At 43.3% G+C, this 243,793-nt stretch overlaps 1 protein-coding gene across 2 annotated transcripts; it reads left to right on the top strand.

Annotated features, from left to right (window-relative positions):
* Positions 1-53,565: 53,565 nt before the first annotated feature.
* wdr36 (WD repeat domain 36) lies at positions 53,566-242,634 on the top strand. Of its 2 annotated transcripts, none has more exons than XM_068029813.1 (23): positions 53,566-53,833; positions 70,639-70,666; positions 75,955-76,055; positions 90,523-90,640; positions 97,513-97,645; positions 102,957-103,011; positions 105,173-105,305; positions 105,753-105,928; positions 141,152-141,272; positions 161,359-161,424; positions 167,315-167,404; positions 171,501-171,655; positions 186,923-187,037; positions 190,103-190,268; positions 198,053-198,161; positions 201,067-201,146; positions 205,489-205,596; positions 209,278-209,372; positions 209,648-209,793; positions 210,626-210,745; positions 211,365-211,446; positions 229,009-229,196; positions 241,854-242,634. In XM_068029813.1, exons 1-23 carry the CDS (start codon positions 53,684-53,686, stop codon positions 242,001-242,003), a joined length of 2,685 nt encoding a protein of 894 aa, XP_067885914.1. In that variant the 5' UTR covers positions 53,566-53,683; the 3' UTR covers positions 242,004-242,634. The 2 variants fall into 2 exon arrangements, with proteins under 2 accessions (XP_067885914.1, XP_067885915.1); XM_068029814.1 differs by having other exon boundaries at positions 167,315-167,398.
* Positions 242,635-243,793: the final 1,159 nt, after the last annotated feature.

Genomic DNA, 243,793 nt, shown 5'->3' on the forward strand with positions numbered 1-243,793 from the left:
TGTCCTGTCTACAAAAAGCAGGACAAATGCAATCCAACCAATTACCACCCCATCAGTCTACACTCAATCATCAACAAAGTGATGGAGGGTGTCATTGACAGTGCTGTCAAGCAGTACTTACTCACCAATAAGCTGCTCACCAATGCTCAGTTTGGGTTGTGCCAGGACCACTCAGCTCCAGACCTCATTACAGCTTTGGTCCAGACATAGACAAAAGAGCTGAATTCAAGAGGTGAGATGAAAGTGACTGCCCTTGACATCAAGGCAGCAATTGAGTATGGCGTCAAGGTTCCCTTGCAAAATTGAAATCAATGGAAATCAGAGGAAAAACTCTTCACTTGTTGGATTCGTACCTAGCACAAAGGATGCTGGTTTTGGCTGTTGGAGGCCAATCATCTCAGCCCCAGGACATCACAGCAGGACTTCCTCAGGGCAGGGTCCTACGCCCAACTTCAGCCATTTCATCAATGACCTTCCCTCCATCATAGACGTAGAGAGGATGTTTCCTCTGGTGGGGCAATCTAGAACGAGAGGTCATAGTTTTAGGGTAAGGGGTAGCAGAATTAAAACAGAGATGAGGAGAAATTACTTCTCAGATAGGATCGTGAGTCTGTGGAATTCACTACCCCAGAGTGCGGTGGATGCCGGGGCATTGAGTAAATTTAAGGAGGAGATAAACAGATTTTAATTAGTAATGGGTTGGAGGGTTATGGAGAACGGGCAGGAAAGCAGAGTAGAGGCCGAGATGAGATCATCCATGATCGTATTGAATGGCGGAGGAGGCTCAAGGGGCTGAATTGCCTACTCCTGGTTCTAGTTCTTATGTTCTTATGAGGTGGGAATATTCATTGATGATTGCACAATGTTCAGTTCCAATTGTAATTCCTCAGATACTGAAGCAGTTCATGCCCATACGCAGCAAGACCTGAACAGCATTCAGGCTTTGGTTGGTAAGTTGCAAGTAACATTCACACCACACAAGTGCCAAGCAATGACCATCTCCAACAAGAGAATATCTAACCACCTGCCCTTGACATATAATGACAATACCACCTCCCCTTAATGTGTAACAGCATTATCATCGCTGAATCCCCCACCATCAACTTCATTGACCAGAAACATAACTGGACCAGCCACATAAATGCTGTGGCTACAAGAGGAGGCCAGAGGCTGTATATTCTGAGGCAAGTAACTCACCTCCTGACTCCCCAATGCTTGTCCACCATCTACAAGGCGCAAGTCAGGAGTGTGATGGAATACTCTGCACTTGCCTGGATGAGCGCAGCTCCAAAAACACTCAAAACGCTCAAAATCATCCAGGACAAAGCAGCCCTCTTGATTGGCATCCCATCCAGCAGCTCAAATATTCACTCTGTCCACCATCGACGCATCACTGCAGCAGTGTGTACCATCTCCAAGATGCATTGCAGCAACTCACCAAGGTTTCTTAGATAGCACCTGCCAAACCTGTGACCTCTACCACCTAAAATGAAAAGCGAAGCAGACACATGCGAACACCACCACCTGCAAGTTCACCTCTAAGTCACACTCCATCCTGACTTGGAACTGTATCACCTTTCCCTTACTGTCACTGGGTCAAAATCCTGGAACATCACTATAGGTATACCCACACCAGATGAACTGAAGCAGTTCAAGAGAAAGGTAAATTAGGAATGGGTAATAAATGCTGGCCTTGCCAGTGATGCCCACATCCCATGAATGAATAACAAAATGCATGCGGAAACACCAGCCCCTGCTGGTTTCCCACCAAGTCATGTACCATCCTGACTTGAAAAGATATTGCTGCCATTTTTTCATCATTGTTTAGTTTAGAGATACAGCACTGAAACAGGCCCTTCGGCCCACCGAGTCAGTGCCAATCATCAACCACCCACTTATACTAATCCTACACTAATCCCTCTGACCACCTCCAGGCGCGTATCCATTGTCTCTCGAGATAAGGAGGCCCAAAAGAAAGAAAAGAATGAACACTAATCCCATATTCCTACCACATCCCCACCTGTCCCTATATTTCCCTACCACCTACCTATACTAGGGGCAATTTTTAATGGCCAATTTACCTACCAACCTGCAAGTCTTTTGGCTTGTGGGAGGAAACCAGAGCACCCGGAGGAAACCCACGCAGACACAGGGAGAACTTGCAAACTCCACACAGGTAGTACCCAGAATTGAACCCGGGTCGCTGGAGCTGTGAGGCTGCAGTGCTAACCACTGCGCCTCTGTGCCGCATTGTGTATATGTACCTCATTGTTCAATGGGGCATGTAGGATCTCACAGCAGTTCAGCAATCTGTGCTCCAGTAGATTATGAGGTTTGCTGTGGTGCCACACTGGGGGGAGTGGCAGTGGCTCTGTGGAGCACAGTCCTATTGCCCTCACTCAGGATTGTTGGAGTGGACCCTCTTAAGAAGCTGTAAGTGAAGATCACCAGAGGAAGTAATGTCATGTCACATATGACCAGGGAGTTGTGGGGTGTAGCCCGACAGAGTGAAATGTTTTTCTATATGTTCTAGTTTATAGTATAATAAAAGCCCATGTTTTCTTTGGATATTACTTGTAGTCCTGTGAGTCTTACAATAGTTCATATATCAAAGGAACAAGTAATAATATATGGTGGCAGTGGTGGGATATATTTTTTCTGAAGACCAGCAAAAATTACATCATGGCAATGTTTGATTTTTTTCTGACGAACACACTAAGAAAGAACAAAGAATAGCAGGTTTCTCACTTGGAATGGCTGAAGATCCTGGAGAACAGCTGACAGGAGACCCCACAACAGGGCAGCGAGCTAAGATCACAGACAGAACCCCAGGAGGTGATGAAACTCTGAGTACAGTAGGCAATTTGCCAGGAGATCAGAGCTTTCAACTAATTTGTCAGTGGGTTTAAAAATTTGAAAAGCAGTAGCTGATGCCATTATTGTTTTAGCTTTCCTTTTTATCTTCATGGGTGGGGCCTAACCTGAAAAGAAAGGGAAGAACTCAACAGTGTCACTGGAGATCCACAGCACAGGGAGAATGTCTAGTTGTGGCAGCTGCCGGTACTGCAAGCTTCAACCCTCTTAAAAAAATTTCACAGTTTTAAAAAAAAGCTGAGTTTTTAAAAATGAACCAGCCTGTATCAACAATTGCCCTCTCTGTTTTTAAAAAAAATCTAGTCCCAGTCTTCAAGGGGCAGGCCTGCAGAAAACGAATCATAAGATCATAAGAACTAGGAGCAGGAGTAGGCCGTCCGGCCCCTCGAGCATGCTCCGCCATTCAATAAGATCATGGCTGATCTTTTCCTGGACTCAGATCCACTTACCCGCGCTCTCACCGTATCCCTTAATTCCTTTATTGTTCAAAACGTTTACTGAAGAAGCGTCAACTACTTCACTGGGCAAGGAATTCCATAGATTAACAACCCTCTGGGTGAAGAAGTTCCTTCTTAATTCTGTCCTAAATCTGCTCCCTCTAATCTTGAGGCTATGCCCTCTTGTCCTAGCTTCACCTGCCAGTGGAAACATCCTCTCTACTTGTATCTTATCTATTCCCTTCATAATTTTATATGTTTCTATAAGATCCCCCCTCATTCTTCTGAATTCCAATGAATATAATCCCAATCTACTCAGTCTCTCCTTATAAGCCAACCCCCTCAACTCCGGAATCAACCTAGTGAACCTCCTCTGCACCCTCCCCAGTGCCAGTACATCCTTTCTCAAGTAAGGAGACCAAAACTGCACACAGTACTCCAGGTGTGGCCTCACCAGTACCTTATACAGCTGCAACATGACCTCTCTGCTTTTAAACTCAATCCCTTTAAGCAATGAAGGACAAAATTCCATTTGCCTTCCTAATTACTTGCTGTACCTGCAGACCAACCTTCTGCGATTCATGCACAAGGACACCCAGGTCCCTCTGCATAGCAGCATGCTGCAACTTTTTACCATTCAAATCCTTTTTACTGTTACTCCTACCGAAATGAATGACTTCACATTTATTAACATTGTATTCCATCTGCCAGACCTTTGCCCACTCACTCAATGTATCTATGTTCCTCTGCAAAGTTTCACAGTCATCAGCACATTTTGCTCTGCCACTCATCTTAGCGTCATCTGCAAACTTTGACACCCTACACGTGGTCCCCAACTCCAAATCATCTATATAAATTGTAAATAATTGCGGTCCCAACACCGATCCCTGAGGCACACCACTAATGACTGATTGCCAACCAGAATAGCACTCATTTATCCACACTCTCTGCTTCCTGTTAGTCAACCAATCCTCTATCCATGTTAATACTTTACCTCTAACGCCATGTATAAACAAGAGAAAAAGAAGTGTGCCTGTGAAAATAAAAACCTGTAGAAAGTCCTATATTTATTTTAAAAAGCAGGATCATTAAGACAATGGCTTTCAGTTATCCAGTTATAGGTTGGAAGGCGTTGGACATAGCATTTGAATTAAAACTGTTCTAACATCAAATGGAACTGTGTTTCCTGGATCAAGAATTGAGCGAACCAGAGAAACAAACTATCAAGTTAAGATCTCACTGGGCAACGAGGGCCTGCAATGGATCAATACATCAGGATTGTCAGCTGAGGATCAGAAGGACCCTAGCATGCTATGGACATTCCTGCAGCATCAATTCAAGGTGAAATTAAATTTCCCATTACATAAGCTTGAGCTTGTGACCTACCAACAACAGCAAGATGAGTCCATTGGCCAGTTTGTTGCAATGTGCCAAGACAAAACCCAAGATTACGACTTTGCAGATATCAAATTGTCAGAATGGATTATAGAGCTAATAATCGCATCAACCCCATTCAAAAAGACCTGCTCGTAAAGAAGAAAGTCACACCATAGATGCACTACTCAATGATGGAAGGAAATTTGAAGTCATCATGGCTGGGCGCCAACAGTTACTTCAGTTAGTGGAGGCTACAACAATTGGTATGGTAATAAAGGCTCAGAGGTCTGCTAAGCCTTGTGGCAAATGTGACCTGGCTCACCTAATTTGCAGTTGTCCAGCATACCGGAACTTGTGCAAAGCTTGTGGCATGCGAGGACGTTGGGCAAGGCAGTGCTGAAGACCGAGCTCAGATAGTGCACATAGGAATGCTGGCAGATCACATGCAGAGAGAATGTCTGCAAGGCAGGATGGCAAATGCAACAAAAGGTATGTCAACACACAACAAAAGCCCAAGCAGGTACATCAGGTCAGCAGAGAAACAGATTGTCAGGAGGACATGGATGAAGATGCACTCAGGTGAACAGCAAGAAGGCATTTTGCATAATTAATTTGGATCAGCAATGCTATTATGCAATCTGAGGCATTCCCCTTGATTGGGATTGTTTGTCCGCAGTAGAGTGGCAGGCATAAGCTCAGAGTAAAAATTAATCCTGGAGTAAGTGCAAATATTCTGCCCATCTTTATACTGAAGGATATGTACTTGAAGAAATGGGAATCTATGGTGCAACCAACCACTGACTGTCTACAGAGGTTTTTCAATCAAGTGCATTGAAATGATAACCTTACAGTTCAGCTATGGGAGCTCCAAATGGCAACCACAAATGTTTTATATTGTAGATACAACTGGACCAGCTGTCGCAGGACTTCCAGTATGCCAAACTTTATGAACCGTCACCATACATGAGGTCAGCACCACACCAAAGATGGTAGGAAATCTCCAGGTCGAGTGGATCGGGTTGGTCCATGTAAAGGACATCACAAAGGCTGGTAGTCTTGACACGAAGAGGCGATATACCCGGGAGTCTCTCCTCAGGCTTCAGTTCATTGCGGCAAGTATCTGGAGGCCAGAGGGATTGCTGCTAATTGGTGATGTTGCCAGTCATCATTTTTCTAAGCTTTCAAAACAAGGAAAGGTGAAGTCATCACCTTGACAGGCAAACAGGACCAGTATTAGCTCAATTGCGAGTAGGACAGAAGGTCAGAATCCTGAATCATGCATCAGGAACTTGGTATCCTGCAGAGGTTGCAAGAATATGTATCCAGCCCAGATTGTTCAAGGTCCAGACACCCAATGGTGCGATTCTCAGACAAAACTGAAGTCAACTTAGAACTTTATGCAACACTACGTGTGACAACCCTGTGGCATTGTGGGCACGTTCAAAGACAAAGTCTGAAGATGAATGTACAGAGGCTATTAGCACAGACGAAGTACATGCCAACCAGAGTTCCGAGTCACCAGTGTCCGAAAGGAGCTGTCAAGACGAGTTCAGCTCTGAGAAGATGTTTACGATAACAAGACCGGGATGAATAAATCGGGATGAATAGCCTCATAATTGGAAAGTGGTGAACGAGGATTCACCAAGAGGGAGCTCAAAACACAGTGTGTTTAAAACTAAACCCTGTTACCCTATGTTGTAGAGAGTGCTAAACTTATTCACTTGTAAATATGCTTTGTTTTATTCATCGATAGTTACTCTGAACTGCAACATCATTGTTTATTGTACATATGTTATTATCTTCGGGAAAAAGGGCATCTAAAGAGTGGACCACCTTCAGAAGTTGTAAGTGAAGATCACCAGAGAAAGGGATGTCTCTTCACACATGATGAGAGAGTTGTGGATGTAGCCCGACAGAGTGAGATGTGTTTAGATGTGGCTTGTGCAGTAACTGTTTGTATATTGTCATGCAGGCCCCCACCTGCCAAGAATGAGGCACACATTATTTTGCCACATGAACATTAAAAACTTTAAAATGTTGCTGGGAAGAAAAGAGGGCCTATCACAAGGAATTGCCAAGCCCGCAACCGCCCCCCCACCACCCCCCCCCCCCCCCCCACCGGAAAGAACTTTTTTGCATACTAACAGACAGTGTTGGAACAAAGGACCCAGTCCCTGCTTCTCCCATACACAGAAGACCTGGTCAGACCAGTTTAGTCACGTGACTAACTGGCTGTTTGAATTTGAACTTGCCACAGAATGTTTGAAACTCAGAAAGCTCTTTGCTCTTGAATTGAAATTACTTCTCTCCTGTTTGCTCTCATCTCGCTCTCTCCAGCTTCGGAAACCATTGAAGACACATGAACCCAAGCGAGAAAAGTCTCCTACAGTGAACAGTAAGAAGAATACTGGACCCCAACGAAAAGAAAGACTACTTACAAAAGGGCTACAGTGAGACTGAAGCACAGTAAACAAGAAGCTCTTCTGATATTGCCTCAAACTTCTCCATTTTATTTTTCTTCTCGTTTCTGTAATCTATTTGCATGTGTGTATCGCATATGCATGCTAGCATGGTGCATGGCGTGTATCCATAGACGTTAAGCGAATTAGAGTTTATGTTTTAAGAAATTTCACTTTTCTTCTTTAAACCTAAGAAAGCCTGTTTATGCTCATTTCTTTGTCTTATAATTGGAAAGTGGTGAACAAGGATTCACCAAGACGGAGCTCAAAACACAGTGTGTTTAAAACTAAACCCTGTTACAATAAGACTAGGTGAAGACAGTAAAGGCCCCTAGACACCTTTCTCATCTGATCGTAACAGAAATTTGGTGTTAGCATCCGAAATTTTACCCACAGAGGAACGAGAGAAATTGGAAGTGGGAAACCAAATTGTTCCCAATCAAAAAAGAGCAAGATTAATACAGGTTTTCTTGTGGTTGTGTGTGATTGAATACTAACATGTCTGCAACTGAAACTAGCAGCCTTCCAAACCAGGCTGAAGTAACTCGGGATAAGTTAAATACACTGTCTACGGAGAAGTTGAGGAAAATGGCTGAGCAGTGCGGGATCACTGTAAGTGGCAAGGTGAGGAAGTCTGAACTCCTAAGGCTAGTGGCCAACTATTTTTCCCTTGAATCTGAAGCAGAAGAAGGGTTAGATGCAGTCCCAGAGAGGGCACTGCTAGCAAAGTTACAATTGGAACAAAGGAAACTTGAATTCGAGGAAAAAGAGAGACAGGAAAAAGAGAGACAGAGGCAGGATAGAGAGAAAAAATATTCCAGAAAGAATCCAAAGAGAGAGAGCTGAAGCGCTTGAGTTAACTAGGGGACAACAGAGTAACTCTAGTGGCAGCATGGCCAATATGGAGGAACACAACTCAGGGCTGGGTACAAGATTGCTAAAACGTATTCAATTAATTCCAAAATTCAATGAGGAAGATGTGGAAGCATTTTTCATGTTTTTTGAGAAACTAGCAAGGCAGCTAAAATAGCCCCTGAGACCTGGTCTCTCTTATTACAAAGCAAACTAATCAGAAAAGCCCATGAGGGTTATTCCTGGTTGCCAGATGAGAGTTCATCAAATTTTGAACTGACAAAAAATGCTATCCTCGGGGCATATGAATTAGTACCTGCAGCCTACCACCAAAAGTTTAGAACCCTCAAAAAGCAAGCTAATCAAACTTATCTGGAGTTTGAAAGAAGTAAGCAGCTGGCTTTTGACCAGTGGCTGAAGGCTTTTAAAATACAGCTCAGTTATGAGACTCTCAGAGAAGTAATTCTGTTAGAGGAATTTTAAAACTCTCTCCTACTCTCAATAAAGACCCATGTAGAGGAGCAGTGGGTTCAGGGAGCCCAGCAAGTGGCCGTTCTGGCCGATGAGTTTGCTTTAATTTCTAAGTCGGTTTCCCAGCAGAGAACCTTTCCTAATCACCCCTACAAACCCAAAAATGACAAAGGGTGGGAAGGTGATAGGAGACCAGGCAGTCCTGGGAGAGAAAGGAAAGCTGGAGGGGGGACCCCCAATGCAATCTCCTCTGGTGGAGTTGATTTGATCATTTTGTTCTTCAGTGTATTGTGGTAGCTCATAGAGCATAGTCCTTCAGTATATTGCAGAAGCTCTGAGAACATAGTCTTTCAGTATACTGCAGTAGCTTGGAGAGTGCAGAATTTTAGTACTTTGCAGTACCTCATTGAGCACAATCCTTCAGTATATCGTAGCTGATAGTGCATAGTCCTTCAGTATATTGCAGAAACTTGGAGAGTATTAAACTTCAGTATATTGGAGCAGCTCATTCAGCACAATCCTTCAGTATATCGTAGTAACTGATAAGAGTATAGACCAATAAAAATTCCAGGATCAACACAGGGGGGCCTCCTCCAGCCAAAAAGGAAGGTGCTGTGAGCAAGAGTGAGAGCCGGAGACCAGTATGCTTTAACTGCAGTAAGAGTGCAACCCAGGAAGCTTACTACGGCCAATGCAGGAAAAGTTAATAGGATTCCTGAAGGTTATCAGGGTTTTGTATTTGAAGGGAAAGTAAACCCATATCCCTAGAGTGGGGCAAGCAAGCCCATAGTAATTCTCAGGGATACAGGGGCCACTAGATCACTTTTACTGGGAAAAGGCCTGACCTTTCCCCCAGAGAGTGCAGTGAACACCAGAATGGTATTGGAGGTCAGTGTATGCCTATACCTGTACACCGGGTGCACCTGGAGTGCGACCTAGTTTCGGGACCAGTGACTGTAGGGATTGTCCCTATTTGCCTGTGGACGGGGTTGACCAGCTCCTGGTCAATGATAGGTAATGATCTGGCAGGGGTGAAGGTGGTAACATCCCCAGCAGTGAAAGAAAGACCACAGGAGGTCAGAGAGACAGGGCGGTGGCAGGAGATGGACCCCTGTAGTTTCCCTGAATGTGTAGTGGATCAGGCCATGATCAAACCAGCTCCCCCAGAGGAGACTGCATTGGCACTGCAGGCAAAAGACCATGAGGTCTGCCTATCCGAGACATTCTTTGGAAAGTTAGGAGACCCAGGGAATGAATGAAATAAATTTTCCTTAGCTGAGGCTCAGTGAGCTGACCCAGTATTGCAAGAGTTAGCACACGCTGCCCAGTCTAAAAGTGAAGCAGAGGGAATCCCTGATTGCTACTATTTAAAGAATGAGGTACTGATGAGGAAATGGAGTTCTCCTCACAGACCTGAGACCAAGGAGTGGGCAGTAGTTCACCATTTAGTGGTGCCACAGAGGTACCGGGGAGAAATATTAAGAAGGGCCCACGAGACTACAGTGGCTGTACATGCCAGTATACGAAAGACCAAAGCCCGCATAAGACACCAGTTTGACTGGCCAAAACTCCATAAAGATGTGGTGGAGAACTGCAGGAGTTGCCACATGTGCCAGGTTGTGGAAACCCCAACCTACAGTGAAACCTGCACCCCTAAGTCCTGTACCGGTGTTAGGAGGACCCTCCAGCAGAGGGCTGGTGAACTGTAAGGGATTCTGCTGAGAACAAAAGGGGACAGGCAGACACACGGATGGCAAAGGTTTGGAAAGAGAAGGGGAAAAAATGACCAAGAGGGCAGGTTAAAGGAAGTCCAGGAGGAATTCCGGATGAAAACCCCTACCACCCAGTCAGCCAACCCCGAAAAATTTGAAAAGTTAGACTCCACATCCTCCAATGTAAATGCAGACTCTAGAAGCACCCCACCAGAGTTGCTAACAGACAAAAAAGAAACCTCTAAGGGGCAGAGAAACCGTGTCCAAACCTGTCCAATCTCTCTCACAATTCAGTATTAGCTAACCGGATAGTAGGAAGTTCAATTTGAGAATTGTCTAGGCCTCCTTCTGCCTCATCCTCACTATCTCTTTCATTCTTCACTGTCCCTACAACCTGACATACCTGTGCTTGCTTATCCTCCTTTGGGCGATAATATTGTTTTAACACATTGGTATGACACAGTCGATTTTTGTTCTGGTGATCTGAGGTGTCAGTCAAATAATTTACTTTACTAATTTTCTTGCCCACTTTATATGGACCACTGAAGCGTGTTTTCAACGGTTCACCAGGTAAAGGCAGTAAGACTAACATTTCATCCCCTAGTTGAAATGTTTGAGTCTTAGCATGCTTGTCTGCCCATTTTTTCATAGTTGTTTGGCAAGCTTTAAGGTGTTCCTACGACACTTTGCAATCTCTCATGAGCTGTTCCCGGAACATCGATACATAATCTCGTACAGAAGATTCGTCCTGCTGTTCTAAAAACATTTCTTTAATTAGTTTTAGAGGACCTCTTATCTCATGTCCAGAAACTAATTCGAAAGGACTAAAACCTGTAGACTCATTAGGTAAATCCCTAGTGGCAAGCAAAAGAAATTCTAGCCCTTTGTCCCAATCATGGGGATATTCATGACAGTATGCCCTGATCATCGTTTTGAGGGTCTGATGGTACCTTTCTAAAGCTCCCTGTTTCTTTGGGTGGTATGCTGAAGACTTTAACTGTGTTCTACCCAAATTACCCCTAACTTCCTGAAAATTTTTAGACATAATTTTGGAACCTTGATCCAACTGAATCTCAATCAGTAATCCATATCTAGTGCAGAACTGGGTTAACTTCTCCACCATTACCTTAGCAGAAATTGTTCTCAAGGGAATGGCCCCTGGGAATCGAGTTGCCATATCCATGACAGTGAGTATATATTGGTGTTCCACATTTGTTTTCGGGAAAGGTCCTACACAGTCTACCAACACCCTACTTACTGGTATGGGAATTGGAGGATCCGGTTTTATGGCAGGTTGCGGTTTTCCCGCAATCTGGCATGTATGGCACGCTTTACAAAACTACACCATGTCCTTGCCAAGACCTGGCCTGTAAAAATGTCGACTTATACATGATTGGGTCTTCTGGATCACCACATGTCCCGCTGTAGGAATTTCATGCGCTAACCTTATTAGTTCCCGGCAATACTTGTGCGGTTTCACTATCTGGTGAACTACCATCCATTCTACATCTACAGGTCTGTGAGGAGGTCTCCACTTCCTCATCAGAATCCCATTTTTAATATAATAGCCTTCTGGAACTCCTTTTGCCTCAACTTCTGTCAGAGCTGATTGTGCCACATTATTTAACTCTGGATCAGCTTGCTGAGCTGTGATTAGAGAAGACTTACTGAATATTTCCTTCAGATTATCCAAATCCCCAAAGAATGTTTCAGATTGTCGGCTATCTGTCTGTGGTGCCAATTTTACCTTAGACAGTGGAACTTGTTTAGCCATTGCTCAGGTTACTACACAGGAAAGAAAAATTCCTGGAAACATTTCCTGTAACTGTTCTGTCTCTTTAACTTCACTTGGTTTTTCCTGGAGAAGCTACTACTTTTGTTCCGGCTAAATCATTCCCCAGGAGTAGGTCAACTCCATCTACTGGCAAACTACTGGCAACTCCTACAGTTACCGTTCCAGACATTAGGTCATACTCTAGTTGCACCCGATACAAAGTGTATACTCCGTGCCAATACCATTCACTAAAACTTTATCATCCATTGCACTCTCTGGTGGAAATGTTAGGCCTTTCCCCAGCAAAAGAGTTTGGGTGGCTCTTGTATCCCTAAGTATAACTAAAGTTTGCCTGCCTCACTTGAGGGATAAGGAAATACTTTTCCTTTCGACAAGAATTCCCTATAACTCTCAGGTATCTTATTCACAACCCCTGCACTTACATTAGTTTTTGTATTTGGCCTTACAGCTGCAGTCAGTGTTAGAGCCTGATCTGCTGTACTCTCGGTCAGGGCCCGTTTCTCAGCATTGGTGTTGTGCACCCCAATAAGTCCTATAGGTTTACCCCGCAACTTCCAGCATTCTGCACGAAGATGTCTCACCTTGTGACAATGGTAACATTTAGGCTTGCAGACCTCACTTCCACCCTCAGCATCTCCCTTTCCGGCCTGAGTAGGAGATCCTGGGACGTTCCCTGCTGTCCCTTCTTGTCCCTAGCTACTTGACTTCCTTTCACCCTCCAACCTTCTATCCTTCTCGGGTTTGTGGTGGTGATGGACAAAAGGTTTGAGCTTATGCACAGCTCATAATCATCAGCAATTTCTGCTGCCTGTCTGACCATTGAAACCGTTTGGTACTCTGCATGGGTTCTTACCAATGGAGGGAGCGAATTTTTAAATTCTTCCAGGAGAATGAGTTCCCTAATGTTTTCATACGTGGCTTCCATCTTTGGTGCCCACATCCAATGATCAAAATTAATTTGCTTTACCCTCTCAACTTCTATGTAAGTCTGCCCAGACAATCTCCGGAGGTTCCGAGATTTCTGTCAGTAAGCTTCGGGGACTAACTCATATGCAGCGAGAATAGCCTTTTTTGTCATCTCATAATCTGCAGAAGTCTCCTCTGAAAGCATGGCATAAACTTCATGAGCTCTTCCCAGCAACCTGCTTTGCCTAAGCACTGTCCAGCTTTCCTTTGGCCACTTCATTTGTTTGGCTATCTTTTCAAAATAAATGAAAAATGCCTCTACACCCCTTTCCTCAAACTTAGGGAGCGTTTGCACAAATTTAAACAGCTTTCTGATGGGTCCTGGGCTGCAGTCAGATCTTTCCTCACCAGACTCTTCACTGGAGTCAAGATCATCCTGTTGTCTTAGTTCCAGCTTTTTAGCTTCGAGTTTCCTTCCTTCTCTTTCCCTTTGAAAGTCTAGTTCAAGTTTGTTTATTGTCGATTTTTGCTCAAGCTCAAGTATTTTCAATTCTTTTTCCTGTTGAAGCTTAAGTTTTTCAATTTATATTGCTTTTTTTTTTCCTTGTCAAGCTTAAGTTTTTCCATTTCCTGTTCCTGCTTCATCTGTCACCAAATTTTAGCTAATTCAACTACACTACTCTCTGGTTTGCTTTCTTCTTCCAGTTCCAAATGTTGTGCTATTACTTCAATTATGTCTTCTTTCTTAGCTCCTGGTTTTAACTCTAACTGCAATTTTGCTGTCAAACCGATCAAGGCACTGGAACTGCATCTTCAAAAGCCTGCTCGATGGTGGTCCTAGTGAGCAGATGGCTTCAGTTGAAGTACATCTGTGGCTCTTTTGCAGGGGCACACAAAGGTGTCATTAGCCATCTCTTCAATACATATCCCTAACCCCTAAAAGCCATCCAAGTAGTTTTGCTGGTGCCATGAAGAGCAGTGGTGCCTTTGATTGCCAAAGGATGAAGATGGCATACACACACAAGCATAAAGCATTTGGTGTGGTCACAGAGCAGCTGAACATTTAGGGAGTGGAATCCCTGCCTGTTGAGGAATCTCACTGGCTGCTCACTTGGTGCCTTGATGGCCACATGGGTGCAATCAATGATGTCCTGCACCTGTAGGAATCTAGCTAGAGAAGTGAATCCCACTGCCCCTGTTCCTTTGAGGCCCCATCTGTTTGAAAGTCAATGTACTCTCCTGCTCTCACAAACAGGGCATCAGTGACCTGCCTCATGCAATGGTGTGCTGCCACTTGACAGACACCACCAAGGTCCACTACTGACCTTTGGAACGATCCAGAGGTGAAGAAGTTCAAAACCACAGTGACTTTCCTGGCTCCTGGAAGGGCCACCAGTGCTGCGAGCTCTGAAGTCGTTCCCAATGAGGGCACAAATGTCAGAGACTATCTGCCTGGATAGGCACAGTAGCTTATTCTTCAAGGTACACTCTATACTGAGGGTATCATTTTTGTTACCTTTCTACCCCTCGTTCCGCTCCTCTGCTCTCCTCATGCCAGGGGTCTGCATCACTGCTGAGGATGGTGATCCTCAGCACTGTTGGACCCTATCTCCAAGTAGCTTAATCCCATGTCCAGTAGTTGCCTTGCTTGTGGTCAGCTGCACTACCAATGCTTCCTAAATCCTCCTCTTATGGCCCAATGATCCCCACAGGCTCATGACACACCCAAAACAGTGCTTACAGACAACTTGCTCAGAGAACTCAGCTCACGTGATGGCAACTGTGTGCCAATGGATGAGTGCCTCTCTGAGACTTCCATACTTTTATGAGCCCATATCATTGAATGCTGCAGCTATGACTGGCTTCCAGCTGTGTTGCTGTCTCCTTCAAAGACATACTTGAGGTCCAGCATGGTTCCTGTGTCCCACTTCAAACATTGCAGACTAGCTTGTTTACATCCTCAAATGATCAATTGCCATAATCGGGGAGGTTGCCCAGTCCTGCTTCCCAACTTCAGTTTTAAAATTGCTGTGTCAAAACCACATCAGAAAGCTGTCACAACTCTGGGCAGCATAAAATTGCGGCCCCGTCTGCCTCTGTTCCCACCCCTATCTCACGACGAAAATCCTGCCATAGAGTTCAAAAGCAAAGAAGTTAAGCTTGTCTTGCTTGTTACGATCAGGTGAGGAGGCGTCAAAGAGCTCCCCTCTTTTCCCTCTCCTTGTATGACCAGAACAGGTTTATTGCTTTTTGAAGTGGACTTACTTGCCAATTCAGAGAGTATTTAATTGTTCACATGCCATGATCATTAAAAGAACCAATCAGACTGGTTCTCAAGTTTAACAAAGAAAGAGGTTAACTTTATTTTATTAAACTGATCTAAGTAAAAATAATGAAATACGCTTCAACTTTCTCTCTCTCACTCACACACACACAGACACACACACAGACACACACAGTTATAGAGTAAGGAAGGATAGATTGGTCGAATTAGAGTCCAGAGAAATAAAAGGAGTATGCAGTCTGTGGAGGTTGGTGACTTGTCTGGCTACAGGCTGAATCTGATGGTCACGTGACTTTTCTTTGGTGGTTCTGATGCTTCCAGTTTGAAGATGTTGTTACAAGAGTTTTGTTTTTGTATTGAAAATTTAGAATTCTGTGTGTTTTTAAAAACGGAGGGAAGTCTTTTTTCTGTGTACATTGAGTGCTGAAACTTGGTGAGTTTGAACTGAGTGAAATACACAGACTGCAAGGCACCTGTTTCCAAACAACTCAGCAGGGGAATGACAGGTCAAGATTTATGATTGTCCTGTAACTTGATTTTTGAAGTTGTTTCACTTTTGGATTGTAAAAGGACCAGTGAGTTGGACAAGGAGCAGGCTGTGACCTGCCTGGAGACCAGAGAAAAGACCTCTCTGTGTAAAGGAAACCTGCATCTGTTGAAAGGAAATCCTGCATTTGAAAGGTGGCAGAGTCCTATTGCCTCCTGTCTCTGAGGAATTCCTGCATCCTGTGTGGTTCTTGTTGCCTCCTGTGTTTTGGGAAACCCTGGAACCTTCAGAAAGCTTCTACTGCTGTGTTGCTGCTGTGAGTCCTGAGCCGACCGGTTGCTGCACCCCTGCTGAAAGACCTGTGTGATGCCTGCTGCAGACAAATTGCCTTGAATGCCTACCCATCACAGACTTTTCATCAACCTTGCCTGAAGAGACGTGGAGTGGCATCCAACTATTCAACTCTGGGGTACTTCACTGTACCAAAAACATCCTACCATAATGTGATAAACTCAATCATTTTATGTTTTCATTTTTACTCCTAAGAAACAATTGTAAACCAAATAATACATTTCCCCGGTTAACTTTTTTGAGTATGTGCATGAGGGCTAAGGAACTCAAAAGCTTTTCATATATACAGATTTAACTCATTAGTAGTTAAGATTTATTATTTATTTTCTAATAAATAGTTAATGTTGTTGCTTGAGGAAACCTGGTTTGGTGTGCTTTATTCTGTGGGTAAAATAAAGTGTCTAATTTATCTATTCTTCGGTAGATGGGAAACTTTCTTGATAGGCTGTGACCTGTGGAGTAGTGGGACTGAATTAACAATGCATTACTCCTGTCTTGGTTGTAACAATGTGGACAGCTGATTTGGTGTTTCTCCAGGAGGCAGAAATGTGGCTGATTTCCTTCGAAGGGTCTCTGTTTTTTCCAGAAACTTCTCTACCCACACTAGCTCCCCCCTCAGGCTTAAATAATTAAGCACAGTAAGCATCACTGAGTGAACAGACTAACACAATCAAACACAGATAAATTAAACCACTGACCACTACAGGCTGCAGCAGGGAATATGCCTTGGTGCTCACCACCAGCAGACAGAGTTCGAAGCTTACAAGGTTTGAGTGGTTCGTCTGAACTGCTGCCAATGCAAGTATATCCCTCCTTAAATAAGGAGACTAAAACTGTAAGCAGTACTCTAGGCATAGTCTGACCAATGCCCTGTCCAGTTGTAACAAAACTTCCCTACTTTTATACTCCATCCCCCTTGCAATAAGGCCAACATTCCACGTGCCTACTTGCTGCACCTGTATGCTAACGTTTTGTTAATCAGGTACAAAGACACTAAGATCCCTCTGTTCCGCAGCACTCTGCAGTCTCTTCATTTAAATAATATTCTGCTTTTCAATTCTTCCCACCAAAGTGCACAACTTCACATTTTCCCACATTATACTCCATCTGCCAGATTTTTGTCCACTCACTTAATCTATCTGTATCCCTTTTCAGAATCTTTGGGCTGGATTTTGTGGAGGAGGCAGTGCTCCCAGCGCCAGGCCTAAAAGCCGGGGGCAACCTCGCCTTGGCCTATTTATGTCCTCCCCACCCCCAGAGCGATCATCTGGTGTTTTGAATTTTTTAACTGCCCCACGCCGGGATACCTGTGGCTTTAAAGACAGGGATCCCACCTCACAGAGCTGCCGGCCAATCGCAGGGCTGGCAGCTCAGCAGTATCAGCAGCGCCACCACGAACCATGGCCACTGCCAGTATTGCCCCCACCCCCACCCTGTGCGCTGATTAGATTCCAGCAGCTGCAGGAAGAGGCCCTTAAGTGCCTGTTAATAGGCCACTCAAGGACATCAACTGGCCTCTGGGCGGGAAGGCTGCCGTTGGCCTATCCCCTCCCTAGAAAGATCTATTGGCCCTCCGTCCCTGCCACCCGTCACAATTCTATGGGTGCCCCGCCTCCGACCTCACCTCAGGGGGCGACATAAAATCCAGCCCTTTGTGGCCTCTTCACAACTTGCTTTCTCACCTATCTTTGTATCGTCAGCAAATTTAGCTACAATACACTCGGTCCCTTCATCCAAGTTATTAATATAGATTGTAAATAGTTGAGACCCCAGAACTGATCCCTGTGGCATTCCACTCGTTACAGTTTGCCAGCCTGAAAATGCCCATTTATCCTGACTCTGTGTTTCCTTTATTTAGCCAATCCTCTATCCATACTAATATATTGCCCCCAACACTATAAGCTCTTTTCTTGTCCAGTAACCTTATCGAACACCTTTTGGAAATTCAAATACACTACATCAACTGGTTCTCCTATATCCACCCTGCTTGTTACATTTGTCAAACACGATTTTCCTTTCACAATACCATATTGATTGTCATGATTTTCTAAATGTCCTGCTACTACTTCTTAAATAATGGATTTCCAGCATTTTCCCAAAGGCAGATGTTAGCCTAACTGGCCGATAGTTTCCTGCTTTCTGTCTCCCTCCTTTAAATAGAGGTGTTTCATTTGCGCTTTTTCAATCCGCTGGGAACTTGCCAGAATCCAGGGAATTTTGCTAGATTACAACCAATGCATCCATTACCTCCGCAGCCACTTCTTTTCAGACCCTAGGATGCAAGCCATCAGGTCCAGGGGACCTGTCAGCCTTTAGTCCCATTAGTTTTCCTAGTACTTTATCTCTCGTAATAGTGATTGTTTTAAGTTCCTTCCTCCCTTATGCCTCTCGATTTTCTATTATACTTGGGATTTTTTTGTGTCTGCTTCTATGAAGAGAGATACAAAATATTTGTTCAATGTCTCTGCCATTTCTTTGTTTCCCAGTATTAATTCCTCAGTCTCATCTTCTAAGGGACCAACATTTACTTTAGTTATCTCTTCTTTTTTATATACCTGTAGAAGCTCTTACTGTCTGTTTTCATATTTCTTGCTAATTTACTCTCAAATACTAATTTCCCTCTCTTGTCACACGCATGTGAGGAGAAATTATGAACTATAAAATGAACTGATGAATTGAACTCAAAACAGACACCTTTTGCTGCAAAACAAGATGGAGTAAGAGATCAGGTGATCTCTCCTATACTGCAAACACACTTGGTAAGTGCTGGAACCCTGAACCAATCGTCACGTCTGGTCAAGTGTTGAAGAAAGTATTTGAAATGTAAATGGACCATTCAGTGTTGTAGCTACCTCTCTTCAACAAGCTGGGATAACAATGACTTTGTAGACATGGAGACTCCAGACTCAAACTCAGAATAATGGATGTGAAAACACCATTTTATCAAGATGGCATAATGATGAGCAACATCCAAACCTATTGTCTAACAATGGCCACACCAAACACCATTTATGAAAACAAAAAGGAAGAAAAACTTGGGTCACCTCTGAGAAACCAAGTCTCTGATAAGGAGATTTTGATAAGAGACATTTTCATTGCCATTTGTCTGTTTATTGACCATTAAAATGTTCAAGGGTTAAAACACAATTCTAATAAATCACACTGTCTTTGGTCAGTTGAGTGGTGAAAAGTGGAAATTGTCCCTATCATTTCCCATCCCTCCATAACATTCATAATTTTTTTTAGTCATCCTCTGCTGGTTTCTAAAAATGTTCCCAATCTTCTGGCCTACCACTAACCTTTGCAGCATTGTATGGCTTTTCTTTCAATTTGATACCATCCTTAACTTCCTTGGTTAGTCACAGATGGTTCATCCTTCACATAGAGTCTTTCTTTCTTAATGGTATATATCTTTGTTGCGAGTTATGAAATATCGTCTAAAATGTTTGCCACTGCTTATCTATCATGTTACCCTTTAATCTATTTTCCCATTCCACTGCAGCCAATTCTGTCTTCATATCTTTGAAAGTGCCTTTATTTAAGTTTAAGAAGCTAGTTTCAGAGCCAAGTTTCTCCCCTCAAACTGAATGTGAAATTCTATCAGTCTTGCCTAGAGGATCCTTTGCTATGAAATCATGAAAACTGGGCATCCATGAGGCACTGTGGGCCATCAGCAGCAGAATTGTATTCAACCACAATCTGTAACCTCATGGCCCGTCATATCCCCCTCTCTACCATAACAATCAAGCCGATGGACCAACCCTGGGTTCAATGAAGAGTGCAGGCAGGCATGACAGGAGCAGCACCAGGCATACCTCAAAATGATGTGTCAGTCTGGTAAAGCTACAACACAGGACTATTTGCGTGCCAAACAGCAGAAGCAGCATGCGATAGACAGAGCTAAGCGATCCCATAACCAACAGATCAGATCTAAGCTCTGCAGTCCTGCCACATCCAGTCATGAATGGTGGTGGACAATTAAACAACTAACAGGAGGAGGAGGCTCCACAAATACCCCCATCTTCAACGATGGAGGAGCCAAGCATATCAATGCAAAAGATAAGGCTGAAGCATTTACATCCATCTTCAGCCAGAAGTGCCAAGTGGATGATCCATCTCAGCCTCCTCCTGAGGTCCTCAGCATCACAAATGCCAGTCTTCAGCCAATCTGATTCACTCCACGTGTTATCAAGAAACAGCTGAAGGCACTGAATGCTGCAAAGGCTATGGGCCCTGACAACATTCCGACAATAGTTCTGCGGACTTGTGCTCCAGAACGAGCTGCGCCCCTAGCCAAGCTGTTCCAGGACAGCTACAACACTGGCATCTTACCGGTAATGTGGAAAATTGCCCAAGTATGTCCTGTATACAAAGAACTGAACAAATCCAACCCAGCCAATTACTGCCCTATCAGTCTACTCTCAATCACCAGCAAAGTGATGGAAGGGGCCGCGACAGTGCTATCAAGCAGCACTTGCTCAGCAATAACCTGCTCAGTGATGCTCAGTTTGGGTTCCGCCAGGGCCAATCAGCTCCTGACCTCATTACAGCTTTGGTCCAAATATGGACAAAAGAGCTGAACTAAAGAGGTGAGGTGAGAGTGACAGCCCTTGACATCAAGACAGCATTTGACTAAGAATGGCATCAAGGAGCCCTAGAAAAACTGAAGTCAATGGGAATCGTGGGAAAACTCTCCATTGGTTGGAGTCATACCTAGCACAAAGGAAGATGGTTGTGGTTATTGGAGGTCAATCATCTCAGCCTCCAGACATCAGGATAGTGTCCTCGGCCCAACCATCTTCAGCTGCTTTATCAATGACCTTCCATCCATCATAAGGTCAAATGTAGGGATGTTCGCTGATGATTGCACAATGTTCAGTACCATTCACGACTCCTCAGATACAGAAGCGGCCTGTGTCCAGATGCAGCAAGACCTAGACAACATTCAGGCTGGGGCTGATAAGTGGCAAGTAACATTCACACCACACAAGTGCCAGGTAATGACCGTCTCAAACAAATCTAACCATCTCCCCTTGATGTTCAATGGCATTACCATTCCTGAATCCCCCACTATCAACATCCTGGGGGTTACCATTGGCCAGAAACTGAATTGGACCAACCACATAAATACTGTGACTACAAGAGCAGGTCAGAGGCTGGGAATTCTGCAGCAAGTAACTCACCTCCTTACTTCCCACTGCCTGTCCACCATCTACAAGGCACAAGTCAGGAGTGTGATGGAATACTCTCCACTTGCCTGGATGGGTACAGCTTCAACAACAGTCAAGAAGCTCGGCACCATCCAGGATAAAACAGCCCATCCACCACCTTCAACATTCACTCCCTTCACCACTAACGCACGGTGGCAGTAGTATGCACTGCAGCTACTCACCAAGGTTCCTTTGACAGTACCTTCCAACTCTGCGACCTCTACCAACTAGAAGACAAGGGCAGCAGATGTATGGGAACACCACCACATGCAAGTTCCCCTCCAAGCCACACATCATCTTGACTTGCCATTCCTTCACTGTTGCTGGGTCAGAATCCTTGAACTCTCTTCCTAACAGCACTGTTGGTGCACCTACACCCCAAGGACTGCAGTGGTTCAAGAAGGCAGCTCACCACCACCTTCTCAAGGGCAATTAGGGATGGGCAATAAATGCTGGCCTAGCCAGTGATGCCCACGTCCCATGAATGAATGAAAAAATCAGTTAATCCTTCCTCATTACACATCACCAGGTCCAAAATAGTTCATTCCCTGGTTGATTCCAGAAAGTATTGTTCTAAGAAACTGTCCTAAATACACTCTATGAACTCATCCTCAAGGCTGCCTTTACTAATTTGATTTGTCCAATCGATATGAAGATTAAAACTGCCCATGATTATTGCAGTAAAGTTCCTACAAGCTCCCATTAGTTCTTGATTCATACTCTGCCCTACAGTGTGGCCACTGTTCAATGGCCTATAAACTACTCCCACCAGTGACTTCTTTCCCTTGCTATTCTACATCTTGATATTCTGAGCCAAGATCATTTCTAACTACTGTACTGATCTCATCCTTTATTAACATAGCTACCCCACCTCCTGTTAATTTCTTCCTATCCTTCCAAAATGTCATATTCAGTTCCTAGCCTTGGTCACTTTGCAACCACGTCTCTGTAATGGCTTTCATATCATACCCATTTATTTCTATTTGTGCTATCAATTCATCCATAATGTTACAAATGCTGCATGCATTCAGATAAAGACCCTGTAATTCTGTCTTTTTACCATTTTCCCTAGTCCGAATCTGTTTTCCGATGCACTGTTATGTTTGTACGCTCTGTCCCTTCCTCTCACACTCTGTATTAAGTATCCCGGCTACCATGTTTTGTGCAGGTGTGGTTTAGGATTGCCCATGAGCTTGGCAGAAGATCGAAGTCAGGATTCTTCTGCTTCAGGTCTTTCATGAGGCATTTGTAACTTCTTGTGAACTCTATTTGGCTTTCTAAGTTTCATCACGGTTGAAGTTGTATTTTCCAAAAGGGCTTGCATGACTTTAAGTGGTGTTGAGGCACGGTGTTAGGGTCCTGGTGGATGGGGAAACCTTTGCTTTCCTCGATTTGTTGGACTTCCCAGAGGGTTACAGCATCACAGAAAATGGATGGAGGAACAATGTACAACAGCACAAGCAGTCAAGATGTTGGGGTCAATTTGAGTCTGTCCAAAGCATTGACAGAGTCATATATGGTATAGAAGGAGGCCATTCGGCCCATCGAGCCCATACCAACTCTTTGTGGAGCATTCCAGTCAGTCAGTCTCCTGTTCGATTCCTATAGCCCTGCAAGTTTCTTTCCTACAAGTGGCCATCCAACTTTCTTTTGAAATCATTGATTGTCTCCACTTCCACCAGCCTTGTGGGCAGCGAGTTCCAGGCCATTACCACTTGCTGTATAAAAAAGTTCTTCCTCATATTCCCCCTGTATCGCTTGCCCAAAACCTTCAATCTGTGTCCCCGAGTCCTTCTCCCATCACTTAATGGAAACAGGTTTTCCTTGTCTAACTTATCTAAGCCTTTCATAATCTTGTACATTTCTGTCAAATCTCCCTTCAATTTCCTTTGCTCCAGGGAGAACATCCCCAGCTTTTCCAACCTAACTTTGTAACTGAAATCCCCCATCCCTGGAACCATTCTGGTAAATCTCCTCTGCACCTTCTCAAGGACCCTCACATCCATCCTGAAGTGTGGTGGCCAGAACTGGATGCAATGCTCTAGTTGGGCCCTAACCAGAACTTTATGAAGGTTCAGCATAACTTCCCTGCTTTTGTACTCTATGCCTCTATTTATGAAACCCAAGATCCCATATGCTTTATTATGTCCTACCACTTTCAAAGACCGATGCACATGCACCCCCAGATCCCTCTGTTCCTGCACACTCTTTAGGACTGCGCTATTAAGCCTATATAGCCTCACCCTATGCTTTCTGCAAAATTCCTCAACTCACACTTGTCTGTATTAAATTTCAAACTTGTCTGCCCATTCTGCTAGCCTATCTATGTCCTGTTGCAGACAGTTTAGTTTAGTTTTTAGTTTTAGTTTAGAGATACAGCACTGAGACATTGCCGCGGAACGCTCCATGCAGTTGGGCGGTGCCGTACCACCTATCCTTCGTGGAGCAGTTTCTGCGGGAAAACACCTTTGACCACCGGTTCATCAGGCAGTGGTCTGCACGGAATGTCCTCAAGGCCCTACGGGAAAAGGAAACGGTGGATCCTGTCGGATGGTTCCCCGAGCAGATCGTCAAAGTCATTTGGCGGAATGCCTCATCACCAGAACTTTCAAACAAGCACCAAGACGTAGCTTGGCTGGTGGTGAGAAGGGCCCTCCCCGTCAGATCCTTCATGCACACCCGAAGTCTCGCCCCCTCCGCACAGTGCCCCCGCGTTGGCTGTGGTGGGGAAGAGACGGTCGCCCACCTCCTCCTGGAATGTACCTTTGCAAAGCAGGTGTGGAAAGAGATGCAGTGGTTTTTGTCGAGGTTCATCCTCTGTAACACAGGAGTCTGTGCTCTACGGGCTGTTCCCAGGGACGCACACCGAGACAAACATCAACTGCTGCTGGAGGACTATCAATTCGGTGAAAGACGCCCTTTGGTCTGCCCGAAACATGCTGGTCTTCCAGCGCAAAGAGTTGTCCACCACCGAATGTTGCAGACTGGCACATTCCAAGGTCCAGGACTACGTGCTGAGGGACGCACTAAAGCTTGGGGCAGCCGCAGCAAAGGCTCAATGGGGAAAGACCACAGTGTAAGGTTCCCCCACCAAGCTGGACTGAGGGGCTGGATCCATGGGAAACCCCTCGAACTGTATCGTTAATATTCTCAATTGCTGTAAATGTAAAACTGTAATTGACATGACAATTGTGAAACGGAAGGGTTGGGAAGAAACTCATGACAGTATTGAAGGAAACTGATCTCCCTTGCAATGTTTGTATTTTTTGGTGCTGTTTGGAAATTGTTTGGCAATGTAATTTTTACAGATTTTTATGAATAAAGTATATTTTGGAAATAAAAAAAAAACTAAGTAAACTGTTTGTGGCCAACGCATCTCAGCTCCGGGACACCGGGAGCAAAGACACGTCTGGCGCACCTGAGCTCTGTGAGACCGGGAGCTGTGATGTTTTCGAGGAGGAACAGATGGAAGCAGCTGAGGACAACCCAATCCCCTCTGCCTACAAGACCCCCCCGATGTCACCCGAGCGGAACAAACCCTGCATGAAAAATCAGGAGGGGTTTCTGAGCCCAACCAACGTGAAACTGCTTGCGCACACGATGGGTATGCAGGAACATCCCGAAGGACTGGGACTAGCGAGGACAAATGGTATGGGAAGCAACAACTAATTTTTAGTAAAAAATGGGTGTAAGAGTTGCTTCCATTAATGTGCGTAGCATTAAATCTACTACACGATGTGTTTCAACCTTGGATTACCTTGCCAAGGTCAAAGCTGACCTACTGTTTCTGCAGGAGTGTGGAATACCACACCTCAGCACCTACAGGCAGTGGTCACGATGGTGGTCCCACGGGCCATCGATCTGGTCGGGGGGTAATGACTGCCGTTCCTCCGGCCTGGGTATTCTGCTGCAGGGAGGTAACTTCACCATCTCCGAAGTTAAGGAGGTGGTGGGCGGCCGCCTCCTCGTAGCAGACGTGATGTACAACAACGCTCCACTCCGGTTGATCAACGCGTACGCCCCAGTACAACGCAGCGAGCGGCTGACCGTCTTCCAGCAGCTCCCACTGCTGCTGGCGACGTCCAGGCCGGTCATCCTAGGCGGTGACTTCAACTGCATCATCGATGCGGCTGGACGATCCGGCAGTGACGACAGCAAACTGGACGCTACGTCCAGATTCCTAATAGAAACAGTTAAAGATGCCAAACTGCACGACGTCTTCAGCAAACCTGCAGACGGAGCGCAGCACAGATACACCTGGTCAAGATCGGACGGGTCTGCCCGTTCCAGGATTGACTTCCTGTTTGTGTCCCGTGCTGTCACGGTCGGATCCACCGACGTCAAGCCGGTGTTGTTCTCCGACCACTGCCTCTTACTGGCCGACTGTCACTTACAGGACGACAAGCGGGTTGGCAGAGGGACGTGGAAGCTCAATGCGACACTGCTGACCCCAGAGAACGTTGAGGAACTCAAAAGGGATTATAAAGGTTGGAGGACCGTGAACCCCCTCTTTGAGTCTCCAGTTCACTGGTGGGAAGCGATTAAGGAGAACATCAAGAGGTTCTTCATCCACAAAGGTGTTCAGAAGGTGAGAGAGAGACAGAGGGAACTGTCCCGACTCCAGAAAATTATGCAAAATCTACTCCGGTTGCAGTCAATGGGGGTCGAGGTCAAGGAGGACCTCCAAGAGGTGAAGAGCCAGCAGGCCTCGCTCTTTGCCAAGGAGGCCTCCAAGATCATCTTCCGGTCCAGAGTCCGCTCCATCGAGCAGGATGAGACGTGCTCGCGTTACTTCTTCCAAAAGGTACACAGAGAGAGCTCTGTTATCAGCAGCCTGAAGGAAGAAGATGGCTCGGTAACGTCTTCGCAGTCCGACATACTAAGGATCAGCAAATCCTTTTATGCTGGGCTGTATGACGCGAAGCCCACAGACGGCAGAGCCTCCCAGTCCTTCCTGTCATCTATCACAGAGGTCTTAGATGACAGCAGGAGGGAGAGACTGGACAAGCCGCTAACTCTGGACGAGCTGACAAAGGCCGTCGAGTCTTTTGAGACGAGTAAAACTCCCGGGAGCGACGGCTTACCGGTCGAGTTGTACTCGGCCCTGTGGGACTGGGTCGGCCCGGACCTGCTGGAAGTATACGAGAGTATGCTCCTGGCCGGCAGCATGTCAGAATCCATGAGAAAAGGCATCATCACCCTCATTTACAAGCAGAAGGGGGAGAGGGCAGAAATCAGAAATTGGCGGCCCATCTCACTGCTTAATGTTGATTACAAGATTCTGTCCAAAGTCATAGCCAGTCGAGTCAAGTCTGCTCTGGAGTTGGTGATTCACCCCGATCAGAGCTGTATTGTACCCGGCAGGAAGATCTCTGATAGTCTCGCGCTACTCAGGGATACGATCGCCTACGTACGGGACAGGAGGGTGGATGCCTGCCTCATCAGCCTGGACCAGGAGAAGGCTTTTGACAGGATATCGCACACCTACATGATGGACGTGCTTTCCAAAATGGGGTTTGGGGAGGGAATCTGCAATTGGATCCAACTGCTCTACACAAACATCAGTAGCGCAGTCTCAATCAACGGGTGGGAATCTGAAAGTTTCCCGATCAAATCTGGAGTCAGACAGGGCTGTCCTCTCTCCCTGGTCTTGTTTGTTTGCTGTATTGAACCCTTTGCTGAGTCTATTAGGAAGGATGCGAGCATAAGAGGGGTGACAATCCCAGGCAGCGGAGGCACTCAGGTCAAAACCTCCCTGTACATGGATGACGTCGTCGTTTTCTGCTCGGATCCGCTGTCCGTGCGCAGACTGATGAGCATCTGCGACCAGTTCGAACGGGCCTCGGGAGCCAAAGTTAACCACGGCAAGAGTGAGGCCATGTTCTTTGGCAACTGGGCTGACCGATCCTTTGTCCCCTTCACCGTCAGGTCAGATTACCTGAAGGTGCTGGGGATATGGTTCGGAAGGGCCGGGGCGTGCACCAAAACATGGGAGGAGCGAGTAGCCAAGGTACGACAAAAGTTGGGCATGTGGGGGCAGCGATCTCTCTCCATTGTGGGTAAGAACCTGGTCATCAGGTGCGAGGCGCTCATGTTGTTGTTCTACGCGGCGTAGGTCTGGCCCATACCCCACTCCTGCGCCGTGGCAGTCACCCAAGCCATTTTCTGCTTCGTCTGGGGATCTAAAATGGACCGCGTCCGGAGGGACACGATGTTCAAATCTCTGGACAAGGGCGGGAAAAATGTACCCAACGTGGCCCTCATCCTGATGACCACCTTCGTGTGCGGCTGCATCAAGCTGTGTGTAGATCCCCAGTACGCAAACTCCAAGTGTCACTACGTGCTGAGGTTCTATCTGTCCCCGGTGTTGCGAAGGATGGGCCTGGTCACATTGCCGCGAACGCTCCATGCAGTTGGGCGGTGCCGTACCACCTATCCTTCGTGGAGCAGTTTCTGCGGGAAAACACCTTTGACCACCGGTCCATCAGGCAGTGGTCTGCACGGAATGTCCTCAAGGCCCTACGGGAAAAGGAAACGGTGGATCCTGTCGGATGGTTCCCCGAGCAGACCGTCAAAGTCATTTGGCGGAATGCCTCATCACCAGAACTTTCAAACAAGCACCAAGACGTAGCTTGGCTGGTGGTGAGAAGGGCCCTCCCCGTCAGATCCTTCATGCACACCCGAAGTCTCACCCCCCCCGCACAGTGCCCCCGCGTTGGCTGTGGTGGGGAAGAGACGGTCGCCCACCTCCTCCTGGAATGTGTCTTTGCAAAGCAGGTGTGGAAAGAGATGCAGTGGTTTTTGTCGAGGTTCATCCCAAGCAGCTCTGTAACACAGGAGTCTGTGCTCTACGGGCTGTTCCCAGGGACGCACACCGAGACAAACATCAACTGCTGCTGGAGGACTATCAATTCGGTGAAAGACGCCCTTTGGTCTGCCCGAAACTTGCTGGTCTTCCAGCGCAAAGAGTTGTCCACCACCGAATGTCGCAGACTGGCACATTCCAAGGTCCAGGACTACGTGCTGAGGGACGCACTAAAGCTTGGGGCAGCCGCAGCAAAGGCTCAATGGGGAAAGACCACAGTGTAAGGTCCCCCCACCAAGCTGAACTGAGGGGCTGGATCCATGGGAAACCCCTCGAACTGTATCGTTAATATTTTCATTTGCTGTAAATGTAAAACTGTAATTGGCACGACAATTGTGAAATGGAAGGGTTGTGAAGAAACTCATGTTAGTATTGAAGGAAACTGATCTCCCTTGCAATGTTTGTATTTTTTGGTGCTGTTTGAAACTGTTTGGCAATGTAATTTTTGCAGATTTTTATGAATAAAGTATATTTTGGAAATAAAAAAAACTAAGTAAATTGGGCCTGTATTTTCTGGTGTTTAGAAGAATGAGAGGTTATCTCATTGAAATATAAAGGTGCTGGATAGGGCAGACACTGAGAAATAATTTCTGCTGGTCGGGGAATCTAAAACACGGGGACACAATCTCTGGATAAGGGGCCGATCATTTAGGACTGAGATGAGGAGAAATTACTTCACTCAGAGGGTTGTGAATCTTTGGAATTCTCTACCCCAGAGGATTGTGAATTCTCCATTGTTGAATACATTTAAGGCCGGGATAGACAGATTTTTGGTCTCTCAGGGTGTATAGCAAGCAGGCGGGAAAGTAGAGTTGAATCCTCAGATCAGCCATGATCATTTTGTATGGCTGAACAGGCTCGATGGGCCATATGGTCTACTCCTGCTCCTATTTCTTGTGTTCTTGTGATGCAACTGATGACATTATGAGATATAGACGTGAAGGAGAAACTATTTTGAGAGACACACTCAACATGTGGCTTGCAAAGAGCATTCACACACCCGAGAGGAAAAGTTCTAGACCTGAGATCATACAATGTAGATAAGTAAGACTATATATAGTGTTATTGTTCAATCTGAATATAAAGCCTGCAGATATCATTAAAGAAAACTTAAAAACACAGCACAACACTAGGAACATAGGTTCATAGGAAATAGGCGCAGGAGTAGGCCATTCGACCCACAGAGTCTGTTCTGCCATTCAACAAGATCATGGCTGATCTTCTACCTCAATGCCATTTTCCCACAGTATCCCCTATCCCTTGATATCTTTAATATCTAGAAATCTATTGATCTCTGTCTTGAACATATTCAATGACTTAGCCTCTATAGCCCTCTGGAGTGGACAATTCCACAGATTCACCATCCTTTGAGTGAAGGAATTCCTCCTCATCCCAGTCCTAAATGGCCAACCTCTTATTCTGAGACAATGTCCCCTGGTTCTAGGCACCTCCCCACACCCCCCCCCCCCAAAACCCCAACCCCCAGTCAGGGGAAACATCCTTCCTGTATCAACCTTACTGAGCCCTGTAAGAATTTTGTCTGCTTCAATAAGATCACCTCTCATTTTTCCTAAACTCTAGAGAATATCGGCCCAGTCTCCTCAATCTCTCCTCATAGGACAATCCCACCATCCCAGGAATCAGCCAGGTGAACCTTTGTTACATTCCCTCTATGGGAAGTCATAGAGTAATACAGCACTGAAACAGGCCCTTCAGCCCACTGAGTCTGTGCCAACCATCAACCACCCAATTATACTAATCCTACATTCATCCCATATTCCCTACCACATTCCCACCTTCCCGTATCACTTACCTACACTGGGGCAATTTACAAAGGTCAATTTACCTATCAACCCGCAAGTCTTTGGCTGTGGGAGGAAACCAGAGGACCCAGCGGAAACCCCACACGGTCACAGGGAGAACTTACAAACTTCACACAGGCAGTACCCAGAACTGAATCCAGGACGCTGGAGCTGTGAGGCTGCAGTGCTAACCACTACGCCACTCTTAGGTAAGGAGACCAAAACTGTATATAATATTCCAGGGGCGGTCTCACAAAGGTTTTATAATATTGCAGCAAGACTACATTTTTTGGTGATGAAGAGAGAAAAAAAGAAAAAAATGGAAAAGACGAGGCTCAGAAGGATCTAAGGACAGAAAGCAAACACAGAAAATAAAGTTGAGAGAAAACCAGGACTAGATCAGAGAGAAAATGTGGACTGGAATCCAGAGAAAACTTGGGCTAGAACAGAAAAAAAACATTTTGTTCCAGATTTAAGCAAAAGTAGTCACCATGTGTGTGCAACAACTGCCAGTCTTTACAACCTTTGCAGAGACAGACAGCAACTCAGGGCCACACTGGAGCACAAAGTTGGCAAGATTCAAACGCTTAATGGCAGCACTCCATATCAACACATCCCAATGAAAGACAGCATTACTCCTACATTATGCTGGACCAAAAATTGACAATATTTTCAATACACCCATGGACACTCGAACCACTGATGATTATGATGCAGCGAAGAATGCTCTAATAAGATATTTTCAACCAAGGGCAAATCCTCACTATGAAATTTATGTCCTCAGGCAAGCAAAACAACATAAATGCAAGATCACTGTGTAACGAGACTCAGAAGTCTGAGCCAGAATTGTAACTTCACAGACGTGGATAAAGAAATCATCTCCCAGAACATTATGACGTACCAATCGCCAAGACTAAGAAAGCAAACTCTTAGAGAGGGAAAATCGTTAAACTTGTAAAGGTTACTCTATATTGGCAGAACACTGGAAGCCAGTGAAAGACAAGCCGAAGTCTTAGAAGGGAAAGAGGCAAATAAGATAAGACAAGGTCAGGATTGTCAACAGAATCCGTGAACGCCACAATAGGAAGTTTTCACCAGAGAAACATACTAAACACAAGGGCACAGAGGAAACCCAGAGAAAGGTCTAAGGCACGTCAAGGAAAACCAGGACAGGGATCACGATCCCCTCACGTTAGAACGTGCAATCATTGCGATGGTGCATATCCTCACTACAAAACTTGTCATGCAAGAGGAAAGAAATGTAATGCCTGTGGAAAAATGGTTCATTTCACAAGAGTATGCCATTCGAAGCCTGCACAAGACATTAATAGAGTTGAATGCCAGAAGGAAGATTACATATTCACAGCACAAGAGATTTTTGTTGCTCACATCCACGAGCACTGATGTCTGCCCATGTGTGACATGTTCATAAGCAATTCAACAATCTCTGCAATAATTGACTCAGGAGCAACATAATGGATGCCCCAACATTCCACGAGTTACAGAGAAAACAAAAACTACAATTCAACAAGCCAATATCTAAAATCTTATCTTATGGATCAGATACCCTCTACCGGTCCTAGGGATAGTCCAAGTTACGCACAAATCCTCCCATGGGTGCACATGTCAGACTACGTTCCATGTTATAGACTCAAGCAAAGGTCATCTGCTAAGTTTTGAAACTGCCGCAACATTGTTAGAGGATTGAACTACCTGGCGAAAGAAGACATCTGAAGAAGTAGCCACAACTCACGCCTACTCAACGCCACACGCCACAACTGAAAGCTTGAGAAATAGAGACAAAAGTCAAAAACAGAGGATAAAGACACGTGCAGACCGGCAGATGCACACAAAAGATAATGAAATAAAGGGAGACAAAGTCCAGTTCGGCAAGAGAAAACATCGAAAATTAGTTCACCATTTGACCCAAGAGTGCTTACAGAAGTTCAGAGAAAAGGAAGCATGATCATAGCAAAGAGAGGAAACTACATTGTGAAAAGAAATGTAACCTTCTTCAAAAAAGTCAGTGCTAAAACAATTCCAGAAGAAAGTGACAAAGATGACCTCGATGTCTTCATGTCTGCAACAACTTGAGAAGCAGCTCAGCCAAATCTAGCACAGCCAAAATCAATACTGCAAGGTCCACAGGGAAGATCATCGAGACCTCATCGGATTTAAAGACTATGTCATGCATCGATGATGAAGAGAGCCAGGTGGAAAAAAAAATCTAGGATTGAGGATGTTATGCTTGAAACCTATCTCCTCCAAGTTTTCAACTTCAGTTCAACTGAGTTTTGTTCAATGTAATTTTGCATTATTAAGAAGCTAGACAGTAATAGCTAATTTTTAAAGAAAAGGGGGATTCCAGGTGTGGCCTCACCAAGGCCCTGTATAATTGCAGCAAGACATCCCTGCTCCTGTATTCGAATCCTCTCGCTATGAAGGCCAACATATCATTATACCATTATATCAAGGGACAGATTGCTGGTGATTATTAATTCAAGGTATGTGAAGCTGTCAACGACCTCCAGAGTGAGGTTATAGACATTGATGGAAGGTGTGGTCTCTACGTCCTGGACCATAACTTTGGTCTTCATGACTCTGATTGTCAGTCCAAACTCCTTGCAGGCCCGGGAGAACTGATCTACAAGCTGCTGCAAGTGAATTTCATTATGGGATGTCAGCACACCATCATCAGCAACTCATGGACTAGTTCTTTATGTACTTTGGTCTTGGCGCGCAGGCTTGCCAAGTTGAACAGCTTGCTGTCAGCTCTGGTATGCAGGTGGACACCCCCATTTGAGTTGCCAAAATGAATAATAACAGCAAGGAGAAGAATATGCCAAGACACCATTTTAAGAGACACACTCAACACGTGGCTTGCAAAGTGCACACACACACCAGCGAGGAAAAGACCGGGACCTGAGATCATGCAATATAGGACAATAAAAAGTGTTTGTGTTGAATCATAATATAAAGCCTGTGGTTATTATTTAAAAAGACAAAAACACAGCACAACACTACACTCATGTAGACATTGAAGACCAGTAGTGCGAGTACAGAGACTTATGGCAGTCTGTTGTTGTGGAGCTGGGCTGAGCTCATTTTGTTTCCCAAACCAACACGCAGCTGCCTATTGTCCATAGCAGGCATAGTGTTTTGAGATAGGGGATGATGCTTGCGAGCTTCAGTAATCCATCCTTTAATTCAGACCACGTTGCAGGCTGATGACAGGTCTACAAAGGCTGTGCCAATCTTTGATCTTTTTTCTGGAATCTGGCCTTGATGTATGTCACAGGGGACAAAATTTGGTTGCAGCAACTGCGATTAGGCTGGAATCCCACTTTTTCTTCGGGGATCATGACTGGTTCGATGAGAGGGCTGATTCTCCAGAAGATGGTACGTTTCAGCAGTTTACAGGTTTTACACAGAAGTGATATATGTCCATCGTTTCCAGGGTTGTTGGTTGGCTTGCCTGGTTTGAATATGTCAATGACCGTCATCTCCCACCGTGTTTTTGGGATGCATCCGGATTCCATGGTATTGATGTGCAGTTTTGCCAGTCATTGCAGTCCCTTGGGGCTTAGTTGATGAAGAAATTCTCGGGTGGATTAGCTGCTCCAATACGTTATAGTAGGACCCAGGCATTGCAACTAGAGGGTGTGAAGTCCAGAACTTCAACACACTCAATCCACCGCTGGCATCTGGCTGAGTCTAGAGACTCTGGAAGGGCTTCCCAATCTGAAAGCTACCCTACTGGTTGTACTGCCAGAGCAGGTCCTGGGTCTCTTTTGTCCGGTAGTCGGTGTACTCTTCCTGGAAGCCCCAGGGATGCCCTGCTTGGTGACTGTGGTAAGGAGGCCAATAAAGCAATGAAGTTATGCTAAACCTTTAGAAAACACTGGTTAGGCCCCAACCCGAGTATTGTGGCTAGTTCTGGGCACCCATTTTAGAAAGAGTGTCAAGGCCTTGGAGAGGGTGCAGAGGAGATTTGCTGCAATGTTAACCAGGCATGAAAGATTTCATTTATGTGCAGAAAGTAGAGAAACTGGGTTTGTTTTAAGGGGAGATTTGATAGAGGATTTCAAATTCTCAAAAGCTTTCAATAACGTAAATAAAATGAAACTGTTTCAGTGGCAGAAGAGTCAGTAACCAGAGGTCACATATTTGAAGTGACAAAAGAACCAGAGGCAACATGCAGAAGCATTTTTTAACAGTGCGTTGTTATAGGAAATAAGAGCAGGAGTAGTCCATTTGACCCCTCGAGCCTGCTCCACCATTCAAATAGATCATGGCTGATCTTCTATCGCAACGCCATTTTTCCACACTATCCCCATAGCCCTTGATATTTTTAACAGAGTGTCTGCTGACAATGCAGAGCATGCGCAGAGCGATCGCCAATGGAATGCTTTACCTGAAAGGCCAGTGGAAGCAAATTTTATATCAATTTTGAAAACGTAATTGGATAAATACCTGAAAAGGAAAATTTGCTGGGCTATGGGGAAAGAACGGGGGCATGGGACTATTTGGATAGCTCTTTCAAAGAGCCAGAACAGACATGTTGGGCTGAATGATCTCCTGCTGTACTGTATCATGCTATAATTCTATGATTATGGCTCCACTCCCAATGAGTCACAAACTTCATGAACCGAATAGGCATCCACTCGCTTCATGTTCAACTGGTGATTTATCACCACCTGTGTCAGTCATTCAGATTTGTGTCAGCTTTCCTGCTAGACATCAATCTTGGCTCACCCTCTCCTCTGAATCAAAAGGTTCTGGTTTCAAGTCCCACTCCAGTGACCTGAGCACAAAATCTAGCCTGACATTCCAGTGTGTTACTGAGGGAGTACTGCACTGTGAGAGGCACCATCATTCGAAGGAGACATTAAACCAAGACCTTATCTGTGCTCTCAGATGAATCGAAAAGATCCCATGCCATTATTTTGAAGAAGAATAGAGGGGTTCTCCCCAGTATTCTGACCAATATTTATCCCTTAACTTGCCTTAACTAAAACAGATTATCTGGTTATTACCTCACTGCTCTTTGGGAGGCCTTGCTGTGCACAAATTGGCTGCTGTGTTTCCTACATTACAACAGTGACTACACTTTAAAAGTACTTAATTGGCTGAAGAACACTTTGGGACATCTTCAGGTCACAAAAGGTGCTATATAAATGCAAGGCTTTATACTACAACAGTTCAGAACAAGGGCTATGCTCTTTAAACCTGAATCATAACAAACCCATGCTCTCACCTTGAACCAAGATACAACCTGAACCATGGGACCACTAGATCCATCACTGAGCAGACCATTGGACTACTCAACTGAATGGTTTCACTGCCTTTGACAAGTCTGGGAGCTTTCTGCAGTCCGTTGAATTCTGCATAACTTTGCTCTGTGACCGGCAGCACAACAAGAAGCATCAAAGGCTCTCACAAGAATGATTTAAAATGATTAATAAAATATTCAAATTAGGGTCCTATGCATGTTGTAGGATGCTATTCTGATACTAGACTGCTACAGAGTCAGATTCCCCCAGCAACTCGTGGTGCTAACAGTCAGGAAGGACCCTTCAACAGCATTATTTAAAGAGCTCATCCACTAGTCACAGGTTTGTAGTTGTCCGGGGCAAAGACAGGTAATGTAACAGAAGTGGAAGTAGGCGGTCTTGGTGATATGAGGTTTGAAACCCAACTAGAGCTCAAATAAACACCGAGGTAGCAAAAAGGTCTGGTTCAGCCTCATTCAATTGCCACAGGAAGGAAAGGAGTTGATGGCTAGGAAACAGAGTTTGTGGTGGGCACTGAAGGCAATGGCTTTGGTCTTTCCAACATTTAGCTGAAGGAAATATTTCCTCATTTAGTACCAGTTGTCAGCTAAGTCGTGTGATAAATCAAGGATAATGAAGGAGTCAAGAAAGATGGTGGTCATGTAGAGCTGGGTGGTGTTAGAGTAGAGGTGGAACCTGTCGTGTTTTTGGATGATGTCGCTGAGGGGCAGCTCTTCCTGGTAATCTCATCTGTTTGGTTGTCAATATCAATCTCACACAAATTGCACTATTCAGAATTGGTTGTTTCTACAAATACCTTATAAAGCCAAGCAAAAACAAAGCACTGACTCAACACTTTTATCATTCCATGAAATTTTCTTGGTCACACACATAACCAATATGTAGGCTTAATTTTTGGTAAATATTTCATAATATACCTGAATGATAACGATAAATCATGATTAGAAAGGCGCTGTATGTAACAGTAATCTGATCATTACAAATTTGCACTCTATTTTGTTCCTCTAATGAGGTCAGAAATATTTTTATTGCAGCTCTTAACACTTAGCATGACAAAGTCCATTTAGCATCTTTGCACATCTTGGCCTCGAAACTAGTTCAGCCCCAACTTCAGGCCCAAATCCAGTGGCAAACAACAATGCCAAAGCTGGTCCTCTGGCATCATCAGGATGCAATGGTCTGTTGCTGGGAACGACAGTCAGGCCTCATGCGGTAGTGTGTTGGTTGTTCATAAAATGAAGATTGGCCAGCGGGGGGCGCCAGCACCAGAGCAATGGTGAAACCTGGGGATGGAGGGTAGTTGATTGGGAGAGTACAAGTAGTGATCAGCAGCAGCCCCCAGTTTTAATGTTCAGCCAGGAGAAGCACTCCTCCACCTTCTGTTTTCCCCCAGATTCCCGCTGACTTCAATTTTGTTAGACTCCTTGATACCACACACAGTCAAATGCTGCCTTGATGTGAAGGGCAGTCACTCTCACCTCACTTCTTGGATTCAGCTCTTTCGTCCATGTTAGGATTAAGACTATAATGAGGTCTGTAGCTGAGTGGCCCTGGCAAAACCCAAACTGAGCACTGCTGAGCAAGTTACTGCTGAGTAAGTGACACTTGATAACATTGTCAACGACACCTTTTGTCACTTTGCTGAAGTGATTCCATTTCCTCAGTGTCCAGCTGGTTTGTGACCACAGGCAGTGCATCATGCAGGTCTATGCCCAGTATCTTGGCAACCGTCATGACTCTTTCAACCTATGCCAGTGCTCTGTGCCACCTTTATTACCAGCCAGACCTTCAAAATATTCGCTGGATATTGGGCAACAAGGGCTATCACCTCCAGACATGGTTCATGACTTTTGTTAGGAACTTGGGCACAGCTGCAGAACTGGCCTCCAATGAGAACCGTGTCACTGCAAAATACATCATTGAACAAATAATTGGTGTGCTCAAGCAATGCTTCCACTGCCTGGGTCATTCCAGAGGAGGCCTCAAAACAGGCAGTCCAATGCAGCATCGGAGAACCTGAGACCACGATCATTCCTCTCCAAACCAGTGTTTCTCTGGTGCCTGCAGCTTTTCCCCTTTAAGAGGTTCTGACTGCCTTTAAGTGTTGTCACTGTCACTTGATTTTTGGCCCCCTCAAACAGATGTGTAGCCAATGAGCAGCACATCCTACTCATGATAATGAGCATGCTGTGGGAATATTATGTGTTGTCTGGGATAACACAAGCAGACACCAATAAACATTTTGACTCATAAATGTGATGAATCATTTCTTTGCTTTGGGTTAACCCACCTATTGTTCAATAAAAATTAAAAAGTAACTCCCAAGGAATATCCCAGACTCATGATTTATTCTGCTTCCTTCTTCAACTTATGTCATGCTGCTGTGGGATACACTGAGCAGAATTGCAATCATTGGTTGCATGTATTGCTAGAAATCAGCTGACTAATCCCACCAAAATGCTGAAGTATCAACAGCATTCAAATTGCCTGGATCAGACTATTTGCATAATAATTCACCAAATCATCTGTAGACATGGACGGAAGTAGGGAGCACACTAGTGGTAGGAGCAGAAAACTGCATGCAAATTAAATGTAAGGGATTTGGGATGATAAATAGGGAGTGTTAGAGTCAAGTGATGAAAATTCTTTGGCATAGAAATTCAGGCATGCCTATTTTGGTCATGTGGGGGGCACAGGATGCAATCCCTGTGCCTGAATGGGATGCTGAATGGGTGCTCATGATTTTGGGCTTCGGGCCTCATTTCAATTGAACTGGCGTGGTGCATAAGGTAAAGTTATCCACAGAAATAATAGCAGAAACAAAGTGACTCCTGACAACACAGCGGCCCGCTGACATCATCAGAGTGCACCAAGCTGCACACATGCGCAGTTACATCTTGCCAGGACTAAGTGGCGCATGTGCGGGTGTTTTGTCTTTATGTTGTTTCTGGTTCCCAGATGTTGGAAAGAATCACACTTTAATCTTGGAAAATGCTGGAGTCAGCACGATGCATTGTACTGTAGAATCTGATTATTGTGTTATAGATAACATGACTCCCCAGTGCAGCCGTGAATGAGGGCCCCCACTGGAACACTTAAACATAACAACTAGTTCCTAGCTAATTAGTTCCTAACACTTTACAGATAGTATAACAATATATACATATATAACATCCCTCTTTTTTCAAACATAATACCCCTATATCAATATAACTGTCAATATAAATAAAGATTATCATCTGACTTGTGGAAATAATCTGAACCCCTTTTTAAGAGTCTTTTATAGCATGTATTTAAAAAATATATATTATTCACGGTATCGTTTGGGTGGTAAGATGTTGTGCCTCCATCTTGTAGATTTGGCATTTGTTGCTCTTAGTGGTGAGTTGTCACACTGTACAGGTGATGTCGTGTCACTTGCTGGTGATGTTGTTAATGTTGTCTCGCTGGCTAGTGATGTTACCGGTGTTGTTGATGGTCTTTTATGTTGTTTCAGCTCAGGTGTAGGTCAAAAATGGATTCTGTTCCTTCTCATTTGGTTATCAGTTTTGGTCTCAATGCTATATGACATTGGAGTCTCAGCTTCACTAACAACTTTTGCTGGGCTTCATGATTGGATCCTGTACATGTACAGTTTGTCCTTTCAACAGCTCGGGTAGGGATTTAGCATATTTGTTGAAGTGTTGCTCGCCTCTTACCTGTGCTTCAGTGAGTTGTTGTCTCACTTCCTCCTGGTCACTTGAAGGATGTATTTTGCTTGGCAGAGTTGTCTTATATTTTCTTCCATTTAACAGCTCTGCTGGTGATTTCATGTCAGCTTTGTGAGGTGTGGATTGGAGTGACAATAAGGCCAGGTCTGGGTCTTCCTTCGTCTCTGAGCATTTCACAAGTGTTCTTTTAACGGTATGGACGCGTCTTTCTATAAATCCATGTCCCCATGGGTAGTGTGGTGATGAGGTGATGGTGTTGAACCCATACTGGTCAGCGAATTCCTTAAATTCTCTGGATGTAAGTTGAGTGCCATTGTCACATATTAACCTTTCAGGAATCCCTTGCTCAGCGAACAGAACTCATACTGCTGAGATTATTGTTGTGGTTCTCAAGTCTTTCATCTGCTCGATAAAATGGAATTTTGAGTAGTAGTCTGCAAATATGAGATACCATTCTTGATTATATGTGACTAATCGACTCCTACAGTATGCCATGGTCTGGGTGGTACTTCAGTAGCTATCATCTCTTTCTGTTGGGAGTTTCTGTACTCCTGGCATACATTGCATGTAGACACCATATTTTCAATATCTTTGTATATGCCTATCCAGTACACAGCTGATTTGGCTCTGAGCTTACACTTCTTCATTCCCATGTGGCCTTCTTGTATCTTTTGGAGAAGTTCTTCCTGCATTGTTTTGGGTATGATTATTCTGGATCCGGCCAGTAGAACACCATCTTCGAGTGAGATGTCATCTCTGATAGACCAGTACTGCTGTATTGCTGGCTGTGTGTGCTGTATCCTATCAGGCCATCTCTGGATCACTTGCTGAGATAGCTTCTGTAACTCCTCATCTTTGCTGGTCTCATCTCTAACTTGACTCAGTTTTGGAGGTGTTACGTTCACTAGGTGATGAATCTTTATGCCTAGATCTTCTATCTCATTTTTCTCCTGTGGTGACAACCGAGATAGGGTGTCTGCCAGCACCATTTCTCTTCTTGGCTTATATTTCAGAGTCAAATCATAACTCTGAAGCCTCAAGAGTAACCTCTGCAGTCTTGCTGGTGCTTTACATAGATTTTTCTTGTAGATCTGCTCCAGTGGACGATGATCACTCTCCACTGTGAACTTCCTCTGTAGATATGTGTGGAACTTCTCACATCTACATGACTCCAAAAGCTCTCTCTCTATGTTGGCATATCTTGTCTCAGCTGATGTCAGAGCTTTGGATGCAAGTGCTATTGGCTTTCCTTCTTGTACCAGGGCTGCTCCCTGTCCTTATGTGGGAGCATCTACTTGCAGAGTGACGGGTTTCTTTTTGTCGTAGTATGACAGACTTGTCTTCTTGCATACTACCTTTTTGAGTTTGTTGAAACTCCTGTCATTTGACTCTGACCACTGGTACTCTACATCTTCTTTCCTCAGCTCCCGCAAGTTTGCTGTGTGTTCCGACATGTGCGGAATAAAGGAGCTCATGTATTGTATCAAACCAAGGAAACTTCTCAACTCTCTCTTATCTCTTGGGGCTTCCATCCCCAAGATGGCTGAGATTCTTTCAGGGCTTGGCTTAACTCCGTCAGGTGTGTACACCATTCCGAAGAACTGGCATTCAGTCACTTTCACAATGCATTTGTCAGCGTTTAGCTTAATCCCAGCTTTCCTGGTTCTCGCCATGGCTTCATGTAGATAGTTGTCATGATCTTTTCCATCTACACCATATATCTGTATATCATCAGCTCTGCTGACTGCTCCTTTGCATCCCCTCTATTTCTTGTCTACTTTCTGTTGGAACACATCTTGGCTCACTTTGAGGCCTAAGAGTAGACGCAGGAATTTGTACCGTCCAAAGGGTGTGTTGAACATTGCCAACAATGAAGATTCTGCTTCGAGCTTCACATTCCAGTAGCCATTTCTGGCAAAAGCTTGTTGAAAACTTTTGCCCCTGCCCGTGCTAGTGTGATTTCTTCCAATGTTGGAATAGGGTAGTGATCCCTCTTTATTGCTTGGTTAAGATCTTTGAGATCTTGGCTAATTCTTAGCCGTCCATTTGGATTCTCTCTCACCATGGAATTTACCCAATCTGTAGGTTATGTGACTCTGGCAATCATCTTCTTTTCTTCCATTTCTTGGCGCTCTCTTTCAAGCTTTCCTTTTAGTTCTACTGGTACTTTACGTGAGGGATGAATCACTGGTTTCATTGCTGGGCCAATAGTGAAGTGATACTCAAAATCTTCGAAGCATCCAACCGTCTCATCAAAACACTCAGTGCATTTGTACCAGATCTTCTTTGCTTCTTATTGGAGGGCGCTTTTCAATGGGTGTACTATCTTCAACCCTCAATGTCGCCTCCTTCACCTCATGGTTTACTGAGATAATCTGCAGCTCTTCACAACTGGGCGGCACAGTGGCGCAGTGGTTAGCACCGCAGCCTCACAGCTCCAGCAACCCAGGTTCGATTCTGGGTACTGCCTGTGCGGAGTTTGCAAGTTCTCCCTGTGACCGCGTGGGTTTTCGCTGGGTGCTCCGGTTTCCTCCCACAGCCAAAGACTTGCAAGTGATAGGTAAATTGGCCGTTGTAAATTGCCCCTAGTGTAGGTAGGTGGTAAGGAATATGGGATTACTGTAGGGTTAGCATAAATGGGTGGTTCTTGGTCGGCACAGACTCGATGGGCCGAAGGGCGATGGGCCGAAGGGCCTGTTTCAGTGCTGTATCTCTGAAAAAAAACTGCTCAACCCCAGGATAGCTGAACCGTCTGTTTCTGTGACGTAGAACATACAGTTAACATCTTTTCTTTTGTGTGTCCCTCTGATTTGGGTTGTTCCGAGCTGTCGAAACTCTGTTCCCCCCTATGCTGTTAGCGTGACATTGTTTGGTTTCAGAGCAGCTTCCCTTGGATAACCATTTTTCTCCAAATTTTCAGGAAAGATCTGCTGGTATAGTCTAAGCAGGGTGATGTTACTCTGCGCTCCAGTATCAATCTTCACCTTCAGATTTATCGTTGTGAGCTTATTCCTCAGCCTCTTGCTGATTTGAATGGTTGTGTGAATTTCTTTTCTCCAGAAACTGTCACATCCAGACATTATATGCAATTGTATGGTTTCTATGTCTACCATGTTCTCAAACCCATCGCCATCTTCCAGGGTATGGATGTTTTGGTTTCTTTCACTATTCCTTCGCCCTGTCACTCTGGCTCTGATGGCTCATCTACCACCTTCTTGCCTTGTTCTGCACATCTTTTCCCAGTGATTGGTCTTTCTGCAAGCTCTGCAGATTGATCCATATGCGAGACATTTCCTTCTATCTGTCAATTCATGTAGTCATCCACAGCTCCTGCACGTCTTACTCTCTGTTTGGTGTACATTCTTTAGCTGTTATTTCACTGCATTGACCCTGCTACCTGTCTCTTGACTTAACTGAAGGCTAGCCATTGGGAGGTCAGAGTTTTCATCTGTCTGCTCGTGGCTTCATGTGCTCGGCAGTGTTTACAGCCTGCGATATTGTGAGCTGGTCCTGTCTGATTAGAGCTTTCTGTACTTCAGGATGTGCAGAACCCCAAATGAGCTGATCCATCATCTGTGTCCTTAAATTTACATTATCTGGCTGCATTTTTCAATCTTGCTAAAAATTGCCAATAGGCTCACCTAGTTCCTGTCTGAGACCTTGAAATTCATATCGGTATATCCGATGATTTGATTTTGGCTGGAGATGGGTGCTGAATCTTTCAAAAATTTTGCCTGGGTTTCTGCTGTCCTCTTTGCTTAGGTCCCAGCTGTTAAATAAATTTAGTCCTCTATCTCCAGCCCACAGGAGGATATAGCTGACCCTCTCCTCTTCACTAGTGCCTTTTAGGAAACTGTTGAATGCCAAATTGCACATTTGTTTAAACTTCTCAAATGCCTCTATGACATCATCTGCTCCACAAGTCATGATGGGCTGTAGCAGTGCATTCACTCCTGTCCCGGCTGACATTTCGATCTTTTTGTTAATTTCGAGTTTTCACATGAGTCACTCAGTTTTTCTATCTTTTTCTCTGGCACTAATTTGGGTCACTTTTCTCAATCTGATGCTTTTAAAAATGTCGTAGGTTTACTCACACTCGCTGCCACCATGTTTCGTCTTTATGTTGTTTCTGGTTCCCAGATGTTGGAAATAATCACACCTTAATCTTGGAAAAGGCTAGAGTCAGTCTGGTTTATTGCAGCACAGTGGCGCAGTGGTTAGCACTGCAGCCTCACAGCTCCAGCGACCCGGGTTCAATTCTGGGTACTGCCTGTGTGGAGTTTGCAAGTTCTCCCTGTGTCTGCGTGGGTTTCCTCCGGGTGCTCTGGTTTCCTCCCACATGCCAAAGACTTGCTGGTTGATAGGTTAATTGGACATTATAAATTGCCCCTAGTATAGGTAGGTGGTAGGGAAATATATAGAGACAGGTGGGGATGTGGTAGGAATGTGGAATTAGTGTAGGATTAGTATAAATGGGTGGTTGATGGTCGGCACAGACTCGGTGGGCCGAAGGGCCTGTTTCAGTGCTGTATCTCTAAAAAAAAAATGCTTTATACTATAGAGCTTGATTATTGTGTTACATATAACATGATTCCCCAGTGCAGCCGTGAATGAGGTCCCCCACTGGAAGACTTAAACATAACTAGTTCCTAGGTAATTAGTTCCTAACACTTTACAGATAGTATAACAATATATACATATATAACAGTGGGATGATGTCATCGTGCAGCGCCAACGTCATCGCGTATCTGCGCCTGGTCATTAAGGCCAGGCGCAAACTAGTGACTGATTGTATCTGCTTACATTGTTTGCAAGTATTGCTATAAATCAGCTGACTAATCACACCAAAATGTTGCTGATGATGTTGTTTATCAGCAATGGCACCCAGGTGTAAAATGAGCACCAAAAGGATCAAATAAAAACAGAAAATGCTGGTAATTCTTAGCAGGTCTGGCAGCATTCATGGAGAAAGAAACAGTGTGAATTTTTCAGATCGATGACTTTTCATCAGAACAGCAAAAATACCAATTTGGGGTCGCACCGTCCTGCACACCAAGGACATCTGAAAGATTTCTGACCCAAAGTTGGTTTCCTAAAATTGACATTAGGCCCCTTGCATATGCTACTAAGGGGAACTAACACATGTTTAAAGACCCTTACATCTTGGATGGCATTACCACTCTACAGTCTACTCTGCAAAGCTTGGTCACCTAAGGGTCTCTGAAGCCAGGTCCTCAATAGGACTCCGACTTTGCAAACTTCTCAGCTTCGACAGAAGTTTAAATGGCTTCCACGCAGACGCTGGACTCCAGGGTCAAGAGATAAGTGTCCACGTTGTACAGGGAGCATACCTATGGACAGCTTAGTGATCTGAATAGACAGGGGCTTTGAAGAATTGGCTCATCTTCTGCGGTCTGCTTCCCTGCAGTTGAAGTTATGAGCCCCAGTCCCAGGGGAGTAGAAGTGACGTGATAGGAATGGCATGAATCATCATGTCTGCTCCTTCCCCATCCACTCAACCAGTATCCATCATGGTAACAGTAAGTTAGTTGTGCCAGCAGACTGCCCCAGCAGCAGCCAAGGAGCAGCAGGGCCTTCAAAAACTTGAACACCCAGAAATCACTGGCCATGAGCATCGAACATGTCTAAACATGACGAATAGCAGCTTGTTACCAGCTTTGCTGAGGCCACTAGGGATACACCCCATAGCGGTAAAAGACTTAGAAAAGCATTGAGTGTGAGTGAAAAATGAATTCATAGCAAATGAATTACTGTGCTTGCTTTTAAATCGAGCACCTTTATGAAATTTGGCGCTATGGTTTACAGTGTGGTTTCATAGTAGCTTCTGATTCTAAATTCTCTGTTGGGGTTGTTGGAGCAGATCACCAAAATGACTGAGAAATTACCTTATCCCTCACAACTGTTGCTGCAAGGCACTGAGATAGTCCTCCTTCTCCTGCTGCTTCCTCTCCTTTCCCCAGTCTTCCACATACAATGAGATCTGTTGTTGCTCATCTGGTTCCTCCAAAGTCAGACCTCTCTAATGCAAGATTGTGAAATATGAAGCACACATTAAATAGGAGGACCAAGGGATTGATTAAGAAGGGGAAAATAGAGTACGAGAGCAAGCTTGCGGGGAACATAAAAACTGACTGTAAACGTTTCTATAGCTATGTGAAGAGAAAAAGATTGGTGAAGACAAATGTAGGTTCCTTACAGTCAGAAACAGGGGAATTCATTATGGAAAACAAAGAAATGGCTGAACAACTAAATGCATACTTTGGTTCTGTCTTCACAAAGGAGAACACGAATATCACATCAGAAATGTTGGGGAACACAGGGCTTAGTGAGAGAGAGGAACTGAAAGAAATCAGTATTAGTAAAGAAATGGTGCTCGGGAAATTGGTGGGATTGAAGGCCGATAAATCCCCAAGGCCTGATGGTATGCATCCCAGAGTACTTAAGGAAGTGGCCCTAGAAATAGTGGATGCATTGGTGGTCATCTTCCAAGATTCTATAGACTCTGGAACAGTTCCTACAGATTGGAGGGTAGCTAATGTAACCCCACTATTTAAAAAGGGAGGTAGAGAGAAAGCAGGGAATTATAGACCAGTCAGCCTGACGTCGGTAGTGGGGAAAATTCTAGAGTCCATTATCAAAGATTTTATAGCAGAGCACTTGGAGAACAGTGGCAGAATCAGACAGAGTCAGCATGGATTTACGAAAGGGAAATCATGCTTGACAAATCTACGAGGATGTAACTATCTCCGGGTGCTCCGGTTTCCTCCCACAAGCCAAAAGACTTGCAGGTTGATAGGTAAATTGGCCGTTATAAATTGTCACTAGTATAGGTAGGTGGTAGGGAAATATAGGGACAGGTGGGGATGTTTGGTAGGAATATGGGATTAGTGTCGGATTAGTATAAATGGGTGGTTGATGTTCGGCACAGACTCGGTGGGCCGAAGGGTCTGTTTCAGTGCTGTATCTCTAATCTAATCTAACTAGTAGAGTTGATGAGGGGGAGCCAGTGGATGTGGTTTATTTGGACTTTCAGAAGGCTTTCGACAAAGTCTCAAATAAGAGATTAGCATGTAAAATTAAAGTGCACAGGATTGGGGGTAGTGTATTGTGATGGATAGAAAATTGGTTGGCGGACAGGAAACAAAGAGTAGGGATTAATGGGTCTTCTTCCGAATGGCAGGCAGTGATTCGTGGGGTACCGCAGGGATCGGTGCTAGGACCCCAGCTATTCACAGTGTACATTCATGATTTAGATGAGGGAACTAAATGTAATATCTCCAAATTTGCAGATGACACAAAACTGGGTGGGAGGGTGAGTTGTGAGGAGGATGCAGAGAGGCTTCAGGGTGATTCAGACAAGTTGAGTGCGTGGGCTAATGCAATGCACATGCAGTATAATGTGGATAAATGTGAGGTTATCCACTTTGGTAGCAAAAACAGGAAGGCAGATTATTATCTGAACGGCTATAAACTGAGAGAGGGGAATATGCAGTGAGACCTGGGTATTCTTGTACTCCATTCGCTGTAGGTAAGCATGCAGGTGCAACAGGCAGTAAAAATGGCAAATGGTATGTTGGCCTTCATAGCGAGAGGATTCGAGTACAGGAACAGGGATGTTTTGCTGCAATTATACAGGGCCTTGGTGAGGCCACACCTGGAATATTGTGTGCAGTTTTTGTCTCCTTATCTGAGTAAGGATGTTCTTGCTATAGAAGGAGTGCAGCGAAGGTTTACCAGACTGATTCCTGGGATGGTGGGACTGACGTATGAGGAGAGATTGAGTCGATGAGGATTCTATTCGCTGGAGTTCAGAAGAGTGAGGGGGGAATCTCATAGAAACCTATAAAATTCTAACAGGACTTACAGGGTAGATGCAGGAAGAATGTTCCCGATGGTGGGGGAGTCCAGAACCAGGGGTCATAGTCTAAGGATACGGGGTAAATCTTTCAGGACTGAGATGAGGAGAAATTTCTTCACCCAGAGTGGTGAGCCAGTGGAATTCGCTACCACAGAAAGCAGTTGAGGCCAAAACATTGTATGTTTTCAAGAAGGAGTTAGATATAGCTCTTAGGTCTAAAGGGATCAAAGGGTATGGGGCGAAAGCAGGAACAGGCTACTGAGTTGGATGATCAGCCATGATCATAATGAATGGTGGAGCAGGCTCGAAGGACCGAATGGCCTACTCCTGCTCCTTTTTCTATGTTTCTATGTGGATGCTTATTTGTGGGGCAAATTATAGAGAACTTCCAAGACCTGTTGAGACACGGAATCTCATTGTTAACATCCCTATAGTGTGCTCAATTATGATTATGGTGGTCCCATACCTTCTATTACAACTGTGTTGCTCGGGAACTATGGGCTTATGGAGGGATGTCTTGAGTCACATCTCTAGGGGGCACCCCTTGTGCCCCAGGAGCCATTCTGTCACATTCCTGGAGGATGGTAGAGTGTCTCAATTCTATTTCTTCCTATGTTGTTGGTTCCAAATGAGCCACAACTTCTAGATGCTCTGTTTCCTCACCAGAATCTTTTGCACTCCCTATGTGATATTTCTTATCCCAGCACCTGGGAGGCAACATATCATTTGAGACCCTGGGCAGGATTGACACAGGAGGAGAGATTGGGTCGACTAGGCCTATATTCACTAGAGTTTAGAAGAACGAGAGGGGATCTCATAGAAATTATAACAGGACTAGACAGGCTAGGTACAGGGAGGATGTTCCCGATGGCTGGGGAGTCCAGAACCAGGGGTCACAGTCTCAGGATACGGGGTATGCCATTTAGAACCGAGAGGAGGAAAAATTTCTACACTCAAAGGGTGGAGAGCCTATGGAATTCTCTACCGCAGAAGGCAGTGGGGGCCAAGTTATTAAATATATTCAAGAAGGAGATGGATATATTTCTTGATGCCGAAGGGATCAATGGATATGGGGAGAAAGCAGGAACAGGGTACTGAATTGGACGATCAGCCAAGATCTTTTCTGAATGGCGGAGCAGGCCCGAAGGGCTGAATGGCCTACTGCTGCTCCTATTTTCTACGTTTCTATGTTGCAAGTGCAAAGTGCAAATCTATTCCCCTGCCTATGGAATCCCCCATTACTATTGTGTTTTTCTACTCCAAATCCTCACTGGCTAATAGTTCCTCCATTATGCTGTACTTTTGCTTGTGATTTTTTTTTAAATGTTCATGGGATGTGGGCAAGGCCACCATTTATTGCCCATCCCTAATTTTCGTTCAGAAGGTGGTGGTGAGTAGCCTTCTTAAAGCGCAGCAGTCTTTGTGGTGTAGTTACACTCACAGTGCTGTTAGGGAGGGAATTCCAGAATGTTGACCCAGCCACAGTGAAGGAACAGCAAACTAGTTCCAAGTCAGGATGGTAAGGATGGAGGGGAACATACAGGTGGTGTGTTCCCATGTGTCTGCTGCCCTTATTCTTTTAGGTGATAGAGATAGCAGGTTTGGAAGGTTTTGTTGAAGCAGCTTTGGCGAGTTGCTGCAGTACATCTTGTGTATGGTACACACTGCTGCCATTGTGGTGGAGGGAATGATTTTTAAGATGTTGGATGGGGTGCTAATCAAATGAGGTACTTTATCCTGGATGGTTTCGTGGTTCTTGAGTGTTGTTGGAGCTGTGCTCATCCAGGCAAGTGGAGAGTGTTCCATTACAGTCCTGACTTGTGCCTTGTAGATGGTGGACCGGCTTTGGGGAGTAAGGAGGTAAGTTACCTGCTACAGAATTCCCAGCCTCTGATCTGCTCTTTTTATTTATAGATACAGCACTGAAACAGGCCCTTCAGCCCACCGAGTCTGTGCCGACCAAGAACCACCCATTTATACTAACCCTACAGTAAACCCATATTCCCTACCGCCTACCTACACAAGGGGCAATTTACAATGGCCAACCTATCACCTGTAAGTCTTTGGCGGTGGGAGGAAACCGGAGCACCCGACGAAAACCCATGCGGTTACAGGGAGAACTTGCAAACTCCGCACAGGCAGTACCCAGAATTGAACCCGGGTCCCTGGAGCTGTGAGGCTGCGGTGCTAACCACTGCGCCACTGTGCTGCCCTAATTGTAGCCACAATATTTATATGGCTGGTCCAGTTAACTTTCTGATCAATAGTAACACCCGGGATGTTGATGTCGGGGGATTCTGAAATGGTAATGCCATTGAATGTCAAGGGGAGATGGTTAGATTCTCTCATGTTTCAAATAGTCATTGCCTGGCACTTGTGTGATGTGAATGTTACTTGCCACTTATCATTCAAACCTAATTGTTGTCCAGGTCTTGCTGCATGCAAGTATGGATTGCTTCATTATCTGAGGAGTTGGAATAGGGCTGAACCCTGTGCAATCATCAGCGAACATCTCCACTTCTGAACTTATGATAGAGGAAAGGTTAGTGATGAGGAAGCTAAAGACGGTTAGGCCTAAGAATTGGGTATACTTTTGATTAAAATAAGTAATACAGTTTCGTCATTTCTGTCTGTGAGTAGCATTGTCACACAAACATACGAATTAGGAGCAGGAGCAGGCCACTCAACCCCTTGAGCCTGCTCCGCCATTCAATAAGATCATGGTTGATCTGATTGTCACATCAATTCCACGTTCCCGCCTACCCCAGAGAACCTTTCACCCCCATGCTTATCAAGAATCCATCTACCTCTGCCTTAAAAATATTCAAAGACTCTGCTTCCACTGCTTTTCAAGGAAGACAGTTCCAAAGACTCATGACCCTCAGAGAAAATAATTTCTCCTCATCTCAGTCTTAAATGGGTGACCCCTTATTTTTAAAAAGTGACCCCTAGTTCTAGATTCTCCCATAAGGGAAAACATCCTTTCCACATCCACCCTGTCAAGACTCCTCAGGATCTTATATGTTTCAATCAAGTCGCCTCTTACTCTTCTAAATTCCAGCGGATACAAGCCCAGCCTGTCCAACCTTTCCTCAGAAGACAACCTGCCCATTCCAGGTATTAGTCTGGTAAACCTTTTCTTAACTGTTTCTAATGCACTTACATCCTTCCTTGAATAAAGAGACCAATACTGTACACAATACTCCTGAAGACTCCTAAACCTGTTTCGAGATCTTCAATCACCTGGACTCCACGCATCTCATATATGTTGCATCAGACAACATAAAAAAAGCTTCTCATTACATGGTGGCAGCTGTGGTGAGAAGACAGAATCTAGATTTGAAGACCACAGGGGAGCAGCTCTGAAATGACTTTCCTCCAGCCACTGGAAGGAGAAAGTTCAAAAAATACTGGCCCTAGCAGGGAGAGAAAAAAAAGGATTCACCTCCAGCTGTAGAAGACAGAGAGCTGAACGACAGGCTGCAAATCAATCACTGTGATTTGGTGAGTGGGGAATCCCTGCTAAAAAGATTTTTTGAGGTGCTTGCAAAGCTCATTTTTTTTAAAGGCTCAGTAAAAGAAAAGAACAGGGAAAAGGAAAACCCAATCCTTATTTCAGGCTGATCAATTGTTTTGAAAGGCTCCCCCATGCTGATCGAGGTCCACGCCATTACAGGAGGCATCCGACAGCAAAAAGCGCAGGAATCCTCCATTCACGCAGCTCGCTGCAAAAGCTATAAAAAAAAACATTAAATCATTCGAACACTGCAGCGCCTTCACTCACTCAGCCAGAGTTTTAAAAAACTCATAAAACCACTCAACCGTGAAGAATTGTCTACTGAATGGCTGTATAAACAAACTAGAAAAAAGGTACTTGAAATGCCTATTGCACAGCAGTATAAACAAACAGACTAGAGTGCTGGAAGCTAGATAAACAGACAAGCCTCTCCTGTCAATCAAACCAGCTAGTCTAAAGAAGATTTTTTTAAAGGGGAATCAGTGCAGAGTCACAGAACCAGGTCTTAAAGCAAGTTCTTAAACAAGCGTTAAAGCACAAGAACATGGATACCAATTTTCCCAGCATGAACTGGAAAGTCTTCAATATTCTATCTGAGTTCAAATTGTTCCAACAGAGAATGCAGTTATGCTTTCCAGACCAAGTAATTGCAGAACCAGAAAAACAAGCTGTAAAATTCTAATTGCAATTGGAAATGAGGGATTACACAGAATCAATACCTGAGGCATATCTGAACAGGACCAGAAAGATCTCACAAAGATATGCAAAATACTGGAAGATCAGCTCAGATTAAGAGTGAATTTTTGAATTCACCACCTGGAATTGATGTCCTACAGGCAACAGCCACAGGAATCAATAGACCAGTTTGTCAGTAGATGCCGAAGTAAGGGCAACAAATGTGACCTCTCAGAAGTTGAGCTGTCAGATTGAATTAGGGAGTTGGTGATTATATCAACACCCATTGAAGGATTTCAGAAAGTCCTCTTGGGGGAAAAATGTCACAGTACCGATGCACGGCTGGGAGATGGCAGGAAATACGAAGCCATTATACAGGAAAACAGCACCTGCAAGCACTAGATGCAACCAACAGTATCGGCATGATAACCAGGTCGAAAAGAGCAAGTAAGCTGTGTGGTAAGTGCGGTCTGTCCCACACTTGACGAAATTGCCCTGCATTTCGAGACCTGTGCAAGGTGCGCGGTGTAAAAGGACACACGGCCCGCCAATGCAGGAACCCTGGCTCCAAAGACGCAGTCAGAAGTCATGGCAGGACACAGGCAAACAGAAAACAGGGCAACAGCAGCAAGGAACATGCCAGAGACCTATGTAAACGCAAGCCGATACACGAGGTCCACAGCGAAGCAGACCTGAGACAAGACTCAGAGCTAAATATTTCTCAGACAGAAGATGAACAGGTATTCCACATTGTGAACCTGACACATCATGTTGATGAAGTCCAACAAATGGAAGCTTTCGCCACTATCAACATCACATGCCCAAAGAAAGCTGGCAAACATTCATTCAAGGTCAAGATTGACACTGGCACTAGTGCAAATATCCTACTAGTACGAATACTCAAAGATATTTACCGGAGTCGTTGGAAGTCTATGATACAATCAACAACTGCCAAGTTATCTGCATACATTGGGTCTCCCATCCCTTGCAGTGGCACATTAACAATGCAATGCAATGCAGATACGGCAAGTTGGCATGGAAACCACAAACATTCTACCTAGTAGACATGAGCAGACTAGCAGTGGCAAAACTACCAGCGTGTAAGGACCTCAACCTCATAACTATCCATGAAAGGATGACCAAAGGGAAATCTCCACGTACCAGAAATTGCTCGCAGATTCTGACCAGCATCAAACAGTGCAGTCTGGAAATCCAGCAACAGCACAACTATGCCGTGCCATCACTTCGGCTCTCTAGAGAACCGCCAGCACTACAACAAGCCAGGACAGGTACCACCACAAGGCCAAGCACTCCTTCCCCATCAAGTCCTCGACCCTGAGCCCCAAGCCTTCAGAAGCGGAGGATCAGGAGAGGCGAAGGACATGCAATATCCTGGAGAGGCAGAGGAGGAATGGGTTGAAGCATTGCCTGTTAATTCTTCGAGATGAGGTGCCGGAACCTTCCAAGAATATAAGGCCTTAAAAGAGGTAATCTTGAGAAAAGCAACAGAGTATGTTAGCAGGCTGAAGGCAGAGCAACAGAAACTGAATGCGGAGAGGGAGAAACTTCAGAAAAAAACAGCAACAGATGAAATTCCTCGAGCAAGAGTTGTCAAACCACTGAGGGACTTTTGAGCCTCTAGATTTGTAAAGTTCATAATCTTTATAAGTGTGTAAATAATTGTTATCTAATTTCATATGTTTGTGCTTTTAGCATAGGAGATTTATCTTTGGAAAGAAGGGGGAAGTTCTGCGATTGTCTTTTAAGAGTAATGTACCTTTACGATCTTAGTATGCTAATGACTAAGTGCCAAGATGTAGTCATGTGATGACATGCCAACCTCACTCTGTAACTGGTCTTGTAAATAATAGCTCTCTACTGCACATAGTTGTTAGCTGTCTAATAAACCTGTCTGAGATCTTCAATCACCTGGACTCCACACATCTCATTTATGTTAAGCTTCTCTTTACAGAAACCAGTCCAGGAGATTACATGGAGCAATTATTATCTATAAAGATACATATATTTAAATATTGTGATCTTTGCCCCAGTCAGGAACTGCTCCATCTTGAAGACATGTAGAGAGTCATCACTCACCACAACAGTTGGCAATGTAATGAAGCTCACTCCTGTCTTGGAGAATAACTGTCTAGCGTCCGGTCTACTTCTACTCTTGCATATTATTTAATTGGATTTCTTTTTGTTATTGTATTAATGGGGCCCCAAGGTAGTTGCCATATTGATTTCATGTTCCCGAACTCGTCCCAATCTGTTAAACCGCAATAATAAAAAATACAGCTGAATTGAGTATATCTGCTGCTTGACTTACAAAGCCCATGTAACTTTGTTTACGCAGGTCATAAGGGTCATTCTTGAGTTGTTAGCTTTTTGGAGTTGAGATACTGTTTTTGTTTTAGCTTGCGCTAATGCAAACGCATAGGACCCAAAATTTCTTGTAAATGAGGTGTATTCTGCGATTACATTTTCAGTAGCTCCGGGAACTAAACCCCCAAACTGCTTGACATAAAGGCAAGCGACGAGAAAAATGTAACTCTCTCAGTCAGTGAGCGGAACTGTGCTGCGGCACCGGAGCGCTGGCGGAAGGTTTCCTGTGTTGCACTTTTAGCGTCGCTAACGGCGGAGAAGGGACGTTTGCAGGCGAAGTGAGGGAGGTTCTGAGGCCGTTTACTTGCCGAAATAACTCTTTTTCATCTTTCGAGAGGAGGATGTCGCGGGGTAAAGGCAGCAACATTTTCAGCGGATACCGGGCGCTCGCAATTTATTGTAACCAGGTCCCGCACGTGGTCCGGTTCCACCAGCGGCACCGGGAGTTTTACCTGGTAACGGCCGTAGGGGCAGCTTTCCACACCTATAATGTGAGTAACATCATTCCGAGCATTAATGACTGCTTTCCACACCTACAATGTGAGTAATATCACTCCCTCAGTGTTAACGACAGCTTTCCACTCCTACAATGTGCGTAACATCACTCCCTCAGTGTTAAAGACAGCTTTCCACACCTATAATGTGAGTAACATCACTCCCTCAGTGTTAACGACAGCTTTCCACTCCTACAATGTGCGTAACATCACTCCCTCAGTGTTAAAGACAGCTTTCCACTCCTACAATGTGCGTAACATCACTCCCTCAGTGTTAAAGACAGCTTTCCACACCTATAATGTGAGTAACATCACTCCCTCAGTGTTAACGACAGCTTTCCACACCTACAATGTGAGTAACATCATTCCGAGCATTAATGACAGTTTTCCACACCTACAATGTGAGTAACCTCATTCTGAGCGTTAATGACAGCTTTCCACACCTACAATGTGAGTAACATCACTTCCTCAGTGTTTATAACAGCATTCTTCACCTACAACGTGAGTAACATAACTCCCTCTGTATTTAATTACAGTTTTCAACACCTATAATGAGTAACATTACTCCTTGTGTATTAATAACAGCTTCCACACTGTTACGACCGATGTGGGAGGAGTGCATTGTTAATTCAGTCCCACTTCTCCACGGGTCACAGCAAATCAATACATTTTTCCCCACCGACCGAAAAACAGTCAATTACGCTCTCTATTTGTCCCCCAGAATAAAGTACACTAACCAGGTTTCTTTAAGCAATAACAAAGTTAACTATTTATTATAGAAACAAGTCTTAACCAATAATGAGATAACTCTATATATGAAAAGCTCTTTATATCCCTAGCCCTCATGCACACACACATTCAAAAAAAAATTTACTGGGGAAGAGGATTTTTGGTTTACAGCCATTTCATAGGAATGAAAGAAATATTAAAATAACTTGGGAAGTTCTTCGGTTTGGTGAGGTGACCCAGAGTCGAATAGTCAGATGCCACTCAAAGTCTGTCCAGGCGAAGTTGATGAACAGTCTATGATGGATAGGCGTTCACAGCAATTTAATTGCAGTAGGCGTCACATAGGCTTTGCATCAGGGGTGTAGCAACAGGTCTGCTTAGGTCCGAAGCAGTCTAGCAGTAGAAGAATTCTTTAGATTTCAGGATTTCTTAGCACACAGGAGGCAGCAGGAACCACTTTGGATGTAGGAATTCTTCAGAGATAGGAGGCAGTAGGAATTGGCCACCTTTCAAATCATGGTTTCTTCTCAAGAGATGTCTGATTCCTTTACAGAGAGCGGTAAAACTTTTTCAGGGTCTTCTGCTCTTGCTCGAGGCAGGTCAAAGCAAAGATTTCAAATGCCTGCTCTTTGTCCAACTCACTGGCTTTTTAAAGGGTCCAAAGTGGGAAGAAAACTTTCCTCAACATGGACACATGTCCAGACATAGAATCTCCCTTGTCGTTCAAAATGTTGATCTGAGGAAGGTCAAACCCCTGTGCTTGCTTTCCTATCCTTATACAAGTTCAACTTCCTTTCAAAGTACCCTTAAAATTCAATTTTTGGTCTGAACTTCCTTTCAAAACATTGCAAAAATTTCAACTATTTGCAGGTGTCTTAAGTGTCCACTAAACATACTTTTTCAGTTTTTTGTTTTGAACACACAGAATTCTAAGTTTTTAATACAAAAACAAAAATCTTCTAATAAGACCTCCAATTGGAATTTTCAGGACAGGTACAACACTGGCATCTACCCAGGAATGCGGAAAATTGCCCAGGTATGTCTGTGCATAAGAAGCAGGACAAGTCCAACCTGGTCAATTACCGCCCCATCAGTCTACTCTCAATTATCAGTAAAATGATGGAAGGTGTCATCAACAGTGCCATCAAGCGGCACTTGCTTAGCAATAACCTGCTTACTGAAGCTCAGTTTGGATTCTGCCAAAGCCAGTCAGCTCCTGACCTCATTACAGCCTTGGTTCAAACATGGACAAAAGAACTGAACTCAAGAGGTGAGGTGAGAGTGACTGCCCTTGACATCAAGGCAGTGTTTGACTGAGTATGGTGTCAAGGAGTCCTAGCAAAATTGAAGTCAATGGGAATCGGGGAAAACTCTCCACTGGTTGGAGTCATACAGCGTAAAGGAAGATAGTTTTGGTTGTTGGAGGTCAATCAAATCAGCTCCAGGTCATTACTGCAGGAGTTCCTCAGGGTAGTGTCCTAGGCCTAACCATCTTCAGCTGCTTCATCAATGACCTTCCTTCAATCATAAGGTCAGAAGTGGGGATTTTCGCTAATGATTGTGCAATGCTCAGTGCCATTTGCAACTCCTCAGATACTGAAGCAGTCTCTGTAGAAATGCAGCAAGACCTGGACAATATCCAGGCTTGGGCTGAATGTTACGAATGTTACTTGCCACTTAAGTGCCAGGCAATGACCATCTCCAACAAGAGAGAATCTAACCATCTCCTCATGACATTCAATGGCATTACGATTGCTGAATCCCCCACTGTCAACATCCTAGGGGCTACCATTGACCAGAAACTGAACTGGATTAGCCAAATAAATACTGTAGCTATAAGAGCAGGTCAGAGGCTAGGAATCCTGCAGCGAATAATTCACCTCCTGACTCTCCAAAGCCTGTCCACCATCTACAAGGCACAAGTCAGGAATATGATGGAATACTCTCCATTTGCCTGGATGGGTGCAGCTCCGACAACACTCAAGAAGCTCGACACCATCCAGGACAAAGCAGCCCGCTTGATTGGCACCCCATGCGTAAACATTCAGTCCCTCCACCGCCAACGCACAGTGGCAGCAGTGTGTACCATCTACAAGATGCAATGCAGCAACGTACCAAGGCTCTTTAGACAGCACCTTCCAAACACGTGACCTCTACCAACTCGAAGGACAAGGGCAGCAAATGCATGGGAACACTGCCACCTGCAAGTTCCCCTCCAAATCACAAACCATCCTGACTGGGAACTATACCACCGTTCCTTCACTGTCGCTGGATCAAAATCCTGGAACTCCCTTCCTAACAGCACTGTGGATGTAACTACCTCACATGGACTGCAGCGGTTCAAGAAGGCAGCTCACTACCACCTTCTCGAGGGCAATTAGAGATGGGCAATAAATGCTGGCCTGGCCAGCGAAACCCACATCCCATGAATGAAAAAAAAAGGTAGATTTTCATTTAGGTAAGGGTATCTGGGGATATGGAGCAAAGGCAGGTAATTGGAGTTGAAGTGCATATCAACCATGATCGTAGTTGAATGGTGGAGCAAGCCTACTCCTGTTCCCACATTTCCTAGGATGCATGTGATATGCTGCTTGTTTAAAATTCCATGTCATTTTAAAACTGATATTGAAGAAATAAATGCAAGTTCATTTTATAGCACCTTTGATAACCTCAGGACATCCCAAAGCACTTTACAGGCAGTACTGTTGAAATGTCACAGTTGTAGGGACTGTGGCAGGAAGTTTGCTCACCACAATTAAATAAATGACCAGAATATCATTTTAAGTGCCATTTGAGAGACAAATGTTCTACAAAGCACAAGATGAACTTCCCTGCTGTTCGAATGGTACCTTAGGAACTTTTTCAATTGAGGGTAGATGGGGCGTTGGTTTAACATCTCAATCAAAAGTTGAAATGGATTGGTTGTTGAAGCACAGTGCCCTGGAGAACATTCCAGAGCTGAAGTTATGTGTAACTGTGCAAACTGGATACAGTTAAACTGCAGGAGATTAATAGTCAAGCAAATTTAACTGGAAGAGTCTCATGCGATCATGCATGTTAGAATTAAGCAGGCCACCATCAGTCTGAGAATTATGAGATACAGATAAGCATTAATTTTTGATGCTCTTTAAGAGTAAATATAAGCTACTAAAGGATTTCAAAAAGATCTTGAGGCATGAGTGGTACAGAGATAGACATTCATAAGCAACAGCATGTGCTTTGGCTTTAGTTTGGATATCTCGTAATTTGATAAACCTGTGCCGTTGGATTGTAGTGAGAACCTGCTGGACTACCTGAAAAAGATCTTGCCCAAGTTCTCTTACAAACTGACTGAGAACGAAGATGCAATGTCTTCTGATATATGCCTTAATCATATGCATTTCATGAATCCCTTGGGACCTGAGGAGGTGCCAAATGTGGGAAAGCCTCATATTGATAATTGTAACCCTGAGGTTGAACTGTAAGCAACTTTGACAGTTCATTGTGGTGCTGAGAAAGTATAGATTTGAGTTTGTGTGAGAGTAGTCTTAATGACTGAGTAACAGCTTGTATTTATATAGGGCCTAAATTAGTAAAATGTCCTAATGTGCTTCACAGGAGTATTAAACAAAATTTGACACTGAGTTACATAAGGAGATATTAGGGCAGGCCCAAAAGCTTGGTCAAATAGGTAGGTTTTAAGGAGGATCTTAAAGGAGAAAAGAGAGGTGGAGCGGTTTAGGGAGGGAATTCCAGAGCTTGGGGCCTTGGCAGCTGAAGGCACAGTCACCAATGGTGGAGTGATTGAAATTGGGGATGCTGAAGAGGCCAGAATTAGAGGAGTGTAGATATCGCTGTTGTGGGGCCGGAGGAGATGACCGAGATAGGGAGGGTGAGGCCATGGAGGGATTTGAAAACAAGGATGAGAATTTTAAAATCAAGGCATTGATTGGCAAGTGGAGCATGAAGTTAAACCTCGTGATGCTGTTGGCGTAAAATTATACTTGAGTTAAACTACTAAACTGTTGTGTTTGATTTTCTTAATTTTTGTGAGGTTTATTATGGGATGGGGTTGAACAGATGGCTGAAACTTGGATTCCTGCATGACTCAGGAGATCCGAAATCTTGTGTGCCATGATGCCCACAAATTTGGTAGGTTTCCTGACTGCTGCAGTTTGAAGTAACAAAGGATGTTCTATCGCATATGAGACATTGGAGAATTACTGTAATGCGTATACCAGTAAATGGTCACTCTGTGACAGTTAAAGAAAAAGAAAGTTATTCTTCACAACCATTGAATTGCTGTTATGTAGACAAATGCAGCAGTCAATTTGAACACAGCAAAATTCCACAAACAATCATACAAGTAATTGATTCCTTTTGTTGTTGATGGTTGAAGGGTAAATGTTGGCCAGGGCACGACTCAACTTTGAATTGTTCCATAGGACTTTCTGTTAAACAGGTAGATGGGGTCTTGATTTAATATTTCATCCAAAAAAAGGCACCAATGCCAATGCAGCACTCCATCGGTACTGTATTGAGGTATCAGGTTAGATTCTATGCTCAAATTAGGGAGGCGGGAATTGGTTAACCATCGGGTTTGGACAAAAAGAGATGGGAAGCAGTGCTGGGAATCCTGAGAACATTGATAGGCAAACACATATTCCATGGACCGCAATTGTTGACAACGCGATCGGTAGGTGGCGCTGTTTTGGCACATGCGCAAATACAGCATGTGCCACGAAAACGTCACAGCTTGCGACTGTAGCAGCTGCCAGGACTAAAGATGGCGCTGCTCAAAGAATCAGAGATGAAACCTGACAAACACGTGGCAGAATACAATGGCCGGAGTGAGAGATCAGCGCGGGGGCCGGGGAGATCAGCGCGGGGGCCGGGGAGATCAGCGCGGGGAGACCAGCGGTAGCGGTGCCGGGGGGCGAGGTGGGGGAGGCAGAGGGAGGGGGGAGGAGAAAGAGGGAGGGGGGAGGAGAAAGAGGGAGGGGGGAGGAGAAAGAGGGAGGGGTAAGGAAGGGGGGAGAGGGAGGAAGGGGAGAGAGTGGGGGGGGAGCAGCGGAACGGAAGAGGAGCGCCTTTTTCTGTGCATGCGCCATAAACACAACAGCAAAAGACTTACTGGCCAGTCCCTGGACCCGGTGACACCAAGGTCTTCGCACGCTCGCTCCCCGCGGCTCTCTACGGCCTCTCGCTTCCGGCCCTCTCCATTCAGCCGTTCCCTCCAGCTGCGGATGCCCAATCCAGTTGCTTTCTCTACTTCGCCACAGTACTTCAGGCATTGCAACTGTTTGGTCCCTGCATTTTGCATGCTCCCTCTCCCCACCTCTCCCCACCCCTCCCCGCACTCTTCACCCACCCCTCCCTCTACCCCCCCACCATAGTTGAATATCTGAAGTGCAGTTGCAAAGTCGGGGAAATAACATGCAAAACAAAACCTCAACAATTCTGGGTTTAATTATTGAAAAGTTTTATTAAGTTCATTAAGTATCCGAGGAACTGCTGTGCATGGATACATGAGTGTTGTGTCCAGCATTCCCGTTAGACAGACAGGCCGAGTCTCTGCTATGCACAGCTAAAGAGATTATTCCTGGAGAGCCTTGTGGTGAATAAACGCTTGACTCTCTATTCCACTACTGTATTGTCCATGTGAAGAAGGCAAAGTCACAAGAGTCTGAGCTCAGTCTATTCTTGGTGAATGTTCCCCAAGCGCATCCCAATGTGCATTCCCACTTCATCCATAAATACAATGTTCCTTTCCACATCGTGATGAGCTCCGCAGCATGATCTAGTTGCCTTCGTTGCTTGAATGCTGACCTTAAGTCTCAAGGATTGTTTTCTCGACGGCATGTTTTACATGAAAAGAAATAAAGCAAATCAGAGTCAGAGCTTGCCTCCCTCCATCCACTGAAATTACTGTTGTGCACACCTTTTTAAGTTCTGCAGTGAAGGCACCAATTGATAACGTCGCCAATGAAGCACTTATTACCCACCTCAGATGCAGGAATCAGCACATCCTTGCGTCCTCTCCTGCACTGCCTCCTTTGCTTGAATGCCATCCTTAAGTGTCAAGGATTGTTTTCTCAAGGGCACGTTTTACATGAAAGAAAATAAGGAAAGAACATCAGTGTCAGAGCTTCCCTCCCTCCAATGAAATTACTGTTGAGAATGCTTTGTGTTCTGCGGTAAAGGCATGTACTGATAACACCGCCAATGAATCACTTAGTACCCACCTCAGCTGTAGGAGGCAGGATGATGTTACTGCCCCTATCTCGTGATGGTTCAATGCTGCTCTCAGGGAAAACATGAATGATGTGAGGGTGCTGGAAAAGAAGCACATTTCTTTTGGGCTATGAACATAAAGCTGGCCATTTAGCCCAGCAGTTCCCTGCCAGTGGTTATGTTACTCGTGCGTCTTTCCATCCATTCCCATTTAATCCTGCCTACTACTATCCCCAGTTGTGTTCACAGCAAGAGCATTCACATTTCTGCTACCACTGGACACGGCATGCTTGTTTCTTTTAGTGCTTAGTCTCTTCTTGCTGAATGTTCCCCAAGTGCTTGACCCCTTTGGACGCCCTCTCTGCTTGACAGGCAGCAACTGGCAATTGCGGAGTCTCACAAGGCTCTGCATGGTTGTTTCAACGTCGGATGGGGAAACAGGTGGCTGTGTGTCCGTGAGCACTGCCCTGATGGGTGTAGGAGCAGGTGACTGTGTAACTGAGCAGCAAGGAGAGGGTACCGCAGGTAGGGGAAGTGGAGATTTGAACAGGCAGGCATATGTATGGTCCATCAGATCATTAGGTCAGGGGGTGAGACGCTCAGGATCCAGGGTTTGTGACACGTGACTGATGTCCAGCGTGCGGCCACCTCCATCCGAAGGCGCTTCCGGGCAATTGTTGGGCATAGTAAATGGCTCCATCTCATCAGCCAGTCCTTGCTGCCAGCGGAGAGTCTGTTGCCGCAGCCAGTCCAGTCTCCTCATGAATGCTGCCGTTCCACTCTGCAGAACGGCCTGTTGTAGCTGGTACAATTGATCTGAAAGCAAGCGGTATTTTTCATTGTGGCTGAGGGGCCTTGGCTGTTCCTCTGTAATCACAATGGCAGCAGCCATGCCTGTCGTCGTTGGTGTCTGAGATGCACGCCAGCGACAATTGGGGGCGAGCCTGTCCAAAGGCAGACCCAGATGCCTCTGCACAACAACAGCATGTTTGCAGGGCAACAAAGTCTGAATGGAGAAGATGCAGCTGCAGGTAGCCTGGCCATCATGTATCTGCAGTGTGTACTGTTTGGCGCCAGAAATCACAGTCACTGTGCCTTCATCCTGCTACATGCGGTGGCCCAGACAATGGAAATGTTTTCAGAGCAACTCACAACAGGGACTGGAGAACATGCGGTGGCCCAGCCAATGGAAATGTTTTCAGAGCAACTTACAACAGGGGCTGGAGAACATGCGGTGGCCCAGCCAATGGAAATGTTTTCAGAGCAACTTACAACAGGGGCTGGAGAACATGCGGTGGCCCAGCCAATGGAAATGTTTTCAGAGCAACTTGCAAAGGCAGAGCAACTTACCTTGGAACAATCGCCTGTGTCAAATAAAAATGAAGCAAGTCTCCTAAACGAATAAATAATTCAGATAAAATGCCCGACGAAACCTCCCCTCCTTCCACTTTCAAAAAGTCGCGCCGAAGCTTTGACGCATGCGCAGAGGCCAAACTGGCGCGTCGGCGAGGAAGACGAAATAACGCGATGACGTCATCTGCGCATGCGCACAGCGGTACCGGCAGAACGGACCGCAGCGCATGCGCAGAGATGAGGAGACTGCATGCGCGTACCGCGTCGTCTGCGTATGCGCAAAGCGGTCCTGGTAAGCCGGACCGCAGCGCATGCGCAGGGGGCATGAGACCGTCTGCGCATGTGCGCACCGCGGCGCATCCTGATGACGTGCCCGATGAAGTAGCGTTGTCATGAATTACTTTGTATTCCATAATGCCTCTAACACTGACGGCAACTAAGAAAGGCAACCATGAACAATGTCGCTGTATTGGGGATTTCATAGTTGGGAATAGACAATAAGTTAAATTATTATAGCACTACTAGAAAAATTGGAGGAGTGCAGAATTTGGTGAGAATTATAGAGCTGTAAGATTTTGGAGAGATTGCATAGGGAAAGGCTGTGAAGGGATTTATAGGCAAGGATTTTAAATGTGCATGCATTCGAGGGAATGGGAACAGTTCGAGATTGAGGGGAATGATAGTATGAGCAGCAAGAATTTTTTAATTTTGTTTTTGGAATGTGGATGATGTTGGCAGGGTTGCATTTATTGCCTATCCAAAGTTGTTAGGCTGCTGCCTTGAACCACTGCAGTTGTTGTGCTGATGGTGCTTCGTAGGGAATCTAGGACCCCCAACAATGAAAAAGGGGACAATGAGGTGTCCAAGTCAGATAAAAGCAAAATACTGCAGATGCTGGAAAACTGAAATAAAAACAGGAAGTGCTGGAAATACACAGCAGGTCTGGCAGCATCTGTGGAGAGAGAAGCAGAGTTAACGTTTCGGGTCAGTGACCCTTCATCAGAACTGACAAATAATAGAAATGTAAAAGGTTTTAAGCAAGTAAAGTGGGGGTGGGGCAAGAGATAACAAAAGAGGTGTTGATAGGACAAGGTCACAGAGAATAACTGATCAGAAGGTCGTGAAACAAAGGCAAATGGTATGGTGAAAGACAAAGCATTAGTACAGAGAGGGTGTCAATTGACTGTAAAATGAACAGCCCTGGCTCCAAGCACAAACATTTAAAAAAAACAGTGGGTAGGCACAGTAGAAACAAACTAAACAAACTGAAATAAAATAAACAAATAGAAAAGAAAAAGTAACTAAAAATAAAAAGGGGGGACCCGTTATGCTCTGAAATGATTGAACTCCATGCTCAGTCCGGCAGGCTGTAGCATGCCCAATCGGTAAATGAGGTGCTCTTCCTCGACCTTGCATTGATGTTTGCTGGAACACTGCAGCAATCCCAAGTCAGGTAGTATGTTACTTGTGATATGTGTCACAACACCACTGGTGGGCCAGATCAGTACAATTACTGTGTGATAAATGTTGACACGTGTTTGCAGTTGTAAAATGTTGAACGTTCCAGTGGGTTATTTGCATGAGAAGTGTTGTCATAAAAGGGTGATAAAATGATTTCAGCTAATGAGATTTGTGATCAAAAAATGTGTACAGCATACACAGTCGGGCAGCGGCTATGTTGCAGGACTACGGATGCAGAGAATGTGAGTTCACATCTCTGGCTGTTTCAGAATTTGAATTCAGTTTAAAAGAACCAGGCAATTAAAAAGTTGGTAGCAGTACCATCATCAAATAAGAGTAGAGGTTGTGAACTAACAGATTGGGGGGAGGGTTCGGGAGAGGTGGGATTAGAAATCCAAAGAGAAAGACCAAGGCATCGGAACAATATAGCGTTATGGGTAAAGACAAGTAGAATGGGACAGGAAGGGGCAGAGAGTTTAGCAGAAATTGTACGTCGGCAAATGAGGTCATTGAAGGGAATAGAAGCAAAAAAATGAAATTGAAGGTTCTATATCCAAATGCACGAAGCATCTGCAATAAGATAGATGACTAATGGCATAAATAGAGGCACATGATTTCGATCTAATTGCCATTACAGAGACATGGTTACGTGGTGATCAAGGTTGGGAAATAAATATTTCAGAAAGACAGAATAGCAAAGGAGGAGGGGTAGCACTGATGGTAAAGGATGACATAAGGGCATTAGTGAGACAGGATCTGGTCTCAAGATCATTAAGTAAAATCAGTATTGGTGGAAATAAAGAATAGCAAGAATCAGAAAACACTGTTGGGAATAGTTTATAGGCCTCCTAACAGTAGTTATACCGTTGGATAGAGCATTAAGCAAGAAATTATTGGAGCTTATAACAAAGGCAATGTAAAAATTGTGGGGTCTTTATTCTTTGTATAAGCTGGGACAATGAAATTGGCAAGAGTGGTCTAGAAGATGAGCTTGTAGAATGTTTTTGGGACAGTTTCTTAACATCTTAGCTTAACATCTGTCTTTAGGGAAAATGTTAGCTATTATTAAAGACGTTATAGCAGGGCATTTCGAAAAATTCAAGGTAATCAGGCAGGGTCAACATGGTTTTGTGAAGGGGAAATCCTGTTTAACCAATTTATTGGAGTTCTTTGAGGGAGTTATATGTGCTGTGGATGAAAGGGAACCGGTGGATCTATTGTAGTTAGATTTCCAGAAGGCATTTGATAAGGTGCCACATCAAAGGTTATTGCAGAAAATAAAACCTCATGGTGTAGGGGGTTAACATAATGGCATGGATAGAAGATCGGCTAGCTAACAGGAAACAGAGAGTAGGCATAAATGGGTCATTTTCTGGTTGTCGAGATGTAACGAGTGGTGTGCCACAGGAATCTGGGGCCTCAACTTTTTACAATTTATATAAATGGCTTGGATGAAGGGACTGAAGGTATGGTTGCTAAATTTGCTGATGATAGAAAGATAGTTAAGAAAGTAACTTGTGAAGAGGACATAAGGGGGCTACAAAGGGATATAGATAGGTTAAGTGAGTGGGCAAAGACCTGGCAAATGGAGTATAATGTAGGTGAGTGTGAAATTGTCCACTTTGACAGGAAGAATAAAAAAGCATATTATCTAAATGGTGAGAGATTGTGGAACTCTGAGATGCAGAGGGATCTGGGTGTCCTAGTGCATGAATTGTAAAATGTTAGTATATAGGTACAGCAAGTAATTAGGAAAGCTGATAGAATGTTATTGTTTATCGCAAGGGGAATTGAATGCAAAAGTAGGTTATGCTTTAACTATACAGGGCATTGGTGAGACCACATCTGGAGTACTGTGTACAGTACTGGTCTCCTTATTTAAGGAAGGATGTAAATGTGTTGGAAGCAGTACAGAGAAGGATTACTGGACGAATACGTGGAATGGGCAGGCTGTCTTACGAAAAAAGATTGAACAGGCTCGGCTTGTAGCCGCTGGAATTTAGAAGAGTAAGAGGCGACTTGATTGAAACATACAAGATCCTGAGGGGTCTTGATGGGGTGGATGTGGAAAGGATGTTTCCAGTTGTGGGAGAATCGAGAACTAGGGGTCAGTGTTTATAAATAAGTGGTTGCCCATTTAAGACCGAGATGAGGAGAAATTTTTTCTGAGGGTTGTGAGTCTTTGGAATTCTCTTCCTCAAAAGGTGGTGGAAGCAGAGTCTTTGAATATTTTTAAGGCAAAAGTAGATAGATTCTTGATAAGCAAGGGCGTGGAAGGTTATCGGAGGTAGGTGGAAATGTGGAGTAATCAATTCAGCCATGAACTTATTGAATGGCGGAGCAGGCTCAAGGGGCCCAGTGGCCTACTCCTACTCCTAAATCGTATGTTCTTGGAGTAATATGTGGTGGAACCAACTTGGGATAAAGCCATCTTAGATCTAGTATTATGTAATGAAGCAGGATTCATTAGTAAAGTCATAGCAAAAGATCTACTGGGCAACAGTGATCATAATAAGGGTTACTGACCTGAAACATTAACTCTGCTTCTCTCTCCACAGATGCTGCCAGACCTGCTGAGTGTTTCCAGCATTTCTTGTTTTTATTTCAGATTTCCAGCATCTGCAGTATTTTGCTTTTAATTTAGTGATCATATTACCATTGAATTCCATGTTAAGTTTGAAAGTGGCATGCTCCAATCACAAACAAGAATCTTAAGCTTAAACAAAGCCAATTACGTAGGTGTGAGGGGAGAATTAGCCAAGGTAAATTGGGTAAATAGACTAAAAGGTATGGCGGTAAATGAACAGTGGGAAACCTTTAAAGAATCAGTTCAAAATGTTCAACAAAAATGCATTCATTTGGAAAAACAAAAATTCAGCCAGAAAGACCCATCCATGGCTCACTCAGGAAATTAAAGATAGTGTTAGATTTAAAGAAAAAGCTTACAATGTTGCAAAAAAGAGTAGCAAGTCTGAGGACGGAGTATTTTAGAAACCAGCAAAGGGCCACCAAAAGTTGATGAGGAAAAAATAGAATGAGAGTAAACTAGTCAGTAACATAAAACAGGTTGTAAGACCTTTTATAGTATAACAAAAAGAGTAGCTAAAGTAAACAGTCCCTTGGAAGCAGAGACAGGAGAAATTATCATGTGGAATGAGGAAATGGCAGAGGCATTGAACAAATATTTTGTGTCTGTCTTCACAGAAGACATAAGTTCCATGCCAGAAATAGACAGTAACCTCGGAGCTAAAAAGTGAGGAAATTAAGAAATTCATAGCAGAGAAAAAGTATTGTAGAAACTTAAGGGACTAAAATCTGACAATGCTCCATGACCTGATAGCCTACATCCTAGGGTTCTAAAAGAGATAGCTGCAGATATAATGGATGCGCTAATTATGATTTACCAAAATTTCTTAGATTTGGGAACGATTGGAAGTTGGCAAATGTTACACTGCTTTTCAAGAAAGGAGGGAGAGAAAAACAGAGATCTACAGACCAGTTAGCCTAACATCAGTCGTTGGGAAAATGCTGGAATCTATTATTAAGGAAGTCAAAACAATGCACTTAGAAAAGCACGGTGTGATTAGAACAAATCAACATGGGAAATCCTGTTTGACAAATTTATTACAGTTTCTTGAGGATGTAACTAGTAGGGTAGATAAAAGGGGAACCAGTCGATGTAATATCCCTGGATTTCCAAAAGGTATTCGATAAGGTGCCACACAAAAGGTTAACTGACAAGATAAGGGTTCATGGAGTTGGGGGTAATATATTAGCATGGATAGATGATTGGTTAACAGACAGGAAGCAAAGAGTGGGCATAAACAGGGCATTTTCATGTTGGCAGACATTAAATAATGGAATGCCTCAAGGATCAGTGCTGGGCGTCAGCTGTTTACAATCTATATTAATGACTTTGATGAGACAGAGTAATGTATCTGTTTGCTGATGATACAAAGGGAGGTGGAAAGATAAGCTGTGGGGAGGACACAGAGAGGCTGCAAAGAGATAGAGAAAGGTTAAGTGAGTAGGCAACAAGAGTATAATGTAGGGAAGTGTGAAGTTATTCTCCTTGGTCGTAAGAAAGGAAAAGCAGAATATTTTTTAAAACGTGTGAAACTTGTAAGTTTTGATATTCAAAGAGACTTGGTTGTGCTTGTACAAGGAATGCAGGTACAACCAGCACTTAGGAAGGCAAATAGCGTGTTGGCCTTTATTGCAAGAGGATTGGAGTAAGGGAATATGCAGTGACTCCTGACAACGCAGAGCATGCGCAGAGTGATCGTGGACGTCACCAGTGCGTGCGAACATTTGCCAGTGAGATTGCACGTGCTGATATCAGCATGCAATGACGTCCTAATCCCACAATCACCGCCTCCATTCCCCATGAACAGTACCCTGCTCCCTTCTGCCGTCCCTGCTTCAATCGCCACTTTCAATTTCCCGCTTCCCTCGGCTCCACCCACCACCAATGCCGCTTGTTCTTGGCTTCGTCGCTTCGGGTGCTCACTCTTTGCTTCCCCCTCCCCGGCCGTTCACTCCAGGCCTCGCCGCTGCCACTTCCCCCTCCCCGGCTGCTTGCTTAGGCCTCGTCGCTTCCCCCTCCCCAGCCGCTTGCACCCCGCCGCCCAAAGAAGTGGTGGGGGTTGTGGGGCGGGTGGGGAACAAGCCTCTGAAGCGGCAAGGTGGGGAACGAGCGGCCGAGGGGTGACTGGGCAACACAGGAGCAAGTGGCTGAGAGAGGGGGTAGAGGTGAGACCTGGAGCAAGCGGCCAGGGGTAGGGGGGAAAGTGGGGAGTGAGTGGCTGAAGCGGCAGGGCGGGGATGAAGCAATGAGGGCAGGAGCGAGTGGCTGAGGGAAGGCAGCAGCGAATGGGAGCGAGTGGTGAGCAGACAGGCGTGGGAGGGAGTGGCGAAGAGAAACGTGAAGGTAGGAGGGAGCGAGGTACAGGTGGGGTGGAGGTGGTGATCGCAACCATTGAGGGATTTTGGTTTAATTTGTTTTTTTGTGATAAATCGAGCAGCGCCATCTTTATTACTGGCAGCTGCCTGAGATGTCGCAGACAGTGACGCTTCAGTGGATGAGGTTGCGTTTGCCAATGCTGCACCGCTAAGTGGTTGTGTTGTCAGCAACCCCACAGCTGCAGGAATAAGGAAGTATTGCTACAGATGTACAGGGTTCTGGTGAGACCACATCTGGAATACTGTGTGCAGTTTTGGTGTCCACATTTAAGAAAGGATATACTTGTATTGGAGGCGTTGCAGTGAATGTTCACTAGATTAGCCCCTGGCATGAGGAGGCTGCCCTATGCGGAGAGACTAAGTAAATTGGCCTGTATTCTCTGGAGTTTAGAAGAATGAGAGGTGATCTGATTGAAACATAAAAGATTCTGAAGGGGCTGGATAGGGTAGACACTGCGAAATTATTTTCCCTGGTCGGGGAATCTAAAACACAGGGCACAGTTTAAGAATAAGGGGCTATCGTATAGGATTGCGATGAGGAGAAATTACTTCACTCAAATCGTTGTGAATCTTTGGAATTCTGTACCCTAGAGAGTTGTGGATGCTTCATTGCTGAATACATTTAAGGCTGGGATCGACAGACAGTCTCTCGGAATTAAGGGGCATGGCGAGCGGGCGGGCAAGTGGAGTTGAATCCTATGATCAGCCATGATCGTTTTGAATGGCAGAGCAGGCTCGATGGGCCAAATCGTCTACTCCTCCTATCGTGTCCTTGTGCTACCATTAACATCCTGGGAGTCACCATTTCCCAAAAACAGAGCTGGGCTCACCATATAAACGCCGTAGCTAGTAGAGCAAATCAGAATGGGTATTGAGTGATGAGTGGTTCACCTCGTGACTTAACAAAGCTTCTGCACCACCTGCAAGGCACAAGTCAGGAGAGTGGTGGACTACCCTTCACTTGACTTGGGTGCAACTCCAACAACACTGGAAGATCAACAGCATCCCGGACAAAGCACTCTGCTTGATTGGCAGTCCATCATATTCACGTGATGCACTTCAGTAACTTGGCAAGGCTTCTTCGGCAAAGGCGCAAAAGCGCAACCTCCACTACCTTGAAAGACAAAAACAGCAGATGCATGGGAACACCATCACTGCCAAATTCCTCTTCATGTCACTGTATTTGGACTTGTATTACTGTTCGTTCACCGTTGCTAGGTCAAAATTCTGGAACACCCTACCCGACAGCATTGTGGGAGCACCTTCACCAAAGGGACTGCAGCAGTTCAAGAAGGCAGCTCACCATCAGCAGCTTAAGGGCAACTAAGTGGCCAATAAATGCCAGCCTTGCCAGTGACACCCATATTCTGAAAATGAATAAAAAATGTCCTTTTGTTTCTATTTATATTAACAGATTTATTTATGCAGCTAGCTGTGGTTGCTTACCTCTCTTTGAACAGCAGTCTTAGAAACATCTTTCAAATTCTTACACTTTGTACCAAGTTAGAACAGCATAACCTGTATTTGAGTCTTACACTGCTTTAAATTACTCATGTAATCATTGAGACACCTGTAACCACCCATATGTCACCACATTTTCTCTAGATTTAACCCAAGTTTGGAAGGACAAAATTTGTTATTGTGCTAATGGCTTTCACTATTCAAGTCAGTTAACTATTACACGTCCTTCTTCACCACAGTTTCTCCAGACTTAATTCAAGTTTGGAAAGTCTTTGGTGAAAGAATAACCAGACATGCTGTATGTAAAGAAGTTCTGTTGTAATAAAGACCTAATTTCACTGCAAATGTTTTGTGGATCTCTGCTAGTATAAATATTATAAATCGTGCAGTTTTTGTAATTCCTCTATTTTGAGGAGAAAACTGTATATGAAGTAGTTACAATTGAATTTCCTTAAGTAATTTTGTTATGCACATCTAGCCCCTTGGTTTTTGTACTGCATAAGTTAGTTTTCCATTTTGAAATCTTTCGACAAGTGTCAGCATGTATCATATAACTTGTCAATTACTATGTGAACAGTGATATACAATACGCTAATCATAATGTAAATATTTGTATTTAACAGGTGAAAAGACTTGGAATAGTTGCAGTTAGTAAGTATGCCAATTTCTATCTATTCGTATTAGAGTCAGAGAGATACAGCACTGAAACAGGTCCTTCGGCTCACTGAGTCCGTGTCGACCGTCAACCACCCATTTATACTAACCCTACATTAATCCCATTTTTCCCTCTCTCATTACCACCTACCTACACGAAGGGCAATTTTTTACAATACCCAATTTACCTATCAACCCACAAGTCTTTGGCATGTGGGAGGAAACCAAAGCACCCGGAGGAAACCCACGTGGTCACAGGGAAAACTTGCAAACTCCGCACGGGCTGTACCCAGAACCAAACCCGGGTCGCTGGAGCTGTGAGGCTGCGGTTAGTTAAATTAAAGTTTAAATTTTATTTGCACTCTTTTTACAAAAGACAGCTCTCCTGATTCATTTTGATGATTAGTGCAATCTATGGTAAATTACAAAGCAAGCTCATTTTGCACCATAATTGAGAATGTAAGTAATTTGTTGCACTTGTAAGGTGAGAGTTATCCCTGGACGCCTAGGAGCAGTTAGTAATATAAAATTGAAGAATATTTAAAAGAAATGCATAATCTAAAACAGATTTTACTGGTTATTCATCTCATTTATTGTTTGTTGGAACTAGCTTTGTGCAAATTGTCTGCTTTGTTTGCTCTTCAAAATAATTAATTACTTGTGAAGCACTTGGATGTCAAGAGTTTGTGCTGACAGTTTATAACTGCAAATATGAATTAGGAGATTTGTATGTTACTAATATATTGAGGAACTGGTGCGGAATGCGCTTATCAATAGTTGTCATCCTACCACCATTAGTCAGGGGAATTCCACAGGGATTGTTTGTTTGGACTGTTGCTCTTCGTTAATTGAATGAAGGCATCAGTGAAAGTGTCAGCAAGTTTGCAGTTGGTGCAGCCGGAGGGTGAGGTGTCGACTGATCGTAGTTTCCTGGAACTTGTTTGCCTTTGGTGGGTTTCACCATGTTACTGAGAACCTCTGTTTTGTTTCATGAGCTTGTCCAGTTTTTGTGGTTGATTGTATTTTGCATATATTAGCTTAGATTTACAGAACCTTCTTACTCATGACTTTTTCTTCTTGACGGTTTAATATCTGAATCACTTCATCGTGTATACCTTCTGTGCGCTTAAACAGGGCAGTGAAAATCATAAGGATGATTCTGTAAGGGTTCACTTGCTGGAAAGAAGTATGAGGAAAAAGAACTACTTGTGCTTATAGTGCCTTTCCTGACCTCCTAGACATCCCATTCCATTTTATGCCAAATATGTGTTATTGAAGTGTAGTCACTATTGTAGGGAAATGTGGCCAGCAAAGATCCATAAACAGCAATGAGATAAATAAGTAGATGATCTGTTTTGGTGGTGTTTGACAGATTAAATATTATCTTGGGCACCGAGAGAACTCCCTTGCTCTGAATAGTGCCATGGGATCTTCTGCGTTCACCTGAGAGCAAAAACAGGGCCTCTGCTTAAAGCCTCATTTGAAAGGTGGCACCTCTAAAAGTGCATCACTCCCTCATTACTAGACCGAACTCTCAAGCGCTGGAGTAAGGCTTAAACAACCTTCTGACTCTGAGGTAGGAGTGCTACTGCTGAGTCAAGGGTGACACCTAAAGTGTTGGTTGAGGCTTTGGCGCAGATGTGAAATAAAACTTTTAAACAAATTGAAGCTATACAGCAAACTGTTGAAAGCCTCAATCTTCTTGACAAATGCATATAAATCAGTCCCATGCCAAATCTTTTAATGGAAGCTTCCTGTCTGATAGAATTGTTCACACACGTTAAGTGAAGATGACTGGATTTCCTAATCTTTTAGGAGCTGGCTTCTTAAAGGTGTATATTTTTAGTGTTGGTTGTAAAATTAGCCTTTTTGTTCTATCAACTTTATCTGCATTTTTTATTTCTGCATATGTGCATGGTGTGCATTACATTTACCATGCATTTTCATGTAGGAATCTTTCAGCTGTTTTTTTCACTTTTATCAATCCAAGTGCCCAGGGTGGGAATCCCTTTGGTGCTCTCAAAGATTTGTAGGAAGAAAATCAAGGGGCGGCGCAGTGGTTAGCACCGCAGCCTCACAGCTCCAGCAACCCGGGTTCAATTCTGGGTATTGCCTGTGTGGAGTTTGCAAGTTCTCCCTGTGTCTGCGTGGGTTTCCTCCGGGTGCTCCGGTTTCCTCCCACAGCCCAAAAGACTTGCAGGTTGTTAGGTAAATTGGCCATTATAAATTGCCCCTAGTATAGGTAGGTGGTAGGGGAATATAGGGACAGGTGAGGATGTGGTAGGAATATGGGATTAGTGTAGGATTAGTATATATGGGTGGTTAATGGTCGGCACAGACTCGGTGGGCCGAAGGGCCTGTTCCAGTGCTGTGTATCTAAATCTAAAAAAATCTAAATATAACTCATGATGTGATACAAACATATGATTTAGGAGCAGGTGTAGGCCACTCGAGCCTGCTCCGTCATTCAATATGTTCATGGCTGAACTGATTTCTCCACATTACCAACTACTCCCGATAACCTTTTACCCCCTTGCTTATCAAGAATCTATCGATCTCTGCCTTAAACACATTCAAAGACTCTGCTTCCACTGCCTTTTGAGGAAGAGAGTTCCAAAGACTCACGACCCTCAGAGAGACACAATTTCTCCTCATCTCTGTCTTAAATGGGCGACCCCTTATTTTTGAACATTGACCCCTGGTTCTCGATTCTCCCACAAGGGGAGACATCCTTTCCACATCCAGCCTGCCAAGACCCCTCAGGATCTTGTATGTTTCAATCAAGTCGCCTCTTACTCTTCTAAATTTCAGTGGATGCAAGCCGAGCCTGTCCAATCTTTTCTCATAAGATAGCCTGCCCATTCCAGGTATCAGTCTAGTAAACCTCCTTTGAACTGCTTCCAATGCATTTACATCCATCCTTAAATAAGGAGACCGATACTGTACACAGTACTGCAGATGTGGTCTCACCAATGCCCTATATAACTGAAGCATAACCTCCCTACCTTTGTATTCAATTCCCCTCACGATAAATGATAACATTCTATTACCTCTCCTAATTACTTGCTGTACCTGCATGCTAACCTTTTGCAATTCATGCACTAGGACACCCAGATCCCTCTGCATCTCAGAGCTCTGCAATCTCTCACCATTTAGATAATATGCTTCTTTGTTATTCTTCCTGTCAAAATGGACAAGTTCACATTTTCCCACATTATACTCCATTTGCCAGATTTTTGCCCACTCACTTAACCTATCTATATCCCTTTGTAGCCTCCTTATGTCCTCTTCATAACCTACTTTCCTACCTATCTTTGTGTCATCAGCAAATTTAGCAATCATACCTTCGGTCCCTTCATCTAAGTCATTTATATAAATTGTAAAAAGTTGAGGCCCTGTGGCACACCTCTTGTTACATCTTGCCAACCAGTAAGATAGGTGCAGTTACTACTGGTTGTTATGTACCAGTCCATACTACTTTAGAAACTACATGCAGATGGATCCTTCCAAGGCATTTCAGAAGAGTTAGCTATGCTGCCTCCTTATCTCAAGGAAGGGTGTCACAAAACTGTCATCACATGGCAAACTTATAATTATCATAGGGATGGCTGTTTTGTGGTTGTACGTGCGTCAGCAGAACCTTCCAATTCACCATTTGTCTCCATCACCGACTTTCATTACATTCCCTGTGGAAATGAGGAGGTGCTTGTTGGATAGGGTATAGAACTTTTACGAGGTGGTGGGGTTCCCAAGAGTGCAGAGCGTTGCAGATGACACCTATTTGGTCATCCAGATCACAAACACGTACACCATACTATAAGGAATTAAAGGGCTTCCAATCCATTGATGTCTAGTTTCTATCAAATGCTACAAACCTCATACAAGTCTAGGACTGATTTTAAAAAAAAATAGAAGATTCTGGAAACACTGAGCAGGTCAGGCAGCATCGGTGGAGGGAGCAGATTAAGATGTTCTGGTAAAGTGGGTGTGGGGCAAGAGATAACAAAGGAGGTGTAGATAGGACAAGGTCACAGAGAATAGCCGACCAGAAGGTCATGGAGCAAAGGCAAACAATATGTTAATAGTGTGTTGAAAGACAAAGCATTAGAACAGATAGGGTGTTAACAGACTGAAAATTGAACAGTCGCAAGTACAATCATGAAAAAAAAAGTGGGTAAGATAAAGTAAACACAAAAAAAAAGAAAAAATAACTAAAAATAAAAGTAAAACGGAAAACCCATCATGCTCTGAAATTATTGAACTCAATGTTCAGTCTGGCAGGCTGTAGTGTGCCTAAGTGGTAAATGAGATGTTGTTCCTCGAGCTTGCGTTGATGTTCACTGGAACACTGCAGCAATTCCAGGACAGAGATGTGAGAATGAGAGCGGGGTTGCGGAGAGTGTTGAAATGGCCAGCAACCGGAAGCTCCGGGTCATGCTTTCGGACTGAGCGGAGGTGTTCCGCAAAACGGTCACCCACTCTGCGTTTGGTCTCCCCAATGTGAGCGGTGAATACAGTATACTACATTGAAAGAAATACAAGTAACTTGCAGCTGTTCAGTTTTTAGTCCGTTAACACCCTATCTGTTCTAATGCTTTGTCTTTCAACACACCATTAACATATTGTTTGCCTTTGCTCCGTGACCTTCTGGTTGGTTATTCTCTGTGACCTTGTCCTATCTACACCTTCTCGTTCGTTATCTCTTGCCGCACCCCCGCTTTACTTGCTTAAAACCTTTCGCATTTCTAATATTTGCCAGTTCTGAAGAAGGGTCACTGACTTGAAACGTTAACTCTACTTCTCCCTCCACAGATGCTGCCAGACCTGCTGAGTATTTCCAGCATTTCTTGTTTTTATTTCAGATTTCCAGCATCCGCAGTATTTTGCTTTTAAGATGTTCTAGGCCTAGATCCTTCAGCAAAATTGGAAGATATTTCAGATGAGTAGCATGTAAAAAGGAACAACCGAAGGAAAGGGTGGTGTTTGGTTTTTTTTCCTGCTCTGTGTTCTTATGCAATTCACCACCCTGTAAAGCATTCTGAAAGCTTTCATTTTACACGATGAGCACTGCATAAATACAAACTATTGTTTTGATGGTGTTTGTTTTTCTCAGTCGTTTTTTGTATTTGGGAAATATAATTTGTACAAATTTAAACTAATATTGTTGAACTATTTTATCATAAGGAAGTTTGGCCTTTGCATGTGCAACAAAGTAAATCTGACCTAATTTTAAACAATTATCAATTCTGATGAAGTTCCAGTTTTAATGTAACCTATCCTCTTAGGTAATGCACTTTCTGAAGACATCACTTGTCTGGCAGCAGACCGAATGCTTGTGTTTGCAGCTCATGGCAACTCTGTAAAAGCATTTGCCAGGAACAAAGAGGTGAGTTTAAATTTTGTTCAGTAAATTGAACTATATCTTTTAAGAAGTTACAAAGCTCCAGAGCCTCATTTGTGACTCTTGAACTTTGAAATTAAAATTAACTTGCATTGCTTTTTTCCTGATTATATATTTGCAGAGGGTATTAATCGTGCATAAAACAATTAAAATATCTTCAATGATAAAGGATAAAAATAGATAGAAAGGAGGTAGTAAAATAGGTTGGCAACCCTCAAAGTTTAAAAAGTCACCTGGTTCAGATGGGATACAGTCTAGGTTGCTGATGGAAGTTGGGTGGAGATAGTAGAAGCTCAGACCACAATATTTCAATCCTCCTTGGATGTGGGAGTGGTGCCAGAGGACTAGGGGAATTGCAGATGTTATACCCTGTTCAAAAAGGAGAAATATAGCTACAGGCCAACAGTCTAATGTCACTAGTGGGAAACCTGCTGAATACCACTGTCCAGGACAAAATTAATTCTCACTTGGAGAAACATGAGTTAATACTGGACAACCAGCTCTGATTTGCTAGAAGCAAATCGTGTCTGATTAACCTAATTGAGTTCTTTGATGAAGTAATGAGAGGGCTGATAAAAGCTGTTTTATATATGAACTTTCAAAAGGCATTTGATAAAGTACCAAACGACGGACTTACTTGGAAAACCAAAGTGCATGGTATTAAAGGGAGAGCAAAGATAATTGGCTAAGGGATAGGAGGCAAAGAGTAGTGGTGAATGGATGTTTTTCTGACTGGTGAGAAGTATATTTAGGTATAAAAGTAAAGAAGTCTTACTACAGTTATATAGGGCCTTGGTGAGACCACATTTGAGTACTGTGTACAGTTTTGGTCTCCTTACCTAAGGAAGGAGATACTTGCCTTGAATGCAATGAAGATTTATTATATCTGGGATGGGGAGATTGTCCTATATGGAAAGATATAGTAGACCTGGCCTATAGTCCCTCAAGTTTAGAAGAATGAGGGATGATCTCAATGAAACATAAAATTCTTAAGGAGTTTGACAGGGTAGTTGCCAGGAGGAAGTTTTCTCCGGCTGTGGAGTCTAGAACTAAGGGTCACAGTCTCCGAATGAAAGGTCGACCATTTAGGACTGAGATAAGAAATCTCTTCACTCAAAAGGTGGTGAATCTTTGGAATTACCCGTCCTCAGTTATTGAGTAGAGTCAAGACAGGTCAATAGATTTTTGGATATCTATGGAATAATGTGGGAAGGTGGAGTTGAGGTAGAAGACCAGCCATGATCTTGTTGAATGGCTCTTATGTTAAGTGTTCAGTGGGATTCCCAGGGGTCGCTGTTAGGACCTTTTTTTTTGTTATCTGATTTAATTGAATGGTGGCGTAGGTGCAAGGGACTAAACAGTCTGCTGCTGTTCATTTATTTAATTGTGAAAACAGCTGACTGCAGTTTCTTCATGAGGTGGTGATCTTGCAAATGAAGGTTCTATTTGATAGCTTATGTCTATTGGTAATGCAGAATCACAGAATTGTTACAGCATAGAAGGAGGCCATTCAGCCTATCGTGTCTGTGCCGATTCTCCGAATGAGCAATTCACTTAGTGCCATTCCCACGCCTTCTCCCCGTAACCCTGCATATTCTTCCATTTCAGATAACTATCTAATTCCTTTTTGAATGCCTCAATTGAACTTGCATCCACCACACACACTGGCAGTGCATTTCAGCTCTTAACCACTTGCTGCGTGAAAGAGTTTTACCTCATGTCGCTATTGATTCTTTTGCCAATTATCTTAAATCTGTGCCCTCTCGTTCTTGATCCATTCACAAGTGGGAACAGTTTTTTCCTATCTACTCTGTCCAGACCCCTCATGATTTTGAACACCTCTATCAAATCTCCTTTCAGTCTTCTCCTCCAAGGAAAACAATCCCAACTTCTCCAATGTATCTTCATAACTGAAGTTCCTCATCCCTCGTACCATTCTCGTGAATCTTTTCTGCACTCTCTCCAATGCCCTCATGTCTTTCCTAAAGTGCAGCACCCACAACTGGACGCTGTATTCCAGCTGAGGCCGAACTAGTGTCTTATACAGGTTCAACATAGCTTCCTTGCTCTTGTACAGTATGCCCCTATTAACAAAGCCTAAGGTACTGAATGCTTTATTAACCACTCTCTCAATCTGTCCTGTCACCTTCAATGACGTAGGCACATGTACACTCAGATCCTTCTGAACCTGCACCCGCTTTAGAATTGTATCCTTTATTCTATATTGTCTCTCCATGTTCTTCTTACCAAAATGAAGCACTTCACATTTCTCTGCATTGAACTTCATCTGCCACCTGTCTGCCCATTCCACCAACTTGTCTATGTCCTTTTGGAGTTCTACACTATCCTCCTCACAGTTCACAATGCTTCCAAGTTTTGTATTATCTGCCAACTTTGAAATTGTGCCTTATACACCAAGGTCTAGGTCATTAATATATATAAAGAAAAGCAAGGGTCCCAACACTGATCCCTTGGGAACTCCACTACAAACCTTCCTCTAGCCTGGAAAACATCCATTAACCTTGTCGTTTCCTGTTACTCAGCCAATTCCGTATCCATGTTGCAACCGTCCTTTTTATTCCATGAGCTATAACTTTGCTTTCAAGTCTGTTGTGTGGCACTGTACCAAACGCTTTTTGAAAGTGCATGTACTCCACATCAATAGCATTGCCGTCACCAACTCTCTCTGTTACCTCCTCAAAAAAACTCCAGCAATGGGGGAGGCCTTTGCTAGGGTCATACTTAAAAGATTCCATTTACTTGCAGACCATGTGTACCCGGAAGCACAGTGTGGTTTCTGTGCCAGCAGAGCTATTGTGGACATAATCATCTTCATATGCCAGCTACAGGAGAAGTGTAGGGAACAGACTATACCCCTTTACCTTACTTTCGTAGATCTCAGTAAGGCATTTGACACTGTCAGCAGAGCAGGGCTCTACAAGATTTTGGAAAACAATTGGCTGTACATCAAAGGTCTTCAGTCTCATCTGCTCTTTCCATGACAACATGCACTGTACAGTTTGATGGCTGTACTTCTGACAATTTTGGAGTGAAGAATGGAGTCAGACAAGGTTGTGTCCTAGCCCCCACTCTATTTGGCATCTTCTCTGTGCTCCTAACCTTCGTTTTCTCTGCAGATATGGCAGGGGTGACTAAAACTAAAGGGCATAGATTTAAGGTGAGAGGGAGGAGGTTTAAAGGAGATCAAAGGGGAAAATTTTTCCTGTGGGTATCTGGAATGAGCCGCCTGCGGAGGTGGTGAAGGCAGGAACAGTAGCAACATTTAAGAGGCATCTGGACAGGTACTTGAATGAACAATGCTTAGAGGGGTATGGAATTAATGCAGGCAGGTGGGATTAGTATAGATAGGCATTATGGTCAGTATAGACACGATGTGCCGAAGGGCCTGTTTCTATGCTGTACGACTTTGACTCTATATGGGAAGAGTCTACTTGCGCACTAGGTCAGATGGCAAGCTCTACAATCTATCAAGGCTGAAAGCGCAGACAAAAACATATCACGTCCTGAACAGAGAGCTCCTCCTATGCTGAAGCTGCGCTAGTCACTCACACAGAATCTCAGCTACAAAGACTCATGGAGTGTCTCTCCCATGCCTGTAACTTGTTCTTCTTGACTATAAGCGTCAAGAAAACTGTGGTCATGGGACAAGGTGTTGCATCTCCGCTCCTCATCACACTAAATAACACCCCACTGCAATTGGTTAGCAAAATCTGCTACCTTGGGTCCACGGTGACAGACAACCTGTCTCTTGATGCAGAGCTCGGCACGCATAGGGAACGCAGCTACCACCTTTGGCCGACTCGCAAAACGCGCATAGAATAAAACCAAGCTGACTCTTAAGACCAAGTTGATGATTTATAAGGCCTGTGTTCTCAGCACCTTGCTGTATGACTGTGAAACATGGGTGACTTACAGCTATCAGGGAAAGAAGCAATAATTTCCATATTTGCTGTCTGCTGCACATTATGGGTATATCCTGACAGGGCAAAATCACAAATATGGCAGTCCTCTCAAAGGCAGTACTCCCAAGTGTGTTGGCACTAATCAAACAGAGGTGGCTTTGGTGGATCGGACATGTCTGCAGGATGGAAGACAGTCGCGTACCCAAGGACCTTCTGTATGTTGAGGTAGCCGGGACCAGATGACCAGTGGAATGCCCAAAGCTCAGCATCAAGGATGTTTGCAAGTGTGACATGAAGGCCCTAGATGTCAACTATTGCACTTGGGTGTCACTAGCTGGCAAAAGAGGGAAATGACAACACATCCTGTGTACTGGTGTGCACCATCACGATGACCAGTGGCTACAGCAGCTTGGCAGCAAGCGCCAACTCACAGCGTCATTTGGCAGTTTCACGTGTGGCACTTGTGGCGCAACCTGCCTCTCAAGGATTGGCCTTCACAGCCATCAGCAAAGGTGTACCAAGAGAAGACACCCCACCTAAATGGATTTGTTTGCTGTGTGTCCATAATCTTTCATAGATGGCAGGATATCAACCAAGATGAGCAGAGTCTCCCCCTCCCGCTCCCGCTGTCTCCCCCCGCTCTTTCGCCTCCCCCCGCTCAACTGCAGGACCAGAAAATGGACTTGTGATAATAAAAACCTATAAAATTGTATATGATAATATACAGCATGAGTTGGTACTGGTAAAATTAAATATCTCAGATATCCAGCTACCTGGCTGGTGCCCTGAGAAGACCCAAGAGTTGTACAAGGTACTACTGCAACAACACACCCATGTCTTTTAGGTAGTACACTTGTGCAATTACAAATTTCATTTTCAAAGCAAAAGTATAAGCAGTGTAATGTTAAAGAAAGCACAATTTAAACATCGCTATTACATAATCAATTGTGCAAACATAATACAGCCGCAATTTCATTCTTAGAGTACGTTGATCCTTCATTAATTCATTTTCAGTATGTACAAATAGGTTGTACAATTACCTTCGTGATACATAACTAATTGTCTATCTTTTATAGAGTGAGATCGAATACTGATTGCCTTTAAGGTAGCTGTCCAACCTGCATTCATACATCCTCTCACATTACCTAATTAATTTCTTAAGTTTCCAAATTAAGTATGTCACATATATCACCATGATACCCAAAACCACTATCAGGACATGGGAGATAATTCTAAACCAGGGGTATATCTGCACGTTTGACCCCCAGTTCCATCAGTCCTCCCACCAGGAAGAATCGTTTATCTCATCAATCTCATCTTGTAGTTCTTCGACTGTTGTTCCAGATTGTAGTACACTACAGCAATGGCTTCTAGCTACTGTCTCTCTTTACCCAAGCGCATGGGCAATGGCTGAATAGTATATTCATATTCCCAGAGGTAATTTGTCAAATCCTCCTTTAATTTTTTCTGCCACAGTTATCGTTTCTGTCTTTCGTTTATGTATGTCTACCAACTCCATCTTCCCTACTCTGGTTGGTATTTGTGGGTTGAAACAAAATGTACTGTTTCTCACCAGAGAAGTCTGGTTATGTCCATACTGGTACTCTGCTGAGGTGGTTAAACAATATCTCCCCTTTCCCATATAGGCCACAGGGTTAGCTCTGACAATGCTTTCCTCGTTTCCATGGTGCAATTTACAGTGACATTAAATCCACATATTGATTCTGCTGTTTTATATATAGGATGAGGACATATGACCACCTGGTTTTCCAGACTATACTCAGACAATGTTGTTCCAACTACCTCTTTTCCAATTTCCACAACATAGGGTAAAATATCATGGTATTTTATGTAATCTTTTCCCCTTTATCACCCCGATTTTTTTGACTTTGTATAATTGCATCCCTAACTTATCTCTCGGAATTACAGGTATTCCCAATACTACTCCAATACTCATAGATCTTGTACTTACACACTCCTGACCCTTCCATACCTTAACAGGTTTTCTGAGTTCTAACCTGGTCCACATTTTCCAAACCTATTGTACTAACAATTGAAGTTCTTGTATTATAGACTGTGGCTATGTCATTCACTAAACTACGTTTGCGTCTCTTTCCCTTTATTATTCCCTCATCACCAAATTCTTGTCTCAGCAATTGTTGCAGTAGTACCTTGTACAACTTGTAAGGGCGGCACAGTGGCGCAGTGGTTAGCACTGCAGCCTCACAGCTCCAGGGACCCGGGTTCAATTCCGGGTACTGCCTGTGTGGAGTTTGCAAGTTCTCCCTGTGTCTGCGTGGGTTTTCTCCGGGTGCTCCGGTTTCCTCCCACAAGCCAAAAGACTTGCAGGTTGATGGGTAAATTGGCCATTATAAATTGTCACTAGTATAGGTAGGTGGTAGGGAAATACAGGGACAGGTGGGGATGTTTGGTAGGAAAATGGGATTAGTGTAGGATTAGTATAAGTGGGTGGTTGATGTTCGGCACAGACTCGGTGGGCCGAAGGGCCTGTTTCAGTGCTGTATCTCTAATCTAATCTAAGTCTTGGGTCTTCTCAGGGCACCGGTCAGGTAGCTGGATATCTGAGATATTTAATATTACTGGTACCAACTCATGCTGTATATTATCATATACAATTTTGTAAGTTTTTATTATCGCAAGTCCACTTTCTGGTCCTGCAGTTAAGGCAGGGCAAGGGAGGTCAGTCACTTGTGGCTGCTGGATTGTAACCCTACTCGTTAGTAATTCGGATATGTGGTTAACCGTGGTGTTTGACGCTTCTAGTCCGATTACACTCACGACCTGGAGTGAGAACTGTCCTTTTTTATTTTTCCCAACACTTTTGAGCCAATAGACCCTATCACTGTGTGGCTTCACACACACTGATCAGTTCTTACAGTCTTTATCATCGCATTCCCATACAGGAAATTTGGGGCCCCCTGGTGGGTCCTGTAAGGTGGTTCCCTTTGGGCATTCGACACATACCCACTGTCAGATAGTAACATTTACAAAAGAAGCCCACTGCTCCCACCGTTAGTCCCCAGTTGCAACTTTCCATAGCCCCTGGTAGTTGCCATGTACTTCTGCTGGTCGGACGATGTCATCTGAATGTCCTCCCCGAACCAGTTCCCGTTATAGCACTTGATGTTATACGGTCTGTCATCCTCCTTCAACGCATTGATGGCTACAGCCGCAGCAATCATCACGAGCGATAGATGCCAAGCCTTCATTCTGTTAATTGTAAGATCAAGATAACACCTGCTCTTGTTTACAGTTCTTATAGTGTACCCCAGCTGGGTCAAACTCATCACTTATGCAGATTAATCGACCCCGTACCCCTTGTTCTGACGGACCACTACCCTCTGTTTTCCCCATTTGCCTCCACTCTGTCTGAAGGTGTGGTTTAAGCTGCTTCCTTTTTGAACGGATAGCTGGTTCCACATTTAATTTCTCTTTTGATGCTACCTTTCTCAACTTCTGTGGCTCCAGAGGAAGTGGCTTCTCCTGGGTCCTCTAGAAACATTCTCTGGAATGCAAAACTTAAGTTTTCCATAATCATCCTCTAAGAACTGAGGACTCTGATCCTGTCTGTTTTCTCCACGGGCGGGAGCGTTTCCCACTTGCCCCATCTCTACCGCTCCTAGTGCGTCTAACTGTACATGGTGTTGATGCCTATTCTGTTTTCCGAATAGTTTTAAGTTGGTTTGCATGGTACTGGCGTGCCCTATACTTCTCCATCATTACCTTGTACACCGACGGGCTGGCTTTAGCCATGATACGGTATGGCCCAACGTATTTTGGGGATAAGAAAGTTCCTGTCTGTTGGATTCAGACCATAACTTGTTGCCCCACATATAGTTCTACCATCTTTATCTTTCCATCAAAATATGCCTTACTCTGTTTTCGTTTCCGTCCCATTTGTACCATTGCTATCTTCTAAGTTGCCCGTAAGTGCTCCAATAACTGGTCCATAAATTTCTCACGGGTTAAGGCAGTTATCTCAGGTTCAGAAAGATCTAACCCTAACAGTGTTTCTATCCCTCGCATTTGTCGTCCCATCATTAGGGCATGGGGGGGTAAATCAAGTCGAGCTGGATACCGTGTTTCTGATTACCATCAGGACGTAGGGTAGGACCTTCTACCAGGTTGAATTATTCTGCTGCACTGTCTTTCTCAACATTCCCTTTAATGTCCTGTTCATTCTTTCTACTATCCCACTTGACTGAGGGCGATAGGCTATATGGAATTCCTGATCAATCCCCAACATAGTCATCACACTCTGCATCATCTCAGCATTGAAGTGAGGCCCTTGATCTGATTCTGTGCTTCGAGGCAACCCCCATCTAGTAAAAACATGCTGCACTAAAATATCAGCAGTTACCCGTGTTATGTTTGTCTTTGTGGGGAAAGCCTCTACCCATTTAGTAAAAGTATCAATATTCACCAATACATATTCAAATCCTCCCCTGCATGGAGGCAATGGCCCCACATAATCAATCTGCAGATTCCTCCACGGCCCTTCTACCGGACGTGTGTCGTAATTCTCCTTTCTGTGCATACTGGTCTGGATTATTTTGAGCACAAATCAAACTGTTTTCCACATAATGCTTTACATCTCCACCCACCCCCCCCCATTCCTGGCCACCAACACAATTCCTTTATTCGACCTTCTGTAACTTCCATCCCTTGGTGTCCTTGTACATCATGACACTGATAAATTATTTGGTTTCTATCCTGCATCGGCACTACATATTTTCCTTTCTTCAGTACCACTCCTGTCTCTGTCTATATCTTTGACTTCCATCTAGAATACTCTTCTGGCCATTTCTCTCCCTTCTGTATCTGTTTTAGTATGGGATGTTGGCTTTGTGCCTCTACCAGATCTTCAATCTTAAGCTGGGAGACTATCACTGCATTTAAGGGGTTCGTGTCATCTCCCCTCAGATTCCAATATTTCCCTGCTTTCGCTCCCGTCTTTGCTAACTCATCGGCCCTCTTTATTTCCTTCAGGACTCTCTTTGCTATGAGCCTTTACTTTAATGATCTCGTACTGACCTTCCACTTTTCTTGCTGCATTTACTATCCTCTGCAGTAAGAGGGCAGACGGCAAAGGTTTTCCATCTGCCGACACAAAACCTCGCGCTTCCCACAGAGGTAGGTACTCGGTTAAACTGTTACACACATACATACTATCAGAATAAAGGTCAACTGGTGGGGGAAACATGTGTGGTTGTGTCACCACAAAAGCGACCGCAGCTAGTTCTGCACCCTGCATGCTTAGACTCGCGGGTAACTGTAAGGCAATATCTTTAATAGGTGTTCCATTATGATCCTGTACATGTAATCCACATCCTGTCTGCCTAATCCCATCCTCCACTGTAGAGGAACTGTCAACAAAAATTTTTAGTGCTGGCTTGATTTCTGGTTCTTTCCCATGTACACCCCCCAATGATTTTGACACAAAAGGTCCCTTGAGGGCCTTTGCTGTCAAAACCCGACACTCATGGGGTTCACCCTGGTAGATTAAATTATCCGCCAGGCACGTAGTAGTTCTTGCCTTTTTTACTGAAATGTCTCTGCCTTGTAAGAGTAAGGCCCACCGAGCAATATGATTCTGACTAACATTACCGTCCTTCAGCCGTCCATCCAGTAACAACTGGATAGGCGTGTGTTCAGTTAGACTAGTTATGGGGCTGAGGCCGACAATATAAGTAAAATGTTGAACTGCCCAGAAGACGGCCAGCAAATGCTTTTCACACACTGTGAAAGCTTGTTCTACTGACGTTAACAAATGAGACGCGTACGCCACTGGACAAAATCGGCCATGTTTTTCCTGAAGCAATGCTGCTGATAAGGTAGTATCTGTGGTAGCAACCTCGAGAGCAAAGGGTAGGGATGGGTCCGGCACCTGTAGCGCTGGGGCTGTGGCTAGTGCCTGTTTTAATTCTGCAACTGCTGACGTACACTCTGGTGTCCATACCCACTCGGAGTTCTTTTTCAGGAGATCATATAAAGGGGCTGCCTTTAAGGCAAATCCATCAATATGGTTCCTGCAATACCCAACAAGGCCCAAAAATGATCTCGGAGCTTAAATATCTTGCGGTCGAGGCAGTTCGAGGATTGTCTGTACACGCATTTGCTCTATCTCATGCTTTCCCTGTGTTACCACTATTCCCAAATAAGAAACCTTTTCTATCAATATCTGTGCCTTTTTCGGGTTAACTTTCACTCCGACCTTCCAAAAGAGTTGAAGGAGTTCCTCCAGTAGCTCTAATTGCTCTTCCTTACTCTCTGTTTGGAGTAATAGGTCATCCACATATTGGATCAAACATTCTGATTGGGAGAAAGGACTTAACCCTCTTGCCAACTGCTGGTGGAATATTGACGGACTATTATGAAATCCCTGGGGGAGACATGTCCAGGTGTACTGTTGTCCCTGGAATGTAAATGCAAATTTATATTGACACTCTTGCGCCAGTGGTATGGACCAGAACCCGTTACTAATATCCAACACGGTAAACCACTTAGACTGTGGGAACTGCTTCATTATCGTTGCAGGGCTTGTAGCTGTCAAGGGTGTGACCTTATTTAATTCTGAATAGTCAATAGTCAATCGCCACGATCCATCTCGTTTATGGACGGGCCAAAAAGGAGAGTTATTGGTGGATGCCACTGGTCTTAATACCCCCTGTTGTAGGAGACGGACAATGACCTTCCTTACCTCTATCTCTGCCTGTTTGGGGAACCCATACTGTTTTTAGGGTCGATGATTTGGCCCCTCAACTAGGATGTCCCCGGTCATCCGTCCGCAATCATGCTTGTGAGTTGCAAACACCGAACGGTGTTTGTCAATAATTTGCTGCACTGCCGCGTCAGCAGTCACGTCCTCTGGGTTTAACCACAATTCTGCCATCGCGCAGATTCTGTCTGTGTATTGACCCGTTTGGATCATACCAGAGAAACCCTGCACGTTTGGCATCTTCCAGATGCAACAATTCATCGGATCAAAAGACAAACCTTGTTTCCTCATTATGTCTGATCCCAAAATGTTCTCCATCGATCGTCCCAACTTGACGATCACACATGTATGGTTAAAACAATAGTTTCCAAATCTGAATAGTAATGGTTTAGTTTCAATCCCTGTTTGAACATGGCCTGTAAAGCCACTTAACATCACTTTATTCTGGGTATGCCGAGAGGGGTCCGTTCCTTTAGATTGGCTCAGGACCGTCTAGGGGCCACCGGTATCCCACAAAAACATAGTGAGGCAGCCTTCTACCTCACTGTTGACCACTGGTCGCCCAAACGGATCCCACCTCCCTTTGCAAACCCACTTCACCGAGGCCTGACACCATCAATCTTCCCAGCTGGTATCTAGATCAGAATTCCAGATAACCAACTTGGTTGACCCTTCCTTATTTTTATTTAGAGATACAGCACTGAAACAGGCTCTTCGGCCCACCGAGTCTGTGCCGACCATCAACCACCCATTTTTATACTAATCCCATATTCCTACCACATACCCACCTTCCCTCAATTCCCCTACCACCTACCTATATTAGGGGCAATTTACAATGGCCAATTTACCTATCAACCTGCAAGTCTTTGGCTGTGGGAGGAAACTGGAGCACCTGGCAGAAACCCACGCGGTCACAGGGAGAACTTGCAAACTCCGCACAGGCAGTACCCAGAATCGAACCCGGGTCGCTGGAGCTGTGAGGCTGTGGTGCTAACCACTGCGCCTTCTCTTGGTTTCACTAACAGGAGCCATATACGAAGGTATCAACCACCCTCGCGCTCCTGCTGCTGAGCCACTGGTCTCCTGGCCCCTTCCAAAGGCAATGGAGGCTACAGGGACAGTACTCCTGGTTTTCCTTCCCTTATATGTTACCGGGGTGCATTACAATCACGAACGAAATGTCCTTGTTTCCCGCAATTAAAACCTCTGCCGATAATTGGCAGGGAGGAATTGTTTCTGACTGTCGCTCTACCTTGCTCTACTTGTTCTTCATCAGGGGGTGGTGGTGGTACCCTAGCTGTGCTACCTCGACCTTTCCCGGGCCCCTCATTTCTGCATACTGTTCCAGGGCCCCCCGGGTGAAAGGTGCTGATTTTGCCCTTTCCCTTGCCTTTATCTTTTTCCCGTTTTCCCAGGCCTCTTTCCCATTCACAGATCATATGTCAGAGAGCCCACTGTTCAGTGTGGGTTTGGTCCTCCGGATCATAACTCTCACATGCATTCTGACTACTCTCATTAGAATGAGCTATCAACGTGTGCACCCATCTAGATGTGTTATTCCCAAGATTAGTTCTGTCTAGTCCAGACCCATAAACTCCATTGAAATTATTCCATAATCGATTGGCAAACGCCATCGGATGTTCATTCGACCCCTGCCGGCACTTATGCAAGCCTTCTGTGGGATCTCCTTTATTACACCCTGATGCTGCTAATATTGCTGCCTTCATTTCATCTGGGGTACTCTCGCCCCCTTGCTGTGCTCGTGGCAATGCAGAGAAGAGTATGGGATCTAAACACATTCCCAATAGTTTAACCTCTTCCCTATTGTCCAATCTCTGTAGAGCCCGTAAATGGGCTATAGCTGCACAGGTAACATACGGTCCCCTTCTCCGTTATACTTAGGGACCTCCTTCTGCATTTCCGCCAATTGAGTGATCGTATATGGAGTAGTATATGTTAGTGTCTGCCCCCCTTGGATCCAGTCTGTTCGCCTAGTTATCAGTGGTGCCATAGGTGAGGCCAGGGTTGGGGCCGACGGCTCAATTGGGGGTTCAAGCGGTTCGGGAGGTGGCTCATCCCATGAACCGTTTTCATTGTTATGGTACCTACTGGCCTGGTCTGCTAAGTCTGTCCACTTAATGCCGTCATTATCCGCAAAGTTGCATATTATACCCCTTTTCGCTGAGAGTTGAGACTGTAGTTTACTTATCTCCTGCTGACATTTGGTATGATCCGCTGACTGGTACGCCCGCTCCATCTGGGAGCGGTGCATAACTGTCATTGTGGTCTGTAAGTCAGAGCATTTCTGATACGCTCTTGTGAGCTGTTCCTTTGCCTTGGTCGCTTCCCTCTCAGCCTTACTGCGACTGTACTCATCCTTTTCAGCCTGAGACTGCAATTGACTTAAATGCACCACCTGTGCTTCACTCTGCCTTCAGGGCCCTATCACGCCACTCATTCCTTTCTTTTTCTGACTTTTGCAACTCCTGCTTCAATCTTTCAACTTCACTCTCTCTTTTTCATCTAATTCCCTCGTACAAGATGCTATAGCAGTGGCTTTCACTAACTTAGGTGCCCTTTTGGCTCAGTGGGTACGCGCATCTTCCCAATGCTGCACCCCAACGGACCCCTGGCCCGTGTACTGTTTAACTGCAAACTCTATCCACGAGGGCCACTTGCCCTTCAAATATTTCCGGAGCTCCAACTCCCACTCTGGCCTGGCCAGGGCCATAATTACTCAAAGGTTCACCAATCCAATCCTTTAGACTCGTAACTTTGTTTATAATTTAGTTCAAACTCAGCGAGACTATTAAAATTAACTTGAAATAGCACTACAATCTAGTCCCTGTTCGGGCGCCAATTATGTTGTGCCTAATATGCATTTACTCTTAAAGAATCCGCGGAATCCAATTGGTGAAAGGTATATAACTTTTATTCACACACTAAATCATCAAATACAAGCTGTTACTACTTGTACAGTATACTACCCGTCAAGGCACGAGGTGATCAGTCTCAGACTTACGGCTGCTCTTCTGTTCTCTGAGCCCCTGGCTCGGTATCTTCTCGAGTGTTCTTCCCCGTGGTTCTTGTACCTCCCTCAGTTTCCGTCAGGGGTTAAATCTTGTTTCCAAGACCCTCCCCTCTTACTCATAGGGGTCTGGTATAATGACATAATGATAATTCTTTATTTGGCTTAGTGAGAACCTGTTCAAAACTTCACAGTTTCCTGTTATCTACTATGAGTCATATCTTATCTGGTATCCATGACGACTCCCTTCATCTGCTACATGCAAAGACAGGGTCTGGTATCATCAATATGTCTTATCTATATTGTTTACAATTCCTCTGCCATCTGTGTGCTGTGGCCCCTTTGTTTTAACTAAGTTTTTATATGTTTTTGTTTTGTGTGTTTTTACTGGGTCCACAACACAAAGGGTGGTATAAGTTTGGAACTCTCTTCTGCAAATGGTAACTGATGCTAGATCAGTTGTTGATGCCACTGTCATTGATAGATTTTTGATAACCAAAGGTATTCAGGGATATGAGGCAAAGGCAGTTATGTGGAGTTGGGTCACAGACCAGTCGTCATCTCGTTGAATGGTGGAATAGGCTCGAGGGGCTAAATGGCCTACTCCTGTACCTGTGTATAGATACTAAATTTCCCCATTGATTATCCAGGGTAATCTTTTCAGTGTAATTCATTAATTTAATGCAACACTTGATTATTTTCAGTTCAGCAACAAATGCTTGTTTTCTCTAATAATCTGACCAATTTTCGTATTCATTTTAGATTGTGCATACATATAAAGGACATAATGCAGAGGTCCACCTTCTGTTGCCCTTTGGTGATCATGTGATCTCAGTGGATCGAGATAATAGACTTATCATTTGGGATGTGCAATCAGAGGGTGAGTTGATAAAATTATGTAATGTACTCAAAGAACAGTACAGCACAGGAACAGGCCATTCGGCCCTCCAAGCCTGCGCTGATCTTGATGCCTGCCTAAACTAAAACCTTCTGCATTTCCGGGGACCGTCTCCCTCTATTCCCATCCTATTCATGTATTTGTCAAGATGCCTGTTAAACATCATTATCTTACCTACTTCCACCACCTCCCCCGGCAGCAAGTTCCAGGCACTCACCACCCTCTGTGTAAAGAACTTGCCTCGCACATCCCCTCTAAACATTGCCCCTCTCACCTTAAACCTATGTCCCCTAGTAACTGACTCTTCCACCCTGGGAAAAAGCTTCTGACTATCCACTCTGTCCATGCCGCTCATAACTTTGTAAACCTCTATCATGTCACCCCTCCACCTCCGTCGTTCCAGTGAAAACAATCCGAGTTTATCCAACCTCTCCTCATAGCTAATGCCCTCCAGACCAGGCAACATCCTGGTAAACCTCTTCTGTACCCTCTCCAAAGCCTCCACGTCCTTCTGGTAGTGTGGCGACCAGAGTTGCATGCAATATTCTAAGTGTGGCCTAACTAAAGTTCTGTACAGCTGCAGCATGACTTTCCAATTTTTATACTCTATGCCCCGACCGATGAAGGCAAGCATGCCGTATGCCTTCTTGACTACCTTATCCACCTGTGTTGCCACTTTCAGTGACCTGTGGACCTGTACGCCCAGATCTTTCTGCCTGTCAATACTCCGAAGGGTTCTGCCATTTACTGTATACTTCCCACCTGTAATTAGATCTTCCAAAATGCATTACCTCACATTTGTCCGGATTAAACTCCATCTGCCATTTCTCCGCCCAAGTCTCCAACCGATCTATATCCTGCTGTATCCTCTGACAGTCCTCATCACAATCCGCAACTCCGCCAACCTTTGTGTCGTCCGCAAACTTACTAATCAGACCAGCTACATTTTCCTCCAAATCATTTATATATACTACAAACAGCAAAGGTCCCAGCACTGATCCCTGCGGAACACCACTAGTCACAGCCCTCCATTCAGAAAAGCACTTAACCTATCTCTTTGCAATGGTATGCTTCCATCTACACTGCTTACAATACCACATATTTTATGTCATGGGCAAATTTGGATATGTGGCTTTCTTTCCCATCATCTAAGTCATTAATGAATACAGTGAATAGTTGAGGCCTCAACACAGATCCTAGTCACATTCTGCCAATTAGAGTATCTGCCATTATTTCTACTCTCTGTCTTCTGCCACTCAGCTAATTTCCTGAACAGGTCAATAATTTTCCTTTAATTCCATGAGCTTCAACTTTAGCTAACAATCTTATATGCAGGACTTTATCGAATGCCTTCTGGAAGTCTATATAAATTTAATCCATAGACGTTCCCCTATCCACTACTTTTCTCATCTTTTCAAACAAAAATCAATCAGATTTGTCAACCATGACCTCTTTCCAAATCCATGCTGGGACCCGTTGCAGTACTACTACTAGAATTCTTTAAATCTTCCTTTCCTACATTTTCAGGAATGTCATATGGAAGTATTGAGATTAACAATTTAATCTTAACATAAGGTAACACTATCAGGTGCATCATACCATGTATCATGATGTACAGCACCTATTAGTTTGTATTTTCAATGCTTTTTGCTTCTTTAATTTTAACCCCTGTCTGAAATTGGTGCCACATTCTGGGTTCCATGTTAACTAACCTTCAGAAACCTGATTCAAATGACCATTCTTTGTTTGTACCAAGACATTAGGTGCACTATTCTACTATGGGATATTGTGACCAAGTCTGATCTTAGTTATTTACGACATAGAAGGAGGCCATTTGACCCATCAGTTCTGACTCTCTGTGGAGCAATCCAGTCAGTCCTACTCCCTCGCTCGATCCCCATAGCCCTGCAAGTTTATTTCCCTCAAATACCCATCCCATTTCCTTTTGAAATAATTGATTGTCTCCCCTTCCACCATCCTCGTGGGCAGCAAGTTCCAGGTCATTACCACTCACTGCGTAAAAAGATTCTTCACATTCCCCCTGCATCTCTTGCTTAAACTCTTCAATCTGTGTTCCGTAGTCCTTGTACCATCAATTAATTGGAACAGTTTTTCCTTGTCTAATTTATCTCATCCTATCATAATCTTGTACACCTCCATCAAATCTCCCCTCAATCTCCTTTGTCCCAGGGGAAACAATCCCAGCTTTTTCAACCTAACCTTGTAACTAAAATCCCCCATCCCTGGAACCATTCTGATAAATCTCCTCTGGATCCTCTCGAGGACCCTCACATCCTTCCTTAAGTGTGGCAGCCAGAACTGGGCGCAGTACCCTCATTGGGCCTAACTAGAACTTTATAAAGGTTCAGCACAACTTCCCTGATTTTGGACTCTATGCCTCTATTTATGAAGCCCAAGATCTCATATGCTTTGCTAAGTACTCTCTCAATATGTCCTGCCACCTTTGAAGGTCCCTCTGTTCCTGCACATTCTTTAGAACTGTATCATTAAGTCTATATTGCCTCACCCTATCCCTTTTGCCAAAATGCATCACCTCTCTATTAAATTCCATCTGCACCCCTTTGCCCATTCTGCTAACTTATACTGTTGCGGGCGGTTCGTATCATCCCACTGTTTGCCACTCCTTTCAAGTTTGGTATCACAGGAAAAAAGCAGTGGTCCTAGCACTGACCTTTGGAGAACGCTACTGCCTACCATCCTCCACTCTGGAAAAACAACGTTTGCCACGACTTGCTGTTTTCTGTCCTTAGCCAGTTTTTTTTTTTAATCCTCTGACCCTCCTATTCCATGAGCATCAATTTTGTTAACCAGCCTTTTATATGGTACTTTGTCAAATTCTTTCTTAAAATCCATATAGACAACATCCACAGCATTCCCTTCAACCTTTCCTGTTACTTCACAAAAAAATTCAATTAGGTTAATCGAGCACAAATCTGCCTTTTACAAATCCGTGCTGGCTATCCTTAATTTACTCAGACCTCTCCAAGTGCCTGTTGATTTTTCGACCCCTGATTATTGTTTCTAAAACCTTATCCCCACTGATATTAAACTAACAGGCCTATAGTTGTTTGGACTGTCCTTACACCCTATCTTGAATAAGGGTGTCACATTTGCCACTCTCCAATCCTCTTGCACCTTCTCCGTATCTCGGGAAGATTGAAAGATTATGGTAAGTCCTTCTGCTATCTCCACCCCTACTTCCTTTAGTAACCTGGGATGCAAGCCATCTGGACCAGGTGACTGTATCTACCCTAAGCATAGATGCTTTTCCAGTACCACCTCCCTCTCCATTTTTTACCTATCCATTGCCTCTACTCTGTCCACTTCTACCAATTATTTTGTCAGATTCCTCTTCCTTAATAAACACTGATACAAAGTACTCATTATTCTAGCCTTGCCCTGTACCATAAAGTCTATATTACTCTCTTTGTCCCTAATAGGCCCCACTCCACCTCTTACTACTTGCTTACTATTTACATGCCGGTAGAAGATTTTTGGGTTCCCTTTTATGTTGGCTGCCACTCTATTCTCATATTCTCTCTTTGCCAGTCTGGTTTTCTTCTTCATATTCCCCCTCAATTTATTGTTTTTGGCCTGGTTCTCACTTGAAGAATTCACCTGACATGCATCATACCCCTCTTTTTTTTGGTTTCATCATAATCTCTATCTCCCTTGTCATCCAAGGAGCTCTGTTGTTAGTTCCCCTACTCTTTTGCCCTTGTTTGAATGTACCTAGCCTATACCACAAGCATCTTGTCCTTAAAGATAACCTATTGTTCCATTACAGTTTTCACTGTTTGTCTTTGGTTCCATTTTATCCTGCCTAGAGCCCTTCTCATCGCATTAAAATTGGTCCTCTTCCATTGGAGCCATTTTACCTTATATAATTCCTTGCTTTTCTGCATTACTCATCTAAACCTTATGATCACTCTTACCCAGGTACTTCCTTGCAGACACTTGGTCCACTGGCCCACCTTATTTCCCAGCACCAGAACCAACAATGCCGCTTTCCTAGTTGGTCAAGAACGTACTGATCAAGGAAGTTCTCTTGAACACAATCTAGAAATTCCTCCCCGTTTACTCCTAAAGTTATCTCAGTCGATATTTGGGTAATTAAAATCCCCCAGTATCACCACTGTATCGTTGCACATCTCTGTGATTTCCCTGCAAGTTTGCTGTGTGCCCTCGCGCCCCCTCTCAGGAGGGCTATAGAATACCCCAAACAGTAGCATGATCATATCATAGGAACATAGGACTTAGAAGCAAGAGTATCCATTTTCCTGTCTGCCCCCCATAACCCTTGATTCCCTTGTCCATCAAAAATCTAACTAACTTGAATAAATTTAATGATCCAGCTTCCACTGTCTTCTGGGAAGAGAATGCCAGAGGCTAATGACCCTCAGAGAATTTTTTTTTCCTTATCTTGGTCTTAAAAGGGACACCACCTTATTTTTAAACTGTGTCTCCTAGTTCTAGTCTCCCCCACAAGAGGAAACATCCTCCCGGTATCCAATCTATCAAGTGCCCTCAGGATCTTGTATGTTTCAATAAGATCATCTCTCATTCTTCTTAATGCCAGTGGGTATAGGCTCAACCTGTTCAACCTTTCTTCATAAGATAAGCCTTTCATCCCCATACCCTTTTTGCTTCTCAACTCTAACCCAATAGATTCTGTCCTTGCCCCCTCAAGGACATCCCCTCTTTCCAACGCTACAGTGTTTCCCCTAATCAGTGCTGCCACCCCACCTCCCTTTACCATTCTCTAATTTTTCTGAACGCTTTATATCCTTGTATATTAAGCAGCCAGTCCTCATCATTTTTAAGCCACGCTTCTGTTATTGCCACTATATCGTATTTCCATACTGCTATTTGTGCTTGTAGTTCACTGACCTTATTCACTACACTTTGTGCATTTACATACATGCATTGTAATTCTGTCGCATTCCTCGTAGCCCTTCACAGTCTGCTCCTATCTAATATGGAGCTACTGCCTTCTCGAGTACTGTCAAAAACTCTCATGATACACCTTATTCCTCTTTTCTGCTTCTATATGCTGGTGCCCATCTCCCTACCAATTTAGTTTAAACCCTTCCGAACCACACTAGTGAACCTCCCCGCAAGGACATTAGTCCCAGTTCTGTTGAGGGGCAATGCATCCATTTTGAATTGGTATCTTCTATCCTAGAACTGGTCCCAATGCCCCAAGAATCTGAAGCCCTCCTTCCAGCATCATGCTTCACACCATGCATTGATCTTCCCTATCTTCCTACTTCTACTCTTGCTAGTGCATGGCACTGGGAATAATCCAGAGATTGCTGCCTTCGAGGTCTAATTCTTTAACCTCCTCCCTAGCTTCTGAAAATCTGACCATAGGACCTCAATACCTGCCTTTACTATTTCGTTGGTACCAATGTGTGCCACAAATTCTGGCTCACTCCCTTCCCCCTGCAGAATATCATGCACCCTCTTTGTGATATTCTTACCCTGGCACCAGGGAGGCAACACACCATGCAGGACTCACTATGGTGGTTACAGAAATGTCTGTCTATCCTGCTGACGATGGGTTCTCTGCTGACAACTGCATTTCTACACTTTGCTGCTCCCTCCTGTAGTGTCCCTTGCCCATTGGTGCCATGGTCTGGACTGCATTCCTTCAGGGTATCATCACCCCTAGCAGCCTCCAATGCTGAGTACCTGTTTGAGAGGTACACACCCCAAAGACTCCTTCACCTCCAGCCTCTTCCTAGTCTTCCAGTTGGCCACCCACCTAGTATCCTGAACTCTCTCTGCCTGTGGGGTGACACCTCCTGGAAAGTCTGATCCCACAAACTCTCCTGCTCGCTGAAGCTCCACAGTGACTTCAGCTGTTCCTTAAACTCAAATCCTGAGCTCAAGCTGAAGCAGCTGGAAATGCTTCATACGCATGGTCACTCTAGACAAGTGAAGTGTCCTGGAGTTCCCATGTGGTGCAGGAATTGCAAGCAACAAGTCGCAGCTGCCCATCCATGATCTTGTCCTACATATACATACTGGATAAAAATTGGAAGTGGGAATACTGGTTGATTTTTTTTTTCTCTCTATCTCCACCCATAGCCCAAGAACACTGACATCAATTGTAGTGCCCTACTGCTGCATCAGATGTGATAATTGGATTTATCCCAATGAATGTTTGAACCTTGAACTAAAGGTGTGCAAAGGAAATCCGATTAGAGCCCGAATGCCGGACCCGGAAGTCTGATCCAACCCAACCCGAACCTGACACATGTCTTCGGGACCCATCGGGGTCGGGTCGGGTGGCAGGCCTTTACATCAGTACATGGGTAAAGGCCTGCCACCCGACCCAACCCCGACGGGTCCCGATGACATGTCGGGGTCGGGCTTCTGAGTCCGTTATTCAGGTTGGGTTTCCTTCGCACACCTTTTACCTTGAACCTTCTCGCTCTGTTAGGTTCAGTACTATTTCATGTGGTGCTTTTAAGCTCTGAGTCACCTGGCATTCAGTATTTAAAGTGTCACCTCCTTAAAGGTTCTGTACATTGTAACATTTTACCACACGCTAGTGCGATGTGTATCACTGCTGGAATGCACAACAGGCATAAAACAATCCTAGAATATATTGAAAAAAATAAACTTGACAGTTTTATGATATAATGGTAACTTCAGTTCTGGATTTGATATGATAGACTTGGCAAGAAAATGTAACTACCTCTGTAGTCTTTAAAATATATTTTGTTACAAAGTAATTTGCCATTGTAAAAATGCCAGTAATTAACAATCTGAAATATTCATTTAATTTATTTGTTATTACCTAACGCTTGATTATTTATTTGCAGAAGAGTATCTACAGCTGAACTTTGATAAAATCGTGTTTTCAGTTTCTGCCCTTTTGCACCCAAGTACCTATATCAACAAAATTCTTCTTGGCAGCCAGCAAGGGAGTCTTCAGCTATGGAATATCAAGTCCAAGTCAGTTCAACTTCTTTCATAGCTTTTTATAAAATGGTTAAGTATTAAGGTTACTACTTAAAGTTGTTGCTCCCATTATTATTTTTATGTAATTCAGTTAAAGCTTAAACCCATTTAAAACCAGAAAGAGAAATTTCATCCAACCTTATTACCTTCTTTATTGATGATGGCCAGTGAAAATTGGGATCTCACTGTCTAAAGAATCATGCTATAGCTCCAGTATACTCCATTATATCCTGTTTTATTTGTCATAGTGCAGGATTTGCATTTTATTGTACTGACTTCTCTTTGCTCCTGTTCCCTGCTGGTTACTAAGAAAATTGTGGCGCTCTGCAACTTTAATGTACTTGATAGTTTGTTATTTGTAAAAGTACCACCAAATCTCATGGGATTATGTACTAGGTTATTTATGAATGACTGTATTGTAGGTGTATGTAGTTTTTATTTTAAATAGGAGGGAAATCTTGAGCTATGAATCTCATTTTGCTTTTGTTAACTTTTTGTCCCATTGTGATAGGACTCGAGTTAGAAGTTGAAGGTATGCCGAGTCATTTGCTTAGGTGCAAATGTCAGTCTCTTCCTCCAGAGGGATTGAAAGTTAGAGGTGAAGAGTTGCTTGTGAGCAACACCTACCCATCGTTGCCCCAAATGAGCTACCTTTACTTCCTTCCCATTTCTTAATCTGCATTTCTAATTTGTTCTCGGGACATGAATGACATTGTCACCATTTCCAGTTTGCCCTGCTTAAGTGCTGGGCTTTCTGTTTAAACCGCTTCATTTTTTAGGGTGATAGTGCTCCTACAATGCCTGCTTGGCAACGTTATCCACAGGCATTTTGCTGATTTTTACATGAACAGTGATACCTCGATCTGTCCACTGCCTCTATGCTTTTAGATGTGTCCCAAGTTCCTCTAGCTCAACAAAAGAAAGACCAAAGCTGTCATTTTTCAGCCCCGACCACCAGTTTGACTTCTTTACCACTGACTCCATGTCCCACTCCCTCCTATTTGCAGTCCTGGTGTCCTGTTTGACCTGCAGCTGAGCTTTAAGTCCAGCACGTGTGGTTGGAAGGATGGTGTAGCAGAGATGGTTTCAGAGTACTGAGACACTGTGACCATTTTTTGGGTCACGGAAGGCTATACAGATAGGCTGGTCTTCACCTAAAGTGGAGCAACTTAATGGATTTTAATACTAGTAAGGGAAAAAATGATAATGGAGAAAATGCAGTCATTCTTTATGTTAGAGATTTTATAAATCGCAGTTGTTTGTTTCACTTCTCTTTTGTAAAGTGGCATTACATAGATGTGTGCCAGAAAAGACCTGTTGGTTCAATTGGAAAAAGTAGAGATTGGCAGTAGCAAATTAATTTGCTTGATATTCCAAATGTTCTGGATTTAAAACTGTCACTTTTTCACAAGTCTTGTTATACAGTTTGTTTGGCTACACAGGTTTCATAAGTTTTTTTTAAAATAACGTATAAAATCAACTGAGAAAACATTACATCATGACAGTAAAGTTTACAGTGAATTTGATGACCAGTTTATCTTGTATAAAAAGTATATGTTCCCCGGGTGCTTGTACCAGTGCCACTGCTTTTTTGATATGTCAATGACTTGGACTTGGTGTACAGGGCACAGTTTCAGAATTTGCAGGTGACACAAAACTTAGAAGTGTAGTGAACTGTGAGGAGGATAGTGATAAACTCCATGAGGACATCGACAGGCTGATGGGACGGGCAGACATGCAGCAGATGAAATATAATGCAGAGAAGTGTGAAGTGATACATTTTAGTAGGAAAAATAAGCGGGGGGGGGGGGGGAGGGAACAGAGTGGGAGTGTGAGGGAAGGACAGCACGGGAGGGAGGGGTTGGAGGAGGGGATGGCGGGGGGGCAGGGGTGGGGACGGCGTGAGGGAATGGAGTGGGAGATGGGATGGGTATAACAGAACGGTCAAGAGTCAGAGGACATGGTTTTAATGTTATTGGCAAAAGAACACATGGCAACATGATGAATCTTTTTACGCAGCAAGTAGTTACAACCTGAAATGCATTGCCTGAAAGGGTGGTGGAGTAGGAAGTGCACTTGTGGCTTTCAAAAGGGAATTGGATAAGCACCTGAAGGGGGAATGTATTGCAGGGCTATGGGGAAAGGGCAGGTAGTGGAACTAGCCAACTTGTTTTTGCAGAGAACTGGTGTGGGCTCAATGGGCCGAATAGCCTCCTGTGCTGTAACCATTTAATGATTCTACGTAACAGTTTTGAGGGTAACCTTTTCTAAGAAAAGTAAGCTGTTCGGCCAGAAATATGTGGCAACAAATGTTATATCTGACTGAACTTTACACTGTTAACCCTTATTTTTACAAGTGGGCGGCGCAGTGGTTAGCACCGCAGCTTCACAGCTCCAGGGACCCGGGTTCAATTCTGGGTACTGCCTGTGCGGAGTTTGCAAGTTCTCCCTGTGACCGCGTGGGTTTTCACCGGGTGCTTCGGTTTCCTCCCACTGCCAAAGACTTGCAGGTGATAGGTAAATTGGCCATTGTAAATTGCCCCTAATGTAGGTAGGTGGTAGGGAATATGGGATTACTGTAGGGTTAGCATAAATGGGTGGTTCTTGGTCGGCACAGACTTGGTGGGCCGAAGAGCCTGTTTCAGTGCTGTATCTATAAATAAATAAAATAAATAAATTTGAGTATTGTTGAAAACAGACATTTTGCCGATGCTTTTTGTCTTGCACTCATCAGGACAACTCACAAGAATACCAATGTAAGGGAAAGCAACAAATTTATAAGTGTATGAGAAGAGCGTGCTGTTTGGCTGGCAAGTGGACTCTGGTAGAGGCATTGCCATGGAGAACGCACCAGTTTATGGTGACTGACCAGTTAACTGCCAAGCTTTGTTTGAAATTTGAACCAGGCAGCTTGACTCTGGTCAAGGCATTGTCCTGAGGAATGAACCACTTATTTTGTTTAGCTGAAACAGGGGCAATGTGTGTACATGTTCTTTCTGTCTGTAAAGAACAGGGCCCTGAGTATTAATATATGTAGCTTCCAGTAGGTACAAATGCGCCACACTGCCAGCCCGGCTGGCAATCTTAAATTGGTTGTTAGCGTAATTCTTAGCACACTGAGGTTTGTTTAGCAAATGTTGTCCAATCGCGGAATCGCAACTAATGTTGCGTTTTGCAAGCACGGACTGGTTGAGTACGGCCTGTAACTTACCCGTTGAGAAAAGCGGAAGAGACGTGTTTGATATGATCCGCCAGTCTTTGGGATGTACAGCCTATGTACCTAGTAGGACACTGGCATTGAAATTCATATATCACATTACTCATTTGTGTGATGGGCAGAACGTCTTTTTGGCTTGACATCACCATCCTGTTCGCCACTAACAGGAGCCAGCTAAACAACATTAGTGACAGCCATTTGCTGGTTCGTTTCTCAGGGCAATGCCTTGACCAATCAGAGTCAAGCTGCCTGGTTTAAATTTCAAACAAAACTTGGCAGTTAACTGTCAGTCACCATAAACTGGTGCATTCTCCATGGCAACGCCTCTACCAATCAGAGTCTACTTGCCAACCAATCAACACTCTTATACAGTATAAATTTGTTGCTTTCCCTTACATTGGTATTCTTGCGATTGTCCTGATGAGTACAAGATGAAAAGCTTTGACAAAATATCTCTATTTTCAGCAACACTTAACTTTTATTGGACTTGACAAATAGCTACTTCAAATATTCTGTTGAAGCTAGCAGAGATCCACAAAGCATTTGCAGTGAAATTAGTATATTGAATGGTTCGCCAATTCTTTAAATCATCATCCCATACTACTCCATCCTTCCCATTGCCATCCCTCTCATGACATTCCATTTCTTTCAGCCCTCTCATGTTGTCCCCATCTCATTGCACATTTCACCCATTCTTTACCGTGGCATCAAAAGCTGTTGGTGGGAGGCTGGGGCCCAGTAGTCCAGGCCAGGAGTAAAGAGCACCGGAGGTGGGAGTCCAACAACCAAAGCTGGGAGCAGCGAGACCCGGAGCCCTGTAACCGAGGCGCATGCGCCAGGCTCCGCCACTAAACCAACCCACCAACCATTTAGAAAATATGGACAGATTAAAACTGTAATATTATAATAGATGGATGTGGTTTCCAGAAATGTTTTTGATTTACTTTCCTCCATTGTGGTAAATGTTAATTTGGAACTGTTTTGTCATACTTAGTGTATAAGAGATAGAAATGATTCATGTGGGAGCTATTTGTCAGGCAAGCCCCCCACCTGCCAAGGATGAGGAAAATTAATTTTGCCACATGAACATTGATTTCAAGCTGTTGTTGGTGGTGAAAGAACTTGCTTTAAAAACAATTGGAGACTTTGGCTGGAGACATTAGCATGCCAAGTACAGACAGTACTTCAATTCCCTGTTCCAATTTAATCCACAATGGAATTTTGATTACCAGATATTGAAGCATTCCAGGTAAACTGCTAAGATGGCCAAATACACAAATCGACTTGGTCAGACCAGTTTAGTCACACGATTGGCTGACTGTTGGAGTTTTTTGAATTTGAACTGGCCGCAGGTTTAAAACTCAGAAGGCTGTTTGCTCCTGGACTGGAAAAGACCTCTCTCCTGTCTGCTCTCATCTCTCTGTCACCAGCTTCGGAAACCATTGAAGACATATGAACCCCGAGGGAGAAAAGTCTCCTGGAGTGAACAGGGTTTAAAAATAATACTGGGCCCCAACGAAAAACAAGACGACCTACAATCGAGGACCTGACAGCGATCTCGAAGCACAGTTTTTTAAAAAAAAAACTTCTTCAGAGATTGCCTCAAACCTCCTCCATTTTCTTTTTTCTTCTGTCTCTATTTGCATGTGCATATCGCGTGGCATGCTAGCGTGGGGGCGTCGTATATCCGTAGGCCTTAAACTCTAATACGGTTATGTTTAAGGTTTAATAGGTTTAAAGCAGCAAAGTGAAATTTAAGAAAATCTGGTGTGCTCATTTCTTTGACTTTATAACTGGAAAGCTGTGAACAAGGATTCACCAAAAGGGGGAGCTCAGAATACAGTGCGTTTAAAATTAAACCCTGTTACAACAAGACCAGGTGAAGACAGTAAAAGTCCCCCAGACACCTTTCTCTCCTGGTCATAACATATTGTTAATTATTAGCACGCTTGATAGTGGCAGTTAATCATGTCTGAAAAATGTAGCTGAGTCATTTCCTTATCTGAACAACAGTGAGAATTCAACTGTTAAAATTGACAACTTTTTATCTCTCCAATGTGATTGATTTTTCTTTTGTTCTTATTCTAGCAAACTTTTATATACGTTTCAAGGTTGGGGCTCAGGAGTATCTGTGCTTCAGCAGGTCAGTGCCATGTTTTGTTGTAATGTGCTGCTGGTCAGTTTAAATATTATAGTTTAATTATCTATTTGAAAGTCTTATGGTCTTACTTTCCCAGGGAAAATATGTTGGACTTCTGTATAAACAGTAATTAGCATTTAAATGACTCACTACAATCTTTTCAAAAATGCTATGAAAGCATTGGCACTGTAAATTTCAAAATCCTTGATATATACAGCACAGGAAGAGACCATTTAGCCAATTATGCTTGTCCTGGTTCTTTGAATAGCTGTTTCAATCAGTCCCAATCATTCCCCTACATTTTTCCATTGGCCTGCATATTTTCCTTTTTCAATTATTCATCCAATTTCCTTTTGAAGTGCTATTGAATTAGCTTTCATCACCCTTTCAGATAGTGCATTACAGGTCATATAACAACTCCCTGCCTTTTAAAAAAGAGTCCTCATCTCTCTGCTTGTTCTTTTACCAATTATCTTAAATTTGTGTCTTCTGGTTACTGATCACTCTGCGAGTGGAAACTATATTTCTCCTTATTTGCTCTATCAAAACCCTTCAGAATGTTGAACACCTCTATTAGATCTCCCCTTAATCGCCTCTGCTGTAAGGAGAACAGTTCCAGCTTCTCTCGTCTCCCCACCTAACTGAAATCCCTCATCCCTGGTATCATTCTGGTAAATCTCCTTTGCACCCTCTCCAAGGTATTGATATCCTTCCTAAATATGATACCTATAATTGGGCTTAATACTCCAACTGACATCTAACCAGTGAGTTATAAAGGTTTTGCATACCTTCTTTGGTTTTGTATTCTATGACATTATGTATAAGCCAAGTATCCCATTTTTTTAAATAGCTATATCAACTTGTTGTGATTTGTGTATGTGAATCCCACCCCACTACCCCACTCTCTTCTCTTTTCCCCCCCCCCCCCCCCCCTTTTCTGGCCAGGTTCCTGTTCCTTCACTCCTTTTAAAATTGTACCATTTAGTTTTTATTGCTGCTCTTCTTTCTTCCAAAATTGCATCACTCTTTCTCTCCATGCTCTTTTTTATATATAAATGTTCAATGCATGGCCGTTTTTGAATTATTTAACTTTTATGGGAGTGATCATATTATTCAACACTGAATTGCTGCTGGCATGATGATCTAAACCATCTTTTAGGGTGCTATAAGTCTGCCATTCCCCTTCTGAAACTCTGTTTAATCTAATGCAGAGCTGGCAGATCAAAGATTTGTCAGAGCTGTACTCACTTCTGTCTAAATATTATTTACATTTTAAAGTTGGGATTGAGGCAGTCACTGTATGATTGCCCTATCATGAATTCTACATCTACCTCACACACCTGTCTATTTCATTTATGGAGCACGACATTCCTCCTCCTCCTTGCCTGAAAAATATCAAGTTGTGTTAATATCACAATAACCCACAATGTGAATGTAATGCAAATGCAGTGTTGTAGCTTGGAGGTAATTGCACAATGGAATGAAGGTGTAGCTACTATATGCTATTTAAATAGAATCTGACCCAGTTTCACAGCACTTTCATTTTACATTATTAAAGGCATTTCACACATCCTTTAAAATGCTAAGTTCTTGATCAATACTGTTTATAGTAATGGAAAAGCAGTGAATTTCCTCATTCCTTTTTCCCCACATTTTGCAAGGTAAACTTCTTGCGTATTCAACCAAGTTTGTAGCTACAGTGAGTCCAAATTAACTTCTTGGTGTGAGCATACAGGAAATTAGTCAATGATTTAATGGTTTTTGATCTGCATTTTACAGCAACATATGTGGTTCCTTAATTTAATGTATAATTTAAAAGAAAACACCATTAGTTTGGGAAAGTGAGCTTAAAAGCAAAGTACTGCCTACTAAAACACTGGCACTTCATCTGTTACTGTGTTAGTACTTGTGAAATAGAATTCTATAATCAAGGCCACTGATTTGCAGCTTTCAAGAGAAACACAGAATTGTGGAGTATGATCCTCAAAACACAAATTAAAAATTTCATGTAATAAAGGAATTTTATTTACTCGATTACTGTAAATCAGTAGTCATGTTTATAATCCTGTTAAAAGATTTCAAATATTTTAGTGGTAAAGATATGATGGTTGTTGCACAAAGGTTTTGATTTCCATGTTTTTATTGGGTTTTATTCAACTGTTAGGCCCCAGCTGTGGATGTAGTTGCTGTAGGCCTCGCATCTGGTCAGATAATTATTCATAATCTGAAATATGATGAAATGTTGATGAAATTTCAGCAAGACTGGGGACCAATCACAGCAATATCATTTCGCACAGGTAATTGATTGATTATATCAATGTCTGTTATTTAAAAGGAATTTGAGATGGGTATGAGAGTTTTAATCATATTCTGTATTAAGATTTAGGAATCTTTAAAATCTTTGAACTGTAGCTGTTGTATCATTGTTTAAATATAAGATTTTATGATTTTGGTACCACAACAACCAATCCTATACCACCTTATTGACTGGTTTGAGTAGTTTCGTTGCATGAAGTAAAAGTTTGGTCATTATACAAGCTGCTGTTGACAGTTTAAAAAATCTAAGCCTATTATGTTCATACAATTGTTGAGGTATTGCAAAACAGGATTTTTGCAATAGTTTTAGAACACTCGGATTATAATGTTTTATTTATCAAACTACACTCCTTTATAAATTACTTTGCACATAGTTGTTAGAACAGTCCTTGTACGAATACAACATTGTTTCACATTTACTTTCTAAGATGGTTTTCCAGTGATGGCTGCTGGGAGTCCTGTGGGTCATGTTGGACTATGGGATTTGGAGGCGAAGAAGCTGATTGGTCAAATGAGGGAAACTCATACAACAGCGGTTTCAGGACTAACATTTGTTCATGGAGAACCACTTCTCATTACCACTGGTGAAGACAATGCAATCCGGGTATGATCCATGTGCTGTGAATGGCATCAGATTAGTGCATGTTTAGAAAATATTGTTTCATAAGGAAACTGGATTAAAAATCTGTAAATAGCTAATACTGTGGTGATTATAATATGTATGTTATTAGTGTGCTGTGCAGTAATTACTCATGTTGTTTATATTTGTGCTGCAGTGTTACTTTCTGTTAGTAAGCCTAAGAATTGGGAGCATTTTAGAATTCTGCAAAGGAGGACCAAGAAAAAGATTAATAAGGGAAAATAGAGTGAGTAAACTAGGGGGAAACATAAAAACGGACTGTAAAAGCTTCCATAGGTATTTAAAAAGGAAAAGATTAGCAAAAACAAATGTGGGTCCATTATAAGCGGAGGCAGGAAAATTTATAGTGGGGAATAAGGAAATGGCAGAGAAACTAAAAAAATTCTTTGTCTGTCTTCATGGAGGGAAATACGAAAAGCCTGCTAGAAATAATGGAGAATCAAGGGACTAGTGTAAACAAGGAACTGCAAGATATTACTTTTTTTTTTAAAAAGTACTGGAGAGATTAATGGGACTTATAAAGTAGATAAATTCCCTGGACCTGATCTACATCCCAGAGCATTGAAAGCGGTGGCTGTAGAGATAGTAGATGCATTGGTGGTCATCTTTCAAAATTGTATAGACTCGAGTGGTTCCTGCAAATTGGAAGGTGGCAATTGTAACCCCACTATTTAAGAAAGGAGAGAGAGGAAGAAAACGGGGAACTACAGACCTGCTAGACTAACATCGGTCGTAGGAAGAATGCTAGAATCTATGTGATACCAGGACATTTGGAAAATAATGGTAGGATTGGGGAGATTAATGAAAGGGAAATCCTATTTAACATACCTGTTGGAGTGTTTTTGAGGATGTAACTAGCAGAATAGATAAGGGGGTACTGGTGAGTGTTGTATATTTAGATTTTCAGAAAGCTCTTGATAAAGTCCCTCACAAGAGGTTAGTAAACAAAATTAGAGCACACAGGATTGGGGGGGATATACTGGCATGGATTGAAAACTGGGTAACGGACAGAAAACGGAGAGTAGGAATAAATGGATTATTTTCAGGTTGGCAGGCTGTGACTGGTGGGATACCGCAAGGATCAGTGCTTGGACCCCAGCTATTCACAATCTATATCAATGATGTGGATGTGGGGATTAAATGTAATATTTTCAGATTTGCAGATGACACAAAACTAGGTGGAAGTGTGAATTGTGAGGAGGATGCAAAGGTGCTTCAAGGGGATTTGGAGAGGCTAAGCGAATGGGCAAAGATTTGACAGATGGAAGACAATGTGGAGAAATGTGAGATTATCCACTTTGGTAGGAAAAACAGAAAGAGTATTAAATGGTGAGAGGCTGGGAAGTGTTGAACTTCAATGGTGCTTGGGTGTCCTTGTTCATGAGTCACTGAAAGTTAACATGCAGGTACAGCAAGCAATTAAGAAGACAAATGGTATGTTAGCCTTTATTACTACAGGATTTGAGCATAGGAGTAAAAATGTTTTGCTGCAATTATATAAAACCTTGGTGAGACCGTACCTGGAGTATTGTGTGCAGTTTTGGTCTCCTTACCTAAGGAAAGATATACTTGCCATCGAGGGAGCGCAATGAAAGTTCACCAGACTAATTCCTGGGCTGGAGGGATTGTCCTATGAGGAAAGATTAAATAGACTGGGCCTTTATTCTCTGGAGTTTAGAAGAATGAGAGGTGATCACATTCAAACGTACAAAATTCTAACAGGGTTCGACAGAGTAGGTGCAGGAAGGATGTATTCCCTGGCTGGGGAGTCTAGAACCAGGGGGTGTAGTCTCAGAATAAGGGGCAGGCCATTTAGGACAGAGATGTGGAGGAATTTCTTCATTCAGAGGGTGGTGAATCTTTGGAATTCTCTGCCCCAGAGGGCTGTGGAGGCTAGGTCGTTGAGTATGTTTATGATTGAGATCGATAAATTTCTACATATTAAAAACATGAATGGATATGGGGATAGTGCAGGACAATGGTGTTGAAGTAGAAGATCAGCCATGATCTCATTCAGTGGCGGAGCAGGCTCGAAGGGCTGAATGGCCTATTCCTGCTCCTATTTATGTTAATCATGTTCGTTGTTTGCAGGATCTGTCTGTTATGGATTCCCTTCAAAGGAAAAAAAATTAAAATTCCAATAAGTAAATAACATTATGATTGTAGTACAAAGAAAATTTGGTCAGGGCAGTAAAACTTTAGAGTTAAGATGACACTTCATTGTTGTGTCTCAACCTTTTGGCGTTACGATCTTGTACTGCCTACTGAAAGTTTTTGAAATGTGATTCTGCAGACAGTCTTTCTGCTCCTGACTCTAAGGCCTTCCTAAAAGCCAACCGAACTGACTCGTGCCAAGCTAAGTGAGGACTGCATTTTTAGATTGTCAGTTTTGCGTTATTAGTGGTATGTTTGTGCAGTGTATAACTGTAATCGGACTAATAAGTTCTCAATGCAGTGAGCCTCTGGTTTCAACCATGCTATTTCAACCACACTGCATGGTGTCCAGATAGTTTCTAAGAGGGCATAATGCACACGTCTAATGCATATTGTCTACTACCTACCTGTTGGCTATTAATTTAACGAGTCCACTTGGGTATGAAAGGTCAATCATGGTAAGACAATCTGACCCCAAGTAAAATTTAAGGTATTATACTTTGAATAAATGAACAAGGTAAAGTATTTACAACCAAGCAAGCTCAGTCAGGGCAATAATAAATCCAAGGTTGTTCCAGTGTTCTGCCTGATACACCCTAGTTACTTACAAATTTCTAAAATGTCCATTTTTTGAATGCCTAGCATGACATGATTGTCTTGTTTGCATGCAACCTGATGTACACTTCTTAGCTAGTCCATTGATATGGGTGAAGCTGCCCTTCAATCATCCTGTGGTCCACTCTCCTTGCTAAAGTAAGTATGTTCCTCTTTTTCAAGGTCTTCAGGCCATTAATTAAGTTCTCACAAGGTTTGTAACGGGCAGTACCATGTATGGCTATTTTCAGGGCTCAGAAAATGATGAGAATGGCAGCAAACTCTCACAAACAGCAATGTCATAATGACCAGATAATCTGTTTTTGTGATGTTGATTGAAGATAAATATTGATCAGGACACCGGTAATAACTTCCCTGCTCTTCTTTGAAATGGTGCCGTGGGATATTCTCCATCCACCAGAGCAGGCAGATGGGGCCTTAGTTAAATGTCTCATCTGAAAGACAGCACACTCCCTCAGTACTGCATTGGAGAGTCAGTCTTGATTTTTGTGCTTAAGTCCTGGAGTGTGACTTGAACCGAGAACCTTTATGACTCCGAGGAGAGTGCTACCAACTGAGCCACAGCTTACACACTAAACCCCCTCTTTCCTCCCCCCACCCCTCCAATTCTAGCATCACTTCCAAAAACAATTGTGAAGAGCTCGTGGGCTTCTTTGCCATTAAGATTGAAACCGTAGTTCAGCTGCCTCTGCTGTTTCTCCTTTCCCCTTCACCAAGACGAATTTACTTTTCTTGCTAGTTTCTCTCCCATCTTGTCCCTGAGACCTACCTCCTGCTCTGTCAGCCCTCATTCCTACTAAACTGACTGCCCAACTTCCCTATATGGCCCCCATGATAATTGACATTGTAAATGGCTCTTTCTCCAGTAGTATTCAATTTCCTTTCAAAACTGCTATTATTGTGCTTCCTCAAAAAATCCTCCAACTCCTGCTTTATCTCCAAGCGTCCTTTTCCTTTTGTTGAATATGCTTATTTCACACCCCACCAAATTTTGCTACTCTATCCTTGTTTGTCTTTCTCCTGTTTTCCACCCTACCACAGCATTGAAATAGCCTTAAACAAAATCACGAATTGCATCTTCTGCGATTGTTACCATGCTGCATTGTCCCTCCTCATCACCTTTGCAGACTTTGACTTGGTGGACAACAACATCCTCATCTAACCCCTTTCTCCATTGCCCAGCTTGGGACTGCCCTTGCTTGGTTCCAGTCTTGCCTATCTGATTGTAGCCAGAGCATCTCCAAAACGTGCCCTCTTTTCCCACTCCTGTAGCTCTGGAATCCTCTGGGTGGGGAAGTGGGAGTTTCATGCTACTCTTTTATGACATTATCCATGTCATGCAGTCAGCATCCACATAATGCTGATGACATCCAGCTCTCTTGGCTTTCCACTACTTCTGTTTTGTCAGACTTTTTGTCTGATGTAAGTCTCCGTTTTCTCCAGTTAAACATTCTGAAGACTGATTTAAAAAAAAAGACATTGTCTTTGCCATTAATTCAAAATCCCGTCCATGGATAATGTCCAAGGCTGAACCAGACAGTAAATGGAAAAGTCCTGGGGAAAATTGATGTACAGAGAGATTTGTGTGTTCAGGTCCATTGTTCCCTGAAGGTGGCAACGCAGGTCAATAGAGTGGTCAAGAAGGCATATGGCATGCTTTCCTTCATCGGACGGGGTATTGAGTACAAGAGTTGGCAGGTCATGTTACAGTTGTATAGGACTTTGGTTCGGCCACATTTGGAATACTGCGTGCAGTTCTGGTCGCCACATTACCAAAAGGATGTGGATGCTTTGGAGAGGGTGCAGAGGAGGTTCACCAGGATGTTGCCTGGTATGGAGGGCGCTAGCTATGAAGAGAGGTTGAGCAGATTAGGATTATTTTCATTAGAAAGACGGAGGTTGAGGGGGGACCTGATTGAGGTGTACAAAATCATGAGAGGTATAGACAGGGTGGATAGCAAGAAGCTTTTTCCCAGAGTGTGGGATTCAATTACAAGGGGACACGAGTTCAAAGTGAAAGGGGAAAAGTTTAGGAGGGATATGCGTGGAAAGTTCTTTACGCAGAGGGTGGTGGGTGCCTGGAACGCATTGCCAGCGGAGGTGGTAGACGCGGGCATGATAGCGTCTTTTAAGATGTATCTAGACAGATACATGAATGGGCAGGAAGTAAAGAGATACAGACCCTTAGAAAATAGGCGACAGGTTTAGATTGAGGATTTGGATCGGCGTAGGCTTGGAGGGCCGAAGGGCCTGTTCCTGTGCTGTAATTTTCTTTGTTCTTTCTTTGTTAGCAACTTTTGTGTTCTATTCAACTGAGCTTAACTTCTGACCCCATATCCTGTTGATCTTTAAAAAAAAACTGCCTACTTCCACCTCCATAGCATCACCCTCCTCTATCTCTGCCTCAGTGCATCTGCTGCTGAAATATTTAACATTTCTCTCACCTCCATCCTTACGAATTCAAAATTCCCTGGTCGGCCACCTGTTTCCCACGCTCCGCATACACTAGCTCATCTGGTACTATGTTGCCTGTATTCTGTCTCATTCACCCTTCACCCATGCCCTTGTTAGCCTACATCAGATCAAATTTAAAATTCTCATTCTTGTATATGGCCTCCGCTCTTATCTCTGTAACCGATCCCGAGCCTCCATTCCTCCCCTTTGAACTCTCTGCTCCTCGGATGTTTCTTGTGCAATCCTACTCCTTTTGCCCCACCATTGGTCTTCAGTTTCCAATGCCGCATACTATGGAATTGCCTCTTCCCCTCTTTTTGAAACCCTCCTTAAAACTCACTCTTTTATCAAGCTTCTGGCCACGCATCCTAAGTTCTCATTCTTTAGCTTGCCATCCAACTTTATTGATTACGCCTCTGTGAAGCATCTGGGACTATCCTTCGTGTTAAATACACTATATTAATACAAGTAGTCTTGGTGAAAGGCAATCTGTTCTTTGATGCAGAGCTTGATACATGCATAGGGATACCAGCCACCACCTTTGGTGACTTGTAAAATGCACATGGGGTAACACCAAGCTGACCCTTAGGACCAAGCTGATGGTTTATAAGGCCTGTGCTCTGAGGACCTTGCTGTATGGCTGTGAAACATGGGTGATTTACAGCTACCAGGAAAAGAAGCTCAATAATTTCCATCTTCGCTGTCTGTGGATGATTATTGGTATATCCTGACAGGACAAAATCACAAATGTGGCAGTCCTCTCAAAGGCAGAGCTCCCAAGTGCGTTGGCACTAATCAAACAGAGACAACTTTGGTGGATCGGACACATCCGCAGGATGGAAGATGGTCACATACCCAAGGACATTCTGTGTGGTGAGGTTGCTGGGGCCAGACGACCAGTGGAGCGCCCAAAGCAGCACTTCAAGGATGCTTACAAGCGTGACATGAAGGCCCTAATTGTCGGCTATCGCACATGGGTGTCACTAGCTGGTGAAAGAGGGAAATAGCGATATATCCCATGGACTGGTGTGCACTACCACGACGACCAGTTGCAACAGCAGCTTGACAACCAGTGCCAACGTTAAAAACAACAACATACATCGTCACTTGGCCTTCACAGCCATCAGCAAAGGTGCACCAAGAGAAGACATCCCACCTAAATTGTTTGCTGTGGTGTCCATCTTTCGTAGCTGGTAGGATGTCAACCAACCAGTCTTTGTTTTAGCAGGATCGTTTAAGGTTGCATTGAGGAAGTCCTGAGAAGAGGTCATCTGTCTCGTCCTTGCCCAGAATATGAGGGTATCTAAAGTAGGGGAAATTGTAAAAACAATTTTGAAAAATATAATTAAATAATTTGATCTGGACACACTTTTACCACCATCATATTGACGTGACAGATGGCAGATACATTGATAACTCATTCACTGTTGTGCCGATGACAACTTGTGCAGCATGGAGGGATTCACTGACATCAATTTTAAAATTAAAGCTAAACTCTACCCAACTGTTTCACTTCCTTCAGTTACCACTGCTTCTTTGGCAAATATCCACAAGTACTGTCATAAGGCACAATAATTGCACTGTTTTGAAAAAAAGAATCTGATAAATAGATGCCAACATTTACATTGGGCTGACTAATAGCTTTATTTAAATTTTAGTATGATTTAGTAAATCTAGTGGAGTGATTCATGAATTCAGTAGGCAGTCATATCATATATTCAGATTTTAAATGATTCATTACCAAATACCAAAATTAAAGAGTAATTATCTGGAATCCTGTCACATTAGTCAGTCTTATGTGGGGGTGCACGTAGGAAGCATAAATATCAGTCTTCAAGTGAAGCCTGGTCGAATAATTTGACCAAGGCATACAGACGTAAGATTTTTAATAAGATAAGAATCACTTGGCTGTGGTATGTGCACACGATAAGTCAGACTGTTCTTTGTCTCTCATGTCTTGGTCCCTTGGGCCTGCCATTAGTAAGAGTATGGCAGATTTTCAATCTCAACTCCACTTTCCTGCCTAATCCTCATATCCCTTGATTCCTTTGGAATGGAGAAATCTTATCGATCGCAGTCTTGAATATAGTGAACAACTGAGCACCCACAGCCCTCTGGGGTAGAGAATTCCCAAGGATAATAACCCTCTGTGTGAAGAGATTTCTCCATGTCTCAGTCCTAAATGACCGACCTTTTATCCTAAGGCTGTACTTCCTCGTTTAAGACTCTCCAGTTAGGGGAAACAAATTGTAAGCATTCTACCCTGTCAAACCCGCTCAGAACCTTGTACTTCAATGAGGTCTACAACTGCTATTTTTATAGCACAATAAAATGTCCCAAGGTGCTTCATAGGAGCATTATAAACCACGTGATATTGGGGCAATTAGCCAAAAGCTTGGTCAAAGAGGTAGGTTCTAAGGAGCATCTTGAAGGAGGAAAGAGGCTTAGGGAGGGAATTTTTTTTTGTTCATTCATGGGATGTGGGCATCACTGGCTAGGCCAGCATTTATTGCCCATCCCTAATTGCCCTTGGGAAGGTGGTGGTGAACTGCCCTCTTGAACTGCTGTAGACCATGTGAGGTAGGTACACACACAGTGCTGTTAGGAAGGGAATTCCAGAGCTTAGGGCTGAAGCAGCTGAAGGCATAGCCGCCAGTGGTGGAGCAATTAAAATCTGGTATGTTCAAGAAGCCAGAATTAGATGAGTGCTGTTATGTCAGGATTGTGGGCCCAGAGGAGATTACAGCGATGGGGAGGGAGGGGCGAAGCCATGGATGGATTTGTAGACAAGGATGAAAATTTTAAAATTGATGCATTGCTAGACTGGGAACCATTGTAGTTCAGGGAGCACAGGGGTGATGGGTAAATGGGACTTGGTGTGAGTGAGGTGATGAGCAGCAAAGTTTTGGATGGCCTCAAGTTTCCAGAGGGAAGAATGTGAGAGGCCACCCAGGAGTGCATTGGAGTAGCCAAGTCTAGAGGTAACAAAGGCATGGTTGAGGTAGATGAGTAGATAAGTTGAGGCATGGGCAGAGTTGAGCAGTATTACAGAGGTGAAAATAGGCAGTCATCACCTCTAATTCTGCTTAAATCCCAAGTTTATAGGGCCGTTCTGCTCAATTTCTCCTCATAGGCCAACCCTCTCATCCCAGGAATTCTAGTCAGCCCTCACTGCACTGCCTCTAAGGCAAGTGTATACTTCCTGAGGTACGGAGACCAAAGCTGTATACAGTACTTCAGGTGTGGTCTCACCAAAACTCTGTACGATTGCAGTAAAATTCCTTATTCCTGCAGTCCAACCTTGCAATAAAGGCTAACGTTCCATTTGCGTTCCTAACTGCTTGTTGTAAATGTACGGTAACTTGGTATTACCTGCAAAAGGACACTAAAATCCCTCTGAACATCATTTCATAGTTTCTCAACATTTTTTTAAAAATTGTTTTTTTTCCCTACCGAAATGAATATCCTCATGTTTCCCCGCTATATGCTTGACCTGTGGCCTTTCCCGCTCACTTAATCCGTCCACATTCCTTTTCAGATTCTGTCGGCCTTGCGGCTTGCTATGGCACCTAGCTTTGTATCGTTAGCAAACTTGGATTCATTCCACTCGGTCCTGTCGTCTGAGTCATTTGATACAAGATTGTAAATGGCTGTGACCCCAGCACAGATCTTTGCGGACTCTCCCGAGCAATAGCCTGCCAACCTGAAAATGACCTGTTTGTTCCTACTGTCTGTTTTTAATCCTTTAACCAATCCTCTATTCATGCTAATATGTTGCCCCCAACCCTGTGAGGCCCTAGTTGTATAACAACCTTACATGTGGCATCTTGCTGAATTTGCAAATCCAAATATACTACATCCACTGGTTCCCCTTTGGCTACCCTCCTGATTATATCCTCATTTTTTTTTTAAATACCTCCAAGTGATGAGGTGAATACTAAAGTGTTTTTTTTTAAATTAGTGTAATTTATTAAGGACTTTAGATTGTAGTGGTAGTGTTTGGAGTAGAACAAGACCCTAGTGTAATTAGCGTTTTTTTAAAGGGAGTATCTAATTAATCTAAAGGTAAGTCATGGCAGGAGAGCTTGCACCCGTGGTATGCTCCTCCTGAGCTATGTGGGAAATCAGGGATGCTTCCAGTGTCCCTGATGACCATGTGTGCAGGAAGTGTATCCAGCTGCAGCTACTGGCTACCCGCATTACGGAGCTGGAGCAGTGGGTGGATTCACTGTGGACGTCGTGGTTTAGCGAGGTGGTCACGCCGCAGGTAATGGCTGCACAGGCAGAAAAGGGAAGGGTGACCAACAGGAGGAGTAGTAGGCGCAGGCAGGTAGTGCAGGAGTCCTCTTCTCAAATAAATATACTGCTTTGGATACTGTTGGGGGAATGGCCTCCTAGGGGAAAGCAGCAACTGCCAAGTTCATGGCATGACGGATGGCTCTGCTGCACAGGAGGGTTTGGGGGGGGTGGCGGGGGGAGAAAAAGACTGGGAGAGCAATTGTGATAGGAGATTTAATTGTAAGGGGAACAGACAGGCGTTTCCGTGGCCGCATGCCAAGGATGGTATGTTGCCTCCCTGGTGCTAGGGTCAAGTATGTCTCGGAGCAGCTGCAGGACGTTCTGAAGGGGGTGGGCGAACAACCAGTGGTCGTGGTACATGTCGGTACCAACGACAGAGGTAGAAAAAGGGATGAGGTCCTGCACGATGAATTTATGGAGTTAGGAGCTAAATTTAAAAGCAGGACCTCCAAGGTAGTAATCTCAGGATTATTTCCTGTGCCATGTGTCAGTGAGTATAGGAACAGGAGAATAGACCAGATGAATGCGTGGCTGGAGAAATGGTGCAGGAGGGAGGGATTTTAGATTCCTGGGACATTGGGACCGGTTCTGGGGAAGGTGGGACCTGTACAAGCGGGACGGGTTACACCCAGGCAGTACCGGAACCGATGTCCTCACGGGCGTTTGCTAGTGCTGTTGGGGAGGATTTAAACCAAAATGGCAGGGGGATGGGAACCTGAGTGGGGAGACTGAGGAGGAGGAAAGAAGGATAGAAACGAAAGACGGGAAACAAAAAGGCAAAAGTGGAAGGCATAGAAATCAAGGGCAAGAAACAAGTAGGGCCATAGTGTGAAATAATGCTAAGATGTCTAAGAATGTTAAAAAGACAAGCCTAAAGGCATTGTGTCTCAATGCACGAAGTATTCGCAATAAGGTAGGTGAATTAACTGTACAAATAGATATAAGTGGTACGATATAGCTGCGATTACGGCGACATGGCTGTAGGGTGACCAAGGATGGGAACTGAACATCCAGGGGTATTCAGTATTTAGGAAGGACAGGCAAAAAAGGAAAGGAGGTAGAGTAGCATTGTTAGTAAAAGAGGAACTCAGTACAATAGTGAGGAAGGATATTCGCTGAGAGAATTCTGATGTGGAATCTGTATGGGTGGAGCTAAGAAACACCAATGGGCAGAAAATGTTGGTGGGGGTTGTATATAGATCCCCAAACAGCAGTGGTGATGTAGCGGATGGCATTAAACAAGAAATTAGAGATGCATGCAATAAGGGTGCAACTGTAATTATGGGTGACTTTAATCTACATATAGATTTGGAAAACCAAATTAGCAATAATGCTGTAGAGAAGGAATTCCTGGAGTGCGTACTGGTTTTTTGGACCAATACATTGAGGAGCCAACTAAAGAACAGGCCATCCTAGACTGGGTATTGTGTAACTTTTTTTTAATTCATTCGTGGGGTGTGGGCGTCATTGGCCAGGCCAGCATTTATTGCCCATCCCGAATTGCCCTTGAGAAGGTGGTGGTGAGCTGCCTTCTTGAACCGCTGCAGTCCATGTGGGGTAGGTACACCCACAGTGCTGTTAGGAAGGGAGTTCCAGTATTTTGACCCAGCGACTGTGAAGGAACGGCGATATAGTTCCAAGTCAGGATGGTGTGTGACTTAGAGGGGAACTTGCAGATGGTGCTGTTCACATTTATGTGCTGCCCTTGTCCTTCTAGTTGGTAGAGGTCGCAGGTTTGGAAGGTGCTGTCTAAGGAGCTTTGGTGCATTGCTGCAGTGCATCTTGTAGATGGTACACACTGCTGCCACTGTGCGTCGGTGGTGGAGGGAGTGAATGTTTGTAGATGGGGTGCCAATCAAGCGGGTTGCTTTGTCCTGAATGGTGCCAAACTTCGAGTGTTGTTGGAGCTGCACCCATCCAGGCAAGTGGAAAGTATTCCATCACACTCCTGACTTGTGCCTTGTAGATGATGGACAGGCTTTGGGGCATCAGGAGGAGAATTACTGCGACAGAATTCCGAGCCTCTGACCTGTTCTTGTAGCCTCGGTATTTATATAGCTACTCCAGTTCAGTTTCTGGTCAATGGTAGCCCCTAGGATGTTGATAGTGGGGGATTCAGCGATGGTAATGCCGTTGAATGTCAAGGGAAGATGGTTAGATTCTCACTTGTTGGAGATGGTGATTGCTTGGCACTTGTGTGGCGCGAATGTTACTTGCCACTTATCAGCCCAAGCCTGGATATTGTCCAGGTCTTGCTGCATTTCTACACGGACTGCTTCAGTATCTGAGGAGTCACGAATGGTGCTGAACATCGTGCAATCATCAGCGAACATCCCCACTTCTGACCTTATGATTAAAGGATGGTCATTGATGAAGCAGTTGAAGATGGTTGGGCCTAGGACACTACCTTGAGGAACTCCTGCAGTGATGTCCTGGAGCTCAGATGATTGACCTCCAATAACCACAACCATCTTCCTTTGTGCTAAGTATGACTCCAGCCAGCAGAAGGTTTTCCCCTGATTCCCATTGACCTCAGTTTTGCTAGGGCTCCTTGATGCCATACTCTGTCAAATGCTGCCTTGATGTCCAGGGCAGTCACTCTCACCTCTCCTTGAGTTCAGCTCTTTTGTCCATGTTTGAACCAAGGCTGTAATGTGGTCAGGAACTGAGTGGCCCTGGCGGAACCCAAACTGAGCGTCACTGAGCAGGTTGTTGCTAAGCAAGTGCCGCTTGATGGCACTGTTGATGACACCTTCCATCACTTTACTGATGATTGAGAGTAGGCTAATAGGGCAGTAGATGGCCGGGTTGGATTTGTCCTGCTTTTTATGTACAGCACATACCTGGGCAATTTTCCACATTGCAGGGTAGATGTCAGTGTTGTAGCTATACTGGAACAGCTTGGCTAGGGGCGCGGCAAGTTCTGGAGCACAGATCTTCAGGACTGTTGCCGGAATATTGTCAGGGCCCATAGCTTTTGCAGTATCCAGTGCCTTCAGCTGAGAAAGGATTAGTTAACAATTTTGTTGTGCAGGATCACTTGGGGAAGAGCGACCATAACATGATAGAATTCTTCATTTAAGATGGAGAGTAAGAGAATTGATTGCGAGACTGGGGTCCTGAATCTAAATAGAGGAAACTATGAAGATATGAGACGCGAGTTGGCTATGAAAGATTGGGGAGCGTTACTTAAAGGGTTGACAGTGGATAGGCAATGGCTAGTATTTAAAGAGCGCATGGATGAATTACAACAATTGTTCATTCCTGTCTGGCTCAAAAATAAACCAGAAGGGTGGCTCAACCATGGCTTACAAAAGTAATTAGTATTAGATCCAAGGAGGAGAAATATAAAATGGCCAGAGCAAGCAGCAAACCTGAGGATTGGAGCAGTTTAGAATTCAGCAAAGGGGGACAAAGGGATTGATTAAGAAGGGGAGAATAGAGTATGATGGTAAGCTTGCAGAGAACATAAAAACTGACTGTAAAAGCTTCTATAGATATGTGAAGAGAAAAAGATTGGTGAAGACAAATGTAGGTCCCTTACAGTCAGAAACGGGGGAATTTATAATGGGGAACAAAGGAATGGCAGATCAGTTAAATACATACTTTGGTTCTGTCTTCACAAAGGAGGACACAAATTACCTCCCAGAAACGTTGGGAACATAGGGTCTAGTGAGAAGGGGGAGCTGTATGAAATCAGTGTTCGTAGGGAAATGTTGTTTGGGAAATTGGTGGGATTGAAGGCTGATAAATCCCCAGGGCCTGATAATCTACGTCCCAGAGTATTGAAGGAAGTGGCCCTTGAACTAGTAGATGCATTGCTAGTCATTTTTCAAAATTCTATAGACTCTGGAACAGTTCCAATGGATTGGAGGGTAGCTAATGCAACCCAACTTCTTAAAAAAGGAGGCAGAGAGAAAACAGGGAATTATTGACCGGTTAGCCTGACGTCAGTAGTGGGGAAAATGCTAGAGTCCATTATAAAAGATATAATAGAGCACTTGGAAAACAATGACATGATCGGACAAAGTCAACATGGATTTATGGAAGGGAAATCATGCTTGACAAATCTACTGGAACTTTAGAACATTTTGTGAGCATGTAACTAATAGAATAGATAAGGGAGAACCAGTGGATGTGTATCTGGTGGTGTTTCAGAAGGCTTTCGATAAGGTACCGCATAAGAGATTAGTGTGCAAAATTAAAGCATATGGGATTGGGGGTAAGGTACTGACATGGATAGAGAACTGGTTGGCAGACAGGAAACAAAGAGTAGGAATAAAAGCAAAATACTGCAGATGCTGGAAATCTGAAATAAAAACAAGAAATGCTGGAACCACTCAGCAGGTCTGGCAGCATCTGTGGAAAGAGAAGCAGAGTTGACGTTTCGGGTCAGTGACCCTCCTTCGGAACTGACAAATATTAAAAATGTCACAGGTTATAAGCAAGTGAGGTGGGGGTGGGGCAAGAGATAACAAAGGAGAAGGTGCAGATTGGACAAGGCCACATAGCTGACCAAAAGGTCATGGAGCAAAGGCAAACAATATGTTAATGGTGTGTTGAAATACGAAGCATTAGTACAGGATAGGTGTTAACGGACTGAATATTGAACAGCAGCAAGTGCAAACGTGAAAAAAATCAGTGGGTAAGCAAACTGAACAAACTAGAATGAAATAAATGCAAAAAAAGGTTGTAAAAAAGAAAAAAACAACTAAAAATTAAAGTAAAATGGGGGGCTGTCATGTTCTGGAATTATTGAACTCAATGTTCAGTCCGGCAGGCTGTAGTGTGCCTAATCGGTAGATGAGATGCTGTTCCTCGAGCTTGCGTTGATGTTCACTGGAACACTGCAGCAATCCCAGGACAGAGATGTGAGCATGAGAGCAGGGGGGAGTGTTGAAATGGCAAGCAACCGGAAGCTCAGGGTCCTGCTTGCGGACCGAGTGGAGATGTTCCGCAAAACGGTCACCCAGTCTGCTTGGTCTCCCCAATGTCAAGGAGACCACATTGTGAGCAGCGAATACAGTATACTACATTGAAAGAAGTACAAGTAAATCGCTGCTTCACCTGAAAGGAGTGTTTGGGGCCTGGGATAGTGAGGAGAGGGGAGGTAAATGGGCAGGTATTACACCTCCTGCGATTGCAGGGGAAGGTGCCATGGGATGGGGACGAGGTAATGGAGGAGTGGACCAGGGTGTCGCGGAGGGAACGATAGGAATAAATGGGTCTTTTCCCAAGTGGCAGGCAGTGACTAGTGGGGTACTGCAGGGATCAGTGCTAGGTCCCCAGCTATTCATAATATATATTAATGATATAGATGAGGGAATTAAATGTAATATATCCAAGTTTTCAAATGACACAAAGCTGGGTGGGAGTGGGAGCTGTGAGGAGGATGCAGAGAAGCTCCAGTGTGATTTGGACAGATTGAGTGAGTGGGCAAATACATGGCAGATGCAGTATAATGTGGATAAATGTGAGGTTATCCACTTTGGCAGCAAAAACAGGCAGATTATTATCTGAACGGCGATAGATTGAGAAAGGGGGAGGTGCAGCGAGACCTGGGTGTCCTTGCGCACCAGTGGCTGAAAGTAAGCATGCAGGTGCAGCAGGCAGTTAAGAAGGCAAATGGTATGTTGGCCTTCATAGCAAGAGGATTCAAATACAGGAGCAAGGATGTCTTCTGCAATTATACAAGGCCTTGGTGAGACCTCGTCTGCAGTTTTGTCTGCAGATTTGGTCTCCTTATCTGAAGAAGGATGTTCTTGCTATGGAGGGAGTGTAGCAAAGGTTCACCAGACTGATTCCTGGGATGGCAGGACTGACGTATGAATAGAAATTGGGTTGATTTGGCTTGTATTCGCTAGAGTTTAAAAGAATGAGAGGAGATCTCTTAGAAACCTACAAAATTCTAACAGGACTGGACAGACTAGATGCAGGAAGGATGTTTCCGATGGGGGAGTCGAGGACGAGGGGGTCACAATCTAAGGATAAAGGGGTAAGCCATTTAGGACTGAGATGAGGAGGGATTTCTTCACCCAGAGAGTGGCGAACCTGTGGAATTCTTTACCACGGAAAGCAGTTGAGGCCAAATCATTAAATATATTCAAGAAGGAGCTAGATATAGTTCTTAGCGCTAAAGGAATCAAGGGATACGGGGAGAAAGCAGGAACAGAGTACTGAGTTTGGACGATCAGCCATGATCATATTGAATGTCGGTGCAGGCTCGAAGAGCTGAATGGCCTACTTCTCATATTTTCTATGTTTCAAACAACATTTCCCTTTCATAAAACCATGTTGACTCTGCTAGTCATATTATGATTATCTATGTGCCCTGTTACCACTTTCTTAATAATGGATTGCAGCATTTTTCTGATGACTGATGTTAGGCTAGTTGGCCTGTAGTTCCATTTTTCTCTCTTTTTTTTGAATAAATGTTGCATTTGCTACCTTCCAATCCATTGGGACTATTCCAGAATTTAGTGAATTTTGGAACATTACAACCAATGCCAGTGTTATCTCTGCAGCCACTTGGAATTCGCTGCCCACAAGTGTAATTGAAGTGGAGATGACTTCAAGAGGAAGTTGAATGGCCACCCGAGAAAAATAGACTTGCAGGGCTACAGGGATTGAACTGGGGAGCGGGACTGACAGCATAGCTCTGTGAAGAGCCGGCATGGACTCAAATGGCCGCCTTCTGTGCCGTAAATGACTCTTTTAGAACTTTAGGATGTAGGTCATCAGGTCCAGGGGATTTGTCAGCTTTTAGTCCTATTAATTGCTCCAGTACTTTGTATTTGTATCTCAGCGGCGCTTGAGATGGCTTGGCCATATGAGCCGCATGGAAGATGGCAGGATCCCCAAAGACACATTGTACAGCGAGCTCGCCACTGGTATCAGACCCACCGGCCGTCCATGTCTCCGCTATAAAGACGTCTGCAAACGCGACATGAAATCGTGTGACATTGATCACAAGTCGTGGGAGTCAGTTGCCAGCATTCGCCAGAGCTGGCGGGCAGCCATAAAGACAGGGCTAAATTGTGGCGAGTCGAAGAGACTTAGTAGTTGGCAGGAAAAAAGACAGAGGCGCAAGGGGAGAGCCAACTGTGCAACAGCCCCGACAAACAAATTTCTCTGCAGCACCTGTGGAAGAGCCTGTCACTCCAGAATTGGCCTTTATAGCCACTCCAGGCGCTGCTTCACAAACCACTGACCACCTCCAGGCGCGTATCCATTGTCTCTCGAGATAAGGAGGCCCAAAAGAAAAGAAAGAACTTTGTATTTATATTTGTATTTACTTTCATTAGCTCCTTGGTTTCCTACTGTTTCTGTTATTTTTTTTGTATCATCTACTGTGAAGACATAACAAATATTTGTTTAATGTATCTGCCATTTTCTTCTTTTCCATTATAATTTCTCCTGTCATCTTTAAGGGACCCAGGTTTACTTTTATTACTCTCTTTTTGCATACTTGAGGAAGCTCTTACAATCTATTTTATATAGTTTTTTCTGGTTTGCTCCCGTTCTGTTGTCTGTCTCTTCAGTGTTTTAGTGATCCTTTGCTGGTTTCTCATGCTCTTCCGATCCTCAGATGTACGACTGCCTTTGGCAACGTTAACAACCTCATCTCTTCTTCTAATACTGTCCTCAACAATTTTAGATAGCTTAAGAGAGATCACATTTCCCACGGTGCTTTTATTTGGCAACAGAATATATGATCATTGAGAATTATGAAATATTTCTTTCAATGTTCGCCATTACTTATCTACTGTCATACCTTATGATCTAATTTCTCAATCTACCTTAGCCAACTCACCCCTTTGTGTTGCTGCCTCCCATTTTAGTTCTGTCTCTCATCAGCTTCTCTTCTCAATTCTTTTTGCATTTCTCCCTTTTCTTGAGATGTGGGCAATACCACCAAGGCTGCATTTATTGCCCATTCCTGGTTGCTTTTGAAAAGGTAGTGGTGGACCTCTTCCTTAAGCTGCTGTTATGACCAGGTGAGAAAGGTGTCTTGGGATCCCTGTCAGCCTTCACCTGGTCTTACTGTAACAGGGTTTAATTTTAAACACACCGTGTTTTTAGCTCCCTCTTGGTGAATCCTTGTTCACCACTTTCCAATTATAAGGCAAAGAAACTAGCACAAACAGGTTTTCTTAGGTTTAAAGAAGAAAAATTTAAATTTATTAAACTTGAACTTAAACTCTAATTCAGTTGATGCCTACAGATACACGATGCGCCCACACTAGCATGCATACGTGATATGCACATGCAAATAGAGGAAAGAAAAGAGCAGAAGAAAAATAAAGTGGAAAAGTTTGAGGCAATATCTGAAGTTATAGTTATGGTCCTTTTGAGCTCACTGTAGAGTCCTTGATTGTAGGTAGATCTTGCTTTTCATTGGGGCCCAATATTCTTCTTTGCTGTAGGAGACTTTTCTCTCTTGGGGTTCATGTGTCTTCAGTGGATTCAGAGGCTTGTGAGAAAGAGAATGGGAGCAGACAGGAGGGATCTTCTCAGTTTGGGAGCAAACAGACTTTTTGCCCAAAGTGTTTGTACAAATTCAAAGAACTCTGGTTGCCCAGCAGGTTAGAAATGTGACTAGCTGGTTTGACCATGTCTATTTGTGTATTCGGCCATCTTAGCAGTTAACCTGGAATGCGAGCTCTCCCACCTTCAATGTCTGGTGATCAAAAGTCCATTCTGGGTTCAATGTGTCAGGGAATGGCTGCTTCGACCTTCCAAACACTCTCTGTTAATATGCAAATGTCTTTCCAGCCAAGATCTGGCAATTTTTTTTAAAGCAAGTCCTTTCTTCACTTCAACAGCAGTTTGAAATGTAAGGTCCGTGTGGCAAAATTAATATGCCTCATGCTTGGTAGGTGGGGGCCTGCATGACACTGCTATAGTTCCTCAATGGTGTTAGGTAAGAAATTCCAAGATTATGCCCATTCTGGACATTACAACTCTTAGCTACTGAGGATAAATTGGATGAAAAGAATGTTGCATGTGCCATTTTGAGAGAATTGTGCAATCTGCCCACTGAATGCACACAGTCAGTCATGATCTTCCATTGTTTTTTCCATTGTAAATATGTAGTTAGGAATTTATAATGAAAATGATGGACACAAAAGGTACTATAGGGAACTGCCGTGTAATGGTTATGTTACTGGAGTATAATCCAGAGAATGAGAGTTCAAATGCCACCATGACAGTGTATCCATTTTCATTCAGGTTAAAAGAGAAAATCTGGCTTTTTTTTTTAAAAGCTAGTATTAATAAGTGACAAAGCTGTTTGGAATTTTTAGGGGAAATGAAGTGAAGCAGATTTCAGTAGGAGAGGATTTGGGGATCACTGATCATAATATCAACTGATTTAGAATAGTTTTGGAAAAGGACAAGGTACAATTGAGTTTAAAAATACTTAACTAGTGAATGGCTAATTTCAGTGAGTTAAAGGGATCTGGCCTAGGTGGATTTGAATCAAAAATTGGTAAGCTAAACAATAACTGTACAATGGGAGGCCTTTAAAGAGGAGATGGTTTGGGTACAGAGTAGAGACATTTCTGTGAGGGGGAAGGAAGGGCATCCAAAGGTCCCTGGATGACTAAAAATATAAAGGTTAAATTGAGGTAGTAAAATGACACATGGCAATTGTAAAGTTCATAGTACAATAGAGAATGAAGCTGAATATACAAAGGGCAGGGGAAATATTAAAATGCAAAGAGTATGAGAAGAGATTGGCGGCTAACATTAAAGGGAATCCAAATGTCTTTTATAAACACACAAATTGTAAAAGAGCATAAACAAAATAGGAGCTGGAGTAGGCCCTTCGAGCCAGCTTCACCTTTCAACAAGATCACTGCTGATTTTCTACCTCAACTCCATCTTCCCGCACTATCCCCATAATCCTTTAATTCCCTTCTTGCCCAAAGATCCATCAACCTTTGTCTTGAATATACTCTCTGGAGTAGAGAATTCCAAAGATTCTCGGAACCCTTGGAGTAAGAAATTGTTTCTCATCACAGTCCTAAATGGCCAACCCCTCATTCTGAGACTGTGACCGCATGTTCTAGATTCCCTAGCTGGGGAAACATTTTCTTAGCATCTATCCTGTCCGTCTCCTTAAGACCTCTATGTATGTTTCAGTTGGATCACCTCTCATGCTTGACTCCAGGGAATATAGTCCTAATCTACTCAATCTCTCTTTATGGGACAATCCCCTTATTCCAGAAACCATTCTAGAGGATGTTCATTACACTCCCTCTAAGGCAAGTATGTCCTTCCTTTAGTTAAGGAGACCAAAACTTCACACAGTACTCCAGGTCTGACCTCACTAATGCCCTGTAATATTGTAGTAAGACTTCTTTACTGTTATACTTCAAACTCTTTGTAACAAAAGCCAACATACCATTTGCCGCCTTAATTGCATGCTGTACTTGATTGAATGTTAACTTTGTGATTCATGTACAAGGGCACCCAGGTCCCTTTGCATACATTTACCAATCTCACCATTCCAAAAATATTTTTTTATTTTTCCGACCAAAGTGGATAATTTCACACGTCGCCACGTTGTATTCCATGTTCTTGCCCACTCATGCAACCTGTCTGTCGTCTTCTGCTGCCTCTTTGCCTCCCCCTCACTGCTTGCTTCCATCTAACTTTGTATCGTCAGCAAACTTGGATACTTTGCACTCAATCGCTTCATCTAAAAGAAAGGCTTGCATTTATGTAGCACCTTTCAGGACCACCAGGCATTTCAAAGTGCTTTACAGCCTCTGAGGTACTTTTGAAGTGTAGTCACTGTTGTAATGTAGGCAATGTTGCAGCCAACTTGCACACAGCAAGGTCCCACAAGCAGCATTGTGATAATGAGCAGATAACCTACTTTTGCGATGTTAATGGAGGATGAATATTGGCCAGGACACCGGGGATAACTCCCCTACTCCTCTTTGAAATAGTGCTGTGGGATCTATTGCGTCCACCTGAGAGGGCAGAAAGGGCCACAGTTTAAACCCTCATCTGAAAGACGGCACCTCCGACAGTGCAGCACTCCCTCAGTACTGCACTGGAGTGTCAACCTGGATTTTTGTGCTTAAATCCTGGAGTGCAATTTGAACCCAGAGGCGAGAGTGCCTACCAACTTAGCCACGGCTGACACGCAAAACGTCCAAGGTATTACTATAGATTGTATAGCTGAGTTCCAAGTATTGATCCTTGCTTTGCCCTGCTAGTTAAGGCTTGCCAACCTGAAAATGTCCTGTTTATTTCTACTGTTTTCTGTCTGTTAACCAATCCTTGATCCATGCTAATGTGTTATCCCCAATCCCATGAGTCTTAGTTTTATGTAATAACCTCTTGTATGGTACCTTATCACATGTTTTTTGAAAATTCAATACACTACATCCACTTGTTCCCCATTGGGTGTTCTTTCAAAGTTTGCAGATGATACTTGGAAATGTAGTAACCAAACAGGCAAATCGTAATGGATTTCAGGAGGACATACACTGGTGAAATGGGCAGATGCATGGCAGGTGAAATGTAAAGCAGAGATATGTGAAGTGATACATTTTGTTAGGAAGAATGAGGAGAGGCAATATAAACTAAAAGGTACGATTTTAAAGGGGTTGAAGGAACAGAGAGACATGGGTTTGCATATGCACAAATCTTTGAAGGTGGCAGGACAAGTTGAGAAGGTTGTTTAAAAATGCATCTGGAATCCTGGGCCTTGTTAATAGTGGAATAAAGTACAAAAGTAAGGAAGTTATGCTAAACCTTTACAAAATACTGGTTAGACCTCAGCTGGAGTATTGTGTTCAATTCTGGGTACCATACTTTAAGAGGGAAGTCGAGGCCTTGAAGAGGGTGCAGAAGAGATTTACTGGAATGGTACCAGGAAGGGGGTACAAAGACTAAAAGCAGAAATTTTAAACTTAGTTGCTTTGGATGACAGGGAGACAGCAGTAGGGTGAGTTTTCATTCGAAGCTGGGTACTGGGATCAGGTTCTCTGCACCAGCACCTAGTGGTGAGAGATCTGCAGCTGTACCACAATGACAACTGTTCACACAGGAATTCATATTATAGATGTGGGAACATATGAACATACAAATTCGGAGCAGGACTAGGCCATTGACCTAAGAGGATTATTCAAAAATTGTGACAACAGTAAGGCGTGCACACAGGAGGTGTGTATGGCACATGCACAAGATGATATATAGACATATATTAAGAGCAGTGGTCCTAACATTGATCCCTGGGGTGGCACCACTAATTATGTTCCTTAGGTTTTTAAAAGCTTCCATTAACTGCTGCTACTCTTGTGTCCTTAAGCCAACTTTCTCTGTTCCCACTTTTTCTTTAACACAGTTGTTCCTTAATTTTATCAAGGGTCCTTTGAAAGAAAGTTGCATTTATATAGCACCTTTCATGACCTCTGGATGTCCCAAAGTACATGACAGCTAATTAAGTACGTTTGAAGTGTAGTCACTTTAATATAGAGAAATCATACCTAGCATTCTTAAATTTCCTTTTATTAATTATTTCTTCAAAAAACTTGAATAAAATTGTATGATAAACTTATCTTTTATATATCCCTTCTGGCTGTCCTTTAATAATCTTTGTCATTCTAAGTGACTATCAATTCTATCTCATATTGTAGCCTCTAGAATCTTTACTCACTGTTGGTGTTAGGTTGACTAACCTATAGTTACCTGGTTTGTGCGTTTTTCTAGTTTTTTTTTTTATCAGCTGTTTTCATATATCTTGCTGTTTCATATCTTTTTGTTGCCTCACCTAAGATGATCATATTTTAAAGTCATAGTCATACAGCACCGAAAAAGGCCCATCGTGTCTGCTGGCCATCAAGCACCTACCTATTCTAATCCCATTTTCCAGCACTTGGCATGTAGTCTTGTATGCTATGGCATTTCAAGTGCTCATCTAAATACTACTTCAGTGTTGTGATGGTTCCTGCCTTGTCGTCAGATCCCTTAAATGTTGCCTCACTGTATCTCTGCAACCTCCTCCAGGCCTGCATCTCCTCCAGCAATCCTCCACCTCCACCCCCCCCCCGCGCCCACTCAGTTGCTTTACAAATGGTGGCAGAGTCTGAAGCCACCTCAGCCCTACTAGTTAGAACTCTGTTTGCCTATCTGACCACTCTCGATGACTTCAAAAATATGTATCTTTGACCAAGATTTCAGTCCATTCTCTTAATTTACACCTCTGTGCAATTGGTCTTCTATCTTTTTTTGCCCCTTTCGGTCACCTGTCTAACATGTATTGAGACTTAAAAGAACAAAAGGAACAGGAATAAACTATCTGCCCCTTTGAGTTTGCTCCATAATTCAGTGTGTTTGTCACTGATCATCTGCCTTAACTCCACTTTTCTGTCTGTTCCCATATCCCTCAATTCTATGAGAGACCAAAAATCTGTCTATCTCAATCTTGAATAGACTCAATGATGGAGCATCCACAACCCTCTGGGGTAGACAATTCCAAAGATGTGCAACCCTCTGAGTGAAGACATTTCTCCTCCTCTCTGCCCTAAATGATCAACCTTTTATCCTGAGACTGTGCCCAAGTGTGAAATAAAAGCAAACTGCTGGAAATACTTAGTAGATCTGGCAGCATCTGTGGAGAGAGAAGCAGAGTTAACTTTTCAGGTCTGTGACCTTTCATCAGAAATGGCAAAGGTTAGAAATGTAAAAGGTTTTAAGCAAGTGAAGCGGGGCGGGGAGTGTTGGGGGAAGAGAACAAAAGGGAAGGTATGTGATAGGGAAAGAGAGATTAAATGACAAAGATGTCATGCGATAAAAGGCAAAGGAAGTGCTATTGCTTGAGGTGAAAGACAAAGCATTAGTCCAGAGAGAGTGTTAATGGTAGAATAATGAACAGTTCTGTCCAAAAGCACAATAATGAAAAAACAAGTTTAAGGCAGGCACATGGTTAAAATATAAAACAAAATAATAATTAAAAAAATGGCAAGTCATGCTCTGAAATTGTTGAAGTCAGTGTTGAGTCCGTAAGGCTGTAAAGTGCCTAATTGAAAGATGAGGTGCTGTTTGTCGAGCTTGCATTGATGTTCACAGGAACACTACAGCAGGCCAAAGACAGAAACGTGGGCACGAGAGCAAGGTGGTGAATTGAAATGGCAAGCAACCAGAAGCTCTGTCATGCTTGTGGACGGAGTGGAGGTGTTCCGCAAAGCGGTCACCCAATCTGCGCTTGGTCTACCCAATGTAGAGGCGACTGCATTGTGAGCAGTGAATACAGTATAAATAAATCCCTGCTTCATCTGGAAGGAGTGTTTGGGGCCTTGGATGTTGAGGGCTGGTATTACACCTCCTGCGATTGCATGGGAGGGTGCCTTGGGAAGGGTTGAGGTGTCTGGGGTAATGAAAGATGAGGGTGTTGTGGAGGAAACCATCCTTTCAAAATGCTGACGGGAGAGAAGATGTTTTTGGTGGTGGCATCACGCTGGAGGTGGCAGAAATAGCAGAGGATGATCCTTCAGATGTGGAGGGGTGGAAAGTGAGAACAAGGGGAATCCTGTTGCAGTTCTGGGAGGGAGGGGAAGGGGTGAGGGAAGACGTGTGGGAAATGGGTTGGACATGGTTGAGGGCCCTGTCAACCACAGTGGGGGGAATCCTCGGTTGAGGGTGAAGGAAGACATATCAGAAGCGCTGTTGTGGAAGGTTGCATCATCAGAAAAGATCGTCAGAGATTGAGAAACTGGGAGAATGGAATGGAGTCCTTACAGGAAACAAGGTGTAAGGAAGTGTAGTCAAGGTAGCCATGGGCGTCAGTGGGCTTATAATGAATATTGGTGGACAGTCTATCCCCAGAGATGGGGACAGAGAAGTCGAGGAAAGGAAGTGTCGGAGATAGACCATGTGAAGGTGAGAGAAGGGTGGAAATTGGAAGCAAAGTTGAAGTTTTCCAGTTCGGGACGAGAGCAGGAAAATGCACTGATAGTCATCAATAAACCGGAAAAAGAGTTGCGGGAGGGGGCCTGAGTAGGAGTGGAACAAGGAATGTTCGACATACCCGACAGAAAGACAGGTGTAACTAGGATCTCTGCGGGTACCCATAGTAACACTTTTTATTTGAAGGAAGTGAGTGGAGTTGAAGGAGAAGTTGTTCAATGTGAGAACAAGTTCAGGCAGGCGGAGGAGAGTGGTGGTGGATGGGGACTGGTTGGGCCTCTGTTCAAGGAAGAAGCAGTGAGCCCTCAGACTGTCCTGGTGGGGGATGGCGATGTCGAGAAATTGGATTTCCATAGTGAAGAGGAGGCAGTTAGGGCTGGGAAACTGGAAATTGTCCAAATGACGTAGGGCATCTGAAGAGTAACGGATATAGGTGGGAGGAAACTGGACCAGGGGAAAAAAGGTAGAGTCAAGATAGGAAGAAGGTGAAGCAGGAACGGGCTGAAACGATGGGTCTACCAGGACAGTCCTGTTTGTGGATTTTGGGAAGGAGGTACAAGCGGGCTGTTTGGGGTTGTGGGTCTATGAGGTGGGAAGATTTCCAGAGGAGATGAGGTCAGTGACCGTCCTGTGGACAGTAGCTTGATGTTCAGTGGTGGGGTCATGGTCCAGGTGGAAGTAGGAAGAAGTGACTGAGAGTTGGTGCTCAGCAATGTAGAAGTTGGTTTGCCAAACAACAACAGCACCACCCTTGTCATGAATGTTGGGTTAGATCTGAGAGAATAGAGTGCAGCAAGGTTGGAGGGAGACAGGTTAGAGTGAGTGAGGGGAGCGGAGAATTTGAGATGCCAATGTCACGCCATCAGTTTTCAATGAAAAGATCGAGTGGGTAACAGATCAGAGGGAGGGGTCCAGGTGGAAGGAGAATACTGGAGGTGGGTGAAAGGGTTCACTGGTCGGAGGGGAGGATTCCTGGTCAAAGAAGTGAGCCCAGAGGCGAAGGTGACAGAAGAAAAGCTCATCATGCCAAGCGTGAAATTCATTGAGGTGGGGAAATAAGGGGATAAAACTGTGTCCTTTGTCAAGTACAGATCGTTCACTGTCAGAGATGGGAAGTTTAGAGGTTATTGGGAAGACACGGCAAGGGGTCAGATTAGAAGAAGGGATGCAGTCCCAAGTGTTCTAGATTTCCCCAGCCAGGGGAAACAACTTCTCTCAGTCTACCCTGTCAAGCCCCTTCAGATTCTTGGACATTTCAATTAGATCACTACTCATTCTTCTAACTTCAGAGTTTATAGGCCCAGTTATAGGTGGCATAGTGGCGCAGTGGTTAGCACCGCAGCCTCTCAGCTCCAGCGACCTGGGTTCAGTTTTGGGTATTGCCTGTGCGGAGTTTGCAAGTTCTCCCTGTGACCGCGTGGGTTTCCGCCGGGTGCTACGGTTTCCTCCCAGAGCCAAAGACTTGCAGGTTGATAGGTAAATTGGCCATTGTAAATTGCCCCTAGTATTGGTAGGTGGTAAGAGAATGGTGGGGATGTGGTAGGGAATATGGGGTTAATGTAGGATTAGTATAAATGGGTGGTTGTTGGTCGGCACAGACTTGGTGGGCCGAAGGGCCTGTTTCAGTGCTGTATCTCTAAATAAATAAATAAATTTACTCAGCCTCTCATCACAGGACAACCCTCTCTTCCCAGGAACCAAACTAGTGAACCTTTACTGTACTGCCTTTAATGCAAGACTATCCTTCCTTAGGTATGGAGACCATAATCGAACACCATACTCCCTGGTGTGATCTCAGCAAAGCTCTATACAATTGTATCAAGACTTAGTTACTCTTGTACTCCAATTTCCCTTGCAATAAAGGCCAACATGCTATTTACCTTCCTAATTGCTTGCTGTACCTCCTTGCTAACTTACTATGTTCCTTGCACGAGTACACTCAAATCTGTCTGATCATCATTTAGAAGTTTCACACATTTTAAAAAATATTCTGCTTTTCTGTTCTTGCCATCAAAGTGAATAACCTCACACTTCCCCACATTATACTCCACCTGCCACCTTGTTGCCCACTCACTTAACCTGTCTATATCATAAGGTCAGAAGTGGGGATGCTTGCTGATGATTGCACAATGTTCAGCACATTCACGACTCCTCAGACACTGAAGCAGTTCGTGTAGAAATGCAGCAAGACCTGGACAATATCCAGGTTTGGGCTGATAAGTGGCAAGTAACATTCACGCCACACAAGTACCAGGCAATGACCATCTTCAACGAGAGAGAATCTAACCATCTCCCCTTGACATTCAATGGCATTATGATCGCTGAATCACCCACCATCAACATCCTGGTGGTTAGAATTGACCAGAAGCTGAACTGGAGTAGCTATATAAATACCATAGCTACAAGAGCAGGTCAGAGGCTAGGAATCCTGCGGTGAGTAACTCCCCTCCTAACTCCCCAAAGCCTATTCACCATCTACAAGGCACAAGTCAGGAGTGTGATGGAATACTCTCCACTTGCCTGGAAGGGTACAGCTCCAACAACACTCAAGAAGCTTGGCACCATCCAGGACAAAAAAGCCCACTTGTTTGGCACCCCATGCACAAACATTAACTCCCTCCACCACTGACGCACCGTGGCAGCAGTGTGTACCAACTACAAGATGCACTGCAGCAACGCACCAAGACTCCTGAGACAGCACCTTACAAACCCGTGACTTCTACCACCTAGAAGGGCAAGGGCAGCAGTTGCGTGAAACACCACCATCTGCAAGTTCCCCTCCAAGCCACGCACCATTCTGACTTGGAACTATATTGCCGTTCCTTCACTGTCGCTGGGTCAAAATCCTGGAACTTCCTTCCTAACAGCACTGTGGGTGTACCTACCCCACGTGTACTGTGGAGGTTCAAGGAGGCGGCTCACCACCACCTTCTCAAGGGCAATTTGCGATGGGCAATAAATGCTGTCCTAGCCAGCGATACCCACATCCCATGAATGAATTAAGAAAAAGTTATATGATTTGCCAGGAATCTGATCTGAACCTGATTTAAGTGGAGCCCATCCAAACAGAAGAGCTCCCTCTTTCCCCAGTACTGGTGCCAGTGTCCCGTGAATAGAAAGCCCTTCTTCCCACACTAAGCCACAGGTTTAATTCTTTAATCTGCTGGACCCTATGCTAATTTGCATGTGACTCAGCTCGTAATCCAGAAATTATTTCCCTTCATCTCATTAATTTAGAACCCAGTTCTTCAAACTCCCTCTAAGGATCTCATTCTTCCACCTATGTTGTTGGCGCCTATGTGGACTACAACAACTAAGTCCTCCCACACACACTCCTTGTTTTTCTTCAGCTGGAAAGAAATGACCTGAACCCTAGCATAAGGCAGCTAACATAACCTTTGGAACTGACAGTCTTGGCTGCAGAGAACAGTCTCTGTTCACTACATTTCTTTTCACTTCCTTACTTGAATGGGCTTCTGCACCATGGTACTGTGGTCAGTTTGCTCAACCACCCTGCAGTCCTTGTTCTCCTTCACATAGGCAGAAATTACCTCATACCAAAGACAAGGGCCGAGGCTCTTCCATCACTAAATCCTGGATTGCCATACCTGCCTGACTCTCCTGTCCATTACACCCTCCTGTCCATGACCACTAACGAATTCTGGAGTTCTGCTTAATCTGAGGGGTGTGACTGCCTCCCCGAACAAAGTATCCAGGGATCTCATTGCTGTCTAGAAACTCGCATGTGCTGCAGTTATCGCACACCACTTGTCCTGCCATGTTTATCTAAACTGAATAATTTTAACTAAATAAGTAATCATTTATTTTAGTTCTCTAGATTACTAGACATAGGCATACTCACGAAATCATACCTTACAGACAATGTCCCACTACTGACCGAGCTGAACGAGTACTAAAGGACATAGCTGCTAGACTGGGTCTGCGGCAGGTGTTGGGGGAACCAACACGAGGGAAAAACATACTTGACCTCATCCTCACCAATCTGCCTGGCACAGATGCTTCTGTCCATGACTGTATTGGTAGGAGTGACCACCGCACAGTCCTTGTGGAGACGAAGTCCTGCCTTCACATTGAGGATACCGTCCATCGTGTTGTGTGGCGCTATCACCGTGTTAAATGGGATGGATTTCGAACAGATCTAGCAATGAAAAACTGGGCATCCATCAGGTGCTGTGGGCCATCAGCAGCAGCAGAATTGTACTCTAGCATAATCTGTAACCTCATGGCCCGGCATATCCCCCCACTCTACGATTACCATCAAGCCAGGAGACCAACCCTGGTTCAATGAAGAGTGCAGGAGGGCATGCCAGGAGCAGCACCAGGCATACCTAAAAAGAGGTGTCAACCTGGTGAAGCTACAACACAGGACTACTTGCATACCAAACTGCATAAGCAGTATGCAATAGACAGAGCTAAGCGATCCCATACCCAACAGATCAGATCTAAGCTCTGCAGTCCTGCCACATCCAGTCGTGAATGGTGGTGGACAATTAAACAACCAACTGGAGGAGGTGGCTCCACAAATATCCCCATCCTCAATGATGGGGGATCCCAGCACATCAGTGTGAAAAATAAGGCAAAAACATTTGCAACAATCTTCAGCCAGAAGTGACGGGTTGATGATCCATCTCGGCCTCCTCCTGAAGTCCCCAGCATTACAGATGCCAGACTTCAGCCAATTCGATTCACTCCGCGCGGTATCAAGAAACAACTAAAGGCACTGGATACTGCAAAGGCTATGGGTCCTGACAATATTCCGGCAATAGTACTGAACACCTGTGCTCCAGAACTTGCTGCGCCCCTAGCCAAGCTGTTCCAGTATAGCTACGACACACTGGTATCTACCCGACAATGTGGAAAATTGCCCAGGTATGTCCTGTACACAAAAAGCAGGACAAGTCCAATCCGGCCAATTACCACCCCATCAGTCTACTCTCAATCATCAGTAAAGTGATGGAAGGTGTCATCAACAGTACCATCAAGCAGCACTTGCTTAGCAATAACCTGCTCAGTGATACCCAGTTTGGGTTCTGCCAGGGCCACTCAGCTCCTGACCTCATTCCAGCCTTGGCTCAAACATGGACAAAAGAGCTAAACTCAAGAGGTGAGGTGAGAGTGACTGCCCTTGATATCAAGGCAGCATTTGACCGAGTATGGCATCAAGGAGCCCCAGCAAAACTGGAGTCAATGGGAATTGGGGAAAACTCCCCGCTGGTTGGAGTCATACCTAGTACAAAGGAAGATGGTTGTGGTTGTTGGAGGTCAATCATTTCAGCTCCAGTACATCACTGCAGGAGTTCTTCAGGGTAGTGTTTTAGGCCCAACCATCTTCAGCTGCTTCATCAATGACCTTCCTTCAATCATAAGGTCAGAAGTGGGGATGTTCGCTGATTGTGCAATCATGTTCAGCACCATTCGCGACTCCTCAGATACTGAAGCAGTCCGTGTAGAAATGCAGAAAGACCTGGACAATATCCAGGCTTGGGCTGATAAGTGGCAAGTAACATTTGCGCCACACAAGTGCCAGGCAATGACCATCTCCAACAAGAGAGAATCTAACCATCTTCCCTTGACATTCAATGGCATTACCATTGCTGAATCCCCCACTATCAACATCCTACTGGCTATCATTGACCAGAAACTGAACTGGAGTAGCCATATAAATACCGTGGCTACAACAGCAGGTCAGAGGCTTGGAATCCTGCGGCGAGTAACTCACCTCCTGACTCCCCAAAGCCTGTCCACCATTTACAAGGCACAAGTCAGGAGTGTGATGGGATACTCTCCACTTGCATGGAAGGGTGCAGCTCCAACAACACTCGAGAAGCTTGACACCATCCAGAACAAAGCAGCCCGCTTGATTGGCACACCATCCACAAGCATCAACTCCCTCCACCATCGATGCACAGTGGCAGCAGTGTGTACCATCTACAAGATGCACTGCAGCAGCGCACCAAGGCTCCTTAGACAGCACCTTCCAAACCCACGACCTATACCACCTCGAAGGACAAGAGCAGCAAATGCATGGGAACATCACCACCTGCAAGTTCCTGTCCAAGTCACACACCATCCTGACTTGGAACTATATTGCCGTTCCTTCACTGTCGCTAGGTCAAAAATCCTGGAACTCCCTTCCTAACAGCACTGTGGGTGTACCTACCTCACATGGACTGCAGCGGTTCAAGAAGGCAGCTCAGAACAGCTTTCTCAAGGGAAATTAGTGATGGGCAATAAATGCTGGCCTGGCCAGTGACACCCACATCCCATGAATGAATAAAAAAAAATTAGTTTCTCTAGTTTATTACATAAATTAATAGTAAGTTACAAATTCTTAACTCAGAACGTGACACATTTCCCTAGCTTAAAGAGCAGAAATAAAACTCCAGTATTCACCAACCAATCACCTTCCTGCTGTCCTGTGATGTCACTCCTTAATTTTTTTTTTTGGATTTTTGAGCACCTGCTCCCGACTCTGCTCCCACGGGCCGGCTGTCAGGCCTTGCTTTATCTCCAGCTGTTCCGCCTGCTGTCCCATGGTCCCACTCTCAGGCCTTGCTTTATCTCCAGCTGTTCCACCCACTCTCCCTCGGGCCTGCTCTCAGGCCTTGCTTTATCTCCAGCTGTTCCGCCTGCTGTCCCATGGTCCCGCTCTCAGGCCTTGCTTTATCTCCAGCTGTTCTGCCTGCTCTCCCAGGGGCCCGCTCTCAGGCCTTGCTTTATCTCCAGCTGTTCTGCCTGCTCTCCCAGGGGCCCGCTCTTGGGCCTTGCTTTATCTCCAACTGTTCCGCCCACTCTCAGGCCTTGCTTTATCACCAGCCACACTTCTTGCTCTCTTTTTGCATTAAAGCATTAAAATTGAAATTGTTGTTATAACTCCGTAGAAAGGTTTGCTATGGTGTTGTAAGACTCTACTTTGGCCATTAGGTGGTACTGTAATTTTCTTTTACTCATCTCTAACTTGTGGGTGGCACTGTGCAGGAAAAGACAGTATGTTGCAGTATTTAGTCATAGAGTTATCCAGCACAGAAACAGGCCCTTCGGCCCATCGTTTCTGTGCCGGCCATCAAGCACCTATCTTAATCCCATTTTCCAGCACTTGGCCTGTAGCCTTGTATGCTGTGGCGTTTCAAGTGCTCTTCTTAAATGTTATGAGGGTTCCTGCCTCTACCACCCCTTCAGGCAGTGCGTTCCTGATTCCAACCACCCTCTGGGTGAAAAAATTTCCTCAAATCCCCTCTAAACCTCCTGCCCCTTACCTTAAATCTATGCCCTCTGGTTATTGAACCCCTCTGCTAAGGGAAAACGTTTCTTCCTATCTAACCTATCGATGCCCCTCATAATTTTGTATACCTCAATCATGTCCCCCCTTAACCTTCTCTGCTCTAAGGAAAACAACCCTAGCCTATCTAGTCTCTCTTCAAAGCCTCAGCCCAGGCAACATCCTGGTGAATCTCCTCTGCACACTCTCCAGTGCAGTCACATCCTTCCTTTAGTGTGGTGCCCAAAACTGTACACAGTCCTCCAGCTGTGGCCTAGCTAGCGTTTTATACAGCTCTATCATAACCTCCCCGCTCTTATATTCTATGCCTCAGCTAATAAAGTCAAATATCCCATATGCCTTCCTAACCACATTCTCTACCTGTGCTGCTGCCTTCAGTGATCAATGGACAAGTACACCAAGGTCCCTCTGTACTTCCTGGGGTCCTACCATCCATTGTATATTCCCTTGCCTTGTTAGTCCTCCCAAAATACATCACCTCACACTTCTCAAGTTTAAATTCCATTTGCCACTGCTCTGCCCATCTTACCAGCCCATGTATATCGTCCTGGAATCTAAGGCTTTCCTCCTCACTATTTACGCCACCACCAATTTTCGTGTCATCTGCGAACTTACTGATCATACCTCCTATATTCATGTCTAAATCATTAATGTACACTGCAAACAGCAAGGGTCCAGGCACCGATCCCTGCGGTACACCACTGGTCACAGGTTTCCACTCGCAAAAACAACCCTCGACCATTACCCTCTGCCTCCTGCCACGAAGCCAATTTTGGATCCAGTTTGCCAAATTGCACTGGATCCCATGGGCTCTTACCACCTTAACCAATCTTCCACACGGGACCTTATCAAAAGCCTTACTGAAATCCATGTAGACTACATCAACTGCTTTACCCTCATCTACGCATCTAGTCACCTCCTCAAAAAATTCAGTCAAGTTTGAATCAACACTGCAGGAACAAACTTTGAAAAAAGAATGATCAAGTGTTGCGTAACCTACTTTTCCTTCTTCAATTTTCTTTCCTTTCAATGCTTCATAGTACAATAGAATTTTACAGCACCGAATAAGGCCATTTTACCCATCTGCTGGCTCTGAATAATCCAGTTAGCCTCATTTCCCTGTCCTTTCATGATGCTGTTTAATTACTTACATTTTTCAAGTATTTATCCACTTCCCTTTTAAAAGCTGTTATTGGTTTTGCTTTCACAAGGGCATTCTGTGTTCTAACATTCCTCTACTTTTTAAAACAAAACTCCTAAATTCTCCCTTCATTTGTTTGCTGTCGATCTTAAATTTAAGGCCTTTAGGTACCCTGCAGTGAACCATAGTCAGTAGTTTTTCCCCATTTACCTCGTCAAAGCTGCTCCTAAATTTTGAATACTTCTCGCCGATCTCTTCCTAACCTTCTTTGCCTGATTTGAAAATCAGCCCACTTTCTCTAACTTATCTTCATAGCTAATGCCCCTTAATATTGGTATCATATTGAACCTCTTCTTACCATCTCATGGACTTAGCAGTCATCCTAACGTAGGGTGGCAAAGTGGGTACTGTATTCCAACTGTAACCTGACTAATGATTTGTAGACGTTTAGATCACCTCTTTGCTTTTGTACTCTGTTCCCATATTTATTAAACCTAGGATCTCATTTGATTTGTTTGCAGCTTGATCAGTAGGCACTTAAACATTTAAAGATTTGGATACCTAAACCTTTTTTAAAAAGCTGTGCATATAACTTCTGACCCAAATTTATTGATTTTTCTTTTGCCTGGGATATGGTTCCACAATTGCTAGACACTCCAGTACCTTGTGGAAGTATCCTTTATTATGTCTGATTCCTGGCGATGGGTGCCGATAGGTTATTTGACTGTGGGGGGGATCACAACCAAGTTCCCTAAAGTTGCAATATGTAGGGACCAATGACTTAGGGAAAAATAGAATGCAGTTCTTACAGAGACACTTTTAGGAGTAAGTTTTGGATTGAAATGCAAGACCTCAAGGGTGGTAGTCTCATGATTACTTTTGGTGCCTTATGCTGAAGAAGTCAGTGAGGAACAGATTAAGTATGCTGATTCATGACTAGAGAAATTATTTAGTTTTAGTTTTAGAGATACAGCACTGAAACAGGCCCTTCGGCTCACCGAGTTTGTGCATACCATCAACCACCCATTTATACTAATCCTACGCTAATTCCATATTCCTACCACATCCCCATCTGTCCCTATATTTCCCTACCACCTACCTATACTAGGGGCAATTTATAATGGCCAATTAACCTATCAACCAGCAAGTCTTTAGCATGTGGGAGGAAACCCACGCAGACACAGGGAGAACTTGCAAACTCCACACAGGCAGTACCCAGAATTGAACCCGGGTCGCTGGAGCTGCGAGGCTGTGGTGCTAACCACTGCGCCACTATGCCACAGGAAGAGTTTCTGATTCCTAGGACATTGGTACAAATTCTAGAAACAGTGGAAGGACTGGCTTTGCTATGAATTAAGACTGCTACCACTGTCTATACAGAATGTATAAGTAAGGCAGTGGGGGAGAATTAAAACTAATAAAGCAGGGAAGGGACAAATAGACAACAATAGACAATAGAAAAAAAGAGGAGATTAAAGAAAGGACTTCCATTTGTATCATATCTTTACACATCTAGAGGTTTAAAAGCACATCACAACCAATTAAGTATCTTTGAAGTGTAGTCACGATTGTAGACAGATGCAGCAGTTAATTTGTGCAGAGCAAGGTCCTGCCAACAGTGAGATAAATTACCACTTGATCTGGGATGAAATGTTGACCAAGAACTGGTGAGAACTCCCCTGCTCTTAATTCAGAGAGTACTATGGAAACTTTTATATTCATCTGAGAAGATAGATAGGGCCTGGTTTAACATTTATCAGAAAGACAGCACTCCTGGCAGTGAAGCAGCCTGACACTAAATGTCAGCCTAGGTTATGTGCTGAAGTCTCTGGAGTAAACCCACAACTGTTTGACTCGCAGGCTGACTCCCTATAGTTAGGTCAGTATCTGGTCTGAGTGTGGATGAGGTGAAACCTGTGGGCAAGGATGAGAGACCATTAGGTGAACAAAACAAATTGAACCAAGAGCCAAGAACTTTGTAGTCAAAAAAAGGAAATGTGTACATTGACAAATGCAGTTGTTAAGGATGGTCTCAATTTACCAAGGAGAAATTAGAAAATCTATAATGCGTGCAGTAGGTGTGAAAATATGATCCTAGCCGCAATATTAGAATGTATTATACAGGAAGCTATTAATCGCAAGAACCCACATGACCTGGACACTCTTTGACCTGAGTAATAGCCAGGAGATGATAGAACAGGTCCGAGTTGGAAAATACTTTTGGTGGGGGAAAGCCGTGCTTAAGAGTAATTCACCTTTTTTTTAAAATGACTATAACTGTATTCTGTTTCATGTCCAGGTCTGGATTTTTGATGCTCCAGAAGGTGGAGGTCGCCTTTTACGATGCCGTATGGGACACAGTGCCCCTCCAACCAAAATAAAATATCATGGATCTGATGGACAAAATATTCTTAGCTCTGGTAAGAACAGATTTTTCTTGCATGTGTTATTGCTTGGTCTTAGGTTATCTGATTGCATGGAAATAAATTTCTACTTTGTAGAAAGATACCTTGGTTTCATGCCTTGATGAGACCACACCTGGAGTTTTGTGTACAGTTTTGATCTCCTTACCAAAGGAAGGATATACTTGCCATAGAGGGAGTGCAACAAAGGTTCACTAGACTAATCCTTGGGATGGCGCGATTGACCTATGAGGAGGGATTGAGGAGACTGGGCCTATGTTCTCTGAGAGGTGATCTGGTTGAAGCACACAAAATTCTTAAGGCCTCGACAGGGCAGATGCAGAAGGGGTGTTTCCCTGGCTGGAGGTTCGAGAACCAGGGGACACAGTCTCAAAATAAGAGGTAGACCATTTAGGACTGAGATGAGGAGGAATTCCTTCACTTAGAGGGTGGAGTATCTTTTGGAATTATGTACCCCAGAGGACTGTGGAGGCTGAGTCATTCAGTATATTCAAGACAGAGATCGATAGATTTCTAGATATTAAAAATAGGCTGCGTTTGCTGACAACGGAACTACTAGGTAGCGCAGTACTGGCACAAAAGCAAATGCAGCCTCATAGACTGTCACGTCACTGTCTGTGACGTCTCAGGTAGCTGCCAGTAATAAAGATGACTATGCTCAATTTAACACAAAAACGAATTGAACCCACACCCTCTCAACCCTCAATGGTCACCATCTCCATCTCTGCAACAGTACCCCATTCCCTCCTGCGATCGCTGCTTTTGTTTCCCACTTTCGTCATTTCATCCGGTCGTGCCCGTCTGCTTACCCTTCCCTCCTGTTGCTCGTTCCCCACCTCTACACCTAGAGAAGCTGCTGGGAGGATTAGTGAGTGGGGTGCTAACGGTGAGGCAGGAAATGAGCGGTGTGCAGTCGGGAGAGACAAAATGGTGCATTAAGTGGGCGGGAGTGGGGAAGAGAAGTGACACAATTGAGGTGGCAATTACGGGAGGGAGCAGGGTATTGTTGGAAGGGATGGAGGTGGTGATCACGACCATTGAGGGGTGAAGCAATACTCTGATGTCATTATGTGGTGATGTTGCGGTGTATGCACGGACCCATTCTGGCAAACATGCAAATGTTCAGACGCAATGATGCTGTCTTCAATCGCTCTGCGCATGCTCTGCGTTGTCAGGATACACTCCGTTTAAAAATAGGAAGGGATATGGGCATAAGTGTGGAAAAATGGTGTTGTGGTAGAAGATCAGCTATGATCTACTTGAATGGTCGAGCAGGCTAGAGGGGCTGAATGGCCTACTCCTGCTCCTATTTCCTATGTTCCTATGAGATTAAACCTCACTTAAATGTAATAATAGTATGAGCCAATGGTATTTTCTTTCATGACATAATGTTCATTACCCCCCACGCTGATGTAAGCTATTCTGTATACATCTACATTATCTGTCTGGTAAATTGCAAACTCATTATAAAAGATCATTCATCATTTGTTTCTCTGGTGGCAATGGTAAACTAGGCAATCTTCTGACAGTGCATTCTTTCCTTTTCCAATACATATGGTGAACAATATTCAACAAATGAACACAAAAGAACTAAGGAGTGTTCAAAATATTGTCTAGCCAAAGTGGCAAAATGTATATAAAACTTGAATTCTGAACCAACGATCACCACTATAACAAGTCAAATATATAGTGATGTATGTCCATTTTTCACTAGGATCCTTTGCAATACTCACGTTTCGATCTCAAGATTCTCCAACATCAGTATTAAAGAAATGTGATTGCTGTTTAAAAAAAAAATCAGGTTGTTCTTGGTGGGGAGGGATTTCTTTTGCCTCTGATTCAACATTTCTGGATTTCTTTTCTCCCAAAGTCTCTCTGAAAGAAAAAAATGCTCTGAAGGAAATTCCAAGTGAGCTGCAGCATTTTCTAAAGTCCCGAAGAATAAAGAAACAAACTGGATATAGAAACGAAATAGTGACATATGTTATACTTGTCAGTAGTGCTGTTTGGATCTTAAGATGCAGTTGAGGCTTTGAGTACTGATTCTTGCAATTTAAGTCCCTGTTGTGCTTGCAATAGTATACCTTCTAAAAGCATTACAATATATGAGAGTATTAATTGAGATGAAAGTTACTGAAGAGTCACAACAGCAGCAGTTTCAAAATCCAGTGCTCATCTGGGCGTTGTTTTATAAGTTTTACAGTACACAAGGACACAACCAATTCCAATTTTATGGATTCTACTTTTGCCACTGTTTATGGTAGCATATTTCATGTGTTAACAATGCTCTGCATTAATAAAAAATTCTCCTAATCTTTGTGTTCTTTTGTTGGTCTTTAAATTTCTGGCCTCAGTGTTAATAGTTTTTCCATATTCGTTATAAAAAGCTTTCTCTCTTTTCACACGTCAGCCGTGGCTCGGTTGGTAACAATCTTGCCTCTGGGTTCAATTCCCACTTTGTGCTTGAGCACAAAAATCAAGGCTAACACTCCAGTGCAGTACTCCAGAGGGTGCACTGCACTGTTGGAGGTGCTGTTTTTCGATGAGACATTAAACTGAGGTTCCAGCTGCCTGCTTGGGTGGATGGAAAAGATTTCATGGCACTATTTCGAAGAAGAGCAGGGGAGTTATTCCTGGTATCCTGGCCGATATTTATCTTTCAATCAGCATCAGAAAAACATCATCTGGTCATTGTCACATCGCTGTTTGTGGGCATTTGCAGTGCACATATTGGCTGCCACATTTCCTACATTACAACAGTGACGACTTTTCTTCAAAAAGTACTTCACCAGCTGTAAAGCACTTGGAGAAGTTCGGTGGTCATGAAAGGCACTATGTAAATGCAAGTCTTTTCTTTTTATCCTTTCGTGGGATGTGGGTGTTACCGGCAAGGCCAGCATTTATTGCTCATCCCAAATTGCCCTTGAGAAGGTGGTGGTGGCCTTGAATTATTACAGTCTGTGGTGTAACTACACCAACAGTAGTGTTAGGCAACAGTTTCAGGATTTTGACTCAGTGAGAGTGAAGGAAAAATTATGTATTTCTAAGTCAGGATGGTGTATGACTAAGAGGGGAACTTGCAGGTGGTGTTCCCGTGCGCCTGCTGCCCTAATTCTTATAGGCTTTGGAGGTCTCGGCTGTGGAAGGTGCTGTTGACGGAGCCTTGGTGCGTTGCTGCACTGCATCTTGCACTTGGTACACACTGCTGCCACTGTGGGTCAGTAGTGGAGGGAATTAATGTTTGTGGATGGGGTGCCAATCAAGCGGGATGCTTTGTCTTGGATGGTGTCGAGCTTCTTGAGTGTTGTTGGAGCTGCATCAATCCAGGCAAGTGGAGAGTATTCCATCACACTCCTAACTTATGCCTTGTAGATGGTGGACAGGCTTTGGGGAGTCAGGAGGTGAGTTACTCACTGCAGGATTCCTAGTCTCTGACCTGCTCTTGTAGCCACGGTATTTATATGGCTACTGCAGTTCAGTTCTGGTCAATGGTAACTACTAGGACGTTGATAGCAGGGGATTCAGCGATCGTAATGCTGCTGAATGTCGAGAGGAGATGGTTGGAATCTCTCTTGTTGGAGATGGTCATTGCCTAGCATTTGTGTGGCGTGAATCTTACTTGTCACTTATCAGCCCAAGCCTGGATATTGTCCAGGTCTTGCTGCATTTCTACACAGACTGCTTCAGTATCTGAGGAGTTGCGAATGGTGCTGAACATTGTGTAATCATCAGCGAGCATCCGCATTTCTTACCTTATGATTGAAGGATTGTCATTGATGAAGCAGCTGAAGATGGTTGGGCCTAGGACACTACCGTGAAGAACTCCTGCAGTGATGTCCTGGAGCTGAGATGATTGACCTCCAACAACCCAACCATCTTCCTTTGGTGGCGATTGAGAGTATACTGATGGATTGGTTATTGGCCGGATTGGCTTTTTCCTGCTTTTTGTGGACAAGACCCATATTGGCAATTTTCCGCTTTTGGCCACTTATAAGATGTCCTATTGATCTCTTTTAGGGAAATGAGACACAGTTTGTCTAGTCTCATTTGGTTACAGCTTTATCAACTTGCCCACTTAGTTTTAAATGTATCTGAACTGCTGAGTCTCTCTGCTGTCTACTTTTAAAGTTCTATTATTTTGTGTATTTCTTTTTATTCTGCTCTGAAAGTGGATTATCTGTTGCTTCTTCACATTACATTTCCCTCTGACATTTATCTGCCTGAGTTATTAATCTGTCTATATTCTGCGTGGGGAGGCGGACTGGTAAGGGGCGTTGGGGAGCAGAAGTAACTTGTTTTATATGGTGCATCATTGACCAGGGAGGGAGTCTGTGTCACAGCCCTCCAGCTGGCTGTGGACATAGACAAACTGGATGGTGTGACATGTGGCACAGTTTAAGAAACTCTTATTTGAGTGTTCACCCAAGTTCTGGAGTTGAAAGCTAAAAATATAGGAGGTCAGTTTTTGCAGTTAGAAGTCTTAGAGGTAATGCCAACAAGAAATAAGTCAATACACAAAAGTGAGAGGGTGAATAATTATTTTTTTCTAGGAGAGAAATGGGATTTAATTAAAATGGAATTTGTTTTGACTGTTATATGTTCACATGCTAATGTTCACTTGCCATCTGTGCAATAAAACAGCTTAATGATTTATATCAGGAATTTTCCAGTCAACTTAACAATAGAAAAATTACAGCACGGAAGGAAGCCATTCAGCCTATCGTGTCCGTGCTGACCGAAAAAACTAGCCGCTCAATCTAATCCCACCTTCCAGCACCTGTCCATAGCCTTGCAGGTTACAGCACTTCAGGTGCATGTCCAGGTACCTTTTAAAAGAATTAAGGGTTCTGCCTCCACCACCATTTCTGGCAGTGAATTCCAGACACCCACCACCCTCCTGAGTGAAAACGTTTTTCCTAATGTCCCCTCTAATCCTTCTACCAATCACCTTAAATCTATGCCCCTTGGCAATTGACCTCTCCGCTAGGGGGAACAGGTCCTTCCTGTCTACTCTATCTTGGCCCCTCATACTTTTGTACACCTCAATTAAGTCACCTCTCAGCCTCCTCTGTTCTAAGGAAAACAGCCCTAGCCTATCCAATCTTTCCTCATAGCTGCAACTTTCAAGCCCTGGCAACATTCTTGTAAATCTCCTCTGCTCTCTCCAGAGCAATTATGTTCTTCTTGTAATGTGCTGACCAGAACTGTACACAATACTCCAGCTGTGGCCTAACCAGCATTTTATACAGTTCCAGCATTACATCCCTGCTTTTGTATTCTATACCTCGGCCAATAAAGGAAAACATTCCAAATGCCTTCTTCACCACTCTATCTACCTGCCCTGCCACCTTCAGGGACCTGTGGACATGTACTCCAAGGTCTGTCACTTCTAGCCCTCTCAATATCCTCCTGTTTTATTGTGTAGTCCCTCGCTTTATTTGCCCTCCCCAAATGCATTACCCCTCATTTCTCTAGATTGAGTTCCATTTGCCACTTTTCTGCCCACTCAACCAAACCATTGATTTCATTCTGGAGTCTAAAGCTATCCTTTTCACTATCAACTACACAGCCAATTTTTGTGTCATCAGCAAATTTCCCAATCATGCCTCCCACATTTAAGTCCAAGTCATTACTATATACCACAAACAGCAAGGGGCCCAACACTGAGCCCTGTGGAACACCACTGGAAACAGCTTTCCATTCGCAAAAACATCTTTCGATCACTACCCTTTGTTTCCTGTCACTGAGCCGATTTTGGATCCATCCTGCCACATTCCCCTGTATCCCATGGGCTTTCATTGTACTGACCAGTCTGCCATGCGGGACCTTGTTAAATGCCTTACTAAAATCCATGTAGACCACATCCACTGCACTACCCTCATCAATCTTCTTTGTTACTTACTCAAAAAACTCAAGTTAATAAGACATTACCTTCCCTGAACAAATCCATGCTGACGATCCCTGATTAATCTGTGCCTTTCTAAGTGGCAGTTTATCCTGTCCCTCAGAATTGATTCTAATAATTTCTAATAATACAACGGGCAACTTCTCGCTTGGGTTGGTGGATTTAAAAAGAATATTGCATGTTTTTCCTCAGTTAATGCAGTGCATCCCCCCAGTTGATGGGACAAGACAGTTGATGATATCAGTTGTGGCATTCCACACACTAGCCTATCTGACTCTAATATGGATCTCAGTGCCTGCAACTTGTGGCTTTTTGAAAAATACACCTGTTCCAATTCACTGTTTTAAAACACAACATTTAATTGTAACTCAAACCAAAAATCCTTCCATAAGGAAAAATGATAAAGTGGCTGTCAAATTTTGGGACATTTATCAGCTACTTTTCAAAAATCTTCATATTTAACATCCACTGCACTTTCTTTAACAGCAAAGAACCCTAAATTTTCCAAACATGCTAATCTCTTATGGAACTCTGCTGGCTATCCTTGACTAATCCAAATGTTTCTAAGCGAGTATTAATTTTGTCCTGTATTGTGATCTCTACAAACTTACCCACTTCCACTGTTAAGCTGGTTGGTCTATAGTTCCCCAGTTTATTCCGTTTTCCCATCTTGGATATAGTTGTTACATTGGCGAATCTCCAGCCCTCTGGCATAGCTTGTTATATTCAAGGATGTTATCGGGACCAGATGCCATTTCTACTTCTGGGTCCCCCTATTCTTTTCCGTACTTTCTTTCTTTGGCCTCCTTGTCTCGAGAGACAATGGGTAAGTGCCTGGAGGTGGTCAGTGGTTTGTGAAGCAGCGCCTGGAGTGGCTATAAAGGCCAATTCTAGAGTGGCAGACTCTTCCACAGGTGCTGCAGATAAAATTGGTTGACAGGGCTGTTAAGCAATTGGCTCTCTCCTTGCGCTTCTGACTTTTTTCCTGCCAACTGCTAAGTCTCTTCGACTCGCCACGCTTTAGCCCCGCCTTTGTTTGCCCGCCAGCTCTGGCGATCACTGGCAACTGACTCCCACGACTTGTGATCAATGTCACAGGACTTCATGTTGCGTTTGCAGACATCTTTAAAGCGGAGACAAGGACGGCCAGTGGGTCTGATAACAGTGATGAGCTCGCTATACAATGTGTCCTTGGGGATCCTCCCATCTTCCATGCGGCTCACATGGCCAAGGCATCTCGGGCGCCACTGGCTTAGTAGGGTGTATATGCTGGGGATGTTGACCGCCTCGAGGACTTCAGTGTTGGAGATACGGTCCTGCCACCTGATGCCAAGGATTCTCCGGAGGCAGTGAAGATGGAATGAATTGAGACGTCACTCTTGGCTGACGTACGTTGTCCAGGCCTCGCTGCCGTAGAGCAAGGTACTGAGGACACAGGCTTGATACACTCGGACTTTTGTGTTCCGTGTCAGTGCGCCATTTTCCCACACTCTTGGCCAGTCTGGACATAGCAGTACTACTCATATGTTTATAGCTATATTGACTAATTTATTTATCTCTTCTTCTTGTACTCTTTCATTTCTAGTACCATACTCTTTTTTGCAAAACTTGTTCATGATTTTTCTGTAATTTATTTACCTATTTTATCCTCTCGGGACTGTTCTAACTGTATATCATGAACTTAGAGACTGTTGCAAAATAGTTCATCAAAGGAAAAATAAAGGAACAAAATAAAACACTTTCAATCACTAGTGAAGCATAATCATAAAGCAGTCTTCTTGATGGGTATGAGCATGTCAGGTTATTGGTTTACATCACTAACCTGCCTTTAATTTTAAGGGTAATCTCTGGTCTCTGATGGCTTCAGGCAATTTTACAGTCATATATCATTTAGTAGGAAGTACTTCAAATTGACTAGAGATGAGTGGTTTGCTCTCCTTTTCTGTTGTAGAAGAGGTAGGCTTCTGCTTGATATCTTCTCGGGACATAGCTGAGAATTGGACTCCATGAATTTGGTAAGAAACTGAACTTGCATTGACCATGGACCCATGCATTGGTATGTTGGATACTTGAACTATTTAAAAAAAAAACTAGCTTATGCTACATATGTTTTATAAATACATAAGAGAATAACTAAGGAAAGAGTATGGCCTGCTCGAGACCAAAAAAGGAACCTGTTTGTGGAGGTGGAAGATCTGGGTATGGCTCTTAATGAATAATTGGCACCTGCCTTCACAAAAGAGGGTGATGAAGCAGACATTGTAGTTAAGGAGGAGGATGGAATAAACATAGTGAGAGAGGAAATATTAAGGAGTTTAGCATCTTTGAAAGCCGATAAATTGCCACGCCTGGATGAAATCTATCCCAGACTGTTATGAGAAGTAAGAGAGGAAATAGCAGAGGACCTGACCACCATTTACCAATCCTCCCTGGCTACAGGCGTAGTGCCAGAGAACTGGAGGACTGCTAACGTATCATTGTTTAAAAAGGGGGAAAGGAATAGACTGAATAATTACAGGTCAGTCAGCCTAATCTAGGTGGAAAAATCCTTAGGGGCAGTTTTAATCACTATTTTGAAAGACTGTCAGCATGGATTTGTTAAGGGAAAGTTTTGTCTTATTTTTTGAGGAGATGGCAATGAAGGTCAGTGAGGGGATTGCATTTGACATGGGAATGGATAAGAAATTGCTGATTAGTAGAAAATAATGGTTACTTGTTGGACATGTTGGAAGGGTGGTGGGCAGCAGGGGTTATCCTTTTTCATTGACATGAATGATTTGCATTTAGAAACTTCATGAAAATGAATCAAATTTGCAGATGATCCCAAACCAGGTGGGGAATTGGAGTCAGCACTAAAATTACAAAAGGAGTTAAACAAATTGAAATGGCTAGAAAATGGCAGATGAAATTTAATATGGAACAGTGTAAAATACCGAACAAAAGGTGGAACAATTGGCAATATATGCTGCTTGAATAGTCCTGCAAAAGCTAAGCATGACTATAAAACACAATCAATGCAGCGTATCAATCACAAGGCAAATAGAACAGGCAAAATACTCCGGATGCTGAAAATGCTGGAAATATTCAGTAGGCTAGGCAGCATTTGTAGAGAGGGAAACCGAGTTAATACTTGCGGGGGTTAGGGGGGAATTTTCCCAGCCAAGAGGAGGCAGGTGTTGGTGCGTGTGAGTTAAATCCCCTGAAATTAATGTTGGGTTGGGATCTGGACTCTCTTTCTGGTTTTCCCTGGGGTGGGTTATGGGGCCAGCGGGGAAGCCGCTTAAAAAGACAATTGAGAGCCTCTTTAACCCTGGATTTGTTCTTTCCTATCCAGTGCATGGATCCCATGTTCTGCACCTTGCCAGGTTGGAGAAGGCAAGTACATTTTTCAGTGAAACTGACCTAATAGCAGTAGTATAAAAGGCTGAAATTGGCAGGCCTGTGGTTAGCCATAGTGAAAGGCTAGTGCTGACAGGAGCAGTTCTTCTGGCCTAAATTCACTGATTTCTTTGTGATCAGCAACTTTGTCAGCTACTATCAAATAACTTGGATTCCACTGAAGTCATTCTCAACTTCTTGCCTGTGAAATCTCCTTGCATCATGGGGGGCTACATAGTCTGCAGTTGCTTGGATCTCTGAGGAGGAGTTGCACTTTGTTCCTGCCCAGCAGCCACAGCAACAAGGGCAGCAACTCCAGCAGCAGCTACCTGCTCCACAGCCACTTACAGCTGCATGAACAGTGGGGTGGGCACAGGGCTGCATCAAGAAGGAGGCGATACCTTCAGCATAGGGTCTGTAGTGTAAAGCTTCGCTCCTGAGACATCACCTCATTAAATCCGAACCTGAAAATTATGAGATCTTGATGAATCACTGTCACGAGTTCCAATTAGAGGTAAGTTTACTTAAGCAGATTCAAAATCAGAGTTTACATGCACAGAATCTCACACCAATACTTTCACAATAACGTCACAAAGGATGCATATGATCCAACTGAGACAAATGACTTGGTTGTTTCTTGGCGAACTTCAGTTCTGGGTGAGTGGCCAGGCCACTTGATTCCATCTGGTGCTGATGTCTTTTAGCCGCTGTCTTTTATACCCCTTTTTCAGTGGTAGACCTGAGTGTTATATTGACAGGACCTTATTTTTTTTTTTTATTATCCTGTAAAGGTTCCCCTTAATACAAAATATCCAATGAAATGTTGAGTTCTTTGTCTTAACCATAGATTAAAAGTCTGCCTTTAAGTTACTTTCCACCTTTCATAGTCTGCTATAGCCTTTGCAAGTATCGCATGCTCAGGACTGCTTTCCTTATTTCTTCTGTTTCCCATAACCAGTTCCATAACTCCCTTGAATACCATCTTCCACTTTCAAACCTACTTGCAGTGACTTTATTGTTCGTATTTGCCTGTTAGCAGTTATTTATGCCTACAGCATAAATGCCTAGATTCATCTAGGTACATAGGAAATAGGAGGAGGAGTAGGCCATTGGGCCCCTTGAGCTTGCTGTGCCATTCAGCAAGACCATGGCTGATCGTCTACCTCAATGCCATTTTCCTGCAGTATCCCCATATCCCTTGATATCTCTTTAATATCTAGAAACCTGTCGATCTCTGTCTTGAACTTACTCAATGGCTGAGCCTCCACAGCCCTCTGGGGTAGAGAATTCCACAGATTCGCCACCCGCTAAGTGAAGAAATTCCTCCTCATCTCAGTCATAATGTCTATCTAGTATCAGACTGTTGAAACAAAGTGTTTCATTCAAGTCTATACACTGATTAGCTTTCACATTCCAGGGAGCATTTTAGAGCTCAGAGCATTCAGCAGCTTTTACTTTGCAAAAATCGCTTGGCCTCACCAAAGCATGCTGGTCAAAAATTTAGTCAAACAACAGCACAAATCTTTATTCATACAAAGGCCAAGGGTCAGCTTCCTTGACTTTTCTGAACAACTGTGCTTCAGAAGGCTTGGGTTCTCATGACAGATAGTCGCAGACATCTGCAACCTTTTGGAAGCAGACCTCTGTCCAAGAGGAGTAGGTGGCCACGGGTTGCCTGTGGCTGTCAAGGTGACCATAGTCTTTAATTCTTTTTGCATTTGGGTCCTTCTAGGAATCAGCTGGTGACATCTGCAGGATTGTGCAATCTGCAGGCTACAACTGCATCACACTGGTCAGCAATGCCTTCTATGCCTGTATTCACTTGAGACGGATTAGTCTAGTCAAACCCAGCGGGCTGTCAGCTTTGCTTCTCTTATAGGATTTCCGCAGGTCCAGGGTGTCGTAGACTGCATGTAGCAATCGAGGCACCATCATAATAGCCAGGTGCCTTTGTTAATTGAAAGACTTCCACTCCCTTAACATGCAGCTGGTCTGTGACCACCGCAAGAACATAATGCAAGACTGCACCAGGTATCCAGAGAAGCCTGCGATGTACTCATCCACGCACATTTCACTTGGAAAGCTTTCCATCAAGACCCCTGTGCAACCATGCCTCTGTCCCCTCCACCAAGCCTCCTCTCTATAGTCACCCAGCCTTTCCTCCTCATCAAGGCTGCTCATTCTATTCACCCAAATGAAACTGACCAATGTCAATGGGGGCTGTAACAAAGTAGAGGCTATGACAATGAGTAGTTCACATTAACTCGTTCTTTCATTCGAATAAAGAGGATCAGTGGAATGGTAATACTATAATAAGTACCCAAGTAAATCCCTTTGTGCAACTAAGATGATTTTCTTGCAGCTTTCTATTGTAATATTACTTCCCTGTGGCTTTGACAGAGCTAGAGGCAGGCTGATCGTTCTCCTGCTCTGAGTCTGTGGCAGACTTCTTCTGGGTTTTGAAGGCTGCGAGGGCCCAGCCAGTGACTGTCCCACCTGCATCTGTGCAGGGGCGGTCATTGGGGTAGGGTGCAGTGTGTGTGCCTTTTGGTGCAGCAAGGATGGCAGTGAGAGGTGTGTCAAGGGCAGAGAAGTAGGAGGTTGGTGGTGGGGGTGGGGCAAGGGCTGAGAAGTGGGGGTGCCTTGAGAAGAGCCCCCACTGCCAAGTGCCCTTTCTCCATCTTTCTGCTGAGGCCTCAGTTGCACTTTCCTACTAATCAGGAGCAGGAGAGCACTTGGCTGCATGTCAGTGTGGCATTCAGCCACCCAGGTGAGGCTTTGATTGACGGCTATCAGTTTATGCAACGTAGTGTTCAGGCGTTAGGTGTGGGCCAGGATGCACTTGCTGGCCTGCCGCATCTGATTCTCATGATGTCTATGATGTTTGGTGTAGGTAGGTGGTAGGAGAGTTGAGGAAAGATGGGGATGTGAGAGGGAAAAATGGGATTAATGTAGGATTAATATAAATGGGTGGTTGTTGGTCGGCACGGACTCGGTGGGCCGATGGGCCTGTTTCAGTGCTGTATCACTCTATGACTATGACCACTCTGCCAATGGAGATGATCATCAGTGCAAATGCTTGAGACCTTGTGGCACTCATGCTGGAGACGGACTCCTCCATTTTCTGTCCAAGGCTGCACACTGCCTCTGGAAACGCACATTTTCTGTTGCTGCTCCACAAGTACCATTTTAGTGGATGACCTCCAAGGCTCAGCATCTGTGTCCAGCTGAGCTTGGAGTGTCCTGCACCCTCCAGTAGGGACTGTCCACTGCTGTCCCTTTCTCCAGCACTGACTCCTGCACACATGTGATGAGTACCTCACCATGTGCCATCCTATCTAAGATGCTGGACCCACCAAGGGGTGTGTATCTGCGCTGGTGGAAGGTATGCATGAATCATGTGATGGTGCATCCTCAGAGTGCTAGTTCTCCTCTGAGGACTCCTTGGGCTCTTCCCTCATCTCCATTGGAACTGTCAATGCACCTACGGGAGATGAAAGACATGAGTTAGTGATGTACATAGGTGAAATAGCATTCTAAGTTAGCAAAGGGCAGATCATGAGATTTAATGTGTTATTGATTCAACATGAGTGACAGGTAAGTACCAAGTGGCAGTGTGATATCTTATGTCATCAGGTCTCTTGGCCGCCCAGTCTCTCCATCAACAATGGCCTTTACTGGTGCCACCCTGCCGATCTCCAAGGCTTCCTCCTTTATCGCAGTCAGGATGGCCATGGCTGCAGCTCCATCCATGATTCTCTGCCTTTCCCTGGAGTTTGGGCACTATGTTTCTGCAATGAGAAAACCAAAAACGCATAGAGTTAGGAGTGTGGGAAGTGAATAGCTTGCTGAGGATGGAAGATGAACATTTGAGAAGTGCGACTGTGAGGGATAGGTACGGGTGGGCAGTAAGTTGTGAGTGAGTTTGAGTGTTGATGAGATGGAGATTTGAGGATGATGCTGGAAAGAAAGTAATGTGTGTGACAGCATGGTGTGTCAGTCAGAGAAGTACTGTGCAGGAGAATGCTAGGGAGGTGAGAGAGTGATGGCTGCCAGCTGAGAGATGCAGGATGCTCATTTTGCCTGACCTCATGACATCATAAAACCTTTTCCGGCACTGGATCCAGGTCCTCAGTACCACACTTCAGCTGCTGACAGCCTCTGCGGCTTTCAGCCATCCCTGCTTGATGATGCTGACTGGCTGTCTTCTGCTGTCCTGAGGAGGGAAGAGGGTCTCTTTGTGCCCTCAGTGCATCAATTCAGGGATGCATCTGAGAAATTGAGGGATGTAGAGGGTGGTGGTGGTAGCCTTGTCACATGCTTCATCATTCTGCAGGTCTTTTCTCCTTCCCACAGATATCCTGAATGCTGCAATCGCTGTGGCCATTGTGATTGATGCTGGGCTCCCTTTAAATAGAGATCATTAATTGATTTTTTAGGTGTGCCATTCCGGCTCCCCCCACGATCGCTTGGGCAACCTGGAGGCAGGCTGATAATTACATTGCTCTGGGAAAAAGCCACAACAAATTAAATGGATTCCCGATCCAAAAATGGTCCCACCGTTCCTACAGGGACTTAGTTCTTTCATCAGAACTGGAAATATTACAGATGTAACTGGCTTTAACCAAGTACGGGTGCGGGAACGAGGTGATGAGAGGAGGGAACTAAAAGGGGAAGGTCTGTGATGGGATGGAAAGCAGGAATGATTTAATACTGTCCAAAAATCACAGGATTTGAAATCGTTGAACCCTGTTGAGTCCGGAAGGCTGCAAAGTGGCCTAATCAAAGCTATGCTGTGTTCTGATCAGACCACATCTTGAGTACTGCATTCAGTTTTGATCACTTGACTGCTGCACGCAGTGGAGACAACACTCACAAGGTTGATCGAGTGTTAGGGCTCTGAGTTACGAAGAAAGGTTGGAGAAGCTTGTCAGCCTTGAAAGGGGGTATCTAACAGATGATATAAAAGTATGTAATATTGTTAATGAGGAATGTGTAAATCCAAGCAAATTAAATTGCATGAGTGGGGCATGGGGACCACAAGCATAAGCTAATAAACAGATATCGTCAGGAAGTTCTTCACTTATACAGTGATTCTTACAAGGAATGGACTTCCAGTAGTGAAGGCCAAAATACAGGAATCATTTAAGAAACAATTGGATGCTGCAGAAAGGCCCTCTTTAGGATGAATGAAGGTAGGCAATTATTTTGTGAAATAGGTCAGGTCTGCCATCTTGGGGCCCCAATACAGGTTGATTTGTCGGTCTTTCCATTTAGAACAGCAGAGTTTTTTTTCAAGCTTATCTGGACATTTCCCTGAATAGACTGACTAAATCACAAAAGTCTGTTGAAGTTAAGTTTATGACTAGGAGAAGCTGTGCATGCACTGTTCCCCACTATTGCCAAATTCACCCCACGTAGTTGAGATTGGGACAAGTTAAGCTCAAGACTATCCGGTGAATTTTACTAATCTTTCAATGGAAACAACTCAGTACTATAAAGGAGTTTAAAAGAGCGGCGTCAGAGAGAGAGACCAGTAGGGAGCTGAAGAGAGGGAGACCAGCAGGCAGTTTAAAAGAGCTGCAGCAGAGAGAGTGAGGCCAGTGGGGAGTTGAAAAGAGCTGCAGCAGAGAGAGAGAGAGCATGCAAGACCGGGGGGGTATTGGTTCAAATTAGGAGCCTGGAAATCAAAAATATTCAGTCGGTAGTGTAACAGTAAGTGTTGTAATAAGTGTATAAGCACAGAGCAGGACTAGAGTTACTAATTAAAATTGATAGTTTAAACAGGGTACTAAATAGATTGATTAAAAAGCGAATAGAGGGTTTTTTAAGATCATGGATGGGGAGCTGCGACCTGTTGCTTGCAATTCTTGCACCATGCAGGAACTTTAGGGCATTTCATGTATCTTGGGTGACCACTTTCGGAAGTGTTTGTAGCTACTTCAGCTCAAGATCAGGATTTCTGAGCTTGAAGGGCAGCTGGAATCACTGTGGAACATCAGGGAGCAGGAGAGTTTCTTGGACCGTACATTCCAGGAGGTGATCACCCCACGGGCAGTAGGAGTTCAGGATATAGATGGGTGACCATCCAGAAGAGGCAGGAAGTACAGGGGTCTTTGGGGTGTGTACTACTCAAAAACCAATACTCAGCTTTGGAGACTGTTGGGAGTGATGACACCTTGAAGGAATGGAGTCTGGACCATGGCACCAATGGGCATGGGACTGTACAAGATGGAGCAGCAAAGAGCAGAAATGCAGTTGTTATAGGAGATTCCACAGTCAGGCATTTCTGTAACTGTTAACATGAGTCCCGCATGGTGTGTTGCCTTCCTGGTGCCAGGGTATTCTTCAGAGAGAAGGGAGTGAGCCAGAAGTTGTGGGACACATTAGTGCCAATGACATAGCAAGGGCAGGTTTTGAGATCTTACGGATAGATTTTTCAGGAGCTAGGGAGGAAGTTAAAGAGTAGCGCCTTGAAGGTAGTAATCTCTGGATTACCCCCAGTGCCATGCGCTAGCGGGAGAAGAAATAGGAAGATAGGGAGGATCAGTGCATGGCTTGAAGCATGGTGCAGGAGAGAGGGTTTCAGATTTTAGGGGCATTGGGACCAGTTCTAGGGCAGAAGGACCAGGACCAATGTCCTCGTGGGGCGATTCACTTAGTGTGATTGGGGAGGGTTTAAACTAAATTGGCAGGAGGATGGGCACCGGCATATAGAAGTAGAAAAGAGGAATAAGGTGCATAATGTGAGAGTGTTAGTACTAGAGAAGGGAGTTGTTCAGTATTAGATGGGAGTGGATTGAGAACAACTACATGTAACGCAAAGACATGATTACAATACATGTATGTAAATGCAAAAACTGTGGTAAACCAGGTTGGTGAGCTACAAACACAAATAACAGTCTGAGAATATGATGTAGTGGCAATAACGGATATGTGGCTTAAAAATGACGAGGACTGGGCTTAATATACAAGGATATAAAATGTGTTCAGAAAATATAGAGGAGAAAAAAGGAAGGTGGCATAGCAGTACTGTTAGGGAAGACGGTGTTGTGTTGGAAAGGCAGAATGCCCTTGAGGGGGCAAGGACAGAGTCCATTTGGTTGGAGTGGAGAAGCAAAAAGGGTATGATCACACTACTAGGGTAATTCTATAGGCCTTCAAATAATGAGACAGAGCTAGAGGAGCAATCTGCAGGGAAATCGGAGATGTGCAAGAACTATAGAGTTGTGATACTGGGGGACTTTTTAATTACCCAAATATTGATTGGGATAATTTTAGAGTAAAGGGTAAGGAAGGGGAGGAATTCTTGAAATGTGTTCAGGAGAACTTTCTTGATCAGTATATGTTCTCAGCCCAACTATAAGTGAGGCATTGCTGGATCTGGTGCTGAGAAATTAGGTGGGCCAAGTGGATCAAGTATCTGTTGGGGAGCACTTTGATAAGAGTGATCATTGTATCATAAGGTTTAGACTCGTAATGCAGAAAAACAAGGAATGACATAAGGTGGAATGGCTACATTGGAAGAGGACTAATTTCAACGCCACGCAAAGAGATCTAGCCAGGATAAAATGGAACCAAAGACTGACAGGAAGAGCTTTATCGGAACAATAGGTTATCTTATAGGAAGAGATTCTTCAGGTACTGGGTAGGTACATTCCCACATGGGCGAAAGGTAAGGGAACCAAAACCGGGCTTCTGGATGGCGAGGGAGATAGAGATTATGATGAAACAAACAAAAAGAGGGTACACGATGCATGTCAGTGAATTCTTCAAGTGAGAACAGGCCATATACAATAAGTTGAGAGGGAATGTGAAGAAAATAAGATTAGCAAAGAGAGAATGTGAGAATAGAATGACAGTTAACATAAAAGGGAACTCAAAAATCTTCTATCGGCATGTAAATAGTAAGTGAGTAGTAAGAGGTGGAGTAGAGCCTGTTAGGGACAAAGAGGGTAATACATGCTTAGAGGTGCAGGGCAAGGCTAATTTACTTATTGAGTACTTTGTATCAGTGTTCACTAAGGAAGAGGAATCTGACAAAATATTGGTAGAGCGGAGAGAATAGAGACTATGGGTGGATAAAAATTGAGACGGGGGAGGTACTAAAAAGGCTGGGTATGCTTAGGGTAGATAAGTCATCTGGTCCGGATGGCGTGCATCCCAGGTTGCTAAAGGAAGGGAGGGGATGGAGATAGTGGAAGAGCTTGCCGTAAACTTCCAATCTTCCCTGGATACATGGGATATTCCAGAGGATTGGAAAGTGACAAATGTGACACCCTTATTCAAGAAAGGGTGTAAGGACAGTCCTACCAACTACAGGCCAGTTAATTTAACATGAGTGGTGGGTAAGGTTTTAGAAACAAGAATTGGAAAAACAAATCAACAGACACTTGGAGAGGTTCGTGTTATTTAAGGCTAGCCAGCATAGATTTGTAAGAGGCAGATCATGCTTGACTAATCTAATTGAGCTTTTTGATGAAGTAACAGAGAAGGTTGAAGAAGGGAATGTAGTGGATGTTGTTTGTATATTTGAATTCTTTCATGGGGTATGAGCGTCGCTGGCTAGGCCAGCATTTATTGCCCATCCCTAATTACCCTTGAGAAAGTGGTCATGAGCTGCCTTTTTGAGCTGCTGCAGTCCATATGGTTAGGTACACCCACAGTGCTGTTAGGAAGGGAGTTCCAGGATTTTAACCCAGAGACAGTGAAGGAACGGTGATATAGTTCCAAGTCAGGATGGTGTGTGGCTTGGAGAGGAACTTGCAGGTGGTGGTGTTCCCATGCATCTGCTGCCTTTGTCCTTCTAGTTGGTAGAGGTTGTGGGTTTGGAAGGTGCTGTCGAAGGAGCCTTGGTGCGTTGCTACATTGCATCTTGTAGATGGTACACTTTGCTGCTGTAAACCGTAGCGCGGAGTCAACTCCCCCTTGGCCCTTTATTCCCTTCACCCACTTGATCCTGGCCGTCACGTGGGACTAAGTCCTCTTAATTCAGGCTCAGGCTGGGTGTTTGGGATATCGGGTTACAGGAGAGCCACCCTCCACCTAATCCATTGGCGACAGTTAATGGCTTAGTACAAAGAGGAGGAAACTCAGTTCTTTCTTTAACTATCAATTTACTTTATTCACGTTGTTGTAGAATGTAAGAATAAGGCTTATACACTTGGTTAGACAAAAGCATGCAACTCAAACTGGGTTCTAACAAAGCTAGCTAGATTTGATAAGCACACCCACTAGGTTCTTCTGACCTTTCCCTGACCTAGTCACAGAAAGCAAAGGACAATACCCGAAAAAGGGGAGAGCTGACGCTGGCCAGGCGTTCCGTTCTCTCTCTTTTACGTCGTCGCCGCGTTGCTCACGCAGGGTCTTCCACTTCCGCGATGGTTGGTCTCTGGATTTTCTCGCTGGCTCTATGCCTGAGATTCTCTATACTTATTCTCTTTCTTATCTCTTCAAACTTTACTGTCTCCCGTTGGCTTAGGCCTGCTCACCTCGTTCGTATCTTCTTATTGGCCCAGGCCCAAAGACCCCGGTATCACACCGTGTCCAAATAAGGCTCTATTCCGGTGATCTCGCTCCTTGTCTTGTCACATAAATTAATTAGTTCAAACTGATTTTTACCAGCACAGGGCAGTGTCTGAGCACCGGTTACTTTTAGTTCATGAACTATCCAGCAGTTTGTAACAGACTCTGTACTTCTTGCAGCCCCTGGCCAACACTGCCTCTGTGCGTCGGTGGTGGAGGGAGTGAATGTTTGTAGATGGGGTGCCAATCAAGCGAGCTGCTATGTCCTGGATGTTGTCAAGCTTCTTGAGTGTTGCTGGAGCTGCACTCATCCAGGAAAGTGGAGAGTATTCTATCACACTCCTGACTTGTGTCTTGTGGACAGGCTTTGGGGAGTCAGGAGGTGAGTTAGTCGCCACAGAATTCCCAGTCTCTGACCTGCTGCTGCGACCGCAGTATTTATATGGCTGGTCCAGTTCAGTTTCTGGTCAATGATAACCCCCAGGATGTTGATAGCAGGGGATTCAGCGAGGATGATGGCATTGAATGTCAAGGGGAGATTCTCTCTTATTGGAGATGGTCGTTGCCTGGCACTTGTATTTGGATTTCAAGAAAGCGTTGGTTTGGAAAAGCTGAGGGTGTTCTCCTGAGAACAAAGGGGATTGAGGGGAGATTTGGGACTTGCAGGATAGCTCCATGGAGAGCCGGCATGGACTTGATGGATGGAATGGCTGCCTTCTGTGCCATAAATGACTATAACCCTAGTTATTCTGCTGTGCTTGCTGACTGGTTTAAAATGTTCATTCTTTTCAAATCATCCATACCCCCTCCCTATCACAGCCTTCCGAGATATCTGCACTCCTTTAATTCTCGCTGCTTGAGAATCTCAGGTTTTAGTCGTCTTCAGCTGCCGTGGCCCTAAGCTCTGGAATTCCCTCCTCAAACTTCTCTGTCTCTTTGCCTCCTTTCACCTTTAAGATGCTCCTTAACCTTGCCTCTTTGACGAAGCTTTTGGTTATTTGCCCTGATATCTCCTTACGTGGCTCGGTGTCAAATTTTACTTTATAATGCTTCTGTGAAGCACATTGGGGCGTTTTATTTTGTTAAAGGTGCTATATAAATACAAATTGTTGTTTGTGTTGTTGCGGTGTGGTGGCCTGCAGGAATAATTTGCTTATTTTCACAAAGCAGTTTGATTTAAAGTACAGCTGCATATCCACATTTTGTGCTGTTTCTTCACTTTTGTTAAAAACTGAGTTTTATTATTAAGACTTCATTCTTGTTTTTAAACTGTAGGACAGGATGGAACTTTGCAGTCATTTTCCACTATTCATGAGCGTTTTAATAAGAGTTTGGGACGTGGTAAGTTTACTTGAAAAGTATGATGAATATATTTTCTTTTTCAGTGTAATTAAAGTGTATTACACTCTCTGTATAATTTAAATGTTTTACATTTTAAAAAATGTGCTATCAGTTCAGTAAGTAGCGATAAAAATATTTCATGATTTTGTTTGACTATCTGGCAGCATTTTTCTGAAAGTATTTTTAACATTTGTTTTGAGAATAACAACATTCAAGAGCCGCATTGAGTTTCTCCCTGCTCTTCCTCCTTCTCCACTTCACACTTGACTATTTTGTTCAGGATGAGAAGGTATCACAGAGGCTTAGTTCACAGAGAAGAGTAGAATAAAATGCAATATGCCGCCCATTGTTTCAAATGTCTTATCGTCTAGTTCAAAAGGTGTATATATAAATGGGACACAAATCCTCAGATGGATGGTATTTATTCAGTGCTATGCTTTGTGAAGTGCCACTGGGATTTCTCGATTGGAATGATATAGCACAGTTGATCAAACAAGCATCCATCAGTGCAGAATCAAAGAATAAAATCGATTATCAGGAGTAATCTTGAGGATTGCTTCCATAAAGACTAATATATAGTAGCCAACATTAATTCAGGGAGAAGGAATTCTGCCTGGCTAACCACCTTGTCTTCAGTAAGTGACGCACCACGTGGACTCTTAAAGTCCTAGAATTTATTGGACTTGAACTCTGCAAAAACACTTCGTTCCTTCAGTTCTGCCCCTTGTGCATTCCTGATTTCCCACCATTGGCAGTCGTGCCTTCAGTCATGTAGGCCTCAATGCTGGAATTCCCTTCCTAAATCTCTGCAGTTCTCCTCCTTTACGACATGCCGTAGCAAAAACCACTTTGAACAAACTTTTGATCACCTGTTCTAACCTCCCCTTATATGCTTCTGTGTCAAATTTGGTTTAATAATGCTCCTGTGAAACACCTTAGGACATTTTACTGTGCCAAAGATGATGTATAAATGCTAACTTTCCTTAGACAATATTTTATGTAAAAGATACAATTTAAGCTTAAAAATAAATTAACTTTGCTCCTTCGATTTAGGATTTTTTCAAACAAAATTGTGTGCCAACCCCTATAGCGTAAAACTTGTGACTTGTTATTTGATGCCGAGTTGAAGGAAATTCTAAATGGGAGTGCCCAAGGAACAATGCTGCGATGACTTGGGGGCATAGAGTATAAAAATTGGCAAGTCATGTTGCAGCTGTACAGAACCTTAGTTAGGCCACACTTAGAATATTGTGTGCAATTCTGGTCGCCACGCTACCAGAAGGACGTGGAGGCTTTGGAGAGGGTACAGAGGAGGTTTACCAGGATGTTGCCTGGTCTGGAGGGCATTAGCTATGAGGAGAGGTTGGATAAACTTGGATTGTTTTCACTGGAACGACGGAGGTGGAGGGGTGACATGATAGAGGTTTACAAAGTTATGAGCGGCATGGACAGAGTGGATAGTCAGAAGCTTTTTCCCAGGGTGGAAGAGTCAGTTACTAGGGGACCTAGGTTTAAGGTGCGAGGGGCAAAGTTTAGAGGGGATAGAACAAAGAACAAAGGGAACAAAGAAAATTACAGCACAGGAACAGGCCCTTCGGCCCTCCAAGCCTGCGCCGATCCAGATCCTCTATCTAAACCTGTCGCCTATTTTCTAAGGGTCTGTATCTCTTTGCTTCCTGCCCATTCATGTATCTGTCTAGATACATCTTGAAAGACGCTATTGTGCCCGCGTCTACCACCTCCGCTGGCAACGCGTTCCAGGCACCCACCACCCTCTGCGTAAAGAACTTTCCACGCATATCCCCCCTAAACTTTTCCCCTCTCACTTTGAACTCGTGACCCCTAGTAATTGAATCCCCCACTCTGGGAAAAAGCTTCTTGCTATCCACCCTGTCTATACCCCTCATGATTTTGTACACCTCAATCAGGTCCCCCCTCAACCTCCGTCTTTCTAATGAAAATAATCCTAATCTACTCAACCTCTCTTCATAGCTAGCGCCCTCCATACCAGGCAACATCCTGGTGAACCTCCTCTGCACCCTCTCCAAAGCGTCTACATCCTTTTGGTAATGTGACGACCAGAATTGCACGCAGTATTCCAAATGTGGCCGAACCAAAGTCTTATACAACTGTAACATGACCTGCCAACTCTTGTACTCAATACCCCGTCCGATGAAGGAAAGCATGCCGTATGCCTTCTTGACCACTCTATTGACCTGCGTTGCCACCTTCAGGGAACAATGGACCTGAACACCCAAATCTCTCTGTACATCAATTTTCCCCAGGACTTTTCCATTTATTGTATAGTTTCTCTCTTGTATTGGATCTTCCAAAATGCATCACCTCGCATTTGCCCGGATTGAACTCCATCTGCCATTTCTCTGCCCAACTCTCCAATCTATCTATATTCTGCTGTATTCTCTGACAGTCCCCTTCACTATCTGCTACTCCACCAATCTTAGTGTCGTCTGCAAACTTGCTAATCAGACCACCTATACTTTCCTCCAAATCATTTATGTATATCACAAACAACAGTGATCCCAGCACGGATCCCTGTGGAACACCACTGGTCACACGTCTCCATTTTGAGAAACTCCCTTCTACTGCTACTCTCTGTCTCCTGTTGCCCAGCCAGTTCTTTATCCATCTAGCTAGTACACCCTGGACCCCATGCGACTTCACTTTCTCCATCAACCTACCATGGGGAACCTTATCAAACGCCTTACTGAAGTCCATGTATATGACATCTACAGCCCTTCCCTCATCAATCAACTTTGTCACTTCCTCAAAGAATTCTATTAAGTTGGTAAGACATGACCTTGGGATGTGTGAGGCAAGTTTTTTACACAGAGGGTGGTGAGTGCCTGGAACTTGCTGCCAGGGGAGGTGGTGGAAGCAGATACGATAGCGACGTTTAAGAGACATCTTGACAAATAAATGAATAGGAAGGGAATAGAGGGATATGGGCCCCGGAAGTGCAGAAGGTGTTAATTTAGGCAGGCATCAAGATGGGCGCAGGCTTGGCGGGCCGAATGGCCTGTTCCTATGCTGTACTGTTCTTTGTTCTTTGACAGCTGTTTCTAATGTACTGCGATAACAACTTGCATTTATAGTATTTTTAATGTAGTAAAATGTCCAAAGGCATTTCCCATAATCAAACAAAAATCAGGAGTGGGGATGGGTAATTGAATTTGAGGAGGTAGTCAAAGACCTATAATATGGGAAGAGTACACCTAACTGACTTAAAATAAAACAATTTTACTCCAGGATAGTATGATTTTGTTTAATTTATCGAAATAATTATAGAGAAAGGAGGCTATTCAACCCATTTTGATTTATCCATCCAGAAAATGTTATCACCGAACCCAGTAATTTCTTAAATGCACTCCAGATTTTTGCCTTCCCTTATTTAGGCTTCCACTTTTTTTTTTATTCATGGGATGTGAACATCACCGGTAAGGCCAGGTATTACCTGTCCCTAATTACCCTTCAGAATGGGTGGTGGTGAGCCCCCAGCTTGAACTTGTAGTCCATCTGGTGTAGGTACGCCCACAGTGCTGTTGGGAAGGGAGTTCCAGGATTTTGACCCAATACTGACAGTGAAGGCGCATCCATATATTTCCAAGTCAGGATGGTGTGTGACTTGGAGAACTTGCAGGTGGTGGTGTTCCCATGCATCTGCTGCCCTTGTTCTTCTAGGTGGTAGAGAAGGTGGGTTTGGAAGGTGCTGTCGGAGGACCCTTGCTGAGTTGCTGCAGTGCATCTTGTAGATGGTATCCACTGCTGCCACTGTGTGCTGGTGGTGGATGGGGTGCTGATCAAGCGGGTTGCTCTGTCTTGGTTGGTGTCAGGCTTCTTGAGTGCTGTTGCAGCTGCATTCATCCAGGCAAGCGGAGAGCATTCCATCACACTCCAGACTTGAGCCTTGCAGATGGTGAACAGGTTTTGGGGAGTCAGAAGCTGAGTTACTCACCGCTGAATTCCCAGCCTCTGACCTCCCCTTGTACCCACAGTATTTATATCACTGAGCCAGTTAAGTTTCTGGTCAGTGATAACACCCAGGATGTTAATGTGGGGACTCAGAGGTGGAAATGTTGTTGAACATCAAGGGAGGTGGTTAGATTATCTCTTTTTGGAGACGATCATTGCCTGGTATTTGTGTGGCACAAATGTTATTTGCTACTTATTAGCCCAAGCCTAAATGTTGTCCAGGTCTTGCTGCATGCAGGCATAGACTGCTTCAATATCTGAGGAGTTGCAAATGGTAGTGAACATCCCTGCTTCTGACCTCATAATGGCAGAAATTCATTGATGAAACAGCTGAAGATGGTTGGGCCTAGGATACTTCATTGAGGAACTCCTGCAGTGATGTCCTGCGGCTACATATCCATCGTTATTTTTTATTTTTATTTATTTTATTTATAGATACAGCACTGAAGCAGGCCCTTCGGCCCACCGAGTCTGTGCCGACCATCAACCATCCATTTATACTAATCCTACACTAATCCCATATTCCTACCACATCCCCATCTGTCCCTATATTCCCCTACCACCTACCTATACCAGGGGCAATTTATAATGGCCAATTTACCTATCAGCCTGCAAGTCTTTGGCTGTGGGAGGAAACCGGAGCACCCGGCAAAAACCCACGCAGACACAGGGAGAACTTGCAAACTCCGCACAGGCAGTACCCAGAATTGAACCCGGGTCGCTGGAGCTGTGAGGCTGCGGTGCTAACCACTGCGCCACTGTGCCGCCGTATTTTGTATAAAGGACTTCCTGATGGCTATCGGTCTGAAATTTTTCTGAAAATTGAGCACTCCCAAAAAAAAAAAGGAAATTTGTGGCAATATCTCTAACCCTTGAAATATGTAATGGATGAAATTTAATGCTATTAAATCTCATGATGAAATGTAAAATACTACACCATGGGAAGGGCCTGCATAAGTACCGATAAAATAGCAACAGGTTCAAGACTTAAAAGATCATGGTCTGCAACTGAAACTCTGTAGTATATTTCATATGTAATGTGAGTGTATCACTACCTATATTCACATACATACATTTTGAACAAAGAGGTTTAGGATTTTAACAGACTGCACTCAAGGTGTCCAATCACTGGAGAGCTGCAATCAATAAAGCAAATATGATGCTTAATTATATAGCCAAAACAGCGGTAGAATAGAAGTTGGGAGAAGTTGTGCTTGAACTGCATTATGCCCTGGTCAGACTACATTTTGAATACTGTCTGTTCTGGTAACTGAGGCACCGAAAACCTTTGAGCCTTGGAGGTAAAGAGCCGCAAGACTGATTCCTATTATTGGTAGACCCACTTGTGTGGAAAGCTGGAGCAACTTTGTCTTTCCAACCTTCGAAGTAGACGACTGAACACTGATGCTATACAGGCTAATAAACCAATATAGAAAAGTTAAATCCAGAAGTACTACTTCAGATTAACCAGTGACTAGGCCAAGGGGGTAGAAGTTTAATCTAGCAATAGGCAGATTTAGGATTAATGTTGGAAATGGACCTTCAGCTAGGTCATGGAGACAAAGACCCAATAAATATTTAAACAGCTCGATGAGTTACTGATGGTTCATTCTGGATGGATTGAATAGCTTTCCTCATCCTTCATCTCTCTTGTGAAAATTGGCAAAGACCTTAAGACAGGTTAACTATTTGCCCTTTGACCAGGGATGGTAGAGAGAACATGAACAGTTGAGGGATGGAAGGAAGAATGGTTTATTATAGCAGCTTAATAAGTGCACATGCCTATTTAATCTATTAAATGTAACATGATTTGCACTCAATTGCATCCTTCCTTCTCTTCAGAAATGTATACTAAAGTGTTGTTTGTATAATGAATCAGGTATGTGTTTTTTGTCTGAAGGTTCCATTAACAAAAAGAAATCCAAAAAGAAAGGGTTGAAGTATGATACAATGAAACTACCTCCTATTACTACATTTGCTTCAGGTAAAGGTACTTCTACATAAATTGTTTTTTTTTTCATTTGAGATGTGTCACTGGCATGTCTCAGGTCAATGGTACCCCCCTAGGATGTTGATGGTGTGGGATTCAGCGATGGTAATGCTGTTGAACATCAAGGGGAGATAGTCCGATTCTCTCTTGTTGGAGATGGTCATTGCCTGGCACTTGTGTGGTGCGATTGTCTTTGCCACTTTTCAGCCAAAGCCTGAGTGTTGTCCAGGTCTTGCTGCATGCAGGTATAGGGACATAGGAGCAGGAGTAGGCCATTCTGCCCATCGAGTCTGTTCCACCATTCAGTTAGATCATGGCTGATCATCTACCTCAACGCCACTTTCCCGTGCTATTCCCATATCCTTTGATGTCATTAGCACCCAGATATCCATCGATTTCTGTCTTGAACATGCTCAGTGATTGAGCTTCCAAAGCCCTCTGGGGTAGAGAATTCCAAAGATTCACCACCCTCTGTGTGAAGAAATTCCTCCTCATCTCAGTCTTAAATGGCCTATACCTTATTCTGAGACTATGCCCCTTGGTTCTGGACTCACCAACCAGGGGAAACATCCTATCTACATCCACCCTGTCACACCCTGTAAGAATTTTGTAAGTTTCAATGAGATCACCTCTCATTCTTCGAAACTCTAGAGAATACAGGCCCAGTTTCCTCAGTCTCTCATCGTAAGACAATCCCACCATCTCGGGGATTAGTCTGGTGAACTGTCGTTGCACTTCCATGGACTGCTTAGGTATCTGAGGAGTCGCGAATGGTACTGAACACTGTGCAATCATCAGTAAACATTCCGGCCACTGACCTTATGATGGAGGGAAGGTCATTGAAGCAGCTGAAGATGGTTGGGCCTAGGACATTACTCTGAGGAGCTCCTTCACCAATGTCTTGGGACTGAAATGATTGTCTTCCAACAACCACAACCATTCTTCCTTTGTGCTAGTTGTGACTCCAACCAATAGAGAGTTTTCCCCCTGATCCCATTGACTTCAATTTTGCTCTGGCTCCTTGATGCCATACTCCATCAAATGCTGCCTTGATGCCAAGGGCAGTCATTCTGACCTCACCTCTGGAATTCAGATCTGTTATCCATGTTTGAACCAAGGCTGTAATGAGATCAGGAGCCGAGTGCCCCGGCAGAACCCAAACTGAGCGTTGGTGAGCAGGGTATTGCCGAGTAAGTGCTGCTTGATTGCACTGTCAATTACATCTTCCATCACTTTGCTAATGACTGAGAGTAGACTGATGGGATGTTAATTGGCTGGATTGGATTTGTTCTGCTTTTTGTGGTCAGGACATAATGGGCAATTTTCCACATTGTTGGGCACATGCCAGTGTTGTAGCTGTACTGGAACAGTTTGGCTAGGAGCATGACTAGTTCTGAAGCACAAGTCTTCAGTACTACAGCCAGAATGTTGACAGGGCCCATAGCCTTAGCTGTATCTAGTGCCTTCAGTCTTGATATCCCATGGAGTGAATTGAATTGGCTGAAGACTGGCATGTGTGATGCTGGGGATCTCAGGAGGAGGCCAAGATGGATCATCCATTCGGCACTTCTGGCTGAAGATGGTTGCAAATACTTCAGCCTTGTCTTTTGCACTGATGTGCTGGGCTCCTCCATCATTGAGGATGGGGATATTTGTGGAGCCACCTCCTCCAGTTAGTTATTTAATTGTCCACCATCATTCACGACTGGATATAGCAGGACTGCAGAGCTTTGCTCTGATCCAGTGGTTGTGGATCTGTCGATTGCATGCTGCTGTTTAGCATGCAAGTAGCCCTGTGTTGTGGCTTCACTGGGTTGGCATCTTATTTTTAGGTATGCTTGGTGCTGCTCCTGGCATGCTCTCCTGTACTCCTCATTGAACCAGGGTTGCTCCCTGGCTTGATGATAATGGTAGAGTGAGGGAAATACTGGGCCATGAGTTCACAGATTGTGGTTGCATACAATGCTACTGCTGCTGCTTCTGCTTCTGATAGCCCACAGCACCTCGTGGATGCTCAGGTTTGAACTGCTAGATCTGTTCTGAACATATCACAATTCGCATGGTGGTTGTGCCACATGACACAATAGAGATATCCTCAGTGTGAAGATGGGACTTCGATTCCACAAGGACTGCATGGTGGTTACTCCTATCAATGCAGTTATGGACAGATGCATCTGTGACAGGTAGATTGATGAGGGCGAAATCCATAGTTAAGATTTAAGAAACATAACTATAACATTCCACATTCATTTTTTTTTTTAAGTTGAGGACATACATGGTAATCATAACTACTTAATTATAACTGTCTGTAAACTAAAATAATCTTGGAATGTCCAATAAGATTCTGTGTGTTTAAATGCTATATGCTCCAACATGAAGGCCATTCAGCCCATTCACAAATGTCCTTTAGGGAAGGAAATGTGACATCCTTACCCAGTCTGGCCTGCCTGTGACTCCAGGCCCACAGCAATGTGGTTGACTCTTGACTGCCCTCTGAAATTGCCCAGCAAGCCACCCAGTTGTATCAAACCATTACAGAAAGTCGAAAAGTAATAAAATTGGACAGACCACCCAGCATCGACCTAGGAACTGGAAATGACAAAGGCAGACCCTGCACAGTCGACTCTGCTAAGTCCTCCTCACTAGCATCTGGGGACTTGTGCCAAATTGAGACAGCTGTCCCACAGACCAGTCAAGCAACAGTCATATAAAAGCAAAATACTGCGGATGCTGGAAATCTGAAATAAAAACAAGAAATGCTGGAACCACTCAGCAGGTCTGGCAGCATCTGTGGAAAGAGAAGCAGAGTTAACGTTTCAGGTCAGTGACCCTTCTTCGGAACGGACAAATATTAAAAAATGTCACAGCAAGTGAGGTGGGGGTGGGGCAAGAGATAACCAAGGAGAAGGTGCAGATTGGACAAGGTCACATAGCTGACCAAAAGGTCATGGAGCAAAGGCAAACAATATGTTAATGGTGTGTTGAAAGACGAAGCATTAGTACAGAATAGGTGTTAACGGACTGAATATTGCAAGTGCAAACATGAAAAGAAACAGTGGGTAAGCAAACTGAACAAACTAAGATGAAATGAAATAAATGCAAAAAGAGGGTTGTACGAAATGTAAAAAAGAAAAAAAAAAGAAAAAACAACTAAAAACGAAAGTAAAATGGGGGGCTGTCATGCTCTGAAATTATTGAACTCAGTATTCAGTCCGGCAGGCTGTATTGTGCCTAATCGGTAGATGAGATGCTGTTCCTCGAGCTTGCGTTGATATTCACTGGAACACTGCAGCAATCCCAGGACAGAGATGTGAGCATGAGAGCAGGGGGGAGTGTTGAAATGGCAAGCAACCGGAAGCTCAGGGTCCTGCTTGCGGACCGAGCGGAGGTGTTCCGCAAAATGGTCACCCAGTCTGTGCTTGGTCTCCCCAATGTCAAGGAGACCACATTGTGAGCAGCGAATACAGTACACTACATTGAAAGAAGTACAAGTAAATCGTTGCTTCACCTGAAAGGAGTGTTTGGGGCCTGGGATAGTGAGGAGAGAGGAGGTAAATGGGCAGGTATTACACCTCCTGCGATTTCAGGGGAAGGTGCCATGGGATGGGGACGAGGTGGTGGGGGTAATAGAGGAGTGGACCAGGGTGTTGCAGAGGGAACAATCCCTTCGGAATGCTGACGGGGGAAGGGAGGGGAATATGCCTTTGGTAGTGGCATCACGCTGGAGGTGGCGGAAATGGCGGAGGATGATCCTTTGGATATGGAGGCTGATGGGGTGGAAAGTGAGGACAAGGGGAACCCTGTCACGGTTCTGGGAGAGAGGGGAAGGGTTGAGGGCAGAGGTACGGGAAATGGGCCGGACACGGTTGAGGGCCCTGTCAACAACAGTGGGGGGGAATCCTCGGTTGAGGAAAAAGGAGGTCATACCAGAAGCACCGTCATGGAAGGTAGCATCATCAGACAAGCAACAGTCATACTTACCGAATGTTCCTTAAATCTTAACTATGGATTTCAATTCTAAATTATATCAATGTGTTTCTGGCTAAGAACGTTTCTGATGCTGCTGATGAGTTTGCCTTTGGAATTGTTATCATAGAGACAGCACGTCAGAGTTATTGGGATGGAATTGTTGCCTGCCATCCTGGGTATCTAATCAGTACAACATGGAACTACCAGAAAACCTCAATGGGAGCACACAAACTTGAACCGGAGAGATTTCTTAAAGATCGTACCCTGGATGTATATGCCATGGTATGTACATTTACACTGTTTGCTCCAAACAATTTTCCAGCTTATAAGGTGTTTCTTTGTGTATTTCCGTCTGTCAGTGCTGGAAGATAGGTAAAATTTACTGAATAGAAAGGGCTGAAAAGGGGAAAGAGCGGAGGATGGGGACTAATTGGACAGCTATTTTAAAGAGTCGGCATATGGATGATGGGCCGAATGGCTGTATGATTAGCGTTATGATTAGAACTTAAAGTTTCTGTACCTCAATTAGCATTTTGGGAAGCCTTATTGCTGGTGTCTTTGTGCATGCAAAAATCAAGATCCATATTCCTATTCCGACTAAGTATCTGCATCTAAAATGTTACTTGAAGTGTTGGCACATCTACCATATATTTCTAGCATTGCCTATTTTTAGTTCAGATTTACAGTATTTTTAATCCATTTATTAATATTGTAATTCAGCTTTATAAAAAAATTGAAAATGCTAATGGTTTGAATGTTTTCATGACTGCAAAATATGTATTTTTAAAATGTATGAGTTTTAAATGTCAAGTGGCAGCCCTGGCTCAGGTATCATTCTCACCTGCTGACTCAAAAGTTGTAGGTTGAAGCCACGCTTCAGAGCTTGAGCACATAATCTCAGCTGACGTTTCAGTGCAGTGCTGAGGGATTGCTGCACTGTCAGAAATGTCTTTGGAGCAAAATGTTAAATCGAAGTGCCATATGGCCATTCAGGTGGATGCAGAAGATTCTATGGCACTATTTGAAGAGCTGGCCAACATTTATCCCTCAGCAACATCACTAAAATATTTCAATTAATAATTTTTCTTGTTGATTTTTGTGGGTCCTGGTGTTGGGAGATTGCATGTTGTATCTCCCTATATTACTCCGACTATGCTTCAAAAGACTTCGTCTCTGATACGCTTTGGCCTTTTCTGAGGCCATGGAAGGTGCTATATAAATCAAAGCTCTTACTCCTTTGCTCCTCTTAATATAAAATCTGCAAATTGGTTTATTTATGGATTTAAAATCACATAATATGAAGTAAATATTAATTTGGCACTAACAGGAATGTATTTGCAAGATTCCTTTAGATATTGATAATGAATAGTTCATCAGCATATGTAAATATAATCTGACAATTCTATTTCTCTTGTGTACAATAAATACTATGTAAATTAGGTGTACAGTACCCACTCTGCAAAAGTGCTCTGTGCAAATTAAATTTTATAAATAACTCTGCACCTAATCTAGCAGAAATGTAGAAGCATCACTAAAATTGAAAACTTTTTACTATTTTACAGTTTAACATAGGCACATTCAACCCGTTTCATCGTGAGGCGATGGGCACTCCGCCCCCCCAGCCTTCCGTCGCTATTTTATGGCTCCCCCACCTACCATCCTGTCTCCTGGGGGCCCATAAAATTCAGTGCGGAACTTAACACAGAGAAGTGTGAGGTGATACATTTTGACAGAAGGTATAGGAAGAGGCAGTAGAGACTTAATAGCACAATTCTAAAGGGTGTGCAGGAACAGGGAGACTTGGGGGTTCGTGTGAATAGATCTTTGAAGGTGGCAGGATATATTGAGAGAGTAGTTAGCAAAGCATATGGGATCTTGGGCTTCGTAAATAGAGGTACTAAGTACAAAAGCAGGGAAGTTATGCTGGACATTTATAATTTTCACAGTGGCGCAGTGGTTAGCACCGCAGCCTCACAGCTCCAGCGACCCGGGTTCAATTCTGGGTATTGCCTGTGTGGAGTTTGCAAGTTCTCCCTGTGTCTGCGTGGGTTTCCTCCGGGTGCTCCGGTTTCCTCCCACATGCCAAAGACTTGCTAGTTGATAGGTTAATTGGCCATTATAAATTGCCCCTAGTATAGGTAGGTGGTAGGGAAATATAGGGACAGGTGGGGATGTGGTAGGAATATGGAATTAGTGTAGGATTAGTATAAATGGGTGGTTGATGGTCGGCACAGACTCGGTGGGCCGAAGGGCCTGTTTCAGTCCTGTATCTCTAAACTAAACTAAACATATCTTGTACACCTCTAGCAAATCACCCCTCAATCTCCATTGCTCTAAGGAGAACAACCCCAGCTTCTCCAACCTAACATTGTAGCTAAAATCCCTAATCGTGGAACCATTTTGGTAAATTTCCTCTGCACCCTTTCAAGGACCCTCACATCCTTACTAAAGTGTGGTGACCAGAACTGGATGCAATACTCCAGTTCTAGCCTAACCATAGCGTTCTACAGGTTCAGCAGAGCTTTCCTGTACTCAATACCTCTATTTATGGAGTCCAGGATCCAATAGGCTTTGCGAACTACTCTCTAAATATGTCTTGCTACCTTCAAAGATGCAGATACATGAACCCCCAGGTCTCTGTCCGTGCACCCTCTTTAGAACCATTCCATTAAGTTTATATTGCCTGTCCCTATCCCTTCTGACAAAATGCATCACTTCACACTTTTCTTCATTAAATTCCATCTGCCTCATGTCTCCCCATTCTGCTATCCTATCTATGTCTTGTTGCAGTCGATTTGAATCGTCCTCACTTTCCCACACCTCCCGCTTTGGTATCATCTAATTTTGACATTTTACTCTGCATATATGTATCAAAAAAGCAATAGTCCTAGCACTGACCCTTGTGGAACACCACTGTCTACCATCCGCCAGTCTGGAAAACAACCATTTGCCCTGACTATAATAAAAGCAAAATACTGCAGATGCTGGAAATCTGAAACACAGGCAATAAATGCTGGTCTGGCAGCATCTGTGGAGAGAGAAGCAGAGTTAATGTTTCAGGTCAGTGACCCTTCATCAGACTGGCAGATATTAGAAATGTAAAAGGTTTTAAGCAAGTAAAGAGGGGGTGGGGCAAGAGATAACAAAAGAGGTGTTCATAGGATGAGGTCACAGAGAATAACTGAACAGAAGGTCATGGAGCAAAGGCAAGCGGTATGTTAATGGTGTGCTGAAAGACAAAGCATTAATACAGCGAGGGTGTCAATGGACTGAAAACTGAGCAGCCTGGCCCCAAGCGCAAACATGAAAAAAAGTGGGAAGGCACTAAACGAGCTAAAATAAAATAAACACATAAAAAAGAAAAAATAACCAGCTGAGTATTTCCAGCATTTCTTGTTTGTGTTTCAGATTTCCAGCATCTGCAGTATTTTGCTTTTATTTTAGTGTTTAATTAACTGCCACTTCTCTTCCAGGAATGCCTCCTTTTTCCTCAACTGAGGATTCCGCCCCACTGTGGTTGACAGGGCCCTTAACCGTGTCTGGACCATTTCCTGCACCTCTACCCTTAACCCTTCCCCTCCCTCCCAGAACCGCGACAGAGGAACCCCTTGTCCTCACTTTCCACCCCACCAGCCTCCATATCCAAAGGATCATTCTCCGCCAGCTCCAGCGTGATGGCACTACCAAACGCATCTTCCCCTCCCTTCCCCTGTCAGCATTCCGAAGGGATCGTTCCCTCCGCGACACCCTGGTCCACTCCTCCATTACTCCCACCACCTCGTCCCCTTCCCACGGCACCTTCCCCTGCAATCGCAGGAGGTGTATTACCTGCCCATTTACCTCCTCTATCCTCATTATCCAGGGCCCCAAACACTCCTTTCAGGTGAAGCAGCGAATTACTTGTACTTCTTTCAGTTTAGTATACACTATTCGCTGCTCACAATGTGGTCTCCTCTTCATTGGGGAGACCAAGTGCAGACTGGGTAACAACTTTGCGGAACACCTCCACTCAGTCTGAAAGCATGACCTCGAGCTTCCGGTTGCTTGCCATTTCAACGCTCCCCACCCTACTCTCATGCTCACATCTCTGTCCTGGGGTTGCTGCAGTGTTCCAGTGAACATCAACGCAAGCTCGAGGAACAGCACCTCATTTACCGATTAGGCACGCTACAGCCTGCCGGGTTGAACTTTGAGTTCAATAATTTCAGAACATGACGGGGCCTTTCCCCACCCCCCCCCCACCCCCCCCCACCCCCACTTTTATTAATTTAAAAAAAAAAATTATGTGTTTATTTTATTTTGCTTAGTTTGTTTCTACTGTGCCTACCCACTGTTTTATTTCATGTTTGTACTTGGGGCCAGGCTGCTCAGTTTTCAGTCCATTAACACCCTCTCTGTACTAATGCTTTGTCTATCAGCCCACCATTAACATACCGTTTGCCTTTGCTCCATTACCTTCTGGTCAGTTATTCTCTGTGACCTTGCCCTGTCAACATCTCTTTTGTTAACTCTTGCCCCACCCCCGCTTTACTTGCTTAAAACCTTCTGCATTTCTAATATCTGCCAGTTTTGATGAAGGGTCTCTGTCCTGAAACGTTAACTCTGCTTCTCTCTCCACAGATGCTGTCAGACCTGCTGAGTATTTCCAGTATTTCTTGTTTGTGTGTTATTTACCATGACTCACTGTTTTCTGTCATTAAGTCAATTTTTTATCCACTGACCCTTCTGTTCAATGACCCTCAATTTTGTTAACCAGCCTATTAAGTGGTACTTTGTCAAACTCTTTCATAAATTCCATACAGACAACATCTACCGCCTTCCCTTCAACCTTCTTTGTTACTTCATCAAAAAATTTGATTAATCAAGCACGATAGGCCTTTTACAAATCTGTGCTGGCTCTCCTTAATTAACTCAAACTTCTCCAAGTGCTTGTTGATTTTTTTTTCCTGATTTATTGTGTCGAGAACCTTTGATAAACTGACATTCCTGTAGCTACTAGGACTGTCCTTACACCCTTTCTTGAATAAAGGTGTCACATTTGTCACTCTCCAATCCTGTGACACCTCCCCTGTATCTAGGGAAGATTGACAGATTAGGGCAAGCTCTTCCGCTATCTTCATTCCCACTTTCTTTAGGATTGTGGGATGCAAGCCATCCGGACTAGCCGACTTATCCACTCTAAGCACAGCCAGCCTTTCAAGTATACCCTGCCTGACAGTTTTCATCTATTATCTCTATCATTTCCGCTTCTACTGGTATTTCATCAGAATCTTCCTTCGTAAACCCCAACACGAAGTACTCATTAAGTATTCTAGCCCTGTACAGCGCCTCTAAGTATATATCACCTCCTTTGTCCCTAATAGGCCCCACCCTGGCTCTTAGTACCCACTTACTATTTACATGCTGGTAGAAGATTTTTGAGTTCCCTTTTGTTAACTACTATATTCTCTTCCATATTCTCTCTTTGCCAGTCTTATTTTTCTCTTCACTTCCCCTCACAACTTATTGTATTTGGCTGGTTCTTGTTTGAAGTATTCACTGATTATGCATCAAATGCCCTCTTTTCATCATATTCTTGATCTTCCTCGTCATCCAGATAGCCCTGGCTTTGGTTCCCCTATCTTCTGCCCTTGTTGGAATGTACCTAGCTTGTACCTGAAATATCTCCTTAAAGATCAACCATTGTTCAGTTTTTCCTGTCAGTCTTTGGTGCCATTTTACCCTTGATTCCTTCTCATCCCATTGATGTTAGCCCTCTTCTAATTTAGAAGTTCATCTTTAGATTGTTCCTTACTGTTCTCCATTACTAATGTTACGGTCAAATGAGAAGGGGTCGAAGGGCTTCCCTCTTTTCCCTCTTCCTGTTTGACCACAAAAGGTTTAATTCTTTCTTAAAGTTGATGTACTGGCCAATTCAGTAGGTGTTTGGATTGGTTCTTGTTATGATCATAGCAAGTAAGTGATTAGACGCATTTTCTTTAGTTTATCAAAGAAAGAGGTTAACTTTATTGTATGAAACTGAACGAATGAACTATGTTCCAACTTTCACTTGTTCACGCACACACTTGAGGTTTACACGAACTGAAATGGGTTACTCGATTAGCTTCTAGCTGAATTCTGTGGTTCTGAAGCTTTTAGTTTGAAGAGATAAATGACTAGTTCAATGGGTCTCTTGAAGACGGCAGTGCGAATGATTTCCTCCAACGAGGTTTCTGATTGTAGCCGGAGTATGCAAAGATGCTCGGTCAATAGACAGGATTTGAAGCTTTCAAGCTGGAAAGAGAGAGAGACCCCTCCACTTGGGTCTGCACTGTCAGAGTCCAGAAGCTTCTCCTCTCTCTGCTGCAGAAAGACACGAGCTTAAAACCACAGATGGGAAGGGGCCTGTCACATAATAGTCACTCAGCAATTCAAACATAGCAGTTAGCAGCATTTCTTTTCTTGCTAAAAAGAACAGGTAAACTTCCTGGGTCTTGGTTCTTGCTGGGGAATGAGTAGATATGAGTAAGAAGAATCGGTACATGGGATTGTGATATAGCTATTACGGAAACGTGGTTGAGGGATGGGCAGGACTGACAGCTCAATGTTCCAGGGTACCGATCCTTCCGGCGTGACAGAGGTGGAGGTAAGAGAGGAGGGGGAGTTGCACTATTGATTAGGGAAGACATCACGGCAGTACTTAGAGAGGATATCCCGGGGGGAATGTCCAGCGAGGCCATATGGGTAGAACTTAGAAATAAGAAAGGGGTGATCACTTTGATGGGATTGTTCCCTGAAAGTGGCAACACAGGTAGACAGGGTGGTGAAGAAGGCGTATGGCATGCTTGCCTTCATCGGCCGAGGCATTGAGTACAAGAGTTGGGACGTCATGTTGCAGTTGTACATAACGTTGGTTAGGCCGCATTTGGAGTACTGTGTGCAGTTCTGGTCGCCGCACTACAGGAAAGATGTGATTAAGCTAGAGAGGGTGCAGAAAAGATTCACAAGGATGTTGCCTGGTTTGGAGGGCTTGAGTTATAAAGAGAGATTGGACAGGCTGGGTCTGTTTTCCCTGGAGCGAAGGAGGCTGAGAGGGGTCATGATAGAGGTATATAAAATTATGAGAGGCATAGATAGGGTAGATAGCCAGAGTCTGTTTCCCATGGTTAGGGGTGACTAAAACTAGAGGGCATAGATTTAAGGTGAGAGGAAGGAGGTTTAAAGGGAATCAAAGGTGTACATTTTTCACACAAGGAATAGTGGGTATCTGGAATGAGCTGCCTGAGGAGGTGGTGAAGGCAGGAGCAGTAGCAACATTTAAGAGGCATCTGGACAGGTGCTTGAATGAGCAAGGCATAGAGGGATATGGAATTAATGCAGGCAGGTGGGATTAGTATAGATCGGCATTATGGTCGGCATGGACGCGGTGGGCCGAAGGGCCTGTTTCTATGCTGTACGACTCTATGACTCTATATTTCATCTCCCTCCTCACAAGCCTTGCAATGTAGGATACAGTGTTGCAAATTCAGTGGAAATCCTAAACTGCCAGCAAAATCATTTTTTTTTAATCTGTTCTTTTCAAAATTTCTTCAAAAAATATAAATCTAGGTCTCCAGTCAATGGATTAAAGAAAATTGTCATTCAACAAAACGCCTCCCCACATTACGACATGAAATGTGACAGGAACATTTCATTGAGGTCACAAATTAAAAAGAAACTGTGCACATACAATTATCAGTCTCGCTGTTACATCCATACTCTGGTTTATTTTTTTTTAACCTGGGATTGGGCACGAGCACAACTGGAGAGCTCCAACTGCTCTGACTGGGCTCAATCAGCTTATCCTCCAGCATATTCTGAATTTCCTCACGTATTTCTACCATACCTTCCATTTCCAGTTTCTGTAGATCAGTGAACTCAACCCTGGATTCAAAGTTATTCATAACTTTGTGAAGATCATCCAGTGTTTTTTGTATATGTTTTTTCTGTTTGCTCCACCAGGCCAGTAGCTTGCTTTGCAGATCACTTTGCAAACCAATTGTCACCTAGTAAAATGGTGACTTCATTTGTGTGGATTAGTTGACCTGGCATAAATGCAAGTGGGCTAAATGGCTTCATAAGATACTTTGTCAGGTAAAGTTTTAAGCCTGCCTTGAAGTGTTTCATGGTCATCTTGAATTTTAACCCACTGCTGGATTTTTTTTCCTTGCAGCTTCAGACTACCTATCAATTTTGTCCTGCATCTCTTCCTCTTGTTCCAGCTCATCCAGCCTGGCCCACAATTCCTCCTCAGTTAGGTTACTTGATTTGCAGTCACCACACTCCAGATCTGCCACAAAAAACCTTTTTGGGCTTGGGGCTTTCCTTTGGCTTATGAGCTTTTTTCGTGTCTTCCTTCAGAATTTAAATCTTTAATTTCTAGGTGTTCAGTTTGAATTTCCTCCTGAACCTGGGTCAGTTTTCTGGGGTCTGGGGTGTCAATTATATAATTCACCTTGCTAATTCTGTTTGTTAACTCTGCACGGACCGCTGAACTGGGCTTTCAGTGGTTCTCCCTGTATTCGTAATAGCACAGCACATGGTCTCTGGACTGAAATGTTCTGGCCTCGGTATGTTTATCCGCCTGCCTTTTCATCGTTGTCTGGGAAGTTTTTAGGTTTTCCTGAGCCACTGCTCTCGTGAGCTGTTCTCAGAAAATGGGGATGTAGTCTAACAGGGAAGATTTGTCCCTGTGTCCCAAAAACCTCTCCTTGATTAGTTTTAGAGCACCTCTCACCTCGTTTCCATAATCTAATTCAAAGGGACTAAAGTGAGTGGACTCATTAGCTTTCCTAATTACTTGCTGTACCTACCTGCTAACCTTTTACGATTCATGCACTAGGACACCCAGATCCCTCTGTCTCTCAGAGCACTGCAATCTCTCTCTATTTAGATCATATGCTGCTTTTTTATTCTTGCTGCCAAGATGGACAATTTCACATTTTCCCACATTATACTCCATTTGCCAGATCTTTGCCCACTCACTTAACCTATCTATATCCCTTTTTAGCCTCCTTATGTCCTCTTCACAACTTACTTGCCTACCTATCTTTGTGTCATCAGCAAATTTGGGAACCATACCTTCGGTCCCTTCATCCAAGTCATTTATATAAATTGTAAAGTTGAGGCCCCAGCACTGATCCCTGTAGCACACCACTCGTTACATCTTGCCAACTAGAAAATGACCTATTTATGCCTACTCTCTGTTTCCTGTTAGCTAGCCAATCTTCTATCCATACCAAAATGTTACCCGACACCATGAGCTTTTATTTTCCGCAATAACCTTTGATGTGGCACCTTATCAAATGCCTTCTGGAAATTCAAGTACAGTACATCCACAGGTTCCCCTTTATCACAGCACGTTACTTCAAAGAACTCCAATAAATTGGTTAAACATGATTTCCCTCTCACAAAACCATGTTGACTCAGCCTGATTACCTTGAATTTTTCTAAGTGCCCTGCTATAACGTCTTTAATAATAGCTTCTAACATTTTCCCTGTGACAGATGTTAAGCTAACTGGCCTCTAGTTTGCTGCTTTCTGTCTCCCTCCCTTTTTGAATAAAGGAGCTACATTGGCTATTTTCCAATCTAATGGAACCTTCCCAGAATCTAGGGAATTTTGGAAAATCAAAACCAACGCATCAACTATCTCTCTAGCTGCTACTTTTAAGACCCAAGGGTCCATCAGGATCTGGGGACTTGTCAGCCCACAGCTCCAACAATTTGCTCAGTACCACTTCCCTGGTGATTGTAATTTTCTTGAGTTCCTCCCTCCCTTCCATTTCCTGATTTGCAGCTATTTCTGGGATGTTACTTATATCCTTTCTGGTGAAGACCGATGCAAGATACCTGTTCAATTCATCTGCCATCTCCTTATTTTCCATTATTAATCCTTCAGACTCACTTTCTATAGGACCAATGCTCACTTTGTTAACCTTTCTTTTTAAAATATCTACAGGAGCTCTTACTATCTATCTTTATACTTCTCGCCAGCTTTCTCTCGTACTCTAATTTTTTCCTTCTTATTAATCTTTTAGTTGTTTGCTGCTTTTTATATTCTGTCCAATCTTCTGACCTGCCGCCCATCTTTGCGCAATTATATGCTTTTTCTTTAAGTTTGATACTATCTTTAACTTTTTTAGTTAACCACGGATGGTGGAATTTTTCTTTCTCGTTGGAATGTATCTATTCAGTGTATTCTGAAATATCCCCTTAGATTTCTGGCACTGCCTCTCTATTGACCTATCCCTTAACCTATTTTGCCAGTTCACTTTAGTGAGCTCTGCTTTCATGTCCTCATAGTTGCCCTTATTTAAGTTTAAAATACTAATCGTAGACCCACTCTTCTCTCCCTCAAACTGAATGTAAAATTCAATCATATTATGATCACTGCTGCCTAGGGGTGCCTTCACTATGAGGTCATTAATTACTCCTATCTTGTTGCACAATACCAGGTATAGTACAGCCTGCTCTATGGTTAGCTCCAGAACATGCAGTTCTAAGAAACTCTCCCGAAAACATTCTATGAATTCCTCATCTCGATTACCGTTGCTCATCTGATTTTTCCAATCTGTGCCATCCTGCAGCCATGTCTCTGCAAAAGCTATCAGAGCGTACCTATTTATTTCTATTTGTGCTATCAGTTCCTTTGTTTTGTTTTGTTTCAAATGCTATGTGCATTCAGATACAGAGCCTTTAGTTTTGTCCCTTTATTGTTTTTGTAACCTCTAGCCTTGTCTGCTGATTTACTCTTAGATTTGTACTCACTGTCCCGTCCTGTCGCGGTCAGTTTATCTTTTCCCATATTAATACCGTCCTCACTTGCCTTGTCTCTACTCTTTGATTTAGCACATCTTCCTAAATCCCATTCCTTTCTCCCAGTCATAGGGGTACATAGCAGTATGCCCTGATCATTGTTTTTAGGGTCTGGTGGTACCGCTCCAAAGCCCCTTGTTACTGTGGCTGGTAGGCTGAGGACTGTAGCTTGGGTTATGCCCAGATTACCCATGACCTTTTGAAAAATACTGGACTTAAAATTTGCGCTCTGATCCGACTGAATCTTAGCAGGCAACCCATATTGACGAAGAATTGGGTTAGCCCCTCCACCACTAACTTGGCAGAGATAGTTCTTAGAGGAAGAGTTTCTGGAAATTGAGTAGCCACATCCATAATGGTGAGATGATACAGGTAGCCCCCTTTTGTTTTTGGCAGGAGCCCCACACAATCTTCTAGCACTCTGCTGAATGGATTCCCAAAAGCAGGTATGGGAATTAGCGGTGCAAGTTTTATTGCAGGTTGAGGCTTCCCCACAACCTGGCACATGTAGAACTTCACTACATCCTTGTGGAGTTGTGGCTAATGGAAATGCTGTCTTATGCAGGCTTGGATTTTTCTGATACCGACGTGCAGCCATAGGAATCTTGTGGGCTATTCTCAATATTTCCCTATGTACCTCGGCGGCACCACTACCTGGTGAACCACTGTCCACTCTTCATCTGCAGCTCTGTGAGGAGGTCTCCATTTCCTCATCATTCTTTAAATAGAAGCACTCTGGAACTCCATCTGCTTCAGTTCGGGCTATCTGTGCTAACTTTTTTAACACTGGGTCGGCTTGCTGAGCCGCAACCAAGGAATAACAGGTTAACCCATTCTTTGGGTTCTCTAACGTTCCAAAGAAAGTTTCAGATAACCAGACAGTTGGGTCATTTGTCTGCACTGCCAGTTCACCCTCTTCTGACGGAGCTTGTTTGGCCATGGACCTGGTCACCACACAGTCAGGAAAAATGCCAGGGACGTTCTCCTGTAACTGCTCTGTCTCTCTGACCTCTTTTGGTCTGTCTAAAACCACTCGGGAAGTTACCACCTTCGCCCTCGGCAGATCATTACTCAGGAGCAGGTCAACCCCGTCCGCAGGTAAACTAGAGACAATCCCCAGTTACTGGCCCTGAAACAAGGTTGCACTCCAGGTGCATCCGGTATAAAAGTATGGACATACAGTTTCCCCCGATACCATTTACGAGCACTCTAGCATTCACTGCACTCTCTGGGGGAAAGGTCATGTCTTTTCCCAGCGGAAGGAATTGGGTGTTCCCTGTATGCCCAAGTATGAAGTCGTCTCACTCGAGGAGTATAGGGTCACATTTCCTCTGGACCCAAAATCCTGGTAACTCTCGGAGATTTTACATTCTCCCACAGTCACAGTGGTATATTCACTAGGTCTTGCTGCCACAGTTAAAGCCAGAGCCTGGTCTGCTGTGCTGTACATCAGAGCCCCTTTTCCTGCACTAGTCTGGTGTACCCTGACTAAACTTATGGGTTTTCCCAATAACTTCCAGCAGTCAGCTTGAAGGTGACTTGCCTTGTTACAGTGGAAACATACAGGCTTCTGGGCATCACTTCTGTTCTCAGCACCTTCCTTTTTGGCCTGAGAAGGGCCCCTCTATGTTCCAGCTCTCCGTTGCCCATGGCTGTTCATGCTCCTATCGCCCTCCCACCTTCTATCCTTTTCAACTTTTTGGAGGTGACTAGGAAAGGGTTTCTCTTGGGGAATGGGCTTGTGGACAAACGTATAATCATTTGCCAGAATTGCTGCCTGCTTGGCTCGTGGAACCTTTTATTCCTCTACGTGGGTTATTACGGAAAGGGGAGGCGAGTTTTTGAGCTCCCCGAGAAGGATCACCTTTCTGAGGTTTTCATAGATGCATTCTATCTTAATGCCTGTATCCACTGGTCAAAAGCGAGCTGTTTAACTCTTTCAAACTCGAGGTAGGTTTGTTCAGCTACTTTCGTAGGGTTCAGAATTTTTGGTGATATGCCTCCAGCACTACCTCATATGCACCTAGGATAGCATTTTTAGTGATCTCATAGTCTGATGAACTCTCATCAGGCAACAGTGAATAACCCTCATGGGCTTTTCCTGTTAGCTTGTTTTGCAATAATCGTGTCCAGTTCTCTGCTGGCCACTTCAGCTGTTTTATAAGCTTTTCAAAAGAGACGTAAAATGCTTCCACATCCCCTTCATTGAACTTTGGTAACAACTGGGAGAACTTTAAGAGCTCAGCACTCGGTCCTGAGTGAGGGGTGACTCTCTCGCTAGTGGTGCCTTCACTGGTTGCATTGGGTCTTCCCCTAGTTAGTTCGAGCCACCTTAACTCCCTTTCTTTTTCCCTTTCCTGATATACTCTCTCCTTTCTCCTTCTGGAATTATAATTCCTCTGTTCTAGCTGTATCTTAGCTAATGTTACTGTCTGTTTCAGATTTTGTGCCCGTCTCCAATTCTTCAATGTCAATTTTAAAATAGTTGGCCACAAGTTTTAGGATTTCGGGTTTCCTAGCTTTTGGACGGATAGTAATCTATAACTGCCCAGCTACATTCCTCAACTGTTCAACAGATAGGGCTTGTAACTTAGCCCAAGTTATTTCACACTTTTCTAGGATGATACTGGCCTCAAATGTGGCCATTTCAGTACTCTATAGCACTGAAAACCACAAGAAAACCTGTATTGAATTTTTAAAATTATTGCTCGGGATCAGTTTGGTTTCCTAGTTCCAATTTCCCATTTGTCATTGGGAATGATCCCAGATGTGAGCCCCCAAATTTCTGTTACGGTCACATAAGGAGGGATCGAAGGGCTTCCCTCTTTTCCCCCTCCTTGTTTGACCACAACAGGTTTAATTCTTCATTAAGTGGATGTACTGGCCAATTCAGTAGGTGTTTAGTTCTTGCTATGATTATAACCAGAACCAATTGGACGTGTTTGCTTAGGTTTATCAAAGAAAGAGGTTAACTTTATTGTACCTAAACCAAAGTAATGAAAATAATAAACTATGTACCAACTTTCACTCGGGCACACACTGTAGAGGTTTACACACACACAAATAGGTTAGAGTGGGAAAGGGTAGATTGGTTGAGTTGGAGTCCGTGTGGTTTGGTTATTTGTCTAGCTTCTAGCTGAATTCGGTGGTCCTGAGGCTTTTAGTTTGAAGAGGTAGATGACTGGTTCGGTGGGGCTCTTGGAGACAGTGATGCAGAGGATTTCCTCCAACTGGGTTTCTGATTGAAGCCGGAGTATGCAAAGATGGTCAGTCAACAGGCAGGATTTGAAGTTTTCAAACTGGAATGGAGAGAGGGAGAGAGACCCCCACTTAGGTCTGTACGTGTCAGAGTCTAGAAGCTTCTGCCCGGTCTGCTGCAGAAGGACACAAGCTTAAAACCACAGATGGGTAGGGATTTGTCACATGACAGTCACTCAGTGATTCAAACATAGCAGTTAGCAGTATTTCTCTTGCTAGAAAGAACAGGTAGTTTCCTTAAACTTCCTTGGTCGTCTTGTTTGGGAATGAGCAGACGTTTTGTCTCCCTCCTCACAAGCCTTGCAATGTACGATACAGTGTTGCAAATTAGGTGGCCATCCTTAGCTGCCAGCAAAGTCATTTTTTTCTTAATCTGTTCTTTTTAAAATTTCTTCAAAAAAATATATAAATTCAGATCTCCAGTCAGTGGATTAAAGAAAATGATCACTCAACAAAGCAGATAATCTTAACCATCTGATATGATGATCAGTTACCCAAGTTCTCCCCCCACAGACACTTGGCCCACCTCGTTCCCCAGCACCAGATCCAGCGATGGCTCCTTTCTGGTTGGACCGAGAGCATAATGGTTAAGGAATTTCTTCGGTACGCATTTCAGAAATTCCTCCCTCTCCTTACCCTTTACTGTAAAATTATCCCAATCAATGTTTATTTGGGTAATTAAAGTTCCCCAATAGCTCCACTCTATAGTTCTTGCACATCTCTGATTTCCCTGCACATTTGCTCCTCTCTCTCTATTTTGAGGCCTATGGAATACCCTCAGTAGTGTGATGATCCCCTTTTTGCTTCTTAACTCTAAATGAATGGATTCTGTTCTTACCCCCGCAAGGACATTCTTTCTTTCCATTACTACAATATCTTCCCTAATCAGTACTGCCACCTTAGCTGGGCTAAGAAATCACTTGGTGAGACTATGGCCAGATACGAATCATTAACCTACTTTATTTCACAGCATGTAAACTTTGAGTAACAGTTGTAATCAGATTCACTTACCTCAATCAGTGCAACTTGTCTTCATGTCATAATGCAAAATAACGAACATGATCTGCTTCTGTAGATTAATGGGAATCCTGCTTTCAAACCATTCTTGCCTGAAAGGAGCTAAGAACAGCAGCATTGAAAGAAAGAAACAATGAAGGAAAAGAATGGGGGTAGAGTTGTAAAAACAAATTAATTTAACAATGCACAAGAAAGATCAAATGTATAAATAATTAAATTGAAAGAAAAGTAAGGGTTTAAAACAACAAAGCATAAATCAAAGTTAAGTGCTTCCATGTTATGTGCCTGACCTTCATATTTAGAAAGGTAACGATGAAAGTCTTTATATCCGGTGTTAATTTCCAAGATGCTTCTTTGCTTATGCAATCTATTTTTCTGTTGAGTTGATGCATTTAAAAATTATCAAACACTTCATGGAAGAATTTTGTTGCATTCTTAGGCTGTGGATATAACAGCTTGTGGAAATTTTGCTGTTGTTGGCCTTTCTTCAGGCCATGTGGACATATATAACCTGCAATCGGGCATCCACAGAGGGCAGTATGGTAAAGAAAAGAGTAAGTACAAGGTCAAGGTAATGTTTGGAATCACTTGCCTGCTTTAATAGCAGACAATTGTACGCAGAGCAATAAAATATAGAAATTGAGGAGGAGGATTATCATGCTAAGTGTTGCACAAAACACCTTATTTTTAAATAGTGTTGTCAGATCACTAGTTGTGGCCTGCTAACTGATGTGACAGCATAATGCAAAATATTAGCCAGCAACTAATAATTTTTGACACAAAAACTGTTCAAAGAATTGAATCATAAAGAAGACTTCTTCTAGAAAGCACTACCCATATTAAAAGGCTTATTTTCTGTATGTAGTTATATCTTTGTAATCTATTTGTGATTATAGCATAATTTTAAAAATGAAGAAGTATACAGTTTTAATTGTGTGTAGTCAGAGTATGATTTTATAATTCTCAGTTGTAAGATTTGTTGACGGACTGGAAACCTGAGTTTTTTTTTTAGTAAATAAAAATTGAACTAAACAATGGTCTCCCTTCCGTGACAGATTTAAAGGCCACTGTTTCCTTGTGAAGCATACAACACATTAGTTTTACTTAGAGGAGGACAGTTTCTCCCCCCCGCATCCCCCCCCCCCCCACCCCCCCGAGTTTTTGCCCTCCTTTCCTGAAGGTTCTGATCCTTCTCCGGTTCCACAGGTGATGGCAATCCTCCTGTATCTTGCCCAAGTCGTAATTTGGTTGAGCTTAAATGAAATGGGTCAACAGGCAGTTTGACTACAGAGGACAACTCAGTAAATCATGATTCTGTTCTTGCCCATTCTTTTTCCTAAGCGATTGGTGACTAATAGAGAACAAGAAGAAAATTTGAAGCCTGTCTTAGCACCCCAATTGCTACCTTATCAGCTTAACACAGACTTGGAAGCAAACCTGGGGCCATTGGTTTGTACAACACATTTGCATGTTCACCATTGTGTAGCTACTGTGGGGTATGTGGGGGTGCCCTTCCTGCCCTCCCTGGAGCAGAAGTGTCGAGTGTCTGATCTTTACAGCATTGCTTAGACCTTTAAGTTCCTGTGTGGAGAATGAGATTTAGGACCGAATTCTTTGAATTACTTGTCTGATGTAGTTACTAAACATGTTTTTTTGGAATTTATTTAGGTGTGTGTCCAATTCATCAATGGCATATTAGTTGTTTTGCATAAATTAATTATAACTGTCCTTCGCACTCAGTTGCAGAGTGCTGTGGTATGTACTGCAGAACTGAACACTTCAATTTGAACTTTTATTTTGATGTCAGTTGTACTTTCATTTCTTTTTAAATATTTACTTCCAAAAGCCAAGTATTTTTGACAGAAATCAAATCTGGGTTTCACACATGAGCATTCTCACTTGGGCACCATCAGTGCTCATAGAACTAAACTCCAACAAACAGCACTGGCAAAAGTTGCGATTTGAAACCATTGAAAAGAAATCATTGTAATTTGGTTCTAAATGCTGGAGTTTGGGAGAAAAAAAATGGCAAGATGATGGGAGGTTAGGTAATTGGTTAGTTATGGACAATAGTACATCGTTGGCAATTGGAATTTACTTTCTGTTTCTGTCCTTCAACCTGAATATTGATCATCTAAGCTTGCAGTTATGGCCTTTACTAAGGGCTTTATAAGTAGGTGAAAGTTTACAGACGATCAGGGGCAATCCTGTCTAGTTTCTTGATGGAGGGTATAGAAGGTTGAGTTGAGTCATTGGTCTCTACCAAGTGAGATAGGCGTTTTCACGCCAGGATTGAAAGCATATCAAAGGCTGTTCTCTCAGGCTTGGGGAGTAGGGAATCCTATTCTATTGGTTGAGTGTCTTCTCTGCATCCAGGAAGAGAATAACTCTCCTAAATCCTCTGATCACCACTAACTGAATCCTCTGCACCTATTATGCTGCCTATTTTAGAGTTCTCTGCAAATTTAACAAGTTGCAATTGGTTTCTATATCTAGATCATTAATGTAGATAAGGAAAACAGGGACCTAAGTGCTAATATCCCTTATGGTACTCCACTCAGTCTGGTGCTGTATTTTTATCATTACTGTGTTTTCTTTTTTTTAAATGAAATGTTAAGTGTAAAAGAGGTTAATTAGACAGCATGACATACTAGAATTGTACCAATAATGAAAGCAAATTTATAATTTTTAGTAAAGTATACATTTTATAAAATAACATACTGGGCAATAGATTCAAAGCTGTTTTCGAGCTTCAGGCTCAATTGACTTAATAGGCCACATTCTTGGATGTTATTATCTGAAATCATTAAAATTTTCTCCCAAGTTTTTTTTTTCTATCTTCCTCTTATGGAAGTTGTAGTATAGTTCCATGAGCACTGATGTTGCTATTGCCCAAGTGAACCTTTTTCATATGTGAACCTAGATTGGTGGAATATTTGAATTTTAACATCATGATAAAGCCTGATTTTGCTCCTACCCACCTATATTCATATTCATATGCATTCAATTTCCAGCAGGGGTTTACTGGATAGAGATCAAAAGCACAAGTCCTGGTTACTTTTTTCCTCCTCCCTTATCTCCTCTACTGTAAAAGACCAGCACATTGCAAACAAGTGAAACTAAGGATCCTGTTGATGTGCGTGCCTTAACACAGCACCACATGGAGTATTCATTTATTGAGCCATTGAGAGCGTCCTAGGTGAAATTAAACTTGTATTTATCTTGCACCTTATTGAAATGTCTGAAACTGCTTCAGTTAATTACTTGAAGTGCAGTGGCTTGTTACATTGACAAACACAGTAATTATTTTGTGCCCACCTCCTCCTCCTCCCAACCTGCCAAATTATGTGATGACAAATGTGTTTCTGGTGGTGTTGGCTGAGGGAGGAACTTTGGGCAGAATATTCCGAAAAATAGATCAGGCTAACGAGGCCTGGTTTAACTGCTTATCTGAAGGACGGTGCATCCAGTAATGTAGCAGTCCCTTATACTGCACTGGGCGTTAACTTATGACTTGCTGGATTTGGGCAGGGGAATTGTTTCAACTTAAATAACTAAATGCATGGTACTATAGTTCTGGTCAGTATTCTAATTACAATTATCCACTTAATTTCCTAAGCTCATGAAGGCCAGATCCGAGGGGTTGCTGTTGATGGACTGAATCAGCTCACAATTACTGCTGGTGGGGATAAAATGATCAAGTTTTGGAAGTTTAAATCAAAGGAGTTGGTTTATACGATGACACTAGATGCAGCACCAGCTAGCATTTTGCTGCATAGAGACAGGTGGGAAATGTGTCCTTTTCAATCGGTGAAGTCTTCTGTTTTTAAAAGGAAGTTTTGCATTCCTGAGGCTTGGAATGTTTTTTCTACATCACCTTGTCATCCCCGTCCAATGCTTTTATGAGCAGAAATGACATGAAATGAATAGTCATATTTAGCTCCGACTTCAGTGGTTTGTAATTGTTAACATAAGATCATGCTATGAAAGTGAAGGATAACATTTTTTTTTTACTTCTGTTGGGCATTACTGATCCTATACTTGTTTATTAAGTGTGTATCTATTATTCAAATCGAAATTATGAAATTCACACATCACGCATAGTTGCTATTCCTGCATTGTAGAACAACCATTTGGCCTGGAAATTCCTGGGTCCCCAAAGCATGGCATAAAAGATGCCAACAGACCAGCGTACATGTGGAGGATCTGCGTGGCCTCTCCCAAGATGTAGGATAGTAAGGAGTCAACATCTGAGGGGTTTGAACTCATTACAGAGCAGCTTATTACAGAGCAGCAGAAAGTGCCAGTGGCAGGCACACCTGCAAACGTTCCCCCACTTCATGAGGCGATCCTGGGAATTTAGTCGACTCAGTTTGGAGGTATTGAATGAAGGACTGCAGGTTTTAGGGTGTTTTCTGTAGCGATCAATATCAACTGGATTGCAAAGTATACGGGAAGCATCTCAAAAGGCTAATGGTTAGTCGGTTGATTGGGATTTAAGGATCTTTCTGTTCTGAGGTTGGTTCTCTCACTGATCGCTGGTAGCCAGAATCCTGTTCTCAGCCTCAGTGGCGAAGCTGGTGTGCATGTCTCAGATGTACCTCACAGTATCTTGTACATTCCAAAGGCTTGTTCAGTCTTTGCCCCTCATCTTTGCACGTGTTTCATTGCAGCACTGGTGCCCTTACAAAAATGCTTCATGAGCCAGGGAATAGTGGGTATCCCTTGACAATCATCCTACCCCTTACTGCTCCTGTTGAAATAAAGCTGGACTAAGTACAAAAGCATCATGGCATATCCCCAGAATGTTGTGAATTCTTGTGCAAAATGCTGCCTGTTGGCACAACTTACTTCAATATTTAGAGAATGGAAGCCTTATTGTCATGTAAATATGGAGAGCATTGGTGACTTTCCTTATTGTGAAGTGCACAGCAAAAGACCCTGGTAGGTTTCTAGAATGAACTTGTGGTGTTGAAGTTGAGTGCTGTGGTCATTTTGCATTACAGTCAGAGCTGTGCATGCTTTGGACCTTGATTACAGATCTGGCTGCTGCAATGAGCAGAGTTCCTCCAAAGTTTCATGATCAAACAGCAGCCTGCTTAGATAAAGCTCCTTCGAAAGGTTTTGGAAAACCCTGTTGAGGTCTGTTCATCTTGCTGGAAAGGTAGTGCTGAGATAGCCTGGCTTTCCTTGTGCATCTGATTGATCTGGCTTCTCTTATCAGCCTGGTTATTTTTTCCTCTATGTGCGTGTGTAAAGCTGAGAAGCCCGTTGTACAGCCCTTAAATACTAGCTCAGCAATTCTCTTGAAATTCAATGTTTTTGAAAAGTAATGCTGTATATGGGGAAGGGATTCCTGAGTATAACTGATTTTGTTTTCCCCAGAAAAACCAAAATCAGTCCCAGGCTACAGCCAAAAATCTAGAAGCAATCTTAGTTTAACAGAATTCGGGACAGAAGATGTCATCCCATCCTAACTCCAAGCATCTGTATGTGGCTTCTATTGGGAGAGTGGTCCCAATAGAAATTTTTCTCACAAAAGCTCCACTGCTGACTTACGGACTCCTCCAACCCAGGAATGTGAGGGCCACAAAGTGGAACACGAATGTAGGTGTGGATATAAGTATGGCACTGTGACTTGTGCTGCTTGCAACAGTTTTTGTCCGCAATGGGTGGAAACTTACTAAAATTTCAGATTTTTTTTTTCTTCATTCGTGGGATGAGGGTGTTGCTGGCTCGGCAAACATTTATTGCCCATCCCTAATTGCCCTTGAGAAGGTGGTGGTGAGCTGCCTTCTCGAATCACTGCAGTCCATGTGAGGTAGGTACACCCACAGTGCTGTTAGGAAGGGAGTTCCAGGATTTTGACCCAGTGACAGTGAAGGAACAGCGATATCGTTCCAAGTCAGGATGGTGTGTGACTTGGAGGGGAACCTGCTGGTGGTGGTGGTCCCATGCATTTGCTGCCCTTATCCTTCTAGTTGGTAGAGGTCACAAGTTTAGAAGATACTGTCTAAGGAGCCTTGGTGCGTTGCTGCAGTGCATCTTGTAGATGGTACACACTGCTGCCACTGTGCATCGGTGGTGAAGGGAATGAATGTTTCTACATGGGGTGCCAATCAAGCGGGCTGCTTTGTCCTGGATGATGGTGTGCTTCTTGACTGTTGTTGGAGCTGCACGCATCCAGGCAAGTGGAGAGTAGTCCATCACTCTCCTGACTTCTGCCTTTTCGATGGTGGACAGGGCCTGGGGAGTCAGGTGGTGAGTTACTTGCTGCAGGATTTCTAGCCTCTGACCTACTGTTGTAGCCATGGTATTTATATGCATACTCCAGTTCAGTTTCTGGTCAGTGGTAACCCTAGGATGTCGATAGTGGGGGATTCAGCGATCGTAATGCTGCTGAATGTCGAGAGGAGATGGCTAGATTCTCTCTTGTTGGAGATGGTCATTGCCTGGCACTTGTGTGGCATGAATGTTACTTGCCACTTATCAGCCCAAGCCTGAATATTGTCAGGTCTTGCTGCATTTCTACAGAGACTGCTTCAGTATTTGAGGCGTCACGAATGGTGCTGAATGAAGATTGTGCAACATCAGCGAACATCCCCTCTTCTGACCTTTTGATTGAAGGTAGGTCGTTGATCAAGCAGCTGAAGATGGTTGGGCCTAGGACACTACAGTGGTTAGCACCGCAGCCTCACAGTTCCAGCGACCCGGGTTCAATTCTGGGTACTGCCTGTGTGGAGTTTGCAAGTTCTCCCTGTGTCTGCGTGGGTTTCCTCCGGGTGCTCCGGTTTCCTCCCACATGCCAAAGACTTGCAGGTTGATAGGTAAATTGGCCATTATAAATTGCCCTTAGTATAGGTAGGTGGTAGGGAAGTATAGGGACAGGTGGGGATGTGGTAGGAATATGGAATTAGTATAGGATTAGTATAAATGGGTGGTTGATGGTTGGCACAGACAAGGTGGGCCGAAGGGCCTGTTTCAGTGCTGTATCTCTAAACTAAACTAAACTATAAACTACCCTGAGGAGCTCCTGCCGTGATGTCCTGGAGCTCAGATGATTGACCTCTAATAACCACAACCATCTTCCTTTGCACTAGGTATGACTCCAACCAGCGGAACATTTTCCCCGATTCCCATTGACTTCAGTTTTGCTAGGGCTCCTTGATGCCATACTCGGTCAAATGCCGCCTTGATGTCACAGGCAGTTACTCTCACCTCACCTCTTGAGTTTAGCTCTTTTGTCCATGTTTTAACCAAGGCTGTAATGAGGTCAGGAGCTGAGTGGCCCTGGTGGAACCTAAACTGATTGTCACTGAGCAGGTTATTGCTAAGCAAGTGCAACTTGATCGTACTGTCCATGACATCTTTCATCACTTTACTGATGATTGAGAGTAATCTGATGGGGCGGTAATTGGCTGGGTTGGACCTGTCCTACTTCTTGTGTACAGGACATACCTGGGCAATTTTCCACATTGCTGGGTAGATGCCAGTGTTGTAGCTGTACTGGAACAGCTTGGCTAGGGGTGCGGTATGTTCTGGAGCACAGGTCTTCAGTACTATTGCTGGAATATTGTCAGGGCCCATAGGCTTTGCAGTATCCAGTGCCTTCAGTCCTTTCTTTATCACTTGGAGTGAATTGAATTGGCTGAAGTATGGCATCTGTGATGCTGGGGACTTTAGGAGGAGGCTGAGATGGATAATCAACTCGGCACTTCAGGCTGAAGATTGTTGCAAATGCTTCAGCTTTATCTTTCGCACTGATGTGCTGGGCTCCCCCATCATTGAGAATGGGAATATTTGTGGAGCCACCTCCTCCAGTTCGTTCTTTAATTGTCCACCATCATTCATGGCTGAATATGGCAGGACTGCAGAGCTTAGATTTGATCTGTTGGTTATGGGATCGCCTAGCTCTGCCTATCGCATGCTGCTTACACAGTTTGACATGCAAGTAGTCCTGTGTTGTAGCTTCACCAGGTTGACACCTCATTTTGAGGTATGCCTGGTGCTGCTCAAGGCATGCTCTCTTGCAGGCTTCATTGACCCAGGGTTAATCTCCTGGCTTGATGGTAACGGTAGAGTGAGGAATATGTCCAGGCCGTGAGGTTGCAGATTGTGGTTGAATACAATTCTGCTGCTGCAACACGACGGAGGGTATTCTCAATGTGAAAGCAGGACTTCGTCTTCACAAGGACTGTGTGGTGGTCACTCCTACCAATACTGTCATGGGCAGATGTATCTGTGGCAGGCAGATTGGTGTGGACGAGATCAAGTAAGTTTTTTCCTTCTTGTTGATTCCCTCACCACCTGCCGCAGACCCAGTCTAGCAGCCACGTCCTTTAGGGCTTGGTCAGTAGTGGTGCTACTGAGCTACTCTTGGTGATGGACATTGCAGTACCCCACCCAGAGGACATTCTGCGCCCTTGCCACCCTCAGTGCTTCCTCCAAGTGGTGATCAACATGGAGGAGTACTGATTCGTCAGCTGAGGGAGGGTGGTAAGTGGTAATCAGCAGGAGGTTTCCTTGCCCATGTTTGACCTAATGCCATGAGACGGAGTCGATGTTGAGGGCTCCCAGGGTAACTTCCTCCTGGCTGTATACCACTGTGCTGCCACCTCTGCTGGATCTGTCTTGCCGGTGGGACATTGTCTGTAAGATGTGATTCTGCGAGTATAACTATGTCAGGCTGTTGCTTGACTAGGCTGTGGTACAGCTCTCCCAAGTTTGGTACAAGCCCCCAGATGTCAGTAAGGAGGACTTTGCAGGGTTGACAGGGCCGGGTTTGCTGTTGTCGTTTCCGTTGCCTAGGTTGATGCCCGGTGGTCCGTCCGGTTTCATTCTGTTTTCTTGACTTCGTAGTGGTTAGATACAACTGGGTGGCTTGCTAGGCCATTTCAGAGGACATTTAAAAGTCAACCACATTGCTGTGGGACTGAAGTCACATATAGGCCTACGTCAGCACCTGGCTTGCCAGGACTAATTTGTGCATGCTCTAAATCGTCATTGCGTGCTGGAACGAGGACGCTCACTCCCTGCCACCTTCCCTCAGCCACGCTTTCCCGCCCTCGCCACTTTCCGCCCTCCTCCCCCCGCCCCCCCCCCCCCCCCCCCCCCGGCCGCTTGCTGCAGTCCTCGCTGCTTCCCCCCCTCAGCCACTTGGATCCGCTGTCACCACCGATGGCTACCCGCCGCGCCACCCGAAGAAGCGGCAGAGGGCAAGGAACGAGCGGCTGAGGGGTGATGGGGCAACACGCAAGCCAATGGCCAAGAGGAGGGAAGTGGTGAGGCCTGGAGCAAGCGGCCGTTGGGGGAGATGGGGGGTTGAAAAATGGGGGAGTGAGCGGCCGAGGTGGGGAAGCGGCGAGGGAAGGAGCTATGGGCTGAGGGAAGGCAGCAGCAAGACGGGGAGTGAGTGGCAGAGGCGGGAAAAGCGGCGAGCAGACGGGTGTGGGAGGGAGCGTCGTAGAGAAGCGCGATGGGTTCTATCTGAATTATAGCCCAGAATCCATTTGTATTTGTGCAAGAGAATGAGCCACATGAATCTGTTTCCACAGCCAATATGTTAGAATAATCATCATACAAAGAGCAAATTGAAAGATGCCTTACATTGAGATTATTTGGTTCTGTACTAGCACAGGTAATGTTGGGATGGAGGCGGTGATCGCAGTCACTATGGGGATTTGGGTTTAAGGCTGCGTTTGCTTTTTGTGACAAATTGAGCACTGCCATCTTTATTACTGGTAGCGACCTGAGGTGTTGCAGACAGTGACATTTCAGTGGATGAGGCTGCATTTGTGCACCTGCCAGTACTGTGCCACCTAGTGGTTGTGTTGTCAACAAACACAGCCTTCTTTTTCCCTCACCCTTCAGCTCGGGGCTGCGATAAAAAACCTGCACTGCAAATTGCTGGTGGGAAATCTGATATTGGTGTGGCGAGTTCATTGGGGTAGCAAGGACCTTTGGTGATTCACGGGACCAACAGTCTGTCTCCTTAACAAACGAGATTTAAGGATACAGAAAATAAAACAAGGATGCGAAGAAGGAAATAGGGTGAATTAGAATCAAATTAGATGTAGAAAGAGAAATCAAGTAAAGAAAAGAAAGATTGAATGTAAGAGAGGAAAAAGACAAAGGAAAAATTAGGAAAAATAACAAATGTAGACTAAAGGCTTGCTACCCGACCCGAACCTGACTGGACCCGACGACGTTTCGGGTTGGGTTGGGCCCATCTTCCGGGTCTGCCTTTCGGGATCGCGTTGGGCCGAGTCCGGGTTGGGCTGGGGTCAGGTCGGGCTGGGCCGGACACGCACAGTAAGTGCTCTGCTGGTAAGTATTGAAATTTTAAAAACTTAACTGAGCGGGGAGTCCAGGACCAAAACTGAGTGAGCAAGTGATGTCACTATGACGTCATCACACATGCACCGCAGCTTCATGGAGCTTCCCAGTCGGAAGGTAAGTAAAGGTCGACTCGAGTCGGGCTCGGGGCAAAATCGGAGGGACTCGGGCCGGGTCGGGCTTGGGTTCTTTTTCCTGACCTGCGTAGGCCTTTAATGTAGACTTTAAAATATCTCTATAAGGAACAATTTACAACCAGCAGGTCCGAGACTCCACAATTTCAGTTCTCTTTTTGGGCTGGAGAGGTTGAGTGGCATTGCAGAAACCTAAATCTCATTTAATAAAATGGTCCTTACATCGTTCAGTAACAGTCCTAGATTTCTGCGGAGAATTTCATTTGTTCTAACTGCAAATGCACCAAATTCTTAAAACTCTTGGAGGTCGGCGGCGAGCTCCCATTTTCTTGAGGCTAATGGAGCAATCTATGGAAGTGTGATCTGATATTATTGATGCACAGAGATCAATGGGGTATCCAGGACAAATCCAGCAATTTGTGGGGATTTTCAACTGATGGTGTGTCTCTTCCTTGCCACAAATTTCTGGGTTATCCACACACTAATAACAGGGCGTGCATTAAACTTACCATTATTTTGCCAACAAATTTTGCGCCAATATCTCACTGAAAGAAAAGACCTCCAACTGAATGATTGGAGTATTGTACCTCAATCATTAATTTCACAGCTAAGAATAGCTATATGTCTTTTAGGCTGAAATTGCAAGTCAGGATCAATAATCAATTGACAAAATCAAAAGGCACAATTTAGAATTTATTTTCTTTATTTTGCCTTGATATAAAACAAAACTGTAGATTGAGCGACATAAACTGCCTCACATGCTCACATGACCGAACAAAAGCCATATATTATTTTTACTGTATTTCTTTTAAAGCACAGACTCTTCAGTGCTTTAGGATCAATTTGGAGTTGCAGAATCAGAGTTCTATATAATTACAGCATTTTGCTGTTGGGTGCACTGTTTGGTAATCTTGGATATCTATTAGTAGACAATTTACAAATATAATCTAGTGAGTAAAGCCATAATATCTGCAGTAGAGCCACTAGAGAAGGTCCAAATGTGCTTTGCATTCTACTTCTAGACTTCAGTACGGCACAAGATTTTGCTGTTTTCACAAATCACCCTTCAGAAATTAATGCATCTATATTCTTTTTACCAGTGGCATGTTGGCTGTTGCTGTGGATGATTTTAGGATAGCAGTCCTGGATAGTGAAACAAGAAAATGTGTAAGAAGATTCATTGGACATCAGAATCAAATAAATGATATGGTATGATATTTTGTTTCAGAAATGAAATGATTTTATCCTTGCTGTAGGAATATTTTCTAGCATTTTTGAGAGGGTCTTTTACATTTTGAAATATTGCAGTCTGGTTTAACCAGCAAATGCTATATTTGAATTTAACTGATGCAGTATGTCACTGGAGGGTGGGCATAATAATGACAATTATTTTACCAGTTATGCTTCACTTATGGACAAATGCTGTTGCAGCTTACCAGAGAAGGAGCTGGTGCTTTGTATTTTATATTCTACAAAATCCATGTATAGTCTAAATGCACACTTATGTTTTACTCTTTCAGGATTGCTTTAGTATTTCAGTAGCAAGATTTAATAACTAAGGTGGAACTGACATTCATCCAATACTGTGATTTTTACTTCTAAAAAAAAAATCCTAAATCGAAGGTAATAATTAAAATTAATGGATAATACTTTGAAGCATTAATAAGCAGTTCTATGGAATAGTGGGTTGCAGGTTTAATGCCCCATTTTGCGAAGTACATAGTCTCAATAATTGCCTATAGGGACATGATAGAGTGACAGTGTTTCCCCACAGAAAGGGAGAGGTTGCCCTGGACCATTCTTGTGGACTTCCGTGCAGTAGGTCGGGGTGGGGGGAGAAGAAAATAGTCTCAGAAAAAAGCTTACTTTAGAATTAAAAACATTTAAATGTCTGGACTAGCTTACTGACATTGGGGTCTGTTTCTACTGCCTTCATGGTAATGGCCTGAAAACAGAGTCTTACTGCCCTGTTAACAACAGTGATGCACCCAGCTTCATTTTGAAAGAGGTCTACTGTTTGTGTTCAAAGCAGTGAACACCAGTTAATTAATAAAGATGTCTGTTTCCGTTACTGGGCTACTTTTAATATGGAAATCGTGGTTCAGTAACGTAATAGGCCCCAGATTGCTGTTTAAGGTTGTAACTCTTCCAGGTTTGATGAAATCAAAGAGGCACACCAAAGATTAAACACTGAATTGTTCTTGTGCAGGGGTGCACAAATAACTGACGCTGCTGCCACACCAGGACTCCCACCCTCCCCAATTGTGACTTCATCGCCGCATAAAATCGCAGGGGGCTTTAAAGTGCAGGAATGAACAGCTGACCAGCATACTAGTGGTAATCTCACTGAACTAGTAATCAGAGGCCCAGGCTAATGCCCTGAAGACATGGGTTCAAATCCCATCACGGCAGCTGGTGAAATTTAAATTCAATTAATTAATAAAATTCTGGAAGTGAAAGCTAGTCTCAGTAATGGTGCCATGAAACTATAATCGATTGTCATAAAAACCCATCTGGTTCACTATGTCCTTTAGGGAAGGAAATCTGCTGTCCTGAGCTGGTCTGGCCTACATGTGACTCCAGACCCACTGAAGTGTGGTTGACTCTTTATTGCCTTTTGAAATGGTCTGGCAAGCCACTCAGTTGTCAAGGGCAGTTAAGGATGGGCAATAAATGCTGGCCTTGCCAGTGATGCCCACATCCCATGAAAGAATAGACGAAAAGACACTGTGCCATTTGGTCACCCAAAAGTCAAAACCAACCCCATTTGGAATTAACACAGCCAAAGCAGTAGTGCAACACATCTTAATTGTAGCAATATTTACAAATGGTGAATTAAACTTCCTCCGAGAAATATAATTGAGTCCCTTTACACCTCACCAGCATCCACATTCAAAGTATCATTTTCTGCAACCTTCAGTGCGATGCCACCATCAAATGCATCGCCCCCTCCTCTCCCCATTCAGCATCCCAAGGGCATCACTCCCCCCGTGACACACTGGTCCACTCTTCAAACACCTTCCCATGCAAGCACAGGAGATGCAATGCCTACTCTTTCATCTCCTCCCTTTTCCACCATCCAGCCCACGCAATACTCCTTCCAGGTGAAGCATCGATTTACTTGTTCCAACTTGGTATACTGTATTCACCGCTCATGATGTGGTCTCCTTTACACTGGGGGAGAAATCGTAGATTGGGAGATCACTTTGATAAATGTCTTCATTCAGTCTGCAAGTATGATCCTGAGCTTCCAGTTGTTTGCCACTTTACTTTTCCATCATATTTCTACTCTGTCCTCTGCCACCTGCACCGTTCCAATGAAGTCCAATGCAAATTTGAGCAGAACCTCATCTTTCTGTTCGGCATTTTATCGCCTTCCGGACTTAACATTGAGTTGAACAGCTTTACATCTTGTCTACAGCCATGGCAGTGGTGGTTAGGTGCTGGAAAGAAGAATGGCTGCACCAGAAGGAGGTATGGGTTTGTTCTCAGGGTGGAGATTCTCTGTCAATACACAGTTGGAAGGATAGTCTGCACCCCTGGGGTCTAGCTACCTTTCTCTGCCACATTGCTGGACCATAGAAGCTTTCTGTTCTTTGGAAGATTGTTTTATGCCTAGCTTCCCTTCTGCTGTTCTGTTGTAACCATTTACTCCTCTGGACCCACCTCTTGTTTCTTTACTTGTCCCATTACCACCCCTTTTGCCTTGCACCATTATCCCTTTTGTCATTTAATCTCTCTTGCTTTCCACCTAATCACAGGCTTTCTCTTTTGTTCTTTCCTTTCTCCCTGCCCTCTCTTTCCTGGCTCTGAACCTTGCTTAAAATTGTTAAATCTCTAACTTTTTTCAGTTCTAATGAAAGGTCATCAGCCTAAAACATTAACTCTCTCACGCTCACTCACTCACTCTCTCTGTCTCTCTCTCTCTCTCCACAGATGCTGCCTAACCTAAGTGTTCTCCAGCATTTTTTTTATTTCACAGGTTGTAGCTGTATTTAAAATTAATAAAGGTTCTTTAAAGAAGTTGGACTAAAGACAATACAACACCAACTCTTGAATAAAACTATATCCTAGTACCATGACCTGTAAGTTTTTTCCAATTTTCTTTTTGAAGACCTTTACTCCAGATGGTCGTTGGTTAATTTCTGCTTCAATGGACTGTACCATTAGGACTTGGGATCTCCCGTCAGGGTGGTAAGTTGAAATAAATATTAATAATATTGGAAGAAAGTTCTGTAACTACTTCATGCTGTTGTACTGAAAACTTTTAATCGGAACATAATGCTTTGCACTGCTTAGTTATTTTAGTGAGCTAGCAGATCTTCCATGGCGATATTTGCAGGTGAGGCCTTGAAATAAAGAATTTAATGGTAAAGTAGGCATTAAAAGACAAAAGACAATTTATTGGTTAAATTTAATCATTTTATTGTGAAATGCATAAATGTTTAAAACCTAATATTTGGATATCAAAGTTCAATTACTGAGGAAAAATAGCAGATTTTTAAAAAAGAATTTTGAGTCATTTGAACAATTCATCAACTAACCATGATTTGCAGCTATTTACATTGTGCATTCCTATTATAAATACTTACGTTGGTAGTTTGTGTTAAATATTGACCACATATTGTGGCAACAGAAGGTGCAGTTTGTGGTCAGTCTGTGTGTGCATGTACAGGATTTATTTTAATATATAGTTACTTGCTGTAACACTTTGTCAACGTTGATCAAAATTTACAACCAAAATTACCTATGTAAGCTTTTAAAACAGGTAAACCCTTCCTAACTTTATAGACAATTATAATGGGGAGAAATATGTATACACATCAACATTTTGTAATCCAAAAACCATGTGTAAACAGGCACTAAATTTTTTTAAATGAACAAAGGAGTTCTATTGTGTTTTGATTGTTGGATAATGTAAGCATTTTACTTACTGAGAGACAGATGGTGAAATTTAGTGACTGATGTTGGTGACATACGCTTCCAGGGACCAAGCCCCTGTGAAAGCTAAACTCCATTTCGCTAACTCACTATTGTGAAATACCAGATATCTGTCTCCAACTGATAGTATTTTGTTTCTCGTCCTGTTCTGTATTTTCAGCTTAACTAGTAAAGGATACTGCAGTATTGTCTACGTATCAGATGTTAATTTCTTGATGAGACGGAGCTTTCTATGGCAAGGCAACGCCATTCAGTTCAGTTCCTTCAAAAACTTTGGGCTTCAGGCACTGATACCACACCTGGCTTTATATATGTGTTGAACCTTATGGTACTTTGTTTAGCCCCAAATTGAGTTAAAACCCCAGAGCGGATTCATTGAAAAGATATTCTGCAGTCTCACGATCATTAAAACTACCGTCTCCACCTTCCTGAGCTCAAGATTCACTCTTACCTGGCTATCAGTCTACATAAATCCCAGATAATGCAGAAATCTGCTGCTTATGTCTGGCCCAAAACTAAGTTGCTACCTCTGTCCTTACTGGCCATTATTGACTCCCCAAAACGCCAATTCATCTACTCTGTTGGACTCCTAACTTTCAAATCTCAGCATTATGTTGCTACACCTCACCTCTGTAAACCTGTACTCCACTGGCATTCAACTACTGCTATCTTCCATCTCCACTATTGGTAGAACTTTTAGTGTATGTGCCCATGCTCCACAGAATTCTCTTTCCCCACCTCACCACATCTCTAAACATCTTCAAAAACCTCCTCAAAAGCTGTGTATTCGATAGTGCTTCAATAACCTTTCTCAAATCCTCTTTTGTATCCTCTAAATTTTCTGCAAAGCATAATACATAGGAACCAGACTAGGCCTTTTTGTGGAAGAGAGTTCCAAACTGCTACCATCCTTCATATGTAAAAGTGTTTCACTCCTGAACATTGTGGCCCTAATTTTTACACCATGTCTCTTAGTCCTAGACTCCCTGACCAGCTAGTGATGGTTCCCAATTCAGAGAACTTTGGTAGATTATAGATAGGGCATCTGCAATATTCTCATCTACTTCCTTCTAAACCCTGGGATGGGAACCATCTGGTCCTCAAGATTTGTCACTCTTTAGTGCCATTATTTTCTTCATTGCTGTTATTTTGCTTGGCCTGCCCCTGATTCAGCATTAATTTCCTTGGGATGTCTGACATGTTGACCTATTCCTCTTTTGTAAATATGGGAACAAAGTAATTTATTTAGCATGTCTGCCGTTTCCTTATTTTCATTGACAGTATTGCCATTATCAGTCTTGAAGGGATCCACATTGCTCTTGACCAGCCACTTTTTCCTAATTGTAAAAACATTTGTGTATTGGTTTTGATATCCCTTGCAAGTTTCTTTTCAAACTTTTTGTAGCTCTTACTTATCTGTTTTGTCTCCCTTTGCTGTTCTTTGTATCTTTCCCATTCACCAGGATCTGTGCTATTTCTTGCATTTTTGTATGCTTTTTCTTTTAGTTTTGTGTTGTTTGTTACCTCTTTAGTTGTCCATGGCTATTTTTTTTGGCAAGTAGAGGCCTTGCCCGTTAGGGGTATCAAATTAAAAATAAGTTTTTTTTGAACACCTCCCACTGATCATCTATCATTTTGCCCATTAACTGACTTCCCCAGTTTACTGAGGACAGTCTCTGTCTCATCCCATTGAAGTTAGCCTTACCTAAATCTAGAATCTTATTAGCTGTTTTATGTTTCTCCCTTTTTAAACACTACATTGAACTCGATCATATAGAAAGACTTGCGTTTATATAGCGCCTTTCATGACCAACGGACATCTCAAACCACTTTGCAATCACCTCCTGACTCCCCACTTTTGAAGTGCAGTTACTGTTGTAATGTAGGAAATACAGCAGCTAACTTGCACACAGCAAGCTCCCCAAAACAGCAATGTGATAATGACCAGATAATCTGTTTCTGTGATGTTTATTGAGGGATGAGTATTGACCAGACAATCACTCCCCTGCTCTTCTTTGAAATAGTGCCATGGGATCTTTTGCGTCCACCTAAGAGGGCAGACGGAGCCTAGGTTTAACGTCTCATCTGAAAGACGGCATCTCCACCAGTGCAGCACTCACGCAGTACTGTGATGCAATGTCAGCATTGATTTTTGTGTTCAAGTCCTGGAGTGGGACTTGAACCTGGAACCTGCTAACTCAGAGGCAAGAGTTCTACCAACTGAGCCACAGCTTATGATAAATGTTCACACACCATTTGCCTGTTTAATAAATCTGGCTCATTACTCATTTCTAAAATCTAATATGACATGCCCCTTTGTTAGTTCTAGGACATATTGCTGCAGACGGCTATTCCAGACACATTTAAGAAATTCGCTACTTTTCTGATGTGCTAGTCTGTTTGTCCTAATCTTTATGAAAGCCATTATCCCCCAATAAAACCACTCTGCTTTTGCTACATGCTTGTCTAATCTCAGATTTATGAATCTACCACGGGGCCTATACATTACAGTCTTAAATCCTTTTCTGTTTCTTTAGTCTACCCATAAAGTCTCCACTGCCTGCTTATCTCTTGTTGTATCCTCTCTTACCATTTAAGTATTTTTATCCTAGATCATTAAGGCTGCTCCTGCCCTCTACAATTTTCCTTATCTTTCCTGTAGACATTATCACCTGGTATATTTAGTTCCCAATCCTGACCATCTTGCAGCCATGTCTCAGTATGGTTACTATGTCATACTCTTCAAGTTGAATTGCACTTGTAATTCATTCAGTTTATTCCTTATCCTCTATCAACATCCTAGTGGCTACCATTGACCAGAAACTGAACTGGAGTAGCCATATAAATACCGTGGCGATAAGAGCAGGTCAGAGGCTAGGAATCCTGCGGCGACTAACTCACCTCCTGACTCCCCAAAGCCTGTCCACCATCTGCAAGGCACAAGTCAGGAGTGTTATGGAATACTCTCCACTTGCCTGGATGGGTGCAGCTCCAACAACACTCAAGAAGCTCGACGTCATCCAGGACAAAGCAGCCCGCTTGATTGGCACCCCATCCACAAACATTCACTCCCTCCACCACAGACGCACAGTGGCAGCAGTGTGTACCATCTACAAGATGCATTACAGCAACATGCCAAGGCTCCTTAGACAGCACCTTCCAAACCTGCGACCTTTACCACCTCGAAGGACAAGAGCAGCAGATGCATGGGAACATCACCACCTGCAAGTTCCCATCCAAGTCACACACCATCCTGACTTGGAACTATATCGCCGTTCCTTCACTGTCGCTGGGTCAAAATCCTGGAACTCCCTTCCTAACAGCACTGTGGGTGTACCTACCTCACATGGACTGCAGCGGTTCAAGAAGGCAGCTCACCACCACCACCTTAAGGGCAATTAGGGATGGGCAATAAATGCTGGCATAGCCAGTGACGCCCACATCCCATGAATGAATTAAAAAAAATACATTTGACCCAAATATCTCGGGACACCTCAGTGGAAGGAGCTGTAAATTTTTAGAATTAAATGATGTTTTCAACATTTGCATTTGAAATCCTGCTTTATTTTCACAATTTTTCTCTCTCTCCCCACAGCCTAATAGACTGCTTTTTGCTTGATTCGGCAGCTGTCAGTATCACCATGTCCCCCACTGGAGACTTTCTGGCTTCTGCTCATGTAGATGACTTGGGAATTTACCTTTGGTATGTGCAATTTTTACAGAACCAAATTATTGTATTAATCATTTAATATGTTTCTTCAAATCAATTTTCAGACGGGAAAGTGAAAGTTTTCACATTTTTTCCAGTGTTTATTGACTATATTTTAGTTAATCATTTGTTCAAAGGTTACATGAGGAAGTATTAGTATTTTGAATGTTGTTGAGCACTTTCTGTATTCAGTGATCCAGTTAGCTTCTTGCATTGTGCCATTGTACAAAGGTATCAGTAGGTGTAATTATCAGTGCAATTACTGCTGCCCTTGTACTCCAAGATCACAGCAAATGCAATAATGTTATCAACTCTTACAAGAGATATCAGAAACCAAATTAATTGTACAAAATATAGACTTTACAATTCCAACATGCATTTCTATAGTAAAATGACTCAACGTGCTTACTAGGGGAATTTTTAAAAAAAATTGACACAGAGCCACAGGCGATATTAGGATAGGTGACCAAAAGCTTGGTGAAAGGGGTAGATTTTAAGGAGAAGGGAAAGGTAGAGATGTGGAGAAGTTCAGGGAAGGAGTTTCAGAGCATTGAACCTAGGCACTTAAAGGCTGTCAGTAGTGGAGAGATTAAAATTGGGGATGCGCTGATGGCCAGGATCTTGGGGCTTGAGGAGGATACAGAGAGAGGGAGGGGTAAGGCCATAGAGACATTTGAAAACAAATAAGGAGGAGAATTTTAAAATAGAGACATTGCCGGACCAGGCATCAATGTAGGTCAGTGGGTACTGGCATGATGGCTGAATGGCACTAGGTGTGAGTTAGAATACAGGCAGCAGCATTTTGGATGAGATCAAGTTGATGGAGGGTGAAAGATGGGAGGCCAGCAGGAGAGGGTTGGGATAGTCAAGTCTAGAGGAAACAAAGGCACGAATGAGGGTTTCAGCAGCAGATGAGCAGTCAGAGGGAGAGTATTCTGATGTTAGGAAGGTGCAAGTAAGCAGTCTTCGTGATTGAGTGAATGTGTGGTTAGAAGCTCATCTTGGGATCATATGTGACCCCAAGACTGTCTAGTTCAGCCTCCTCTTGTCTGCAGCCTTTGACACAGTTGACCACATCATCCTTCTCCAACGTAGCTGGGTGGGGCTGCACACAACTGGTTCCATTCTCATCTATTCAGCCATAGGCAAAGAATTACCTGCAATGGCTTCTCTTCTGGCTCCATTAGCTCTGGAGTGCTCCAGGATGTACCCTTGGCCCCACCCCCATTTCTCATATACATGTTGCCCCTCGGCGACATCATCCGAAAACATAGTAGCTTCCACATATATGCCAACAACACCCATCTCTACCTTGTCACCTCTCTCCACCCCTCCATGGTCTCCACTGTCCACCATTTGCTCCAACTGAATTTTGGGAAGACTGAAGCCATTGTCTTTAGTCCCTGCCACAAACTCCGTTCCCTAGCAATCAACTCCCATCTGTCTATCTGGCAACTGTCTTGAGGAGAAGGACAAGGAGGGATTGTTTAGCTTTAGTACAGTCACGTAATGTGATTTGTGACTTTGAGGCCTAACCAGTGATTTATAAAAGCTTACATAACTTCCTTGCTTTTGTGCTCTGTGCCTCTATTTTTAAAGCCAAAGATCATGTATGTTTTTAACAGCCATCTCAAATTGTCTTGCCACCATCAAAGATTTGTGTATGTGAACCCTGAGAGGTCCCTGTTGCTTTAAAATTGTACAATTTAATTTATATTGGGGGTGGAAGGTTATCGGGGGTAGGTGGAAATGTGGAGTAATCAGTTCAGCCATGAAATTATTGATTGGTGGAGCAGGCTCGAAGGGCCGAGTGGCCTACTCATGCTCTTAAATTCGTGTGTTCGTATGCCTCTCCTAATTTTTCCTTCCAAAATGCATCACTTCACATTTCTCTGCATTAAATTTCATCTGTCATGTGTCTGCCCATTTCACAAGTCCATGTCCTCCTGAAGTCTGCTACTATCCCCCTCAGAGTATATTACATTTCCAAGCTTTGTGCCATCGGCAAGATTTGAAAATATGCTTGTGTTTCTTAAATGTTGTGCATAGTTTAGTAAAGTTCCATTCATGTCCATGCATAGCAGAAGGTTATGGGTTCAAGTCTCACTTACATTCTTGAATTGGCGGCCACGTTTGGCTACAAATCAACAGTGTCTATGCTTCAAAAACAATTCATTGGTAGTGGAGCACTTTGAAACGACCTGAGGATATGAAATGTGCTACATAAATGAAGGTTGTTTTATTGTAGAATAGGGATGTCCAACCTTTTCGCATGGGGGCCACATTACAATTTTAGTTCCACATGGGGGGCTGATGAGACAATTTTGGAAAGATAAAGAAAAATTGATGTTACTATTAATCAAAACAACAACAAAAGTGCATTTTTGTGAAGAAGCTTTAAACGAGAAGACTAATTTATTGACTTACTTTCTGGACACTGTGTTGGACAGTGATTTAGTGAGATACCTCATATTTTGTTGCACAAGAAGTCAATGGTTGCCTCTACTGTTGTAGTGATGCGGAGTATTCTGGATAGATGTCTCTCTCTTTGCCCCCCGCTCTCTCTTTGTCCCCCGCTCTCGCCTGCCTTCGCTCTGTTTCACCTCTTTCTCTGCTCCCCTCTCACAATTGCAGAGAGTGGGAGCACTCAGCAGTTGGCTGATCTGTTTTTTTAAATCTCAAATTTAAATCTTAAATCGCAGCTGATAGAAATAAAAGCAAAATACTGCAGATGCTGGAAATTTGAAAGAAAAACTGGAAATGCTGGAAATACTCAGCAGGTCTGGCAGCATCTGTGGAAAGAGAAGCAGAGTTAATGTTTCAGGTCAGTGACCCTTCAGAACTGACAAATATTGGAAATATAAAAGATTTTAAGCAAGTAAAGTGGGGGGTGGAGCAAGAGATAACAAAAGAGAAGGTGTTGATAGGAGAAGGTCACAAAGAATACCTTCTGGTCAGTTATTCTCTGTGACTTTGTCCTATCAACACCTCTTTTGTTATGTCTTGCTCCAACCACCCCCCCACCCCCCCGCTTTACTTGCTTAAAATCTTTTACATTTCTAATATTTGTCAGTTCTGAAGAAGGGTCACTGACCTGAAACGTTAACTCTGCTTCTCTCTCCACAGATGCTGCCAGACCTGCTGAGTATTTCCAGCATTTCCAGTTTTTATTATCGCAGCTGACAGATGCCGACATCGGGGACAGCAGTTTCTGAACTTCGGAGTTTCAGTGTTTTCCGGTGGGCTTTTAAAAAATCCCATATCTGTCCGAAGTTTACAAACTGCTGTTCCCGATGTCAGTATCTGTCAGCTGTGAAACTCCATTGAATTTTCTTTAAAACGCCTGTCTGCAAGAAGAAGGCAAAGGGAAATTTCTCCTCTCCGGTTACGGACCCCTGATGAGGAACGGCCTTGGGTATGGTTTGCACCCACAGGCCAGATTCTGGCCTACGGGGCCATATGTTCGACCCTGTTATAGAGGCATAACTGCACATAACCATGTGGGTAGACACTGTAAGGGTCAGACATCAATGTGTTGTCAAGGAATTTGATTTTAGAAAATGTATGTTTCCTTTCAAAAAAATAAAGTGGGGTGACCATGAAATGCATGCCAACAGCAATGTTAATTTGGATGAGCAGCAAATCATAGGTCCTTTTCTCCCTTTGTTTGTTTAGGTCCAACAAGACGCTGTATGATATTATTTCCCTTCGACCGCTTCCTGCTGATTATCAACCTCCTTTTGTAATGCTTCCTGGAATGTGCCAACAAGGTTTCTGCATTTAAATTTTACTTTTCCAGGTTGCTTAATATTGTGTACATGATTCTATGCAAATGATTAAAACCACATATATAAATAAAATTGGTTATTTTGCTTTCTTGGGTTCTGTTTAAAAACCTGTAATGCATGTGCAGGTTTAATTACAATTACACTTTTTTATTACCTAAATGCTTCCTGTTAAGTTTATTACAACTTGTTGCCATTTGTTTTTCTTTATTTTAAAAAGCCAGTTTAATTTTTTTTAATGTGGAAACCATTTGTTTTAGAGCTGGAGACTTCAGATAATGAAGAGGAAGTAGAAGACCAAATGATAGAATATGATTCATCTGAACAGCTCGGAGAGCAGTTGGTGACTCTCTCTTTGCTTCCAGAATCACGCTGGAAAAATCTCCTCAACCTCGATGTTATCAAGGTAACAAATACTTTGCATTTTAAATTTTAGTTTAAATTTTCTTGAATGAGTATTTTTATGCTGTTGTTTATAGTGGTACATGAGGATATCGCATGCTTTTTTAAAAAAAAAGGTCAAAATGGTTGTCATTACTCTGCTTTCTGTGCACATATATTGCTTTGTTTACATATTTTACTGATGGTTTACAATATCTAGTATTGTTCACTCATGGTTTAAATGTTGGAAATTGCTTACTACCTAAATTTCAGTTAAATGTTTATTTTTGAATGTTTATTTAGTAACTTTATCAGAAGCCATATGTTCATTATCCGTAAGTTATTTGAGAACTCTGGATAATTTTAATTGGTTTAAATGTTAAATCAAACTAATGATGCCATCATGTATTTTATTAAAACTTCTCTTCGTCATTTTAAAATCAGGCTTTATACAGTGGGGGTGGCGCAGTGGTTAGCACCGCAGCCTCACCGCTCCAGTGACCCGGGTTCGGTTCTGGGTACTGCCTGTGCAGAGTTTGCAAGTTCTCCCTGTGACTGCGTGGGTTTCCTCCGGGTGCTCCGGTTTCCTCCCATATGCCAAAGACTTGCGGGTTGATAGGTAAATTGGCCATTGTAAAAAAAAAAAAATTGCCCCTAGTGTAGGTAGGTGGTAGGAGAATTGAGGGAAGGTGGGGATGTGAGAAGGAAAATGGGATTAATGTAGGATTAGTATAAATGGGTGGTTGATGGTCGGCGCGGACCCGTTGGGCCGAAGAGCCTGTTTCGGTGCTGTATCTCTCTATGACTCTATCTCTTGTGTTCCGATCATCAATCTGTTTTGTTTGGCTGATCTACAGAAAAGAAATCAACCAAAGGAACCACCTAAAGTGCCCAGATCTGTTCCCTTCTTCATTCCAACTGTTCCTGGCCTAGTCCCTCACTTTGCTGCTGTAGAACAACAGACTGCTGCAGACCAGGTAGGAGGGAAACCAGTAATATATGATTTATGCCTATGGCGATACTAACATTGTTCAAGCCAGGCCATAAGCTTGTGTTTGAGCCTTTTGCAAGCTTTTGACATTTAAGCTGTTTTGTTTATTTGTTTTCTTGGTTTGAAATGTTACAGGTCTGGAAGAGATGTCAGAAGTAAAATTAAGTGACACTTAAAATCTGTTGCTTAAAATATGCAGCCAGTTAGATCCATCTTAATTCCATCATATCAAAAGGAAAACTAGATATTTTCCTTAAGTTGCATCAAAATTGTAGTTTATTTGAATTGATAACAATATAGTCATGGACTGTATCTGATGCAGTATGATGGAGGATTGTTAAGAATTAATGTAATCTAGATGAAATTCTCTACATCGATTCAGAAACTAATAAGCATCAAGACCATTGTAACATGTTTCACAACAGGAGGTATGTGTTATAAATCTTGTTTCCAAGACTTTAAACAAAATTCAGGATATTTTCTACATTTGAATTCATTTCTGTAGTATTGTAAAATATAGATGTACTGTGCAAAGGAAGTTCTGAAATCAGAGTAAAAGATGCTGAAATCTTATTTAATTCTAAATCTTTTTTTCCTATTCTCAGTCCAAAGTAGTAAATCTGGGCATATTGGCACAAAAAACAGAATTGTACATGCAGCTGGAGGATGCTCTGAACACCAACAATTGTAAGTAACTTGCGCACAACTTTTTCTTCAATTGAGTGTGCTTAATATCCCTTTTATTGATAGAAATATTGCCAATATTCTGCACTTCTAGCATTGGCCTATGCCATGTAAAAATAGTAAGAGTGGTCCTCAAGGAGATCAAATCAACATGAAACATTTAACTTCTTAGGAGTGCCATCTTATTTTTTCCAATGTTGTCGAGCATATGTAGCAATCTTAGCAAAGAGGCAGAAATCTCATGTCTTTAACAAGTTATTCAGTTCTGTTGCCTTGGTTCTCTGTATATGATGTTGTGACTATGTAAATGATCTATTTCCTTACTTCTGCCTGCTTTATCCATGAAAAAACTGTTGGAAGTGTTACAACCGAGGCTGGAGGAGTGCACTATCTTTCTCTAGTCCCACTTCTCCATGGGTCACAACATATTTTTAAATGTTTTACCGAGTTACTGATACGGCCAATTATATACTTTTATCTATTTTAGTTTCAGAATAAAATCCACCAACCAGGTTTTTTAATAAACAACAAAATTTTTAATTTATTATAAAACAAGACTTATCCAGTAAAGATGCAAAACATTAACACACAGATTCAAATATGAAAGTTAGTAGATATTTCCTTCTAGATACCCAACACACACATGCACACGCACATAGATACACACCCCGATTAGATTTTTTTTAAAAATTCTCTGCAGAGGTCTTTTACCAAAAAAAAAACAACAAAGAATACTTTGGCCAAATACTTGTTAATTCTTGAAGAAAAAGGATAAGATAGTGTCCCAAATGGCATACAGTCTGGCGTCCGAGTACACGTAGACGGGTCACTGCGATCTTTTCTGCAACAGTTCTTTTCGGGCAGTGTCGAAAATTAACCAGGCAGGTTTTCCAGGAGCTTCTCAGGAGAAATGTGGCATCAGGGGTTTTAGCTCTCACACTGGATTTTTCAGGGTCTCTTGGAGAAGTGGAGGAAAGATGAGCTGGGTGTTTCTTTCAGCAGGCTACAAACCCAGCTGACTCAAAACAGTATGCAAAAATGAAACCCACTCTTGAGCACCATAAATCTTGACATGTAGCTTCTCTTGTAAACAATTCCCATAGTCGGGAAGCCCCTGTTGTTTACTTTACTGAAGACGTGAAATCCAGTAAATGTTGTTGTTAAACAGAAAACTCAAGACCTAAAGTCTTTCCGTTGATCTTTAAAAAAAAAACATATCCATGCATCTCTTCAATTCGAAAACACGAGTCCTCAAAAAATATTAAATTTCATAACAGAAGGGACATGTGGATTGTGCAAGAATCCATTTTCCACAACTTTCCTTTTCTGTCTGGAAAATGTTCCTTGTTTTTGCTCATCTATTACAAATGACCTGACTACGATTGTATTCTTGTGATATAGGGGTTCATATGGCTTTTATAGTGTGACTGGTTTGTTAAGAGCGCAACCCTGAACTACTATATAGATAATGTAGATAAAAATGAAGATGCAGCGCATATTCTTCAGAGAGTATATAGAATGAGGAGTAAAGTGTAGCTTGATTGCTTCTGGATAAATCATGTGCTTAGCATACATATGAAAATGATGTGGTAAATAAGTGGGCTGGTCATGTAGTCCCACATTCCATCAAACCCCAGCATCGGCACCATTGCATCAGTTTGTTTCCCATCAGCTGTTTGTTGCTGCTCATGTTTCTTGCTATGAATTGCATTTCTCCACAAGAATAGGTTCAATGATAGTCATTGCAGTTTCACACTTTGGAAATGGTTTCTGTTTTTTTACAGTAGGATTTTTTTTATCGTGTTATCCTGAGAATAGGTTACTGGCATTGGTTGATGAACCTCTAAAACAAATATGTTTGTTAGGATGCAAACAAATCAGGGACAATAAAATCAATGCTGGTAACTTGTTTAAAGGTTCAGCTGCAAGCAGTGTTCTTTCCTGGGTTCTAGGTAAGAATTGTCAGCCAGACAGCCACATAGAGATGTGAAAAGGAACAGTAGCAGAATGGTAATGTTATTGGACTAGTGATCCAGAGGCCCTCACTAATGTTATGGGGACCGAATTCAAATTGCACCACAGCAGCTTGGGGAATTTAAGTTCAATTAAATAATAAATCCGGAATAAAAAAACTTGTCTCCGTATTGATGATCATGAAACTACTGGATTGTCATAAAACTCCATCTGGCTCACTGATGTCCTTCAGGGAACAAAATCTGCAGTCCTTACCTAGTCTGGCCTACACATGACACCAGATCCACAGCCACTCAGTTGTATCAAAACCATTACAGAAAAGTTGAATAAGAATAAAACCGGATGGACCATCTGGCATCGTCCTAGGCAGGCTAAGCATTGCATGTGCTCTTCTATTTCTCCATTCTGTAACATTTCAGGACTTGCACAATTGGACTAGTTCATATTTCCCTAGCTAAAGGCTCTTTTCTCCTGATGTTGGACCTTGCGCAACCCAAATTTCTAACAGTCCCAGCCTTTCTACAGGTTAGATTAACCATGCATAAGAGTGGGTTATTCTGTTAATCTATCTGGACTTTTCTTGTCTTGTTCCCCAGTTTTCTAGGAAACCTGTGTGTCTGCATGAATGGTGGTTATCATTTTCAGGATAAATATACAAAGTAATGCAAGCTTTAGATCATATGGCAACACCAGTGACCAATTCCTTGTTCCCTAGACAGCAATAGAGGGAGCAAATAAATCAGGCAGTAGCAAATGACTATTTCTAAAGAGCTAAATCACATTGAAATTTTATGCTACGTACAAAGTGTCTGTTCACCTTTGTTGTCATAGAATATTCCCCTTGGCATTGATACATGCAAAACATTGTTTGCATTTATAATAACCTAAATGCAGTATATGGCAGACTTTAAATGCTTTTCAAAGTGAAGTAGTCCTATGACAATTGCCGATGCTCACATTAATTACAAACTTGGTTGAAGATGAAATCCAGGCTGTTACACTACAACAGGAAGCAACCTAGCAATAAGATCCATGGTTTTTGTTGTATTATTCCAGAGAATCGCATGGCTGCGTTTAGCTTTCCTGCCGTGCAAGAATTGGCATTTTTGTGGAACAGGTGGAGAAGCTGTCATAATCTTTTAAGAAAAGTCAGACTGATATGCATGCAATGATGGATGGCTATGAAAAACAATCTTTCAAGAGCTTCTGTCACTTTGTTGAGCCAAAGCCTAGTCTTTTTGAATAATTTGAGTATAAGGTTAATACTTGGATTGTGCACCTCAGTCTCACTTAACAACTAAGTGGATTTCCAGAGCAACTAATTGAATACGCCTGCCAAATAGGAATGTCACTGAACATTTCTTGGATTAAATTTCAAGGGGCAAAGTAACCATAACAAGGTATTTTCCTTCTGATTTCTTCCAGACCCCAAGATTTCAGGTTACAGACTTTCCATTTCTATTTGTCCCTGAAAAATGTATTTATCAAACTGTAGCAAGTAACAGGTAATTAATGTGGGAACTGGAACAAATCAAAAAATTAATTCATAGAAGTAGCAAGCTAACCTGAATACTGCATTTGTCTTGATGCCCCGTGTGCAACACCATGGGAGGTAAACTAGTATAGTTATACATTTAGTAGATACAAATTGAAGCTGTTGTACACATTCCTGTTCTTTAAAAAGTTAAAGGTTTTTGGAAGGCATACTCCCAAGGACCAGAGTTGTTTCAGGTAAGCAACAATTATGGGTCATGATGTTAAGGGGCATGAGATCAGTGTTTTAAGTATAAGGCTAGCCAGAAAAAACACAGAAGGAGCAGGTAGCCTAAGACAAGTGATAAGGCAGGCAGCTACTACACCACCAAGGAAAACAAATAGAACTTGTGGGAGACTGATAAACTGTAGCCGGCTTGGGCAGTCTCTATTTAAGAAAAAAAGATGCAGGAAGTAAATGAAATTTAGTTAAGATTAAATTGAATTGAGCGGCTGCATCACAGCAGCACCACCTGTGGCCAGGGAAAGGGCAGTTATAGTGTGATAAATGTTGACTTGTTTTTTCAATTGTAAAATGTTGAATGTTCCAGAGGGTTTTTTCCATGATAAGTGTTGACATGAGAGAGTGACAAAATCATGACTGCAGAAAATGAGGTTTGTGATCAGAAAGTGTGCGTCATACACAAAACTTTTAATCTACATAGCTGCAGTAGCACAGTGGTTATATTACTAGACAGCTGGCTCAGTCACACATAATCCCAGCTTGGATGTTCCTTTATCATTGCTGTCAAAATCTAGGAACCCACTATGTAATAGCATTGTGGGAGTACATTCACCACACTTAATGCAATAGTTGAAGAAGGCAAGTTGCTGCCTTTTGAAGAGCAACCAAGGATGGGAGATAAATGTTGGCCATGCCAGCGACATCCAGGTCCCAAGAATGAATCTTTTAAACGTTAATACAACTTGACCTTTTTTCAGGATACTGTGTTAAAATATTCATATATTTTTCCTCTCTCTGGGGAAGATCTGCTAGTTTTATTAAAATTCTAGTTCATAAATTATAGTCATAACAGCCGGGAAGGAGGCCATTCGGCCCATCGAATACATGCCAGCTCTCAATAGAGCAATCCACTTAATCCCAATTCCCTGTTCTATCCCTGTAGCCCTGCAAGTTTATTTCCCTCAAGTGTCCATTTAATTTCCTTTTGAAATTATTGATTGTCTCCGCTTGCACCACCCTCGTAGGCAGCGACATCCAGGTCATTATTTACTCGCTGTGTAAAAAAAAAAAAGTTGTTCTTCCCATCCTTCTGTATCTCTTGCTCATAACAAAGAACAAAGAAAATTACAGCACAGGAACAGGCCCTTCGGCCCTCCAAGCCTACGCCGATCCAGATCCTCTATCTAAACCTGTCGCCTATCTATAACCTTAAATCTGTGTCCCCTAGACCTTGTACCATCAGCTAATGGGAATAGCTTTTCTTTGTTTATTTTATCTAAACTTGTCAAAATCTTGTACACTTCCATCAAATCTCCCCTCAAATGAAAATAGCAAGTGCTGGAAATACTCAGCAGGTCTGACAGCATCTGTGGAGAGAGAAACAGAGTTAGCGTTTCAGGTCTGTGACCTTTCATCAAAACTAGCAAAGGTTAGAAATATAATAGGCTTTTAGCAACTGAAAAGGGGGATGGTGGAAGAAGAACAAAAGGAAAGGACAAATGGCAGGTTATGATCAATATATTACCAGTGTCTGTCCTGTAATTGTGGTGGACATATACTTCAAGATGCTTAAGAGCTAGTAATAAGCCCAGAGTTTCTTTTTCCACTGTTGAATATCTCTTTTGGTGTCGATTTAGCTTTTTGGAAAAGTATCCCACTGGGCTTTCTATGCCCGATTCATTGTCTTGTAACAGGACTGCACTGACCCCCAGGTCACGAGCATCAATTGCTACCTTGAAGGGCTTAGTGAAATTTGGGGCAGCCAACACTGGTTCATTGATCCAAATAGTTTTCAGCTTTTCAAAAGATGCTTGGCACTCACCTGATCACACTACCTTGGCTTTTTTTTTTATAGCAAATCAATCAGTAGAGCAGCTATAGTAATACAATTTGGCACAAACTTGCGGTAGAAACCACACATCCCCAAAACCCTCTTGATTTCTTGCTTCGCCTCGGGCAGGGAAGTCCATCAATGCTTGTCCTTGCCCTACTATATGCCCAAGGTAGGTTATTCTCACTTTTGCACATTCACTTTTGGCACGGTTTATCACCAAATCAGCCAACTAAGTTTGTAAATGGATCTTCTAGTTGCTCCAAGTGTCACTGTATACCAGCACATCAAGATAAACCACAGAGTTAGGAACACTGGCTGCCATTTGGTTCATTAGTCTCTGAAAAGTGGCTGGGGTACTTTTTAGCCCAAATGGCATCTGGAAAAGACCGTCAGGTGTGACAAAGGCGGATATTTATTTAGCTCGGTGTGTTAAAGGGACCTGCCAGTATCTCTTTAACAAATCTATTTTGATAAGAAATGTGGCACTGCCAACTCTGTCAATACAGTCTTCCAAGCGAGGAATGGGGTAGGAGTCACAAGAACAGAAGAAATGGGAGTAGGAATAGACCTGTCTGCCTTTGTTACTGCATTAACCTTTCTGTAGTCTATGCAGAATCTGTCAGGTTTAGGCACTAACATGACTGGGGAATTCCAGCTCCTTTGACTGGGTTCAGTTAGTGGTTTTCCAACATGTATTAGATTTCTGCTTTTACTTGGGCCTGTTTCTCTGGACTTAAGCGATAAGGATGCTGTTTTGTAGGAAATGATTCCCTGACATCCACATCATGTGTGGCTGAGGTTGTACATCCTGGCTTGCCCCTACAGACTCCTTTTTAAATGCTTTGAGTAGCCTTGTTCAGTCTTCTCGTTCTGCATCTATATATGAAAGCATAGTGACTAATCTCCCTAACAATTCCGTATTGGTTAACCAGATAGTAGGAGATTCAGTTTGAGAATTGGCTAGGCTTCCTTCTGCCTCATCCTCACTATCCCTTTCATCCTTCACTGTCCCTACTACCTGACATACCTGTGCTTGCTTATCCTCCTCCCGGTGATGATATTGTTTCAATATATTGATATGACACAGCCAATTTCTTTTTCCAGCAATCTGGGGTGTCAATCAAATAATTTACTTTACCAGTTCTTTTGACCACTTTATATGGACCACTGAACCATGCTTTCAGCAGTTCACCCTGTAAAGGCAATAATACTGACACTTCATCCCCTGGTTGAAATGTTTGATTCTTGGCATGCTTGTCTGCCCATTTACGGTTGTTTGGGAAGCTTTAAGGTGTTCCTGAGCCACTTTGCAGGCTCTCGTGAGCCGCTCCCGGAACACGGATACATAATCTAACACGGAAGATTCGTCCCACTGTTCTTAAAAACCTTTCTTTGATTAGTTTTAGAGGACCTCTTAGCTCATATCCATAAACTGATTCAAAAGGACTAAAACTGTTAGACTCATTAGGTGACTCTTTAGTGGCAAACAAAAGAAATTCCAACCCTTTGCCCCAATCATGGGGATAGTCTTTACATTATGCCCTGATCATCGTTTTGAGGGTCTGATGGTACCGTTCTAAAGCCCCTTGTGTCTGTGGGTGGTAGGCAGATGACTTTAACTGTGTTTTACTCAGATTACGCATAACTTCCTGAAAAGTATTTGACACAACATTGGAGCCTTGATCCGACTGAATCTCAATCGGTAATCCATATCTAGTGAAGAACTGGGTTAATTTCTCTACCATTACCTTAGCAGAAATTGTTCTCGAGGGAATGGCCTCTGGGAACCGAGTAGCCATGTCCACAATAGTGAGTATGTCCCGTTTTTGTTTTTGGTAAAGGTCTCACACAGTCTACCAGCACCCTACGAAATGGTTCCCCAAAAACTGGTGTGGGAATTAGAGGTGCCAGTTTGATGGCAGGTTGCGGTTTTCCCACAATCTGGCACGTATGGCACGTTTTACAAAATGCAGCATGTCCTTGGAAAGTCCTGGCCAGTAAAAATGGCGACTTATCCGTGATTGGGTCTTCTGGATCCCCACATGTCCCGCCGTTGGAATTTCATGGGCTATCGTTAATATTTTCCGGCAATACTTGGGCGGTACCGCTATCTGGTGAACTACCATCCATTCTTCATCCGCAGGTCTGTGAGGAGGTCTCCACTTTCTCATCAGAATCCCACTTTTAATATAGTAGCCTTCCGGAACTGCTTTTGCTTCAGCTTCAGTTAGAGCCTGTTGTGCCACTTTACTTAACTCTGGATCGGCTTGCTGAGCCTTGATCAGAGAAGACTTATTGAACATTTCCTTTGGATTATCCAAATTCCCAAAGAAAGTTTGATATTCAGATATCTGTCTGTGGTGCCAATTTGATTTCCGACAATGGAACTTGTTTAGCCAGTGCTCAGGTTACTGTACATGAAGGAAAAATTCCTGGAACCTTTTCCTGCAACAGCTCTGTCTCTTTGACTTCACTTGGTCTTTCTGTAACTACTGCTGAAGCTACTACCTTCGCTGCAGCCAAATCATTCCCCAGGAGGTGGTCAACTCGGTCTATAGGCAAACTATGCACAACTCCCACAGTTACTGTTCCAGACATTAGGTCACACTCCAGGTGCATCCAATACAAATCTATATACTCCCTGCCAATACCATTCACTAAAACCTTGGCATTTCCCCAGCAAAAGAGTTTGGGTGGCTCCTCTATCCCTAAGTATAACTATATGTTTACCTGCCTCACTTGAGGGATAAGGAGTTACTTTTCCTTTTGACAAGAGTTCCCTCTAACTCTTCGGTATCTTGTTCACATCCCCCACGCTCTCAGCGGTTTTTAGTACTTGGCCTTGCAGCTGCAGTCAGCGCTACAGCCTGTTCTATCATACTCCCAGTCAGGGCCCCTTTGTCTGCATCGGCCTTGTGTAGCCCAATAAGTCCCATGGGTTTACCCCACAACTTCCAGCATTCTGCACGAAGGTGTCCCACCTTGTGGCAATGGAAACAATTAGGTTTGCAGACCTCAATTCCACCCTTAGCATCTTACTTTCTGGCCTGAGGAGGAGATCCTGAGGTGTTCCCAGCTATCCCTTCTTGTCCCCAGTTACTTGCCTTCCTTTCACCTTCTATCCTTCTCGGGTCTGTGGGGTGACGAACAAAGGATTTGGGCTTCTAAACAAGCTTGTAATCATCAGCGATCTCAGCTGCCTGTCTGGCTGTTGAAACCTTCTCATTCTCTACATGGGTTTTCACTAATGGAGGGAGTGAATTTTTAAATTCTTCCAGGAAAATAATTTCCCTGAAGTTCTCATACATGGCCTCTACTTCTAGTGCCCATATCCAATGATTAAAATTAATTTGCTTTACCCTCTCGAATTCTATATAAGTCTGCCCAGGCTGTTTCCGGAGGTTCCGAAATTTCTGCCTATAAGCATCAAGGACCAACTCCTAAGCAGCGAGAATAGCCTGTTTTGCCATCTCATAATCTGCGGAAGCCTCCTCAGAAAGCATGGCATAAACTTCATGAGCTCTGCCCATCAACCTGCTTTGCATGAGCTTTCCTTTGGCCACTTCATCTTTCTGGCTGACTTTTTAAAGAAATTAAAAGTGCCTCTACGTCCCTTTCCTCAAACTTTGAGAGGGCTTGCACAAACTTTAACAGCTCTCCACTGGGTCCTGGGCTGGAGTCAGATCTTTCCTCACCAAAATTTTCCTTGGAGTCAAGGCCTTTTGTCTTGGCTCCAACTTTTTAAATTCAAATTCCCTTCCTTGTCTTTTTCTTTCTCTTTTTCCCTTTCTCTTTCCTACTGCTCTGCTTGCTCCCTTTGAAATCCTCTCCCTTTTGCCCTTTTCTCACCTCCTTCCTTTTTCCTTTCTTTTTCTCGCTCCCTTACTCTGTCCTGAAATTCTAGCTCTAACCTCTTCATGTCTAACTGAATCTGTGCCAGTGTTACCATGTCGTCTTTCGATTCTATTTGTCTCTCTGGCCACTAGTCCCTGAATTTCAGGTCTCATAGCTTTTGATTGAATATATACCTCCAAGTGCTCTGCCACACTTAACATCTAGGAACTATAATCTATTCCAAGCTGCTGCACAAACGCACTTGCTTCAAAAGTAGCCATTCTGGTAGTGTAAACTTTAATCTAATGCACAAGAAACCTGGTGTTTTCCTTTTCCCCTTTGCAATTATTATTACGAATAGTCATTTGGTAGTACAGAACATGAGTATTGCTGAAAATAGAGACATGTTGTTGAAGCTTTTCATCTTGCACTCATGAGGACAATGCGCAAGAATACCAATGTAAGGGAAAACAATGACTTTATACTGTACAAGAAGAGAGTGCTGATTGGTTGGCAAGTGAACTCTGATTGGTAGATGCATTGCCATGGAGAATGCACCAGTTTATGGTGACTGACCGTTAACTGCCAAGCTTTGTTTGAAATTTAAACCAGGCAGCTTGACTCTGTTTGTTTGGTCAAGGCATTGCCCTGAGGAATGAACCAGTGAATTGCTGTCACTTATTTTGTTTAGCTGGAACAGGCGCAATATTTGTACATGTTCTTTCTGTCTGCAAAGAACAGGACCCTATGTATTAATATATGTAGCTTCCAGTACGCGCAAATGTGTGCTACACTGCGAGCCCTACTGACTATCTTAAATTGGTTGCCAGCATAATTCTTAGCACACTGAGGATTATTTAGCAAATGTTGTCCAATCACCACAACCGTGTCCAACCCATTTCCCGCACTTCCACCCTCACCCCTTCCCCTCCCTCCCAGAACCGCAACAGGGTTCCCCTTGTCCTCACTTTCCACCCCACCAGCCTTCACATCCAAAGGATCAGCCTCCGCCATTTCTGCCAACTTCAGTGTGATGCCACCACCAATCTCTTCGTCCCCTCCCCTCCCCTGTCAGCAATCCGAAGGGAGTGTTCCCTCCACGACACCCTGGTCCACTCCTCCAACATCCCCAACACCTCGTCCCCTTACTATGGCACTTTCTCATGCAATCACAGGAGGTGTAATACCTGCTCTTTTACCACCCCTCTCCTCACCGTCTAAGGTCTCAAACACTCCTTCCAGGTGAAGCAGTCATTTACTGGTACTTACTTCAATTCTGTATTCACTGCTCACAATTCTAGGCGCCCCTCTACATTGGTGAGACCAAATGCAAATTGGATAGCGGCTTTGCGGGACACCTCCATTCAGTCTGCAAGCATAATCCTGAGCTTCCGGTTGCTTGCCATTTTAAGTCAGCACGCTACTCCCATGCCAACATTTCTGTCCTTGGCCTGTTGCAGTGTTCCAGTGAACCTTAACACAAGCTTGAGGAACAGCACCTCATTTGCCGATTAGGCACTCTACAGTCTTCTGGATTCAACATTGAGTTCAATGATTTCAGAGCATGATTTCCTTTTATTCTATTTTTTATTTTATTTTTTAACCATGGGCCTGTCTTTAAACTTGTTTTTTCAAGTTTTTGTTTTCGGACAGAGCTGCTTATTATTCTGTCATTAACACCCTCTGGGCGAATACTTTGTCTTTTCATACTACTATTGGTGCTCCCTTTGCCTTTGTTCTGTGACAGCTTTGTCATTCAATCTCTCCTGCCCTCTGCACTTTCACACACCTTCCTTTTGTGTTGAGGAACCGACTAGAGAACAGGCTATCTTAGATGTAGTATTATGTAATGAGAAAGGGCTAATTAATAATCTTGTTGTAAAAGCACCTTTAGGGATGAGTGACCATAATATGATAGAATTTTACATTATGTTTGAAAGTGAGGTAATTCAATCTGAAGCCAACGTGTTAAATTTGAACAAAGGAAGTTATGAAGGTGTGAGGGGTAAATTGGTTGAGGTGGATTGGGAAAATACATTAAAAGGTATGACATAGGCAATAGATAGTCTTTAAATAATTATTACATAGTTTACAGCAACTATACATTTCTTCAAGGCGCGAAAACCCAAAAGAAAAGGCAGTCAACTGTGGATAACAAAGGAAGTTAAGGATTGTATACGATTAAAGTCTTGCTTCAATTGTATAGAACCTTTTAGACTGAAGCTGGAGTACTGTGTGCAGTTTTGGTCCCCTTATCTTAGGAATGATATTATTGCCATAGAGGGGGTGCAACTAAGGCGGGACTGTCCTTTGAAGAGAGATTGGGGAAACTGGTCCTGTATTCTTTAGAGTTTCGAAGAATGAGAGGTGATCTCATTGAACCCTCCAAAATACTTAAAGGGATAGACAAGGTAGATGCAGGTAAGATATTTCCCCTGGGTGGGAAGTCCAGAACCAGGGGACACAATTTCAAAATAAGGGAGAAGCCACTTAGGACTGAGATGAGGAGAAATTTCTTTACTCAGAAGCTTTTTCCCAGGGTGGAAGAGTCAGTTACTAGGGGACATAGCTTTAAGGTGCGAGGGGCAAAGTTTAGAGGGGATGTGATAGGCAAGTTCTTTACACAGAGGGTGGTGAGTGCCTGGAACTTGTTGCCGGGGGAGGTGGTGGAAACAGGTACGATAGCGTCGTTTAAGAGGCATCTTGACAAATACATGAATAGGATGGGAATAACAAAGAACAGTACAGCACAGGAACAGGCCATTCGGCCCTCCAAGCCTGCGCCGATCTTGATGCCTGCCTAAACTAAAACCTTCTGCACTTCCGGGGACCGTATCCCTCTATTCCCATCCTCTTCATGTATTTGTCAAGATGCCTCTTAAACGTCTCTATGGTACCTGCTGCCACCACCTCCCCCAGCAGCAAGTTTCAGGCACTCACCACCCTCTGTGTAAAGAACTTGCCTCGCACATCCCCTCTAAACTTTGCCCTTCTCACCTTAAACCTATGTCCCTTAGTAACTGACTCTTCCACCCTGGTAAAAAGCTTCTGACTATCCACTCTGTCCATGCCGCTCATAACTTTGTAAACCTCTATCATGTCGCCCCTCCACCTCCGTCGTTCCAGTGAAAACAATCCGAGTTTATCCAACCTCTCCTCACAGCTAATGCTCTCCAGACCAGGCAACATCCTGGTAAACCTCTTCTGTACCCTCTCCAAAGCCTCCACGTCCTTCTGGTAGTGTGGCGACCAGAATTGCACGCAATATTCTAAGTGTGGCCTAACTAAAGTTCTGTACAGCTGCAGCATGACTTGCCAATTTTTATACTCTATGCCCCAACCAATGAAGGCAAGCATACCGTATGCCTTCTTGACTACCTTATCCACATGCGTTGCCCCTTTCAGTGACCTGTGGACCTGTACGCCCAGGTCTCTCTTCCTGTCAGTACTCCTAAGGGTTCTGCCATTTACTGTATACTTCCCACCTGCATTAGATCTTCCAAAATGCATGACCTCACATTTGTCCAGATTAAACTCCATCTGCCATTTCTCCGCCCAAGTCTCCAACCGATCTATATCCTGCTGTATCCTCTGACAATCCTCATCACTATCCGCAACTCCACCAACCTTTGTGTCGTCCGCAAACTTACTAATCAGACCAGCTACATTTTCCTCCAAATCATTTATATATACTACAAACAGCAAAGGTCCCAGCACTGATCCCTGCGGAACACCACTAGTCACAGCCCTCCATTCAGAAAAGCAACCTTCCACTGCTACCCTCTGTCTTCTATGACTGAGCCAGTTCTGTATCCATCTTGCCAGCTCACCTCTGATCCCATGTGACTTCACCTTTTGTACCAGTCTGCCATGAGGGACCTTGTCAAAGGCTTTACTGAAGTCCATATAGATAACATCCACTGCCCTTCCTTCATCAATCATCTTCGTCACTTCCTCAAAAAACTCAATCAAATTAATGAGACACGACCTCCCCTTCACAAAACCATGCTGCCTCTCACTAATAAGTTTGTTTGTTTCCAAATGGGAGTAAATCCTGTCCCGAAGAATCCTCTCTAATAATTTCCCTACCACTGACATAAGGCTCACCGGCCTATAATTTCCTGGATTATCCTTGCTACCCTTCTTAAACAAAGGAACAACATTGGCTATTCTCCAGTCCTCTGGGACCTCACCTGTAGCCAGTGAGGATGCAAAGATTTCTGTCAAGGCCCCAGCAATTTCTTACCTTTGCCTCCCTCAGTATTCTGGGGTAGATCCCATCAGGCCCTGGGGACTTATCTACCTTAATGCTTTACAAGACACCCAACATCACATCCTTTTGATAATGAGATGACTGAGACTATCTACACTCCCTTGATCATCCACCAAGTCCTTCTCTTTGGTGAATACTGATGCAAAGTACTCATTTAGTACCTCACCCATTTCCTCTGGCTCCACACATAGATTCCCTTCTCTGTCCTTGAGCGGGCCAACCCTTTCCCTAGTTACCCTCTTGCTCTTTATATATGTATAAAAAGCCTTGGGATTATCCTTAATCCTGTTTGCCAATGACTTTTCATGACCCCTTTTAGCCCTCCTGACTCCTTGCTTAAGTTCCTTTCTACTGTCTTTATATTCCTCAAGGGATTCGTCTGTTCCTCGCATTTTGGAAGATCCAATTCAAGAGTGAATTATACAGTAAATGGAAAAGTCCTGGGGAAAATTGATGTGCAGAGAGATTTGGGTGTTCAGGTCCATTGTTCCCTGAAGGTGGCAACGCAGGTCAATAGAGTGGTCCAGAAGGCATACGGCATGCTTTACTTCATCGGACGAGGTAGCGAGTACAAGGGTTGGCAGGTCATGTTACAGTTGTATAAGACTTTGGTTCGGCCACATTTGGAATACTGCGTGCAGTTCTGGTCGCCACATTACCAAAAGGATGTAGATGCTTTCGAGAGGGTGCAGAGGAGGTTCGCCAGGATGTTACCTGGTATGGAGGGCACTAGCTATGAAGAGAGGTTGAGCAGATTAGGATTATTTTCATTAGAAAGACGGAGGTTGAGGGGGGACCTGATTGAGGTGTACAAAATCATGAGAGGTATAGACAGGGTGGATAGCAAGAAGCTTTTTCCCAGAGTGGGGGATTCAATTACTAGGGGTCACGAGTTCAAAGTGGGAGGGGAAAAGTTTAGGGGGGATATGCGTGGAAAGTTCTTTACGCAGAGGGTGGTGGGTGCCTGGAACGCGTTGTCAGCGGAGGTGGTAGACGCGGGCACGATAGCGTCTTTTAAGATGTATCTAGACAGATACATGAATGGGCAGGAAGCAAAGAGATACAGACCCTTAGAAAATAGGCGACATGTTTAGATAGAGGATCTGGATCGGCGCAGGCTTGGAGGGCCGAAGGGCCTGTTCCTGTGCTGTAATTTTCTTTGTTCTTTGTTCTTTGTTCCAGCCCTTACGAATGCTTCCTTTTTCTTTTTGACTCTGCTCACAATATCCCGTGTTATCCAAGGTTCCCGAAACTTGCCAAACTTATCCTTCTTCCTCACAGGAACATGCTGGTCCTGGATTCTAATCAACTGACATTGAAAGACTCCCACATGCCAGATGTTGATTTACCCTCAAACAGCCGCCCCGAATCTAAATTCTTCAGTTCCTGCCTAATATTGTTATAAATAGACTTCCCCCAATTTAGCACCTTCACCCGAGGACTATGGTCACTGATCCCGAAATGCTCCCCTACTGAAACTTCGACCACCTGGCCGGGCTCATTCCCCAATACCAGGTCCAGTACGGCCCCATCCCTAGTTGGACTATCTACATATTGTTTCAAGAAGCCCTCCTGGATGCTCCTTACAAATTCTGCCCCATCTAAGCCCCTAGCACTAAGTGAGTCCCAGTCAATATAGGGAAAGTTAAAATCACCCACCACTACAACCCTGTTACCTTTACATCTTTCCAAATAGAGGGATATGGTCCCCAGAAGTGCAGAAGGTTTTAGTTTAGACAGGCATCAAGATTGGCGCAGGCTTGGCGGGCAAAATGGCCTGTTCCTGTGCTGTACTGTTCTTTGTTCTTTGTTGTGAATCTTTGGAATTCTCTAACCCAGACCAAGTGATGTATCCACTCGAAGCATAGCTGCCTTTCCAGTACATTCTACCCATCAATTTTCACCCCATTCGCTACCTCTACTATCTCCACTTCCACTGATATTTTGTCAACATCCTCTTCCTTGGTAAACACTAATACAAAGAGCTTAAGTATTCTAATCTTGCTCTGTGCTTATAAGCATATATAGCCCTCTTTGTCTCTAATAGGCCCCACCCTGCCTCTTACTAACCTCTAATAATTTACATGCCGGTAGAAGATTTTTAGGTTTCCTTTTATGTTGACTGCCATTGTATTCTTGTTACGACCAGGTGAAAAAGAGGTCTAGGGTTCCCTTTCAGCCTTCACCTAGTCTTATTGTAACGGGGTTTAATTTTAAACGCACCGTGTTTTTAGCTCCCCCTTGGTGAATCCTTGTTCACTGCTTTCCAATTATAAGGCAAAGAAACCAGCACACACACACTGGTTTTCTTAAGTTTAAAGAAGAAAGATTGAAATTTAGTAAACTTGAATGTAAACTCTAATTCGGTTGACGCCTATGGATACACGATGTGCCCACACTAGCATGCATACGCAAAATACATATGCAAACAGAGACAGAAAATAGCAGAAATAAAGTGGAAATGTTTGAGGCAATATCTGAAGAGTGTTTGTTACGGGTTTTCAAGCTCACTGCAGAGTCCTTGATTGTCGGTAGATCTAGCTTTTCGTTGGGGCCCAGTATTCTTCTTAAACCTTGTTCGCAATAGGAGACGCTTCTCTCTTGGGGTTCGTGTGTCTTCAGTGGATTTTGTTCCGTAAGAAAGAGATGGGAGCAGGCAAAAGAGGCTATGGCGAGCCAGCCAGGAGAGATCTTTTCAATCCAGGAGCAAACCGCTTTCTGCAGATTCTCAATTCAAACTGTCCAATTCAGAAAAAAACCCAGACTGCCAAGCAGGTTAGTCATGTGACTAACTGGTTTGACCACGAATGTTTGTGGATTGTATTGGAGCAGAGGATAGCTCCTTTGTTCCAAAACACTGTCTGTTAATATGCAGAAATGTCTTTCCAGCCAGGGGCCTGGCAACCCCTTGTAACAGGCCTTCTCTTCTTCCCAGCAACAATTTGAAATTTAATGTCCATGTGGTGAAATTAATATGCCTCATTCTTGGCAGGTGGGGGCCTGCATGACAATTCTCATATTCTGTCTTTGCCAGTCTTATTTTCCTTTTCAATTTCCCCTCTTAACTTATATTTGGCCTGGTTCTCGCTTGAAGAATTCACCTGATATGCATCATACACCATCTTTTTTTTTCCCTATTCTCTGTCTCTCTCATCATCCAAGGATCCCTGCTTTGGGTCCCCTAATTTTTGGCCTTATTGAAATGTACCTACCCTGTACCTGAAACATCTCCTTAAAGATCACCCATTGTTCCATTATAGTTTTTCATCTGTTTTTCATTCTATTTTACCCTGGTTAGATCTCCCCCTCATTCCATTGAAGTTAGCCCTCTTCCAATTTAAAAGTTCTATTTTAGATTGTACCTTGCTCTTCTCCATTACTAACCTAATCCTTATGATACACTCAAATGTTCACCCACAGACACTTGGCCCACCTTATTCCCCAGCACCAGATCCATCAGTGCCTCCTTCCTATTTGGACTGTGAACATACTGGTCAAGCAGGTTCTCCTGAACACATTTCAGAAATTTATCCCCCTCCTTACGCTTTCCTCTCAAATTATCCCAATCAGTGTTTATTTGGAATATTAAAGTCCCCCAATATCACCATTCTATAGTTCTTGCACATTTCTGTGATTTCCCTGCAGATTTGCTCCTCCCTCTCTCTCTATTACAAAATAACAGCAGAGCTAAATAAGATGAATAGTCTCCTACATATGTATTTCTCATTATGTGTGATTCTCTTCATTTAGCTGATTCCACATAAGAAACATACAAAAATCGAGTTTCAGGTGATATTTTTGCAGCACAATCTGTGTGCTGGAATTCAAAAGTGACTGTGTATTTATCTTCATTTTTATGAATAATTGTAACCAAATGCATTTTCAAACTAAAGGTTTGAAAGGAAATTAGTAACTTTTTTTTGTTCCCTGCAGATGATCATGCAGTTAAACTTCTGAAAGAAATGGGACCATCGAATATTGACATTGAGCTGAGGGGCTTAGCCCCAGAAGGAGGTGGTTCTTTGGATGTGATGCAGAGCTTTCTGCAAATGATCAGCTACATGCTTGGTACCAAGCGTGATTTTGAGTTGGCTCAGGCCTACCTGGCATTGTACCTAAAGGTAATTAGAGTTTTCTGTTTGGAAGCAGAAAAAATCTTTTTCATCTTACATCTTCCACACACTAGGATTTCTTGGAAAGACATGCTGAAAATACACAATGAAAATTCATCATGATGTTCCAGCTTCTACTTTACATAAAACCCCAAGATCTGAGCCTGTTCGTTTTCCTCCAGGAAAAGTTCTTTGCTTCTCACATTGGGCCTCTTATTGCCAAAATATAGGATGAAAGTTTTTTTAAAGGAATGGGTTCAATTACACAGGCAATGTTTTGGTGTGTGTAGGATACATTTCATTTGATGAATGAAGATGACCCCTCTCAATAGGTAATCAAGTGTTCAAAGATTCTCCATTGTCATTTGTACATGTAAATATTTAAGTTTTTATCATTCATACTGTGGGGTATATAATGTAAGAGTTGGGTATCAATTTGAAGATATTTGGATAACATTAGAACTTAATGCAGTGGAAATTACTGTCACCCATGGGGTTGGCCAGACCATCAGACACAGGCAATTAGGTTTCTGATACATCACCTCTATACAACAATTATATTTTAATGAAAAAGCAATCGTGTTTTTAGAAAAGTTACTGAAACATTAAAAGTTAATCCATTAAACAGCTTTATTTTGTTTAATTTTAGCATTAAACATTTCTAAGTAATACTTTAAGACCATCCAGACATGAATATTTTCAAAAGAATCTTTTTGACTTGTCTGTGAGCCATTTTAGCCCCATTTGTGTGAGTGAAATGAAAGTTTCATAACTTTTAATGATATTTCACTTGCATCCTTCTCCATTGTAACTTCTTTCAGTGATTTAAGCATAGGAACCAGGCATTGCTTTCAAGCATGCACCTGTCCCATTCTTCTCTGATTCGCTGTACATTGGTTATCCACAAGGCATATTCCCAAACCATGAATTACTTTCAAAGTCTAAGGAATAATATGCTGATTAACAGCATCCTGGTGACTTCATGTGCCAATTCCATCAGTTTGTCTTCCAATCTCCACGGCCCTATCATCGACTTGGAATCTAGATCACTGAATGATCTGACGATCTCTTTACCTTGATCAAGTGCTTTATTCAGTGAATGCAGCAAGCTTTTCAGCATATACGGGAATACAGCCACGTGTACCCATCTTAGTAGTTACCACCAGCAAGAAACATCTGCAGGCACTGTAACACAGCTTGTGATACTTTTTTCCTGTTGGCTAGGGTTTTGAAGTTCTAATGACTGAGAAGATATTGATTGTAATGTTCCAGTATTTAAATATTTCTGTTGCAAGGCAGCAGCTAGAATTGCTAATGAGAATTTTGTATTGCATTCTAACTTTTTCTATCAAATTTCTACTTCAACCATAAAATTATTCAGTCATTCATTTGTGAAGTAGGTGAATAGAAACTTAATTGATCAAGTTTTTGAAACCGCTAGCATTCTTGTGTTTTCCACTGACAAAAGGTGTTTTCATGAGATGTATCTCCTGCTGCCTTGATCTCCTTCCTGCTCAATTACTCTTGACCTTTATACTCGACTTAGTTATAAATGGCTCGCCATCCTTTCCCCCCCCTTTTTTTAAATTGCCATCCTCTGCAGCTGCTGCCCCTTCTCTAACCTCCCATTCTTCTCTGAGATCTTTGAATGTGCCTTTCAGCTTTATACCAATCTATCCAGAAATTGTGTTCTAATTTGTTTTACCTTGCTAAGCACCAAGACCACCTTGGCCAAAGTCGCATACCTGTGTGACTGACCAAGGTGCATTTTTCGTATTGACCTCTCCATTGTATTCAATATGCATGACCAAACCATAGTCCAACACCTCATCCAGTTTCATGGAACTGCTCTCAAATGGTTACACGCCTAACACTTGAAAAGCAGCCTGTGCATCTGCAGCAAAAGCTTTTCTTCCTGTTGTCATACCATCACCTTTGCAGTTTCCAACGATTTGACCTTGATTTTCTTCTCCTATTTATCTGCATGCTGACACACCCGATACATCATAGAATGGGATTTGTTTCCATGCGTATGCTGTTGACACCCAGCTCCACTTTTCTGCCAGTCCCCACCTCTGTTTTGAGGGGCTTACTGTTTGACAATATTCAATTCTAAATACTGCTTCCTAACCTGACCCCTCGGTATCTCTCTTCCCTTCTCATGTATCCATCTTGCCTCCACTTCCATCTGTATCCATCCCTGGCAGAAACACTTTTCCGAACCCCCTGCCCACCCCAAGTCACTTACAATAGCACTTTCAAGCTCCCAACTGTCTGGCCTTTGGCCCTCCATTTGCCATAATACTTCAACTAAAGATCTGTTTGATCACACCTTCACCTTTTACCTGTGTCAAACTCTTACTCTCTTTCACCCTGTTTGGAGCCCCTAACATGGCCTGCATCTGTACTCCCAAAATCTGAGGGATGCAGACCTGAACATACATGGTTTAGTAATTCAACGCCAAATCTGGCTGGACGATCAGACCATGCTGTACTTTTCCAAAATTGCTCACTCCTCCAGGATCATCCTGGAATGCATAACTCCATCTTATTTTCTTCACTACCAACAGTCAACATAAACCTCTAACCCCTGTCCCCTCCATCCTCACCTCCAGTAAGTGCGAGAGCTCATGGACTACTTTGCCAATAAGATTGAGATCATTATTTTCTCTCCTCCCTTGCCCACCAAGCCAAGTTTCCTCTGAACCCACCTCTTTTTAGTTTCTCTGCATTCTCCCCATGTACCCTCTCTGACCTCATTTTGTCCATGGGACCCACCACCTATTCTCTCGACCCCATTCCCTCCTAAATTGTTGACAATCCAACTTCCTTCCCTGCGCCAGTTGATATTTTAATGATTCTCTCTCCTCAGGTATCATGCCATCACCCCTTCTTCAAACCCCCTCGCCTCTCATCCCTCTGTCTTTGTAAATCACCACCCCAGTACAAGTATCCTTTTCTCTCTCAAGATCTTAGCAGGTTGCTTCCCAAATCCGTCTCTTTTTTTGCTGTAACTTCATGTTTGAATCTCTCCAATCAGGTTTCTGTCCCTGCCTCTGCACTGAAATAGCCTTAATAAAATTCAAAAATGGCAATGTAACTGTGACCATAGTGCACTATTCCTCCTTCCCCTTCTTGACCTGTGTGCAGCCTTTAACAATGCTAACCCTATCATCTTCTAAACCCTCCTTCAATGTCCGGACTGCAGATGCTGGAAATGTGAAATAAAAACTCAAAATGCTGGAAATACTCAGCTGGTCAGGCAGCATCCGTGGAGAGAGAAACGGAGTTAATGTTTCAGGCACATGACCTTTCATCACATTCAGATCCTTGATCAGTATGTTCTCAGCCCAACTAGAAATGAGGTATTGCTGGATCTGGTGCTGGGAAATGAGGTGGGCCAAGTGGACCAAGTGTCTGTGGGAGAACAGTTGGGTAAGAGTGATCATTGGATGATATGGTATAGACTAATAATGCAGGACTTCAAAATGGCTTCTGATCTCATCTCATTTTGATAAAATGGGGGGCTTTCACACTATTGTAGTGACTGTAGCTGGAAACTGAGCATCTGCTAATTCCTTTGTTTTAGCTCACTTTGTGGCTAGCTCACATCCATGTGTGATGAGCTGTTTAATTTCAATACAGACAGGATAATGAGTTTCAGTTTTAGCAGACGTGGATGTGTATTTCAGTGCAGGAGGAGATATGTGTCATGTGACTTTGTCCTCTCTTGTTGAAGGCAAGTGTACCAATCATAAATTCTTTTTTTATACATAACTCTTTGGTTTATTTTTGTATTTCCATCGCCCTTCCTGTGAACGCGAATCAGTACAAAGTGCCCCAGCACAGTCAACGATTTCTGATTTTTACATCTTTCAATTCTGGTAACATCCTTCTACAAACTCTTATGACCAGGTGAAAAAGGGGTCTAGGGTTCCCTTACCGCCTTCAGCTGGTCTTACCAGAACAGGGTTTTATTTTAAAACAGTGTTTTTAGCTCCCCCTTAGTGAATCCTTGTTCACTAACTTCCAATTATAAGGCAAAGAAACTAGCCAAACAGGTTTTCTTAGGTTTAAAGAAAAAAGGTTGAACTTTATTAAACTTAAACTCTAATTCAGTTGACGCCTACGGATATGCAACTCGCCCACGCTAGCACGCATTCCCGATTCACACGTGCAGATAGAGACAGAAAAGAGCAGAAGAGATAAAGTGGAAAAAGTTTGAGGCAATATCTGAAGATGGTTTTGGTTACTGTTCTTCGAGCTCGCTGTAAAGTCCTTGATTGTGGGTAGATCTTGGGCCCAGTATTCTTCTTACACTTGTTCACTGTAGGAGACCTTTCCCTCTAGGGGTTCATGTGTCTTCAGTGGATTTGGAATTCCATGAGAAAGAGATGGGAGCAGACAGACAGGAGAGGTCTTCTTCAGTCCAGGAGCATACTGCAGTCTCTCAGTTCAAACTGTTTGTACAATTCAGAAAAACAGCTGGTCAAGTAGGCTAGTCACATGACCAGCTGGCCTGACCACGTCTGTTTGTGGATTCGGCCATCCCAGCAGTCATCCTGAAATTTGACCTCCCTCACCTTCAATGTCTGGTGCTCAAAGTCCATTGTGGGGTAAATTGGATAAGGGAAGTAACCCCTTTGTCTTCACAAGCACTGTCTGTTAATATGCAAATGTATTTCCAGCCAAGGGCCTGGTGATTTTTTAAAACAAGTCCTTTCTTCACTTCAACAGTTTTCAAATCAATGTTCATATGACAACATTAATATGCCTCGTTCTTGGCAGGTGGGAGTTTGCATGACACCTCCACACGCAGCGGAATGAAAAGCGCATTTCATTAAAAGGGTCGACAGAAAATATGATGCAGAAAAAAAAATGCATTTCTGTCATTCATTCCCATTCTGTCATTCATAAATCCTAAAACTTGTTACAGCCTGTCTTTTCTTAGTGGCAGTGCTGCTTTAATTGCCCCTTTTTTGGCAACCCAACAAACATGTTGTTTGGGGATGTTTTTCTTCAGTTTGCCCATTTCCATAGCTGCCTAGGGTCTTTGAGATGGTTAGGTTTCATTAGCCCTAAGTTGAAATTTTTTTTTCAGGGGAGTCAGTAGTGGGCAGGTCTATCCTGAACTCTCCTTCAGTGCTTTGCTGAGTCATGCAAAGGCTTTTGACTTCAGGGGATGCGTGGTTCTCTAGTGTCTGCAATTACGTAGGAAGATGTGGGGTCTTTTCATATACCGGCATGTACAGCCACTGTAGTCTCGTGGGCTCTTAATATTTCTCTCTGGTACCTCTGCGGCACCACTAACTGGTGAACTACTGTCCACTCCTTGCTCTCAGGTCTGTGAGGAGAACTGCATTTCCTCATCAGTACCTCATTTTTTAAATAGCAATCAGGGACTCCCTCTGCTTCACTTTCAGACTGGGCAGCCTGTGCTAACTCAATACCGGGTCGCTGAGCTAGGTGTTATGACCCAGTGAGAAAGGTGTCTAGGGGTCCCTCTCAGCCTTCAACTGGTCTTACCGTAACAGGGTTTAATTTTAAACACACTGTTTTTTTAGCTCCCTGTTGGTGAATCCTTGTTCAGTGCTTTCCAATTATAAGGCAAAGAAACCAGCACAAACAGGTTTTCTTAGGTTTAAAGAAGAAAAGTTGAAATTTATTAAACTTAAACTCTAATTCGGTTAACAGCTACGGATACACAATGCGGCCAGCCAGCACGCATATGCGATACACACATGCATATAGAGTCAGACAAGAGAAGAAAAATAAAGTGGAAAAGTTTGAGGCAATGTCTGAAGAGTTGTTGTTACGGTTCTTCGAGCTCACGGTAGAGTCCTTGATTGTAGGTAGATCTTGCTTTTCGTTGGGGCCCAGTATTCTTAAACCTTGTTCGCTGTAAGAGACCTTTCTCTCTCGGGGTTCATGTATTTTCAGTGGATTGAGAGGCTTGTGAGAAAGACAGATGGGAGCAGACAGGAGAGAGATCTTCTCAGTCCAGGTGTATACTGCAGTCTCTCAGTTCAAACTGTTTGTACAATTCAGAAAACCCAGGTTGCCAAGCAGACTAGTTACGTGACCAGCTGGTCTGACCATGTCTGTTTGTGGATTCGGCCATCGCAGCAGTCATCCTGAAATTTGAGCTCTCTCACCTTCATTGTCTGGTGTTCAAAGTCCATTGTGCGTTAAATTGGATAAGGGAAGTAGCCCCTTTGTCTCCACAAGCAGTGTCTGTTAATATGCAAATGTCTTTCCAGCCAAGGGCCTGGTGATTTTTTTAAAAACAAGTCCTTTCTTTACTTCAGCAACAATTTTCAAATCAATGTTCATATGACAAAATTAATATGGGGGGGGTGGGGGGTGGGGGGCGGGTGTCTGCATGACAATACTTTCTGCACTTTCTTCTGTGCTTTAATAGCCTTTTACTCATACGGAGACCAGAACTATGCACAGTAATCCAAGTGTGGTCTAACCAAGATTCCATATAAATTTAATATTAACTCCTTAATTTTGTATTCTGTTCCTCTCAATGAATCACACTCTGTATGGTCTTATGAACTTATGCAGTTATTTCTAACAATTTATGTAGCTATATACCCTGATTTCTTATCTTCCATGGAATAAATGGTCTCATTCCTCCTACCAGTATGAACCACCTCACATTTTGCTGCATTGAATTTCATTTGCTATTTATTTACTCCCCTTGCAAACCTTTTTTTCTTCCTGCATTTTGGTTTTGTCATGCACATCTTTAGCTACACCTCCTAATTTGATATAATCAAATTTTGACACCTTACCTCCAATTTCTGAGTCCAGATCATTTATGTATATGGTGAAGAATAATCTCAGCACATATCCCTGTGGGCTACCATTTTCCATTTTCTGCCAGTCCAAGAAGCTTCCCTTGTCACTTGCTGAGGCTGAACAAATCTGTGCAAAACCTGTTGGTTAGGATAAGAAAAGACTGGTCACCATTGTATAAAGGTACCCATAAGATCAGATTCCACTATATTTTGTTAATTTTTGCCAGAAGATCTTTGGTAACCAAGGCATTAAAGTGGCACTTGTGTTCCCTGACCAAGGAGGATGATGTACAATATTTTGTAGTTGTACACAGAGCCCATGTGAGATTCCAAAATATTGAGATCTTAATATCACATTTGAGGGCTAATTTTTTTTGACTCGGCAGGGAGCTTTGCCCACCCAAATACATCGACAAATCATGTGCAGCATATGTCTGAATTTCTGAGATGTGCATCTGACGCACAAAAGCTCTGAGAGCAGAAGGTCAGAAAAAGATCCCAATGAACCCTTGCGAGACAGCTGAAGTCATTGATATGTCAACAACCACATGCCCCAGCCTAGAAAACCAGCACAACTGATCAACATTTTCAAGAAAACTGACACCATCGCCCAATACAAAAAGCTTGCAATATAGCCCTTATGACCATGACCACTGGATTACATTGAATTATTAAATTCTTCTATGAAATTATTAAATCTGGGATATTAGATCAGTGTTGTGGACTTCATTCTGCAATTTTTGGTGAAAACCAAATTCTAGTGGTCTTGTTGCTAAAAATACAATGAGACACAAGTTGATTAACATACTACCACTTATATTGCATAAAAGTGCAATGGCAGGGTTAGAAATTGATGAATGTGAAATTTCCAGAGATCTAAAGGCCCACTTTCCTTACACCCAAGGAAATGTTTATTTTTGACAGTACATTTGGAAGGCTTTTGTCATGACCTTTGAAAGCAAATATACCATGGTTTCCAAATATTTTAAATAAGAATTATTACAAGTGACTTGAGTCTTATACCAGTAGGAGATGATTTGTATGTCTGAAGAATCCTAGAGAACTATAGCAGTATTCAAGTTACTGTCTGTAGAATAACATTTGCAATATTTGAATATATGGGCCAAGATTAGCTCTCAGCATAATTCATAACTTCCCCATTAGAAGAATTAATGTGCTCTGTTATTTAAAAAGTTAATCGATCCTTTGAGTTCATAAAAATGTGGAAAAGTTTGGTTAAGTTGATAGCACTCACATGAGTTAGAAAATGTGGGTTCAAACCCCACTACAGATATATCACATTATCTAGGCTGTTAGTTTAGTGCAGTACTCAGGACATCCCAAAATACTTTTGAAGTGTAGTCATTGTTATAATGTAGGGAAATAATGTAATAAATATTGGGAACATAGGAACAGGAGTTTAGCCCGTTGAGCCAGCCCTGCCATTCATTGAGATGGTTGCAGATCTGTGACCTAACTCTCTCTACTACCTTTGTCCCATATCCCTTAATACCTTTGGTTAACAAAAATCTATCAATCTCAGATTTAAAATTTAGAATTGACCAACATTTGTGGAGGAGATTTCTAAACTTCTATCACCTGCTGTGTGTAGAAGTATTTCCTTACTTCACTCCTGAGAGGCCTGGCTATAACTTTTAAGCTATGCCCAGACTCCCTAACCAGTGGCAATAGTTTGTCTCTATCAACCCTATTGGTTCCCCTTAATATCTTGAAAATTTTGATCAAATCACCCCTTAACCTTCTAAATTCCAGGGAATACAACCCTAGTTTGTGTAATTTCTCCTCGTAATTTAGACCTTGGAGTTCAGGTATCAGTCTGGTAAACCTAAACTGCTCTCCCTCCAAGGCCAGTATTCCTGCAGGTGTTGTCTAACTAGGGCTTCGTATAGCTGTAGCATAACTTCCTTGTATTTTAGTCCTCCAGATATAAAAGCCAGCATTGCATTAGACTATTTGATTATTTTCTGTACCTGTCCATAACATTTTAACGATCTATGAATATGGAACTCCAAGTCAGTTTGGACCTCCACTGTTTCTAGCTTTTCACCATTTAGAAAGTACACAGATCTGTCCCTTTTTAGGTCCAAAGTGGATGACCTCACACTTGCCTATACTGAAATTAATTTGCCTTAGTTTTGCCCCTTCATTTAATCTATTAATATCTTTGTAATTTTATGCTTCCACCTACACTGCTTACAATGCTGTCTATCTTTGTATCTTTGGAAAACTTTGACATGTGGCTCTCTATTCTATTGTCTAAGTTATTAAGAAATATGGTGAATAGTTGAGGCCCCAACAAAGATCCCTGTGGGACACCACTAGTCAGAACCTGCCCATTATCCCTACTCTGTCTCCTGCAGGGAAGTGTGAAGTTATTAACTTTGGTCGCAAGAACAGAAAAGCAGAATATTTTTTAATAGGTGTGAAACTTGTAAGTGTTGCTCTTCAAAGGGACTGGGGTGGGCTCATACAAGGAACGGAAGAAGTTGGCTTGCAAGTACAGAAAGCAATTAGGAAGGCAAATGGCATGTTGGCCTTGATTGCAAGGGGATTGGAGTACAGGAATAAAGAAGTCTTGTTACAATTGTATAGGGTTTTGGTGAGACTGCATCTGGAATACACTGTGCAGTTTTGGTCTCCACATTTAAGAAAGGATATACTTGCATTGGAGGCAATATAGCGAAGGTTCATTAAATTGGTCCCTGGGATGAGGGGGGTTGTCCTATGATGAAAGGCTGAGTAAATTGGGCCTATATTCTCTGGAGTTTAGAAGAATGAGAGGCGATCTAATTGAGACATATAAGATTCTGAAGGGGCTGGATAGGGCGGACGCTGAGAGATTGTTTCCGCTGGTCAGGGAATCTAAAACACGGGGGCACAATCTCGGGAAGGGCCCGATCATTTAGGACTGTGATGAGGAGAAATTACTTCACTCAAAGAGTTGTGAATCTTTGGAATTCTCTACCCCAGAGTGTTGTGGATGCTCCATCGTCGAATACCCTTGAGGCTGGATTGACAGATTTTTGATCTCTCAGGGAATTGGCGAGCAGGCGGGAAAATGGAGTTGAATGCTAAGATCAGCCACGATCGTATTGAATGGCGAAGCAAGCTGGACAGACCATATGGTCTACTTCTGCTCCTAGTTCTTGTGGCACTCAGTCAATTTCGTAACCGGGTCAATAATTTGCCTTCAATTCCATGAGCTTCTCTTTAGCTAACAGTCTTTATGCCGGACATATTTATATGAACTTCTAGAAAACATTTAATAAACATCAGTAGCATACCCCTGTCCACTACTTTAGTCACCTTTTCAAAAAAATTTAATCAGGTTTGTCAGGGATAACCTGCCATTTGCGAGTCCATGCTGACTGTCTCTGATCAGAAAGATTTCAAGGTGTTCAGTCATCCTATCCTTAATTATAGAATCTGCTAATTTCCTGACAACAGATGTTAGGCTAACTAGTCTATAATTCCCTGGTTGCCCGAGCTCATCTTTCTTAAATGGCAGAGTGACGTGAAATTATCCAAGCTGAACGAACAGTCCTGAATCGAGAACTTTGGAAGATTAGAGCTAGGATGTCTGATGGAAACCAACTCATCCCATTATTTTAATAAAATAAGTGGCAATGTTGGTGTTTTTACAAAGGAATCAAATTTAGGACCTTTTTGGGGTGGCTATCTCATTAGAGTATGAGAGAAAGCTAGCTAGAAATATAAAGACAGTAAGAGTTTCTGTGGATATTTTAAAAAGTTAAAGTGAGCGTTGGTCCTATAGAAAGTGAGTCTGGGGAATTAATAATGGATAATAAGGAGATGATAGATGAATTGAACAGATATTTTGCATCGGTCTTCACTATTGAGGGATCAAGTAACATCCCAGTATTAGCTGTAAGTCAGGAAATGAAAGGGAGGGAGGAACTCAAGAAAATGACAATCACCAGGGAAGTGGAACTGAACAAATTGTTGGAGCTGCAGGCTGACAAGTCCCCGGGTCCTGATTACTTCATCCTAGGGTGTTAAAAGAAGTGGCTAGTGAGATAGTTGATGCGTTAGTTTTAATTTTCCAAAATTCCCTAGATTCAAGGAAGGTTCCGTTAGATTGGAAAATAGTGAATGTAACTCCTTTATTCAAAAAGGGAGGGAGACAGAAAGCAGGAAACTACAGGCCAGTTAGCTTAACATCTGTCTTAGGGAAAATGTTAGAAGCTATTATTAAAGATGTTATAGCAGGGCATTTAGAAAAATTCAAGGTAATCAGGCAGGGTCAACATGGTTTTGTGAAAGGGAAATCGTGTTTAACCAATTTATTGGAGTTCTTTCAGGGAGTTTCATGTGCTGTGGATGAAGGGGAATCGGTGGATGTATTGTACTTAGATTTCCAGAAGGCATTTGATAAGGTGACACATCAAACATTATTGCAGGAAATAAAAGCTTATGGTGTAGGGAATAACATATTGGCATGGATAGAAGATTGGCTAGCTAACAGGAAACAGAGAGTAGGCATAAATGGGTCATTTTCTGGTTGGCAAGATGTAGTGAGTGGTGTGCCACGGGGATCTATGCTGGGGCCTCAACTTTTTAAAATTTATATAAATGACTTAGATGAAGGGACCGAAGGTGTAGTTGCTAAATTTGCTGATGACACATAGATAGGTAGGAAAGTAACTTGTGAAGAGGACATAAGGGGGCTACAAAGGGATATAGATAGATTAAGTGAGTGGGCAAAGATCTGGCTAATGGAGTATAATGTGGGAAAGTGAAATTGTCCACTTTGGCAGGAAGAATAAAATGAAGCATATTATCTAAATGGTCTGAAATGCAGAGGGATCTGGGTATCTTAGTGCATGAATTGCAAAATGTTAGTATGCAGGTAAAGCAAATAATTAGGAAAGCTAATAGAATGCTACCGTTTATCGCAAGAGGAATTGAATACAAAAGTAGGGAAGTTATGCTTCGACTATACAAGGCATTGGTGAGACCACATCTGGAGTACTGTGAACAGTACTGGTCTCATTTAAGGAAGGATGTAAATGCGTTGGAGGCAGTACAGAGAAGATTTACTAGACTAATACCTGGAATGGGTGGCCTGTCTTACGAGGAAATATTGGACAGGCTTGGCTTGTTTCTGCTGGAATTTAGAAGAGTAAGAGGCGACTTGATTGAAATAGACAAAATCCTGAGGGGTCTTGACAGGGTGGATGTGGAAAGGATGTTTCCCCTTGTGGGAGAATCTAGAACTAGGGGTCACTGTTTAAAAATAAGGGGTCGCCCATTTAAGACAGAGATGAGAATTTCTTTCTCTGAGGGTCGTGAGTCTTTGGAATTCTGTTTCTCAAAAGGCAGTGGAAGCAGAATCTTTGAATATTTTTAAGGATGAGGTAGATACATTCTTGATAAGCAAGGGGGTGGAAGGTTATCGGGGGTAGGTGGAAATGTGGAGTAATCGGTTCAGCCATGAACCTATGAATGACGGAGCAGGCTCGAAGGGCCGAGTGGCCTACTCCTGCTCCTAATTCGTATGTTCGTAGACTTGCCTGGTTCCTGTCTATATTACAGCAGTCTTTTTGATTGTTTCTTAGTTACAGTGGTATTTCGCTATAAAGTTGATGCTCCATTGTTATGTTATAGCTACTTACTGTCTTAATAATTATGTGTTTACTGAATAAAAATACAGTCCATTCTTAATTGTCATTCCTCTAAATTTAAACAATAAGTACTTAGGTGCTTATAAGTATCATTCAGTGTGCTGGGTCAAAAAGTCTGTCCTGTTTTACAAATCTGTTAACATGCTCTCTTTTCTCCTCTGCCACCCTCCCCACCCCACCTCCACCTGCCACAGCTCCATCTCAAGATTATTGCTGCTGAGCCAGTGCTACTAGAAGAAATGTCTAAAGTCTCAGTGTTGCTGGAAGAAACATGGACGCATATGCAAGCACTGTTCAACCAGAGCATGTGCCTGTTGGGATACATGAAAAGTGCTCTATTGTAGGCTGAAACCTAGTACTGTTCAGTGATTCAGTGCACATTCTAAATAGACTGACTAAATTTACCCACGCAAGTCATTGTGCAGCTTTTTATTAACCTTGCATTATAGACTGAGTTTGCATTGTCATGGATGGAAATTGCATTTTTAGAGTTATTTCCTATATTTTCAAGATTTTGTTTTTTGTTGAGCTTAATTTCTTAAAAGGTATGTCTTACTGATGGCGAATTTGGTTGCACATAAAGGAGAAAATGGCTCAAACTCATCAACGTGTATTTTTGTGACCATGTTCTATTTTATTCACTGGCTCTCATTTGTCCTTGTTTACATTACTGTGTAAATAGAAATGGTTATATTTTGCAATTATAGCAGCTGTATGATATTTTGTAGCTCATTGTAAAAGACCTGAAGTCTTTGAATGAAAAAGAATTAGAATCAAATTATTTTATCTCCTCACACCATTTTTCTTTGTATCTGTTTGCATCCTTTATATGGATGTAACATTAAACTTGGTCGTGTTTGTCATTTGTGTACATTACATCTGCTTAGCTGTAATCAGGATTTTTTTTTTACTCAATACTTTAAGATGTTAATTTGAAAAGAACCATACTAATAAAACATTGATTCAAGATAAAAAGGGGAAGTGTTTCAGATAAATTGGTAAGAGTTTGCAAACCATGGGAAACTTTCAAGCAGAAGGTCGTTAGGGTATAAACTAGATATATTCCTACAAGTAAAGGGAATGTAGCAAATGCTGGAGTTCCTTGGAGAGTACAGGATTTAAAATGAGCAAATGAAGAGGCATGTGAGAAACCTAATACAAAATAAAATTGAGTATCAAAAATATGAACTTCGGGGTCAGTGGTTGCAAGTGGATACATTGCAATGGGTTGCCTCCAAACAATTTTTAGGCCAGTCTCCATAAGAAATAAACTAATTTTAGTCTAGTCTTTTGTTTCCAAATTTTAATATTAAAAAAATTTAGACAAAACTTTTGAATTTGTTTTTTATAATTTCGTTATCCTTTCAGGACTTTTTCATCCTCTTTTTAAGTGATGTTGGTTGAAGACTAAATTTTGGTCAGCACACCCAGAAAATTGCCTTGCTCTTCAAAATAGTGCCATGAGTTATTTTGTGTCCACTATAGCCAAGATAAAAGCATAAATAATCAAAATGTCTTTCCCCTCTGAAACTCAACTGCATAAGAGCTAGCTATCTTTAGCATGTATATAATCTGAATCTTTATAGATGTAGGAAAAGAATAGTTATCATTATGATATTTATCAAAAAGAATTCTGTGGCAATGTGATACATCAATTAGTATTTCAAATAAATGCCCCAATTCCCCCACACTAATTCCGGGTGGGCATGACGTAGGGTAAATTCACTAATCTCATTCTCTCAGTGGAAAGCTATGCTCAAAGGGAGCAAGGTTCAGAGAATTGTCACTACAGTGCTATAGTTCTGTTGCTGCAGTGCATCTTGTAGATGGTACATGCTGCTGCCACTGTGTGCCAGTAGTGGAAGGAATGAATGTTTAAGGTGATGGGTGGGTGCCAATCAAGTGGGCTTCTTTGTCTTAGATTGTGTCGAGCTTCTTGAGTGTTCAGGCAAGTGGAGAGTGTTCCATCACACTCCTGACCTGTGCCTTTTTAGATGGTGGATAGGTTTTGGGAAGTCAGGAGGTGAGTTACTTGCTGCAGAATTCCCAGCCTCTGACCCTTGTAGCCACTGTATTTATATAGAGTCAGAGTTATACAGCACAGAAACAGGCCCTTCGGTCTATCATGTCTGTG

The sequence above is a fragment of the Heterodontus francisci genome, chromosome 4, assembly GCF_036365525.1.
Source record: "Heterodontus francisci isolate sHetFra1 chromosome 4, sHetFra1.hap1, whole genome shotgun sequence".
NCBI lineage: Eukaryota > Metazoa > Chordata > Chondrichthyes > Heterodontiformes > Heterodontidae > Heterodontus > Heterodontus francisci.

What these genes read in the sequence shown, in the direction of transcription:
- wdr36 (XM_068029813.1), top strand. Translation starts at nt 53,684, where the DNA reads ATGTCGCGGGGTAAAGGCAGCAACATTTTCAGCGGATACCGGGCGCTC. An exon ending in CCCTGGATGTATATGCCATG is followed by an intron (nt 171,656 to 186,922) that starts GTATGTACATTT and finishes TTGCATTCTTAG; the next exon opens with GCTGTGGATATAACAGCTTG. An exon ending in TGCTCTGAACACCAACAATT is followed by an intron (nt 211,447 to 229,008) that starts GTAAGTAACTTG and finishes TGTTCCCTGCAG; the next exon opens with ATGATCATGCAGTTAAACTT.